Raw genomic sequence first — 288,358 nt, 5'->3', positions numbered from 1 at the left:
CAGAATGGCAGGTATATGAATGCTCTGCTTAGCTCCTGATAGTAAAGGAGCTGAAGTGTTCTGCACCAGCTGAGGTCTCTGAATTGACCTTGAGGGGAGACCTATGTAGAGTACATTATGGTAGTCTAGTCTCAATTTTAATATAAGTAATTTTAATATTAGTAATGTAGTGTAAGACACCACGTGAGGCAGTGTATGTGCAAAAGTGTGCAAAAGTGTGTAGCAGGGTATAATGTGCAGGATAGGAGATAACAGGGAGAAGGTGCATACTCCATTATGCATCCATACAAGATAAATTAAGGCTGTAATTGATCCACACCTGCCAAGAGCTCCTCCCATCATCAACTAGGAAGTGGGCTCTCCAAGATGGGTCATTTATTTTTAATAAACACATACACTGCGATTTTAGGATCATTTAGCCCTGACCTGGATGACCCAGGCTAGCCCAATATCATCAGATTTCAGAAACTAAGCCTTGGTTAGTAATTGGGTGGGAAACCACCAAGGAAGACCAGGGTCACTATGCAGATGCAGGCAGTGGCAAACCACCTCTGAATGTCTCTTGCCTCAAAAACCGCAGCGTTGCCAAAAACCTCCGCCACCAGGATCATTTGGGACAGACAATGTTATCAATGTTTGTCATGTGTGTTTGTGAGCCTGGATCACCCTGATATGGAGTGTGTCTCTGCTAACATGCCCCTTTTCTGTCATGTGTTCATTGTAATGTATTTCCTGAGCTGTGTTTTTGCAACTATTTATTTATTTATTTATTTTATGTCATTTATAGTCCGCCTTTCTCACTGAGACTCAAGGCGGATTACACAGTATGAGATTAGTATAATCAGTATCAAGTACATTTCAATACAGTATCAAGGACATTTCATAAACAATACCATAGGGTAGATAGATACAAGTTTACAAGACAAAGTATTAGCAAGAATCCAATCCAATACTTCTGCTTCTAAACGCCTCAACAGGATGGCATGGTCTACTGTGTTAAAGGCTGCAGATAGATCCAATAGAAGCAATAAGGAGGCATGGCCTTTGTCTATATTCAGACGGTGATCATCCACTAATGCTACTAGTGCTGTCTCTGTCCCATGCCCAGGTCTGAATCCAGACTGGAAAAGGTCTAGAGCACTAGAGTTTTCTAAGAAGATCTGGAGTTGGTCAGCTACTGCTCTCTCAATCACTTTGCCTAAAAAGGGCAGATTAGAGACTGGGCAATATGTCCCTTTTTGTCTATTGGGTAGTAATAAAACCTCATTATTGCACAAAACTATTGTTTGTCATTCCTGAATATTGATTCACAGTTCAGTCATGATGCTTGGGACCCTGGGATATATCAGAAAAAGACCTCAGTTGTAAAGGTTAACTCTTCTGGTGCTGATCTGCACTCTGGACATGTTCAAGGGATTCTTCTGGGTCCAAAGGATAGACACGTGTAGCCATTTGGGTAACAATGGTCCCTATTTCACTCTGTGGATTCAGTATAACGCACATATACTTTGGAAAGGCTGTTGAATGCAGTCTACAGCTCATGCACACAAAACTTATACATGAACACTTATATGCATGTATATAACACTCCTTCTGTTGCAAAATCACCCATCTTAGAAAAGTTTTTTTGGAACGTTTCAGTTTCTCATCAGTCTACCATCCAGAGTAATTTAGTGTAATCAGCAAATTGGGCTATCTCAATATTCCAGATAATTCTTTTGTACAACTTAAACTGTGCTGGCCACAACCAGATCCTTGGGGAATTCAACTTTCGTTCTGAAAATGTTTTGTTTATTCATGTATTCTGCTTCCTGTTTTTTAACTATATGAGAACTTTTTCTTTTCTCCATGAGGACAAAGTTTCTTAAGGAGCTTTAGCAAAGGCTTTGACAGATTTTTTTGACAATTCAGAGATATAATAGCCAGCAGATTGCCTATGTCTACATACTAATGAGGCATGACTTGCAGCATTAAGCGTGCTAAACCACCAAAAGAAGCCACAAACACAAACCCGCTCAATCACTTTTAAGATGGCATCCAGGTTGTTAGACTATGCAGTTCCAGTGCCAGTATGCACATAGGGCTCATATTCACTCCCTGCTTGCCAATGGGAAGCTTACAAGTAGGGCAACTGCCCTCTGCTACTGTTTCTGGTACTCTGAGGTTCTATTTAGCCATCATAGCACAAAGGAGAGGTTTGTGTGGGCTGAAATAGGGCCATGTGGGTGGAAACGGGTGGGACGGGTAAAACTGAGAGATGGTGTAGTGGGAATGGGGAGGCCTTATAGGATGGGAAGGACGTGGGGAGGAGCTGTGCCTGAGGGCCAAGCTACAAGTGACAAATGACACTTGAACGGCAAGTGGATTGAGTGGAGCACAAGTGAACAGGGAGAAATACACTTGCCATTCAAGTGTCATTCGTCATTTGTAGCTTTGCCCTCAGTGGTACAGCATTAACTTTGCATGCAGAAGCTCCTAATTTTAATCATTCCCAGGATGAGAAGGTAGGCAGAACCCTGGAGAGCCACTGCCAGTAAAAGTAGATAGACCAATAATCTGACTCAGAGTGGAACTACAAGTGACAAAAGGCACAGGTTGGGCACTTGTCAGCTTCCCTCAAGTTTTGATGGGAAATGTAGGCATCCTAGTCTTGTAGCTTGGATCTCCGACGGCTGTCCAATGGACTTTTCAACTGTCACTTGTCCAACATTCCGCCAAGTTGCCTACATTTCCCATCAAAACTTGAGGGAAGCTGACAAGTGTCCAACCTGTGCCTTTTGTCACTTGTAGTTCCGCTCTCAGTATGACGCAACTTCATGTGTTCTCATCAGTCTTTTGGAGACACCACTACCACAGGTGGAAGCCGTATCGAGTCTTTCGAATTCAGGCTAGTTTATCATTATGTTTCACAATTCTAGCCTCTGTAATGATTTCCAACAGAGTTCATATGAACTGTGGAGATGTACTTTCCTCCTGCAAAAAAGTCTCCTTCTTTCTCATTTTTCAAGGAGGTGGCTCTGAGCAGGGGTGAAAGTGTTCACCAGTTCAGAGTAACAGCAAGGCTTCCTCCCCTCATTGTCAACTGGCTTTGGGATGTAGCCATATAACCAAATAGGTGGGATATTTGCATTGTCATGAATTGGCAGGAACCTTCACTCCAGATTGGCTTAATGACATTGCCATGTAGCCAATTTGATTGGCTGTCTGATGATATTGTGGTATCATGACATTGTCACGCTATCTATATGAGTTTTAATTGGCTGGAATCCACAAAGAAGCCTCTCAGAGAAAACTGCCAAATTCTGCTCTTCTACTGAAGACAACTGTGGCTACCTGTCTGGGACTGTCTTAATGGAACTGCCAGGCAGGCAGTGCACAGCATTTGAATAATGGTAAAAAAAAATCAAGGTAACTCTGGAGGCCACCGTCTGCCTTCACTGCAAAAAAAGTCACACATGAATTTTCAAAGCAACCCTCTTTTTAATTAGTTTACCTAGAACAACAGTTAAGTTCATAAGTCTAATACAAAATGCATTTGCTTGGATATATGTTTTATTCCAACATGCATGAAAGATGCTACTGATATTTAAGTTTTGAGGAGGTGAAAGTATTTGAGAATGGAGTTAAACTTTACCCTTGCTTTTTATCTAGTCTGGCCCCTCTGTTAGAGAATATTAAACGTGATTTGCCTAGCCAAAGCCGTGTTTTAAATGCTGTGTCAAATACTACCTGGGAACAGCATTCAAAGACAGGCTGGTCCGTACACAAAATGCTCGCCACCTTCTACCACAAATTTCCTGGTGCTTAAGTAAAAGCAGAGATAAGCCTTCCACTGTATACAAAAGTTGGATGGTGGGTCCACTATAGATTGCTGGTGTCGAAGCCTTTCTCAGAGCTGAGTCGTTTTACTTTGGTCCCCAAGAAGTTTGAAAGCAGGGGCCAAAAAGGATAGAAGAAGAGGGGCATCCCTGTCAAGTGCCTCTTAAGAAAATAACCAGAAAAGACAGTAAGCTATTCATACGGATTAAAGCTAATGGGTGAAAGTAAATTGTTTTAATGAGGTTTCTGAATTTTAATCCAAAACCAAACTTGCTCCAAGCCCCCTGCAGATAGCAGCAGAGGATCTCCCAGCATCAGATGCCTGCTCAGCTTCTCGAAGAGCGGCAGCAAGAGATTGCCGTCATCTCTCACCTCTCCTAATATACGTAGCACTCTCCTTAAATTAATCAGCTGCCTCTCTGCCTCGTATGAAATTGCCTTGATCTTGATTTACAATGGTAGTAATGCTTTTGTTTAGTCTTGCGGTTAGCGGCTTAGTAAATATTTTTAAGGCCACATTTAACGAAGATACAGGATAACAGTTACTACATTTCACTGGAGACGTATAGATTTTTAACATTTGCTCTTCTAGCTGCTCAGGAAATTTGTTTTCTCTCGACTGATTCACACAAGACATTTTGAAGGCATTGCACTGGGTCCTGGGAAAGAAGTACGCTCTAACACTCTGCCTGGGGTGCAAGTCGTCTCCTGCAAGAGATTTGCAAGGTTGCGGGCTTTCTGCGCAGCTGTTGATTTCCTTCATGGAAGGGAGTGAGCAGCCTGTAGGCATCTCAGTGGAGCGTAGTATTCAGAGGCCGCTTAGCGCACTGCAGAGTGGCGCCTGCAGGAGACTGCGGATGAATGCGAAACCAGGGCCAGCATCAGCATACCCTGAGGTGGGGCAGCTGCCAGTGCCCAGGGCTCCTGGCAGGGCCCAATTGGGCTGATTCCCACCTGTGTACTTCTCTTGCCCTCCCCTGCTCATTCACTTTCAAGGTCTCCACCAATGCATCCAGCTTCCCAGCACTGATGAGCAGGTACCAGAGCTGATGAAGAAAAAGCATGGATGTGATGCAGGCAGCTGTGAGCACAGGTGGTGGGAGGGCGGATGCATAGTTGCAGGGGGGACACACATGCAGATGGGTGGGTGAAAAGGGAAGCATGAAGGGACTGGGGGGGGGCAGAAGTGGCCCCAAGCATTGTCTGCCAGGCAGCAACAACATTAGCATACAAGCTCTGCAAGCAGGAGACACACGGGGGGGGGGGGGAGTGAGGAAGGGACACAGGCGGCTGTTTCTACCCAGGAGCAGCTGGTGAAGGGTGAGCAGTAACGGGGCTGAGGAAGATACCCAGGGCCAGCCTATGGATTGGAGATGTGGCGCCCAGTCTGAGATCGGGGCAACAAGTCACACATGCATCAGAAGCTGTGCATGTGGTGATATGTTTGCCCCACTCTGTATGTTCTGCAGGTGCATTTGTCTGGGGGTCGAGGCTGGCAAAATTCCTTGCCAAATTTTCGCATGGATAAATATACATTTGTTGCCATCATGTATGAAGCTGCCCCAAGTATCACATTTTCTTTCTAAATGTTCTCACTAGAACAAAATCACTGGGTCAGATATAAAGGTTGCACTGCAAAAAAAAAAACACACTCGAATGGAGTGAACAAGTGTGTTCTGTACAACAAAAACGTGTTCAAAGAGAACAGCTTTGCCCTCAGGATTTCATTAGGAGGAAAGGGGGAAAGATGCAAAAGGAAAGGGTGTGGGGAAGTGGAGAAGAGGCAGAGATTACAGATCAAAACTTCAGAGAAAAAGGTATTTTTCAAAAGTTGTTAAACAGTTATACAGAAGGACAGGTGCAGATATTACGGGGCACTGAGTTCCAAAGTTACAGAGGCAACAAGTAGCAAAGAAGCAAGGATGAAGAAGCAGCTAATGAGCAGATAAGAAGGCAGGGCACAAAGAAATCCCTCCTACAAAACACTGGGTAGGATACCATGGATTGGATCCGGAATAAATTTTCCATTAGCAAAATGGAACTTTCCTCCTATTCCCCTCCTCCAGTTGCAGCTCATTGATCTCCAGAAAGTGATGCTCCTGGGGGACATTGAGGGATCACACAAAGAGGTTCTGTGCCAGGAATGGGGAATCCATGGAAACTGACAATTTATTTTGGATCCAATCCTCTGACTCCCTTCCAGTAAGCTGTATTCTATGACCCTTTTCCACTAAGTTTTCTTGCTGCAGAGAAAGAATTCCTTCAACAAAGATTTTTCTCTGTCAAAGGTAACTTTTCTTCATCAGAAAAAAATATTGTACACCGTAGCAGTGAGTTCTCACCATGGAACTCTTTTTAACAGTGCTGCAGGGCCCAATTCTTGTTGCGCAGTGTAGGGAAAGAGGGACTCATGTCTTCCCAAAACGGCATCTGGGGCCTTATTTTCCCAAACACCCCCTGACACCATTTCAGGTTGGAAAGATGGTATGGGGAAAGGCTGGATTAAGGCCCCCATGACACTGTTGAAAGGAGTTCCTTAGTGGGAACTCACTGGAACAAAATGGAAGAAGGTCCACGAGAATGGACTCAGGGACTCTTGTTTGGTTCCACCTTTAGTGGAAGAGAACCATAGGATACAACTTAGAGGAAGTAAGTTGTAGGCTCCAGCCCCTCTTATTTGGGCAGATATATTTAGGTAAAACATGCATACATGCCTACACACTCACTCATGTCTGCTTATGCTAAGGAAAACCATGGATGGAGTTGTGTAGTCCTTCCTTTTTTCTTTCCAAATTTTATACTGATCCAAAGCTTCTTGAAGGGTTCTTTAGAGCTACCCAGTCTCTTCATTCCCACAAATACTTGGCTTATGGAAGCACTACACTGTTTGCTCCAATTAAGGTGCTCTGGTCTGTATGCTACATGAAGCATTGATAGGCCAGTGTTCCAAACATTTCTGCAGTCCTTGGAGTTGAGTCATATTCTTGGGCATTACCACTTCCCACGTCAATGAGTTCCCAAGATAAATTGTGTGCTGTGTAAAAATATGTTCATGATTCAGGCTTTTAAAAAAGAAGTTCATACAGGGCCTCTTTATTCTTGTGTAAATGTGAATGTAGAATTCACTTCTGAAACTTGTATTATACCCTCTCTCTGGTACTGAGGACACTCCACTCCTCACTGTAGACTACTCATACTAAAGCACAACGTCAGCAGGGAGCTGTCAGATTTACTGGGCACAATGGTATGAACTGTTCATGATATCCTGTTTTTAAATGTCAACTTTTTTTTCTCAGTGGGTGGGCTGACTAAACAGAGACTTTTTAACATGGTACTTTGCTGTTTTCTAAACAGAGCAGCTATGCATGCTATCTAGTTTATATACAGCTTTTTAAAAAGCAGGGCACCCTTATAAATACACAAGGTTTAAAAGAAACTGGCCTGACAGAAAAGTGTTTTGTTTATAATATCTAAAGCTTTTATTCATTTGAGTATTTTTTACATATTTTACTCATTACTTTCCTGTCTGCCTGGTTCTTTGTGTTTTGAAATAATTATGCATAGATCTTACAATATAGTCGAGCCAATGTTTTTTACAGGGTGTTTTTTTTCCTTCTGACACACAACATGGAATGTAGCTAATCAAAACAGATGTGTTTACCTTGCACTGCTAGCAGTAATTTTTTAAAAGATACATATTAAAACATGTTTTGGTATTTCATCTACACAATATGGAAGGAAAGCTGTAAATGCCAAATCATTTCAAATTATGGAGATGATGAAACAAAACAACTATTATAAAACAAATACTTTAAAAAAAATTGAAGTGAATTCTGAAGCTTTTCATCTTCTTAGAGTATTTATAGCTGCTTGGTTTTCCATACATGCCTCAACTGTCCCCCCTGCAAGAGCCAGACCATTTACACAGAAGTGACGCTGGGCTAAGAAATCATATTGGAGCTGCACAGAAGGGAGGTGCAGCAGCACTCTGAGGATTAAGTGTCTAACTTGCGAAACAATTTTTTAAAAGTGATGACGTAGTGAAAGAAAAGCTCCACATTTAGATCCACCTGATATGTGATGTAACTTCTTGGATGGACAAGACACTATCCCGTGTGCCTAAGAGAGGAAGGAGGTCACTTCACGAAGACTGCTGTGTAACAGATGTGGTCCAATCGACTGCAGTAGGGAGACCACATCCATTTAAATCCACATATTCTGCAAGGAAACTACAGCTCAGCAATTCCCCACTTTAAAAAAAAAATCCAACTCAATTTCCTGTTCTGAGTATGACTTCTAACAGCTACATATGCTTTTAATTTCTTAATGGTCAGATATCTGCATTATCGTTATTCCAAGAGGGGCTTTCAAGAAAATCCTCTTTCCCTTCTGGCTACACCACAGCTGATCTTCATGTGATAGGGCTGTACACTTGGGGAAGTATTTATATTGGCCTTTAGATCCCTGCTATTTGTATTCATTTTGACATATTCAGGTATTTTAACATCCAAACATAAACATGGGCCTTGGGGATCTGTTCCTATGCATCGCAGTGCCCTCTGGTGCTCCTTCTTGTCTTCCTGACTTCATTGGTACCTATTTCTGCAGCTTATGCCACTGCTATACCTTCCTTCTGTCATGGAGGGTATACTGCACATGTGTGTACATAGGCAGCTGTCAAAGTGGCTCTTATGTTTGTAAATAAGCATGGTGACTGCAGACATTATGAGTTGTAGCAGATGGGGTAGTGATGAAGGAGAGAATCCCAGACTTTTCAACCTGTTTGCAAAGCTGATTTACAGTGAAATCCTAAGCAGAGTTACTCCAGTCTAAGCCCATTGAAATCAATCTAAGCCCATTGAAATTAGAGGCTTAGTTCAGATAGCAGAAGTGACCCAGTGTAGGTCCCTTCAAATAATTTTGGAAGCCCTAATGAATAGTTTGGTTATTATTTACAAAATGTATACGCTATCATCAGTATGACCAAAGTGGCTAATGGATTAAAAACAAAACTAATAAAAACACATTAAAATCATTTTAAAAATCCAACAAAACCACATCATTAAAACAATTAAAACCAAGTTAGAATAAGCATACAAAACATAAAAACAACTAAAATATAGGGCAAGGAAAGGATCACTGAAGGAATGCCAGACCACACAAAAGTAACAGAAGTTAGCAATAGAAGGGGGACAGGCGCATCTCCTTGGGAAGAGAGTTCCAGAGGTTTGGTGACATGACTGAGAAGGCTTAATAGTTTTTAAGATGTGATTTTTTTAAAAAAAATATGCTTTTAATTTGTTAGCCTCCTTTCTGACCATTGATGAGGGTAGAAATGCAAGGTATAAATTTTGTAAATAAATAAATTCTGACTAAGAGAATTAGCTATAATCTGGGCTTTTAAATCTTTCCTCTGCCTTGAATTCACTAGGTAGCCTTAGCTTAGCCATTTATTTATTTAGTATATTTATATTCTGCTTTTCTCCCAAAGTGACTAACAATACAGACAGAATACAACAGAACAAACAAGGAATTTAATTTAATTAATTTAATTTATTACATTTATATTCCGCCTTCCCCGCATACGCGGGAAGGGAGAGGAGGCTTCCAATCACCAGGAGAGTTTTCTCCTTCCACTAGCTGATCCTCTGCTCAGCTCTAGGCTCCAACACTCAGTCTCTTGCTCTTCGTCTGTCACTCAAAGCATCAAGCCTCTGGGCATGCCCAGACTTTAAATCACTATGTGCAAACAGGACAGCAAACTCTGCAAGGTGTTACTTTGCTGCTGCTAACTAACAGGATCTTTCACATTTCCTCCCATGCTCTACTCTGTCTCAGTGTGAGTTCATCGTTTGTAAATAAGACTGGTCAACCTTACAGGGCTGTTTTAAGGATTACAAGATAATTACTTAAAGTTATTTAAACACTGAAAGCACTATTAAAAAGAGCACTGTTATCATATCGAACATTTTCACTGTGAACATTACATATGTCAGACTTATATGAGTTAAATCTAATTTAGCAGACATGATTCGCAGTGAAATAGTAGTACCGGCAAGTTCTGGCATTCCTATTTTAAATGTACTACTTGGAAGTAATTTCCAGTTCAAACCAATCTTCCTCTTGCAGAACTGATTAACCTAACAGTGTCTGAAAGGGAATTTCTGTTGTGGCATTTTGTCTGATTATCTCTATAGCTGGACAATTTTAATGGCAATCCTAAAAGCAGCTTGGTACATGTTTCCCACTTTCTGACATCCATAGCACACATCTCCACTGTGAAGAAGTCAGAGGACTTAGCATTCCTTTGGATGTGTGGGAAACAGCATGCATGTTTATATGGCCGTGGTTTCACCTTACGCATGGACCACCAGGCTTTAATGACACATTTGGCCACAAAAGATTCAGGCCACTGACCACGATGTTTACCACACTAAGCCAACGGGTTGGCACACAGAAAGATTGTGTCCCAGTTTATGCCAATACATGGCATGAGACAACAGATTGCTTGTCCATTTTTGCCTCTTCAACACAAACATGAGGGATTCTTAAGGAACACACATTTTCCATGTTTACAGAATCTGTTTCAGGGAGATGTCACTCATGATACTTTGACGGGAAATATCATGTATATCCAGTACTGGGAAATGTGCTTAGGCAACACTTTTGTTTATTAAAAAATGGAAGAAATCCCACTGCCTTTAAGTGTCTTTTTAATGAGAACAACTTTATACATTCATATTTATGTATACATAAAATTTACGAAAAAGTGCAACAGGATACCCAGATTTTATTTAGCATAACCTTGCTGAACAAGATTTAACACAGATATATATTCATACAAGAAAATTAATCAGCAAACATTTTGTTGCGTTTTTTCCTAGTTTTTCTTCTGATTAGCAAAGGCTAGCAGCAGCCTTTGGGATGAGATTGTGGTTCCTGGCTGCTGCTGAAAATACCACTAAGTGAAGCAAGAGGGCAAGTGAGGAGGGGCAGCAGGGGAACCAGCAAAGCTAAGTTCTATTGTACCTTTTCAGAGGCCTTTGGTAGCACAATGGAATTGTGCCAGGGCAGACCATTCGACTCCTCTGCCTAACACAACATGGCACCATGTAAACTGTGAGAAAGCAGCTCAAGGGAGGGGAGGGAACCTTCACTATGTCACCTTCCTCAGTAAAAGTGAATGCTTCTCTTAGAAGGTCTGAAATGTGTGAGAGTGGCAGGCTGGAATAGAACTATTTCCCTCTTGCCTCATCTAAGCAACCTTTTTTGCATAGGATTGTACAGTTCAGTCTGTATAATATAATATAATATAATATAATATAATATAATATAATATAATATAATATAATATAATATAATATAATATAATATAATATAAAACATTCAATTTATATACTGCCCTTCAGGACAACTTAATGCCCACTCAGAGTGGTTTACAAAGTGTTATTATCCTCAAGACAGTCACCCTGTGAGGTGGGTGGGACTGAGAGAGCTCCTAGAAGCTGTGACTGACCCGAGGTCACCCAGCTGGCTTCAAGCGGAGGAGTGGGGAATCAAACTTGGTTCTCCGATTAGAGTCCTGCTGCTTTTACCCACTACACCAAACTGGCTCTCATGTATGATTGGTGACTTCATAGCACTACTTTCCTACAAATGCTAATACAAATGGAAAAGCTTTTTCTAAAAGAGTGTCAAAAAATTAAGAAATCACTGGCAAAGCATGAGACGACCTTCCCAAAGAAATTGGGTGGCATTTTCTCTAGTGCCAATGTGATCTCTGGCCTTCCCAGTCTTCTCCCCCAACCCCATGCGTTAACTGAAACTCTGAGCTCTTCTCAGATGCTCCATTTAAGGAGGAATCTAGGGTGGCACATTCCACATCTACTTTAGCATCATTGTGCCAATATCACATTGCTGGATAAAGTATTATGCCTACTACTAACAAGGATGTACTTTTCCATTTGCAAAAGGCATATGTTGTTTAGTCACATAATGGTGCATTGGACAGATGTAACCTCTCTGCTATGAATTCAGTATCAGTGTTCACCATAATAGATAAAGTCTACAAGAACATGTGGGAAATTAGCACAAAATTCAGTTCAGTTTAAATTAATAAGTGGGGTAACTATAAGCATATTGGATTTAAATATAGTGTTTTGCTATTTCAACTGGACTTATAGCACACACACACACCTTCAATGTGCCATTGTGCTCCTTCATGATAACAAATTTTGGCTATGGACCTGCGTTCAGCAAATAATGAATTCCACCTATGTGTTCGTCTGCTGGTGCCCGAGGGAGGGTGGCCCAGCTTGTTCACCTCTCAGGTTCTACTACTCCGGGAGAATGCCTCAGCTACAATAAGTCCACTGCCAAATGCAATGGGGATTGGTTCGGCTTCATCCTTGGCTCCACTCTCTGGGGCCACCACTCTTCTCCACACACCACTACTGTGCTCCCCTGGTGCAAAGCCATACACTCTCCCACTCTCCCACCACAGAGCTGGTTCAGGAGCCAAGTGCAGGAAGCCAGCACCAGTGCAGTCTTCATCTTTGCCAGCAGCTTGAAAGGAGATTGCATTTTCTGGCCTGCTGGCAGGAAAGCCCTCCCGCACAGACTGTAGGCCATTGGTTGCCCTGCCTAGAGGGGAACTGACAGGCCTCTGAAAATGGCGGCCACCCATGCCCTTCTTCCTCCCTCCTCCCCCCGCAGGTGGCAAAATGGGGCCTTAGTTAATTCTGAGGCCAGGGGTTTTTTTCAACTTTAGTTGGTAACCAGATCTTCTCCTTGCATAGATGTGGCAGTCATCAATACTGTAGTTGCAGACGGTGTAATACATTTATTTATTTGGGAGATTTTTATGCCATCTTTCTAAAGTTCTCTTGAGGCAGCTTACAATCAAAACAATAATTCATCAATATAAAACAACAAGCCATTAAAACAAGACACTAAAAATCCCAAGAACATAAAACCCACAAACTATCCACAAAACAGACCTCAGACCTGAAGCAGTCTATAAAACAGCTGAAAAGATAAAACCTCCATAATTAAAAAGCTTAGTTAAAAAGAAATGTTTTTGCCCAGCACCTAAAAGATCATACATCATAGATACATCATAGATGTCTTTGAAAACTGTTCAGAAAATTTAGATGGATTAGATCAAAATATGGTGGTTACATTACCAATAAAAATTCACAATAATGAGAAAATAAAGAGGTGGGTTAGAGCAGTGGTCCCTTTATTCCAGCATCCTATTTCACACAGTAACCAAACTGTTCCTTGGAGGACCAACAAATAGGCCACAGAGGCTGCAACCTTCTCCTGAAGTTGCCTTCTAGCCCTGGCGCTCACAGGTTTGTTGTGTCTGGGCATAGAGGCTTCGTTTAGTTACCATGGCTTGTAGCCACTGAAGAATCTGTCTTCCGTGAATATGTCTAATCCCCTATGTTTGTGGCCATCAGTACATTTGTAACGGGAATATGGATTAGATCACATATACACATATGCACATATATTCTCATGAACTGTGTATGAACTTTAATGTAGTTTGTTAACAGGTTATGTAACCACTCCGATGTTCCTTTTATCTTTGAACACCAATTAAAAGTAGTGAACAGTAGTGAACAAATGGTTTTTTTAATTGCTAGAATGGACCAATGATGATCTGCTCACTTAGCTTCCCTGTCACTTTCTAATGATTTATATGGTTTATCTTGCACCTGTGAAATGGCATCACTTTTTGGCTAGATAAAATGTCACATGATTGAAAATTTAAAGAATCAGCTAAATCTAAAACCAATCATATTTTTATATTATTGTTATGTCTGAAAGATTTTAGATGTTTCTATGTGTAGCCAAGGCTTTTTTTCTGGGAAAAGAGGTGGTGGAACTCTGTGGGTTGCCCTCGGAGAAAATGGTCACATGGCTGGTGGCCCCGCCCCCTGATCTCCAGATAGAGGGGAGTTTAGATTGCCCTACGCGCTGCTGGGCGGCGCGGAGGGCAATCACGACTCCCCTCTGTCTGGAGATCAGGGGGCGGGGCCACCAGCCATGTGACCATTTTCAAGAGGTTCCGGAACTCCGTTCCACCACGTTCCTGCTAAAAAAAAGCCCTGTGTGTAGCACATGCTAATTACTATAAAAGACGCTAACTCAGCAGATGAGGGATTTGATGAAGGAAATCTCATTAAGATCTATGTGAAATTTTTTTACCTGTGTGCTTATTGAAAATTAAATGCATTTCATATTAACTCTGATTTTACATCTATCTTAGATTTATTTGAGAGATTAATTCTTATTGCATTCACCTGTTAATGACTCATAGGTTTTATTTTAATAATCCTTTATGTTTTAGTAACTTGCTTTATTAGAAAGTTTAAAGTTTCTTTCAATAAAGAATAAACATTAAACCCTAGAAGAAGTTTCTGTGTGCCATGATGGGAAGAGTTAAAACAAGGAGAACCCATATAAATTATTTGCACCAGGTAACAGGTCCTTCAAAGAGAGATCTCTATTTTTAGGTCTCATTATTAAAGCTTTTGGGGCTGTTTGGAGTTGAGATATAAATCTCATAAATGAATGGTTTGGATGCTTTAATGAGGCATGGATAAAAGAATTTGTTGCACATCCATCCCATCCTTTTGATTGCATTGACTTACAATGCATAAACCACCTTGAATCTCAGTGGGAAAAACGGATTGTACATCTATCCAATAATCAATCCAATAGGGTATGGAATGCAGAAATCAGAAAATGTGGAGATCTGAAACAGAGCTAAAACAAAGCATTTAAAAAATTTAATGAACAATAACAATTCTGGCTTTAAGTATACCTGAAATAGCCAAATAGAAAAGGTAAAAATAGGCAATATGTGTGTTTCATGGATGGTGTTGGCCTTATGCATCTCCACCCGTGGAGCCCAAAGTAAAAACTGACTCTCTACGACTGATATACTCACCCTTCCTTCAGTACCTCTTATGGTATATTTGTTGACTGGACAAGCAGCTTGACATACCTCTTCTCTTCATTAGGGCACTGCCTCTTGGCCATCCTGCAATGTTCCCAGAGCACCCAAGTTCCTTCTTTTTTCATTCCACTCCTGCATATGGCTCCTACATTGTAGGAAGGAGTAAAGCGGCAGTGTAATGGATCAGCTCAGAAGGTGACTTTTATTAGGCATAAAGTCTAATTAGTTTATTAGGCATAAAGTCTACACTGCTTGTCCTGTTGCCAATATTTACACACATGTTTCTTGGTTTCTTGTCCCCTACTCTACAATCACACTCAAACAATATTTTTTGTCTTACCAGGAATCTTTGCTATTAGATTCAAATGTTATCATATTTTGTAATCCGCTTATTGATTGACTGGGAAAAAAAACATTTTTAGATCATACTTGTAATCTGCCTTGGATCTCAGTGAGAAAGGTGATGGTGATACATGAGTGTAACAATAACTATCCAACTATATTTGATGAAGGGAATTCTGACTCATACTCAGTTCATACTCAGGCAATCTTGTTAGTCTTGTTGCTACTAGACTCGAATCTTGCTGACTAACTGTCCAAGTGTATATTCGCAAGTCCAGAGAAATTATCAGGTCCAAAGAAAACCTAATTTCAAACAGCAGCAAAACGGTCGAGATCCATTCCAAGAACAGTAGAGGAACATCAAGGGATAACCAAGGGCAAAGCAGAGTAAAGTGAGCATAGGCACCCAGGCACAAGTATACCCTAAAAGGACGTGCTGTGTGACTGGCCAGCTGAAAGAGGCGGAACCTGCCATTTACAAGAAGTCATTAACATTGTATATTACACAACAGAATTTACAGCACTCAGTTCTGTTTGTTATAACTGGGTGCCAGCTGATTCTGACTGTTTGTGAATGCAAACTGATATTATCCAAGACAAAGATGTCTTTGTTTGGTGCGTATGGACATAGCAGACTTAATATGCTCATGTCTGATGAAATTAAAAATGTCTTTTTCTTTTTTTAACTTTCAAAATGTGATCTGTGTATTTAACGTGCTCTCCTGCCATTTTTCTTTTGTGGTAACATGTAGGCTATATTTGGTGTTGCTGCCTGCCTTCTCTGTCAGATTATTTAATGCAGGCTGCAAAACCAGTGTGTGTATTTTTCTTTTTAATGGGTCATTTCACTGCCACATACCTAAACAGCTGGAATGAACTGATACTTAGTGTTGGTAACATTCTAGGCAACATTAACATCTGTTTCTCTTTGGAAATTTAAAGGCCAGTTGAGATCTAGAAGGCAATTGCCTGGTATTATGCTACTAACCTCATATGCTGTATGTGGCATAATTTAATAGACCAATCTTTGTAATTTGTAGAATGTGTGCTTATCTTGCACCATGTTATTAAACTGCCACCGTAATTAGCTCTATACAAGCAAACTTTAGTTGAGAATACAAGCTATTTATTTGAAAACAACTCTGAAACAGCTTTCCTTGTGTCCAGGGATGTTTTTGTGCTTCAGAAATCAGTGGTAACTAAAATTCAATGCCAGAATCTTTCTGGGCCACAAGTAACTGACAGTCACTTAATATCAATACCAAAGTATGTCAAAGTGGATAGATTTCTGCAAAATCAGAGAGCTTCTGTCCACCCACAGCTGATTTCACACACACACACCAGAAGTACATTGGAATTGCATTACCTCTCCACAAAGAAAAAAATTAATCTGTGTTAGTGATGATTCTGTATTTGACAAGAACATGTTTGAAAATTTGACTTAACTGTTTCATCTTGAGCGGAGTGTCCCATATTTATTTATTTACTTACTTCACTTATACCCTGCCTTTCTCCCCCATAGGGACCCAAAGCAGCTTACATTGTTCTTCTCACTTCAGTTTTAAACTCACAACTACCCTGTGAGTTAGGTTAGACTGAGTGTGTGTGACAGGTCCAAGTCACCCAGTGAGCTTTCAGGGCAGAGTGGGGATTCAAACCTGGGTCTCCCATATGATAGCATAGATCTGTGCACAATTTACAATAAGCAGCATTTTACATGGAGTTGTAAAAGTGACAAAACTTTTTGCAATGCCGTTTACAATAATTTTGAGTGCCTGATAAAAAACCAAATATTTTTAAGTCTTTAAAGGTGCTGCTTGCAGTTTGCAATCCAGGTGCAGTTTGAGCCAAGGAAGAGTTCTACTTCATAGATCAGTGTACATATGTTAATTTTTTTCAAAGGGACCAAATAGTTTTTGTACACCTATACACTTGAAAAGATCATACATTCTTTTAAATTAGTTGTGGAATAGCTTTGGTATGAACTTGGTATATAAAGACCTCTCTGTTGGGCCACAATTGTGATGTGTAAAACTAGCCAGAATGGTGTAAAATTTCCTAAATATTGTGATAAATAAACAGAATTAGGACTGTTGGCAAATATACACCATCAGAATTGGCAGGTTGGTCTGCAATTGTTGTCACTGAAGGAAACATTTATTCAAATTAATATTTCTGGCATGAAGCAAAATGGTTCGATTTTGAGACTGCCTTTATTCCTTGATAGTAGATGGTTACATATGTTAGCATGCAAAATATAAAATTCTGGTGTTGGTGTTTTGGCTCTGACTTCTGAAAGCTCCATCCCCAATTCCAGAATAAATATAAGGTCCAGTGGGAACTTTCACTCTCGCAGCCGGGTAGAAACCCCCTTCCCTGTCATAACTCTGGAAATAATCAGATCCAAACCAACCCAAGTAATTTTATTCCTTTTGTTCCACTGCAAAAGCAAACGAGAAGAAAGGAAACTTTCCTCTGGCTAGAGTTCACAAGGCAGAAAATATTTTTAGAACATTTCATTGTATTTCTTGAATGTTTATAAGGAAGGTACTACTGAATATTTTCAGGGCAATCCTCTGTTTTAGATTGCACTGTTTAGTTCCCCAAGAAAATTCTAGATCCCAGCACCACTCACAGGTGAATTAATAACAATTGTAGAAACTCCAAGCCCTTAGAACATGTTCAGCCAGAACCCGCCTTTCACTGTTCATGCCTGGCTGTCTGATGAGTGATGCAAAATTATAGTATAGAGCTCCAAAGGGCAGCACAGAAGGCAAGAAGGATCCAAGCATTAAATCAAATATTTGGTTTTATATCTTGAATCTTGGTCTTTATTAGCCTACCTAACCCAATCCTAAGTAGGTGTAAGGATCTGCCAAGCAACTCTCAAAAGATTTCACTGCAGATAGTAAAAGAACTTTATTGAAAAGCTGATAGTATCATGAGCTTACTCCATCTTTGCCAGGAAAAATGTTCACATGCAAGCCTCAAACATATATAGGCTTCCAAAGCAAGGGCAAATTCTAAAATCCCTCCCCCAGTCTAATAGTCAGCTAAGCTCAGCGGGAAAGCATCTAAGCAGGAAAACCGCAGAAATGATGTATGGGATCTTCAAGGTCATGGTGTCTGTGCATGTGCTTCTTCCCAGACTAAGGAGAGAGGGCCCTGGTGCAGTTCAGAGGAGCATACAGATAACAGCCGGAACAAATACCTCCCTTGCATAGTTTCACATCGCGGGTCTGAAAGACAAGGCGAGTAACATTTGCAATCCAGTCGAAGAATAGCCTCAACATTTAACTATAACCAAAACATAAAACATTAGACTATAACCAGAAGCATTAGACTACAATCATAACAGCAGGGTGTTGCTGGGTATGACAGGTGATGCTAAGCAGCACCTGACAACAGGAATGCTCTATCACCCACCAATTTGTGTCTCATTGGCTTGCATCCTGCTTGTAGGCAGTCATTGGAGTTGAATGATCAGAACGCTGTTAAGAAGGGATGCTGCAAATTTTAAGTTGAATGTGTTCAACAGTTGAACTTGCGGTGTTTAAATGAGACAATCAGATGTGAGCCAGTTATCCAGTCTGATCGATTGTCAACAAATGATTTGAATGTCTGCTGAATAGGTTTGCATTGTTTTTTTTCCAAACTGTGTATCTACAAAGTGCTGCCAGTCCAAGTAGATTGGCAGCCATTAACTAAGGATTACTTAAACTAACACCAAACTGTAGGTTTTAAAAAAACAATAGCATGTAACTGTCAATGACTGCATCCATATAAAGAGCTATTGTTTTCCCTGCATATTTGGTTTGTTGTGCCACTGGAAGACTCTGGTGGTTTTTTATAATTGGCAATTACTATTGTGCAATATAACATTTGAGGGATATATTGTCATCATGATCACTAAAGTCCAAGCTTTCGTTTTTAAAGCTGCCTACACCTGCCCTCTCATTATAACTCCTCAATGGAGTGGTGGAACTGTCCTCAAGCTGCTGAATACAAGCATAATGTAGTTCAAAAGGTGAATTTAGCTTTTAATTTGAACATCCCAATACTACCTGACATAATTCTGCTAACTAACCTTGACCATTCCAAGGAAATAATCTTCGATATTCTATAATGATGGCAAGAATAAACTTTATGAGATACTGGAAGAAGGTTTCTCCACCTTAGTATGTATTTATGGCTGGAAAAGATTAAAGAAGTGTATATTATGATAAAATTAACTTTACACAGAGAAAAAACATATCACAATTTGGGTTATTGTGGTGAACATTTTTAATCTTGGCCGTTTTCACACGGCTTACTGGCTAAGGAACATTGCATTGAGCTCATGGAACAACGTCTTCCTGGCGCAATTTTGCACGAGAACGGTAGTTCTCACACAAAATCGTGCCAGGAAGACGCTGTCATTCCGGGAGCTTGGTGCAATGTTCTGTGGCTGGTAAGCCATGTGAAAACAGCCTTTATTGAAAAAAGTTAAGTAGAAGATTCCTGGTCTAAATAATTAGATGGCTTTGCAATTGTATCTGTATAAACAGGCTTGTCATGGTTGCTTGTACAGTTATTTTGTACTTAGATTTGTTTTTTCTCACCTTCTTTTTCTCCTCAAAGGGCTAGAACTTATTTTGTTAAAAAAAAAAAGAAAGCTGGAACTTCAGCAATTGTGTCAATTGTGACCCCCTCAACTATTAGATTGTAATAGCATGATAACAATTGTTGATTTAGAAAGAAATCTCCAGAAACCTTCCAACGGTGTGACAAAGAAGATGGCAGCCATGGCTGCAGAAAAAGCCAGTTGCATGGGCTGCACTCTTAGAAAGGTATACAGTGAAGCAGCCTGTCCAATAGCCATAAACTGTTTAATGAATAGTTGAATCAATCATGGAAAATCATCTCCTTTATCATGACTGACAAACAGGACTTGAGTTGAACCAGTAGGTGTTTGAGCATCCCTGTTGTTAGGCTGCATCTGAGCAGCTCAAATATGTTTGGTGGCAGAAAAAAGATGTCTGAACATTTGTGATTACATATGGCTTTGTCACACAGTCTCTCCACACAAGACATCTTACACAGGAGGCTCAAGTGTAGGGAGGTGCAATGTTAGCCAGGCAGCATAATTTAAAAAGACAGACTCAGTGGAGATTGCTCCTCAGAGGGTTTGTTAATTTCATCTTCGCCTCTCCAAAAGCTCTGTCAATTTCACCTCTCTACATGAGGGTAGTTTAAAAAGACAGAGCCAGCAGAGATTGCTCCTCAGAGGGTTTGTTAATTTCATCTTTGCCTCCCCTAAGTGAAGGTGAAATTGACAAACCCTCTGAGGAGCAATCTTCACCAGCTCTGTCTTTTTAAACTATGCTTCTCAGCTAACATTGTGTCTCTCTACACTTGAGTGTCCCCCTATAAGATGTCTTGTGTAGAGAGACTCACAGCTGTCTCTCCACCACCATCTGAAACTATCACCATAGTGTCTGTTTCCACTGCCTCCAATTGTAAGAAGGCACATGGTTAAAAGGAAAGAAGGTATTATGTTTTGTGATTTTTGCTCATAGTGATTTCAGCTAGTAAGGATTTCAGCTCATAATAACATCTTTATTGAAGACCAGAAGCAGACAGACAACACAGGCTAAACAGAATCAAATATATACACATAAACCACACCCCTGTGTCAACCAACAACCAATAGGCACATGCAGCTAGAATCCTTATTTTGCATTAACTATATACAAAGTAACTTATTTATGGTGCTGTGCTTGGATTTTATTGTACAGTGTGGATTGGATGCAGCCAGCAGGAAAACAGCTAATAGCAATGAGGACATCAGGAGCCTTAGCTCAGACAGAAGCTAAGCCTGTACATAACACCTCTCCCCCCTAAGCTTGAGACACTCTGCTCCAATAATAGTCTCCCAGGTAAGCCGGGGAATGGCAAGTCCCCTGGGACCTGTGCAACTCCCTTGAGATCACAGGTCCACTGGCAAGAGTCTTAGAGTTCAGGACAGGCTCTGTCTCTACAGCAGAGGAGCCCCCATTGCTTCTGGCAGCTTCTGCCCCACTCAATGGTGACGACTGTTCCTGGTTGGCCTCAGTAGAAGAGTCCCCATGGTTCTTGGGTGCTATGGCTGGGTCTGCTGTACAAGGGGAAAAGTCACTGTTCAGCCCCTGTTCTCGAGCCAGCCACCTTTGTCATAGCTGGTCGATGTGCCTCCTGAAGACCCTGCCAGCAGCATCAGCCACTTTGTATGACACTGGCCCAGTGGCCTCAGTCATGGACACCAGGAACCAGACTGGCCCGTCCCCATAGTTCTTGGTGTAGATGAGGTCGCCTGGCTGGAACTTTCTGGGAGACCCTGATACTTCCAGTTCCCTCCGGGCATCTGGAGCAAAGTTGAGGTGGAGCTGATCAAGCAGAGTGGTTAGCTAATGACCCATCAAAAGTTCCACAGGGCTGCGGCCTGTAGTGGCATGTGGAGTTATATGCTGGCAAAGCAAGAGTTCGGTTAGCCACAAGTTCATGTCCCCATGACCCAACTTGCGCAGTGAATCCTTCGCAGACCTCACTGTCCGTTCCGCTTGTCCATTAGTAGATGGGTGGAATGGCACTGACGTGACATGTCGAATAGTGTTATTGTTGAGGAACCCTAGGAGCTCTTGTGATGTAAACTGGGAGCTATTGTCGGAGACGATAGTGTCTGGTATCCCGTGGGTTGCAAATAGGTGCCGCAAAGAGCAGATGACGACTGTGGATGTCATGGCTGACACCAGAATGACTTCTAGCCATTTATAAAATGAGTCCACAATGATCAGAAAGATGTGCCCCTGAAAAGGCCCAGCAAAGTCTATATGGAGATGCGACCACGGGGTGTGCGTTGTCTTCTAGGGATGCACAGGGGCCTGTGGCATGTTGGAGTGAGACTCCTGGCAGGGTTGGCGTCTGGACCCATCTTTCAATTACTAAGGCCATCCCCAGCCACCACATATAGCTGCAGGCCAGGGCCTTTATCTTCACAATCCCTGGGTGCTCTACATGAAGTGCCCCAAGCACCTGCTGTCATAGCTTTGATGGGACAACAACTCTGCTCCCCCAAAGAAGGCAGCCCTTGTGAGCAAAAAGTTCATGCTGGCGGGAGCTGGAAGGCTGGAATTCAGATTCCATTCTGCCAGCAGGCCAACCCCTCCATAGCCAGTTGAGGACCCTGGAAATAGTGGGGTCCTTGGCAGAGTGCGCTGTGATGTACGATGCGAGGAGGGGAGGCCGAGGCAAGTCCTCTATTTGCATTATCTGATATGCAGGAAAGGGGCTGGCGGCAGGTCCTAGCAGCAGCAGACGGCTGAGGGCGTCAGCATGCCCTATGGCTTTGCCCGGCCTGTAGAAGAGCTGGTAGTCGTAAGCTGACTGAAAGACCGACCAGTGCAGCATCTGGGGAGACATGACTTGCAGGGTCTGCCGGTCCGAAACGGCCTAGAAGAGGCTTGTGGTCAGTTGCAATTTCAAAGTGGCACCCATAGACATAGTCAGGGAATTTTTTAACTTCAGTGACTAGGGCAAGGGCCTCTTTATCTATTTGAACGTAGTTCCGTTCTGCTTGCGACAATGTCCTTGAGAAGTACACAATAGGGGCCTCCCGCCCATCTGGCATCTGGTGGCTCAGGACTGCGCCAGTTCCATATGGTGAAGCATCGCTGGCAAGGATGAGCATCTTGCGTTCATCAAAGTGTGCCAAAACTGTGTTGGACGACAGGAGCTCTTTGACAGTGGTGAACGCAATGGCATGCTTCCAGTCCCAGATTCAGGGAACATTTTTTCTAGCAAACAATATAGGGGTTCTGCTAGCGATGCCTTGTGAGGCAGGAATGCATGGTAAAAGTTCAGGAGCCCCAAGAACGCTTGCAGCTCTTTCTTTGAGTGCAGTGGCAGTGCCTCAGTGATAGCTCGTACCTTGCTGTCCATCAAGTGGATGCCATTGGCAATGATCAGGAACCCCAGGAACTCCACTTGGGGAACACTGAACTGGCATTTCTCTTTCTTTACCTTCAACCTGGCATCCTGGAGACGGCAGAGAACTTCTTGAAGGCAGCTGTCAAGCTCCGTGGAAGATGCTCCAGCGATTAGGTCGTCATCAAAGTAGGGAATGACTCCTGGGATTCCCCTTAGCAGAGCCTCCATAAGTCCCTGGAAAATGCTGGGGACTATGCTGACCCTGAACTGAAGTTGCTTGACCTTGAATGTGCCACAGTGAGTCACTATGGTCTGCCCCTCTGTGGTGGCATTGTCCACAGGAAGCTGCTGGTAGGCTTGCGCCAGGTCAGTTTTGGAGAATGTCTTCCCTCCTGCAAGAGATGCCAGGTGGTGGCTGACTACCAGCACCAGATATGCATGCTGTTGGAGTGCCTTGTTTATTGTGCACTTGTAGTTTGTGCAAATATGAACTACCCCATTAGCCTTGATTGGCATGAAGATTGGCATCTCCCAATGGGCGTGCGATACAGGCTCAAGGACTCCCCGGGCAATCAGAAACTCTAACTCCTCGTCAATGCATGGTTTGAGTGCGAAGGGGACTCAACACGCCTTCAAACGGATTGGCAGCACTGCTGGATCAAGGTCGAAGGAGATGGGTGGCCCTGTGTAGCACTCTAACAAGCCATTGTACACGGTGGGAAACTGCACAAACAGCTTCGATGTCGGATTGGTTGATTTGTTGGACTCCAGTGACGTGGATGGTCAATGCCTCAAACCAATCAAGTCCCAATAAACTAGTAAGGTGCCTCTTGTCTACGACCAGGCAGAGGGGGACAAGAAAGTCTATATAGCTGACCGTTACTCAGTCAACTCCCTTCATTTGGGACACTTGGTCATGGAGTGGCATTCCTCAGGCTGGGGAGAACTCTTCTCTGCCGGCCACCATTGGTGCGGAGTCAGGTGCGGAGTCTGTGGTGGGGATTCTCCCTTCTTGGTTGCTCTACAGGCCTAAGTGATGTGCCCCCTCTTCCTGCAAGCCTGGCATACAGTGTTGCGGAATTGGCAGAACCTACGCTCATGGTTTCCCCTGCAACTAGCACAAGGGGACCCCCAATAGGTTTGCCATTCAGAATGCTTGTGCTGTGTCACTTGAGTTTGGTGAACCTCCTCCTCCTCCTCTGAGTTACTGTCAAGTCTCTCATGATGTGCTTGCCCTGCCCAGGAGAAAGGTGAGTCAGCTGCATAACTGGGCTCAGATTTGGCCATGGGCATCAACAGCTGCTATTCCAATGGGGATGGTGGGCTGGAGCTCTCTGGAGGCAACTGAGGTGCTAATGGAAGAGGTGCTGCAGGGCTTAGGATGGTGCCTCTACTTATAGTTGCCGGTACGTAGGCCTTGAAACTGGGAAATGGGAGGATGGTTTGTGGGGGCATGCCAGGAAGATTTACCCTGGGTGCATACACACAGAGTGCATGTGGTGGAGTACTTCCTTGTCATGCCAGGAATAATGTCATTCCCAGCACAACAAGGAAGTAATGGTTGCCCCCAGGGCTGTTTTGATAAAAACCTGCCCTAACACTAGATTGGGGACTGGTTTTTATTAAATCAGCCCCGGGCGCAACCCATCATTTCTGCCGGCCAGGTGAGAGGTGGCAGAGGGTGGAGGCTGGGAGTGGGGGATCCTCTGCCCCCACTGGGGGAATGGAATCCCAACTGCTACCTCAGGGCTGGGTGGGAGTGGAAGTAAGCTTCCTCTTCCCACCACCCCCGCACCACCTCTCACCTGGTTGGTGGGGGGGAAAGAATGGGAATGGGACAGTGTGGGTCAAAGCGCACTCCGACATGCTCTGGAGCTCTCCTGCATCATGCTGGGAATGATGTCATTCCTAGTGTGACATGGAAGCGACATGTTTGGGGCCATTTTTTGCTAAATCACCCCCGTCACTTCTGCATCATTCAAGGAATGACATCATTTTACGCACCCACAAAAGGTAACAAAACACTGGTACCCCCCTCACTCCTCCCCATTCCCTAAGTTTGGACCCTGGGGGACCTGACATCCCTAGGCAGAAAGGATGACAGTGGCCGTCGTCTCACGGGCTTTTATTTAGCGCTAAAATGGCGCTATTTCCTGGCAAACACCCACCTTATTCCAACACTGTAGCGATTTTCTCTCTTCTGCTTTGTGCTTGATAGTCGCACTATTTTGTGCCTCAGTGTGAATGCCTCACATTGATGTATTTCGCCTTGCAAGGTCCTATGCCCTCCCTTCAATCCCAGAATCCATTTCTTCCTGCGACTCCCCTTTTTTTTATTTTATTATGTCCTTATAACGCCATAACGACATAACACAATGCAAACTTTCTGCTGAAGTAAAAATGACTCAATCGCCATGGCAGAGTCTTCAGCGATGGGGATCACGTCAGACAGGGAGTTTTCTGCGGGCAAGGGGCTATTTATATAATTTCAAAGTTGGAAAAACAAAAGGGTCGTAATGTTTTGCTCTAACGGAATGTTTATATGCTGTTATTCCGTTATAGTGGAATTAAACGCCAGAATAATAAAAAAAGGGGGGGGGAGGAGGAGCTTCTGCGCGGTTAGAGAGAACAGAACAGAGTGCTTCGGTGTGGACAGCTGGAGGCGTGAAGAGCCGTTAGGTGACCCAAAGAAACGTTACTGTGCCGATAACAGGTAGGACGCTATATGCTGTAAATTTAACGGAAGAGATGCCCGTGTGACGACGGCCAGTGTTGCCAAACAATATCAGTGTTTTAACTGTGTTTTTAATGTATATTGTAAACCACCTTGAGTTCCTCAAAGGTGAAAGGGTAGGTAACATGTTTTAAATAAAATAAACATTTATTTATTTACTTCATTTATATCCCACCTTCCTCCCCAGTTCAGCTCACATAATTCTCCTCTCCTCCATTTTATCCTCCCAACATCTCTGTGAGGTAGATAAGGCTAAGAGTGTGACTGGCCCAAGGTCACCCAGCAAACGTTGATGGCAAAGTAGGGATTTGAACTTGGGTCTCCCAGATCCTAGTGCATGCACTATGAAACACTGGCTTGGCATTTTGAAATAAAACTTATTCCTTAATTGTCTCTGTGCGCCTTATGGCATTGTCATGGCAGCCAAATTGTCTTGATCCCCATTGGTTCATGTATTCTTGCATTACCTCATAGGAATTGTTGAGCCTTCCTCCTATGCATCTGCAAACAAATTTGTTTTTAAAACTTTTATAATGCTAAATGAAATGTGTCTCAGGACTTGTCATGGAAACTGTAGCTATTTTTCTAGGGAAGTCCTCCCATTTTCTAGGCAGCCTCTTGAGTTTTGATGAAAAGCTGCTCTGACAGGAGCATGACTGAGGAGCAAAAGCAGCTATTGCACAGGCACAAACCTCGCTGGCTCAATTCCATGCTCAGTTCCTTGTAGATGCAGAGTTTGACTACGTAAATTCAGCAAGCAATCAGTTTCACACCAAAGTATTCAGCATCTCTTACTCTAGTCCCTCTTAAGAGAATTTTTCAACACATGGTATGAATCAGCCCAGAATTCATTATCCTTTCCATTACACCAAAATCTTACTTAGAAACTTCTGAGAGCCCATGTGGTGTAGTTGTTAAAGGGTTCTGGGACGCCCAGGTTTGAATCCCTGCTCTTTCATGCAAGCTTACTGGGTGACCTTGGGCCAGCCATGTTCTCTCAGTCTAAGCTAATTCAGGATAAAATGGAGCGGGGTGGGGGCATGTTGCAAGCCACTTGGGCCCCAATGGGGAGAAAGGTGGGGGTATAAATGAAGTAAATCAATCAATCAATTTACTTTGTTTCCTTACCTCAAATTTTATGTCACACAATGCAGAATTATTTTAGTAGTTTCATACATGCAGAGTGAAGTAGGAATTAGGTGGTAGAATGGACCGTATCACATCAGACTGTAAGGGATGGTTATGTGGTAGATGTGTTCCCTAACCAGCAGTATGAACTCGAACAATCAGTCTACCACTTTAACCTTCATTAGGCTATAAGATTGTGATAGGATTGATTGATTGATTGATCATGTACTCTTTTCTGCATCCAATGGATATGATTCCTTGAAAGGCATGCAGTGGTGGCTAGGGGCCCAATACCAATAACTCAGTCAAGGCTGCATTTAACTCTGAAGCCCAAAGTAGGTGTTTCACACAGAGTCTGGGTGGAGGAACTCCTCTCAAGGGTTGACTAGAGCCTCATGGATTCTGACTACTGGAACCAGTTCCTCTAGTTGTCCCCCACCCCGAAACAATAGTATAAATAGAGTAGCCAGCCAGCCCATTTTGAACAGATAACTCCAACTTTTAAGGTTATCTTCCTTCTTCACACTTATAATGCTGAAAATTATCCATTTTCCTCTCTTCAGTGATTTATTTGTGGATGTCAACATGTGGTAATTCACCCAGTTGTTCTAAGAAGAAAGCAACAAAAGATTTTCTGGTGGAGAAGATTTGGTGGACAGTATGTTACTTCAGTTACATCCTGAAGAATGTTGCATGCCTTTTGATTGTAGGGGGAAGAAGTTCATTGTGCATATTTTGAATGTTACAACTAATCTTTAGACTACAGGGATTGTTACCCTGGAGAAAATGCCAGCTTTGGAGGGTAAACTCTATGGCAATCACACCTTTGTTGAGCTCTCCCTCCCCAACTCTCCCTCTCCAACTCTGCCTCCAGAAATTTTCCAGCTCAGAGTTGGCAACTCCATTATGTTAGAGACTGGATTTTCATAGGCATTTTATCAAGCTGAATTTACTGATTTTACTTTTCTCCTCAAATTGTAACCCTTCATCTCAAAGCAAAACAAAAATGTTTACATAAAAAGTAAGCCCATTGCAATGGGGAACAAATATATAACATGTTTGTTTTTTGGTGTAAGCCTGACAAAGTAAGCCTGAGTCTTTTTACATGCAGAAGACGTGGGAGGGAGTGCCAGCATCCTCCTCCTTGCAGTGCCTTGGGACCTGGATGCATGTCCATTTCTCTCTCTCCTTCCGCTGCATCTGGGGAGCTGAACATGGAGGAGAATCTGTTCGCCACATGCAATTTTTGAGATGTTGGATAGTTTGGTCATACATCTCTTAAAGTGATTTGGCCACTTGTCATCTGGAAGTATTTTAAAAGGCACCTCCAGGGAGGGGGGAAAAAACCCAAAGCAAATAGTACTGGTTCACCACAATGGAACAGATATGGAATGTGATCAGTTAGCTGCAAGCTACAGATAAACACACACATAGAGGAGCCAGCAAAGACAAACAGAAACCATGTGATCATCAGGTCAAACATGAAGAGTTTGGAGTAAATTTTTGGCATTATTTATATTCCTCTCTCTCCCTCCCCAACTCCTTTTTTTCCTTAAGGAGATAGTTGAGGAGGACTTTTCTCTTATATTGGTCTCCCTTTGAGTCAGTTTATTTTTACATGCCAGTCCTGGCGTTAGATAGGATACATTGCACATTTGATGAGGTGTATATCCACACTGGAATAGTTATAAATTTGACTATTTTGCCTTCTTGAGTGCATAAATGTGCTCCTTAGTTAAACATATGTAACCAGTAGAGATGGGCACGAACAGAAAAAAAAACCAAACATAATGTTCGTTGTTCATTGCCATCCACGAACAGGGGCTTATGAACAACCCCGAACATGGCCCTGTTCACGAACATGTTTGTGGTTGGCTGTTCGTAGAGGCCAGCAGGCTCTCCTCCAGCCATCATCCAAGTCAAGATCCCTACCACACCACTCCCAGAAACCTTACCTGAGCAGGCAGCAGGAAAGGTACCAGTAATAAATAATAGCTTGGCCAAGAGCTTGGCAGCAGCCCTAGAACTTGAAGGGGTAGATCCCTATACCACCACACACAAAGAAAATTCAAGCTCCAATGCACTCTCTCTATCAAAATGCCAACAGCTACTCTCACCCTCTCCACTGTCTGCAAACTAGGCCAGAGCTGGGAGCCCCCCTCCCCACTGGTCTTTGCTCCCTTGTAACAAATTTGGAGCTCCACACTCGAAAAGAAGACCTGCCTATCAAGCTAAATTGGGCTTAGATTGGGGTTTCCAGAGCAACAGCAGGAGTTCAGACAGAGTTCAGACAATCCCTGCCTAAATTGCCAAGGGAATTGATCGCAGGTGCCAGACTGTCTGGCTTGACAAACAGCAACGAACAGCAACGAAGGAGGCTTGCAACGACCACCTGTTCATTTAGAATGGGGCCTCACGAACAGCTTGTTCTCGAACAGCAGATTGGGCTGTTCGTGGCTTTTTTTTTGTTCGTATTGCTGTTCATGCCCATCTCTAGTAAACAGTACATAATATTCCTGTTTCTCTAGGTTAACACAATTTTTAAAAACTGGTTTTGTTATGTCATTAAAAGAAAGGGTACATTTCTACATTGTTACTGTTTCATGCTGAAGCTTTTAATGTATTTATTTTAGATACTGATATTCTGCTATTCTTTCCACTTGCTTATTTACTATTTAAGAGTGTTTGTACAATGCAATGTCTTTTAGAAAGTGCAATGTCTTTTAGATAAATAACATCCAAACTACCAAAAGAGAGCTAAAAGCCAAAAAGATTTAAAATATTACCAAATATCATTATATTTAATATATAAAACACAATTAGATTTCATTGAAACTGAACCCCACAAGGACAGTGCCTCTGAACACATGGAGTGCCAGGGAACCTGCCATGTAGCTCAGCAGCAAGCAATTCATTAAAACATGCAAGAGGTAAAAAGACAAAAATAAGCAGGAACTGTAAGAAAATACTAGCAATTACTGCCAGCAAAAGGGACTGAAGGGAGAAAGCCCAAACGTAATGGAGAATAAACATAGCATCTGACAGAGATATTGCCAATCCAATGATACATGTTGGCTTGTCACTAAAATATAGGCTTCGTTAAGACCAATCTCAGACAAAGAAAGTAACTAAGGGTCCTGATTAATTATTTGTGTATTGATTCCCCACTCCTCCACTTGAAGCCAGCTGGGTGACCTTGGGTCAGTCACAGCTTCTAGGAGCTCTCTTAGCCCCACCCACCTCACAGGGTGTTTATTGTTGTGGGGATAATAATGACATACTTTGTAAACCGCACTGAGTGGATGTTAAGTCGTCCTGAAGGGCAATATATGAATCAAATGTTGTTGTTGTTGTTATCCATTACCAGGTTCCAGGAATTTACAAAGTGTCAGATCGGAGCCAAACAAGTAAGGTATGGTTCAGATAACAATAAAGCAAACCTAAATTTCAAGGTAGTAGATCAAGCGAAGGTTGACAGTTGCTTCATGTCAGCCTCTAGGTGGAGCATTGATGAAGCCACACATCTAGGCACTCCTAAGGGACAATTGAATTGATTCAATGTGAAATGTAAATCTTGAATCCATATAGGCAGCCCATACCAAAGTTTAGTCATGATTTTAAAATTATAAACTTGCAGTTCCCACTATTGTTACCCAAATAGGCAGGCTTCTAATAAATTGGAGGAATTAGCTTTAAAGGAGACAAGAAAGAGAGCGTAACTGGAATTCTCCACTTATGTTTATGGGGATAGAGAAACTGGAAATGTTTTTTGTTAAAGAGAAATAAAAGGGCAAACGTACAGAAAATCACACACAGCACACATAATGCTAAGTAAGAAAATCAGGGAAGAAAGGGGGAGAAAGCAATTTTGGGAGGGTGATAGTTACTAGTTGCGAAGACAGGGGTTCATGGAGGTGGCAGAAGAACAACCAGGTCCACAAAAGTAAATCAATTGCTCTCTCTCAATTGGTTATCCTCTCCAATCCTTGCACATCTCTTTAGTTTCCTTCTTATGGAAAATGCCCCTAGTCTTGAAATTTGGAACTATTCAGAGGCCTCCAGGCTTTAGGATCACCAGAATGCTCCTTTGGTTAAGGACTTGGAAGCTGCAAGTGTCTTGGCTGGAAATCCTAGTTCCTGTATTGAGAAATTTGATGTTTTGCTTTTCTCTTACCTTGCACTTTATCCTCACCACAACAACCCAGTGAAGTGGATTAGTCTGGGAGAGAATGACTGGCCAAAGGCCATCCAGCAAGCTTCTATGACAGAGCAGGGGAGTTAAATCTGGGGGCCAAACTACAAGTGACGAATGACACAGGTTGGACACTTGTCATCTTCCCTCAAGTTTTGATGTGAAATGTAGACAGCTTGGCGGAATGTTGGACAAGTGACAGTTGAAAAGTCCATTGGACAGCAGTCGGAGAGCCAAGCTGCAAGACCAGGATGCCTACATTTCCCATCAAAACTTGAGGGAAGCTGGCAAGTGTCCAACCTGTGTCATTCATCACTTGTAGCTTGGCCCTGGGTCTCCTAGACCCTAGTCCAACATTCTAACTTCTATGCCACACACATATATATTAGATATATACATGTCTAAAAGAGATCCAGTATCGGAGTTATATCTAAATGTATTTGGAGTCATTCTTCATTGGCCCCAGCATCTTCTTTCCTCCAACGTTATCACAGGTTTGTTAAGTGGAACAGCTGGCTGATGCTATGGAACTGGGGGAAGAGGGAATTCCTATACAGAAATCAGGTGATGAAAATCTGACCTGACTGACCTTCTTGAAAGGCTCAGATTTCTCCACATCTGTGTCTGTAATGCAAAATTATAGTTGTTTAGTGTTGGTATAACTGTTTATGCACCAGAAGAAAAAGCAGGAAAAGAGACTAGAATAAACATAATGTCATTCATACAAATCTTGATTACAGTAGGATAATCAAACTGGCACCAATGGAGAACATTGAATACAAAATACGTTAACCTGCCAACTTCTGATGGGACACCCTTAGACTTCTGTGGTCTTCAATCTTATAACATGAAGCTTATGGTGGGTTTGAACACATCAAACATACTAGATTACTGCAGCAGCCATTATGAATTGTAACATTAAATAAAGGGGGATGTAGCTCCCCAATAGACAACATTTTGAATACAGAAAGTAACAGGTTCAGTCCCTGGGATTTCTTGTTAATAGGTCTTCAGTAGCAAGTGGTAGGAAAAATGGTTCTGCCAGTCAGAGTAGATAATACTGAGCTAGATAGAACAATCATCAGACTAAGTGGTAGAAGGCAGGTTCATACATTGATATATGCAAGTAAGCTTGGAAACAAATTGGAAAAAATGGTCTTGCACCATAGACACATGTTGGAGAAGAGAATGCTCCACCTGCCAGCTACCAGAGCCATAAGAATAATACATCAAAAGACTAATACTTTTATTTTACCTTTTTAGCATCAAATGTAGGGATATGGAGATCACATGGAATGGAGAGTGCACTCAAGTCATAGCTGACTTACGGCAACCCCTGGTGGAGTTTTCATGGCAAGAAACGAACAGAGATCACATACAGATATTTTAATTTTTTTTAAAGCACCGTTCTTTTTATGGAAGGTGATGTTTTGAGTCCCAAAAGGAACACATCCAGCAGGCAAAACAGGGTGATTAAATTCTATAATGTTAATTGAAAAGGCTGTGCCTTTATAATTTCTTTTTCCCTGGTCTCTTTTTTAGCTGTATTTCTTTGGCTTTTATTTTCTCCTCAATCTCTTGTCTTTTCTCCTCTTTCTTCTTTCTTGCTCTACCATTTAAGTCCATTAGTATGCCCCTTATAACCGCCTTATAAGCATCCCAAACTTTATTGGTTGGTACTTCTTTATTCACATTATATTGTATAAAAAACTTTGTCTCTCTTCTCAATATTTCCATATTCTCTCTTTCCTGTAACAAGTCCTCATTTATTCTCCATGCTTTCCTCTTTCTCCTTTTTCCTAGTTTCCACATAATTGGATTGTGATCTGAGCCTACCATCGGCATTATTTCTACCTCCTTAGTCCATAACGCTAAGTCTTTTGAGGCCCAGATCATATCGATTCTTGATAATGTAGAATGCCTTGCAGAATAAAAAGTAAACTGTCTACTTTTAGGATATTCTCTCCTCCATACATCTTCGAGAGTCTCTTGTTGAATCAACTCAAAAAAGAGCTTTGGCAATAGTCCTCTTTTCTTTTGTGCCGTTGTAGTCTTTTTATCTAGTTCCAAGTCTGTCACTCCATTGAAGTCTCCAGCAAGAATTATCTGGTCATATGAAAGGTCATCTAAATGCTTCCTCAAATCCTCAAAGAAGCTTTCTTTTGCACCGTTAGGTGCATAAAGTCCGACTACCAACACTCTCTTTAAATTCCAAATACATTCCACTGCTACAAATCTGGCTTCCACATCTCTCATAACAAATTTTGGCTGTAGCTCCTCTTTTATATACAACACCACTCCTCTTTTTTTCTTGTTGGAGGCCGCTACAAATTCTTTGCCCAATTTTCCAGATTTTAAATATTTTACATCCTGCTTTCTAATATGGGTCTCTTGCAAACAAACAATATCACATTTTTGTTTTAGTAGCCAGTGAAAAATATTTTTCCTCTTATTCGGTGAGTTTAGTCCATTTACATTCCAAGATATTACTTTACATTCCATGCTCATAATCTTGTTGGTAAGTCTTTTTCATTGTCCTTAATAAATCGCTCCATCTCTCGCTCAGATCTGATACGTTTTTTGACCCCTCCAAATTCAAAGGACACTCCTTCTGGTAACTCCCATCTGTACCTGATTTTCATGTCCTTCAAGATCTGAATTAGCACTTTATATTTTTTCCGGTCCAATAACACTGACCTAGATAGTTCCTTCATTATAATGATCGTCTTGCCATCAATCTCCAATGGATCTTGAAACTGTTTTGTCACAATCTTCTCTTTCATATTTCGTGTCGTAAACTGCACAATCACATCTCTTGGTAGTTTCCTCTGGGTTGCAATTCTCGAATTCACACGATATGCCACATCTAGGATAGCCACAACTTCCTCCTCCTCCTTCCCCAGGTATTCAGCTAACACCTCAGTCATCTGTTCTTGCGCTGACTTTCCTTCCACTTCTGGCAAGCCCCGAAAACGTAGCTGCTTCTCCATGTGTTTAGTTTCTGCAACTGACATTCTCCCCTTCACCAGTCTCATCTCTGTTTGTTGCGTGTCTGCTAAATTCTCCATCGCGTCTTCTACTGTTTTAACTCTCTGCTGCGTTCCTTGTAGTTCACTTTGTATTGTTTCCATACCTTTTTTCACTTCTGACAGCTCCGATTTTACTGTCTGTGTAACCTCTTTAACCTCTTTAATCAGTTCCAGTTTCGTGTCCTTAAGTTCTTTAATCACATCTAAAAGTTTTTTATCCAGGTTTTCTATTGCCGATTGCCACTCTTTTTTTGACATCGTGGGGCTTGCTTTAGCTCGCTCCCACGAGTCCGCTCTCTTCCTTAACTCCGTGGCGTAAAATTTAAAGTCTTTTTATTTTAAATGTCCCGGTCTTCTTGCAAAAATTAAATTTTAAAGAGTCCAAAATGTCGGGCGTCTTTTCTCTATGGTTTCTCTATGATTTTGTAATCCAAGATGGCCTACTTCCTTTTCCGCTGAAGCCGCGACCCTTCCCCTTTCAAAGATGGCGATTCCCTTCTTCCTGCCCTCCTGCAAGGGCCGCTTCTCTCCAGCCACTCTATTGTTATTACGCACTTCCTGTCTCCCGTCTTCCCACAGCAGATCTCGCGATGGTGTCTTTTTCTCACAGCTCCAAAGCCACAGGTATTCAAAACAATAATCCGTTTTCTTTAATAACTTCTTTAAACTTAGTCTCTTTTCAGATACAACTCCTGCCGAGTCTTCCCCTCCTTTTCACTAGTCTGTTGCAGTTTAAAAATCTACTTTTTTTCCTCTCTGTTTTTGTCAATCTGTCCCGTATCGGAAGATAATGATCTTTACCTTCTCTTCACTTTTCTCGGGTTGTAATCGCTGTTTCGATTTTAAGTTCTCCTCTCAGCTTCTTCCCCCAATCGAAGCTTGGGTATGTAGGTCTTATGCCAGCCGAATTGGCCCCAAAACTGCCGCAGAGATTGTAGCCGACCCGTCGCAAGGTGGGACCTCAAGGATCGAGAGGGGACCCGTTGTGTAGAGCCCCCCCTCGTCCGAGATCTAACTCACCCTAGGGTCTTGAGCGTTCTTTGCCTGCTCTCCGCCTGAGAGCAGTCGGCCGCGGGTTATTTTCACCCCGCCGGCCGGTTAAAACGGCAGTCCGGTCAGCTCCGCAAGTGGAGCTGCGTTAGACCTCCATGAATCCCAAACCGGAAGTCCATCAGGCTGTGCCTTTATAATTAATGTTCAGTTGCATATAGACACAAGTTGGTTATATTTGATCAGTCATTATTCCGTTCATAAAAACAGGAAGCCAGATGCAGGCCCCAGAGCAGCCACATAGTTAGGGTCTGATTAGATGATACGTTAAGCATGAGTTGAGTTGGGGAAGACTCCTACTCAAATCATGCTTAACACATGACCTGATACTCAGCTTTCAAATAGCATCAGCTCCTGAGCACCCATAGAGGCAGGGGCAGCACCTTCACTCCTCCCCTTCCATCCCATGTACTTTCACTATCAGAGAAGGGCTATGGGGGAGGACTATTTGTCTTGCTGCTGGTTCCCGGGCAAACACTTGGATTTAACATACTGTTCAACCAGACCCTTAATATAAGACATACCCAAGGGTTGTATAATGTAACAACAACAACATTTGATTTATATACCACCCTTCAGGACAACAATGCCCACTCAGAGCAGTTTAAAAGTATGTTATTATTATCCCCACAACAATAATCACCCTGTAAGGTGGGTGGGGCTGAGAGCACTCCTAGAAGCTGAGACTGACCCATGATCACCCAGCCGGCTTCAAGTGGAGGAATGGAGAATCAAACCCGGTTCTCCAGATTAGAGTCCTGTGCTCTTACACCAAACTGGCTCATGTGTGATGAAACCCTTGCCTGCACTGCAGACAGTGGGGGTAGAAGCAGAAGCAAAGCGTTCCCTTCTCCCCAAGTGCAAAAGCACAAAGATTGAATCAGACGAGACGTGAGATTCATAATGACTCATGAGGAAAGACCATAGGGTTGCCTTTCTCCCTCTGCCCCCTGCCATCACTCACCTGGCCAGTTGGGGGGAGCAGGAGGGGGAACAGGCCTCCAGGGCATGCTCCTGGGGTGGCGTGATCTTGCCACAGCAGGAGCGTTTCCGCAATTCGCATGGGGCCAATTTGGGCCCAAAATGGACTGTCCATTTGGGTCCCAAATCAGCCCCGTGCAAACTGCACACTAACAGGCACTGCATGATGACATCACTTCCCAAAAGTGACATCATCGTGCATGCCTGGGAACACCAAGAAACCAATATTAGTGCATCAAAATGATTCCATTGAACATGCGGAACTCTTCTACCTTTGTGTTGTTTCTTTAAAAAGCTTTAAGAAGCTTTCACTGCCCTGGAGTCATCTGGGCCTAGTATGGCATATAAACTTATGCATTTATGTTTGTATCATTACATATAGTAGCTTCAATAAATGTACGGTAACGGTATCATCATGCTAAAATCCTTGTTTTCCTGATTGTTTGTGCTGACAGCATCTTCTAGTAGGGGAGCCACAATTTTAAGAAGGGACATTTTCAGTAAAAAAGAAATGATCTCTCAAAGCTTCCCCTTCCCTGTTCCTGTTAGCTGCTCCTTTCAGCAGTGGCTCGGTCAGGGTTGTCAAATCATCCTGGGAACCAGAGAGGGTGGCAGGAGGGTGGCAGGATATAACATCTTGCAGTGAACCCTTGCTGGCAACATCATGATGTTGCTGATGCTGATGATAGGCTTGGGTCCCTTCCAGAAATAACATCATCGCATCACAGCCCGACAGAACTGCTCTGGTATTTGGACAAAAACTCTATGGAGGGGCCAGAATGGCCATTTCGCCTGATCCTTAAACTCAAAGGAGGCCTCAATTTCATACCTTGTTTTTATGTCCCTCACATATCATTTTTAATTTTTATTATGGGTAGGGACCTCAAAATTTGGAAGTGGTCAGGCCTCTTTGGACCTTTAATAAGGCCTGGCAACATGATCCAGGCAGGTATGTTGAAGTAGAGTTGCCAGTCTCCAGGTGGTGGCTGGAGATTTCCCGGAATTACAGCTGATCTCCAGGCCACAGGGATCAGCTCCCTGGCAAAAGTGGCTGCTTTGGGGGGCAGGGTGGATTCTATGGAATTATACCCCACTGAGGTCCCTCCCTTTTCCAAACCCTGCCCTTCCCAGGCTTCACCCCTCATATCTCCAGGTATTTTCCTACCTGGAGCTGTCAACCATATGATAAAGTCAAAGTTCCACATAGACAAACCAGAGTGATAGAGTACTTTGAAAGGGGACATGTTTTTGCCCTCATGAATGATTGCATAAATGGGAGGCCATGTTCCACAAGAAGTAATTTTTTTCTGGAAATGCACTTACCCTGTTAACATTTCTCCCTATCTTCTGGGTCCTTGTGATAACAGAGAATATCTATCAGAAGTTTGGAATCTATGGAGAAAGCACCCATTTGATATCAAGTGAAGGAATACACCTTTGCTGGTGAGGCTTATGGACTATAGTACTGTTGAACCAGTGGATAGTACTAACAGAGATTAGCATGAAGTGAAGAAAAGTCAGTGCAAAACACTGGAGGAGAAGAGAACAACAAAGAAATGGCAGAGAAGTACGTCAGCCATATTTATAGATATGAATGTGGCTAACTGGGTAGCTCTGATGTCTCAATTTGCACTTTCATAAATCCCAGCTGAAATAAACAGTTCTTTGTTATTTTTTCACAGTCAATTAATTGTCTCACAACACATTCATTAATTCCACATGTAATTAATTTACCATTTCAATTTGAGGAATCATTTTCAATCTAAATAAGAAAGACTCTTAAATTCTGAATGAAATACAGTTCTCACCATCTTTCCCCCCAACATGAAATAAAATTTTGAATAGTTTGCACTGTTGTTAAGACTGAGTAAGGCTAAATTGGTGTAGCATTTGGTGTAGACAGATTGCTGGCTGTTAACAGCTTTTCTGGCACTTGGCCTCTTGAATGGGTTGACAACTATAGTGCTGAAAACTGTGAGGGTAGCCAGAAAACTGTCTACACTAGATCTACCAACATTGCTAATACTAATTCAGCATAAACTGGTATTAACAGTAGTGGGAAGTTTGTGTTTTAAAAAATCTCCGTTATGAAGATTACCATTGAAACAGAATAGGCTGCAGGGGGAAGAGAAGGTCAAGGAATTCCATGTAACACCATTTGGGAGATTGGAATACACAAATTCCCAAACAGGGTTATATTTTTTTCAAGCTGTTTCTGTCATATATTCAATTGCATTAAAGAAATAGGAAGAGAAGGTGTATTTTAACTTACCATAATCCTAGTTAATAGAGGTTTTTTAAATATAAAACTTTGAGTTTCAAGATTGGGCCCAAAATGATAGAATACTGTAGCAATGTAAAGATATGCCCCTTGAACAGCTAGTTCTGTTCACACCTTATCCCAGGGGCATCCAAGAATAATAAGGATTTTATGTGATTCTTTTTCATTTAGAAAGTAAATACCTTTGTAAAAGAGTTATTTGCTTCTTCCTTCATAATGTTCCTTAGAATCTCAGGGAATCTCTTAGAGCATATTTGGAAGGAGTGATGTGTTGCCTGCTTGCCATGGGACAGGGTAGTATGACAGTTACTCTGACATAGATGCAGAGGAGTTAGCCGTGTTAGTCTGTGGTAGCAAAATCAAAAAGAGTCCAGTAGCACCTTTAAGACTAACCAATTTTATTGCACTGCGGGTGTGCTGACCCTTAAAGTTACTCTGACAAACATCTATATGCTGTACTGAACTGCCGTCATGCTGATTTTTGGCTCACAGTATCCCACAGAGCTGAGCTGTTCTGAGGTATCTGTATGTGCTGAAGGTTCTTCCAAGTGCAATTACTATTTCCATGTACTACTGATCCAAACTTATTATGTTTAAGGAGAATAGGTCATGGTATTTTATGTTTAATAATTATTTTAGAATTATCAGTGTTATAAGAGACATACTTTTACCCTTTTATAAAAGCTCATCATTGGCCAGTGAACTTATAATCAGGGTGACCTTGCTGAAAACTAGACGTTTTTGCTTTCTTCGAGATGGATAATGTGTTAGCAATATAATACAGGGAATCCTTGCCATGTAAACCAACATTTCAGAACACAAACCATTAGACCCACAGGGAAAGTTTGTTTTATCTGAGCTGGGAAGAAAAGGACCTGTGAAAACAACCAATTTGCTTCCAATCCAAATGATCAACTGGAGGGATTCTACAGCAAAAGAACAGAAACAGATGTTGGTGACATTCCTTCAGGACTGCAATCCCCTCATCTTGCAGTTTATTCCCTTTATGATAAAACCTCAGTTTTTCATCCAGATTAAATATAGGGTATGCTCTGAAGTAATTGGACACCAATTTGGCTTTGCCCTTTATCCTTCCTGTCGATGCTGAATGACTTACCATTCCTCTTAGTGTGGTCCACAAATTTACAATGTTTCCAGTAAATAATCCATTTGGAAATATTTCCTTTCTCTTGTATACAGAGCCTACCTCTATGGGAATTTTAGGATTCCATGTTTTGAGTTGGAATTTATCTTCTGAAATGAATGTGGCTTGTGGATCAAATAAATCACTATGGTGTATGCTAAGTATGTTAACTGGTTTTACAATAGAATAAATGAGGTTTTTGAGATGTAGATCTCAAGGACTCCCTCAGTTTGTTAATATACTGGCTTTTCGTTGCTGATTTGAAAATGCATAAATAGCAAATGAAAATTAATTTAACAGATAACTGACTTCCCAGTATCCTCACTTTAGCACATCAATACATTTGGCAGACTCTGCTTAGGAAAGACAATGGCTCAGACAAAGCCACCACTTGATTTTAGTAATAGCTAATTTACCCATCCAAAAGTAATATATAAATTCAGGTCTGTTTATTTTAAACATTTAAAATTTCTACCAAGATTTCAGGCTTGCTGCATTTCTGATGACTATTGCTTCAGTCAGAATTTCATTTTAATCACCGACTTTGTGTACCAGTATCTTTCATATGGTCAGCACATTCATAGAGGGTGCAAAATTAGCTAGGATTGTCAACTTCAAACCAGCCACAGATGATCTGGAAAGTAAAAAGCTTCTGTGCTTGAGAACATAATACAGCTTTTTAAAATGCTTCTACCATCACATTCCAATAAGAAGGTCTCCTGTGCAAACCTCATGACATCGTTGAGTAAGAATTGTATCATCTCTCTCTCTCTTCCAGTCAGACCTTTGATATCACTGTATTAATAAACATTTCAATAACATTTCAACATATATGCCTACTTCTTATCTCATTCTTACTGCTACATAAGTGAAGTGCCAACCAGGGCTAGTGATACAGACTCCTATTGACTTAGGAGACAGTGCAATCCAGTGCAGAGGTTTTCCAGTGAACGCTTATTTATATTAGTGGATAGACTGGAGTAACTCTTTGCACTGTTAGACTTTTGCAAAGCATCTTCAAAATGTATCATCCACCTAAGTGATATCACAAGGTTAGCTTTCTGCTCCCTGGCCAGGTCTTTCCTCCTCTTCCCCTTTTCCCAGCTACCCTCTGCAATTCCTGAAAATTCTCTGCTGGATTGTGGCACAAGGGACTGCAGCAATAAAATAATTGCTCAATAGTTATGGTGATATGAATTCTGCAGAGTACATAACCACATAACAACAACATTAGATTTATATATTGTCCTTTAGGACAACTTAACACCTACTCAGAGAGCGGTTTATGAAGTGTGTTATTATTATCCTCATGACAATCACCCTGTGAGTTGGGTAGAGCTGAGAGAGCTCTGGAAGAGCTGTGATTGACCCAAGGTCACCCAGCTAGCTTCAAGTGGAGGAGTGGGGAATCAAACCCGGCTCTCCAGATTAGAGTCTTGCTATTCTATGCAGCAATATCAACTCAACAATAATAACACACCATGAGGCTGCAGTCTTACCTACAAAGATAAGTGTGATAAAGATAATTAGTCTGGACATATTGGACATCAATTTAATACAAGACCTGAATGACTTACGTCCTCCAAAGTAAATGAGATATGCAAAAGAGATTTTCAAAACTATGAAGGGGAAAAAAGTTGGTCTTCTTAAAAATCTGACAGTAAGCTATGTAGAATCTGCAATTTTAAGATACGTTGTCTATTTTTATATCAAATATTTCAAATATCACTTCTCTTCTTGCCCAAGATTAATGTCTTCATCGTTATTTTGTAGCCTTTATGAAAATGGATATATAGCAGCAGTTATATGAATTGTCATATATCCCAACTTTTAAAATCAGTAATCAATTTCCATTGTTTCTTACTATGCTCTGTTTTATCAGGGTTACGTCATTCTAAACCATTCATTTAGAAGGGTGTAACTCTCCTTGGGATGGCACTATTATTCTCACACACACACACACACACACACACACACACACACACACACACACACACACACACACACCTAATTTTGAGTATCAGTTTTCATTTTCTTTCCTCTTTTGACGGGGCTTTGGTTACTACTAACTGTTCTAACTGGATACATCTAACAGAGGAATGCTGTGGTGTCGGGAACCTTCGGTGCTATGTCATATGCTGTAAAGAACAAGAGCTGATTGTAGCCAGTGGCTTTTCCCCAGACTCCAAAACTGTTCTATGATTCAGAGGTCCATGGTATATAAGTAATATTTATACAGTTTAATATAACCAAATAAAATGCCAGTTTTAAGATCTCTACCCAGCCCCGTTTTCCTAGGCTGTCCCTGCTTCACTTTAACATTAGAGTAGCTAGGCCAAAATCAGCTTCAAAGGCCATGACATTTCTGCTTGCCAGACTCTCCAACACCAAACACTGCTGCTGAATACCATATGCCGTTCTTGTGCTATGAACATACAAGCATTAAATACCTACTTTTTGGACCACCTTGGAGTGCCCCAAAGACTCCAGGGTAAGGTGGCTTTCCAAAAACCTAATGCCAAGTTGATTGCCTCCAACTCAGGCAGCCAGGTTTCTGAAAACTCCAAGATATGGAAAAAGAAACTGTTGATTGGCAGATGGAGGGACCCTGATGCAATAGAAATAGAACCTGAGGAGAAGGCAAGAAACGATGTTTGATAGATCGGCAGCCAAAGCATGGCTGCATGTTGTGTGTGATGGCTCAGGGATAGAGCAGAGTTGACAAGACAGAATAGTAATTCGAGTTCTCATTGTCAGACGGAAAATAGCCTTGCCCTTGCATCTCTTCCTACAGGGCATGACAACAAGGTGAAAACCCTGAAACTTCTGGTCAAACATGGGAAACATAGCAACCATATCCAGATGATTTCTATAGGGTATGAATTCTTTGTGATGCTTTCACAAGAACAGGTTGGGTCCAGGGATTGTTCAGATGTTCTGTGACTACACAGGTAAACTGAGTCAGTAACACATTAATCAGTTGTCAACGGGATCAGGTCAGGTGCTGAGGAACCCACTCTGTGGCCTGTAGTTCAAAGAAGAAGATCTTGGAACTGCTAATGAGCTGTCTTGCAGGATAGGGGTGTGCTAGTATGTGGATGCCCTGACCTCGATACCACAGGCAAGCCTGATCTCATTAGATCTTAGAAGCTAAGCAGCGTCTGCCTTGCTTAGTCATTGGATGGGAGACCTCTGGAGAAGACCAGAGTTGCATCACAGAGGCAGGCAATGGCTAACTGCCTGTATTAGTCTCTTGACTTGAAAACCCCAGCAGAAGTCACCATAAGTCAGCTATACTGACATGGCATTTTCCACCACCAGTCTGTGGATATGAATGGGTATGTATGCTGCATTCCTTTTGGATGGGACCTAAAAACATTCCTTAGCTCCTGCAACAGTGCTGTAAAAGAAAATCTAACATCTGAATTCCTCACTGCCTCTGACCTTCCACATGGCACTGGAAAACCTTTTTGGCTTCTGTCAGGTGAAACAAGACTCTTGCTTTGTGACGTTGCCCAAGAGCAAAGAGATAAGGACTAAAGGTGCCTTGGGTCCCCGTAAGAGAGCTGGTATGTTTTTATGTTGCCAAGGGACAGAGTTCTTTCACAGAGGGGATCCTTGGCAGCCTAGTAGGGGAGTGCTCTGCAGCTCTTTAAATCAGAATGAGAATGTAGAGCTGTCTAGTCTTGCAGAAGTTAGGTCAGCTTCCATAAATTTTGCAGCCTCTGGGGGTAATGAAACCCAGCCCAACTCTCCTTTTTAAGTCCATAAAACACACCACAGTGGACCACACAGTATTCTCACAGAGGGCTTTCCTATAAGATAAAAGCTGACTTACACCGATCTATTACCGCCCCGATGCCAGCAGAAACACCCTGCAATCCTGCATCAATCAGCAGCAGTTCACCGGGGTGGTCTCTGCCTTTCTACTCTATGAAAGCTGCCTTGAAATTTCATCATGAAAGAAAACTTCAGAGTCCAAGCTGGTTTCAATTGAAATGAAATTTCAGTTCGGATTTTTTTGTCTGTTGTTGTTCAATCAATTTTTTAAACAATTGGGAGGGGGCTTGGATCAGTAAGTTTATAGGATGAAGAAGAAAGCAAAAGAGAAGAGTTTCCTTCAATTCTCTTAAGGTTTGGGTGCCTCTCTGTGTGCCTATTCATGCCTCATTCAGCACCGTGGCAATTCGAGTGTTTGACCAGCGCTCCCTGTGGTAAACATGTAAAGTGTAAAAGGGAGATAAAAACCACCAAGCATGAAGCAGGCAGTGCCAGGAAGCAACAACTGTTGGTTTCACTTCCCTGCTGGGCATTCACCATGGGCTCCTGAATGTTTGGGATAATGTATCTCCCTTATAGGCATGTGTTTCACTTACTTAACTTTCCTTTTCTGCCTTCTCCCACTTTTTGTTTCTCCGCTCTAGCCACATTTGCTTTCCTAGTTCAGTGGCAATAGAAAGTGAGGCCTGTGCGCACTCCACTTTCATTGTCTCCCTTTACTCCAGTTCTACCTCTTGCCCTGCTTCTCACAATCCCAAAGTGGTCAACCAGTTCAATTCCATCCACTTTCCCCGAAGGATCTGTGTGTGTGTGTTTAGGGAAAGAGGACTCCCGGACAGCTTAGCCCACCCAAATGTTGGCCATTCTCACCACACATGATTGGTAATCAGATATAGGATAAAGAATGTTCTGTCCCTCTGAGCACAAGTGCTAAAGTTGAGCAATATTTACAGATGAAGGAGACAAAATGGATTGACAAGGTTTACACTATGGATTACTGCTAAAGACTAAAATGAACTCGGAGAACTGCTTGCTTGTCCACTTCTCTAATCAATGTCAACAGTCACCATTCTTATAAGTATTGTGAACTCAAATATTTCCTGTAGAACAGAGTACAGCAGTCATAAAAGCACCCTCTGCAGCAATAGCAAGTGTTCTCTCGATCTTCTTGTTTATGTCACAATCACATAATTCAGGGGGACAAAGGGTTTATCCACAATGTTCGATGTTGCATTATTGGTGCCCTTTAGCAATTGTTCACAATCACAACTATCTTCTATACAGACAAACAAGGCACAAATATTTCCTATAGTGTCATAAGTGTACAATATATAATAACTAGAAACAATGCTTGTTGTGTGAGCAAATACAACAAGCTCTAGAAAATGGATCCAGCGGGCCTCCTCCCAGTAGCAAGTGGCCTCTTCCTATTGTACATCCTGGCCAAACAAAATAGATGTGCAGCACCTTGCACATTTTCTGACCATGCATTCAGAGGGGGGAATGGTGAGGGTTATTGCTGGGGGGCAGTTACAGGGAGAGAAGTGCCAAGATGAGGAGTTTCAAAGATTAACACACAGAGAGATGCACGCCCTCGCATGCCCACACTCACTGAGGCTTCCTTCTGCTCACCTCCCCCTCCGTCTAGCTCCCCCCTCCTCCCCATTTCTCCTCCCTTCACCTTTGGGCGTAGTGGTAAGAGCCCTTCTTTATATGTAGTACCCAATGATTGGCAGGGCTGACAGTGATGGACAGGGCGCTGCCATGGCAATGCAACAATGACACCTGGCAGGCCGATAGAAAAGCGAAACAAAATGCTTCGGTGCTGTACTCAGTGTGGATTTAGGGGAAAGCCTATTCCCAGGAGCAGTTATTCTACTCTGCAACCTGTCATTCCAGTCCAAGAACTCTTCTGCTACTCCCAGGGGCTGTCATTCCATTGTGGGACCTGTCATTCCAGTCCAAGAACGCTTCTACTACTACCAGTCCCAGAGTAGTCTATCTGGGCCCAGAGACCTTTATGGAAAACCCATTCTGCATTTTCTTTGCAACTTTTTTTGTGCTGTAATGCTTTTCAATGGAGCTCATGTAAGTAAATTGGCATTCTGGGCTCCCATTTTCTCCAATGGGCCTTCAAGCCTCTTCCATTATTTTCAATGGGCAATCCTGTCATTCCTTTTTGTACATCCCTGGCTGGCTGCTGCTGCCCTGCCAACTCCTCCTGAGGGCCTCTCCATGCATCTCTTTTGGAAGCCATGCCAGGTCTCCCCCCGCCCAGCCTCGGCAAGCCTCTCCTCCTGGGAACCACTGGGATGCCTGCAGGGATGGAGGAGGGCCATGAGAGGCTGGGCTTCACCAGACTCTCCGCAGCTGAGTACAGCTGTCTGGAGGGAGGGAGGAGGAAGAAGCCCAGGCGCTATGATCTGGACACCTGCTGGGGTGGCCTCAGCCCCAGGACCTTTTCTCTCACCCTCCCGCTCTCCACCTGGCCCCTGCTGGCTCGAGGGCCTGAGGCATGGCTGTGGCTGCACATCACGCTCCTGGCCCGTTGCACTGGGCCTTCCTGAGAGCAGAACTACAAGTGACAAAAGGCACAGGTTGGACACTTGTCAGCTTCCCTCAAGTTTTGATGGGAAATGTAGGCATCCTGGTCTTGCAGCTTGGCTCTCTGACTGCTGTCCAATGGACTTTTCAACTGTCACTTGTCCAACATTCCGCCAAGCTGCCTACATTTCCCATCAAAACTTGAGGGAAGCTGACAAGTGTCCAATCTGTGCCTTTTGTCACTTGTAGTTCCGCTCTGAGAGCCACGCTTGGCCTTCCCAAGACTCCCATCCCACCATTACCTGTGAATCATCTGGGCAATGAGAAAGCAGGTTCACCCAGCTTTCTCCCTGCCCAGCTGAGCAGTGGGCAGGCTCTGCTGCCATCCCTCATTACCTGCGGATCAGCTGGGCAAGGAGAAAGCAGGTTTGCTCCACTTTCCCCCTGCCCAGCTGAGCGGTGGGTGGGCTCCTTGGTGGCAGCGGGCAGTGGCTGTGGATTCCTGGGTGGCGGGCAGAAATCAACAATTTATAGATACTGGGACATGGTGAGAAGATTATTTATCCTACTATATAAAAGGCTAAGCATGTTCCAGACAACTCATTTCCTACCCTGGTGCACCACCAGAGGGTGCTGCCATGGAGGGAAGACTAGGCGAGGCATCCCATCCCTCCAGAGATCGTGCCATGGTGGGAAGCCCAGGCAGGGATCAAGCACAGAGCAGGCGGCAATTCCTGCCCCCCGCCTTCATGCAGCTGGGATCAGGTGCAGAGCAGGTGGCAATGCCTGCCCCTTCTTCACCCAACTGCGATCAAGAACAGCGATAACAAGGGGAGAACACCCGGACAGGTAAGAACCACTGGAAACATAAACCGGGTGAACGAACAGTTATCAAACAGTCATGAATGCTTTTACAATTTTTAAAGTGTTTTGATTTTGTGCAAAGTGCAAAAATGATAAGTGCAAGTACATTAAATATAATAAATACAATAAATAAATTATAAAGGTCAAGTTCATATGGTAAGAACTCCAACTGGTGAAAACCCAGGCGCTTAAATAAATTCCATGATCTTTCTCTTTTCATCCACAGGTTAAAGACCATCTTAAGGAACAACGAGTGCTGAATAGTCCATTAGGCACACAGCCGACAGGTTTTAGCTCGCAAAATTTCCAATTTCCGTTTCGTGGATATCACTTCTTCATAGGCAAAGTTTTCACAATGACGGAGTCCTAGGACTCCATCATTAGCCAACTGTGTGATGTGAGAAACCATGCTCTGGGACAATTTGTGAAAACTTTGCCTATGTTTGATAACTGTTTGATAACTGTTTGATAACTGTTCGTTCGCCCGGTTTATGTTTCCAGGGGATCAAGAACAGAGCAGGTGGCAATGTCCACCCCTCGCCTTCACCTGGCCATGATCAGGTGCAAAGAAGGTGGTGATACCTGCTCCCCACTTCACTCAGCCTGGAGCAGGAGTGGAGCAGGTGGCAAAGCCCACCCATGCCTTCACCTAGCTGGGATCAGGAGTGGAGCAGGTGACAATGCCCGCCCCCTGCCTTCACCCAGCTGGGATCAGGTGCAGAGCAGGTGGCATTGCCCGCCCCTCACCTTCACCTGGCTGGGATCAAGCACAGAGTAGGGAGCAATGCCTGCTACCCCTTCACTCAGTCGGGATCAGACGGGGATCAGGTAGCAATGCCCACCCCCCTTCACCTAAATGGCATCAAGTGCAAAGCAGGGGGGGCAATCCCCACCCCCATTCACCCAGCTGGGATCAGGAGCGGAGCAGGGGGCAATGCCTGCCGCCCTTCATGTGGCTGAGATCAGGCACAGAGCAGGAGACAATGCCTGCCTTTCCCCCCCACCTTCATGCAACTGGGATCAGGTGTGGACCAAGTGGCAATCCCACCACCACCCCCGCCTTCACCCGGCCGGGATCAGGCACAGAGCAAGAGGCAATGCCTGTTTGTCCACTCTCCCTTTTCTAGAGCTCGTTGTATTTTTCCCCACAATGGGCTTTGTTACTAGTTTATTATTAATTATATTAATTGCAATAATATGAATTTATTATTAATTATTAATTACAATAATCATACCCCACCTTTCCCTCATGGCTGAAGGCAGTTTACAATTCTAAATTAAAACCACCTATAATAAAATAAACACCATTAACACCCCTCCCAAGCAAATGCTTGCAGCTCAGTCCTCACTCAAAACCTCTTCATGGAACCCATTCCATAATGTAGGAACAATTTATAAAAGAAATGGAAAATCCATGATTTCCTTATCACCATCCAAAATTTCCATATCCCCAGTGGAATTGTAATAGCTGCACCTGGAGGGACACTAGGTGTGCTCCTGCCCTGTGCAAAGAAGTAGAGGCTCTGACTTTTCATAAGTCTTTGTCTGTTGGATAGCATATATGCGTAGCTTCTCTAGCTCACTCATTCCATTGCTGAATTGTTCATATATTGTGGGGTGGGATTTTCTAATGCTTATTGTAAATTGACCTTCATATAATTTAAAATGATTGTTACTTGCTCTGTATTTTTTTAAAAAACGTGCAGCCTTATCTGTGATGTCAATGAAGCTACGGAAAGCCATAAATTTATCGGCCAAGCATATAGGTCATGTCAAAAAAGTGACAACACAGTTGGGATGTGCCTCCCAATGAGATAGAATTAAGAAGAACAGACAGGTCTCTCAGGCCATCACTCAGCAGAGCTGCAGGGAGCACCCTCAGACCAGTGCCTTTCTCTTTTTGACCACCCTCATCATCAGCTCTGGTTATTTTCTCTCAATCTCTTTACAGATCACGTGTGCTGTCCCTTTAAATCTAGTCCCCTAGTCCCCTAGGACTGGAGCCAGCCTCTGCTTGCTCCACTTCATCCCAGGAACAGCACCAACTAGGTGCAGTCTTCAGGTGTGCCTTCTCCTGGACCATTCCATCCAGCGATTCTTCTCTCGCTGGGCATCTCCTCTGCTCCTGCTGCCATGACTGCCACCTCCAGGTAAGTCTTCCCCAAACTGCCCCCAGCCTCTGCTTCTCGTCACCGTCCTCCTTTCTTCCTGCAGGGCCTGTGCCTTTATTGTGTCCCAGCTTGGGGAGGCTGCTTCACTCAATATGTTCCTACCCATACACCTCCCAGCCATTATTATATCTATCCAGGCTAACCACAGTGTAGGGCTGACACACGGCTGCTGGTGCCCCTCTCTCTCACGTGCAAAAGGATAGCTTAGCTAAGGAAGTAAGTGCGACACACACATATAAGGGAGATGCATTACCCCAAACAACACAGTCGGACACAAACAGATCAGATGATGTTCATAGATCTCTGTTCATCTGTAACAGTTAAAATGCATTGCTTTTTGTGGTTTAGGCTTGGATCCAGCGATGGGCGTGAAGAAACATAAATGGACGTGGCACAGTTCCACTTGTGGTAGATTTTGGGCCACACCTGTTTTTTCCCCTATATATTACAGTGCCCAGAAATTGGATGCTCATCATGACCTTGCACAAGTTTGACTTCGCACAAGCAGCTACTGCTGTCTTTTTCTTGCATTTCTGCATGTGCAAGAGCGGTAGCACAAGTGGAAATTTTGCGTTGGATCCAGCCCATTAACAGGAGATTTATTTTTTAAGGACGCGCCTTTTTCCTTTAAAATGCGAATGACACGGAGAGCCTGGCTTTGAATAGGAATTGACAAATTAAACCACCTGCCTCTCCTTGCGTCCCCAGTCAGGATCAGGGCTGCCTGTGCACAGCTTGCCTTGTACAGACTGGCAGAGCTCCATGAGTTCTACCATTCCTGCTGGTGACCTAAGAGCTTCCACTTTCTTTATTGTGAAACCAACGTTGGCTGGGATATGCAATCAAATCATCTCCCACATTAACAAAAAACACATGTGGCCACAACAGAGGCTCAAATGAGCTTGTAACATGTCTTGTGTGAAATTGCCAAAGCATCTAGCTGTCTGCATTGCATTGCGTGCAGTAGCTGGACTGTAGTCCTGAAATTGTCCTTGGCCTCCTCTCTGTTCAGAACTAGCTTAACGTAACACATGATCCCCTGAGTAGTCAAGGTAGCAGAGGCAGGAATCTTGCTATACGAAAAAGCAGGGGAGATAAATCATTTCAGTATGCGGCTCTGCAAAATATACATCATGTCGTATTCAAACATCCTCTTGTAACGAAGTAAAAAAAAAAAACCCAGCTATTTTTTACTGTTTGTTTAGCCTATTTAGTAAAACATACTCTTGTCAGTTAAGGCAAGACTTTGAGCTTCAAATTGCTTTAGCCTGTTACAGCCATTTCATGAATAACATGTGCTTATTAGTGGGGAGAATAGGCTTCTAGTGTGTTAAGATTTTGTTTGTCATTCATTCATTGGAACCCTGCTGTTAATAGTACACAACATTTTGTGGTTATGCCACAATTTAACCCAGGTTTACTCATACAAACTAGAAGCTTGGTGGTCTGTTTAAAAAAAAAACAGCCATTAAAGCAAAAGGTATTGGATGACCCCGCTTTGTGGGTTACTGTTTACAACAGATTGTAGTAATGAGAAAAAAAGTTAAAAATGCACACTATAGAGTTTGTGGATAGCAGCTTCTGAAAACACTGCCAATGGTTTTTATCAGTAGAAAAGAACTTTGAAAATTAGTATAACTAATTCTAATGGAAAATATAGTGGTCTAACAGAGCAAAGATACTTCTAATACACTGCAAAGCTCCTTACAATCACCAGTATGCATATAGACCTTCTACAAGTACATGGTCCACCATTGATTTCAGTAGAGGGGGCAGATCAACTCCCATGTTTATACAATGCCTTCAAACAATGTATAGGCCTCACTCACCCTATTTATATGATGTATGATTACTACTGGCTGAGCAAAATGAGATATTTGGTTTAATTCAATCAGTTAACTTTATGTAAGTTTGTTGGTTTTTCAGTTGGTTTGTAATGTGTTAGCTCCATTGAACATTGATATATTGGAATGCAATTTGGTGCACATGTTCAGTGTAGAATTCTATGTTCTGAATTGAGTAACAGCTTGACCTATGTAATATTCAGAAAGGGGAAGCAAAATTTAAAATAAAACATGCCGGTTTCTCCCTTGAATTGGAATGAAAGTCTGTTGTTGGAATTTGCAAACTGGACAATGTAAGTTTTACAATTGTATGAATAACGTTAACAAATATTGCTTAAAGCCACATGAATAAAGATGCCTTAAAGCAAAACAGCAATAAAGGGGCACCATGGAGTAAACTAACCGAAAATGCAAGAACCAACCACGGACACAATAGTCTACGTTCTTAAAGTGCACCGTGCATTAAATATATTCCAATTAATTTAATCTTAAATAAACTACAATAACAGTACTAACACTTAAAGTGCAAGGTGCCTCCAACAGTTAGAAGAATGATAATAATTACATGCACAATCAAAAATCAACAACAATCAAGATTGCAGTTATACCATGTACACATCTGAGAATCTCAATAACAAGGATATTAAAGTCCACAAGCGTGTTTCTTCTTGATATTCTCAACTGAGACTTGGAGTCAAGGTAACTATTGCAATAGTGATGTCTTCTTGCTTGTTCTTTTCCAGGCATAATTCCAACAACCGCAAGTGGCTGGCGCCAATGCCCTCTCCAGGGTGGGAGAATCCATTAGGACCACCAAGTCTCAGTGAAGGGAGGAATCCACTGCTATCCTGGCAACCCTACTGATCGAAGCTGATTCGAAACAGGAGAAGTGCTAGCTTCCTGTTGAGTGGTTCTGGGTAGCTGTGGATACCCAGCTGGGTAGCTTGATATTCTCAGCTGTGAATATCAAGAAGAAACAATCAGCCTGGCTGGGGAATTAGCAGACTGGCAGCTAACAAGAATACTGAACATTAACTACAGCTAACAAGAATACTGAACATTAATACTGAACTCACAACACTAGAATGCCATAGACATGAGTCAATTATTCCAAGAACACAGAATTTAACTTACTCTACTCAAGAAGGGTAGCAAAGAAGAAGAGCAAGAGAATGAAACGGGCTATAGCTAGCTAGCTATGCATGTCTACAAAAAGTCCAGTTCTCAAGGCAGGAGCCTAAGCATTTGAGCAGTCAATAAACCCAAAATTACTCCAAAGGGGAAGAACAGAAGAGACCAAATCGCCTTCTGGCTCAGAGAAACATGTAATGAGTCTCAGTTTAGAAAAGCTTCCATAGCAATACCCACAGATGAAACCAGCACAAGCTCACTTTGGGGGCAGGTTCTGGTCCTAATTATAGAACAAAAGTAGGGTTGCCAGGTTGCCTTGGCAACTGTTGGGTGATCAGGAGGGTGGAAGGGCACGGGGTCCTTCATGCCCCACCATGATGATGTCACTTCCAGGGCAGAACATTTAAAGACACGTAGTCATCAATCAACATATGGTGAACATAAGAAGAACCTTGCTAAATTAGACCTCTGTTTCATCCAGCCCTACAGCTTCTTTCATGCAGGGGCCAACCAGTGCCCTGGAAGGACTACAAGAGGGCATAAAGGCTGAGACCTTCCCTTGATGATGCCTCCTAGCACTAGTATTCAAAGGTTTGCTGCCTCTGAGTATGAAGGATCCCTTTACTCACTGTAGCTATTAGCCATCGATGGACCTATCATCCATGAAAGCCCTCTTTTAAAGGCATCTATGTTCATGGCCAAAATGAACGTTCGGTACTGCCTGGGGTCCAAAATGAAAGGGAAACTGCAATGGAAAATCAGTTTTGTTATTGAAGAAATACCTGTTGCTTCAAGTATATTTCACGTTATGCATTTACGGTTAAGTAAACTCTAGAACTGATTCATAGCAGTGAAACTTTTAAATTTCAATCAAAAAAAGATGAATGCTAGCTCATTTGGTGTCACAGAATCACAGAATCACAGAGTTGGAAGGGGCCATACAGACCTTCTAGTCCAACACCCTGCTCAATGCAGGATGAGCATAAAGCATCTCTGACAAATATTCATCCAGCCTCTTCTTGAAAACTGCCAGTGAAGGGGAGCTCACCACCTCCCTAAGCAGCTGATTCCACCTTTGAACTACTCTGACCATGAAAACGTTTTTCCTAATATCCAGCTGGTACCTTTCTGCATGTAATTTAAGCCTGTTGCTTTGAGTCCTATCCTCTGTGGCCAACTGGAACAGATCCTTGCCCTCCTCCAAATGACAGCCTTTCAGATATTTAAAGAGAGCAATCATGTCCCCCCTCAATCTCCTCTTTTCCAAATTAAACATTCCCAAGGCCCTCAGCCTTTCCTCGTAGGACTCAGTCTCCGACCCCTGATCATTCTCATTGCTCTCTTCTGCACCCTCTTGATTTTGTCCACATCCTTTTTGAAGTGAGGCCTCCAGAACTGCACACAGTACTCCAGGCGTGGCCTGACCAAAGCAGTATACAGAGGGACTATGACCTCTTGTGATTTCGATGCAATGCCCCTTTTGATACAACCCAAGACTGAGTTTGTCTTTTTTGCCACCACATCACACTGACTGCTCACATTTAGTTTACAGTCCACTCCTACTCCAAGATCTCTTGTGCATACACTACTACCGAGAAGAGTATTTCCCATCCTATATTTGTGCTTCACATTTTTGTGGCCCAGATGTAATATTGTGCACTTATCTATATTGAATTGCATCCTGTTCAGAACTGCCCACTTCTCCAGAGTATTCAGGTCTTGTTGAATTTTAACTCCTTCTTCTCGGATGTTTGCCACTCCTCCTAATTTGGTATCATCAGCAAATTTAATGAGCAGCCCTTCCACACCTTCATCCAGATCATTGATAAAAATATCAAAAAGTACCGGGCCCAAAACCAAGCCCTGTGGCACCCCACTGGACACCTCCCTCCAATCTGATGAAACGCCATTGACCACCACTCTTTGGGTGCGGTCCTCTAACCATTTTATACTTTTTGGATGCTTTGAGATCTTATGGACTGGAAGTGAATTATGAAATCCATCTTTCTGCTAAGAACACCTTGGTTGGGTTGCCCCAAGATGCGTGCTAGTTTTAGCAACAGGTAGCTCTACATAAGGGCCTTCAGTGCTGATTACTTGGCTACACATGGCCTGCTGGGAGCATAAAGCTGGGGGCATCACCTGTTGCCAAGCTTGCATGATCCTTCCTTAGCACTTTCATCTGAAATATTTTTCCTGGCATTTCACGGGCCTTCCAGTGTTTGTATCTAGGTGAATAAGGTATCATGTGGACAGTATGTCATGGGCCCATGTCCCAATCCATCAGATAGAACGGAAATTTCTGAGCATTATTGAGCTTATTTTCTGTAAGTTGTATTTATTTGAAAATGTTATCACGTTGATGCTGAAATTAGTCCCCTTTTGCAGGCTTGTTATTTTTCCTCTTGTTTGCTGTTGAACCTACCCTCACGTTAATAGGGAAACTTATGAATATGGCTATATCGTAAGCCCCCCTCCGCATGTTTTTTAAACAGAAACACTGCCCGGAAAAGCAGGAAATAGTTGCCAACCCCCAGCCGGGAGTTGGAAAATTACTAACCTGTGAGTCATGAGGAGACACTAGGTTTCAACCTTGCACTCCCAGAGATGTGCTAAGATCCTAAGACAATAGGAGGTCATCTGCCTAGAGGTCATCCGCCACCAGCAAACCTGAGGTTTTTTTAGGTTTGGAGAAAAATATTTTTTCCCACAGCTCCAATCTCTTGATTTAACTAACTACAGATTTGGCCACATGGACAATTAGCTATATTAGCTATTATAAGGATTCAGCCTATTTCCCCAGACAAGGCTGTGGTAGTAGCAGACAACAAGATGCTAAAACTACTCATGTGTGTGCGTGTGTGTGTGTGTGTGTTGTGTGTGTAAAGTGACATCAAGTCACAACTCATTTATGGTGACTCTGTAGGGATTTCAAGGCAAAAGACGAGAAACAGTGCAATCCTAAGAACATTTTCCTAGAAGTAAACCCTATTAAATAGACTGGAATAGGATTCTGAGTAGACCTGCTTAGGATTGCTCTCAAATTAATTTACAGTGTTATCCTATAGGTTACACAGAAGTAGGCCCCATTTTATTCAATGGAGCTTATTCCTTGGTAACAGTTTTTTTTAAAAAAAATATTTTTATTAATTTTCCATTTTTTAAATATAACAATAAAAACATAACAAATAGCAAGTAACAATAAAGAATCTACAACTACAACTTGTAACCTTGGTAACAGTTTTTTAGGAGTACAGCCTTACCATGCGATGCTATGCAGCAGCACCAGTACAACTCTGGAGTTCGACTGCAGTAACTGCTGAAATTGCACTTAGAACTATACATCTATTGGGACACATACACAGATGGCTCAAGCAAAGAAAATCATACTCATAAGCCTTTTATGCACACAAAACTAAGGGTGGCCTTTTTTTTGCATATTGTATTAATTTTGAAGAAGTTCCTGGAAAAGAAGTGGAATGTGCAGAATTTAATTTCCATGGCTGGAAATTTTTTGGATCACTTAGTTCTCGTAAAGCTGTGAATATCCTGTTTAGAACATTCAGAGGAAACTGACCTAAGCTCAAATTTTCTTGCATTATATTTAGTCTTTTGGATACTTTGATGAACAGGAATGACCTGCCTCTGCAGACATACAAGCTGCTGATTCTGATGTTGTATCAATTTCTGTTCTGGTAATTTCAGAATATTTTCCCTAGTCATCATGATGACATGACATAACACATGCACAAGCAATTCTATTAATTCTTGGTCGCCTCCCTCTTTACAGCATACACACAGAGAAGAGCTAAACAATCACAACGGCTTATCAGTACTAGAAAGCCTGGCATCTGTTGGATGAAGTAACTAATCCATTCAACACCTTTCAATACATTCTGAACCAGTTGCCAACAATGCTCAGGTGGTTCTGGCCCTACCTAACAGGCTGGTATCAGATTATGGGGAGGGTGAAGTACAGCTTGGCCTGCTGACATTTTTGCTGTGTGATCCAACAAGGTTCTGTCATGTCTCACATGCTGTTTAACATCTACAAAAAACATCTGGGAAAGGTTTTCATAAATTTGGAGGAAACGAATTGTCGAGATTCTACTGGTGTTTCTCCTTATCAGCAAAATCTGGCAGGGCAGCAGATGCTCTGGGCAGGTGCTTGGAATTGGTGATGGTCTGATGAAGGCCGATAAACCTAAGTGAATGCCAGACAAGACTGAAGCACTGATGGTTGATAACAAGGAGATGTTCTGTTCTCGATAAGGCTGCACTCCACCTAAAAGAGCAGTTTGCAGACTGGGAGTTCAATTACATCCATTTCTGCAGATGGGCATGCAGGTTTCTTCTGGGACATACTGTAATTTAAACTAACAGCAGGTGTGCCAGCAATGTCCCTTCCTGAAAAACAAGATCTAGCCACCGTTATCCATATCCAGCTTAGCTTACTGTAATACCCTCTGCAAGGGGCTGCCTTTGAAGATGGTCTGGAAACATCCATTTGTTCTGAATGCACCAATGAGATTGCTGGTTGGTAAATAATAGCAATAATAATAAACACATTCAATCAGTGTTTGAGAGAACACTGGTTCTTACTTTTATAGCCCTAAAGGACTACCTTCTCCTATATGAACCTACTTGATGGTTAAGAGCTTCCCAGGCCCTGCTCTGTGTCTCACCTTCAGAGATGAGACGGGTGGTCACCTGAGGCCCCCCCACACACACACACCATGGTAGCTCCTCAGCTGTACAGTTCTCTTCTTGTACCTCTTTTGAGTTTTAATCACAAGATTTTTCTTTTTAAGAAATCTCTATTCATGGTAGCAAAGCCTTTGTCCATGCTTTATTCGGTTGGATTTTTTTGTAATGCTCCACTGCTTGCCTTTAAGGATAGTGCATTTATTTGTTTTGATGCTATTATTTTTACCTTCGGTGATTTTTTAAAAATATTCTGTAAGCTGCTTCTAGAACCTTTCAGAAAGATGTGTGGGCTATGAATATTTTAAATTAGTAAATTCACTATATAAAAAGATTTGACGTTCTTTACTAGGAGAGGGCATAAACAAAACTTCAAGCTGCAAAAATCATGGGGGGAAATACCTGTTTTCAAGCCTTTTTTGTGACTCTCCAAAACAGAGACCCTGGCCTGGGCTTCTGGTCATCACAGAAACCCTTTATTATGAAATACATGGGATTTTTTTTCAACGTTCTGATGTTTACCAGCAAGGCAGCACGAGCACATATTTCATTTGAATCTGTATACTGAATTTCTCCCTTCAGTTAGATTGTTGCACAAGAGAGGAGCAAAGATCACTCCCAGCCATTTTTTTTTCTTGTGAGAAAAACCTAATGGCTGGGGATGGGGCAGCTTGCTCAGGGGCCTGTAGAATTCAAACACTTTGCCCACTTTGCTTGAAATTTGGGGGTTCTTTCAAGGACAGGCAAGAGACTGCCCACTGCAATTTTGGTGAAATATGATTGAAAAATAGCAACTCCAGATGCCCCCAGTCCCCCATAGGAAATAATGAAAATGCAAAGATGGCGGGGAGGGGTATGTGGTTGCAATGGAAATCTTCTCCACTTTCTGAAAGCAAACAAATAACAAACCACAATAAGGAAGGCAGGCAAGTGCAGAGTTTTCAGTGGAAAGGCTAAAAAAATTATTCTCCATCATCACTGTAAGAGTAGAGAAATAAAATGAATGTAATCAGGGATTTGTTGTTTTAAATGCTGAAAACGTGCTGCTGCTTGATGGCCATTTTAGGAATTAGTAGCAGGAACTTAGCATGGCTGCACAAAGACCTACTTTGGGGGTCTGTAAAATTTCCCCCTTTGTTCAATCTGCTTGAAATGTAGCAGTTCTTTAGATTAGAGGAAGGACAGTGTTCTATGTGATTTGGGTCTCTTTAACTGCAAAACCAGTTGCCCCAGAGCCTCCAATTGGTTCCCGCTTCCCATCCCAGTTGAAATGAACAACCACAAAAATCATGAGAACAGGATTGGAGTGGGTGATATCATTTTAAGGGATGGAAATACAATTTTAAACAGAATACTAATGAAAATCATCCCCTGTGCATGATATTGACAGTGTGAGGTAGTTCAAATGGGACAATCTTACAACACGTTTGATTTGATAATGGAAATATAGTGTGGCCAGGGGGGAAATCTGGCACTCATCTTCTGACTGTGCTCATGCACACAAAAAGTGTGCATGTGCTCCTGGCGTGGTGCGATGATGTCACTTCCAGGAGTGTCATCATCACGCATGTCCTGAGAGCACTCTTGCACTTCACACTGGGCTGATTCTTAAAGAAGCCCAAATTGGTTTGACATGAAGCCAAATCAGCCCCGTTCCCCCTTCTTTCCCCCCTACTAGCCAGGTGAGTGGGGGGGGGCAAAGGCTGGGAGCAAGGGATCCCTTGCCCCCACCAGGGGACCGGCAACTGTACAGTGATAAGAAATTTCCTGTTTGGATACTCACCCAATAAAGGTGACCTTCCATGTTTATCACTCTGTGGCATCAAAATAATATACATCCTGATCTCATACTTCATTCTTGTGACACCAGAAGATCTCAGGTATCATAATATCAGAATGCCTCCTTGAATGTTGGAGAAAAGTTTCTTGTCTAATTGGATTGAGGGCCTTATAAACATACCAGCTTTTGAAAATATATAGACAGCAGTTGTTTATGGACTTGTTTTTACATATTTGGAGACCTTTTAGAGAAGCTTATGTATAGATTTGCCAGCCTTAGTTTCTTTCTTTGTTCCTTTTTTTGTTTTGCAAAAATATTTTTTTTTTAAGTTGAGGGAATAAACTATGCAGAGATAAGAGCCACTTTTTACAGGCCCTTTTGTGAGTAAATGGCTGAATAGTACATTGTAGTGGCCATATCAAGCTTGTCATGAGGGTACAATCAGTAATAATAGATCACATTGTCGGTACATCCATCTGAACAGAACTGGATATCACACTGTGAATTGTGAAGCAATGAGGGCTAGATGCATGCACAGATAATGTAGTGAATAGCAGGCATAATAATAGGCCACATGAACAAATTACAGCACAGATATTTAAAAGAACACATGTCAATAGAAACAATCAAGAATTCTAGTATGCAGCCAGATTTTCTCCTAGTGGTGCTGCTACATTTCTGACTAGTGAATATAACTGTAGCCAATTATATGGATGTTTTTTCAGAAGCAAATTTCACTGATTCCAGTAGGACTGAAGCCAAAACCACTCTTAACACTACTCAGGTCTCCAGATGTGTAAGTGAACAACAAAAAAACAAACAAAAAAACTGCCAACCACCGTGAGGAGAATTGATACAAATTGAGGCTACAGAGATAGGGGGGCTATTTCACTTACAGAAATACCTGTAAGTGAAACAGCCCCCCTATTTAGGTTCAAGCCACAGTATGGGGCAAAAATAAATACCTAGATCGTGCCCCTTTTTTTCTTTCCAGGGCCTAAAGGAGAGCAGGAGGGGCTTTCATAATCAGGAGAATGATGGAAGGGGAAACTAAAGCCCTCTACCCCAGCACTATCTCCCCAGTCTGCATATTCCCCCATTGCAGCTGCTTAAGAGTTACACATCAGGTAACTGAACATGTATCCACAGTGTCTTAGGTGGCTTGGCCCTTATTACCAGGAAGCACATATAGGACTACAGCTTAAAACGAGGTGGTTTCGATTAATTGAAGTCACATTAATTTCAATAAGACACTGGAGATCATCGATTATGAGCAGTTTTCAAAGTAGGGTTGCTTTGCAGATGAGAAAATGGTTGTGTGGGAAAGGGAGGTTTATCCTTTTCTCTTCTGCCATTTTCGTAATATAATTTCCCCTGACTCTGAAAAACACTTGTACTATGTAAGGTTACTATTTAGTAAATAATACTCTACCTGAGTATTACACGTATCATGTAGCTGAACCTTTAGTCATAAGGTATTGCTCTAAGAAACTTCTGGCTTGCCATTTCCATTTTCCTGTGCCAAAAATCTGAACATGCATTAGCAACTGCTTAACCAGTCTAATTTATAAATCTTAAAAACACATTAACCAGTTAAACTTTTTTACAGTAACAAATACTGTGATTCTTTCCTATGCAAAAACCACTTGAAAGTACTCTGGTGCAGGAAAAAAATGGTTTAAATTAGAATAATGTCTACCAGCAGTCTCACGACAGCCCAAAACCAGAAATAACACCCTTGTTTCCACTTCTCTTTATTCCATAGGTGGCCACTAATGCAGGAGCTTGTTTTGCATGTGGCGTTCAGATTTCTGCTGTAGGTTGAGCTACAGGCTGTTAGTCTGCCTTAGGTGTATGCTTCAACTGAAGCCTCCAGAGCTATCCCACAAGAGTATTTATATAGCATACATGGGGGTGTCTTGGCCAGACCTATGTCTTCAAAATACAATCAATTCAATAAACAGGATTTTAAAAAAATTGAACTACAAAACATGGATCCTTTCTTAAGTAGTCATCCAAATCCTATCTTTCTGTCTTTTCCTCTAGGCTGTTCTGCTGATCTAGTGTTGAAGTCACCATTCTTCAAAAGCAGAATCCACTGTGAAACTGCTGAATTAGAATTTATCAGGGAGCTGATCCAATTGCTGGTTCATACATCAGTGCAGGGTGAGGGGGGGCTAAAGCAGCATTCCCATGCTTGCCATGTACCAATCAGAACTGGGCACCATGCACATGTGTGCTGAATGCATTTGGGGAACTCATAAGTGACAGCATGGGGACCCCAGGCCCTGTGAACTTCTGTAATGTGTGGTTCGCTGTTATTCTGAGTTCCTTTCACAGTACGGTTTCAGCCTGTGCCCAAGGGTGAAACTTACTAGACCTCTTGTTTTGAATATGCGGGTAGTGGTTGAGCAGGGTGAAGAAGCAGACATGGGTACAGTTCATCTCTTTTTACCCCAAACACTTTATTTTGTTCTTTTGTGCCCCACCCCACTGATTTATGTGTGACTGGGGCAGGGCTGCATTTTCAAAATGGGTCTGCCATGATCATACCATCATATCTTGTTTGGACCTGGCAAATAAATTGCTCAGATTGAGGATTCAGCAGTCATATGTGACCAAATGGAACCCTATTAGACCCTTGCTGGTCTTAAAGATACTACTCAGTTTGAATATTTCTATTCTACTGCAGACAAACACAGCCACAACTCTGGCCCTTGTGTCATCTGATCCTTGCTGATCCTTGCTGGGATGGTAGCTGCAATACCAGCCTCCAACTCTCTGAAGAGCAGCAGAGGTTCTTGGTTCTTGAGCCAACTGACATGATGGTACCGAGAGCAAGGTGCTTGTGTCTCACTGCTAGAGTCCCTTGTTTGAGGCTCCTAGTGCCTTGCGGAATAGCCATGGTTCAAGTCACATTCATGAACTCATTAAGGGGAACATCCAGGAACTCACGACTGCTTGTCTGAAAGGCTGAAAGGGTTGCAAAGGTGCAAGACACATGTTCCAGGGATGTGTGTAAGCAACAACAGCTGTCACCTGGGGAGGGAGTTCAACTCAGTGGAAGACCTTGGCATGCAAGGGCTCCATGTTCAGCCCTTGGCCTCTCCAATAGGTGATGTGAAAGTCCTCAGCCTGAGACTTTGGAGAGCCACTTCCAGGGTGAGGAGACAATACTGACCTTGATGGACCGCTAGTCTGATTCAGTGTAAGGCAGTTTCATGTGTGACCTTCCTAATAACATGTAGTTGGAAACGTGTCATGTGATGTCATATTAACATTTCCCCACCTCCTACAAATAACTGCCAATGCAATAGGACATATTGCAGTAAGATAAGCTCGCTGATTCACCGGCAGGCTGGATTGTTGCTGTGGCAAAGGATGCAGTGGAGGCGGGTCAACCAGGATGGGCAGTACGCCCAGCCCACCTCTGATCCAGCCTTGTGGGCGACGCCATTGCGCTCAGGAGCTTAGGCAGGAGCAGCGCAGCAGGAGTTCGGGCCTGGGGGATGTAGTGGGGGCCCCCTTTGGGTCCCAGCAGAGATCCCCAGGGCCAGCTGAGCCGGTCGCCTGCAGGGGCCAGGAAGGAATTTTTCCCCACAAGGGGCCAGATTGGCTGGGGCTTCTTGGGGTTTTCACCTTCCTCTGGTCATCAAAGTCAGGACCCCTAGGGGAGGAAGGTGGCTCCAACTTTCTTGGTGGCAGCAGTTGGAGCTTTGGCGGGAGTTGGGACTGTGGCTCTCCTCCAGTGGTGGTTTTGTGGCATTGGGCCAGATCCCATTAGGGTGAGTGGGCCGTGGGTCTGCTCACAAAGAAAGATTGGGAAGAGAAGACCGCCTGGCATGTGCTGGCGGCGGATGACACTTGCTACGGTGGGCCAGCATGGGGCTGGCGGAGGATGCATCGGTCGGTAGGGGGCCCACTGATGCCAACAGGGATCCAAGCACAAATGCCTGGCCAGATGCCTGGCCTCCATCAAGCTGTAATCAATAAAGTTGTGGCCATTTTCTAACCCAATAAAGGTGTCATGTGAGTCATTGAGCCAGAATGCAGACTGACATAGCACATAGGCGACAAGAGAAGCTCGCTGACTCACTGGCAGGCTCGATTGTCACCGTGGTGAAGGATGCAGTGGAGGCGGGTCAACCAGGATGGGCGGTACACCCAGCCCACCTCCGATCCAGCCGCGTGGGCGACGCCATTCCGCTCAGAAGCTTCGGCAGGAGCAGCATGTTTCCCTCCCGCCCACCGCTATATTATGGACAGGAAGAGGACTGTCACAACTTTATGGGTTTGGCAGTTTTGTGGCATTGGGCCGGATCCCATTAGGGTGAGTGGGCTGTGGGTCTGCTCACCCCGATGGATTGGGAAGAGAAGACCGCCTGGCATGTGCTCGCGGCGGATGACACTTGCCACGGTGGGCCAGCATGGGGCTGGCGGAGGATGCATCGGTTGGCAGGGGGCCCACCATTGTCAACGGGGATCTGAGCCCAGATGCCTGGCCAATGCTCCATCAAACTGTAATCAATAAAGCTGTGGCCATTTTCTAACCCAATAAAGGTGTCATGTGAGTCACTGAGCCAGAACGCAGACTGACATAGCACATAGGTGACAAGATTGGTGCCTGGTTCCACCCCCAGCCCCCGCCACTAGCATGTGGATTAGGCTCAAGGTAACACGTATTAAGCATTTAATACACTTTAAACTATTATCTTCCTTCTTTATCAAGCCCTGACTGCTCCCTTAACTTTTGTCCCGCATGTTTAAATGGAAGGCCTCTAACAGAGACATTGTTCCTTCAGCGAATATGCTAAAAGGGCTGGCCGGCCTGCCAGACGTTGGCATTCCCTGGATCTGTGCCCACTCAGCATGTTTTCGCTCAGTTAATGAAGCTGTGTTTACAGTATTGCAGACTGCAGCCTACAGCACTGCATTTATTTACACCTTTCAGACAACTCACAGAACAGGTTTCCAGTTGCAGTAGCTTTCCATTTGTCTCTTTGAGTGCAATGGAAAATGAACTCTCCTGTTTCTCTGCATGTTTACAGCATCATAAATAACACACTGATGTGAAGTGTTTTAAGTGCAGCGACATACTTAAGATACTGTGACCATACAGAAATGTGCTACTTTAAACAAAGTTGTGAAAATAAATAACACACCGTATCCAGTTATTTTTTCTTATTCCAAGGGTAATATTCCCCACACATTTTTATTTAACTTTGTATTTAGCATAACTTTTTATATCCCTTTATATGATACCTCAAAGTGAAATGAAGTTCAAAGTCAAACGAAGACTGCTTAATGAAAACAAGCATGAATGCAAACTGTGTGATATCATTCACCTGCATGTCAGTAGGTTTTTGGTTTTATGCTCTGCTGCTGTGAATTCATGTGACAAAGCAAGTCTTTAATAACTTGGAAAATGATTTTTTCATTTAATATACAGAAGTCTTTTTTTTCTTAGTTAGTAATGTCTGATCCTCCTGGTATGGACAGTTGTGTTTAGTTCCAAATCTAAAATATACCACACAGGCAAGGTAACACATTTTATTGGGAGAATTTCTCTTGGTACATGAAGTATACATGCTTCTAAAGTACAAAGAATTACTGGGCTAGCAGGTTCTAATCCTGTTCAAAAATGAAACTTTACAGTCCTTCACAAGAAAATTATTTTAATCCTCTGCTACTTTAACAACAAGGATCAATCTAGCTCAAAATGCACAGATACAGAATCAAAGAATGGGTCACCTCTAGAATGTTTGGCTCCACATTCAGGTTGTGTGACATTCAGGTTTTGGAGAAGCATTAGGAATTTTCAGAATCGTAATATTCAACCTGATTATCTCTGTTCCAAATTTCAGTTAGCAATTGTAAAAAAAGGTCATCCCATAAAATGTATTGCTTATATTACAGGTTGATGATCCATCCTCAGATATGAGTACACATTACTTCAGGAGTCTCCAACCTTTTTGAACCTGTGAACAGCTTTGAATTTCTCACAAAGGGTGGTGGATGCCACCACAAAATAGCCACCAGGGGAGGCAGAGCCATATACAACACACAGAGCAATCCCAGAGTGGAAACAAATGAGATGAATTTCATGTGAAGAGCACTTGATTGGTCTTGCAATCTTCCCTGGGAATGGTAGTCTTATTGCGCCCCACCCCCCAGCAACTGGAGAAAAACCGAGTGAAGTGGATTTTCTTGCAAAGAACAGCCTCCTGACGAGAGATTCTCTTTCAAAGATTCTCTTTCAAAAATCCAATCAACTGGTTTCCCTTCAGGAGCTCAGAGATGGGGCGGAGGAATGTAACAGGACCCTGCCAGGAGAAGAACAATGGGAGAGACTGGGTTTCTCTCTCACTTGCAAAACACCTAAGACCTTTTTCCTGCCTCTTGTAATGTCGTTTCCACCCCCACTCCCACCCCCAGCTTGAGCTCCAGGAGGATTTTTGAACAAGAGAGAGTGTATGCAAGAGAGAAAGTCCCTCTTCCCATCGAGTGGTTGGTTTTTTTAACTACAACTCCCAGGGATCCTTGCAGGACCTGACACTCGCCTGTGTGTCTCGTGTGTTTTGACCCACAGAGCCAGTTTGGTGTAGTGGTTAAGAGCAGCAGGATTGTAATCTACACAACCGGGTTTGATTCCCCACTCCTCTGCTTGAAACTAGCTGGGTGACCTTGGATCAGTCACAACTGTACCACTGAGCCAGGGCCCACAGCCACAGCAATAGGAGGCATTACATCTTCCACACTAAAGTGCCTACTTCCAGTTTTTCCAGAGCGGCTTAGGATAGAAGACTGAAGATCTGCAGCTAACATGATTCATTGTCATCTGTAACTGGAAACAGCTAACCAGCTAAGAGTGGTTAAAATAAAGTAAAGCCTGTTAGACCATAGATTTACTTCTATTTGGCACAGTGATCAGTAATTTAAATGCTTTGACACGTCACGGATGAGAAACAAGTCAAACTTAAGCTAAGTTTGTTTCACTCATATGTGTAACAGTGTCACAGCTGGAAAATTTATGAAAAATGGATTGACACAAGAGAGGAAGAACCATGAATTGGTTATATGTCTGTGATGTGTCAAACCATTTGAGTTATATTTTATTGTTTTATATGATTTTAAACTAATTTATTTTACTTATAATGTATATATCTTCTTGAAATTGTGGTTTTATGACATTGTGACCCTCCCTGAGACCGCTTGCGGGGAGGGCAGGATATAAATCCAACAAATAAAATAAAATAAAATAAATAAATATTAATATATTGTTAGGTACTGTGGGTTGAAGCCAAAGAGCTGTGAACTGCTGGTCTACAAATGCTTTCACAAAAGCTTGTGCAAGACTATGTGCAGTGCTGTGACAGGAAGGATCTATAGCAGTTCTCATGTTTCCATTTGAACATTTTTCAGCAAGCAAAAAAACAGCTGCCTAGGGCAGCTATTTATAATGGCAGCAAATTGGCACAGTACCCAGGCCTCCCCTAATTGAAAGATTCCCTAAATTTCAAGAAGATTAAACAAGGGGGGGGGTCAATTTTACAGACCCTCAAATTAGACGCCTTTCAGAGCAGGCACTGTTATTTCTACTGAATCCTCGGGAGAATAGCAATCAAGTGGCGACCTAGCAGAAGAGCACTGGCTGGCCCTTGGCATTTTAAAAAAACCTGTCTACATTCATTTCATTTTCTTACTCTTACACTGACTGACTGACAATATATTTTTTTAACCTTTCCACTGAAAAACTCTGCATTTGCATCCTTCGTTGTTCTGGTATATCGTTTGTTTCCTTTCACAAAGTGAAGAAGGCTTCCTTTTCAGACATCTCTCCGTCCTGTCCTATCCCATAGCTCTGCCATTATTCCCTACAGAGAACATTTTCCAGGGGACTGGAGTGGCTGTTTTTCAACGAGATGACACCAAAATTGCAGAGGCCTAGTGCTGCCTGTCCACTAAAGAACTCCCAAGTTTCAAGTGAATTGGACCAAGGTTTCCAATCCTATGGGGTCCCTTAACAAGGTGTGTCCAGCCATAATACTTGCAAAGACAAAAAAAGTTCCATCCTCATAAAGAAAGGAAGGAAGGAGAATGAGTGAGCTAGAACCAGAGCTCTGCCAGGCCTTGCCCTTGCCTTGCATCAGCCAGGAACTGCCTTTCCCAGGCCACTACCTGAAGAATTCAGAGAATCAAAGAAAAACAAAACACTTGCTTCGTTGCTGACAGTAAGCACCCAAACATGCAAAACAACACAGATTTTTTTTTCAGGGAGGGCTTTTTGTGGTTCCCAAGCACCCCAGATTTGTGTTACCATTCAGAAAAATCACTGTAATAACCCCAAACAGCAATTTTCATGTATATTTTTGGCTTGGGAATTTCATAATGCACATCCACATTAAGCATCATTTTCTCATGCAGTGCTCTTAGATATTAAAAATTCCTTCCTCACACCTTCCATGTGCAGAATGGCATCTTTTGAGACCAATCCAACATATAGTAACTCTTAATCATGCTTACTTCCAAATTATCTTCCAAATCATCTTTCTCAAATGAGCTTCATTGCATTAGTCATGTGCCTTGTAGAGGTGGGCATGGACTGAAAAATAGACCAAAATTTGACATGGACGGGCCCGGTTTGGCATTCGTGAACTGGTGGGTCATTGTGGGATGGGTGTTTTTCACAGACGTGATGACTTTTGGGCCGGTCTGTTGATCTGTTGGTCCGTGAAACCAGACATCTGGTGCCGAGCAATCAATTCCCTAGGCAATGAAGGGGACGGCCACAGACTTTCTCTGGCTGTCAAACAGAGAGCTCCCTTTCTTCCCTATGAGAGCAGAAGGAGTAAATTCCCCCACACACACCTCTTAGGCAAATGGTTTCAGTTTCTAGCAGGCAGTAAGACCAGGAGAAAATGCAGGGTGGATTTTTCAGTCACAGAGGAGGGTATTTGAAGCTTTTGCTTGGGATTCTGGCTGCTTCTGTTCCACAGCCAGGTTCAGGGGCTAAGCCTGTGAGGACTCACAGAATACTTTTATATATTATATTTCTTAACATTAAAGGTAAAGGTAAAGGTAGCCCCCTGTGCAAGCACCGAGTCATTATTGACCCACAGGGGGATGTCACATCATGACATTTTCTTGGCAGACTTTTTACGGGGTGGTTTGCCATTGCCTTCCCCAGTCATCTACACTTTACCCCCAGGAAACTGGGTACTCATTTTACCGACCTCGGAAGGATGGAAGGCTGAATCAATCTTGAGCCAGTTACTTGAACCCAGCATCCACTGGGATCGAACTCAGGTCGTGAGCAGAGCTTGGGCTGCAGTACTGCAGCTTACCACTCTGTACTATGGTATCATTATTTAGAGCACTTGTTCTGGCTGGGAAGGTCCCTGGGTGGGTCAGAGGTCTGGATCGCCCCCTGCCCTTGCCAAGTGCAAATGCACCGCCTACACACACACACACAAGGGGAATTTTAACTTCCTTCCCCATGAGTCTTCCCGTCCCCTAGTCCACCAGGGCCTGCTGCCCTCTGGCTGCACCCCAGCAGAGGGACTCATTGTCCATAGCTGGGTTCATTCCAGGAGGTTCTGAACCTCCCCTTCCTGGCCACTAGACAATGAGGATCCGTGGTTCTGAGGCATGTTTTTGTGCCGTAGTGGTGCAACAAAGTAGTGAGTGCATGGTTTTTTGGATGCAGTTTTTGGCAATAGACATGATATGGGATTGTTTGGTGGATTTTGGGTGGTCCCATGTAAAAATCAAGAGGATCAATGAGGATCCGTGCTTTTAAAGCATGTTTTTACACTGTGGCAGTGCCATGGATTGGGGTGTGTGTGATTGTTTCAGTGCTGTCTGTAGACTAGGACATGATCTATAATATGATGGCCTTTTTGTTTTGTTTCAATATAAAAATCATATGAATTCATTAGGATCCATTTAAAATCATTTGGATCCAACTTTTACCCACTCCATTTGATCTGTTCCCAGAGACTGTCATTCCACTCTGGTGGCTGTCATTCCAGCCGCAGAATAATAATAATAATGACAACAACAACAACGACATTCAATTTATATACCGCCCTTCAGGACAACTTAATGCCCACTCAGAGCAGTTTACAAAGTATGTCATTATTATCCCCACAACAAAACACCCTGTGAGGTGGGTGTTTTGTTGACTTGCATTGGCTCCATTGAGATATATTGCAGCTCCTACTTTATCACATTCACATTCATATACATCCATTATTCTACTATCTGGGTTCAATTTCATGGTGGTCAGAAAGAAGGAGAGAGTCAAAAGTAGGGTTGCCATCCCCCCGCCCGGGGCGGGGGATCCCCTGATTCCACCCTCCCCCCCTGCACCCACTTACCTGGCCGGCGGGGGGCACACTCCCTGGGGTGCCCCCTCCCCAGGTGGTGCGCTGCTCCTGTGCCACGAGAGCGGGTGGTGGTGGCAGCAGAGAGAGAGCAGGCGGCGGTGACAAGAGCAGGCCACTCTCACTGCTGCTGCTGTGGCTGCCGTGGCCCACTCTCTCACCGTGGCCGCCACTGCCTCTGTGCAGCCCATGCTGGCAGGGACAAGGGGCGCAGTGGCGGCGAAAGAGAGAACTGCCCACTCTCTCTGCCCCTCCCCGGCGCATGTGACATTGTCACACAGGGCGCCTTTGACCCTGAATGATGACGTTACTCCCACAAGTGATGTCATCATGCACGCCAGGAGCATGCATGCGCTTTGCGCATGCACGGTCACAACAACAGGAGCGGTGACAGGATAGGAGCCAGCATCCCAGTCTCCCACTTGGAGACTTGAGGGACCTGGCAACCCTAGTTGAAAGAGTGAGAATCAGCAGATTTCCAGACAGCAGAATCACAGAGATCTTACCATAGAGGAGGATTGGAAACAGCTCTAGCAGTGCAAAGCATTCACACCAATCACATTACTGGCTCACTGATTATATAATATAAACCAACATGAGTTTTTTGTTATTCTTCTGAATTTATAATTTGCTGCAATGATGTAACAATTGACCCCAAAAAGGAAAAAAAACCTGGTTCACACTCATGTGCTCAAGCAGAAGCTTGAGTACATGATAAACTCAATGCTACAGATGAGAATGGAAAGGGGGAAGTTAAGTAATTCAGCTCCTGGGAGTGACGGTCAATTCAAATATTGTCATGGGATTGTACCGGAATGTATATAGGAAAGCCCATTTGATTATGAGGCAAGCTGAAGCCACCGCCTCGGAGACTGACACCACTCTCACTTTTTGAAGGCTACCAGGGAAAATCGTTCTCTTCACAGGCACCCAATTTTCTTCATGCACGATTCCTGAAATGAGAGAGAAGAACTGCCTCCTTCTTTTTGCTTACCCTCCCCTCCCCCCTCTGCCAGTCTTCTGTGCTACGCAATAGAAAGCGTAGGTCACATCCTTTTCTTTCATACACTGGTCCCAGGAAAAGAAGCATCAACACAATTTTGTCTTTTCTCAGGTGTCCCATGTTAAGTGAAGGATTCTTTGCATGAGACATGTATTTCCAAATGTAATGGAGGCTGAAAGTGTACTTGCCCATGTAGGGAACTGGCTTGACCTTTTACTCCAAGTGACAAAAAAGCTTGGGCCAGTCCTGCATGTAGGGAAACACTTGTTTGAAACTCCATGTCAGGCTCTGTCTGCACGTTCAGTACTAGCACATCTGGGAGTACACTGAACAAGCAACCTCCTATTGCTGTGGCTGTGGGCCCTGGCTCAGTGGTACAGCATCTGCTTTGCATTATAGACAGCCCCAGGCTCAGTCTTCTGCACTTCCAGTTAAAAGGATTAGGCCGAGGGTGGTGTAAAGGGCCTTTGCCTGAGAGTCTGGAGAGCCACTGTCACACTGAACTTGATAGACCCATGGCCTGCATCAGTCTTAAGACAGCTGCAAGTGTCCATGTACATTCTGAAGATGGTTGTTGTAGGTTTTCCGGGCTGTATTGCCGTGGTCTTGGCATTGTAGTTCCTGACGTTTCGCCAGCAGCTGTGGCTGGCATCTTCAGAGGTGTAGCACCAAAAGATAAGACATTCTGAAGGTTCATGCTTGGACTGAACATCTGAATTGGCTGCAGTTGCCTGAAACTGAGAGTAATGGGAAACAAACAGTAAGAAATCAAAGTAGACGAATCCCCAGGCAGGGAAAACTGTGCATATAAATATATAGATACGTAGGAAGTGGCCCTCATGTTTGCCTGTGTATTATGTGGTGTGCTATAGCTGAGTTAAAGAAGTAAATTCCCTGAGAGGGCTAAATAACCTTTTAGGACTGTAACTTTGTGACTGACGATATCTAAATTTTTACTGTAGATTTGCAGTAATCTGGTCTATAAAAATATGAGACCTGTTGGCTTTATATACAAAGAGCTCCCTCATTGACCTCTCCATGTGGCACAGAATAAAGAAATGTTTTCTTCCCAGGTATTTTCATCTTTTCTCAATAAGCAACTGAAAAAGGCAATTAGTGGGGATAAGTATGGGATGATTTTCTATAAAAGTATTTTATGTAATTTCAAGATGTATGCATACACACCTGTATCTGTTCTTAAACAAAGGATCCATCATACTCTATCTTTTAAGATCTCTAAGATCTGAAAAAGGTGTTTTAGTCTCTCGTTCCAATGTAACCTTGAAAGTTTTGCTTCACTGAGGACTCCACAGGTGTGCAAGGCAAAAGTTACAAGCATCTGTTGCTTGCTTGAAAAAGGGTTTTCTTGAAATGGGCCCTGCTGTCTCCTTGGAGACAAGGTGTGTGTTCTGTGGTTCTATCACAACAACATTACTCAGAATTCAAATGCAGCCAGTATCAGCCCAAGAGCTTTTGAATATCAGAGAAGCAGATAAATAGCACTTTCAGTCTTTCATGAAACATCTTTCTCTTTCAAGAGGGGACCTTGACTTACCGCTTGAAAGAAACGCTGTAAGCTGTTCACTGGCCTTAAATCTGAGGTTCCAAAAGGCTTCCAATAACAGCTTAATCAAAAATACCCAGAAGGAGCCATCCATCTTAATGGGACTTTGGTGTCAGTGTGATTTAACAGTATCCATGGCTTTGCTGACCTCTAGCGTTCAGTAGAAAGAATTCTCATTTGAGATCTAAATAAAGGAGATCCGGGACACGTTCCCCAAACAACTGTGCTTTAAGGAGCCAATGTGGTTCTTTCAGTGGTTGGTAAGCTGGACTGTGGTGCTGAGAGATCTGGGTTTGGGGCCTGAGCACACCAGGTGGCTTGAGTTAAACCAGTTCGTTGCTACAGGGATGTCTGATACAAGTCGCTTCAACTGCATTCCCTGTGCACATAAAGTGAATGCCAGGTAGTCAATCTTGAGTACGAGGCGGACAATTCTACACGCTAGGGTAATTGGCCTTTAGCCTGGAATGTACACTTGATGTTCACATGTGGCCAGGAAAACATTTGTGGTTTGTTTGTGTAGTAGTATTCCATGAGACAGCAAAATGTCTCTGTGTGGTGGGTGTGAAAAAGAGACAGTAATTAATACGTCTAGAAAAAAAATAAGCTTCTATTTGTGGAATGAGTAATTTAAGGTTTTCTCTCACACACATTGTTTTCCTCCAAGGGACTCAGGGCAGCAGATATGGTTCTCCCCTTTATTCTCACAACAACCTCGTGCAGTAGGCTAGCTTACGTTGAAATACCCCATCTATACATTTCAATAAACAGGATTTTAAATTTATGCCACAACAGCTACCACTGGAAATAAAAATAATACAATAAGAATATATAAGAAATACCAGAACATTTCTAGTTAAAAAACATCTGTAAAGTTGGTTTTCTTCTCCCAAATATGGTGCTACTAGCAATGAAGCCTGTTGTATGAAAAAATACAATGGGCTCTAGAAAACTGTTGTTGGTCATTTTTTTATTTTTCATGAAACATAACAATCAGTAGAGCTTACTCTGAGGAAACTGCCTTCAGGATTGCCACCAGGCTTCTTTAGGGAGGGGTGAATAAGCTCAATATGATTCAGCAGGGACCCCCTCCCTGGCAAGCATGGGCAGGCATCCAGCACCGCCGGGGTTTCCACCTTCTCCTCAGTGACCCTCAGGTGAGGCACAGGGAGGAGTGCTTAGGCCATTGATCGGGCCCCCTCCCAGCAATGTGCCTGCATGAAGATTCATTTGTATTCTACTCTTCTTCCCCTCAGCACCCTCCTGCTCTGGCATGGAGACTGCTGCGAAGTGCCTGCTTGCCGCTGGGAGGGGGCCCATCGAATTGATAACTACAGCCGTTTTCACATGCGCCCCAGGAGATCGCGCAAACTCACAGCATGAAGTGTCTTCGTAGCATGATCCCTTTTAATGGCCCGATGACGTCAGAAAAAGGGCTATTAAACAGGATCATGCCAGGAAATCGCACTAGGAAGACGCTTTTATGCTGTGAGTTTCGCGCAGTCTTCTGGGCGCTTGGCTGTGTGAAAATGGCCTACATTGGCTTGGACCCTATACTTTACTCCACTTGCACAGCTCCTGATAGTATCTTGCCTGAGCAGAAAGTGGATAGCACCAGAAGGCCACACACTCAAACAGTGGGAGCCACACCAGAAGAGGAAGGGAAAGTAGGATGCAAACCAAAGACTGTGAACATAGAAAGCCGCTTGAATAGGATGAAAGTTAACTTAAGGAAGCTATTATTTGTTTCTGAACTTAAAAAAAACTGTTATTATGCAGTTTTCAAGCATCTAACACTATCAGTTCATAGATGATAACATATACATAGATGTTATTTACTAATTCCTAGACCAAGTGTGGCAGCCACCCTCCCCCCGCACAGCAGAATTAAGCATCCAGGAGGGGGAAGAGTCATACAAGCAGGAGGTAGGTCTCCCAAGGATCCTGTCCACAGCCTCTGACTGAATAAACTTAAAGGAATCCCACAAAACTGGACAAGGAGGAATCCTGGGATCATCAAATTTTATCACTGCTAATGTAGAGTCCAAGTTGGAAAGGATGCAAAAGATTTTATCTGCTAATTGTTAAGCAAAATAATGACAGTGGGCTGCAGAGCAGTCTACCTCCTCCTACAGGCCAGAACTAGGATTGCCAGCTCCAGGCTGGGAAATTCCTGGAGATTTGGGGGGGGGGTAAGCCTGGGGAGGGCAGGATTTGGGGAGGGACCTCAGAGGATCCAAAGCCACCATTTTTTCCATGGGAACTAATCTCTGGGCATTGCAGATCAGTTGTAATTCCAGGAGATCTCTAGCCACCTCCTGGAGGTTGGCAACCTGAACCAATAGGCCCTGCACCGCTTGGAAGAGTTCTACAGGTCTACACTGTGCAGATGCAGTGATAGCAGAGAAATATTGTTTCTTTACTGCCATCACCATCACAAAGCAGGTTTTAAAATGAACTCTTGCCATACTTGGTTGGATTTGTTACAGGTTGCTGTAGTCATCTCCCTGTTCTCTTCGTTGTCTGCTGGCCCTCGCTAAACAAAGGGAATGCCAGTGCTCTTTGGCCTGAAAGAGGGTTTATGGGTTCCACTTCAACTGGATTCCCCTATCAGACTTGCAGACAGTAAATAAGGCTGCCAATCACAATTTATTTCGAATGGATAAATATTAATAGGCTTGGGAAATTACAGTATTATCAGAAAGTTAAATATGGCTGTGCTTGGGAGAAGCGGCTGCTGTGGGTGGAGCCAGTGGGGCTGCAAGACGGCACCCCATATTGAGCCATAAAGGCATTTTTAAAGGGTCTGGTGAGCCACAGAAGTCTTCTTGCATGCCTTCTGTCTTTCAGCACTTTCTATCATTTTTTAAAAAAAGCTGTTAATTGCCAGGGCATCCCAATGGACTATTCCTTCCATCATGCACAAGGCAAAGCTTTTATTTTCTCACACACACTCACCCATTTTGTGTTTCAAACATGGCTGTTTTCAGAGGTTGAACTCACAGTTCTGTCAGGAGGAATGGTGACAACCACTCATTTTTCATTTCAAGCTTGTGAATTAACCACAAACTCCCTTTCTCTTAAATAAGTTTAATCTTTCATTTCCCCATAACACTCATTAGAAATCTCCTCTCTGTTCACTAGACCAAAATTGTTTGTCTTTTATCTGGAGAAATGGGCATAAACATATGATGTGGTAAGTGTAAAGTATACCACTTCCTTTCACACATGCTTATTACAAACAACCTCTGATTCCATAGTACCTTTCTTTTTACTACCTTCAACATGTATTTCTATACAAAAACAAAAGTAATCATTATGTGGCAAAAAATCACTTGCCCACATCTTTAAAAAGCAACATTAACTTCAGCTTTGCAGTAAATTTGGTGTTACCTTGGCTATATTTCTATTACACAAAATCCCAAAACCATGTTATTAAAATGCAGGCTTGAAAATAGCTCCTGGCAGTAAAGGAGGATAGAGAGTGGGAACAGGTTCCAAAGGGAGGGTGTAGCAGGTCAACCAACCGTGGCTAGACTAACCCAAGTTCAGTCCAAACCAATTAAGCATGTTATCTATTTTTATCCCGCCCTCCCTCCAAGTAGCCCAGAATGGCTTTCTTGGTTCTCTCTCTTCCATGTTATCCTCATAACAAGTCTGTGAAAGAGATTACGGTAAGAGACAGTGACCAGCCCAAGATCACCCACGATTTGAAATCATTCTTCATCCAACACCAACTATTACAGCACACCGTTTTATTCCAGTGGTTGGACACATGCTTAAAATTCTCCCACCGAAACCAATGAGATTCAAAAGTGCTTAACTGGAACACAGCCAATATAGATAATAATGATTTGGCATTCAGGACACTTCTATACATGAGGCTCAAATTAGTGGTGCAATGTTCAATTTACAGTGAGAAAGCTGACTTTCAGAAAGTCTGTTTTATACATTAACAGACAAATCAGACATTGATGGAAATGGATGAGACTTTCATATTAAAATGGAAAAGAGTCCAGTAGCACCTTTAAGACTTAAAGGTGCTACTGGACTCTTTTCTATTTTGCTACTACAGACGAACACGGCTAACTCCTTTGGATATTATTATTTCAGATTGTTCATAACTAACTACCTAGTCATAGGTTACTAAGGAACTAAAACTTCAAAAACTGAACAATGCATTTTATTAGGTAAATTAGCTATATTCAGTTAGGTTCACTTGTGATTGCGTTCTGAAATACATTTTCATTCCAGAAAAGGAATAAAGGTCAACCATAGAGGCTCTAAGAATGCTCAGAAATCTTCATTGTGTACAGGGAAACCTGGTGCTAGTGTAATCAAAGCTGAAATTCAAAGAAGGGTTTGGCTTAATAGATGGGAGATTTCTGAACCAGAAGACTTTATTTTTTAAAAACCTGTTTCCGTAACATTCCCTATTGTTAAATTCATCTATTAACAAATATGCAGGAAATCCCTAATCCATTTGGTGGTGGGGGGGGGGGGACATCCTCTCATACAGTTCTGAAGAGGGATCTGAGGGCCACCACATACATCTTATCCAAGACACTCTCTCTTCACTTGGAAGAAAGCCATCAGAGGGGAGGATGGCAGCTGACTTTTGGCAACTCCTGCTGAGGTTTTCAAGGCAGGAGACTAACGGAGGTGGTTTGCCTCTTGGGAGTTCTCCCATCCAATTACTAAGCAAAGCTGACCCTGCTTGACTTCTGAGATCTGACAAGATCAAGTTTGCCTGGATTATCCAGGCCAGGGTGGTACCAAAATACAGCAAATAAAAATGAATATGCTGCTTGTCTGCAGAAAGAGGAAATAATGCTGGCCTATCTTACAAGGCTGTAGTAGAGGGTGCTGAAATATCTGGTAGCATAAAACACAGTAAAGAGGTCCCCCTGAGCATGAGATGCCTGCCTTTTCTAATGTAACTTTTGGGTAGGGAGATTTTCAAAGCACAACACAGATATCCATACTTTTTCTCCACTACTTCCCTATTACCAAAACTGTCTGTACCCCTTCACAGTCGCATGCTTCTTTGGTTATGGAAGAAAAAATAGAATTAGGATTGATTTCAAATATCTCATCAAATTTCTCACCCTGCTGTCTCAATTAGAAAGCCCTGTTTGAGGTGAGTTTCTTCCTCGTGTGAATCAAATCGGTCACTCTATATTTCGTAGCCATTTTTTGTTTCATCACATTGAATCTTTTTGTGTTATTATTATATAATATAACAACGGCACACATACATATAATAGAAATGGCATAAATATGGTCAACAAACTAGGAAAACTAGCAGTGAAAATGCACAGAGTGGAAGGCTACAGAATGACAACAAACAACAAAGTGAAAAATAGCCTAACTGTACATTACTAAACAGAAGGGCGTATGCACCTGCTGCTTCTTTTTATACTGAAATTTTAGAAGACAGAAAAGGCTTTTTGAGACAAGTTTCCTAGCATGTATCAAGAACTGTATTGGTAATATTTTGTTTTTGAATGGCAATAACATCTTTAGTTTACAGCAGTATTTTTCTGTATAGATTATTATTATGTATTTGTGCTCATCTTAACTGGCAGGGTTTTGTTATCTTTGTTTTGCCTTTTGAAAGAAGACAGTTTCAAGTGGGTAGCCATGTTGGTCTACAGTCTAAGAGCAAGATCCAGGTCCAATAGCACCTTAAAGACCAGCTAGATTTCCAAAGTATGAGTTTTTGAGAGTAAAAGCTCCATTCAACAGTTATGAGGAGTGCAAAAAGGAAGGAGCCTTTATAATCCAGGCAGAGGATGGGAGGGGCATTGTAAATTAGAGCGTCAGGAAGCTAGCTATAAGGGGAGGTGAAATTGACAGAGCCTTTGTAGAAGCAAAGATGAAATTAACAGACCCTCTGAAGAGCAATCTCCACAGGCTCTGCCTTTTTAAACTACACTTCCTGGCTAACATTGCATCTCCCTACCCTTGAGCATCCTCGTGTAAGATGTCTTGTGTAGAGAGATCTTTGTTAGGAATCTGGTGCTCATAGAAATGGGGGGAAATCATCCAATACAGACAATTCCGAGAATAGCAATGACTTCAGTCAAACCAGTTTCCTCCTGAGGTAGCAAGATTTGCATTTGTAAATGAAGACATTGTTCCTTGCCTGTCAGACCCATCATACAAAAGAAACCCCTTTCCTATCCCCTGTTACAAGCTGTCCATTGTAACGAGAAATACGCTCTGCTGGAGATGTAGAATCTTCAAGTTAATACCTTTAAAGATGGGATCATGGCCAGGATGCTTACTAGAGATATCTACCAGTCTTGATGCTTCCTTGATTAGAAGAATAAAGAAGCCAAAGCAACTGAGTTCTGTGATTTGTGGCATGGGCCAGGTAGCATGATTTGCATTTTTCATCGACTCTTTTTTAAAATGAGACTCATAATATATCTTCGTGATGGAAAAATTGCCTGTGACCATAAAGAAGACAGCCGAGCCGACAAAGACTGAAAAGGAGAGGAAAGTTTGAAACAGTTTTATTGTGGATCCTCTGCCATAAAATCAGGACCTGGTCTGCTTAGTATTAGATTGATTAGAACAGAATATTATAGTATAGAAAGTCAAGGACGATGATGATTACCTCTGGATCTAATTGAAGTATTATATTTACTTAGAATATAAGTAAGTATAGAAGCATCATCGCCGAATAGTGCAGTCCTATGCCGGTCTACTCAAGATTCTGCTCAGGTCTTTTCAGTGGGGCTTACTCCCAGGAAACTGTCTTTAGGATCACAATGTAAGAGTATTTATACGTGGCACTAAAAATACTGTCTACAATACATGTATCTTTAACATGAATGTCAATCCTACATTAGCTCAAATGTACATTTGTCTTAAAATGGCTCAGTTCACATTTGTCCTTGATTAGCAATATGCGCATATGCACTTAAATAGCAATATGTGAAAAATCTGTTCAGGAACTGTTCAAAATTGTTCTGCCTACAATATTCTAATTTTTATTGCAGAGTCTTGTAAGCTTCCAGTTGAAAATGGGTTGGTGGTGACTTGTTAGCAGTACTACTTCAAGAAGTTCAGTAGCTTGCTTAAATCTGTTACTAGCTTTCTTTGAACTCCAAGACTGTATTAGCCATTTCAGTATGCATTTTCTTTACAATATAAACCTATAGGCATCCACAGTCCACACTGCTCCATCGCTAGTAACAATGACTACTGAAGATAAGGTAAATGCCATGAAATCTGCTCACATGGCTTCCATCAAGGAGAAAGGAGTTCCCTAAGAAAAAGGTATCTGCCACCATTCTATAATCCAAAATGTTTGCCCTGACCTGAATAGCCCAGGTGAGCCTGATCTCTTCAGATCTCAGAAGCTAAGCAGGGTCGGCCTTGGTTAGTAATTGGATGGGACACCTCCAGCGAAGACCAAGATTGCAGAGGCAGGCAATGGCAAACCACCTCTGTTAGTCTCTTGCCATGAAAACCCCATCAGGAGTCAGCATAAGTCAACTCTGACTTGAGGGCACTAAAGATAAGTGTCCTCCTGACTGATTGATCAATGCCCATCCCAAACCCCTGGACCTAGAAACATGAAATGTGATGAGAACATTCCTTTCATGATGTAAATACCCACTAAGAAGGGATTTTAAGAAATTTGCCCCCTAAGGGGGTAAAAGGGGTAAAATGTGTTCAATCAAAGGGATACAACTTCCATGTGTGGCTGGCAGGCTGCTGCCTGCTTGCACCCCCGTCCACTGCCAGCTTGGCTTGATTGGGCCAGCCTTTCAGGGTCATTTGCATGTGCAGGTTGATTGGGGCTCACATCATTCCACACCTCATTCCCCTCCCCCAGAGACAGCTGGAACACAGAGGTCATTTGCATATATGACCTGATTGGTCCTCCTCACCCCCCACATTCTAAACAGTATGTAGTGACTATTGGGAGTCATTTAATGTGTCCTGAGGTAAAATGTACCTCCCAGTTAGGGTTGCCAATCTCCCTGTCAGGCCTGGCTTTCCTGTGTGGCTGGCAGGCTCCTGCCTGCTTGCACCCCCCTCTCTCTGATTGGTCAGCTGTGGAACTCTGTGTTCTGAGGTAAAAATCAGGTAAAGGAAATTGCAGACAGTTGAAGAAAGACAGTACAAGATTCCTGAATAGGGATAACATGCTTCGCTTTATTCAAACACCTTTGTGAAGCTTGGGTACTATGCTATTAAACTACTGAATCAACTAAAAAAAAACCCAACCACAAACCAAAAAATATTGCATACCCATAAGTATTATAACTGGATTTAAAGTAGTTAAATACTGTAGTGAGGCACGAGTATCAAGCTAGTTATGTATCATTTGGTAAAAACTGCAACGTAAATGTTTCTTTTGGGATTAGTTTGTTGAGAAATGGTGAGTAATATGATTGGTGAGTTGTAACATTTTTAATGTACTTTTGCAAGGTGCTTTAAGTTTGCAACTATGTTGTTCTATCATTGTTTGTTTATTATTAGGCACAAACTGATATGTGAACGTTTCTTTTGGAATGACTTTGCTGATTTATGATTTCTGAGGAAGGCTATTGGAAATGGGTCTTACTGGAACTCTCATTAAGTCAAGCACTGACAGCAAGTTAAATTGGATGGGTCATCATCTCCACTTATAATGTGAGACTTTGTGTTGCCTGTATTATTTTCTGGCTGAGTCATTCATTGATAGTAACCTGAGCTGGACAGTTATGATTCTTTGAGGTCTTTTTAAAAAATATTTGATACTTGTACATATTTATTCTGTCTGGTTTATTGTAGCGATTGGAACATATCACTTGTTTGCTCTGTGTAGGTGATGTTATTATAATCACAGTATTTCTATATTTTTATTTTTGTACGAACAGTAACATTTATAAAAATAAGAGAAGCTTGTTTTGTTTTCATATTGCTCCTTGGGAGACAAGTCCTGTGTGAAATTTTACCATGTAAGAAAGTTGTGCAACTCTCATGAAACCAATGCTATTATATTCTGGTGTTAGTTTAGATCCGTGCCCCCACCCCTGTCATTTCCCCAAAATATCAGGACTCCATGACGTATCCAGATGTTTTTAATATCTTGGCAGAACATGGTGAAAAAATGAATTCTTCCCATATGTGTCCTTTTAGTTAGACTATTTCCAAAAGCCCTCTTTAGATTCTTATCGGTGTATGTTTCCTTCAGCTTTATATAAAATCTTGGTGTATTAAGTTCCAGAGAGGAGCTGCCACTTCTATCCACATCTGAGCAGTCATTCAGAAAAAGTTTATGCCAGCTGTGATCATCAATATCTGTTTCCTAAGACACAGACTCAGTTTAGGAAGTTCTCCCTTGTGGGGAAAAAACGCTGTCAATTGCTTAAGTACACAACTACCATGATTAATTTTGTTGAACAAAACAGGAAAGAGCCTGCAACAACAGTGTTTCTTCTAAACTATTATCTTCTAAAATTCTAAACTACATCATTTTTAAAAAAATATTTTTGTAATAACATATTTCATTTGATGTACCCTCAATGATCCCTCCTTCATGTCCAACGTTTTAATTGTATTAAATGTTTAATTTTTTTATGTCATAGTATGTTTTTACAGCTCTGGCTTTAACTGTTTTAATGATGCATTTTGTTTGATTTTAGTGGTTTCATAAAGTGATTTTAGTATGTACATTTTAATTTGTTAGTCACCTTGGTGGCCCTTCTGAGGACATAAAGATGGCTAAACATGCAAACAATTGGTGAAGTGCATTGAAAGTAAATTATCCAACGTGTGTGCAAGCAATCAGGGCAGGAAGCACCCATGCTAAACATCTAGTAATTAACACATATTATGCATCACCATTTATACTATTTGAACAAAACCATTTTCTAGCAATAAACAGATTAGTTCCTATCTGCCTCACTGAGTTTCTTTTTCCTGAGTATCCATTAGTATTGATACTGTACTGCAAGAATCAGTTAGGCTAAATCAAATCAATAAAAAAGTTAAAACCTACTAACCAACATCAAGGAAATGCCTTTATGTCTTTACTGCAGAACATGTATGTCAAAAGGTTTCTCTCTCTCTCTCTCTCTCTCTCTCTCTCTCTCTCTCTCTCTCTCTCTCTCTCTCGGATTGCTTTATTGCTTTAAGTTCAAGGACTGACTTGATCCTGAAATTTTGTATACTGCATATCAAATTGTTTTAATGATCTACAGTCTGTCTGTAGATCTGGATTTTGATCTGAATCTGGATTTTGAAGAGCAGGATATTACCACTTTGGCAATGTAACACTCAAAATCTTAATTACAAGGTAACTGATATCCATTGGGCGGCAGTTGATAATAGACATAATTCTGTTAGGAACATATGAAGCTGCCTTATTACTGAGTCAGAACATTGATCTCTCAAGATCAGTTTCATCTACTCTGACTGAGAGCAGCTCTCCAGAATCACGGAGAGAGAAATTACACACCAATAACTACCTAATTGTTTGTTTTTAAGCTGGAAGTGATTGACCCAGGAACACTCTGCACGCAGAACACATACACTGCCACTGAGCACCCAAAAGTTGCAATGAAGCAAAATCAAACAGAAAAGGGTGGGGGAAGAGCCCCCTCAGTCATCATACAGACATCTTCCCAGCCATTGCCTAGGAAATTAATTCTTTCTCCTTGCTCGCATAGAGAAGAATGGGAGCTCTCTGGTTGGCAGCCAGAACTGTCTATCAAGTTTTTAAGGGCTACGATTGGTGTGTTCCCAAGGCTGCAGAACGTCCCTCCCCTCCATTGCCTAGGGAATTAATTCTTGCTTCTTATTTGCATAGAGAAAAAATGGGAGCTCTCTGGTTGGCAGCCAGAGTTGCCTATCACGGTTTTGAGAACTAGGATTGGTGAGTTCCAAGGGCTACAGAAGGTCTGTGAACGTCCATTCCATTGCCTAGGGAACTGATAGATCGGCACCAGGCTGTCTGGAATCACAGACCATAGACCGATGGACCAGCCCAAATGACAGACCAAAGTTTGTGAAAAACATGAGTCCCACAAACCGTGTGTTCGTGAACCACAAACCAGGCTGGACCATGTCAAATTTAGGTGCGTTTTGCGGACCATGCCCACCTCTAGCTGCCAGGCAGTTGTATGAGTTAGAAACAAAGACAAGGGGCTTCCAGACTGACCCCTTGACACCTGCCCTGGCATGAAGCTGCTATTTGCTGGCAGTCTGAAAACTGGGAACAACTGCTGAGGCCTACAAGGGGAGGGGGTACAGAAAAGCCCAGCAAAATGAGAAAAAAGGAATGAGCTGCCAGCATGAAAATAAGAAGCAAGTTATGTAAAAACATTTCATCTATACACTTCATTAAGAAGATGATGGAGGATATTTGGGGAACCATTTGTAAGATGTAGCTGACAGAATGGAATAAGAAAGGGGAAGAGGAGGGAGAAGATTAGGATTAGCTTAGAAATTCTTCAGGGTTATTTGCTTCAGTGCTGTTTCCAATATTATATTGTTCTGCTTTTGCTTTGTGAACAAATTCATAGTAGATGCCAGCGAATAGCTAAATGCACATGAGATATGCAATTTATATTTTGACCTTTGTTGTAGTTTGGAAATCTCATACTCTAATTTAACAGTGCATATCATAAACTATCTGAATGGAATAGTTTCCAGTATTCGTGGTCAGAAAACTTATTAACTTATCATTATTCGGGTGCTTCATGGTCTCATTTCATTTTTTGAATAGTGGGAGACAGAAGGGGCAGCAAAAGGAGAGTGACTCAAAAGAGATGAGTCTGACAGGGATGTTAAGGAACCAGAAGAGGTAGCCATTCTTCTCACCATGATGAGGCTTCTCATGTTTCACCACTTCCATCTTCTATCAATTATGATATTGCCTCACTGATTTTGGAAGGGCTTTTTGATTATCTCGGTGTAGGAGACAACGATTGCTTAGGGATCTGAGAACTTTCAAATTGCTTTAGGCTATTTAAAAGTTCTGCTGCTCTAGGGGACCAGTGTTCAAGAGTTCACCCAGAGAAGTGCAAAACAGGGGGGATCCAGGGCTTTTTTTCTGGGAAAAGAGGTGGTGGAACTCAGTGGGTTGCCCTCGGAGAAAAAGGTCACATGGCTGGTGGCCCTGCCCCCTGATCTCCAGACAGAGAGGAGTTTAGATTGCCCTCCGCACCATGGAGGGCAATCTAAACTCCCCTCTGTCTGGAGATCAGGGGGCGGGGCCACCAGCCATGTGACCATTTTCAAGAGGTTCCGGAACTCTGTTCCACTGCGTTCCAGCTGAAAAAAAGCCCTGCGGGGATCTATGTTTAAACAAAACTCCTGTGTGTGAGAGAGGGGAGTTGCACCTACTTCCCTTGCTGCACTTTGCTGTTGGATGCATATTTTCCCCAGAAGGGTGGAAAATGGTGAAAGAAACAGAGAACATACAAGCAAGATGCAGGACTAGTCACAATGGAATTTTTCTCACTCATTCAGTCCTGTAAATAAAGAAACAACTAGCCACACCATGTGAAGATTCTGGGAAATTACACCTCCCTATGCTCATTCCGCAGGTAGAGATTGAATTTCCACTACAAGAGAGAGAGAAAGAGCCTGTCTATCAGGCTGCAGTTGGGCTGGAAGGATCCTTTGGGGGAGAGGTACAGGGTCCCCCCCTGCATTTTATTCGAAATGAGATTAACCAGAAAATAGGTTTCCCATTGAAACCAAATGAATTGATTATTGTATTGATTTTGTAAAAAACATAATTCTGATACTGAAGAATCCAATTCAGGGGCTTAATCAATAAATGACCAGAATCTGACTCATATTTTTATTTTTTTATTTTTTTAAGACTCTTAGCCCCTAACCAACCAGCAACACTCTCCAGGAAAACGTTACGTTGCAATGTAGTCCCCCTAGCAACCACTCATTTCTCATATTATTTATACAGAACCATTCAATATACATTTTGTCTCTTACCTAGCATAGCAAGGCAAACAAAAGGCTACCTTTTATAGGGATAATTTAAAGTTAACAATTTGTAACTACTTCTTATACAAAGATAAAAATGTAATACAGCACGCATTGAAATGCAAAGTGATCTTTGAACTGAACAATGAGAAAGCAGAATGCACCAGGGGGCGGTGTTTACACAAAATTGACACATTTAATTCTGCACATGTATTTTTGTTCTTCAAAACAAAAGTGGTGAACTGGTTTCAGAAGGCTTTACATATATACCCTTCCTAGTTCTTAGCCTTTGTGAGTCATACATGGTCCAGATTTGAATTTTTTAAAAATAATTTAGATTTTTATGCAAACCTAGGAATTAGAGTTGCCAGCTTTTAAACAGGCCCCTCTAGCTGTCTGCAACAGTTATCAGGTGATGTTATTTCCATGCTCCATGCAATGAAAAGTTTCAACTGTCCATTTCTGCAATTTAAACCTCTATTAAAGGGAAAGAACTGTTGTTCTTGGATAGCTGGCAAACTTACTAGGAACTCTCACTGAGTTGGAATCTTCGTTGCTGGTTGTTGCTGAATCTGTTATGCAGATTACACTATCATTAATTGCATATAATGATTAAGCATGTGCCATTATTGAGAAATAACATCATTAATTAAAAATGACATTTATTTTAGTACGTGTTTTCCCCCAAGCTTTCAACAAGGAGCTCCGGGTCCTCAGTTTTATCTTCACAACTACCCTGTGAGGTAAGTTAGGCTGAAAGTGTGACAGTGGCCCAAGGTCACCTAGCAAGCTTCCGTGGTGGAGGTGGGGGTTTGAACCTGGGTCTCTGAGGTCCTAGTCCCAAACTTTAATGACAGCACCACACTGGTATGTGACTAATGTAACTAATAATTTACTTTATAAAGAAATGATTCATTGTTTCTATCATTGGAAGATATGGGATATACTAAAACTGGTAAAATTAACTGGCAAGAATGAGACTTTGGAAAATAAGTAGGTTGCCAAAGTTTTGTTATTAGGAAGAGGAATTGTAGAACTGAAAGTCTGAATGGTTAATTTCATTATACTGTTTAATGCTTAATATCTAAGGTATGTATAATGTTTATGTGTAGATCTTATCATTTTTATGTTATTTGATAAGAAAATGAAAAATAAAACAAAAATACAGGAGGGTAATCTTATTTTAGCTGCCTACAACTCCAACACATAATTTAACATATGTATTTGAGAAACTGTTATGACAACCATTTGCATGAGATATTTATATCATTTCTCTGTATGTCAAAAACATTTTTCAGTTCTTCAAAGACACCTCAAGATCAAAGAAAAGTATTCCTGATTCCATTTTGTCTCTGTCCAGACCTGCAAAGTTTTATGCCTTTAAAATATACTGATTCCTAATCCAACACTATAAAAAGGGTCTAACACTGTAATCCTAACCATAGTAACTCCAGTCTAAGCCTACTGATTTCACTGGGCTCAGACTGGAGTAACTCTGCTAAGGATCACACTGCAAAATACCTAAAAGAGTCACTTTCCTGAACTGTTTCATATTTGAATGTGTTCAAGCACAACAGAAAATGTAGAAAACAGTTGCCAGATTTTTGGTTGCAGTTTTCCTCCATAAGCATGAGAAACTGCTGGGTAGACATGGGCACGAACCAAAAAAATTTAATGAACCAGCGGTTCATGGTTCGATGCCGACGACAATCCCGAGATCGCGAAACGCAACGAACATTTTCTGTTGCCAAACCGGTTTGCGGTTCACAGTTTGTTGGGCGCGGAACAGCCCCTGTGGCACTTAGAGAGCCCATATTCCCAGGGAGTGTTTTGCAAGCTCTCCTACAGCCATCACCCAAGTTTGGACAAGATTGCAAAAGGGATCTTGGAGTTATACCCTCTCCAATCCAAGGCCCCCAGGAAACTCCCACAAAAATCCAAGCTCAATTATACTCTCAGTCTCTCTCCCCAAAGGCTAGCAAGTGGCAAGCAAGAGCTCTGTCCCACTCCACTGCTCGCTGAAAGTGAAACCCAGCCTGGAAGCCCATAGCTATTTATAAGCACAGGTCCCATTGAGCAATGCAGGAGGTCTGTGTTTGGCCGTCAGAGCTGCCTATCAGGGTTTGCAGGGATGAGATTGGAGTGCCCATGGCTACAGAACACCCCCTTCCCCCTCCCTCCCCTGAGTGTCTTCTCCCAACTTGTAACCACTTTGCAGCTCCGTGGTTGGAAGGAAGACCTGCTGATCATGGTAAACTGGGCTTCCATTCGGGTTTCCAGGGCGACAGAAGGAGCGAAGACAGAGTTCAGGCATTCCCCCGGCTCCATTGCCAGGAGAATTGATTGCTGGTGCCTGACTGTCTGGCTTCTTGAACCGCAGCCGGACGCACCGAACCAGGCATCTCCCGCACGATCGTGCGATCGCCAATTTTGTGGGTTTTTGAAGTTCGTAATGCGGTTCGTGCCCATCTCTACTGCTTGGTTCAAATCTGAAAAAGAACACTTTGTCATTATTGGGGCTATGGCATTGCGTAGCTGGGTCACGTTCCTTAGACACACACAGCTGATGAGGCTTCACATTTTAGACTAATTAACCTACAGGCAACATGCACCAGGAACTTCAACCCACCATCATCACCAACTGCAGTCTTCATGACAAATACTGCTACTTGGTGTGTGAAGTGAAGGGCAGTGCAATGTCTCTTTGTATCAAGTACACCAGTACTGTAGAGAACAGTAAAGCTAGTAAGGTGGACAGCCTGTATCCTTTGCCTTGTTGGCTCTGCTGATATCTGCTGTTCTTAAGACTTCCTTTCGGCTACCCCTTTGTCTTTGCTCTTTCCCAGGAGAAACTGTGCATGTCCCTTTCAGAGACACTTCTTTTACTACTGCATTGAACTAGGAGCATAAGCAACTGGTGCGTCTTTCGGCACAGAGCATTTCTGCCTCAGCCTTTCATTTCCGTTGTATGTGTTTTTGCTCCATTAATTACTATCCAAATTACTCTGTTCCTATAATTATTAAAGTAGGAAAATGGATGGTATAATACTGCTTCTGTGCCAGATGAAAAATGATCAAGGAGACCGTATTAGAGGCCTGTGTAACTTTTCTTGGCAAGACAATTTAATGCTACTGTAATGGTACTGGTGGTATTAGTATAAAAGAATGATAAGAATAGCTTTAGAAGATAGGGATAGTTAGGGACAGTGATGCATCTGAAATTTTAGTGATGTTGAAGGATGGATTTTGCCATTGAGAACATCATGTAAATTTGCCAGTTTCAAGATCAGGTTACCCTCAGCAATAAATATCTATGTAAGCATGATGATTTTGATGTCTGTATAAAAATGAGCTAGCTTTAGAACCTCCTGGCTGAGGAAAGAAATGTTTGCCCTTCTCTTTGCCACGCTATTTTGATGGATCATTTGATAGCTTTCTTAAAACAGTCCATCAAAATAGCTTGACATGCTCAAGATGGGGATGGGGTGTTAATGATCTATATGTATTTCATTTCATGAGCTTTTCCAGGGCTATCATTATCATCATATATGAACACTGAGTTATGAATAGGCATATTCTCAGTGAAAGACGCAGACCTGGGAAACTGAGTAAAATCATGTTTGTCGTAATTATGGAATTAGAACCTGAAGAGGGAGAAGCAAAAGCAGGGATCATGCAAGCCCTCTGCCCCATTCCTTTCTCCTTTCCCTTTAGTAATGGGAAACGCTACCTCTGCATCGGCTCTACAGTGCTCTCCCACAGTTTACGCAGGATTGGACTGTGGCTGAGGAATGCAGGCAAGCAAGATGAATTGTGACAAGACTGAAAATAATGATGGCACTCCCTTTGACTTGCCCATTGTCTTTGTTCTATTTGTAACCTCTGGGAAAGACTCCTGTAACATATTCTGAAGAAGGAAAATCTGCAACAGATGTTGACCAACTTTTGTATGGAAGAGGACCTCTTGAAGCAGACTGTGTAGGTACCTGTTTTTCTGTTGTCATCTAGGACCAGCTAAATTGAAATTATATCTTGGATCTCTAAAGCACCTTAGAAACCACAACATCCTCCAAGTTCATCACATTAGTCAAGTTAGTCAGGTGTTACCCTAACAATGATCTCCATACATTATAACAGTCACAAGTGGAATTTTTAGCGGAGAGCCAGTTTGGTGTAATGGTTAAGAGTGGTAGGACTCTAATCTGGAAAACTGGGTTTGATTCTCCACTCCTCTTCTTGAAGCCAGCTGGGTGCCTTTGGGTCAGAGCTCTCTCAGATTTCCCTCAGCCCCACCCACCTCACAGGGTGATTTTTGTGAGGATAATAATAACTCACTTTGTAAACCCCTCTGAGTGGGCATGAAGTTGTCCTGAAGGGCAGTATATAAACCAAATGCTATTATTATTATTAATGGCTACCAGATTCTCTCCTTACCAAGATCAATGAATCCATGCTTGGGCATTTTCTGCATCCAAAGTCAGACTATTAAAATATAGTGGGACTAGAAAGACTACATCTCCCACTATATCAGGAGACGTCCTGTGGCTTACCCCCATTCCGTGCTGATGCATCCAAGACCAGCAGGAGAAACATGGGGAGAATAGGAGGTAAACTGGCATTGTGTTGTCATTATGTTGGGGGCAAGTCTCTTGAATCCACCCCAAACTGTAAAGTTTAACCATAGAGTTTTGGGTGAATCCTAGAGCACCACCAATGGCATTGCTTCCTATTTTTTTTGCCACGAGTGACATCACATGCCAGCACAATACCCATATACCTGTCTATACCTCCCATTTCATCCCAGAGGGTTGCTGGGTGTGGCAACCCTACGTGGGACATCAGGAATAGCAAATACTTATAAAGACTTCTCATTTTTCTTTTTCTGAGTAAAGATTTGTCTCTGTTCTTAGTATTCAATATGGCAACCCTTGCATCTATTTAGAAGAAGGACTTTTAAAGCCCTGGCAAGGGATAAATATCCCATTTTGTCTTGCCTGGAAGGCAGCAACCATTTCCTTTAGCTCGGCAATATATAGGACAGCATAGTAAACCTGATGCTGACAATACATCTCCAGGAAATATTTATTTAATTATTATTAGGCTGGAAACATTTGCTGCAAAATAGTTGTTTTTTTATTATCTCATGCTGAGTTTGCTTCAGTATTAAAATACAGGCTGTTTGAGAACTCTCAGACTATAAGTGGAGAGACAAACTTGGAAAAGACTATGAAGCACATGAAGGTTCTGTCTTTTGGGAGACAAGTAACCCACCATGTGGTATAGCCCTGGTGAAGAAGCACTTTAATGTCGCTTGTAGTTTAAGCAGCAGATCCTTCCCAGCACAGATCATCTAACATCCTCGTGCAGCTGTACGAGTACCAAATTATGGTACTTACTTATTTCATTTATACCCTGTCTTTCTCTCCAATGGACCCCCAAAGCAGCTCACATCATTCACTATTTTATCTCCACAACAACCCGTTGAGGTAGGGTAGACTGTGTTGCCGTCTCAAGGACCAGCAAGCTTCTGAGGCAGAGCGGGGGACCTGAACCTGGGCCTCCCACAGAGCCTGGTCTGACACTCTAACCACTACACTACAAGGGCGCTGACAGTCTAGAATTTAAACACAAGCCAACAATTGCATGGAATTAGTAATGAAGAGTTCCACTGCCCTTCCTCAAATTTACTTTGAAGCCACAACATACAGTATCAGTGGTGCCATTAGGGCTGGACTTTGGGCAAAAGGCTGGGGCCCAGTCACCCTGGCTTAACAGGGAGGATCCCAAGTGTATGCTGTAACTAGAGCTGCACAAGTTCCACCCAGTTCACTTCTATCTATAGTCCTCCACCTCCTTCCTCTAGTGGATTAAGGTAGTTCCCATAATGCCATTAATATGGGGGGGAGGGCTCCTAAAATCATAACGTCCAGAATAAAAAAAATTACCTTACTGCATCATACACATTAGCAATGCTATCACAGTGGCCAGAAGGTTCTACATGGAAGGTTTTGCAGTCTTTCAGATGGAATTTGTAAATATTGTGACACTGTACAATATTCAACATTTTATAGGCACAGAAGGCTTTTCAGAACAATCTCATAGATAGACCTACAGCTCTAGCCCTATCCCCTGGGAATTTTGTAACGTAGCATTACTATCAATCTGCTCCATTGTTTTAAAGGTCATAGTTCTTTCTGACCTCTTTTGCCTTTAGCTATAAGTCACTGTGTACTGCATTTCTAATATTCTCTCACCATCCAGTTCAGCAGCAACAAATATTAGTTTTCATTCACAGCAGACCCAGTGTGATTTACCTCATGAGACACATAATTAAATCAACTCCAACAACAGGAATTCTCAATCTGCTTGGGTCTAGGGAATTGAATGTGTACACCTATGGACAATAAACTCTGTTTCAAAATGTCGGAGATTCTTGGCATGGGAAAACTCCCAATATTGTCCCCACAGTAGCATTTTTTTAAATATAATAATTTTTAAAACTGGATCTGAGCCCTCTTGGGGGCCTCAGAATGAGCAATGCAGTCTAGCAAACAGAATGCAGCAGGCAAGGGTAGACCCCCTAGTAGCAGCCTGTATGCCAGGCCCAAAGTCCTGAGTCCCAGCTCAGTATCTGTACTGAGCTCCATACCTGGTTCCTCTGCAGACCTCAGTATTGTACCTCAGGTCCTAAGTCGTCTTCCTGCCCTCATATTCTGGTGCCTCCTCTCAGACTTGGCAACCACGGCCTCAAAGCTTGATCTATGACAGCCCTTTGCATGGTGTGTGTAACAAAACAGCACAAAATAAGGCAACCCCCATTCTTTGCAATGATTTTCACATTGTCCAACGTTTTAAAGGAACTTGATATCCAAAATCATATCTGCAGTGCTTTTTAATTACTCGGATAAAATTAATATTCCTTATTGGCTGGTTTACTTTGCCGATTATTTATCCATTATCTGCTGGCTTTCTATTTTGTATTACACATTGAGAACTAAGTGGGGTTGCAAGGGGAAACGTGGGCAGGGGGGAACACATAATTATAACTGCTTTATATATACAGAGAGCAGTAAGAAATTGAAGGTTTCAATAGCTGTGGCCAGAGCCAGATAAGCCTCAGTCTCCAGGTGACTGCAGGTGAATGATTCAGTTTAAGATTCACTCATTTGACTGAAACAATTGCTACATAGCAAAGCAACCGCACCCTGTTCTCTGTCTTAAATTGCTGGGCACAGCTACTTCCCTCAGGTAACACCTGCTCCCTTTGTTGCTGGTTAAGCCCAAGTCAAAGCCAGGTCCCCTTTATTTAACCTAGCTCTGCAAAAATAAATGTTTTGATCCTTTAAAAGCCCCATGTTGCTCTAAGCAACAACAATTACTGATAAGGCACTGCAGTGATGGTGTTTATGATCAGAGACATTGCTCGTGGTAAACAGCCAGACATCAAAAGGGTAGCAATTGTAAGTTACAAAACACAAGAAAATCAGACTGAGGATCAATTTAGTCCAGCATCCTCTTTCCAAAGGTTGTCAACTAGGTGCTTCTGGAAGACCCACTGTTTATTTCCCAGCAATTGGTATGCAGTGGTGCACTGCCTCTAAACATAGAGGCTCCGTTTAGCCATCGTTTTTTCCTTTTCTTTTTCTCGCAGTGCCAAGAGGTGCTGAAAGCTCTCCAACTCCCTCAACATGCTCTTCCAGCAACGAAAGGCTTGGTTGTTGCTGCTCAGCAGCACCAATGACGTTCTCTCCTCAATCCACCTGATCACTCAAGCCAATGAGAAGCTAGCTTGGCAACAGCCTTTTACCCATAAGTGCCTCAAGGTGTTTTCCTGAGACACCCTGAGGCACCTGTAAGTGCCTCAGGGTGTTTCCCCACCCATCTACACCAAATTTACCACCTTAGTTAGGACTTTATCAGCATGGCTAACAACTGTTCACAAATCAGTCCTTCAGGACATTGGCTGTTTCCACGTGGCTTACCTTGTTCCGGAAAACAGCGAAATCTCGCATGAAATCGTGCTAGGTATAGGCACTGGTAGCAGGGCAAATTCAGCTAAAAATGTTTGGAGTGTGCATTAGACTGTTATTTGGATGAACGTGCATTGGAATTAAACAGCAGTCTTGCAAGAATATATCTAGTAGTCAGGGCTTTTTTCTGGGAAAAGAGATGGTGGAACTCAGGAATGTACAATGATGTCACTTTGGGTCAACTGGAACAGGGGGGGGAGTTTTTTAAAGTTTAAATCACCCTCAGCATGGTGTGGAGGGTAATCTAAACTCCCCTCTGTCTGAAGATCAGGGGGCAGGGCCACTGGCCATGTGACCATTATCAAGAGGTTCTGGAACTCCGTTCCTCCGCATTCTAGCTGAAAAAAAGCCCTGCTAGTAGTTAAGTTCTGGGTCCCCATATTTCTGCTACTGCTTCAAGTTATAAAATTCCCTGTGATAGAAATGTGTCTAATTCAATAAAGATCTGGGTTTCAGCACTTAGCATCTCAAGTGCCTTGCCAAGCAGTGAGTAATAATTTATAAGCAGCGCAAATAGAGCAAAAAGCTAAAATTAGTCTCAGAATTAGAAAACTGCTGTTTACATAACATCATAAATTAAAACAGATGAGATGACAAAGATGTTGATGGCATGCGGTCCAAGAATTAACAACTGCAGATGCTTCCTCCGCAAACCATTCAGGCACTGCTTTGGCAGCTGCATATTTATCACTAGAGCGCTGTCGATTTCATCACAGAGAGGTTCCGCAGAAGAACTTACTCCATGCCAAGCTTCTGATGTTTGGTTTGCCACTTTCTGAACAACTATGCAGTAGCTGTGGCAGCAGAGTTCGGTTCCTTGCCTTGCAAGCATTTTTTCATGTGCACAGACATCAGTTGTCCCCCAGGGTAAGGTAATTAAATAATGTGAGAAGGGAACAATGCACAAAAAGAAAGACAATAAGAGATTATACTAATAAGATCATAATAATGAGCTAATGATTCAGAACAGGGTCTGGGAGACCCACTCTGCTATGGTGCTGGGCCAGTCACATACTCTCATTCTAACCTGCCTGATAGGATTGTTGGGAAGATAAATTGGAGGGTATAAATGAAGTAAATTTAAAATACCAGACTGAAGCAAAAACAAAGTGTAAGACTTTCCTGTTTTAAAAAAAGAGTGTTTATTAGTAATCACTGGCTGACTGATTGATATGCTCATTGTTTATTTGTATTTATACATAAAACTTTGCTGAATATACTATTCTGTTTGAATACATCCCATGCTACGAATGAATGACAAAAGACTGACTACTTGTTTGCAACCAGGAAAAGGACTATGAGCCAAAACAGCAAGTGTCAAAGCATCACTAATTTGCACTTCACAAAATTATTTTAAAAAATCAGAATAGAAATCTTGAATTTTCACAGAAATTGTGTGTTGTGGTGTATACGGGAACGTGGACATCACAAGACCTTTATATTTCAGTCGGTCCAAATGCAAATCCTTCTGAATACATACTGTCCATTTGCTTACTCTCTGTTTGTGCTACTGCACTGATAGAACAAACCATTTGCTTGTGCTATTGAAAGTGTAGCTAGGAAGCTATTTCTCCTGGTCAAAACCATGCCACTTTTACTACCACCACCACATCAGTGTTGACATGAATACATTTCTGATTTCCTCTTCTTTTTTGGATTATGATTCATATCAAGAAAAGTTGCTGCACAAAAAAATTGTCCTTTCTCAATCTCAAGTCTTTCGGATATATTAATAAGAGTACAATATATTAGTAATTGTAATAATATTATCTGTTGCTTTTCAGAGGAACAGAGAATGCTTTGATAAAACTAGTTATCTCTTTACAATTGGAGTCAAATCTTTCATTGCACCACGAAACAAATTGTCTCACTGGCATGGAAAACCTTTTAAAAGGCTGTGAATGGATTTATTGTTGGAATGAGATAGACCAGCCAGAAAAGCAAGGAAGGCAGAATCTTTAGTTCCTATCAAAAGTCAGTAGAACTGTATTGGAATGACGTTTCACTATGTTTGACATGTTCTTCTGATATTTGGATTCTTTGCTAATGAAACAGATATTGTTTTCATTTTCTGTAGCAAGGTGGACACAAAATATTACTTCCTTTCTTTTAATGAGGAGCTTTATCATCTTTACTGGAAAGCTTGAAGACTCATTAAAAAAGAGTAGATAGTATTTTATCTTTGACAGATAACCTTTTCAAATATTTCCTTTTCCTTGGCTATCTTAGTGATACAAACCACATACTGTTGCACAGTAAATAATTCCAGAAACTAGCCATGCTAGTCTGTTGCAGAAAAACTGTGTCATCCTAAAAGCTAACCTTTTAATTCTAGAATTAGGGTGGAAAACTACTCCTAAATTTAAAACAGTAAACATGATTTAAAATTCTGCCTGTTCTCACGGAGCAGGCATTAAAAGGTTATTTAGCTAGTGGAGTCTGGCAATCTGGAATGGCCTGTATTAATAGAGGGGGAAATGCATCTTTAAGATGGCCAAGTGAGATAGTCTCTTTGGTCCTTGGCCTCTTTTATTTCATGCATCAGAAAATGTCACTTCAGCTGTAAATCAACAGAATTTTTCTCATACTGTTTTCTCACCAGCAAAGTACAAAGTCACTTGGAAAAGAGATCTGTGGCTAGTTATGTCAATGGATTACTGGCCTAAATGACATTGATTTTCTTTAGAAAGGCCACAGGGACCATGTTAGTATTGCAGGAAATGCTATTTTTCAAATGAAATCATATTAAACTTTGAAACGTGATAAAAGTTCACAGGAAATGGTAGCCTAGATGCATGTATAGGTACTAGCAACAAAGCCTGTTGTGTGAAAAAATACAACAGGCGCTAGAAAACTATTGTTGGTCATTTTTTTTCCCATGAAACATAACAAACAGTCATCAATGGTGAAAGATTTCTCTGTATACAATGTTTTTTGTAAAGATTTTGTTGGAATTGGGAAGTAACTTGCCATGTTCTGGTCCATGGACAATAGAGCTTACTCCAAGGAAATGGCCTTCAGGATTGCAGCCAGGCTTCTTTAGGGAGGGGAGAATAAGCTCCACAAGATCCAGTGGGGACCCTTTCCCAGGCAAGCATGGACCTTCCCAGTTCAGCACCACCGGAGCTTCCACCTTCTCCTCAGTGACCCTCAAGTGAGCCACAGGGAAGAGTGCTCAGGCAGTCAATTTGGTGGGCCCCCTCCCAGCAATGTGCCTGTGCAAAGATTAATTTGTATTCTGCTCTTCTTCCTCTCAGCACCATCCTGCTCTGGCCTGGGAGCTGCTGCAAAACATCCACTTGCCGCTGTGAGGGGGCCCAGCAAATCAATGGCCTGGCGGCAAGTGGGTGCTTTGCAGTAGCCTGAAGGCCAGAGCGGGTGGGCACTGAGGGGAGGCACAGGGAGGAGTGCTTAAGCCATTGATTTGATGGTTCCCTCTCCCAGCGGCAAATGGGCACTTTGCAGCAGCCTTGAGGCCAGAGTTGTCAGCAATGCACCTGCGTGAGAATAAAAAGTGAGTTGTCGCCAATACAGTTTGTCTTTTATATAGTAGGATGATTGAAAAAGAAGACACATTTAAGGAGACTAACAGTGCAATCCTAAGCAGAGTTACTCCAGTCTAAGTCCATTGAAATCACCTGTTTTTGTTTTCATGTTTTGTTTAACACCTACCTACTACATATAATCCTGCCCTTCCTCCAGGGAACTGAGAATAGTATATATGGGTCTTCCTTCCTTATTTTATTCCCGTGACAAACCTGAAAGGTAGATTAGAGTGCCTGGCCTGAAGTCACCCAGATTGCTTCACGGCAGTATATGTATTCAAACTCTGGTCTCCTAGATCCTAGTCCAACCCTGTAGCTTCTATACCACAATAAGTATTATCTTTCAGGCCTTTCAATTCCATCAGAGATTTATCTGTTTAAGGTATTCCCTACAGAATACAATAAATTACATTTACAATCAGAGGATTTATGACTGGCTATAAGGCAGTTCTGCATTTTCCAACAGCAACTTATAGCATTAGGAGGGACACATTGCCAAAATTCCTCCATGGCTGCCGCTGACTTCCAGGACACGTTGCTGCTTGCACACTTTAGCACTAGGAAAATCTCTTTAGGATATTATTGGTAGTTGTTTCAAGGTACTTCCATATCATCTCCACCGGACACATTTCTGTCTGCTACTGGAAGCTCCTTAGGTGAAAGTTTCCTCTCTTAAGACACAACTGAACATTCATTTGCATTTCTTCGTGTGTTTTTTCAAAGATTTCTAACCATAACATTGATTGCATTTACTTCCTGGTGATGTGATTAAAATCTTGGCTGCAGTTCAGCATTTGCTGCTAACACTTGAACTGAAATTAAAGTTCTACTTGTGCAAAGAATGGCTTCTTCAGTCATGACACATGTCCTACAGTCGTCACAAGATATTGTGTGAACATGTGTGATGATATATCCTCTTTTATACAGTTTTTCAAAAAACTTTTTAGAGGTAAGGTACTTTTGACAAGTTGGTAGAAGGGCAAGTTTCAATAGGAGTACCAAGATATCCAGGGCTGAATGCATAGCAAGTGGAGGAGCTAATATTATGCACTATCTTCTCTAATAAGCTTTCATTGATCTGATCAAAGCAATTTTCTGGACTGTGGGAAGAACAATGGTCCTATTGAACTGCCAAGGGGAAGACCCTGGCTTGCCAAGAATCCCAAGTTTTCAGTTGCCCATCTAGCCTCCTTTAGAGAATTGATGAGATCTTGATAAACAAATTAGATGTGGTACAAAACCCTAAATATTGCTCTTTTTTATTCTCTTGGGTTAAATATTTTCCTAGTTGATGGTCAAGAATAGACTAAACTGTATTGCAGGAATTTAGCACAATTTTACAACATCTTATTTTTATGGCTTAGAAACTCTACCCAGGGCTTGAGAAATGAGATCTCAATATATCATCTTCTTCCAGAATTAGAAATGCATTCAATCTTTTGCTTCCTGCTAGCCAGAACTTCTGCTTAGAAGGACACATTAGAGGACATGGCAAGAAAAGAAAAGAAAAGAAAAGAAAAGAAAAGAAAAGAAAAGAAAAGAAAAAAGAAAAGAAAAGAAAAGAAAAGAAAAGAAAAGATGCTCCAAAAGCAGAGGATTCAGCAAGCTATGGCCGCCCTGACTGCCAAAAGCTAGCCAGCCATAGGATCTGTTGTTTAATCTGTGTGTGTCACTGCATGGACAGGGGAAGAAGATTGTTAGCAGAGATCAGTAAATACACTTTGTGAGTTATTTCACTGAAAACAAAAGGGTGAATGGGTCAACCACTAGTGAGGCATTTGCTGCAGGGCTGCTGTATTAAGTCAATCGCCTTAATTGATTAAAACCTGTTGATTGATTTAAGATGCCTCTGATTGACAGGAAATAGACTTTAATTGCTAGTTATTTTTAACGCAAGTACAAAAACCCTGGACAACTTAGAAGAGGCATCATTGGGGGAAGCACTTTAGTTCGGTGGGAGAGATCTGCTTGGTATATAGAAGATCCGAGGTTCAATACCTGGCTACTCCAGTTACAAGGATCAGATATTAGGTGATGAAAAAGACCTCTATGTGAGACTCTAGAGAGCCACTGCCAATGACCGTAGACAATACTGACTTTGATCAACCAATAGTCAAGCAGCTTTGTGTGTTTGTACGTATGTGCACGTCTATGGGCATTTCCACTATATTTTACACCAGAGGGAATGCCTCTTCTCAAGATGAAGTGGGCTAATGTAATAGTTGGTTTAGCCAGTAGAGGCCGAATTGATGGATACAGGCTAGCAGCACAGGAAGAGTGTTTCCTGGGGAGCTGTGTGATAAGAGCTCCCCAGCAGTGATATATATAACGGTTGCTGCAGGGCCCAGAGGCCAAAGTGGGGAGGCAAGGGGCTGGGGGCAGGGAGGCAGCTAATGCAAGTGCCAGACTGGGAGGCAGCAGGTTACTTACAGCACATTTGGAGGAGATTTTTACTCTACTGGGCTTCAATGTGCCCCGTGGCTCATCCATTGTGCTGAAAAATGATGTCGTTTCTGGTGCGATGGGGAGAATGGGAATGTACACTTGTGGTTCTCCTCCCCCATGCCTTTCCTCCCTGCCAGCCGGATGGACAGGGCTCCAGGAGGGGGGGGGGGTTAGCAAGTGGGGACAAGAAAGGTTCCCCAGCCCAAGGCAGGGGGATGGCAAGCTGAAAGTTTCTGGTTGTTGTTACACCTATGTATTTAAGTATATAGATCTTTGTTGCATTTCTTTGTATGTTGGATGGTTTTTAAATTAATCTTGTTAAATTTAAATTAGTCTTTCAAATTCTGCTCCATTTAACAGTATAGAACCTATAAGCAAAGAAGCTTTATTGACATAAAAGAAATATACATATAAAATAAAGACAGTTTGCTGTTTCTTCAGAAATATAGTTTTATTCACATACAAATATATGAAGGTTCCACCAATTAATTAACCCAGCTACAGGTATGAGTGACCTTTGTATGTCAACATTACACTTTGGAAGCTGATTTTTCTTACATAAATATGGCTACTGGAATCTGTCTGAAAGGAAAATGTCTAGCTGAGCTCCTGAAGTACAATCTTTGTAAAGGAATATTTTATACTAAAGACTACACTTCATTCATTTGTACAACTAACTATATATGTGTATATTTGTGTTAAATTTCATTCAAATTACTTAAAATGGAGAAACTTAGTGTCTGGGGAAAACACCCCGAGCGCCCCGGACTTGCCACAGATCCCCTGCCTGAGGACTGATGGCACTCTGGCTGCAGGCACAGAGAGCCCAGGGGAGGTGACTCAGCCCCAGCCAGGAGGGAGTGAAGGGGAAACGGAGCCAGCCTGGGTGGCAGGCCAAGCGTTCACTGCCAAACCAAGCCCCGAAGGGCAAGAAGTGCACATGCATGCCTGGGGCACCAATACCCGGCCAGATGGGTTAGAAGCCCCCAGCAGGCCTGATGTCCACCCCAGGGGACTGGACAGAACACAGGAGACCATTCTGGCACTGTTGTGCGAACAGAGGAAGAGGCAGCCAAGCCACGTCACCTAGAAAGGACCCACTAGCCCCATCCTGCAAGAAAGGATAGGAGACCAGGGAGGACCTGGAACAAGAGGAGGGACACCTGAGAACATCCCCAGCTGGACGGCATCTAGCCACACCCTGCAAGAAAGGATAGGAGAGCAGGGAGGGACTGGAATGAGAGGAGGAACACCTGAGAGCTTTCCCAGCTGGATGGCATCATAAGCAATCCGCCCTGAGCTGGGAGGCTGCCCAGGGATAGGAGGGAGCCTGGGAGGAAGGAAGGGGGAAGGTGGAAGACCTCAATGAAATGCTGCTCCTGGAAGACAGGGGTCCTTGAAGAGTGACATGAGGAGAGAGTTGCAGTGGGATGAGGGTATCAGTGGAAATTGCCAATTTAGTCTGGATCCAACCCACCTTCTGGAATTGAGAAGGCTGAGCTGTTCATCAAGATTTCATTAGGAAACGTTTTGTTCAAATCAATGAGTTTTTTAATCTCACAGCTTGAAACTGATGACAAAAGTAACCATGTTATGTTATGGAACTGAATGGCATTGTGTACTGTAGGAATAGCTACACAGGAAAAACCGTCCTTCAAATGAATTAGCCAAAGAGGTACGTTCAAAATCCTTAGGGAGGTGTGCTTCCAGTCAAAGCCATGTTTTCAGTCTGGCTGTTTGAATTTAATCAGAATGAGAATGTTAGGTTGTATCTGGAGTGTGATTCTCCCAAATCAGTTTCTCTTTGGATATGAGGATGCTAAATCTAAACCACCTTACTCTGTTGCCAGGATGATGCTGAGTTATTCACTATTCTTCTCCTGTTACTAGATATAGGGGTTTTCTGCACGGTCAATTTAGGGTGATTCTGATTCCATTCTGTTTCTCTCGATATCCAGATTTCCACATGAGGAAAGGAGGCGTGAGATGCAGAATCAACCTTTCCCTGGCTTTTTCCTGACTTTTTTTCCATGCGCACATTAGGTGCCTTTTTTTTTGAAGCTGCTATTGAGTTGCCACTGATGCATCCTATGTGTGTGCAGAATTCTTAGTCCCTAACTATGTCTCTCCTCTATCCCCCTTTTCCTTTCCCTGGGCACTGATTGGTTGTCTACCCTTTGGAAAACCTTCCCTCCCTTCCAAGCCCTCCACACACTCCATCTTTATTTTTTTTTAAGTGATGGAAGGATCATAACCCTGGCCATTTCCACACTGTCTATAAATAGCGCAAGATTCACGGAAGGCTGCCGGCTTTCTCACACGATTTTTGACGCCATCTGTTTACAAAACGCCACAATCAGTGATTTATGGCGTTTTGTGGTTGGATGGTGTTAAAAATCGCGCGAGGAAGCCAGCAGCCTTCCGTGAGTCTCACGCTATTTATAGACAGTGTGGAAACGGCCCCTGTGTCCTCACCTCTCAAACAGCTGTTGAAACCGCTTCCTTCTTCCCCAGCTCTTTACATACTACCCCTTTATTTTATTTTTTTAAGTGAGGGAAGGATCGTATGCTACATCCTCATCTCTCAAACAGCTGTGGAATCTTCTCCCTCCTTCTTCAGCTCTTGACACACTCCCTCTTTTATTTTTTATTTTTTAAGTGAGGGAAGTATCGTAAGGTTGCAGCATCAAGAGAAAAGAGTCTTACAGCTGTGGCATTGTTTTTCAAATGGCTGTGGAAACTGCTCCTTCCCTTCCCAGCTCTCCAAACACATCTTTATTTGTTCCCCTTTTTGGCATTAGGAGAAGCCTGAAACAAGCCCCAAGCAACTGAGCATTAATTCCCTCCCTTTTTTTAATTAGGGGAGAGTTGCAACACTGTGAGACATTTGTGCCTTCTACCCCTTTAAGCATAATGTCTGTCCCATTCTGTGATGGCAATCCACATTCCCCACTGATCACTTCTTGGGTTTACTTTTTTATTTCCTTTATTTACAACTGGGGCTCATGTTCACAGTGATTTGGGAAATGGGGACTCATCTCAAGAAACTACCTTCCCCATCCCAGAACATTGTCATGTGATGTGAGGAGGCCAGTGAGAACACCATTTTGTTTGGGCAGCATTATTTGAACATTTTGCTTTGGCAGAGGCATTGTTTTGCACCAAGCAGACAATTCAAACCACACCAGAGTAATCTGCTAGAAGCTAGTGGAACAAGCATGAAAGTACTTTGTAGATTCCCCCCAGAACTCTGCCACCAATTGCCTCTCCAGAATTTTTTTTAAAATTGGTTGGCACAGGACTGCCCAGTGATTCATTAGAACCCAGGGCACTTCAATGGCTCCCTTCATACTCAGAGATGCCAAACTCACAGGGAGACTTCAGCAAGCTCTCCTCCACCCACCCTCACCCAACAAGCCAGCAAGAACAAATGCTCTAAATAAGAATATAAGCAAAGAAAATTAAAGGGGAAAAAAGTAGGCCTCAGTCAAGCTAGGCCCCAGAGTCAGGCAATGCCCTGAGACTGGAGTTGGGTGGGGTGGAGGAAAGAAGGCACCCTCGCCCAAAGACCTTCCCAGCAAGACCAAAAGCTGAAAATATGAAAGAGGATTTTCAGTCTCTTTTAAAGCAGCAGCAAATCCAGCCACAAGCTCCCAATTCCACTCTCTCACTCCAAATCTCAGCAACAGGTCCTCCCTCTCCCTCTATCTACTGGAACTGAAAAGCACAAGGCAGAGAGCTGTGCCTTGTATAAGAAATGCTCACATAAAGCAGAACAGGAGGTCTCTGGTTGGCAGACAGAGCTGCCTAACAGGGTTTGGAGGGATGAGATTGGTGTTCCCATGGCTACAGAAGGCCCATCTCCTCAGCTGCTCCTTGCTGTATAGGGCAGAATGGAAGCTCTCCAGTTGGCAGGGAGAGCTGCCTATCAAGGTTATATGGGCTAAGATTGGGGTTTCCAATGGCAACAAAAGGTCTGCAGACATTCCGGGCCTATGTTGCCTAGGGAATCAATGGATCGGCACCTGCTTGTCTGGCATCACAAATAATTCATGAATCGAGCAAATCGGCCCCAAAAGTTGTGAATTTTGTGAAAACCACAGCCCCATGAAATGCATTTCATAAAACACGAATCAGCCTGATTCATCACAAAATTTTATTCGTATTTTGATTTGTGCCTGTGTCTAATCCTTAGATTTCATTGTCTTGATAAATGAATGCTACTTCAAAAGCACAACAGGCCCAAGCAACCAGTTGTGAGGAAAGTACTGAAAAATGCCTTAGCAATTCACTAGATGATATGATTCATCTACAGAAGGATAGTGAGAGAGAAAAACTCGCAATTTCTATGGAATCTACCAAAACTTATGAATCTCTTCTAATGAAAAAGCCTTGTGGTAAAAAGCACAGCAACTTAACATGAGAGATTTTGTCAGGTTCTTAAATGTCAGGTGGTCCAAGGCAGAACAGAGATTCCAAAGATAGGACAGAGGTCTGGTAGCTAATGTCCAAGCCAGTCCAGAAGTCAGGATCTGCAGAGACATTCTCAGATGGAGCAGAGACATAGGATCAGGCAAAGGGCCAGAATCCATGGCTCAGACCAAGGTGCAGGCTTGAATATAGTCAGGAGTCAGGTACCACAGCCCATTAGAAACAGCCAAGTTCTTACAATGTTTACTTTGTGAGCCACTACAAGCAGGTGTCCGAAGAGGCATCATATATATTTTCTAAATCAATACATTCATTTTGTTCATGCAGGGGAAACATATTTAGTATGTCTTTCTTTCTGGAAAGTTCTGTTCACATGCCTTGTATTTGTCCTGACTGATGAAACTTACTAGATAATATGCAGAGGCTATTCCTTTCCTGCCCCCTCAAAGTTACCAGAGAGCCATATGAAAGATTAATTTCAATTCCTGCTAAAGTGAGGAACTTACAGTGATTTGTTGTTGAATGTTTTATTATTTCATAATTTGCTTCACTTAATTTGTAATCCACCTTTTGGTTCTATGAGACGGTGGTATATACGACAGTAAATAAAATAAATAAATGAATAAAAAAAATGAATGAATATAAAGATGTTGTGAAGGATTTTCAATAATTTCAAATGGTGATATATATTATTTTTATTGTGATTTATTCAAATCTTCCAAAGAATAAGGTACCATTCATTAGTAAATAGCAAATGTGAAGTGAAATACAGGATATATGGTTCTGTGCCAGAAGATGTTGGAGTTTGTATGTTTTCTCGTTTGGGTGTGTTGTTAAACCTGTACAATATCCCATTTACAAATGGATCTTTAAAAAATTCAACTTTTAAACGAACCCCCCCCCCCACTCAAATATTGTTTCTGTCACATGGTGCCAAGAAAATCTGAGGAATTTAGGAAATTATCCTCTTCGATCCGTGTCATTCGCAAGAGAGAATCTTCAGAATGTGGATTCAGAGGTTCCCAGTATTTCAATCTATGCTATAGGGCAAATTCAAGCCAAACTATTTGACCTCTTTCAACTCTAAAAATATAGCCTGGAGCTCAGCTAGGCTAGCCAAAAAAGTGGTTTACACTACAGAGTCCAAGAGATGCATTTTTCTTAACCAATTAAGAAAAAATTATTGCATGACAACTTAGTAGAAAATAAATCATAAGGCTGCAAGATTGGTAACTCTTTCTTATATTGTACTTACTGCTTACCCTGAACTCACTGCTTCTGACTATGAGATATACTTCTTAGTAAAAAATGTGTAGGGTAAGTGAGTAAATGAATTTCAGCAGATAGCTGAAAGTCAAACTAACACATGCATATTTAAAACAGATTTTCTTTACCCGGCCTCCGACAGATTTTCTGTAACCTGCAAAAAGTTAATTTCTAAGGATTTTTTCCCTCAGCAACAGCCATCATTACTTGAAACGTCCTTTTTCTCTGGTACATTCTTTTTCTTCTTTTTCTGCAGCAGCAGCAGAATGGGCAGACACTAGAGTTGCCAATCTCCATCTGGTGGCTGGAGATCTCCTGAAGATCAGTTTCTCTGGAGAAAATGACTCCTTTGGAAGAATGACTGTACGGAATTATATTCTGCTGAGGTCCCTCCCTTCCCTGAATCCCACCCTTTCTAGGCTCCCCCCCCCCCGCCCGCCAAAGCTCCAGGAATTTCCCAACCCAGAGCTGGTAACCATTTCTCTGTTAGAATCTAATTTCATTTAGTTCCAAGCAAATGGTTCAAAATCAAGCTGTTTTTACAACCACATAACTATCTTCCACCAGATCATAGTTTGAAAGCCACCAATCTACATTTTTTTATTGGGGAGTGTGCTATGCAGGGCTCATTTCGAGGGGTTCCGGTAGTTCTCCAAAGAGGTCACATGTCAGGTAGCCCCACCCACCTGATTTTTGGCCATTTGGGACCTGTTTTGGTCTGGATTGGGCCCATAATGGCTAAGATTGGGCCTAAAACAGCCAGGATTGGTCCCAAAATGGCCAGAATCGGGCCTCTTATGGGTGGTGGATCACTCTCCCGCTCAGCAGCAGCCCAATTCTGACCATTTCGGGCCACTTTCCAGCCATTTTCAGCCCCTTTTTGCCATTTTGAGTCCAATTTTGGCCCTGAATGGCCAGGATTGGGTCCAAAACAGCCAGGATAGGTGAGGTCAGGGGTGTGTGGCATATGCAAATCAGTTATGCCAATGACAGACTTCCAGTGTTGTCAAGGGGTGTGGCATAATGAGTTATGCTAATGAGTTCCTGCAGCTCTTTTTCTACGAAATGATCCCTGGTGCTATGTATACCTGCTCAATGGAGCTTGGATTCTTTTTGGGAAAAACAGCAAATTGTGTTGCATAATTTGATACTTGAAAATGGGAGATTAACCATATCTGCCATTTTGAACTGAAATTCCCCCGCCCTTTAATCCATTTATCCTGTTCCTCAGAGAGGAATCTGTGAAAATCTGAAAAGTCAGAAAGTGCAGCAATTATGAGGTTTGTCTTTAAAAATCATTAATGTTGTTTATTTTATAATGGTATCTCTGTTGCAATAAGTGGCAGCAAGCAGAACCAAAGGTAGCAGTTTCAGAGTACAGAAGAATTGTAATTGTTGTTGGGAAGCAATTTTTTTCCAGAGGTTTTATCAGTTTAAAAAAAGTTTAATAAAAAAGTAACAAAGTCTCACTTCCCTCCTCCACAGTCAGGCAAGATAACACAAAAAATGAAACTGTGCAAGTAGGCCAAATAGCACACCATACTGAGCCCTAAGTCAGCCTTTAGGGCTGCCTGCCAGCCTCTAGCTGGAGCCTGGAGATCTCTCTGAACTTTCTTAAGAGCAAGATTTGGGTCCAGTAGCACCTTAACAACCAACTAGATTTCTAGGCTATGAGCTTTTGTTGGTCTTTAAAGTGCTACTGGATCCGTATCTCGCTCTTCTACTACAGACCAACATGGCTAGCCACCTGAAAATGGACTTTCTTAATATATGTATATAAACAATCGTTTAAGTTGCCCCAAAGTTGCATCTAAATTATGAAATTATTTGGTTTCTTAAATAAAATAAATTAAAAGATTGCCATTTCAGTTAACCAGCCATGAAAGGTCAAATGCTAAAAAGATTAGCAAACCCCCCTTATAAGCTCTCCCAATTAAAAAGCTCTTTCCTGATTACTGTTAACGCAAAACTTCTTCCGTGAAGACTTAGAGTGATGTTATCATATTATAGAACAATGACCAGCTAGCTCTACCTTTTTCTGGGTTCTTTGACCTTTGGAGACCTGAGGGAACAAACCTACTGCGAGTTCATTAAGTCATGATTAAAGAGTAGGAGCTCAGTTGGCTGCACAATTCTTGGACTGTAGGCAGTTACTTGAACGAACATTCTTGGTAAATAGGCCTTCTTACCAAGTTCCTGTCAGCACTGAAATTACTGGTTAGTTGGTTTCTGGTGGGGGTTTTTTGTGTGTTTTGTGTTTTTTGCTTTTTTCAGATTCATGGGAGAAAGATGTCCTTGCTCTAACCCAATATATCCATCCTCTTTCTTTGTAAAACATTTTTTTCAAAACCCTCTTTTAAATGAATTCTTATTGAAACTGATAACATAATTAAAAATATATATTTGTAGTCATTAATTGGATGCAACTGGTTTTCAAGGTACTGCCAGTCCGTGTTATGTTTAAACAGTCTTCTTTATCAGTCTCCTAGTAATATTTATTTCCTCAGGCCAATGCTCTATGGCAGATAAACACACAAAATAATGGAAAGATATTAATCAGAAATAAAAGCAGTTTATAGATATTTAGTTTCAATTAAAAAAACTACCGAAGCCTGCTCAAATGTATTAAAGCATATTAGAATTAGCATTTAAAGCTTCTAATAGTAAACTGGACTCAGTCTGTAACCATTAATAATCTTCATTTGTCACTTTTAATCTTATTTTAATTGCAGAAAAAGTAAACTATGCCATTGCTCTTAAGGCTATGGAAAAATTACCATGCAACAGGCAGATAATTCTGAAGAGCAGAGGCCGGGGGTGGGGGTGGGGAAGATTCTTTCAGGCATTCACTTGTACCTAATCTCCAAGTACATGGAAGAAGTAATGTGGTAACTCTTCAGAACTTTCATCCCTCATATACAATCCATAACTCATTTTATTAACCTGTCTGTCCAGCATACTCCCAGTGGAGTCTTCATAGAGTGGAAAGATGGTATAGAAATATAAAAAATAATGATTATGGGTTGGATCTTACAAAGTACAAGGGGAAAGTGCTGCATTATGCTTCCCTCTACAAACCTTTGTGACTTCCAAAAAGCTGGTGCTTATGGTTGGGGGGTCCCTGTGAACATAATACCACTGGGGAATGGCACTGAGCATGGAGAATCAAGCAACATTTCCACCCAGTTCCGTCTCTTGTCATTGAAGCCTCTCCACTGGAAGCAGAGCTTCCCAACATCAGAGTCAGAGGTTATAAGGGGCTACAGGATAGAGTGAAATGCACCTTTATGCTCACAGTACATAGGATCTAATACAATAAAATACATGAATATATTTTCTGATACCTGAATGTGTGGCATTGGGGGTTGCCGGGCGGTTGGGGTGTGTTGACTGGGGATGTATTTGACATTGTTGACATTGCTGATATCACTATGTCTGTACAAACCAGAAGTGACAATGAGTAGTTCTAGGAATTGCTGGAATCCTATGATAAAACGCTATGGTTTTATTGTAGAGTTTCTAGCAATTCTTAGAGCTGCCCATTGTCACTTTCAGGCTGTACCCAAAAATGACATACTGGCACAGAGGCTGGCAATGGTTTTTAAAAGTTTTCTCCCATCTCCACTTGGAGCGATGATGGACTACAGATCAAATCCCCAAGAGATTGCCTACCATAAGTGGGCACACGGTAAACATGCATGATATGCATTTCCAACATACTAACATTTCTAGCATTTAAATAATTTCCTAAATTTTTTGTTCCAAACAGAGACCCTCTTTTTATGTTACGCTGCTGTTGTGAGAATTTTAATACTGCTGCTCCTTCCCACATTGCTGGGATAACATGAGAATTCCTGCTTGGAATTCTCGTGGGAAGAGCCCATGCAATATTATCACCCCACCCTGCTCAAATATTGGGTCAACAGTGGTGCAGAAAGGAGCTAAAGCATGGCCCTTTTCATATGGTCCAAGGAGTCTAATGGTATGCTGATGGAGGAAGGCTTCCTATGTTAGAACTCTGAGTTACCACAATAGACTCTTCTGATCCAACCACTTGACTAGTTCATCTTCAATGACTCTTGTATAAAGCTATTTACATACCTTGAAATATCCATAAATTATGCAGATAATTATTCCAGTTGGTGTCTGAAAACAAACCTAGCTTAAACAATGATAAAGTGTTTACCTGTATAACTTGGGTTCCAGTCAGATCAGGTCATGTGTGCTTGCAAACACTAAAGCCCTATCCACAAATTACCAGATATTGTGCTGTTTTTGCACTATAGCAGTCATTCACCCCTTGAATTGTCTTGTCTACGCATTGTTTGCTTTCACAAGTTTTTTCCCATCAAATGCAGAGCAACATGCCCCACATTTAAAGAGAGTTTACACATGTTGTTCTCATTATGAACACAACTTGTGGGTTTCCCAAGGCTTCCTCTTTGAGCTGTATTCATTTAAAAACTTCATTTAATCCAGCTCAGAGGAGGAACTGTGGACATTCTGCCCATGGCCAATATGAGGAGGAAGCAGAGCTCAAAATGGCAAAGCTAAGCTCCATCTCTCCTTCCCCTTTAGCTTTTAAAGGGCTTTTTTTCCTTTTCCCAGCTGAGCTGCAGTGTAGCAGGGAAGGTGGGGTTGCTAAGCCACAGGGGGCATGGTGCAACTGTCATCACGTTACCACTTCTGGAAGTAAAGGGGAAGGAGGGGGCAGTGACAATAGTGAACGGTGTGGACACCATTTCCATCTACTTACATGTCACTTGCCGCTTCTCTCACAGGAGGTGCCCTTTCTTGCCCCTGTGTAGAAGCAAATATTCTGAATTATTTCAAAACTGCAGTCATAGCACAATATTAATCAATATGTGGATACAGCAAAAACCTTCGATTGCCTAGAAGACATTCCATTCTTGCAATCTGAATTAATGCAATTTCATGCTGATCTTGTTTATCATCATCATTAATAATAATAATAAAACTGCACATATACTGCTCTTCTAGACGATATTCCTCAACCAGAGTGGTGAACAAGTTAGTGCTATTATTATCCCCACAATACAGCTGGGGAGCTGGGGTTGAGAGCAGTGGCTTACCCAAGGCCACTCATGGCAGTACTGGGATTCGAACCAGTAGAGTGCTGGTTTGCAGCCAAACTACTTAACCACTGTGCTGCAACAGCGGTCAGTAGAGATGACAAAACCAAGTCAAACTTTCTGTACTTAGTATAGGCAATGTTTAAAAGGCCAACAAGCTGGCTTTTACAAAAAAAGGTGTATTCCAGTGCTGCCAGCTTTTCTGTCACTACTTCATTCCACACTATAATGCAACAGGGTTCAACATGAAGGCTGATAATTGTTTTCCATTTCTCAGCCATTTCTAATCTGCAGCAGAGATAAGGGTGAATATAAGAATTTTACAGAATATTTTTTTATTTTGTCCCTGAAAAATCGCTAATACTGATCGAAAGACATAAATCCATGATGACAGTTATCTTGGAAGAGGATCATTACCCGCAATATTTACAGTTTCAATGTTATTTTAAAATAGTTATTTATTGCCAATGTCTGGAGAAGTATGCTGTTAAAACAGAACAGGCAGCTATTAATCTGAGGGTTACTCAGTTCATTTTTTAATTACTACTGCATCATTTTAAAAGAATCAAGCCTTGGTGATTCAAATGCTTAATTTGATTAGAAGATCTCACAAGCGCATAAATTACAGCAAAAGCAGAGGCATATCTGACTCATCATTTGAGTCCATTGCTTTACTACAAATGTGAACTCTTTAAGTTCAGGATGCACTCAGGTCACAATACAGATAGCCTTTTGATGAGGATGCTGAAAAATGTCATTCCTCTACAAGTCTAAACATGCTAAGCTATATAACTGAGAAGCAAGAAGAAGATCCAAGAACATCTACTTAATATATCCCCAGCCTCCATTTATATCCAATAAAATTGGCAAAATAGTATTTCAGCAAGTCTCAGCTTATATAGAAATGGTGGAGCAGGAGTTTATATATATATAATCATGGATAAATTTCTTCAGTAAAATGAGTGTAAATTGCAATCTGACTTAAGAATAAGCTAACATCTCTGTCCGAAGCACATTTTACATGAAAGAAAATCTCTCTAGTTTCAAAGTCAAGGTTGCTTTAGATCAAAGTCTAAAATAGACTGAATAAGAGAGACTTTACAGTGTTTTAAAAGAGGTAGTGGAAATGGGATAGTTGCTGACTTAAACCTCATCTTAGCCACAAAACTCATTATGGGGCCCTTAGGCATGTCACTGACTTAGCTTCAGATTCCCATCTGTAATATGACAATATAGGAGATGTAAGCATTACAGTGACAGTTTGTGAAAATAATCTTTTCTACCTTCCATTTCCCAATGCACCCCCCCCCATGCCCCTGAGAAATCTGCTGTTGAGAACTGAAGATTTTTATGGACATATTTCCTCTGTATGTTAAGTTTGTTCTACTTGTGCAAAAGCAGAGGGACAGTGATTTTTGCCTCTTAGTTTTTGTTATTGGCCCTGCATCTCATCTCACATTTCCCCCCAAAGATTCCTGGCCTGAGGAGCAGCTTTGGGTCAAGTCCAGGGGGTTGCTTTGCAAAAGGGAAGATGGGCAAATATTGGCCCTCCTGGCTTACCATATGAGGAAGTGATGGAAGAGTTGTTACACTTTCCACTTCCACTCCAATGTGATTCTTGCTAGCAGCCAGTTCAGATCTTTAGTTTTCCCCTACTATGCCATCATGTTTGAAATTAAGTTATTGTTACTTATACACCTTCTGTGTGGCCTCTTATTTTTGGTACATTATAGAAAATATCCCTACTATGAATTCACTTTGTTCACAGAAGGGTTGGAGCAAACTCTTTGTGTGTAAAGAACTTTCAACACTCAAAAGTGTTATATATTAAAGTACTAAAAAGTGTTTATACATGAAAGTTATGTATTAAATTAAAGTATTTATTGCTGTTATTACTATTTTAGTATCAGTAGCATTGTAGCTGAAATTCATTCTTCAGACCAATAAAGTAAAAAAAACCATAAAAATTGCAGTTTTCTGCTCTTCTTTTTATGAATTGAAATGTTTCATACTTCTATCAGCCACTACATTTATCTTACAAACAACATTGTATTCCATTCTGATAAGATTATTTCCTTCACATAAATAAGTATTCAACCCACCAGTAGAGTTATGAAAGAAATTGACACCAACAAAGGCTGCATCCACACGCTGGAAAATATTGCATGCTACAGGGCAAGCATTCACAACTGGTCAATCCAGGAGGTGAACGATTGCTAGAATGCAATGATAGAGCAACGCTCTATGATGTGTGGATGCAGCCAAAGTTAGGATCCAACTATTTTGGCAGCTTTTAACTCAGCAACTTCCTAAAAAGAAGAGAAATGCAAAGACCGTACAAGTCCAATGGACCAGTGCCAGACAAGTTTTCATTATGGTAGGCTGTACTGTAGACAGTCCTATGTCTGCTGTCTTTCCACACAGCTCAGCCCTTGCTGTAGATAATGGAAACTATTGTGCTTTGTGGTTTATATTAGCTTTTGTTTTTCATTATTCCTCACCTTTCAAAGACTTGAACTAAAGATAAAGAGTTTTGTCAGATAAATCATGGGGTACTATTTTCCACAAAGAACCTTTCATTCAGAAGGCTTCATTTTTCTTATGAATGATTGATAGGATCTTAGGCTGACCAGGACTACATACTTGGGAGGATTACTTTGATATCTGGTTCTCATTCAGATTTTCTTGAATCAATATTTGAGGGGCACAATTCTATCATTCTATCATCTCTTCCGGCCCTATTTCTTCCCCATTACCATTCATTGCAAAACGGATTGCACAGTTCAATAAGGCTTGTACTCACTAGGTTGCATCCTTAAGAGCATACAATGAGGTCAGTTTTCAGTCTGCCACATTCTTGCTTCCTAGAATTGACTGGATTGATTAGTACTCCCATCCCAGCTTTCATTATATGAAAATCTGGGTGTTCAAGGTGTGCTGCAATTCTGTTTCATTTTGCTTTCTTCCAAAATGGGTGTTTGCAGGCCTGCAGAAATTGTCACAATTGAAAGGACACAGTAAAATTAAATATGACATATTTTAGGATGTAATTTTTAATAATTTCATTCCAGTGGAATATAGTAAATTAAACGCTGTGAACATCATCCCTTACCCCCTTGCCACTTAAGACTATTTGTCTGTGGAATCTACTTGCTTTGCACTCATCCCTCCCAGTATCAGGAAACAGCCCAGCCTGGAGGTCCTGTGATCTCAGTGCAGGCAGGCAGGAGCAAAAAACATGCAGCACTGACAGTGAGGAACGCAGAACCTCACTGAACAATGAATAAAATTTGTGGTCAACCTCTCAATGTTCCAAATACGAATGACAAGTATCATCTTGAGCTTCCAGAGGCCTTCTTTAAGCCTATGTGAAATGTGCCCTTTCTTGTCTTAAAGAGGCAGTGCTCTAGATGCTGAAATGATTAGACCTGCTGGGCACAGCTCCACCTCGCTTCCTGAAAACACTCGGTGGGCACCAGAAAAGGTGTCCACGGGCACCCTAGCACCCACTGTTACACTTTATGGACCCCTGGTTTAAACTGTCCAGAAAAGAGAGACAAACTTTCCTGCTCCTACTTACCACCACAGACAGATAGGTATATCAGAAAGTAGAAGGGAATTATTTTTCGTGGCTCAGATTAAAATCGACACTCTAGAAGAACTTAGAGAGTGACTTTATCACTGGATTCATCTTCCACTGTTTCATATTCACTCAGATTGTGAATTCCAATAGGGATACAGCTGCTTTCAATAGCTAGTTTTGTTTTACGATGAAGCATGAACCTGATGACAATATGAAATGAATTTTTATCCAGAGTCTTGTTATCTGGGAATCCTCTGCACATGGTAGACACATTTTGCTGAGTGTGTATTTGTTTTTTGATCGGGAATACAACTTTTGGTTCTCTTTGGTTCTCTCTGTTTGTTTTATAAACAAATGTAAACCAGAGAAGGGTGGAAATCTCTGGTAGACAGAGCTTAGAGTTCTATCAGAAACACGCTGCCCTCTTAAGTACCAAAACTCATCCAAAATCCAGAGGGCACTAAGGCATGGTCCTGTTATGCAGAAGGACCTATTACCTTTCTTTCCTAAAAGAACCTTCTATATGTATTAACAATTAACTTTGGAAATGTTGGTCCTACTCCTATTGAACGTGGCCAATTTGCCTTTCTCTTTCTCCTCCTTTCTTCAGTCTCATGTCTACACCATGCATGTCAGGTCACTGCCTGCTTTGATGACTTATTTTGACCAAATAACAAGGAAACAACTTTATTCAGAAGTTTATTCACTATAAAATAGTGCATTAAAACACAGTAGCTTGTTGGACTTGCTTAGGTTGGGGCCAATTTAAACCTGTGCATATAAACACAATTAAAATTAGAAAGGTCACATACAAATTTATTAGTTAGAACTAATAAATTTTGCAGTAGCAGAGTTATTGATTATTCCTACTATAAGAGTTTGGTTAAAGTCTGCAGAATCCCATCAATCAAGGAGGTTTCAGGACTAGAGATGGGCACAAACAGAAAAAAACCCCGAACATGATGTTCGTTGTTCATTGCCATCCACGAACAGGGACTCACGAACAACCACGAACATGGCCCTGTTCACGAACATGTCCATGGTTGGCTGTTCGTGGGGGCCAGCAGGCTCTCCTCCAGCCATCATCCAAGTTTGGTCAAGATCCCTACTGCACCACTCCCAGAAACCTGACCTGAGCAGGTACCAGGAAAGGTACCAATAATAAATAATAGCTTGGCCCCAGAGCCTGGCAGCAGCCCTGGAACCTGAAGGGGTAGATCCATATCCCACCACACACAAAGAAAATTCAGGCTCCAATGCACTCCCTCTATCAAAATGCCAACAGCAACTCTCTCCCTCTCCACTGCCTGCAAACTAAGCCGGAGCTGGGAGCCCCCCTCCCCCCCTGGTCTTAGCTCCCTTGTAACAAATTTGGAGCTCCACACTTGAAAGGAAGACCTGCCTATCAAGCTAAATTGGGCTTAGATTGGGGTTTCCAGGGCAATAGCAGGAGTTCAGACAATCCCTGCCTAAGTTGCCAAGGGAATTGATTGCAGGTGCCAGACTGTCTGGCTTGACAAACAGCAACGAATGAGGCTTGCAACAACCACCTGTTCATTTAGAATGGGGCCTCAACGAACAGCTTGTTCGCAAACAGCAGATTGGGCTGTTTGTGGCTTTTTTTTTGTTCATATTGCTGTTCGTGCCCATCTCTATTCAGAACATGACCACAGCTGTTTAGAGCTTTTTAATTTTAACCATCATTCCTAGCATTGCTCTCTTCTTCTCCTTAAGGCATGTATACTTAAGTGCTCTCAGGTGTCTTCAGACCTCACTCCCAGTCTCTCAAACCTATTGTCAACCTATCCTTCCTTTTAGTTTCACTTTCTTACCCTATTGCCTGCTTTGCACCTTTCCTTTAAGCTCTCGAGACCACTTAGATTTCCTAAATCTGATTCTTTGAGGTCTATAGCCTGCTCCATGTGAAGTTTTAATCCCAGCAAGGCTAATAGTCTTCCTTCCCCACACAGAAGCCAGACTGCAACTGTCAAGTTTCTTAGAACAGAACAGTCCATGCTCAGTGTTAGTGGTTCTTTGAGGTCCCTGAATACAAATGTGACAGATAATATTTGATTATGTGATTGCCACTTGTAACGCTTTGCATTCAGTCATTTTACTACACAACTAATATCCTTGTAGGAAATGTAAAGCTGACTTGAAAAATATTTGGAGAACTGCTCTAACAGGCTTATTTTCTTCTGCAGTCTTTATGGAAATAAGCAGATCAATTCTTAGGCATCCATAACATTGCTGGCAACTGAGATTATAATTGTATTTGATGGGAAACAACAGATTTCACATTAATATGGTAGGTTGTTGGAAGTTTAACAGCTATATGAACCTCAGGTTCAGAGGTTCAGAATCAACTTCAGATACAACGATAAAAAGATTATTGTCTATAAAAGTAAATGTTTCTATTATGAACACTATTGATAATTGTATATTCAGCTGCTGTTGTTTTCTAAACTATTTCAAAAGTGTGATTAGCAGAGATGAATAGAGGTTTCTTTGATCTCTCTGCAGCAGAACATGACAATAGAATGTGAAATTAAAGAAGTCTGCTGTAGCAAAAGCTAAAAGGTATATAATTACATGGGCCATGCATTCCCCTCATAGTTAAGGTTTTGCAAGGGGTGTGTGTATTATGTGCCATCAAGTTGCTTCCGTCTTATGGTAGCCCTACGAATTAACAATCTCCCAAACATCCTATCATTAACAGCCTTGCTCGGGTCTTGCAAACTGAAGCCTATGGCTTCCTTTATTGAGTTAAGCCATCTCATTTGGGGTCTTCCTCTTTTCCTACTGCCTTCTACCTTTCCTAGCATTATTGACTTTTCCAATGTGTCTTGTTTTCTCAAGATGTGACCAAAGTACAATAGCCATTTTGTCATTTTAACTTCTAAGGAGAATTAGGACCTGACTTGATCTCTAATCACTAATTTGTCTTTTGAGCTGTACATGATATTTGTAAAACTCTTCTCCAGTCCCACATTTGGAACGAATCAACTTTTCTTCTGGTCAGCTTTCTTCACTGTGAGACATTCACATCCATGTATAGTAATAGGGAATACCATAGTGTGACTTTTTTTGAGGGGAGATGGGGCATATTCTTTCACGTTGCCATATTCTTGCTTTTCTGTTGTGGCTCTTTGATTATAGAATAACCTTCCTTAATTTATTTCCCTTTCCAGAATTCGGTAAATATATTCCTTTTTGCCTGGGGGGGGGCGGGTAAGGGGCTGTCATGTCTGTTTTCTGGCCTGCATGAATTTATCATTCTGGTTTTAAATGGGGGGGGGGTCTTTTATGCTGCTGCTGTCACATGATTACATTTGAGTTTTAATATAATTTTAATTTAAGGAGTTTGTCTCCAAGATTTCTCCAGAAGTGATTGATTGAATAATCAGGGTATAAATATTAAAAACAAACTGAGAGCCAGTTCTGTGTAGTGGTTAAAAATGGCAGATCTCTAATCTGGAAAGCCGGGTTTTATTCCCCACACCTTCGCTTGAAGCCAGCTGGGTGACCTTGGTTCAGACACAGTTCTCTCAGAGCTCTCTCAGCCCCACCCACCTCACAGGGTGACTGTTGTGAGGATAATAATGACACACTTTGTAAACCACTATGAATGTGGCATTAGGTTGTCCTGAAGGGCTGTATATAAATTGAATGTTGTTATTATTATTAAATTTTATTATTAAATTTAACATTATTATTAAATATAACATTAATCGCAGATTGTTGCAACATCAATATGTTGTCTGATTGCCATTTTGCATGAATAGTTTGGTGCTTATTCCACAAAGAAATGCACCAAACCCCCATTATTTTCACTAGCTCCCCCCCCCCATTTCCTCTTTGTTTTCCATTCCTGCCATTCTGGGCAACTGACTCTCACTGGATCTTCCTAATCGTTGAGGAAAACCAAATTATGTGGTGAGGAAATGGAAGCAGTGGTGTGGAAAATCAATACCCTGCACAGTAGTTTAATGAGCAACCTGTTGAAAAGGAGATCTATTCATACAGCAACACTTAATACATATAAGAACAGCATTCAAAGAGCAGGATTTCTCATTCTCCTGTTTGCTGATTTGTAAAGTGATAAATTTCTGAAGGTGTGCTACAAGGACTGCTTTATAATTATTTTTCTTCTGTAACTTGGAAACTGAAGCTTGGGAAAGCACTTATTGTACTAAAGGTCAAGGTAAGTATTTGTCATTGATATATTAAATGTAGGAAAATTGATCAAACTTGAAGAACCCAAGATATAAATCACTTCCACATTTCTTCTTTAAATTGTTACACTGCAAACTCTTATGAGTTTGATTTTGCCACATCCAGCTTAGGTATGTGACTTCTGTTCTTTACATTAATTGTTGATAATTCTGTTGATAATCCAGATCTTATTTTTTCTAAAAATAATAAACCTGGAAAATCAAAGTTGAACCAAAAGTATATATCCTCCTTCAATAAAATATCTATTCTGGTAAATCTGAAGGGAGTGAACCCTCTCACCTGTAATACTTGCTCAAAACAAGATGATTTTACAGGTTTCTAGGCTCTCAGCAGTTTATGACAGACCTCTAACCTTTTCTCTCACAGTGCTTGCCAGTAATAAAACTGTAAGGTACACAAAAAAGGACAACAATGAATTAGGATTAATTGAAGAAAGCATAAAATAATTGTTCCTTTGCTACTAGTAATCTCCTCCCTGCGCAGAAACTGTGTCATTCCCACTACACACGATTCTCAGAAAATATTCATTCATGAATTGTTTGCTAGACTTTCAACACAAAGAGATTGTTAAAAACAAAGTATTTCAAGGATGATTGTGTTAAAAAAAGAAAATGTTTGAACTGCTATGTTCATGTATTGATCCCAACATTCATTCAGTCAGTCACTCAGTCATGTTATTTTATAGTCCATCTTTCTCACTGAGACTCAAGGCGGATTACATAGTGGCCATTTTCACATGTCTACCCTTGCACAAAATTGCACAAAATTCACAGAACAACAGAGTCTTTATGGCACAATTTCCCATCATGATTCCATTTTGTGGCACAATGACATCAGAAATCATGCCAAGAAATGGAATCATGATGGAAATCACACCATGAAGATACCATTGTTCCATGAGTTTTGTGCAATTTTGTGCAAGGGTAGACGAGTGAAAATGGCCAAAATGAGATTAGCACAGTCAGTATCAAGGACATTTCAATAAACAATGCCATTGGGAAAATAAATGCAAGTTTACAAAGACTTAACATTAGCAAAAATCCAATACAGAATTGAAGAAATGTTGAAACAGAGCATAAGCAATTCTAGGACTGACATTAGACAATATAGAATTAGCCAGTAGGGTCATACTTAAAGTAACAGGTAGAACATAGGAACACATACTTAAAGCGACAGTGCATAGGGCATCATGTGGTCAGGGCTGGATCAACGGGGGAGCAGGGGGGTAGTCCGCCCATGGCACCACCAAAGAAGGGGTGCTGGGTGCAGCTGCCAGCCACCGGGAGTGTGCCAGCGGCAGCTCAGGCAGCTGAGTGGAGGGGGGGAGGCCACCCATGCCATTCACCTGCCCTGCAGGACAGAGAGCTTGTGGCAAGCCGGCCGCCCCCTCAGCAGGGCAGGCAAATGGCATGGGTGGCCTCCCAGCCACCCGTGTTGCCACTGCCAGCTCCGCAGCACACCGTGCGCAGGGCAGCCGGCTTGCTGCACTGGTGGCATGCTCTGCCCCTGCATGACATCACAGAAATGATGAGCTTGGTACATTAGCAGGTATATACCAAAACACAATCGATCTCTGCACAATCTTTCAGAACTGCAAATCCTTAGTCCTTGAGAGGCAAACAGTTCCTAGGATGATCAAGAGAAGAATCAATGCCTTCAGTAGACATCTGTAGGTCCTAACCTAATTGCTCTAGACTGGCCTGCTCTTCTACAGACATCAGCTTGGTGTGCTGTGGTGCTCTCTGTCTCACCTGAACATCATTTCCCTGCTTCTGTTCCTCAGTGCTGGTGGGAACCATGGGCCTTTGGGTTTCCTCTCTGCATGCAAGCCCCTACCCACTATGTCCAGCCCATGTGGACTGAAAGGTGGAGCGCTCAGTAGTAACTGCTGACTCCTGTATGCACATGCAAAATATGAACAAATGCAACAATGACTTAATTTTAGTGCTCAAAAATATGTTGTGGGCAGTTTGTTGACATATAAGCAATCTATTGACAGTATGGACTCTTGATCCTAAACACACATTTCTTCAGATTCCAATGGGGCGTAAAAAGTCTGCATAATACAAATTAGATTTCTTTTCATATGTGGGGGAAATGACAGGTGAAAGATGCTTTGGATATAAATATGTAAAAAAAATCAAACCTCTGTATCTTTTTATGATGAGTTTTTTATTATGTCAGTCTCATAATTAAAAAAAAAATCAATAAAGTAAAAGTCCTACAACAGGTCTTTCCTCTCCCCTACCACTTGTCACACTCATTCCTTCCCCCACTTTCCCTCATACTTGTAGTCACTTCACTTGCTTTGCTGCTCTGCACCCACCACCTCCCCTCCTTCCAGTGTCAAGTTGCTAAGGCAACCCAAAATGCCACCATGCCTGCACATGTGCAGTTGTCATTGTTACTGGCGTGGAGTTTTTTAATTTTAATTTTTTGTTTTAATTTTATTTTTTACGTTTCATATTTCTCTGCATGCTTGTGGTTCCTCTTGGGTTTGCAGAAACACATGCCTTAGCTCTGTATGGCCCTCCCCCAATGAGAATTTTTTGATCTAAACATTGGAATGGCCTATGGCTATTAGATAATTAGTAGATAATGATATAATAATATGTTTCTCAAAGGGCTGAACCATATTTTTAACATGAGCATCTGAAAAGCTGTAAAACTCAATGACAAATGCCAGGGATGCTTTCCTTGCCTTTTCTTTACCAAAAGCACTGTCTTTTTTACTGCAGCAGTAACAGTGAAATTGGGGAGAGCCAAACAATCTGTGCTCCTAAAATTAGAGCAGGGTAAGTGGCAACAGTCTTCTGGAGCAAATCACAGGCAACTCTGACCTGGAGCCAACTAAATCCTCTCTATATTTAACTTACAGTAGGTATGAGCTGGATTCTCAAGTATCTGTGACTGAGCAAGTGGCACATACAGTAAGGGCAGCGTCTGGTTTCATAGGTCTTTACCAAACGTATCACTGAAATAATGTAATACATCGCTTGCCAAGAATTTGCAGTATGCCGTTAAAGGCCAACATGCTCATGTGCAAAGTCTGATAAAAATAAAAGAAAGAGGTTACTGGTAATAGCCGCCAGAACAACGCTTGAAAAGGGCTAGCCTGGGTTTTGTCTTCCTAACCCCTTTAATTGTCCCTCTCCTGTATCGTAACAGCAAGAAATGGCAACTGGATTAATGATGATAGCATCCCATAAGACTACAAACAGCTGCAGGGAAGAATCTGGCAGTGCAGTCCTAAACAGAATGACACCCTTCTAAATCCGTTGAAGTCAATGGGCTTAGAAGGACAAAACTCTGTTTAGGATTGCACTGTAAATGGACTCAAGCTTTATTCACACAATCGGAGTGGGACCACAAGTGACGGCTGACACAGGTTGGACACTAGTCAGCTTCCCTCAAGTTTTGATGGGAAATGTAGGCATCCTGGTCTCGCAGCTTCGCTCTCTGACTGCTGTCCAATGGACTTTTCAACTGTCACTTGTCCAACATTCCGCCAAGCTGCCTACATTTCCCATCAAAACTTGAGGGAAGCAGACAAGTGTCCAACCTGTGTCAGCCGTCACTTGTGGTCCCGCTCTCAGTTTATTGTGCAATGCCTCCATATTTCTTTTTTATATGTTACACTAAGTCTTCCAAAGAGGTCTTGCATCAGTTGAAAGCTATTGCAGTTTCTGGAAATTCATGCTTTGCTGTGTGGAATATAGCTGCAGAAGTTCATAGACATGAGGGCTATTTCCACACAAGTTATTTGCCCCAGGATCACCACTGTTGGGAACCAGGTTTTATTCCTGCTTTCCCACAGCACCTCTCAAGATTTCTCTGATCTTTCTCTAACCTGTTTTGCTCTGATGTTTTGGGGGAAAATGCAGCAAGGCCTGGATGGCTGTCATGTGGGTGGGAAGGTTCCGATCTTCCCAATCCCACCTGCACAGCCTCCATTTTTTCCACAGCAGACATATCTTCCCCCGCTACCAGAGACCCAGTTACATGACAGCAACTGCTGGGCCAGACCAGACCCAGCTGAGCAGTGGCTGCTGCTGGGTCAAATTCTCCTTCATCTGAGACATGATGGGTGGAGGGAGCGTGGAGAAGAATAGGGCCATTTCCAGTGTTGTTTTGACCTCCAAAGACTCCTCCCGCCCACTTTATAGAAACCAAGGCTCAGAATGCTCTGTAATATTTTTGTAATTGCCTAGCAGCCTCCAAAACAGCCACTGAGAGTTCAATATTTCTATTATTTGGGGGAAGCTTTAATCCTCCAATTTAATTTAATTGATTTTTAGATTTCAGATTTTTCTGCAAGCCTAGGGCTTGCTTCAGCTTTCTAGCACAATCCTCTCTCCATGGCTCACTTTTATAGATTTACTAGCTTGGTACCTGTGCTTTGCTATAGTCTTTAACTACTTTAAATCCAGTTATAATACTTATGGGTATGTAACATTTTTGGTTTGATTTTTTTAGTTGGTTTTGTAGTATAATACCATAGTACCTGAGCTTCACAAAGGTATGTGAATAAAGTGAAGTGTGTTATCCCCATTCAAGAGTCTTGTTCTGACTTTCTTCAACTGTCTGCAGTTTCCATTACCTGATTTTTACCTCAGAACACAGAGTTCCACAAGCTGACCAATCAGAGGGGCAGGGGGTGGTACAAGCAGGCAGGCGCCTGCCAGCCACATAGGAAAGCCAGGCCCCACAGGGAGATTGGCAACCCTAGCAAACTTTGAGGGGAAGACTGGGAGGTGCATTTTACCTCAGGAGGACACACTCAATGACTCCCAATTGCAGATGCATACTGTTTAGAATGTGGGGGGTGAGGACCAATCAGGTTGCATATGCAAATAACCATTATGTTCCAACTGTTGGGGGGGGGATGAGGTGTGGAATATTGTGAGCCCCAATCAGCCCACATATGCAAATGACGTTAAAAGGCTGGCCCAGTCAGGGAAGAGTGGCCAAGCAGGCAGTGGGCAAGGGCACAAGCAGGCAGTAGCCTGCTAGCCACACAGGGAAGTTGTATCCCTTTGGGAAAACACATTTTACCCACTTTTAACCACTTAAGGGGCAAATTTCTTAAAATCTCTTCTTAGTGGATGCTTAAATCATGAAGGGAATGTTCTCCCCAAATTTCATGTTTCTAGGTCCAGGGGTTTGGTCTGAGCATTGAGTCAATCAGAACACTTGTCTTTTTATATATAGATTACTCCATATTCTATGACCAAGTTTAGAATTAGATATAAAATAGAAGACAAAATATTTCTTCATCATTTTACCTTCCTATCGTATTAATAGCCAATTAAATTTGGCAGCTGTTAAAAATAATCAGTCAACGGGAAAAATCATTCAACTTAGTATGAACTATATGCCTCCTACAACAGCTGTCTGCTCTGCTCCATTTTAATAAATTGTAAGGCAATTATGTAAGTGAAACTCGTATGAAACTGACTTAAAGACAAGGGATCAGAGATTCAATGCTCTGCAGATCAAAGATATGAAAATACTTGGATGTTGCAGAACTGGTGGTGTTCCCCTGTGCTGGAATGTGGAATTTCATGTGGCCAAAACATTTCTGAAGGGAGTCTTCTCCCTCCTACACACTGCAAGGCGCTGCTTTGTGAGGAATCCCTGGATTGTTTGGTTAAAAGCTTACAATCAAACAAAACGTGTGTTTTCAAATACCTAAATACAGGGTTGTACATCTGGGAACAAAGAATGCAGGCAATGCCTAGAGGAAGAGAGACTCCCTTCTTGGAAAGCAGCCCATGGATTTGAGGTCTTTTGTAGATAACTGCGACATCACAAGATCTCAGTGTAAAGCTACAACAGTGATGACTGTTCCAATATATTTTTTGTGTGTGTGTCTGTCCATCTGTCCTCCAGTTGGATTATCCCAGCTGAGCTTTTTTTAAAAAAAACTGTACATTTGAAAATGTCAAGTGTGAATGAAACAAGCAGGGTTTGAAAATATGTCTCAGACAGGAACACTTGCCAGGGAAGTGAGATTGGCTTGAAGCTACCTGCTGAGTGTACACACTCCAACAATTCAGTTCACAAAGACTGCTGGTAGCTGCGTTGGTCCAAAACAAAATCCAGAACCAAAAGCCATGTAATATCATTCATTGGGACCAAGCAAAATGGCACAAAACATTATGCAACCTTTTAAGAACTTGAACATTTGAGCAATTTTTTTAAAGTCCTAATAATAGGTATTACATGGAATTTGTTTTTGGATCACTTATATTAGTCAAACAATATCTGATATGAAGTCTAGAAGGATACATTAAACAAAATTAAAGAACACTTTAAATTCAACACTTTTATTAAATTGCAACCTAAATATTACACAGCCACATCCTATGCAGAGTAAAGTGTATCTAAGCCCACTTATTTACATAGGTTTTGGCATGCCTAACCATTCATTAGAATGGATATTGCAGGGGTTATACCCAGTATCTAATGCACTACATTAGATAGAAGCCAGCTCTGTGGACCCCTGACAATAAATCTGGATCCCTCCCCTCAGGTCTGTTGCAGTATAACTGTTAATAGATTATCTAAATCATGAGTACTTTCACTCACTGACCACCAACTCAAACACAAGGTTACTGCACCCTCCAACTGTCAATATTGCTCAGAGACCACAATGGTGTGAGTTTTGTCTTGCCCCCTTGTCTTGAACTGGGGTTCCAAGGTCCCTGTCTGTCCTCCAGTCTGCTGACCCCTTTAAGCCTCTGGTCTGATTTGGGAATCTCCTGTCCAGAATAGTAGCAACCACCTTTGAGAGATATTTGCCTGTACTCTTTCTTGATGTTCAGCCAAACTCTAGAGAAAAAGACCATTTTATATATTGAGTTAGGCCCTGCTCCCTCACCCATTCCCTCCCTCCCTTCACACTAGTCAGCCTTGTGGCTTCTGACTGTACATGACTGCTGAGTGCTGACACAAACAGTGCAATCCTACGGAGAGTTACTCCAGTCTAAGCCCATTGATTGCACTGTAAGTTCTGGAGTGTCTGTTGCTGTCACCTTAGAGCAGAACCACAAGTGACAAAAGGCACAGATTGGACACTTGTCAGCTTCCCTCAAGTTTTGATGGGAAATGTAGGCAGCTTGGCGGAATGTTGGACAAGTGACAGTTGAAAAGTTCATTGGACAGCAGTTACTGCCTCCTCTTTTCCTTGCAGTGTGTAGCTTTGCATGGGTGCGAGGGGGACAGTTTCCTCCTGGCCAGGTAATTAGCAACCTGCTGGTCTCTGGTGGAGTTGATTTTTTCAGAGGCGTGGCCACAGTGTGTCTACTTTACCCTGAAAAATCTAAGCTGATCAAGTTTGATTTAAAATAGAAAGGAGGAGTAGGGATGGTAAATGACAGAAATAAAATAGCTGCTATGCCTAAGAAACTAAGGTATGCTAAGGTGGACATACGAACAAATAAAAAAGGTAGTTTCCAACTTCACATGAAGGTGCAGTTTTGGTCAGTGCTAAAGGCAGGGGAGGAGAGGGGAAGGGAGGAGGGCATATCTGTGGTTTAGAGTATGTGACCGCTCAGCATTAACCAAGCGGAATAAAGCTGGGACTTTCCCTTCAATGTCCTTTGTCTCAGAGTGGAAGTACACATTGCAACCTGGGGATGCTCAAGTGCAGGATTTTATGTGTGGTCCTCAATTCATATGCAGGCTGTCTTTTGCTCAGCACACATGAATGCCACTTTCATGGGAGCTCTCTTTGTGCAACTGCATTTGCAAGTGAGTACAAACGCCGCCACCAAGTCTCAGTTCTGTTTTCACAGAGAGAACTCTCAGGGATGGACACTGTAGAGCAAGTACTTTAGGCTCCTCTGAGAGTGGAACTACAAGTGACAAAAGGCACAGGTTGGACACTTGTCAGCTTCCCTCTAGTTTTGATGGGAAATGTAGGCAGCTTGGCGGAATGTTGGACAAGTGACAGTTGAAAAGTCCATTGGACAGCAGTCAGAGAGCCAAGCTGCAAGACTAGGATGCCTACATTTCCCATCAAAACTTGAGGGAAGCTGCCAATTTGGGTTTTTTAAGGTGTGAGAAACTTGTCGAGATCTGCATTTCAATGAATGGATGTGGGAGGTGGGGGAAACTGGGATACTTTTAGCCATTGAGGAGGAACTGATATCGAATACATGAATGTATTCACATGAAGCTAACTGAAGTGTGACTGTGTGAGTGCATGGGAAGTCTTCCAAAAATTTAACTTTGTCCTTATTTACTATCAAATACTTAAATCAATCACTTATATTTCTTGTTTGTATCTGAATAAATTGCACCATTCAGTATAGTGCGCTTTAACTAGCTGTGTCCAAAAGACTTGCAACAGCTCGAGGAAATGACTGGAAAGAATGTTCTTTATGCTTAAAGATCTAAAGATAATTTAACTTATACACTAACAATTATCCAGCAAACAGCTACTCTGAGAAATACAGCTAGCATGTCAGTGCAACAGTTTGGAATTAATTGGAAGCATGCCAGCAAAAGAAACTCTTTAAATACCAAGAGTATTGCATAATATAAATATACTGATTGCATAACTTGAAGCCTATATGTGCATTGTAACTAGGGTTGCCAACTCTGTCTTGAGAAATTCCTGGAGATTTGGGGCTGATGCCTGGAAGGGTAGGGTTTGGGGAGAGGAAGGAGCTCAGCAGGGATGGGATGCCATAAAGCCCACCCTCTGAAGCTACCATTTCCTCCAGGGGAGTTGATCTCTGTAGCTTGGAAATCAGTTGTAACTCTGGAATTCCAGGACCCACCTGGGGGGGGGGGAGAGAGACTCTGCCTCAAGCAGAAAACTACTATGTGAACATATAATACAGTATTTGATGAAGTATTGCCCACGTGTAGTCCTTTGATTGTAGAGTTACCAATGTATTCTCTTCATGTGCAGCCTGGAAAACCAGCATTATCAGCATTCAGGCCATAAATGATTGTTGCTGGGGAAACCCCCGTTAATCAGGATATGTTAAGAGAATGTAAAAAACTGCTTTGTACTGAAAGGCACAGCAAGTCAATCCTGCTCAATAGAGAGGATCCAAGGAGCTGTTTGAGGTAAAGGCTTGGATGTGAAGGTTTTTATTTCACTTGTTTAAATAAACAGCAGACTTCCATATCATATCACAAACTTCTTTTGCAACTCCCTGTAGCTTCAAAAGAGTTTCTGCTATCTGACCTTACAGGGAAAGGGGCTTCAGTTTGAGAAATACAAGTTCAAAGCTCCTTTGGATACGAGGAACTGTGCTTGCTTGGATTCAGACCAGTAAAAACGCTGGGTCTCGTATCCAGCTCTCTGGCTCTACTGTGGTGCTCATTTAACTAGAGAGGATTTTTATAACCTGGTACCTTCTAGGGGGATATATATATATCTGTGGAAATTTTCAGAAACATTGTGAGATAACATGTGCCCAAAATGTGTGGCTCTAGCTGGAAGATTTCAATACCTATGGGTGGACTGAAAAGTACAATACACTGTAAAATAGTGGACTTATTTCTACTGCCACCTTTGTCAACTGCCTGTCTGAAAGCTTGTCTAATTGCCTTGGAGCTTGACCCTTTGAGCTTATCATGTACAGTTTAGTTCTTAAATTTTAAAAACTGTGCTAATTTCAAAATGTGCCAAGAGTTATGCATTTACTATCAACATATTCAAACACAGTTCAATAGCTACAAATCCTGTGAAACATACTTACACAACAGACACCTGTCTGCTGTTTAGTTCTGTAAGCTTTTTTTTATGCTGTTGTTAAATTCTATGAAAAAGCTCCAGCTTTTGAAAGAACTTCCCATAATTTGTCAGAGTTAAATGAAGAATCGGATATCTGCTTGTGCAGTAAATAACTCAATGCATTCACAGTCCTTTCCATCTGTCGACTTGATGTCTGTTCTTGATGTGACTGTGAATAAAGGATCATAGTGTGACGGGATGGTGCATTGCCATAAATCAGGTTCTGTGAAAGACCTTTCTGTTCACATGGGCTGCAGTTGGTAATTACCATGGTAATCGGCTCTGAAATATCAACCCTCAAATACATCAAAGAGACACCACAGTAGGCTACTCTACTTTACTCACCACCTAAAGGTTAATATGTGTACAGCAATGTTTTCACAGCCAAAGAGATATTTACCAATGCGATAGAAATCAGCTTCAGACTAAGTGTAGAAAATAGCCAATAACTTCTATTTTTTTAATGCTCAGCAGGTAATGCAAAGAACACTTTCCCCATTTCTTATAGCAAAGTTAGATGGCCTGAAGAAGCTGTAAAATTATTTGTTACTAATTTTTTTCAGGCAAATTATGTAATCATTTATTATTAATTTAATTATACCCATCTTTGAATAACTATCACGGAGGCTTATAAAAGCTTAAAGAGCTTGTCTATAATTTAATTTTTAAAAAGCAATTATGATCAAAATAAAGTAAGATAGCAACTTAGTACAGACATGTTAATTTTCCTATGATCATCAAGCCACTGACAATATATTCATCACCAACTTTCATAATTTCACAACTACACAAACCAGCCACTGGGCTTTTTACCTGGAACCCAGCATGTGCCCATACAGCCTGTTCAGCACCAGTCCCATCAGTTGCCAATTTGTTTCTATGTTCAATTCAGGGTGCTTTTTAAGTTTTTAAAAATCCTCACAGTCTGGAACATGCATACTTCAAGTGCTGTCACTCTCATTACAGGCCCATATACCAATTAAGATGTGGTCAGTCATAAGAACAGTAGCAGCAGCAAGAGCTTGGGTTTCCCTGTGGCACTTCTGGCTCTTTGGTATCATCTCCCAGAGATGGTAGAGAAGCCCCATTATTTTTTATCCTTTTGAAAGGTATGTTAGAGGTCTGTGGTTTATTATATTCTGCTGTTAATTCTGACAAACACTTCTGCGGTTGATCTTTTGTTTTTTATTATAGTACACATTGTATAGGTTATTTAAGCACTTATTATTTTCATGTGCCTGTAAACTGCTTTGAATTTAGGAAAGATGGGATATAAATATTAAAAGCTATAAATATGAAAAATCAAGTACATGTTTGTGGTATAAAAATGTTCTTACAGTGGACAGTAATGTCTCGTTTTCCAAAATGGTCAAACTAAGAGTGCACTATGCAGAACTAGGCACTTTTTGGATTAAGAATTTCATCCCATGTCACAGCAAGTTTTGCAATCTGCATCTCTCTAGGAGGATTTTGCCCCTTAGTATTTATTTATTTAAAAATTTGTAAGCTGCCTGTCTACCCACAAAAGGGTGAAAAGGCAGCATATAATTAAAAAAACCAATATAACCTGTAAAATTCATATATAAATACAATAAAAACATATAGACATATAAAGTGACAAACACACACAACCAGGGAAGAATTCCAATAAGAGTTTTCATGGGGTGGGTTATGCCAAATGAAACAAAAAAATCTTAATTGCTGGTGGAAGACAATGGTCGAATCCACATTCACCCATTACCCGCATGTTTATCGGATATCTTCCGTTTGCCTCCAATCCGCGATTTTTTCCTCTTCGTTCACATTCCTGCTTCCAAGCCGTCTTTCTCACGCGTCCCTCTGGTCACACGGCCGCTCGAAAACCGCTTTTTTGGGCGGGACCTTTTTTTCCCGCCCATTTTTTAAAAAAATTTTTGAGCGCACTTTTCCGTTATTTCGATCTTGCCTTATAAAGAAACATCATTGAAGATAATGATGCCTCTCTTTCCCCCACTGACAGCACTGATGGCTCTCTCCCGTTTCTTTTTTGGAAATTTGGAAGCATGTGGGAAGCTTTCGTGGGCATTTCCTACGCAGGACAGTTCAGTGCCTGAATTTTACTGAAGTTTCACTTCCTTGGAGTGTCATTATTTCAATATTTCATAATTTCGATATTACAGTAATATAAAATTTAAAAAAAAAAAACAGTTAAAAAGGAAGTTTCGTGAGTCCGTTCTGAGGATGGATTCACCCCAAAATGGTTTTTCAAACTACCAGATTTGATTCAGAAACAGCATAATCAATAAATCCAATGCTATGAAGTCAAAAACAGTCTTCTGCAGACTACGGAGCACTTGCAAGTTGAATCAGCCAATAGGAACTCTCGGAACGGCCGGAGAGACAGGAAGGGGGGTGGTTTTAAAAAAAAACCATGTAAATTGTGCATTGGCCCATTCACGGCCACCGTGAAACTCCCGTTGAAAACCTGTGACCACACATTTGGGAGAAATGCGAATGAAATGCGTCTGTTTAATGAGGTAATGTGACCGGCACTCGGGATTGCGTGGGGAATGCGGGGAACATGCGACTTAGAATGAGTAATGTGGATTTGACCAATGACAGAGGGAGTATTCATCTGTTTCAAAATAAAATGACCATTTGCTCTTTCTTCCTGCTGGCCATTCTACCAAGGATGCTAGATGGCAGCAGAAGCGTAACTCATAGTTGGATGGAGTCCTTAAGCTTTTTAGCAAAGAGAGGATAGGCTAACACTATGGCCAGAAAACTACAGAGAGGAACAGGGTTATGGAGGGTGGTGTAGCTAATGAAAACATTATCAGTGAACTCTGCAGAGGACTTGGGGTGTGGGGAGGTAGGAAGAATCAAAGCTGGTGCAGTGCCTTACTGTTGAGGAGAAAAGCTGCGAGGCCCTGTTGTGAGTCTCTTGGCCACACAGAATCCCTACTATGTGGCTTTTGGGCTGCAGAGGTTCTATGCACATCATAATTGGATGTTTATGGACCACTGCAATTTCATTATCATGCTCTGGGCCTTCTGTCTTTCTCCCCAGCTGGTAGATTGCACTACAGTGGAGAAAACCTTGATTTCATGCAAGCAAACTAAATTTACAAACCAGAAGCTGAGCATGATTTAGCGTCTGCAAAGGAAAATATCTATTTTCTACTAGGTCAATGCAAGAGACCAACCCCCCCATCCACTCCCCCTCCCCTCTCACCCGCTGAGGAATTCTCACCTCTTCCTAGTATGATGACCATCTAATCTAGCTCCTTTCCCTGTAAACATACCTACCTTCAGGTGGATAGCCATATACGTCTGCCGTAGAAGAGCAAGATTTGGATCCAGGTGCTACTTGAACTGAAATCTTGCTCTTATTATGGATAGTTTACACCTGCAGGAGTATGAGGTGATAAGACTGGAGTGCACCACCACATTGCAGGTGGGATTCCAGATCTGAATGTTCCATCACATTCAGCGCTCCTTGCAAATAGGTTCTACCTCCTCTTTTTGCTTGATATGCTGTTTTTTTGTTTGCTAGGAGTTTTTAATAGACAGGGTCATGGCAAAGTGGGATCCTCCAGCTGCATGTGATACTATCTATTAGACCATCTTAGTGTTCAATGACCTCATTTGCTGCCACATTTTCTTGCATGTGTAATTCAGGCTTTATTCCTCCTCTATAGAATCTCAAGAATGGGACAAAGTTCAGCTTTGCTCAAAAGCCAAGACTGGGGAGAGGAGTACATTAAAAATTAAACAAACAGAGTTAAATTTACTCAGATGTGCTCTTTTAAAAATCTTTGTACAGTATTGTCTCATTACAGAAGTTTGGGGTTTTGATGGCAGAAATCTGTATCTCCTCCTCTCCCACCCCCCAGGCATGACCATTTCTGAAATGTACTATTTAAATGGAACCCTTAGATTAAACACCTCCTATCAAGATTTTTGAGAGGAAAAGTTTTATGACGCTGTGTATATTAACATGAAAATGACATTGATATAAAATAGGATACAAATACATTTTATACTGCCTAACCATTTGCCTAGTTAGTTCTTTGCTAACTCAAGAAAAATGCAGATAAGCGACAGAAAAAGAAGTAACATGACCCTATGCAAATGTACTCTGAAATACCGGTATCTACCTCGAGGGTTTCTTTTTTTTCTTAAAAAGTTGCTGCGGATTTTAGAAGTAATCCACACCAACTGCTTTCTGCTTCTCTCCTGAACTGCAATACCCTGTGTACGCCATTCCGAATAACCATGTAATCTTCTGGGAGGAAAATTTAGAAACAGAGATGTGCAGGGTGGCAAAAAGCTTTACCTTCTTTTCCTAGTCTAGTGCACAGAATGACTGGATGCATGGACAACTGTTTTAAATCTGTGGCTGTACGGATCCAAAGTTCTGTGCATGCCTTAGTACACAGATGCTTCCCTCTTCCAATGAACGGAGAAAACACATAAAACAGCTGAGTAGATGAATCTAATAGTTAAGGTTACTTCAGAGGGTATAACTCTGTGCTCCTGCTCCTTCAGAGGGTTCCTTGTTGCGTATCCTTGTAATTTTCAGTCTTGTCTGGGTTGGACTTCAGTCTATTAGCCCTCATCCCACCCACTGCCAACTCCAGACACCTGTTCATCCACTACTTCATCCAGACAGGACACAGCTTAGTGGCTGAGCACAGGGTTTGCCTACAGAAGGTCCCAAGTTCAATTCCTGGCATCTGCTCTCAGACAGAAGGTTCCTCTGTCTGAGATTCTGGAGAACCACTATCAAGTCAGGCAATATCAAGCTAATGGTCCAGACTCGGTATGAGGCGGCTTCTTATGTTCACACTTAAGTTGGTCAAAAAGGTAAAATAGAGTTGTGTGTCATCTGCATACTGCATTCCAAATCTCCGGATGTGCCATGTACGTTTCAGATATTGCAGGAGGCATAACAGAACCCCATGGGACTACACAAGTGCACAAGTGGCACTAGGTCGAGAAATGGACTCCATCCCTTCTGGTACCAGTAAGCCAGGTAAGAGCAGAGCTACCTCATAACAGTCCATCTCCGCCAACCAGTCCAAAAGGTTCACAGTATCAAAAGCCATTAAGAGATCCAGGAGAATCAGCAGGGTCATACTCCTTGTCTCTTTCATCACTCAGGGTGACCAAGTCAGTTTCAGTACCGAAACTGGGCTGGAATCCTAACTGAATGGGTCTAGATAATCTATTTCCTCCAAGAAAGTCTGAAGTTGCCCAGCCACCCCCTCCCCACTCATGCATTTTGCCCAGATAAGGGGATTCAGTGTTTGCAACTAGCCAATAGTTATGAATATCTTCTTGGTCAAACAGAGCTTATTCAACAGGGCCTCAAACGACTTTCTTTACAGCAATCTTTATTCCTTTCACCAGCATCTAACTGAAATAAGGTTTTAGAGCATCATAAAAGCTCCAAAAATACAAACAATATAAAGACTCAAAACTGTTTTAACTTTATAACTGGATTTTATAACTGGCAAGGGCTTAATCCATGATTTATCATATAGCATCACTAATATTTTGGAAACAACTTAGTAGACAAGAAGCAGCCTCTGTAGCACAATATTAGGAAGTGGAAAAAAGCGACAGGAAAGAGAAAAATGGTGCTTAGAATAGGAAAATATTGCAACATGGGAAACACAGAGGAGTAGTAAACTGTGTTGGTTGTGGCTTTCATACAAAGTACTTTGGAAGTAGCTAGCCCTAAAAGTTCAGTTCTATGCAGAATTATTCCAGTGTAAGCCTACCAATTTTAGTGGATTTAAACCGGTTACGCTGCATAGAGGAGCACTCAGTAAATCACCAACATCTAAGACAAGGCCCAAACTGGCACACATTCTGATTGTTATGCCCACTGAATGTGCATAGGAGCAGAACATGTATCAATACAGCACTGAACAGAATAATAGATGTGTAATACAGACATACATTCAACCACTATTCCAGTACATATAGGAAATTGACCATAGTCCTTAATCTTTCTCTATATAGAAACTGACTATACAAATTACTCCTGCAAAGCCTGCTGTGCCACCTTAACTCCCTTCTCTACTATAGGGTATCATCAGGACTGCTCACTCTTTGCCTTTTTGATGCTTCATGGGAACCCAGATGCACAAAAGTGTTAGGCCGATCTGTTTTATTGGATCACATTTATTGGTAAGACCCGACCAAACATCCTCTTTCCTCTCTTACCTCCGGGCGCGACACAACAGCGCTGGGAAAGTGCTGCAGCGCTTGTGTTTCATGCCCTAAAATAACAAAACGAGCCTTCTGAGAGTGACAGGAAAAGGTTATGCCCCGGCGGCAGAGATTGCTGCAAACGAAGTTCCAGGCCCGGCGGGGACGGATCCTTCGCCAGCTCCAAGCCACCAGCAGTCGCCGGGCGACGAGAGCCGGAGGCAGCGGGCGGCGGCCGAGGAGGGGAGTCCCCCTCCCGCCTCCCTCGGGGGCTGGCTCAGCCTGCTCGCCGCTCTCGGTTCCTGGGTGGGCCGCGCAGGGGGGCGAGGGAGTTCCTGGGCGGCGCGAGAAGCGCCAGCGCCCACCCCCTCGCCTTCCCTTTAGTACCTGCAGCGGGCAGTGGCCGAGCCAGAGCGCCTCGTTCCGGAGCAGCGCCACCGTACCTTGCCACCGGCGCCACACGCCAGGCCCTCGCCGGGTCCCAAAGCCCGTCGGAAGCCGGGCGACTCAACGCGCCGCGCGCGCCGGGCAAGAGGCAGCGGAATGGCCGGTGCGACGAGGCAGCTCCGCCGCTGCCTGCCGCTGCGCGGCGGGATGCTGCTGCTGCTGCCACCGCCGCTCCTCCTCCTCCTCTGCAGCCCGCCGGCGGCGGGAGAGCCTCCCCGGCTCCCGGACGCAGCCGAGCCGTCCTTCCTGGTCCTTCCCGCCGAGCCGGGCCCCGACGGCGCCTCGGAGATCCTGCTGGCCAAGCGCGGGCTGCGCGTGCCCTTCGGCCGCTCCGTGTGGCTGGACCCGGCGCGGGACCTGGCGATCCGCGTGCAGCCGGGCGACCGGTGCGTGGTGAGCGTGCTGGAGAGCGGCCCGCCGCCGGCCCCGCACCGCCCCGGCGCGCTGACCCCCAAGCGCTTCCCCTGCGCCTTCGGGCCCGGCGAGGTGAGCTACACGCACTTCGGCTCCCGCAGCCCCGGCCGCGACCGCCTGAGTCTCCAGCTGCGCTACGACTCGCCCGGCCGCACCCTCGTCGCGCCCTTCACGCTGGAGGCCGAGGTGCTCGCGCAGCAGCTGCGCCTGCTCAGCCGCAACCTGCCGCTGGCCGTCGACAAGCTGCGCGGCCTCAGCGCGCCGCTGGACGCCAAGGTGCTGGCCTTCGCCGAGGCCACGGAGCCGGGCCGCTGCCGCCTGACCGCCCTGCCCCACCCGCCGGGCAGCGGCAGCCACCTGCCGGCCTACGGGCGCCTCGTGGACGCCGACGGGCGCCCCCTCGGGCCGGCCTACAGCGACGAGTGCGGCCGCTTCCTCGCCCGGGGCATCCGCTACGAGCACACGGCCGCCACGCCCTCGCCCAACCGCGACTACATCCCCATGCGGGTGGAGTTCTTGGCAGAAGCCGCTTCCCGCCAGAGCCCCGGCCAGCAGGAGTATTTCCAGGTGGTGGTCCGCATCCGGGAGGGGGCAGAGAACACGCCCCCCAAGCCGAGCTTCGTGGCCTTGCTCATGATGGAGGTGGACCAGTTTGTGCTGACCGCCATCACCCCGGACATGTTGGCTGCTGAGGACTTGGAGACCCACTCAGACCTGCTGCTCTTCAACCTCACCTCGCCGTGGCCCAGTGCTGGGGGGCAGGACAGGGGGCCCAGAGATGACCCCCGGGTACGAGGCTATTTAATCAGCACTGATGACCCCAGCCGGCCACTCACCTCTTTCACCCAGCAGGAGGTGAGGGAGCTGAAGATTGCCTATCAACCCCCCACAGTGGATTCAGATCATGAGCGGCTCTTCCAGCTTGAGATGGAGGTGTTGGACCCTGAGGGGGCCTCATCAGAGCCCTTTGCCTTCATGGTGGTGGTGAAACCTATGAACACTTTGGCCCCCGTAGCTGTCTTTAATCGTGTTGCTGGGACTCAAATGATGCTTTTTGAAGGACAGTCCAGGCCACTTTCTGGCAATCTTGAAATCAGTGATGAAGACAATTTGGATGATGTGAAAGTATGGGTTACAAGGGGATTAAAACATGGAGAACTCAGGGTTTTGGGTGCCCCTCTAGGTCGCCAGTATTTTACCGCTGCGGAGTTAGAGGCTGGGCGGGTGATTTACCAGCATGATGGAAGCGAGCACAGCTACAGTGACAACATTGTCTTCCGCATGGGGGATGGGCAACACCAGGTGGAATTTCTTTACCCCATCACCATTGCCCCTGATGATGACCAGCCACCCATCCTCAATGCCAACACTGGTTTGGTGCTAAGTGAGCACCAAATGGCCCAGATTTCTCCTTTTGTCCTCAGTGCCACAGACGTAGACTCTGATGACTCTACCATTCGGTTTGTACTTAAGGAGACTGAAGGGTTTCTGGGTGCATCCCTCCCTCCCCGTCTTGGTGAGCTTCTGCTGCGTCAGGCAGAGGTTCCATTATCTTATGAAAAAGAGGAGTATGTGGAGGGAGATCATGCTATTGCATCCTCTTGGCGCTTTGTGGAGAGTGAAGGAGTGTATGAGAAGGTGGTAACTGAGTGGCTGCAACAGGATATCCTAGATGGAAGACTGTTCTACAGGCACACAGGGCCCCATAGCTCCACCCTAGTGATGGGTCAGATTGTATTCTACCTCCAGGATGATAATGACCCGCCCAATCAATCTGGAGAACAGGAGTTCATCATCAAAGTCCAACCAGTAGACAACTTATCTCCAGAGTTGTACCCTGGTACCACCTTGCAGATGACGGTCCTAGAATATCAGCTGACTCACTTCAGAAAGCGTTACCTCCGCTATACTGATTTGGACACAGATGACAGAGAGCTGAAATATACTGTGCTCACACAACCAACTGATATTGATGAAAACCACCCTGTGTTGGCTGGGGAGATTGTGTTGACTGACAGTCCTCTAGTATCCATTACACAGTTTACTCAAGCACAAGTAAATCACCACAAGGTGGCATATAGTCCTCCAGACCAAGAGCTTGGAATTGCCCCAAGAGTAGTGCAGTTCACTTACAGTGTGGAAGACACAGCAGGGAATTCTGTACCAGGCACCTTCACTTTTTTCCTGCAGCCTGTGGATAATCAGCCCCCACAAATTACTAATGCTGGCTTCGCTGTGCCTGAGGGGGGCAGCTTCCTTCTCACTAGTAGTCAGCTAGATGCTACTGATAAGGATACAGACACTGACCGGATTGTCTTCACCTTGACTGAGGTACCACAGCATGGACACCTGCGCTACCTGGAGGAGGGACAGATGGTACAGGGTGAATCTTTTCTGTTAGATGACATTGCTAATGGCCGCATATCCTACCAGCACAATGGTGATGAGTACATAAGTGATTCCTTCCAGTTGGAAGTGAGTGATGGAGTCCATCAAGTGCCGATCACTGTCAGGATTGTTGTTCAGCTGGTGGATGATGAGCGCCCCAGCATCACTCTCCCTGGTAGTCATGGACTTTTGGGAGCCTTTATTGATGTCTTGGAAAATAGTGCCACTGAAATCACCACTTCTCTTATTCAGGGTACCGATGAGGACACTGATGAACTGGCATTAACTTTTATTGTGGAGGATCCTCCTAAACTGGGTGACATTCTAGTGGATGGGGTGCCCTCTGAGAGGTTCACTCAGCAGGACCTCATTAGTGGCACAGTGGTATATGCTCACACCAGTGGAGAGATTGGATTAAAAAAAATATCAGATTCTTTCAATCTTACCATCTCCGATCTCTCTAGTGAGTGGGTGGTGGGAGGCAGCACTGTGGAAGGGGTGCGTGTGATGGTGACTATTTTACCAGTGGACAACATTGCTCCTGAGGTTAAGATGGGGGAGGAACCATTCACTGTTTATGAGGGTGGGAAAAATGTGCTAAGCTTACAGCTGCTAGATGTGGAAGATGTGGATACTCCTAGAGATGACATCCTGTGTACTATCCTCATGCAGTCCACTTCTGGATACCTGGAGAATATTTCTCCAGCTCCTGGCTCTGAAAAATCAAGGGCTGGAACTCCCATCAGTGCCTTTTCTATTAAAGATGTTCGTCTTGGACATATCAATTATGTGCAGAGCATCCACAAGGGGGTAGAACCTTTGGAAGACCGATTCACTTTCCACTGTTCTGATGGTGTCAATTTCTCCCCACTTCTTTTTTTTCCTGTTGTCATTGTCCCTACTAATGATGAAAAGCCAGAACTGTTTGTGCGGGAGTTTGTGGTACTAGAAGGGATGAGCTTGGTGATTGACACTCCTATTCTCAATGCTGCTGATGCTGATATTCCCCCAGATGAGTTACGTTTCTTCATAACTGTGCCTCCTAAACATGGACAAATTGTTCACCAGCTGGCCACTGGCACTGTGTCCATCCACAATTTCACCTTGGATGAAATCCGGGAAGCGTCCAGCATCGTGTATGAGCATGATGACTCAGAGACTAAAGAAGATACTTTCAAAATTCAGTTGAACGATGGCCTGCATACTGTGGAACAAGAAGTGTTAATTATGGTGATTTTGGTGGATGATGAGACACCCCGGTTGTCTGTCAATGATGGCCTTGAAGTGGAGATTGGTGAATTCAAGGTTATTACTAATCGGGACCTCAGTGCCACTGATATAGATTCAGAGGACAAAACGCTTACTTTCATTATCCGTTTGTTACCTAGGCATGGCCTTCTGCAGCGTGTAGGCAAAGAAGGAGAGGTCTTAAGCAACATTACACTGGGCATGAATTTCACACAAGATGACATAGACCAGGGTTTTATACGCTATATTCATACTGGCCAACAAGGAGTACGTGACTTGGTTAAATTTGATGTCACTGATGGTGTAAACCCTTTGATAGACAGATATTTCTATATTACCATCAGCGGCATTGACATGATATTCCCTGAGGTGATCAATAAGGGGGTAACTCTGAAGGAAGGTGGGAAAGTGACTCTCACTACTGATCTGCTCAGCACGAGTGACATTAACAGCCCTGATGAGCACCTGCAATTTAGTATAACACGTGCCCCAATTAGAGGTCATTTGGAAAACTCTGACAGCCCCGGAGTTCCTGTCACTACCTTCACTCAACTTCAGCTGGCAGGCAACAAGATATATTACATCCACACAGCAGAGGATGAGGTGAAGATGGACAGCTTTGAGTTTGAGGTAACAGATGGTTATAACCCAGTTTTCCGGACTTTCAGAGTTTCCATTACTGATGTGGACAATAAAAAACCAGTTCTAACAATCCATGATCTGACAGTTCAAGAAGGGGAAACCAAACTGATCACTCCTTTTGAACTGACAGTAGATGATCGTGACACTCCTGATCATTTACTCCGTTTCATAATTACTCAAGTCCCTGTTCATGGCCAGATCGTATATAACAATAGCTATTCTGTGACCAGCTTCACTAAGCAAGACTTAAATGAGAACATGATCAGCTATAGACACGATGGTACAGAAACTAGCCAGGATAGTTTCTCTTTCACTGTTACTGATGGAACCCACACAGATTTCTATGTTTTCCCTGGCACCATCCTCGAGACACGTCACCCTCAAATGATGAAAATCCAGATCAGTTCTCTGGACAATGGTGTGCCACAGATAGTAGTGAATAAGGGTGCCTCAACCCTGAGAACTCTTCCAACCGGGCATCTGGGATTCTTAATTACCAGCAAGTTTTTGAAGGCAGAAGATAGAGATAGCCCACACAAATTACTGAAATACAGGATAACAGATGGGCCAAAATATGGACTCCTAATTAATACTGGATTAGGAAATGGAAGTATTAAAGCCTTCACACAAGGTGAGTAATTCCACCTATTTTGTGTTTTTATGATTCAGAAGGAAAATGAGTAAAAGTAATATCCAGTCTTGTGCAATATTTTAATTCCATAGAAATAACTGGCTGGGAGAGGGGAAGATGCAGTGTATCTCCTAAGTTTTCTCTGGCTCTTATAAGAACTCATAATATTTCAATACTTATGGGGCTTGTCTCCCAGGGCTGTTGTGTGGTTTCTTTTCTCTTTTAGTACTCGGATGAGAGAATGTTAACTACTTATTTATCTAATTATTATTCCTCCCATTTTCCAAGAAGCTCAAGGTAGCATATGTGATTCCTCCTCCATTTTTAAAAAATCTTCACAACAACTTGGTGATTGGTTAGCCTAAGAAAGAATGACCAACCCAAACGTATCTAGTCTGCTTCATTTGAACCTGGGATTTTAACCGGGCTCTCCCTAGTCCTGTTTTGACAGTTTAACCATTACATTCCACTGGCTCACAAGCCAGTTCTTTCTGCTCTTAGGGCCGTATGAGTCTGGCATCCAAAGAACCACAAAACTAGTTATGTACACAGGAACTTTGTTTCTTGAATAGCAAACTGCCCTTGCCCTTGCAGCATAGTAAACTGCTTTTGAGACTGAGGGGGGCATCTTTCAAGAGCTGTTTCTAATATGGCATGGATATCTGGTGTTTCAAAGTGGGGGAAACCCCACTGGGCCTGGCTAAAGTAGTTCTTTGGATCCTAGCCAGCCTTTATTCTGAAGCTGTAGTTTAAAATGAATGTGGGTCACTTGCATCCATGTGCCAGTTTTAGAGTGATTGTAAATGAAATCACACTTTGAGAAAAACAGAACAGATTATAAATATATAAACTTTAGATTTGAGCTCAAAATTCTTCTTTAATTTAGCCCATACAGCAAAAAAAAGATTCTGATACATAAGGGATGGAGTGAGATTTTGTTTTCACTAAATTTAATAGAGGCAGGATTTCACACATACAAGTTAATAATGGGTTATGGAAAGAACATTTGTGATTTTGGGAGAATATTTTCAAAAACTGTTTTTCAATTTCAAATGGTCTCAGATATCAGTGATTTCATGAAACTTTTTTCTTCCTTATTAGCTGACATTGATGACATGAAAATCTGCTATGTCTTGAAGGAAGGTGAAAATGCTACTAGTGATATCTTCTATTTCTCAATTGAAGACAGTGGTAAGAGAATACATTTCAATGAGTGGAATACATTTTAAAATCAATCTGGGGATAGTGTAATTAAAGAATTGATAATTTTACTGAGCATTAGTTAAAATGTTGTGTGTAGTTCTGCTAGAAACACTGCTCAATCTTATGTATGTTTATTCTCAAGTAAGTTCCTTACAGACTGTAGGATTATTCCAAGGTTCATAAGATTGCAGACTTAACAGGTTTTGCTTTGTAGATGGAAGATTTAATGAATCTTGAAGTTTGATAAACTATGCTGAAGTTTAATTAACTGAAGTTTGATTAACTATGATTTATGAAGTAGGGCAAGATCAATCTGTACTCTACTACATACATGAATCCTTCCTTACTCCATCCCTCTCTACCTGCATCTAGTGTTGCCTTTGAGTGTAACTTGGGTTCTCAATGTTAATTTAGGAATATATCTAGATTCCCTTTAATCCAGATTGGTCACAGTCCAATTGGGGAGGGAATAGGGAGGAGGCACACAATCCAGTGGGATACTCATGGACTTAAGCTCCAGGCAACTGCTTGTTCGTACTGGGCTTTTGCCATTTCTCAGACTTTTACTTTATTATTTTTAAAAGTTCATCTCTGATCCTTAATTCTAAATACCGTTGTTCCAATCCAGAGCTCATTAATCTTGTTTATGTTGAAGAGGTGATTGGGAAAAGGGGAGATCACAGAGGATGTATGAGTGGTAGGTATGCATGGTGTTGCAGAATCATGTGTTCAGGACTGAACCATTGGTGCAATCCAGGTCCTTTCAAATCAAGGGAGAGTTGCAGGACATGTGGAAGTAAATATCTAAAATGCATAAATTCTGCAGAACTGACTTGTGCAAAATATTTCCATCAGTTCACTCTGACAGCCATGTAAAGTTGTAAGCCACTATGTTATCTTCTACTGTGTACTGGCACTAAAACTTGACATGTGTGTGTGAATGTGCATGCGCATGCATGTGTGTGCATGCGGGCACACACACACACTCTGAAGATGCCAGATTTTGAACTGAGTTCTGTAGCTGTCACTCTAACAGCAATTTGATCAGCAGTTACTAAATCATGGTGTTTTCGTGGCTCCAAGCCACGAAAAATTTCACTTGTTGATTTCTGCATATCAGACCTGTGTTACAGTGACATGAGCAAGCAAATGTGTGGTGCCTGAAAATCATACACTTTGATATGAACTTTCCAGGCATGCAGTAAGTTCAGGAGTAACAGGTATTCTGTACTTGCTCAGCAGCACTTTTGTGCTTTCACAGATCCTAGAGATCTGAGCTCTGGCCCTAAGAAAGGTCTTTTTCATAACTGCTGTTAAAAGAACTACTCTGCTTCTATCTTTCCTATGCTTGATTTTTGGTCCTAGTTAAAGAAATTTCATTTCATTTACACAATAGAACCATGGAAGATATTTTCCTTTGATTTGCTTTCATTTGTAACTAGAACTGTAAGCATTGTGAATTCTTCAAAAGCTATAAGACTGTTTGAAGTTATGTGTTCTTTAGACAAAGCTCTAAAAACTTGACTTGCCTAAACAAAGTTTGCTTTTTGAATTACACCTATTCTGCATGCTTGTGGTCATCCCTTAGAAACAAACATTATGATTCCTATATTTTATGGTAATCCTTTTGATGTTTCTCAGACTGCCTTTTTTTAACCAGCCTTGCTTTTCAGCCTTTAACAGCAGTCTGACATGCAGACATTTAGCAGGTCAGTCTTTTCTAGCATGCTGATAAGTGAGTAGTAAAAACTTCACCTGCTAAATTTCTATCTGTAAGGTGGCTCTTAAAGGCACAGAACCAGTCCCTGAAAAAAATGTCATAGTGCTGGATATTTCTAGGGCTACAGATGTGTTTGTATATTCAACATTTACCAGTTTGCTTTTGTACATTGTATATGCTCCTTGGAATGTGCGAGAAGCAGTTGAATAGGTAGAGAGGGGGAGGATGAGAAATCTTTACCACTACCTTGTTTCATTCTGGGGCATTCACAACTTGCCCAGGCAAGCAAGTAGGAAATTGCATTCTGATATTATTTGCATGACTTTATTTATAGCTATGATGGTCTTCTGTGTAAGTGGCATAGGTCAATTCCAATTCATTATTAGATAAACCACTTTTTGAGGGGGCTTGATCACATCCCATGTGCATTTTATTCATTCTTCAGTTACAAGGTGGAATATATGCATTCGGCACATAACTTGTCAAGTTGCATCATTCCCTATTTATCTTGCACAAATCCTGGTGGTGCTACACCCTGGTGAATTACAGGTTGAGCATAAGCTGCACTGATGGCACAGGGAAAGAGATGCACTGGTGCAGTAGACCCTGTATTGCATTGGGTGTTCTGTTTTCAAAGGCATTTCATGATCTTGCAGATTGATGTTGAAATTCCAGAGTATTCTATACTCTGGTTTCTCTTCAGATCACTAAAATTTCATACCCGTAACACAGGATACTTCCATGGAGTCTGCAGTTTCTCCACAAAAATTTTAAAATATCACCTTTACATATAGTGCCAGAATTACACCCTTCTAAGGGCATTGACTTCAGAGGACTGAAAAGTGTGCACCTTTGCTTAGAATGGCACTTGTTCATCATTTAATCAATCATGTGTGGCAATCATTTCAGCGCCTTGGCAGCCCAGGTCTAAATATGTCCAGGTGTGTCTAACTGCAGTATTGACACCAGGACTGAAAAATCAGATCCTTTGCAGATGCTCTTGCATTACAACCTCAACCTAAGCATTTATTGACAGGTATATCAAGTTGTCAATGCCATAAACCTTTCTGCATTTCATGCCTGTAGGATGATTCTCTGCAGTTCTAGACAGTGGTTGTTATGACTGCTAAATAATACACTGCTCTCATGAACATGGTCTTTTGAAGAATAAATCAACGTAACTCTGTTAAATGCCTGTCTTCTAACACTAGAGAGAGAAAAATGAAAGAGAAGGAAGGCATTCAAAAACAATGGGAAAATATGGAACATGTTAGAACTTGTACTTTATTAGCAACTTTTAGCCCACTGACGGAACAGTATTAGAGCATGAAGCCAGTTTGCAGCATTACTCTGTGTTTTTTCCCTCTCCCAATATTATATAGTTTTATAAAACTTCCTACAGGCTGCAACCTGTAGTTTACTATACTAAACATCAAACAGATGTTTGATCCTTATTTTCAGAATTGCTGACCAATTTAATGTAATTTATCAAAACAATAGAACACAACATTTGCAAATCATGACCTTTTCTACAGTAATTTAGATAAGGAATGTGGCTTATAAGCAGCCAAACAAAGCTTATACTTTTTAGTGAGCTTTGGCAAAAAAAATACAGCAAGGTTTTTCACAGTGTCTTTACTGTGGCTTGGATTTCATACAGCAGAGTCAGAGCTGCGCTGCATAAAGAGAAACTCCTGTCACTTCTTTCCCACTAAAGTTGTTTTTGCCCCTCCCCCCAAAGTGTGCCTCCATGGGTCACTGGAGCCCAAGAACATTACAGAGGGCTGCAGTGAGAGAAAGAAAACTGGCAAAAACAGCCCGCCCCCTCCCACAGGTGGAAGTGCTAAGTCTCTTCCTGCTCCTAATGAACTGAATCAAGCACAAGAAGTTGTACTTATTTGTCACAATTCCTGCAGTGAGTTCAAAGCCCATGAATGTAATTGATGAGCTGATACTGAAGCTAGCAATAGATAATAATCTGTTCAACGTTGCTTTAGAAGCTAGTAAATGAGTGTGACATGAAGGGAAATTTACTGATGATTTTGTATTAAAATTATAATTTTAAATTAAATACTTTTAGTTTGCTGGTAGAGTAGTATTAAGAAAAATTAGACGAATGAATGGGGAACAGGTCCGTTAATCTCTGTTATCCTTGACAACTGAATGGGGATTTGATTATGAGGCAGTGTGCTTATTAATAACAGTTGCTAGGGGCAGCAGTGACTGGGAGAGGGAGCTTTGGTCTCTGTTGTGGGCCTTCCAGGTCATCATCTCATTGACTGTCGTGGAGACATGTGCAAGCGGGCTACGTGGAGCATTGGTTTGATTCCACAGGGATCTTCTTTTCATGTTCTTATTTATTTTAGGCACTTGTGCATCAGTTCTCCAGAAAACAAAGCTGTTCTAAACAATTTATGAATGAGAAAAACGCATTTATGAATTATAAAACCAGACCTTTTTTAAAAATCCTTTTAGATCTAGAGTCTCCATCCATTCCCTGGCTCTTGACTACTGTCTGTCTATCGGTAACATACTGATAATATTAGGCATATAAAAAACTCCAGGCATCCCACATCCCAGGGATCTTTCACTGCTTACTGTCACTGGAAGTTAAATTGCTTGTGATGCACACAGCCTTGTGTTGCACTTATGATGATAAAATACATACTGTCTGCTACAAGAGAGATAGAAGTTCAGGTCCTGCCAAAGAAGTGTGGCCTCTCTATTCCCCCACCCCTGCCCAAAATGGCCTCCAATGGGACTCTCCAGAACCAATGTGAAAGCAGAGTTGCTGTTGTGCGTGGAGGGGACTGGTAAAAATTGCCCCCCTTTCAGGCAAAGGAAAAAATCAGCAGGATCCAACCTGATGTGGTGCAGTAGTTGAGTATTGGACTTGGTGTGGGGAGGTCTGGATTCAGATTTTCATCCTGCCATGGAACTCAGTGCACCAGTTGCTATCTCTGAACCTACCCAATCTTGCAGGATGCGAAGATACAATGAAGGGAGAACCGTGTTTGTTCCCCTGAGTAGCTTGGAGGAAGAGCGGGATAGAAATGTGACAGGTGGCCTACAGCTGACTGAGAAAGCTGGTGTTCAGTAAGCCCAGTTGTCTTGTGAGAGCTACTTAAAATATTGCAGTATATATTTACAGATCAGAGCAGCTGGTTACGGTGTTTTTGAGTGCTGACTTGCATCCCTGTCAGTTAACAGGGTCTTGTAGAAACAGATAACAGAAGGAAAGCCAAATTAAACATCTTCAGTGTGAGAAGGAAGGCAGCTGATGATGATCTCCTTTTGTAATATACATAGGTACTTAAAAAAAAGATTTTCTCCAGTTAAAAAGTTTTGAAATATTTAGCTATTTTTGCTTACTTTAAAATATGATGTAAAGTGCCTTGTAGCGAGTGGTTTTAAACAATGGAAATAGTTTCCCAATTTAGGATGTAATCAGAGGACTTCTACCTTATAAGGGAAGAAATTCTTCAGGGTTGTGCAATAGTATTCTAAACAATGATTTACATTTAATCCCCTTCCATTTTATACCTTCGGTCATGTTTAAAAAATATGAACAGATTACATTTGGTAGGGCATACTAGCATTACACCTATGACTAACTAGTCACGGTAGTTTCCATACTATATATTGTTAAGAAATTACTGCTTGTTTCATATAGAAACTGCTGCTACCATTACACAGAGGCTGTTTTCCTCATTGTGAGCAGTTCCTGAAACATTAGGGTGGTATGGCCAGTGTAGAAACATGATTGTCTGTGCCACTCCTAGATGTGCTAAAAGCTTGGATGAGGATTCTCCTGAATTATCTGTGGGGGGAAATGAGTACCTGGTGACAGCATATTTAAGTGAGAACCGCACCATTCCAGTCTGCTCCCCAGAAGTAAAATGGGGTGAAAGCCACACCCTCAGGGGTGAATGAGGGGATTGCCTCTACCTTGTACCATCACAGATCTTTAATAGACCAGCAGTTGTGATGTTGACTAGTACCATCACTCCGTTCTCTGCTTTCTGATTGCCAAATTGTTTGGATGTCTGTTAAACAGGGTGGACAACCGGCCTGGAGAAAAATTTCCTGCCCATTTAGTAGAGGTCTCTATTGAAGGTACAAGGCATTTCCCCCCTCCAGGTAGTTGGCAACCCAGTTGTTAAAGAAGAGGGCTATTGCCACTTGAACATTATATGTAGGATTTCGTTTTCTCTCCCTGTTCCCATTGCATGCACAATATCTGTACTATCACCTATGCCCCAGACCTACCAAGAGAAGCATAGCATAAAAAAGAATTGAGGATAGATTCATGTTCCATTGCTGTCAGTCACCAAAGCTACGCAAAGCTACGTAGGATTGCTGGAGGAGAGGAAGGATTCCTTCACTCTGCCCTCCACTGCCTTTGTTGGCTGCTCAGCCGTCTCCCCCTACCTCCACCTTGCCCTGCGCTGTGGCTGCTGTTACTGCTAGGGACTAGGGTTGCCAGCCTCCAGGTGGTGGCTGGAGATCTCCTGGAATTACAACTGGTCTCCAGGCCACAGAGATCAGTTCACCTGGAGAAAATGGCTACTTTGAGGGGTGGACTCTATGGATTTATGCCATGCCAAGGTCTTTTCCCTCCCCAAACCCCACTTTCTTCAGGTTTCTCCAGGTTTCACCCCCTCCCCCAGATCTCCAGGAATTTCCCAACTTGGAGCTGGCAACCCTACTAGGGACAATGATAAAACTTTGCTTGGGTCTCTAACTAGACAATAATGCAAGGGGATCTGTGAGATCTCCTTCGTTTAAAAAAAAAATCTTTAAAGCAGCCACGTGGGACTGCTAATTTGATTGCAGAAGTGATTCTAGAGGAGCTTTAAACCTTTCCTCCTGTACTCTTTTCCCAAACTACATTTGTCTTGCCAGGTCCTGGTGCTAGTTCTATGAAGGAAAGTTAGACAGGTCGCACACAGTCACACACCAGCACAGGACCCTGCAATTTAAGTAACGACAAAAGTAAACCGTGATGATACAGCTCCTAATCTCATTTGGCTCTTTGTTGTGCTTGAAATGGAACTTTTTTTTTAAAGACCTGGCCTCTGGCTTGCTTACCTTCAATTAAACAGCAGATTCCACTCAGAACATGGGGGAGAGGGGAGGGAACTGATCATTGCTCTCCCCCAGTGATCCCATGTGGCAGCATCTTTGAAAACTACAATTCCCAGGTAAAATTGCATCACTCAGCACTTGAATGAACACTTGCCTGGCATCTTGTTTAGCCTGACCCTCCATTCAGAAACCAAAAAGCATGGGGATTGTAAGTGTAAACCTCTCATCTTAATGGCCACGCCATAGTTTGGATCAAACTCATCAGAATCGGTTTGCTCTAAGGGTTTGATTCTTTTTAAGCAGTCAACCTTTTTCAAGTTCAGTCTTATTCTTTGTTTGAGCTGTTTAATACACAATCTATGGGCATTTCTAGAACCAGATAAAAACATTTCCTTTTGCAGGCTTTTCCATAAATCTCCACACACACACCCAAACCTGTACTTAACTTTGATTATTATACTAGCCCTGGTTTTAGTTCACACTATATATCTGTTTGTATACTTGTTGTGCATATAGTTGATTTTTGCATTGGTTTTATGCTATAAATTGGATTTTAAACTTTCATGATGCAAATATATTTAAATATTTTATGACTTGCTATCTAGCTTTTAATTTGTTGCTATCATTTATTTTTATTTACTGGGGTGGATGAGCCAACACCACGCTACTGGGTGCATAAGGATTCTGTCCATGGAGTGCAGCATTCACAGCTTGCCCCCCCCCCAAATGGTCTCCAAAATTGTGTACCTGGGGGAGAGGGACTCCCCATAAATAGGATTTGGGGTCCATTTTGAGTTGCTGTGGGAGGGGAGAGCCCCAAAAGTTGTTATCTGCAGGCAGGTCCTTGCACCCACAGAAACATGATGTTGAATCCATTGCAATGTCTTACAGTACCATTCTTTGCAAAGTTAAACTCTTCTGAACTTAAAGAGACATTACTTTACTCAGGATGGTGCTGTCAGTGTTCTGGGTTGTTGTTTGATAGCTATTTAAATTGTTAACCATTAATTAATTAATTAATTAATTAATTAGGAATTGATTGAAATTGGGGATTCCAAATATGCTTAAAAATGACCATAAATAAGGGAAGTGTGGGGGGGGGGGGCGAGGAGGGCAGGTAGTGCACAAGTTGGAGGAGAATGCTCTGTGTTATCCACAGTTTCTGTATTGCCTCAAGTCTGCAGAAAAAGGCTTGAGGATGAAAATCTAGGAGAAAGTGTGGGCATTTAAGCTATAAGCAAGCACAGTTTGGAAGAATGCCATAACTTCTACGCTGTGTCTGCAGTAAAAGAACCTTAATTTAGAATTTCCATGGCTTTTGTATCCATGTCTAAATTCATAGGTGTCCTAATGTTCCTTCTCTTCAACCAAAAGGAGACATTAAGGCACTTCCAACTTCACCGAGGCATCCAAAAGCCATAGAGATCATAAATGAAGTCTCCTTAATTCCCATGCTATAATAATGGGCTAATACATATGTTACCAAGTGCATGTGGCAGACTTGTGGACGTGGTTGGGAATTCCATGCTGGGAACTTAAGCCTTCCCCCTACACCTTTTTCTTGACTGACTTGCCTGGTCTCCCCCTGTGGCAGGAAACTTCCCACCAGCAACTCTCTCTTCCCATGGTTGCTCTAAACAGAAAAATCACTGTCATGCTGACAGCATGATACCACTTCTGGGGAAAAACTGGAAGAGACATCAGTCCTATGTAGGAACCGCCTGAAAATCTATGGTTTAACCGAAAAATTTTCAGCAGTTCCTAGAGAACAGTGATGTCACTTCCAGATTTTCCCCAACAGTGACATCACACCATTGCCAATGCTGACACACACACCCCCCCATGTCCCTTCCCTAAACTCCTGTCAGTTTTTGGCTGTTGCTTGCAAATCTATTTCCAGACCTTGTATGGAACATACTGTCATTTCTATAAATAACATTTGAAATACTTTAAAAAGTACATTAAGATTCTGAATTAAAATTCAATTTAAATTTAACTTGTATACTATAAAAAGCTTTGTTATCTGGCACTTGCAGGGAATGGCAGTAGCTAGTTAATCAAATATACTGGATGCTCAAGCGTACTCTGCCCCCCGCACAGAGAAATCTGCAGTGGCCAAACCATACCCCGTTGGGAATGCCATGGCAGCAGTCCCCAGATTCTTTTTTTAGAATAAATGTTAACAAAAGTTTATTTTTGTTTATTTTCTCATGGTTTAAAGCTTTGTCCAGTTATAGCTATTTCTTTTTATCGAACTATTAATAGAAATCGCCGTCTCAGTATAATGTGAATACATTAGAACCACTGTACCAGTTTGGTGTAGTGGTTAAAAGTGCAGGACTCTAATCTGGAGAACCGGGTTTGATTCCCCACTCCTCCACTTGAAGCCAGCTGGGTGACCTTGGGTCAATCACAGCTTCTAGGAGCTGTCACAGCCCCACCCACCTCACAGGGTGATTGTTGTTAAGGGGGTAATAATAGCATACTTTGTAAACCGCTCTGAGTGGGTGTTAAGTCATCCTGAAGGAAGGGTGGTATATAAATCGAATGTTGTTGTTGTTACTGTTAATTGGTTGGATGCAGCCTGCTTTTCCACCTCTTCTTGCCCAGTTCCCCGCCTTACTATCACCTCAGTTCCGCATGGTTTTTGGCTATGAAGGTTCTGTGATCCCCATCCCCCTTCTTTCTTATCCAACCCAACGAAGTATGTAATGTAATGTGAACATTTTCACTGTAACAAATTTCCTCCAAAAATGCTCCTTTAACTCACTCTCATTTCTTTTAATTTGACAAATAACTGAAGGTACAGAGTGCAATCTTGCATTTACCTACGCAGCAGTATATTGAAATCAGTGGGATTTAACTCTGATTCAGTGTCAGCAGGAATCACAACCTTTTTGCTGCAGGTTGTTCTCCTAATTGCTATCCTTGGCCAGAAAAAAAACCTCTTAATAGGTGCAATGTACACATCTTAAAAAGAGTCCTGTACGTTGTTTGGAACAAACTGGGACATACAGGGCTTAATAATTTTTCTTCTTTGGCCTATTCAGTAATATGTGGAAAACTAATTGGCACAACTCAGTTAAGTCTCAGCTGTATTCTTCTTGGCACATAAATATTATGTAGAGATAGCTTTGGCAGAGTTGAGCTGTAGGAAGAAATGAGTTATCACCTGCCTTTCCTTCTGCTTTCTGATCACAAGTACTTGACACCTTCTGTCTTAGCTAGTTGCAGCTCATACTACAGTGACCATGACAAGCAAATAAAAGATAAATTCATAACAATTTTGTTATTGTTAAGTTGAATATGTGACTGAAATGTTACTGCTGGCTTTCTCTAATTAACACATTGCAGCTTGCTCAGAAGCCATTAGTGTTTCAAGCAATATGTCAAATCAATTTATGTTATTTCAGTAAAAGTATTGTAAAGGTTATTAGGGCTTCAGAGTTGGTAAGGAGGCCACTGCTCTGATGGCCACCCAAGAATATATGGGAAATGTGTGTTGCTCAAATAGGGCTTCATGCCAAAGGGAGTTTGGAACTGTTAAAAGCAAATGTTATGATTCCGTGGATTCACATGTTTTACTCCAGACGTGGGCATTCTCGTGATTGAAGTTGTCTCACCAAAGGCATACACTTCAGTATAACAAATTCTGAACCTGATTTCTAGCATGCAGATTAAAAAATCCACACAGGGGGTCCAGATACTGACAGGAAGGAAGGTCCACAGATTTGCAGACAAATCTGAAAATTGTGGGAGGTTTTGTTTTTTAAAAATTTCAGACTGGAGAAGCAACGTTTGAACTACTAGCACAAATCACAATTTTAAAAATGCCAGCTGAGCTTTCAAAAGATTGTAGATGTCATTATGGGGTTGCTGAGCAACCCCATACAAACAGGCACTTAAAAAAATAATGAATGGGTACAGGGAGATGGAGAAGATGGCAGCACATGGGCTGGGGAAAGGGACTGAGGTGGGGGGAAGAGGGAGCAGGTGGCTGTGGGAGATAGAAGGCAGAACCCTTTAAACTTGGATCTAAATTTTCCTAAGAAATGTGCAAGCTATTAAAATACCTTTGGTATCCCAAAATATAGGAGTATTTTTATCTAGTATCAGCTGTTCTTGAGGGTCTCTGTAACCACATCTCCGTATGCCATAAGCACATCCCTTGTGGCACAGGGGTGACAGAGACTGTATCCCATGGGCTGCTGTGTGCTTTCTGCAGCAAGCTTCACACCCAGCCACTTCTGCCTAGATGACTGGGAGGAGGGCTTGGCTTAGAGAGGAAAGTGTGCAGCGTGTGCTTTCTGCTCCAACCCCCTCCCCCTCTGCTGGCCAGGTAATTGTGGGGAGGCTTGGAGTGGAAAGCAGACTGGGCACACACTGCTTCAAACCCAAGCCCCCAGATCGCATTGGCTGTGTGTTTGTGAGTGTGTTTGCATGCACACATGCACAAAGATTGGGAGCAAACTTTCTGCCCCAACCTACCACATATCATGGGAAGGGCTCCAGGGATTGGACAAGGGGATGTTCCTTCCTCTACAAGTGACTTTTGTGTTCCTGTTTGTACAAATCTGATTAACATATCATGCTTCTTTGTTGAATTTGCTTAATCGTTTTCACTCTTTCTACAGAATTGCAAGGGCATTTGCTGCTTTTCAGAGTGATTGCACGACATCTTTGAAATTCATTTTCAAGGCTTTTTGCCCTGGATACCACTTTAAAACCTGAATTGTATTAAACTAGTTCTACTCTTGGGGGATACTATGGTTGAAGGGCTTGGGCATTATAAACTCTTGGGCTACAGTCTTTCAAGTATTCTGAACTGGACATGGCTCTTGGGAGGTGTTGTCCCTTGCGACATACACATCCATTGATGCCTTTAATGGTAGTGGAAGATTTCTAGGGCTCTAAGCTGGCTGTTTTGTTTAGCTCAGTATCCTTGGTGCATTATCGTGATTGAAACATTTAGCTACCCTCAATATGGCTCTACCACTACCGTGTGAAGGAGGCATTGAATTAAGAAGCAGTGAGGAGAAATACCTGAGTTTTGTGAAGGCTGTGTTGGTGGAAATAACTTGAAGTCATAAAGCTAACATTTTACAAGACAGACCATAAAATAAATCTTAGATACTCATTTAAGACATTAAATATATTTAGTATGTATGCTAAACAAAACAAAGAAAGCCTTGTATATGTGCTTCAACAAAACAAAGAAAGCCTTGTAAATCATAAGTTCTCCCGTCTTAACATGGCAATAGGATAATTCTTAAATATGGTTGTTGTGAGATAATTGCATCCCTTGTATTTCTAGGAAGTGGGCTTGTCTGCCTTGAAGTATATGATTACATGAGGAAAGTGTTATAGGTAACGAATCACTACTTAATCCTGTATGAATATTTTTAGGTACTGTTCAGCTGCTAATAGGGTAATCAGAGCATATTTTATGAAGCATGATGTCTGCAGTGTTTGCTATGAGTAATATATATGTTTATTATTATATGTTCTGACATTTTTTAAAATACTAAAATGGTTTCAGTATGTTAAAATCTCTTTAAAATACTATATTTAACATTTGGTGTAAGAATCCATGATAGCCAACATTTTGATAAATTATATTGAAAAACAAGATGACATGCTAAATTTCCCATGCTTGGGCAGGTAACAGAGTTGTGTGAGGGACAACTGGGGCTGGCAGGTCTAGTGAGTACTCACTGTACAGGTTCAGTAGGTAAATGTGCATCACCCTCTGAATTGCCCCATCCTGTCTTCTGTTAGCAGTGAGCTAGCTGGTAGCAGAATGCTTCTCCTTGGTCCACCAGTAACCTATTAAAGGGAAGGCTCAATGAATTCTTTGTCTGATTGCTGTCCTATCTGACAGTTCAACCTTTGAATGTACCTTGAATATTGCCATGTTTGTTGGATACTATGTAACATTGCTGTGGAGATGGTCAATAAACTGCTCTGGTGGCACTAGTTGATGATCTTTGCCTGAACATAGAGAAATGCCAGGCTTCTTTGTTGTTCCTCCAGGACCTATCTGCTGTCTTTGATACAGTAGACCATGCCACCGTGTTGAGGTGTCTGTAGACATAAGTGGGAGTCAAGGGATGTGCCTTAGACTGGTTTAAATCATTTCTCTTGGAACGCACTCAAAGGGTGGCTGTTGGGGACCAACTATCTGCAGAATGGGAATTATCATGAGGCGCAATCTTATCCCCCATGTTGTTCAACCTCTATGTAAAGCCTTTAGGAGAACTCATTTGGAATTGGATACCATCAATATGCAGATGACACCTAGCTCTGTATCTCACTATCAAAATCACCACAGGATGCAGTAGAAATCTTAGGTCACTGACAGCTGTGCTCAAATAGCTGAAAGCAAACAAATTGAAACTGAACCCAGACAAGATAGAAGTGATGCTGGTTAGGAAGGCAGAGATCTTGAAGGACATATAGTGCACTATGGGAAGCACTATAGTGCTTTCGATGGAGTGTGTATAACCCTTGCAGACTCAGTCAAGAGTCTGCCTTGACATGGCTGATCTGGCCTCCTGGATCCATGCCATAGTAACATCGAGACTTGACTACTTCAATGCACTGTACATTGGTTTCCCCTCTAGTTAAAACTTGGAGACTCCGGTTGGTCCAGAATGCTGCAGCTCGGCTATTGTCTGGAGCTAGGAGAACCATGAATATTACTCTCATTCTGCAGTCACTCGTTCTACAGTTACAGTCATTCCATTGGCAGTTACTGAGCCCAATTCAAAGTAATGTCTATCAGCTATAAAGCTCCCCATGGCCTTGGTCCATTGTATATAGAGGACCGCTTCTCTCCCTATATTCTACCATCTGAACTCTTCTGAACAGGGCCTTCTGCAGGTACCACTCTTCACATGGGCAAAATAAACAGCTGCCCATACACAGGCATTCTCTGAGGTGGCCCGCACTTTATGGAATGGCCTACCTGAGGAGATTAGGAAAGCTCCCACTCTCCTGGCCTTCCATAAACAATGCAAAATCAAATTGTTCAAAAGGGCTTTTTGCTCAGATGGGAGGGCTGTACTGTAAGAACATGGCCTCAAGAGATCCATCAGTAGAGGGATAAGGAGGGACCAAAGACTTCACTACTATTTCTGTAAACAATGAAGGGACCATAGTATTCACTACTATTGCTGTAAATGGTGAGGGACTGTAGACTTCACTACTATTGCTATAAGTATGATCTTACTGGGTAATTTCTATATTGTTTAATATATCAGTCATAGAATTTGTCTATGCTTGGTTGCAACACTGTTAAATATTTAAACCTTTCTTTGCATTCTTTTTTTCTCTTTAAATTTTGCAAACTGCAGGTATATACACATTGCATGTATATTGAAATGTCATGATATTGATTGTAGTGATTCACACCATGTAATTTGTCTCAGTGAGAAAGGCGGACTATAAATGACAAATAAAAATAAATAACTGAGTCAGAAAGGCATTTTATTACACTCTTAGTTTGGCCAGGCATGGCATGGATTTTTGCCTTCCACATAGCAGAGGGGAGTGGGCAGGTGGGGTAATTCAGATAATGGTTGTTGGTTTCATTATCACTGCTGGCATTCTGGCTTTGGACAGAAACTGTGGATTAAGGGCAAGGGAGAAACATGTGCTCCTGGCAAAAACATATTTGGGAGGTGCTTCCAAGGGTCTTAGATCTCCTGGAGCAGCGGGAGACATTACTTCCAGAGGAAAAAGGTATTGCATGACTCTTCATCCTTCTTCCAGTCATGTGGATAGGTAATGAAGTGCAGCAGATACACTGATTTGGGAGTGGTGCTTTCCCACTTCCCCTTTTCTGCTGCACCTATAGCCCTCGAAATATAGTTCCTGGGGTTTAGAGGATGCCCAGGAACAGCACTGGCAATTGTTTGGGGAGTCTATAGTGGAAAAAAGGAATTAGCATCGTCTACTAGTAGAAACAACCATTGTGAACAGTGTATATTTTTGACAGCCCAGTGTAATCTGGCTCTTTTTATGCACCAAGTGGTATAACTCTGTTGACTTAGTTTTAGTGTAGGGCAAATTCTTTCACTTTAGGTTTGTTCAGGTAGTAGAACCATAGGTAATTCACAACTACTTGCACAGCTTGGTCCATGCTTCCAATGTAGGCTAAACTTTGATTTTGTATTATGTCGTAATAATTATGCTTTTGTGCCCTGTTCCAATTGTTTTTTATAAGTATGGCCATTATAGAAAGCTGCTAAGGAACTGTTTTGCTAAGCAGTTAAAGAGAACCGATAATTATGATGGAAAGTTTCTCTTTTTCTTTATACAAATATAAATTTCATAAGTATTCATTAGCGCCCAGAGCCATTAAGGATTACTTAACTAAATAGATGGAATGATGGCCCTGTAGTTTAGCAATGAGTCATTAACCTTTACCAGTAATATAAGAGAGAATGGCTAAAGCCTTTTCCTATAGAAAATCTTAGCAAATAGTCTGCTCTTGATGCTGAGCCAACAACAAATCTTAGTTGTACTTGCAGATGCTGTTTCTGCTGTAGTTAAGTCAAAATGTAATGCATTATTCATCAGCTAATCAGTTAGAAATTTTATGGAAATGTGTTATTCCTATTAATCTTTTATGAAAGTCCATCTGTTTTAGCAGTAAGTTACATTTCTGTTTCTAAAAATAAGTATAATGTGTAAACATGTGTAACCTTGAAAGTTTTTCTTTAACATCATTCTGCCTTACAGCTGAGCAGTAACAGCAAGTGGGAAGGAAGAGAACTTACGAACAGAAATCTAAAAGCTACCTGTAAATAAGCAGTATGAAAATGGTTAGGGCAGTAGAATTTGAACTGAGAGCCAGTATGACATAGTAGTTAAGGTGTTTCCTGCTGAGACCTAGGCTCAGGTGTGCTCTTAACCATGAAGCTTGCTGGGGGACCTTGGGCCAGCTGCTCGCAGCCTAACTTACCTCTCAGAGTTGTGGTGAGGATAGAATGGAAGACAGGAATGCTCCATACGCCACCTTGAGTTCCTTTGATGAAAGGCATAATAAAAATGTAATAGACAATTTCTTTTTTTTTAAAAAAAGGATAATCCAAAAACGTAATGTTTATTTTTATTAAGCCCAACCCTTTATAAAGGCCAAACAAAAGAATATTACATATTGTGCAAGCTTTTGAGTTCTCCAGAACTCTTAAGCAGGCTGGACAAAAAAAGGGGCAGAAAAGGGCGGGGGGAGTAACTCTTGGGCTGTGATCTTAAGACTTACCAGCATCCTTTACGAACTGCTTTGCTGGCTTCACTTGGCGCAAAGTGTGACTGTCTGGTATCAGGTTGTGTTGTTGGTATGCTGAAAACAATAAGCAAAAATTAGAAGCCATCGAGTTGAAAATGTAACAACCAATAGTTCATCAAATAGAGAGCCAGTTTGATGTAGTGGTTAAGAGTGGTGGGACTCTAATCTGGAGATTGTTGTGAGGATAATAATGACATACTTTGTAAATCGCTGTAAGTGGGTGTTAAGTCATCCTGAAGGGCGGTATATAAATCTATTATCATCATCATCATCATCATCATCATCATCATCATCTCAGATGCCAAATAGAACATAAAAGTCCCTTGAAGGACTTAGAGCAAAGGAAAAACAGAGTAGCTAGAAACTATGTAGTTGTGTCAGTAGTAGCTTTGCTATTCTGTCACAGTGACATAAGATTCTTTTTTGTTTTTAAGATAATGTAAGTTTTGACTGTTTGGGGAAAGTTCTGTATAAATAGTAAGAAGTATTAGTGATCAAGAATGTTATAAACTTACTAATTTTCCTTTGAACCACACAATAGTAAACCAATGATCTAATTAATTAACTGAAGTGTTGTTCATAGCAGCCCATGTGCAAATGAGAACCAGAGAAGTTGTAGGAGCACAAGAAAGAAACAAAACTGGAAGTGTTATTCTGCCAACAGCTTTTGCCAGAATAACAATTAGTATTGGACTGTGTGGCAGTGTCACCAACGGCTGCCAATTAAGCTATAAAAGTCAAAAGGAAATAAAAAAACTCCTGTCTCTCCTTGTCAGTTCTTTCACTGTTACTTCACTGTAGGGAATAGTATCTAGTAAATGATTCCTTGGCATCTGGAGAAATATATATTTCTGTCACAGAGTTTGGAATGTATTCAGAATACTGGCAGGATCTTTAGAGTTTTATGAATAGCTGTCTATTCTTATAGTGGATTTATTTTTACATCCTGTATTCATTTCACTTGATACACTGTGCTGGCACCTGTAAAGGGCATTTATCATATTTTTCTAAGATTTAAAGCACACTCTTATAGTGCTGTGTGTGTGTTAATAGGGTCAGTGTTTTCATATAATAGATAAGTAGCATTGCAACATCATGGACTTGTGCATATATAACCCTGCAAACCATAACCAACTGATCCTTTTAGTATTTGAAAACCTATATCAACATAGAGAATAACCGTCAAAAACCTTTGGTCTATCGGTGGACATTCATTAATGCAATTGACTTACGCACCTTTGCCTTTGTATATTGTTGATAATTTGTTTCGTGTTGAAATATTGCGTTTGAAATGTTTATTATTATTAAAAAAAACTCTCAGAAATAAAAAGTTAAAAAAAGTATAGTGACAAGTGTTTGAAAGCCATGACCATTTGTGAATACTTAAGTTGGATCTGATCTCTTTGATAGCTAGGACATTAACAACAACAACAACAACAGCGCTTATATACTGCTCTTCTAGACAGATTAGTTCCTCACCCAGAGCAGTGAACAAGTTAGTATTATTATTATCTCAACAATGCAGCTGGGGAGCTGGGGCTGAGAGGAGTGGCTGACCCAAGACCACCTACTGAGCTTATGGCAGTAGTGGGATTCGAACCAGTAGAGTGCTGATTCACAGCTGAACCACTTAACCACTGTGCTACAGCTGCATACTTATGAGTATGGGTTTAACTGGTAGCAATGACAAGGTATAAACTAGGAGTCCGCACTGTGATGCTGCAAAACCTTTCCTGACACCTACCAAGTAGTTTTAGAAAGTGGGTGGGGCCAGGTGGGGATTTTGCCCACTTGGGCTATTGGAAATCTGATTAATGGTGCAGAGTTTTTAAAAGTTGTTTCAGCAGCAGCTGCTACCAAAGCACAAGGAACTTCACTGTGTTACTGTGTATATGCAAGAAAATATTTTAAAAATATGTTCATTTTAAAAGGGACCCATTTTGAAAGGGACATGGACGGAGGGAGTGAGATTCTGTTGATTCTCCTGGACCTCTCATTGGCTTTTGATACCATCAATCATATCCTACTGGACCAGGTATCCTTTCTGGGCTGGGACTGAGAGGCATTGTTTTGCATTGGTCTTTCCTGGAGGGTAGGTTTCAGAAGGTGTTGCTGGGGGACTGCTGCTCCGCCCCTTGGCCTTTGCTTTATGATCCTGCAAGACTCCATCTTGTCCCCAATGTTCTTCAACATCTACTTGAAACTACTACGTTCCTCCCTTTTTCTCCAGCTTTTTGCTTCCCCATGCTGCATCCTGTTCAATTACTGAGAATTAGGGTTGCTAGGTGCCCTTGAAGTGACAGGTCGCGCCCAGTTCCATTACCCTTCTTGTAGATGTAACTGAAGTAAGGAACAAAGTCCTCAGCCACTTCAGAGGAATTTCCTTGATAGGGTCTCAAAGGGGTGTCTGGTAACAGCAGACAGAACTGTATGCAGTTTCCAAGTCAGAAGTCGGTGAACCTGTGGCGGATCCTTCCGAGTATCATACTTGAGGGAACTATGTATGTGAGGCATCTGGACAGACTCAGACCCTGGTAGCATGGCAGCACTGTTGTTAAGACTGTGACCTAACATCTTAAGGTTGAGGCTCTGAGACCACTTGCATGACCGATCTGTAGGAAGGATAGAATGGATCTGGCTTTGAGTTTCACAACATTAACCCCTTTTTCATTTGCATCTCCTGTGAAGGCTTTCTATGATGCATTATATATCCTGTTAATAGACTGTCTCCTAGAGGCCAGTACCATGTTGGTTACTTCTTAAGAATAGCCTAGCTGAGAGAGAGAGTCCCACTCAGTCTCCATGCAGTTAAATGTAGCCATTCCAGGTGTGGATATGATCCAGCAACTAGGCATTGCTGGAGCATATCCGGAGATATTGGAAGAGTCAGTGGTGGAAGTGTTGACAGTGGAAGTGTTGACACCTGGAGAGCCATGGGTGCTAGGGCCAGTAGGGTGCTACCGCTATGACTTCTGCTTTTTGTTGTTGTTGCTGCTGTTCTCTGATCTTCCTGATTAGCTTTGGGAGAATTGGAGCAGTTGGAAGGCAAACAACAATATGTGGCCGCTGTGACGTCGATGTATCAATTACTTTGGCCTTGGGATGGAAGCACCTGGTGAAATAGCTGTCTACTTAATTGGTCAACATGTTCTGATTAGAATGTGTTTGTCTAGCATTCGTGGTCTGAAGTGTAGTAGGGCTAGATAAATTGCCTGAAGCTCCAGTTGGTTGACAGAGGGTCTTGTCTCAATGCTGGACTATCAGCCTTGCACTGATGGATCTTCTAGTGCTGCTCCCCATCCAGACAGACTGGCATCGAGGGAAACCTGTTCCATTACTGGAATGCAGTATTGCTTTCCTTGCAGAAGGTTGGTCATCATTGTCCACTATACAAGGCTTTTAAAAATTTATTTATTTATTTATTTATATTGTGAAGGGGAACTGAATGGAAAGATCTTTTTTGTTCATAATTTGTAGTTGGAAGGGTCTCAGAAGTCTGTAAGAGTCTTGTATGTAGTCAACCTTTGGATGGCATTGACACTCAGAATCAGTAGACCCATCAGTTTCATGAATGTCGTCAGTGAATACCTAGCCTTGATGATCACTTGTGACATCTCCTTTCTCTTCTTTGCCACTGCTTCAGTTAGGAAGAAACAATTGCGTGTTGTGTCTAATAGGGCTTCCAGATGTTCTCGTCACTGTTTGGATTATAAAGAACTTCTCTGTAAGTTGATCAGGAAATCTGAGGGATAGCATCGCAGTGCCTAACCCAATTGCATTACTCACAAGTAGACCTTCATCATCAATGCTGGACCCTGGGGCTGTTGCTTTTTGGTGCTCTTGCTGGGTCCTGCACTCATTGATTTGCTTTGGATGTGGGAAGCCACCTCCTAGTCTGTTGGCAAGGTTGCCAGCTTCAGCAAAGCCAGAAATGGCTGCCGTGGCTTTCTGAGGTAAGATAAGCTAGTTATTTTTTTTAATAGTTTGCCTACTGACATTTAGGAATTCTTGGGGTACTACTGCGTGTCCAGATCCCATCACATTACTCACGTCTAGCCCTCCTTTGTTTGCCATAGGCTCTGGAGGCATGGATGATTATTGAATCTCAGACCGGCTTGGCTGCCCCGCACTGGGTCTTACACCGCTTGACTGGCTTAGGGGAGAAATCCACTCCACAGCCACCTCCCGGCTGGTTGGAAATGTTGCCCTCCTGGCTGGTTGGCAATGCTGCCCTGTTTCCTTTACTCAGGGAGGAATAGTGCCTCTTGCGCTTCCAGTCTCTTCGCGATATGAGTAGCCGCAGATGCGGCTTTCTCGCAGTATGCCCCAATGTCTGCAGGTTTGTTGCTGGGAAAAGATGGTGAGGCAGACTTCCAATTCTCCTTCAGAGAGGAATCCATTGCTTCCTTCATGTTTTTCCATCCTGTTGTGATAGAAAAGCAGGTTCTGCTGGTCCACGATTCTGTCTTGCCATGAAATGGCCACCGCGGCCAAAGGAAGGGAGGAGAAAGGTTCCCCTGCAAGCCTTCTAGCAGGTGCGCAGGGGAAAAGAGAATAGAGAGCAGGTAGAGTAGAAAGGAGTAAACAAGCCAAGAATCAGGTTCTGGAAAGTAGAAGTGAAGGAAAGGAAGAAAAATAGTTGAAAGGCAAGGCAGCGCTTGGACAAAACTGCTCTCACTATCAAGGCAGGAATGAAACTGAAAGAAAGGGTGACTCCCACTAAGAAGACAAGTAGAAAACTTGTTCCTGCCTCCCTGAATGGAGTGTGGGAATCACCCATCAAGATGTCCTGGGTAACTTTAACGTCTTTTGGAAGCATGATAACTTGAAGTCAGCTCTTTAACATCACACCATAATTTATAGTCAATTGATTTGCTATTGTCAAAATAAGCAATTACTCTTCTTCATTGTTTCATAGTATAGCCTGAAGTGTGAAGAGAATATATTCTGGCAAGAATTAAAAATGAATATATTAAAATATCAACATTCCCCAGTGACTATAAATGTAAAACATTTTAAATCATGTTCAAATCATGAAGGATTTGAGCTAGAGAGACCACAAATGTCTCTGAGAATCTTTAATTATATAAACAGCTATGTATAATGGTACATCTGTTGTAATCTTACTTAAAGAAGAGTATCAGGTCTCTGAAATGGATATGACAAGGTTTCTCACCAGCTAATTTTTCACTAGTTTAAATCCAGTACCCTCTTTGAAAATTTAAATATGGCTCTTTTACAATGCAGCAGTACTTTAATATTAGAAATATAATGGAACAGTCAGAATTCTGTCATCAGATTTCTTTTTTCTGTACCTTTGAATCTCCACACACTCAGAGGGCTTAATCTAAATGGACTTTTATAGCTAATTACGTCCATTAATATTGGTCTCTTAAGCAAAGCCAACTATTCTGTCTTTCAAAGAGTGGTTACATGATTAGCTTGGAATTCCTGGTATAATCAGATTTCAATTACTGGGGAGAGCCAAGATGGAGTCTTCCATCCTATGTGGGAAATAGATTTTATTTCATCTAGACTTTGTACTGGTTTGGATGAATTAAGAAAATTGCTGAGTAGCAGATTGAAGCTTTAAGTAAGTAACTGCCAGCTTGCCATTTCTCATGATTTAATTTTATGACAGTGATTGGAGTTTCCCACACGACAAGCTGAACTTTTCAGAAAGTGGGTGGAACTGTTGTAAAGCAGGGCTTATTATTGGCTTCCCACATTCAAATGAAACAGTTTTCCACTGGAGGACTGATAAGCAATGAGGCTTTCCTTAGTCAGTGTGCAGTTCCATTCCCCCTTCTTCCCAGGAGGTGTGAGGTATTCCATTTGGCTTTACCTCCTGAGGCATCCATTTTGGGTTTGGATCCGCTTCCTGTGGAAGTCATTTTGGGGTGGCATTTGAGTCCCCAGTTTCCCCTCAGTTGTGGGCAAACTCTTGGGGGGTTTGCTCCATTGCCTGCTGATCGCTGGTGATTGGTGGGAGATGGCAAGCCCCCTGGAGATCACTTGCCACTGGCAGGCACCCTAGGAACATGCATGGCACATGCACTCCCAGTGGATGCAACAACATCACTTCCAGAAGTGATGTCATCGTGCAAGTGCCGGGGGCGCGTGCATACAAAGTGCAGCACGCAACAGACACTAGGTAAGTGCAAGATCCCCCCTCCCTCCTGGAGGGTTTAGGAACCTGGCAACCCTCAGTGGCATTCACCACCCCCTCACAAAATTCTAAAGGTGCCCACAGCCTCAAAATGCTTGGGGTCCCCTGCTCTAATTTTTGGTTTCCCACATTGAGCAAGGGGTGGAGTTTACACTAGATTACACTCACCGCCGGCACCAGGATTTCTGGTGCCTGTGGCCATCTCCCCCTCCCCGTGTGCATGTGGCACGGACTGCATGATGACATCATCACGCGATGACATCATCACGCAGCGCAAGCCGGAGGCATTGGCCGGTGGATGGCTGGGGTGGCGGGCGGAGACTGCTCCGCGCTCCACATGCCGCCCTGGCAGCGGCACATGGCTGTTGCACCTGGCTGGGGGTGTGTGGTGGTGGCGGCGGTGGCACAGGGCTGGCTGGCTGCAGCAGCTGCTGCCCAGCCACACCAGCTCCGCAGTGTCCACCTCCGCCCCCAACACCCCCTCTGGTGCCCCTCCGGTGCCCTCGCGCCCTGAGGCCACCGCCTACCTGGCCTCAATGGGCACGCCAGCCCTGATTACACTATAAAGCCAATTCTAACTCTAAGATTCTGTATAACCACTTTGTAAGTCAGTCGTTAGTCTCGTTTGAGACTAAGTTCAATTACCTATGCTACCATGGAAGCTTGCTGAGTGACCTTGGGCCACATACTTATTTTCTGCCTAATTTACCTCAGATGGTTATTATGATGATAAAATAGAGGATAGGACAATGGTTTAAGCTACTTTGGGTCTCCATTGGGAGGAAAGTCAGGTTATAAATGAAGTAAATGAATAAACAAATAGACATTTGCAATCACTGTCAACCAAAACAGCCACATAATTACAATATGCCCTGTGCATCAATCACCAAACACAAAATAATAGTTATATATTCTCTTTCTCCTCCTCTTATCTCCAACCTTTTCTGTTTTCCTCCAGTGGCCTTTAGTCTCCCATGATGGTTTTAAAGTCTGTCTTGTCACTGCATCACTTCTGGTGCACTTCTGGGTGCAACATTGGAGGCCTAGGAAAAAATATGGAGTCCAAAATTCCAGCTACAAATGGCATGTGGAAATGTCACATGCTGTTCACTGTGTGCAGAAGTGAGATGGGTGGTGACTAGAGAAAGAGCATTTTTTAGTCATGGCAGATCACCTTTGGAATGCCCTTCCCTTTGAATCTTGCCTGTTGCTTACCTTACTGTCTTTTAGGTGTCAGGCCAAACCATTTCTTTTTAGCCAGGCTTTTAACTAAAGAATTGTATTTTTTTCACCTGTTTCATGGTATGGTTCTAGCATGTGGGCTGTTCACTGATATTTTTCTAGACTGTTTTATGACATCTTGTTTTTAATAACCCTTTTTAAAAAAACATTTCACAATACTGTCTTTTATTTGTGAGTTTCCTTAAGCAGTCTCTAGTAGAGATGGACACGAACAGCAATACAAACAAAAAAAGCCACGAACAGCCCAATCTGCTGTTCGAGAACAAGCTGTTCGTGAGGCCACATTCTAAACGAATAGGTGGTCGTTGCAAGCCTCGTTCGTTGCTGTTCGTCAAGCCAGACAGTCTGGCACCTGCAATTAATTCCCTTGGCAACTTAGGCAGGGATTGTCTGAACTCTGTCTGAACTCCTGCTGTTGCCCTGGAAACCCCTATCTAAGCCCAATTTATCTTGATAGGCAGGTCTTCCTTCCAAGTGTGGCACTCCAAATTTGTTACAAGAGAGCAAAAACCATGGGGGAGGGGGGCTCCCAGCTCTGAGTAGTCTTTGCAGACAGTGGAGAGGGAGAGACAGTTGCTGTTGGCATTTGGATAGAGAGATAGGGAGAGTGCATTGGAGCTTGAATTTTCTTTGTGTGTGGTGGGATATAGATCTACTCTGGGGCCAAGCTATTATTTACTATTGGTACCTTTCCTGCTGCCTGCTCAGGTAGGGTTTCTGGGAATGGTGCGGTAGGGATCTACCCACTCTCAGGTTCCAGGTCTGCTGCCAGGCTCTAGGGCCAAGCTATTATTTATTATTGGTACCTTTCCTGGTGCCTGCTCAGGTCAGGTTTCTGGAAGTGGTGCAGTAGGGATCTTGACCAAACTTGGATGATGGCTGGAGGAGAGCCTGCTGGCTCCTATGAACAGCCAACCACGAACATGTTCGTGAATAGGGTCATGTTCGTGGTTGTTTGTGAGTCCCTGTTCGTGGATGGCAATGAACAACAAACATCATGTTTGTTTTTTTCTGTTTGTGCCCATCTCTCGTCTCTAGTGGGTTAGCATATACATTTTCTGAGTTAATAATGAAGCACCTCCAAACAGAGTTCTAGATCATGCACATGAAGTGAACCAGGAAATGGATAGATATGACTGACAAAAGTATTGTGTGAGATTTGAAACCCTTTCACTGGTCTTGTGAAACAGAGATTGAAACATAAAACACCTAGTTTTTTTAAATGAAACTAAATCCTTGGGGCCAGATGAATTGCATCCAAGGGTACTGAAAGAACTCACAGATGTAATTTCTGAGTCTCTCTCCATTATTATTGAGAATTCTTGGAGAACAGGTGAGATGCCAGAAGATTGGAGGCAGGCAAATGTTGACCTCATCTTCAAGAAGGGGGAAAAGGAGGATCCAGGTAACTACTGACCTGTCAACTTGACGTCTATACCTGGAAAAGTTTTAGAACAAATCATCAAACAGTCAGCCCTTGAACATTTAGAAAGGATGGCTGTGATTACTAATAGCCAACATGGGTTTCTCAAGAACAAGTCATGTCAGACTAATCTTACCTCTTTTTTTTGAAAAAGTTACTGTCTTGATGGATCAGGGGAATGCTGTAGACATAGGTTATCTCAATTTCAACAAGGCTATTGATAAGGTTCCATATAATATCCTTGTTGACAAGTTGGTAAAATGTGTTTTGGATGCTATTACGGTTAGGTAGATCTGTAATTGGTTGACAGATCGCACCCAAAGGGTGCTTGTTAATGGTTCCTCATTGTCTTGGAGACGAGTGACAAGCGGAGTGCCTCAGGGATTGGTCCTGGGACCGGTTCTGTTTGACATTTTTATAAATGATTTGCATGATGGAATAGAGGGAATGCTTATTAAATTTGCAGATGATACGAAATTGGAAGGGGTAGCAAATAGGTAGAAGGCAGAGTCAGGAGGATACAAGATGATCTTGACAGGCTGGAAACTGGGCTATAACAAATAAAATGAATTTCAGCAGAGATAAAAGTAAAGCAAAAATCAAATGCATAATTATAGGATGTGGGAGAGTTGTCTTGACAGTAATATGTAAGAAAAGGATCTAAGAGTCTTAGTAGATCATACACTGAACATGAGTCAGCAGTGTGATGTGGTAGCTAAAAAGGCAAATGCAGTTTTGGGCTGTATCAACAGAAGTATTGTGTCCAGATCACGTGAAGTGATGGTATCCCTCTATTCTGCTCTGGTTAGACCTCACCTACAGTATTGTGTTCAGTTTGGGGCACCACAGGATATAGATAAGCTGGAATATGTCCAAAGGAGGGCAACGAAGATGGTGAGGGATCTGGAGACCAAGTCTCCAGATCCAAGTATGAGGAAATGTTGAAGGAGCTTGGTATGTTTAGCTTGGAGAGGAGATGACTGAGAGGTGATATGCTAACCATCTTCAAGTACCTGAAGGGCTGTCATATAGATGGTGGTGCGGAGTTGTTTTCTATTGCCCTAGAAGGTCAGGCCAGAACTATCAGGTTGAAATTAAATCAAGAGTTTTCAGCTAAACATTGGGAAGAATTTCCTGGCAGTTCCAGCGGTCCCTCAGTGGAACAGGCTTCCTCAGGAGGCGGTGGGCTCTCCTTCTCTGAAGGTTTTTAAGCAGAGGCTAGATGGCCATCTGACAGCAATGCTGATTATGTGAACCTAGGCAGATCATTCATGAGAGGGAGGACAGGAATAATAATAATAACATTCAATTTATATACAGCCCTTCAGGATGACTTAACACCCACTCAGAGTGGTTTACAAAGTATGCTATTATTATCCCCACAACAAAACACCCTGTGAGGTGGGTGGGGCTGAGAGAGCTAGAAGCAATGACTGACCCAAGGTCACCCAGCTGGCTTCAAGTGGAGGAGTGAGGAATCAAATCCGGTTCTCCAGATTAGAGTCCTGCGCTCTTAACCATTACACCAAACTGGCTCTACATGTTACATCAAGGGTTACATCAATAGTGAATTTTCTGCAGTGTAGGGGGCTGAACTAGATGATCTTAGAGGTGCCTTCCAACCCTATGATTCTATGAAAATAATAGTGTATTTCACACTGTCTTGTATAGAAATAAAAACATTAGTTAACATAACTGATTGTAACATCTTTGAAATGGAATTCAGAAAAGAGGGGTAGAATCAATTTCTTTCCTTTATAACCCGGTTTTCCTACCCTAATGTTCCAGTACTTCAGCGAATAATTTCAGCAAAGAAACAAAACAAAACTGGATAGGTAGTGTAAAAGACATCCCTGAAAAATGAGTGCACTTGTATTTGCTTTCCGTGAAGCTCAGGATGTCTTTCTCGCATTTTTTTTTCTTTTTGAAAGAGGAAAAAATGCAGACAACTTGTCATGAGAAGCTTGCAGCATCTGTCATCCTTATGAAGCGCATATTGTGTTGACAGCGGTCTTGTGGCTCCACAGTGTAAGAGTTGCAGATCTTATTAACCATAATAGCGAACTAAAGAACTTCATTTAATAATGCCTGTACAGCTGTCATCTGTGCTAATTTGAGTGTTTTTCTACTGGCAATTTCACCAAGATAACAGCATATGATTTACTAAATACAGGGTGTTTTTGTTCTTTTGTTAAAAATGCAAATATTGTGTTGAATTACAGGCAGTGCTTGTTCTTTGGCATTTTCTCCTGTTTAATAGAATTCATAATGATATGATTACTTCTGATTTAAGTCGTGTGAGCATTTGTACAGATCACATATCTATGTTTTTCCTAAGATTTTATATCTTTATAAGGTTTTATATCTTTATAAGGTTATAAAATATAAGGTTATAAGCCTGGCCTAAGCAGGAGACTGAGAGGGAATGGGCAGGCAGAGATTTCTTTCTAGGAGTTACCAAAAACTCTGTGGTTTTACTATACAGTTTCAGCCAGTTTCTAGAGAGGTGTGACGTCACTTCTGGGTTTTTATGGAAGTGACATAATGCTGATGGCTCCTTTTAATCTTACTTTTCTCCTGTTGCTGCTCTGAGAAGTGATGGGAAATGTGATCTGGGAGGAGGTAATTGCCCACTGGGTAGCTGGTAACCCGTTATCATTATGAATTTATTTTAAAGACTTTTAAAAGATCTTGCCTTCGTCCCCCGTCCCTACTATCTCTGTGTCTGTTACATCCCCCTCTTCCTCTGAGGAGCTCAAGGTACCATATGTGTTCCTTCCTCCATTTTATCCTTGCATGAACTATGTGAGGTAGGTTAGGCTGAGAGAAAGTGTGACTGGCCAATGAACACTCAGTGAGCTTCATGGAAGAGTGCAGATTCCTGCTTGGATCTCCCTGGTGCTAGTTTGACACTCTAGCCACTATATCTATCTATCTATCTATCTATCTATCTATCTATCTATCTATCTATCTATCTGTCTGTCTGTCTGTCTGTCTGTCTGTCTGTCTGTCTGTCTGTCTGTCTGTCTGTCTGTCTGTCTGTCTGTCTGTCTGTCTGTCTGTCTGTCTATCTATATATCTATATCTATCTATATCTATATCTATATCTATATCTATATATCTATCTATATCTATATCTATCTATCTATATCTATATCTATATCTATATATATATATAGAGAGAGAGAGAGAGCTAATGAAGATTTGGCATACAGATCTTTACCCTGTCTGTGGCTTGGATCTCATTGTAAATTTCTGCTAATGAAAGGGTGATAAGGTTGACAGTCCCCTGATGGGGGTATGAGATTCCTCCAATCCTCCACCTCTCATCCCCCCCCCACTGCTGTTCACCTGGCTAGCAGGGGAGAAAGGCATGGGAATGAGACTGGGAACCACGAAGTGTGCTCTTGCATGCTCTGGCATTTCCTCTGTCATGTTGGGGTATGATGTGGAAGTGCCAGGTTGAGCCAGGTGCCAATTCAGTAAAAATACAGCCCAAAACATTAAATTTGGGGCCAATTTTTACTGAATTGGCCCCAGTGTGACTTGTCATTTCCATGTTGTGCCAGAAATGATGTTATTCCTATCATGATGCAGGAGCATGCTGGATAATTATGTGTGAGAATTCTGTGGCATGCCTTTCCTCTGTCCCCCGGTTCTCTAGTTAGGATCCCTAGGGCAGGGTTGCCAGGTTTTCTGACCCTCCTGGCAGGGTGGGGGACCTTGCACTTACCAGGGGTGTTTTTGTCACATGCCCCTGTGAAGCACAGGAGCATGCTCGCTGCCAGGTGCTATAATGTTACTTAAGGAAGTGATGTCATTGCACCCAGTGGGAGTGTGCCTACTGTACACAGGCTTGGGAGGTTTTTTGTCTCCCATTCCCTGGCCTTTCCCCCCTGCCAGCCAGATGAGTGGCAGCGGGGGACAGAGGCTGGGAGTGGGGGATCCCCCACCCACACCAGGGGACCTGGCAACCTTAAAGGGATATGTGATTTCCTCACTTCCCACCGCCTGCTGCAACTTGAAGTAATCCCTGAAGATGCTCTTGGGGGTCAGAGGACACCTGGGAGCAGCATGAGGGACAAATTATTTGGGGGTCTGAAGCAGGTGAGGGAAATTGGTGATAGTCAATTTACCATTGGATCCAACCCTATGTTATGTTTAAATAAGTGAAACCTGGCAGCAAGCCAGTTTGCCTGAAGCTGTAGTTCTTTGTGCTGCATTTCAGTCCCAAGGCTTTTGTGAGGGATAGTGGGCAACAAGGCAAGAGATAAGAGATCTTTCCCATTCATAGGCTCTAACCCGTTATTTTTGTTAATGAATATACATTTCACATTTAAATTGTTCTTTCCCTCTTCAAGATTGCATGTGTGGTATAATGATATTGTATTTTATTTCAATGAATTTCAGGAGGGAACAAGTTGAAGAGCCAACCATTCCGTTTGAACTGGGCTTGGATTTCTCTGGAAAAGGAATATTACATAATAGATGAAGACTCCAAGGTTCTGGAGATATCTCTCAAACGCAGAGGATATCTGGGAGAGACATCATTCATTAGTGAGTAACTTTGTTATGGAATCTTCTTATCCCATCAGTGTCAATATTAGTAATTAAGAAATGTCTTTCTGCAGTATATTATTAAACTATTTTTGAGGTTTGCTGTGTTGGTTAATGTATGTTCTTTATTTCCATGGATCTTTCCAGTTTACTGATTTTTGTACTATGGTTTTAACATGAGTCAGAAATCATGAATAGATGAGCTTATGGGTATTTTCAGGATTGCATACTTCTGGTATTCAGCTTGAATTATTTGAGAAATTATATACTTTTCATTCTGATTTTTAGGAAATCTATCTGTTTTTATCCATGGATTTCATTGGCTATAGTTGTGTTAGTAGAGAAATAGCACTGCTACAGAAACTTAGGGAACAATTCTAAGCTGGTCTAAGAAGTAATCACCATGTCATTCATTAGGCCTCACTCCTGCAAAAGTGCCTTTTGGATTGCAGCCATAGTTACTTAGAAACATGCAGGCATTCAGCCTTGTCTTGAGTTATGTGACCTCTTTAAAAACTGATGCGATGAACAGCCAAAATACACAGTGACTGGGGGAGAGAGCTAATTGTTAATGTTTAACATTTATAAAAATCAATGAGCTTTCTCAGCTTCAGCAAAATGTCTTGACTTGTTTAACTGTGGCTCACTGAATTCCTCTTACAAACAGAGAAAAGTAAATAAGAAACACTAAATGTCTTTATCTGATGCTTTTGAAAAGTATTTAGATAAATGTAAAGTGGAACATTCCAGCCTGCTATTGGATATCGCATGGGGAAAGGGTGATTTCAAAACACGTTTGCTGTTAAGGCGCAAGGTGCAGAAATGTGAGGCTTAGGTGCAAGTGCTTTTGCATAGGAACATCTGTAGACATACCTTTTTCAAATGCTTTGCTGAATTGAGTTCAGTTACGATGAAGACTATATCTATCTTGATCTGTCTAGTACTGCTCATACAGCTATTGCCTAAAGCAGAAATTAAAATGGGAAGAATCTTACTTAATGTCATTTCTTCAGTGTTTAATTATTGCCCCTATATATTTTGCCACAGAAAGAGTAATGGAATCATTTGTACCCAGTAGTAACAATGTCACCTGCATTCTCATATTAGATAGTTCTGTATTTTTAAGTAGAGGGGTAATTAAGCTAGCGCTGAACTCATTAAATATGGCACACTCTATAATCATATGTTCAATGTTTTCAGTTTTATTATATGGGCATCTACATGTTCTGGATGAAGACTACGGCCGTTTTCACACTGCTTACCGGCCATGGAACATTGCGGCGAGCTTCCAGAACGACAGTGTCTTCCTGGCGCAATTTCACGCGAGATTTAAATTGCGCCAGGAAGATGCTGTCATTCCGGGAGCTGCATGTTCCATGGCCGGTAAGCAGTGCGAAAACAGCCTATGTGGTGCAGTCTGTCAAAGAGTATATCCTTGATTCATGACTGAGCTGTAGCTGTGATTCCTAGAGGAATACAAAGAGGAAAACATGAAGTTCCCAACCCTGCATTTCCCTTACTATGCTATTGCAGGTGTGGAAAGCCGCAGAGGAGAACTGAAGGGCATTCCTGTTGCCTCAACAAATGTAGAATGTGGTAGAACAGCCCCACTGTCCCATGAGGCATCTAGGCGCTAGCAACCATACGGGTCTCCACCCAGCTCTGCGCCATTCTCCCAACTTTCCCAACCCTTGGAGGAGTTTCTTTCTTTCTTTCTTTCTTTCTTTCTTTCTTTCTTTCTTTCTTTCTTTCTTTCTTTCTTTCTTTCTTTCTTTCTTTCTTTCTTTCTTTCTTTCTTTCTTTCTTTCCACCACTGCCACCAACTGGCCTTTGTAGGAATCACCCACTGAGAAGACGAGGGCTCTCAGCTTTCCTTTCCTGCATTGCTGTCCTAAGGCCATGCCTCATGCCTCTGTCCACAGGGACCAGTGGGGGATTATCAACTTGCCAGTTGACTGCCTACTTTCTTCTGGAGCCCATTTTAAATCATGTGTTACAATGATAGAGGACAAGGCGGTACAGAGAACAACCATCGGCATTCAAAATTATAAAGCATTTATTAGAAAGAAAATGTTCACATGCATGCTCTCAGCTCAGCAACAGATTGCACAAGGGATCCAGAAAGAAAGGGGCAGACATGCAGTTCCCCTGTCCCTCACTCTGTACTCTTATTCTAAGGCAGGCTTTTTAACTTAGACATTACAGTGTTCTAAAAACTTCCCATTACTCTGCAGTTGTTGTTCTGGCCCGCAACCCCACACTTGGCAATGACAGCCTTCAGCAGGAGCTCAGGTGTGAGATCTCCTTCTCCCTAGATGGAATCACCCAAAGAGAACTTCCCTCTCCATGCCAAAGCTTTTTATTATCTCTGTTTGCCCACCTCCCTTTGGGGTGGGGTGGGGTCAAAGAAGCCTTTCCTGAAATCTCCAAGAAGAGCATCTTAAGCCTCTCAGATCTCTCTTCACTGCTAGGTATTTCTTCCAGCTGAAGGTGTGAACTGACCATTTCACTGTCTCTAGCCAGGGAGGCCGTAAGCATTTCAGAAGTGTTGGACTAGGTGATGCTGGAGACAATTGACCTGTCTTCTTCCCCTCCCCCATCCTGCTCTCTGCTAAGAGAGGGAGAAACTTTTAAAAATTAAAAGTGAAGGTTTTGTACAGACTTCCATAGTAAAAGACATATCTTCACATGGGGGTTTGACACCTGGTTTGCTAACAAGACACCTAGGCCAGGCATAAATCCCACTTATGAGATTTAAATTTTGAATGAACCTGTTTTATCTTAAATATAACCCTGATATCCCTTACCCATTGCCCTCACTGCAGCTGTGATTCCAATACCCAGGTGCAGAACAATCTAGTTCCCAGTGGCTTGAACAATCTAGTTAAGTCTTATACGTTCCTGTTCGTGTAATGGAAACTGTGGATGTAACAACCCATTTAAACTAGGAAGTGAAAAAATCTAAGGATGGCTTTTATAAGAAAGATGCAGATAATGGGAAGGATACGGCCAAGAGACTGGGTAGCCTTGATTACAATGATTACTTTACCTACAAATTACTGCCAATTTACAGATTACTATTTCTGTTTTTGAAAAGTATATATACTTGTGGACCTGATCATTTTTTTAAAGAGTTGGGTGCAGGAAAGGTGGGGTCCCTGCAATGGCCACACAGCAGCTGTGGGAATAATAATAATAACATTTGATATATATACCGCCCTTCAGGACAACTTAATGCCCACTCAGAGCAGTTTACAAAGTATGTCATTATCCCCACAACAAAACACCCTGTGAAGTGGGTGGGGCTGAGAGAGCTCCTAGAAGCTGTGACTGACCCAGGGTCACCCAGCTGGCTTCATGGAGGACTGGAGAATCAAACCTGGTTCTCCAGATTAGAGTCCTGCGCTCTTAACCACTATACCAAACTGGCTCTCTCTTAAATGGCTATTAAGAAGTAAAGAAAGAACCCATTTGGGCTCCTCCTCCCCCCCCCAGCTGTTTTCTGCACTGAAACAGCTTAGAGGGGTAGTTCCTTTTTTTTCTGCTCCATGTATATAGAATACTGCACATGGAGCAGAAAAAATGAAATAACTCCCCCCCCCAGACCAGGATAATAGCTGGCAGGGGGTGGAATAAGGCAGGAATTCCGCCCCCCCAGCTGTGCTGTATTTTTAATAGCCATTTCCCACAGCTGCTGTTTGACTGTGGAGAACCCCAATTGATTTGTGATTGCTCTCTCTCTCTCTCTTTTAAAAAGGATTTCCTTCCCGCTGTCAGAGATGAACTAGGCATTCACTTTTTAAGAGTTGGGTGCAGATATTTGAACCAGCTTTTAAAAAGTGAATGTCTGGTTTAGCCCTGAGAATGAGAGTCAGTTTTAAAAGAGAGCAATGAGAACATTTTTGAAATCATTTTATGTAACTTACAAGTGGACTTTTAGTAAATAAACTCTGAAGTCCTGATGTCAATTCGGAAATTATTATACATCATCAAAAACTTGCATTTATTTGGGCAGGGAATTTCAATATATCTCCATTATGTCCCAGTACACATGATATTAGATCACTCTTGAGTCAAGTCTAACTTTAAGCTATACAGTTAATCTTTTCTCAGAATTTTTAAAAAAACATCTAAATCAACCCCAAGTGGCTTTAAAGTTGAGTGGGGGGCTAGTGGGGAGGAAGGTTGCTTTCCCTACTAGCCATTTGTCCCCCCCCCAATACCCACAAAATTGCTTTCCTGTGGAGTGGGTGGGGGAAGATTTTCCTTTACATAGTAAAACACGCAGCCAGAAAAAGTAAGCTGCACAATCTGATGCGGGTATCTTTGCACAATCCAGAAAAATTGCTAGGAGGTGTGGCGTATCTAACTAAAGCCTCTTTAGCAATGCAGAGCAAGTTAGAAAAAAGTCAGAAACTATTTTCCTTGCCAGTCTTCACCCATCCCCACCCATCCCCCAGGCATTTTGACATCTTTAAAAAAACTGTTGACTGGCCAAGAGTTTCAGAATAATCCTGTTTTAGCAGAGTTGTACTGAACCAGGACTGAACAGAGTGTTACATTAAGCATTCCCAAATGAGTCTGAAGTGTAAGAATCCAGGGAACTAATGTCAGGAAAGGATTTCACACTTCACAGCTTTCTGGGGCTTCTTGCAAGATATCAGATTCTCTCAGACCCATGTGAGGGATTCAGTACAACAAAGGTTTATTATTCTTTTAAAGAGGTAAAGTTTCCTAACTGATGATGTCAAACCATAATTTAAACAAAATAGTTCAGTTGTTTGAGCTGATGCTTAGTTAGACATTAATGAAGGCTTTCTAGATGTTATGTTAAACTTAGATTGTACTCCCTTCTTTGTTTAGAACTAATACAACCATCAAATAAATTGTTTAAAGCCAGAATAAGAAAAACTCTTTAAGATACAACTTCTTTATGCATTAAATTTTGGGGGGTATAGTTGAGTATGTCATCCTCTCACTTTGTTTTTAAGAAATTTATTTCAATCTTTTTAAAGACCTGAACAAATCAAAGTTGCCTTGACAATTAAAATGTTGCTGTTTTACCCAGTAGATGACTCATCAGAGATGTTACAATAACAGAATCAAGAAACCTTGAAATCTTTTTGGAAAGGTTTCTTTTGATGATCAGATTAGTACCATTACCGTACTGCTGTAGTCAACCTTTAGTTGTGAAGCAGGATCAAAAGTTTAAATTCAAGGAGGTCCTTGGAGGTAAATGGATAAGTGGGTGTAATATGATTTCACACAAGAATAATTTTATTGCATGCTGATGTTCTCTTTAGTGTGGACTATCCAGATTTTGTGACTTCTTTATGGAAACACATGAGACCATTGTTTTTGTGGAGTAGGACGAATAGCTTCAACTACTACAATTACCAGGCAGATTCACAGTAGAATCCTAATCAGAGTTACACCAAGTCAGTTGGCTTCAATAGACTTAGAAGGTGCCCTGTTTAGGATTTCCTAAACATATACCCCGTGGTTGTATGTTCTGCTATTTTGATGGAAAACAGAGCTATTGTGTGACCACAGGTAGTTTGTAGTGTCCATTTGGGCTTGGATACTACAAATGAGTTCCATGCACACTAGATACTCTCTGTTACAGAGCGTGCTTTTTCTAAACCCTCTGTTTGTGCAGGATCAATGCTTTACTGTGGGTCTGTGATGTACCATTGATTATATGCAAATGTAATAATGACTATTGAAGTGTTGGTAAGTATGGGAAGAAGGATAGCTTGAGCAGTGCAGGGGGCCAGTGAGCCAATGAGATTGTGGAAGGAACAGTGTTTCGCATGTGGATACGGTTAGTTGCGGGTTAGAGTAAGTCAATCTGGGTGAATGTGAAGGGGGGAGATATCCAAGAACAAGTCAGTGTCAAAATGTATCAAGACTTTGTCAGAGTCTCTGGGTGTTTGAATGTTTCTATTTCTACTTCCTTCCTTCCTTCCTTCCTTCCTTCCTTCCTTCCTTCCTTCCTTCCTTCCTTCCTTCCTTCCTTCCTTCCTTCCTTCCTTACTTACTTACTTACTTACTTACTTACTTACTTACTTACTTACTTAGGATTTTTATTCCACCCTCCCCAATGTCAGCCTGGTATATTTATTAGGGGTGTGCAGTTCAGAACTGATGTACCAAATATATACCCAGATAATGACTAAATTGGCGTTATCCAGGTATACCAAATCAAATTAGAGAATCTTGAATAAGATCAGGATTCCGAATACATTAATACAGGATAAAACCAAATAGCAGATGCAGCTACAGCCTTTTTAAAGCTGGCTGGCTGCTCCTGCAAGCTTTTTCTCTTCTGTTTGCAAACTTTTCTCCAGAGAAAGGGGGAGTGGGGAGGGAGGGAGGGAGGGAGGGAGGTTCCCCCCATTGTAGTTTTCCCAGACTTGTCAGGTAATGGTTTGATGTTGGTAGTTGGTTATGTTGGGCTTGCAACAGTGTTCTTGCTTCAGTTTGGTTCTGCTGATACTCTCTTATTCTCTTTTTTAATATTGGTTCTGTTTGGATTCTGTGGTCGGGGTTGGTTCTGTTGTATTTACGTTGACCCTGAATTCTGTGTACCTGGGTTTTTTGAGTGCCACTTGTTCTGTTGAGCTTGCAACAGTGTCCTTCCTTGCTTAGGTTTGGTTCTACAGAGATTCTCTTGGTTGACATTTGTTCTTGTGGGATTCTCTGGTTTAATGTTGGTCTCCTTGTTCCAGTTTGGTTCTGGTGGGACTTGTTGGTTCATCTTGCATTAAAAGTTGCATTGGGATTGGTTTTTTGTCAGAGATTGCCTTGGCTTAAAGTTTCTTTATCTGGAAAGTCTTGGAAAAGTTTCCCCCACAGGAAACAATGGAGAGTGGCTTGGAGTGCCTTGTTCAGGGGCCCAAAGAACTGAACCCCAGTGTCCAAGCTTCTTGAAACTTGGACGGTCTTTAGTAGATAGGAAAGACTAGGTTTTCTGCAACTTTGGTGGAGTTTGCTTGAAAAATTCCTCCCTAGCCCCCTGGATAGTTTTCCCCATAGGGAATAATGGCCAAATATATTTGGTATTCCTGGTTAAAATTGGATTTAAATAGAGAATATGACCCAGATATCAGGAATACTGAATATTTATGTTATGCCCGATATGTGTATATGAATAAAACATTTTTTGCTGCACATCCCTAATATTTATTAACTAAATGCTGCATTTTATCTGTACCTTAAGTTTATTCCCTAACTTTTCTTGTTATGTGTGCGTCAAATAAAGTATGTTTAAATCACAATGATTATTGAGTAAAATATATGGAAGATGGCAGCAGTTTTAACAGTTAAAGACTTAAAGAGATTATGGTATAGCCTAAGGAGAGTAACCTTGGAATATAAAGGAGCCCTCAGGAGAGTTAAACACCCTGAAGTGGTCCAGGAAAGGGAAAGAGAGACCAGGACATTTGCTAAGAGGGTGATAGTGTCCAGTACTCCATTAAGGATAGGCTGCACAGTGGCAGGTGGGGGTCAACTGTGGGGGTCAGCTGAAATAAGGAAGCGGTTGGCTGTAGGGAGTGCCGAAGGAAGGAAATGCTCCTCCTGAGTGTGAGAGGAGGAAGGCTTCACCACACAAGTCCTTGTGTAAATGGAAGTTTTAGAGGAAGAGGCGGCGGCAGCATGCTCCATGGTAGACTCTGCTAAATGCACCTGGAACATGTTTGTAGGATCCCAGCTTTGGATACTTGGGAGCAGACTGCAAGTTTATGTTCTCTTTTCTTCTCGCCTTGTCTCTGAGCTTGTGTCATCTCTATTTTCCACACTTTTCCTTTCTGCCTCTGTGGCAGCTCCCTGACAGTTGCCCGGCACCCAGGGCAAGTATATTGTCTGATCAGAGGAAAGTCTGGCCTTGTAGCTAGTGTATAATTATGTTACATGATTTCGGGAGGAATTGATACTGTTTCATTTTCTGAGTGCAAGAGCTCTACTGAGAGCATACTCTACATACAGTAACACAGGCTGCTTGTATTGGCCTGGAATACTCTTTCCTGCTAATGTTTGGGGGGCAGCCAACCAGAAAAAAAATTACTGGATGCTATTGCTGAATACAGTTACAAATAGGAAAACCTGGTCTGATATATGGCTCACTAATGTCATATCACAAAGTATTACTTTCTGATTCCCAACCAAACCAAACTGCTTTCATTACTTTCCCTAAAAAGCCTTACAACCGCTGTACTTTGAGCTTCTGTATGAAATGAGCATGTGTTACATCTGTCACAAACCTCACCAGCTGATTGAAGTACAGATAAGTCCTGTTTATACAATGCTAGCTTAAACAAACTGGAGGCCTATTTACAGCTTCAAAAGAAAACTTTAGCCGGTAGGGTAACAGAATTGCAAGTAGTATAGTCAATCTCTGTGCATGCTAGAAAGTTATACAATAGAAAAACAATCTATGCTCTGAGGACTTTAGAAGAAGTTAGATGGATTCATGGAGGATGTCATTCTATGACTACTAGCCAAGATGACTAAATAGAACCCCACACCCAGACCTCTGAATACCTGTGCTAGAGGGCAACGTCAGGGAAGAAGCCTTGGCCTCTATGCCCTGTTTCTTGTCTCTCTGGGGCAATTTGTGGACTACTGTGTAAGGTGGATGCTGAACTAAATGGACCGCTGGCCTGATTCAGCAGGGCATCTTTTATCTCTAAAGCAGTAGCTACTGAATTGGGTATTGGAGTCTAATTGTTACAAGGCAATAGTTCCTAAATATTTTGTCAACAGAACATCAAATATATTTTTGTATTTTCATCTTTTTATTCTATTACCAGTATGAACATAATCTCAATTTAACATACTTTACTAAATCACAATTAAGGCAACTATACATTTTCCATCTTGGGAGAGAAATCCAGGGAAATTACAGCCTGCATGGGAAAAAATGTAGGAAAAGAGAAAATTGAATCTGGAGAATGTGAGAGGAGTATAGTTGTATATTTCTTCTAGCATGAACAGAATCATTAATGGGGAAATTCCAGTCTTTGTATCAGGAACTAGCTTGTCTACAGGTCTAGTAATGGCGGGGAGGGGGGAATAGAGACTAATCTTAACTTTTGGACTATGAGATGGTGTTTGCAACTGCTTTTGTTTCATTTTGAAGTTACACTAATAAAATACAATACAGTTTGGTGAATATATGAATACATTGCCCTGAGGGTAATCCTGTGTTTCTATATTACGCTTCATTTAAAAAAAAAACAAGATAATTATTATAATATGTAAATAATTGTAGAATTATGTTGGTTATTATTACATATTAACCAAGTTATACAATAGAAAAACAATCTGTGCTCTGAGTAGAATTCGCTGCCTGTGGATATAGTAATGGCCACAAGTACAGAGGACTTTAAAAGAAGTTGGATGGATTCATGGAGGATGCCCTATAATAATTCATGGAGGATGTTCTATAATAATATAGAATTATATTGGTTATATTTCTGATTTTTTTCTTTAAAAAGACATACTTTTAATTTACGTGGTGGATTTCTAAAGGTGATTTCCTTATTTAAAACACTTATAAGAATTGGCAAACTCACAAGCAATACTTTTCCTTTGATATGTATTCCCTAACACACACTACTGTTCATAAAAAAATAAAAAATATAGGATAATTCCTTGTGATATAAAGCAATTGTGCACCCATACAAAAATTATCAGGGGTGGCAATGGGAAATAGCTTCCAGGTCATGCCAGAAATGACATAATCACTGGGGGAAATGGACACATTTGCCTGCTTCACACATGTGCCTGCCAGGCTGCCTCCCCTCTTTCCTGACACCTTCTTCCCTGTCAGCTAGCTGAGGGCAGTGGCAGGGAGGGAGAAGTGGCTAGGGGCAGGATATCCCCTGGCATAGTGGGCTACCTGGCAATCCTGGTCCAGCTATAGCTAAAGCTAGCCAGCCCCCATGGTGGTTTTGAGGGCTAAAATGGTGTGGGTGAACCCCCCCCCCAGCTTCAAAGCCATCATAGGAGCTGCCTTGGGGTCAAATTCTCACGATGGTATGAGGATTTACGGAGTGGGAAGCTTTTTCCCTCTCCCCATCTCAAAGCTATTAGAGGAGGGGGAAATTAAGCTAACAGAGCATGTGCTTCGGGGTATGCCTGAAGCACATGCCAGCTATGCTCTCTCAGTAGTCCTGTAAACTGCCAAGGTACATCCCCACTTATGGTGATCGTTTGAGGGAAGAATAAAATTGATAACAATTTTCCTGTATCTTCCACATCTATTCAGTGGCAACAGAAACGTTTTTACAACTACCTGAGTAGTAGATTAATGGTCTACGTGGTTTATATGTGTGATGTTTCTAGTTTTTGAAACATGATAGTTTCCAAATATAAGTTTTTTTCTTGAAAAAAATAATATTGTTACTTTCCTCCCAAATATTTATTCAGGCATTGGGACTAAAGATGGAACAGCAGAAAAGGATAAAGATTTCAAAGGGAAAGCCCAGAAACAAGTTCAGTTCAACCCAGGACAGACCATAGCTACCTGGAGAGTAAGGATAATAGTAGATAATGAATATGAAGAATCCGAAATGTTCCAGATTATTTTGTCAGATCCTGTAATGGCTGCCCTGGAGTTTCCAGAAAGAGCAGCCGTGGAAATTGTGGATCCAGGTGATGGTATGTGATGTTAGCTGCTTATGTTTTCTTAATATTGTTTTCTCTGTTAAGGTCTTCATAATTCTGTTTCCATTGATAGGAATGGAACTCTGAATAACAGTAAAAACTCCATCAACTTAAGTTAGTTTCTTTAATTTTATTTTCAGGTTTAATTTTTTTTAATGTACCTTTTGGGTTTTTTTTACAGAATCTACTGTGTACATTCCTGGGTCTGAGTATAGAATAGAGGAAGATGTTGGCGAGCTGCTTATTCCTGTCAGGAGATCTGGAGATGTTAGCCATGAATTAATGGTCATTTGTTCTACGCATCAAGGTATGTAAGAAGGATTTCACAAGCTGAAATTCTTCATGCCATTTAGTAGAGTTTACTTGACACACCTGCAGATGTACCCTGATTTCTTTGCCTCTCCTGGCTTCTTTCTCTCCCTTTCCCACCTCCACATTGCCACTTTCCCCTTTCCTGTCCTTCCATTGCTGCTTTTTCTCTTTTCTCCAACCACAGAATGCTATTGTCAATCCTGTGTGGTTTCCTCTTGGTTAGAATTCTATATTTGGTTTGTTTTTCAGGTCCCCTAGTATTTTTTTAAATATTCGCTTAAATTTGCAGAAACATCTCTCATGTCTGTACTTGGCCTCATTGTACAGATTACTTGATCTGCACTCTGGGTGCCATGTTCAGAATGAGATATAAAATGTAACATGTATACAAGCATACACACATGTACACACACAAGCAAATTAGAATTAAAGTGTATTGTTGCTTCTCTTGGCTGGAAAATGTAGTCCTGTTAACCTTAAGCATTTGCTCTCCTTTATGTCATGTATAAATGCCAACCATCTTTTTCTTGCGATCAGACAATCAAATTATTACAACAAATGATTTATTTCCATTACAACAGATTATTATTTCCATAGTGCTAGGCAGACAAATATGCTAGGTTTCAGGTTCATTCATTTCTCTGTCTCCATGAGAATTGCTTGGAAATTTCTATAACATTGTGGTGCTGTTCATACTTTCTTATATGTAAGCCCCACTGAACTTGATAGGACTGATTTCCAGATAGGCTGTCTAGTTGTAAAATGATTTCCAAAATAATTCTGTGCCTTGTACAAATGATGTAAAGTTAAATAAAGAAACTTATACCAAATATTCTAGCTTTATACAATGTGTGTATTCCTGAGTTTATATATCTATCTAATCTTTTCTGTTCGGCTTATTCATACCTTAATGGGAAGGCAGGTGGAAAATATGGGTAAGATGATCTTTTTTTTAAAAAAATCTTTGTTTCCTTACGATGAAACACTTTCTTCTGTATGGTGCACATGCTGAAAGATTTATGCCACTGTGGGTTAGACAGCTAGTCAAGTTGTGCTGCTGAAGCATGACAGCTGTTGGTCAGTTTAACACAGCTGTGGGATGTTACAGGAAGATGAAAGTATTAAAGATGGTTGTGAACTGCTCTTTACAGAGATTAGATTGCTTTGGCTTCTCAGACTTTATTCTTATTTGGTGGCCTTCATAGAGACAGAGCTAGTGGTTTAAGCTTGCTGATTTATTTCAGGTTTTAATGTTTCTTTTTATATTGCAATCTCTCTTTGTCTTGTAAAACATTTTGTAACATTCAGAGAAAATCATGTGAAGAAACTGGAACACTCTGTCATTTCAACAGCTCTGTGCCTATTTCTAGGAGTAGGAGCATAAAACTTTTACCTGCCAGTTTGGTGTAGTGTTTAAGAGCGCCGGACTATAATCTGGAGAACCGGTTTTGATTCCCCACTCTTCTTCTTGAAGCCAGCTGGGTGACCTTGTGCCAGTCACAGCTTCTAGGAGCTTTCTCAGCCCCACCCACCTCATAGGGTGATTGTTGTGAGGATAATAATAACATACTTTGTAAACCACTCTGAGTGGGCATTAAGTTGTCCTGAAAGGCGGTATATAAATAGAATGTTGTTATATTACTATATTTGTTTCTGGGACCAATTCAGAATGCTGACACTGATTGTTAAAATACTAAATGTTTTGGGAGTAGGATTTTTTTTAAAGAATTGTCTCCTACAGCAAATTAAGACCCTCATACCAATGGATTGCCTCTCCTGGTGCAACCCCTGCGTGTCCTGTGGCCTGCAACTCAGGGCCTGTTGGTTCCTCACCCTAGACAATCTTCGACCAGAGGGAGGGCTTTTAGAGTTGTGGCTCCCTCCCTCTGGAATGCGTTAACAGAACAGACTTGCTCCCTCTGAGATTTGGTGAAATTCTGGAGAGCTTGCAAAGCAGAGGTGTTTCATTTGCCATTTGGATGGTGATATTGATATTGTCATTGGCTTGACTGCACAGGGCTGATCTATTATGGATAATGGGCATGACTAAGATATAGTGATGGCGCTGTTCTTTGTGATTTATGGGTTTTAATGTTTATACTGGTATTATATTGTATTATTGGTTTTAATGTTTATATTTATGGTATTTTAATATATTGTTTCATATACTATTTATTTTTAAGTAATGGTTTTTTATATTTTATGTTGTAAACTTCTTTGAATGCTAAATATGGTGGAGAGGTATAGAAGTCAAACAAACAAACAAACAAATGCCGGTATCACAAGTTTTTTAAAAGGCAGGAGTTGTTAGGATACCATTTGAGATATACAGCCAAGCTATGATTTGCTGTAAATGAAAAAGAGAGGGAGAGAAGGAAGTGTGCAAGCCCAATGCTTGTTCACATAGTGCTAAACCATGGTTTACGGTGCACTCCTAGGCAGAGTTACACCCTTCTTAGTCCATCGAAGTCAATGGGCTTAGAAGAGAGTAACTTTGCTTAGGATGGCACTGGTTGTGATTTGTCTGAACCAAGCCAGCATAACCTAGCACTAATGATCAAAAAGAGATTAAGATGAAAAGGGGAACTCTAAAATCAGACAACATTTGATTATAAAATGCAATTACTTATTTAAATAGATTTATAAAAATCAGGGAAGAGCAATTTATAAATGAAATTTAGCTTCTGATATATTAACATTTGCCCTGATCATGGAAATACAGAAATTCTGATGAGTATCTAATTTTTTTTCTGCTTAGAAGATATCTACCAAATGATCAGTCTTCTTTGATCGCAACATTCTGCATGCTCTCTGAGCATGGAAATTGGAAGCTAATCTTGTCTTTGACAGGTTTTTCTTGTAGTTCACAGAATCTTTTTAAAAAGTCCTCTGTGTCTGTGCTCCCTTGGCTGTCACAGTCAAAATACATCAGTGCATGGCAGGAACCTTTTAAAAGTCAAGGATTCCAACATCATTTGTTCTTTAATCAGTGAGTTAATACAGCACTTTAATACGATTTGTTTCCTCTCCTCATCTTTTGTTGTGTACCGAGGCACAGAAAACCTTCAGGCTTGGGACAAAGCTGTCAGCCTTTCTGGGCTTTAACAAAAGTGAGTGTTTTATTCCTGCAGATATGCTCAATGATCCTATTTGTTACATTGTTGTGTACCACCAGTAAAATATCTAACATCATACATATTAAAAAATACATGATCTTGAAAGTCTTATGATGGATATTTGTATTGTAATTATTTTGTCCATGTTGGGCATACACTGCAGTCCTAAGAACACTTAACTGAGAGGAAGCCCTATTGAATAAACCTGAGTAGGGTTTTGCTTAAGATTACTCTTATAATAATACTGACACTACAAAGTGTTGAATATCAAATTATTTGTCTAGATTTGGCTGTATTCAAGTATATTTAAATTCCTTTGAATATGAAATACAAAAAAAGTTAAAACTGGATCTCAAACACAGTGATCTTTTTTTCTGGAGAAAGAGGTGGGGGAACTCTCACATGGGACAACTCCTGGGAGGAGGTGGTGTGCCTCTCACTACATGTGTGCGCAAACAGCGTGCGTGCGATCCTGTGACTGCACAATGACGTCACTTCCGAGAAGTAACGTCATCACGCAGGCTGTGGCTGCCCCGAGAGCGCTCTCGTGCTTCATGCGGGGGGCCATTCAGCCTGGATAAAGCCAAATTCAGCCCGGATAAGGCGTGAATTGGCCCAGAATGGGCCGCTCCGCTACAGGGGAGCACTCTGCACCTGGCAGCGGCTGGATCCTAGCCGTTTTGGGCTCAAATTGGGCCAAAATGTCCCATATCAGCCTGGAACAGGCTGCTGCTGCATGGGAGAGCACTTCCCTGCCCGGCAGCAGCCTGAACCTGGCCGTTTAGGGCCCAAAATGGCCCAAACAGGCCATTTAAAAAATACTTATGTGACACCAGTCACGTGGGTATTTTAAAGAGGTGCCAGAACGCCATTTGGGGACATTCCAGCCCCCCAAAAGGCCTGACTGCGAGCCATTTAGTGGATCTTCCAGTGCCTATTACTTTTTTTTTGTTATGAAACATTTGTACCTATCTGTGAAACGTTCAAGGTGCTTAATAATATAATGAATCAGTCAATTTCCTAAAAATTCAGAAAATTTCTTTAACCATGAATAAATTAAAAAAATAAATAAAAACCAAATCTATAAACCCTGACGCAAACCAAATCCTCGACGAGATAACAGTTTTACTTCAAAAATACATACAAAATCAGCACTATTAAACAAATGAAAAATCAATTCATTCAGTGTCAACAAAAGGCCCTTTGTAAAAGAAAAGTCTTACAAGCCCTCCTGAAAGAGTGATGGAACTTGCCACATAGCCCCAGACAGGCTATTCCAGAGGGCTGGGCAACAGCCTGTGCCCATCAATAGGCCAAAAGCATTAACTGCCAGAAAAATCCACAAGACACAGGTGAAATTAAGACTGTAAGAAGAGGCTTCTGGATCAGACCAGTGCTCCATCTAATCAAGTATCCTGTTTCACACAGTGGCCAACCAGTTGCCTTGGAGGGCAAACAGGGCATAAAAGCCAAGGCCCTCCCCTTGCGGCTGCCTCACAACACTGGTATTTAGAGGTCTGCTGCCTCTGGATATGGAGGCTCCCTTCAGTAGCCGTTGATGGACCTCTCCTCCATGAATCTGTCTAACTCCCTTTTAAAGATAATAGACTAATGGTCTTTCTTTTGCTGGCGGAACAGGGTGTTAGCAGTCAAGCCACATCCTCACACTATTAAAACAGCTTATGAATATGGACATATTGTAAGCCTTTTCCCCATATGCTTCGAGCACATGGCTCGTTGTCTGGCTAGGCAGAACAGTTCCCAACTCCAGCTGGAGATGGAAATTTACTGAAACGTGAGTAATGAGGCAGGACTGGCTAGCAGTCCCACACCCCAGAGATGTGCATAAATGTAATGATAAAAGGTCTTCTTGGAGTTCCTGAATTAATTATCCACACCTGCCGATCTTCCCCCTATCTCTTTCGTAATCGGAGTTCATCAGGGACCTGATAAACTCTTCTCTTCCGCTAATCACAGGTCATCAATCACTTCTCTTACCATTAGTTATACTCAGGAAGGTATAATCAAACCTTTCCTATTTTTTGTCTCACCTCCAGAGACAGCCATTAAGCTATTGTTTTTGGGCAGAAGACACAATCCTGCCCCAGGGCATGTTCCCCAGTATAATTGGACTGGCCTGCTAAGTGTGTGTGTGTGTGTCCTGGGATCCTATGTACTCCCACAGATACATGTCTGAGTCTCCTTCCTCTTGCCACGTAGCGCTGGTCGCTCAGCCTTTACTGTTTTTTTTTTTATAATATTTTTATTTTTTATTAACTACATTAACTAACAATACAAAGGGAAGAAAGGGAACAAGGGGAGGAAGGAAAAAAAAACACAACAACTACAACATGTAACAACTATGCTACACAAAATGTTTTCCCTTCATACTGCCATTATTCAAAAGTTAAAGCTTTATGTTATATTGATGGAGTGGTTGACCTTACTAAATGCAAATTACAATTTAAATTCAAATTAAATTTTCCTTCCCCTCCTGGGTCCCGGACGCAATTCTCTCTGAGCAACTGCAGCCGCAGTGCTCGTTTCCTCCCCCCCCCTCAGACTTCTCCTTTTCATCTTGCTTGGTGCACTGAAATTCCGGATTTTTATCCTCAAAATCCCTTAGTTGATCTTCTGATAATATCTTGAAAGCTTGATCTTTGTGACTGAACCAGATTCCTTCCGGAAATAACCATTTGTACTTTATTCCACGTTCTCTCAGAAGAGCTGCGAACTTTTTATACTTAAAACGTCTTTTCCGAACTAGAAATGGGACGTCTTTCAGTATCTTAACTTTATTACCCAAAAAGTCCAAATCTGCATTGTATGAATTATATAGGATAGTGTCCCGGATCCTCTTAGATGACAAATCAATGATGATCTCGCGAGGCAGCTGACGCTTCATTGCATATTTTGAAGTAGCCCGACGGACTTCCAAAATGGCGCTTTTTACTTCTTCTTTAGTTGCCCTCGCGGGTGTCGCCAGTAGTTCCGAGACCAGACCCCGTAAATCCTCATTTTCCTCCTCTTTCACATTCTGGAGGCGCAAAATTGTCTGTGTTCGTTCCACTTGTAGCCCGATCAGCTGGTTCTCCACCAGCTTAAGCTCTTTACTCGTAGCCTTCACGAGTGACGCACTTTCCCGAGCAGACTTCTTTGCCCCCCCGCTGCTTCCTTAATGGTTTTCACTTCGCTCTCAATTAAGCCCACCCTTTGATCTGTTTCGTTCAGCTTGTCAACAAAGGTTTTTATGGCTTCACCAACCGCCCTCCGCACTACTTCCTCCAACGACTCTCCCTTCAGGGCAGCCGAAACTGACTTGCCCAGAGCGGGACTTTGTTTTTTCGTTGCCATTTTAGGGGGGGGGGGAAACCGCCAACCAGATTCTGAAACTCAGCGAAGGGGAAGAACGAGCCTTCTTAGCTTCAGATCCCACCACTCCTTCGCGTGCGCTTGTAGTAACAGAAGGGATTCGCTTACTTGCAGGCTTTCGCCTAATTCTGCTCTTTGCCGTTTTCCATGGCCCGGCAGCACTCGAGGCGCCGCGCACGTCTGCCGGCCTCCGTAGGGACAAACGGGCAATTAACCCCCCGCATTGATTCCGGGGGGCTCTTCCCGCAGCGTCCTGGACCCAGCCTCCCTCACTGGGAGTTTTGGGGGCTAATCTTCGCAGATCAGCCGCCCGGACAGGGTGCTCGGGCGCTTCCTCTCGGACCTGCGAAGAGGAGCGTCCGACATGGCTGAGAAAACGAAACTGAATCCGCTCAGCCTTTACTGTTTATGGACATCCTCTATCTTCTGGACTGGTAAATATCACTCAGCTTGTTATGTGTGATTTCCTGAGTGTTTGCTTTTAAGGCTGTTTTAATAAAACTATTCCTGTTGAACGCCTGACTGGTTTTTCAGAGAGTTCTCTAAGGGAACAATCCTGGTATTCATAAGTGGAGATCCTGCTACTTACCCCCTCTTGCTGCTTCTCCTTGTACACTAATTCTCCCAGCTCACAAGGAGACACACACACACACACCCATTTCGGGTGACAAGGAAATGAAGGGGACTTGTCAGTGAGCACCTGTGCTATCAGTTCCTATTATCTGACCTTACTTACATAGCACAAGTAATTTTATTTTAAAGAAGGCTGAATTCATTTGAAAAGCAGTTTTGGTTATGCTAAAATTTAGCTTTACTTCATTGTGAAAACTCCCTGGTTGTAGTTCACTGCTTCTGAGAGTGAAAGGGGAAGATAAAGTATATCTCATCCAAATGGTACAATGAAATTGTAATTTTTCTTCATATGCTGTGGCAGATGTTTTGATTTATAAAAGTACAATAAATTTAATTCTGTGATGCAGTCTTTGAATTTGATGTCTGACAGTCATAGGAAAAAATTAAACATGTTTATTTGTAGCCATAGACAACTTTATTTGTACTTCTGCAGTGTCACTGATTTTCACTGTAGGTTTTTTTTGGTAAAGTAGTGATGGATGTGAAAAGCAGCATTTCAAAAACTAATATATCTTTCTGCAAGTTAAACATGTATAATCTACTATTATGTCTATTAATCTTAAAAAGTTTGATTTACAGCAAGCAGTGACAAGAAGATTATTCAGCCTGGAAAAAGTATGAACATTTTGTGCAATCCTTACAACAGATCTCATGCTGAGATTGATTTGCCTACACTTTGAGTTTATTTGGGAAAGGGGCATCATTCAGTGTATAAAGCCATGATTATACACACTGGATTTAATTATGTTCCATAATGTAAAATGTCTTATGCTTTTAAATTGTTTTTATTTATGTGTATTTTAGTTTTGATTTTAATTGTTTTAATAATGTGTGTTTTGCTGGTTTTAATGGTTTTTAAGATGTGATCTTATTATGTATGTTTAATTTATAAGCTGCCTTCATGGCCCTGAAGGGGACAGAGAGAGATAAATTCTGAAAACAAATACATGAATATCTGGCATGGAATTTGGAAAGATTTTTGAGTTGTGTGTATGGCAAGCTTTGAAAAGAACAGTTTGCAGATCATCTAGTGAAAGTTTAGAAACCTACGGAAGACTTGAATAGGAGAATTATCTTGCCCATTGGGAAAGTTGCTCACATCTAGATAAATGATATTGGCTTATTAAAAATACCATGTGATGTGGCCAGACACTTCCATCTAAGGACATATTTTATTCCATTTCTAGTTGCTTGCTGGTTCATGGGAAGTGGTAGAACTCCTATAAGTCACAGGATAGACTTCAGAGTATTATTTGACTAATCCTAGAGGTTAGGAAAGAAAAAGTATAGTTTCTTTCCATAGTATTCTCTAGAATCAGCAAAACAACTTGCTTGGCAGATGAAACATAATGAAATATAGGAAACTAACACACTCCTGAAGGTAGAGATGGTAGCGTGGAAAGAATTGGAAGCAGCAGGAATTCATGTTAAGTTTTCTGGGCTCATAGTAAGTGTGTCCTTTAAAAAATGCAGATGGGATGGCAGCAACCAATGAAGTTATTTGATATTAAGGTGCCAGAACTCAAATCTGCCATGTAATTCTATTTTTCCTCACTGATTTCTCCTCCTCTACCCCCTTTAGGATCTGCAACTGGCACAGTTCCTTCCACTGTCTTGTCTTATTCTGACTATATCTCTCGCCCGGAAGACCATGTGAGCCTCATTCGCTTTGATAAGGATGAGACAGAGAAAACTTGCCGTGTCATCATTATTGATGATTCACTTTATGAAGAAGATGAAACTTTTAATGTCACATTAAGTATGCCGATGGGTGGGCAAATCGGAGCAGAATTCCCCAGCACCAAAGTAATCATTCTGGCAGATGCAGATGATGGTGAGTAAATAAAATCATTAAGATTATTTGTTTGTTTGTTTGTTTATTATCCACGTTTCTCACTGAGATCCAAGGCAGATTGCAATAGTGCAAGTCAAAATAGAATATAATCAACAGTCAGGACATTCACTGAGCAGAGTACGATAACAAACAGCAGTTAAGACGTTCAGGGGAACAGATACAATAGGGAAGGAAATGGTAGCAGAAAATTTTAAAACATGCATAAAGCTGAGCACAGAGATGAAATCTGTCTGAAACAAATCATAACTAATTTCCATGGCATGTTTAGCAGCATAGAAACTCGCTAGCAGGCGATCAGCAGACAGTACCCAAATAGTGTAGTGTTTAGTGCTCTCTCTGAGCTGTTTTTTATGACACAGTCCTGTAATCTGGGCAGAAAGCTGTCCTGAATAGTTTAGTTTTGCATAGTTTGTGGAAAGGCAGGAGAGAGGGTGCTTTGTTGACCACCTCAGGCAGACCATTCCATAAAGTGGGGGCTACCACAGAGAAAGCATATGTGCGGGCAGCTGTTGATTTTGCCCAACTGCAGGGTGGTATCTGCAAAAGGCCCTAACCAGATGAGCAAAGCTGTCATGGTGGAACATAGGAGGAAAAGGTGGTTGTACAGATATGAGGGGCAGAGGCCATGAAGGGCTTTGAATGTGATCATCATGACCTTGAATGGAGCCCAGTAACTGATGAAAAGCCAAAGGAGTGACCGCAGAATGGGAAGGATAACAGATGTTTGTTAGTTTGTTGCATGAAAGATTTTTGCATGATTAAAAATAGTGTGTACACTTTTCTTTAGCCACCCATATTGGATGGGCTCTTTGTCATGTCTAGTGGTTAAAATTAGCTGCAGCATATTTCTTCTTTTAAAAAGGGTATGTATCTGAGAAACTTAGCAGGATCCATTAATTTTGGGCACTACTTAATTATAAGATCTAATAATATGACTGGTCCATGGCTTTGTTTAATAGCTCCTGTTCCATTGTTTCAGGACCCTCTGATGTTATAAATATGTCACAATTTCAAATTCAAAAGTAAATTTTTTTTAGAGTTGGGCTCTCAACTTCCTTTAGCAGTAGCAGTAGCAGTAGTAATTTGAGGCTAACTTATAGTAATATTGGTGTATATATAGTAATAGTATATTAGTACTTGTATAGTAATAGTATAGTAATAGTAATATTTTAAGGCAAACTTTCTGTGCACATAAATAAAAAGGTGCATGTTTTTGTTAAATGGCGATTTTGCTTTACATCTGAAAATAACATTTTGGTCAAATGTTGTTTGAATGCTCTTCAGAAGTTGAAGAATTCAGGACAGACAAGAGCAAAGGAATAGGCTGAAAGATAATATTTTGTTTTCCAGGGCAGAGAAAGGAAGAGAACTGGCCACTGAAATCCCAAAAGAGTAGAGTTAATCAAGCCATAATGGCCTTTTAACTAGACAGAACTTGTCTAAAAGCCATTATACTTTTCACTTGCATGACATCCTTCCTTCTTTATCCTATTTTGCTAACAGGAAAGGAGAATAAAGAGGGAATTAAGCCATTGTGAAAAGAAGAGAGTTATTTCCTTTCCCGTATTTTAAAGACCAGTGTTTTTGGTGGTTTTTTAAAGTTCCTGAAAGAAGTCCACTTGGCAACAATGGAGGAAGTTGCTTCCGATGCTGTGTACTAGCCTCAAAACTAATGGCATTAATGGCACATTAACCACTGTTCCGTAGTATGTTTCTTATCTCAACTCGCTTTGGCGTCAAGATAGTCTGCTTGTCTGACTTGAGCAGGGAGCTGTCTCTCTTAGATTTCAGCATGGGAACAGTGCAGTTGACCAATTGCGGTGGTGCAGTGTTTTGCTGGACTGGGGGAGGCCTTGCAAAAAAAGAAGCCTCTCATAACAATATGGCATTCACTTTTAGGGAAAGAATGTTCAAATGTGTTCTAAACTACTGTATTCTTAAGAAGCTGTTTGAATAAGATTTGTGTTGGGTGGAAATCTCTTGAGTGCGAGAAACTGCACATTATTCCAGTGAGTCTCCATGACACTGCAAAAAGAATTAAAAAGCTTCATGCATTTCATTAAATCCTCCTTTTAAGCAGAAGTTCAGGGGCTGTTTGGAATTTAGGTATGAGAAGCTGAACAATCCCTTTAACTAGGGTTGCTGGGTCCCTATAGATCCAGAGGAGATAGCTGTGTTAGTTTTTAGTCTCAAAATAATAAAGTCCAATAGCACCTTTAAGACTAACCAACTTTATTGTAGCATAAACTTTTGAGAACCACAGTTCTCTTCATCAGATACATGGCATCCCATGCATCTGATGAAGAAAACTGTGGTTCTCAAAAGCTTATGCTACAATAAAGTTGGTTAGTCTTAAAGGTGCTACTGGACTCTTTACTATTTTAGGTCCTTATACCTTCCTGGTCGTGTGCTCTCCCTTCATGCACACCTGTGTGATGACATCACTTCTGGAAGTGACATCATTGCACCAGCCACAGAGGCGCTCCTGTGCTCTGTGTGGGGCAGATTTGGTCCACTTGGGGCCAAAATTGGTCCCAAATGAAGTGTGGGAGCACTCCCGCAGCCAGCACAATGACACCCCTTCTGGAAGTGACATTGTCGCGCCCCCCCGGAAACAGACATGCTGTATGTGTTCCCAGGTGCCGGCCGGCGGTAGGTGACTTCCGGGGGTTTTCTGCAAACCATGCGCCAGTCGCTGGCAGATCGGCAGGCAAGGGGGCAAACCCCCTGGGAATCCTACCTTTAACTGGAAGTAGTCATTTTCATAGTAGTAGGCAAGTAATGGGCAAGCAGGAACAGGGCAGAGTCCCAAAGAATCCCCTTGGGTACTAGATCTAATACAACTATGCAGGTGTTTGGATTTTATAGATTAAGAGGTGGCACAGCTAAGAAGTTATTTTAAAACTCTTATGAAGAATTTAGGAAATGTTTGCTTCTATTTTACGTACTCTGTGTTTTTTTAAAAAGGTGCTTTAAAATAAGTGGTTTTATAGAAGCAAATGTCTCATTATACTAAGTGCTTCTCTTTAGGCTTGTCTCCTGCTACTAGTCAAGCAAACTGGAAAACACACACATTTCAAAGCAAGATCTGCAAACTTGGGATTTCATATGGTTTTAGCCAGGGACGGCTCTGAAAAAGCATGAGTGCAAGACTGTTGTATACCTCCCATCCATCACACAAAAAGTTTTACCTATGACTGGGCACCGCTACATGAATGCCTGATTGTGTAGAGTAAGAGTCCTTTGAGGGGGTGGAGAAATAAGCCAGACACTGGATCTCTATGCAGTTGCTTATTCTCTTGAAGGAATTCCCATTGAAAACTATTTGTGTAATGGGGAAGGGTTTGCACTGCCCTTACCTTATTCTATCTCAGCACTGTCCTGGGTTTAATGAAAGGTAGGTGCTTGCTTAACAATTTTTACATTGATTATGATGGCGATACTACACTTGTTAATACTCAAAGCAAAATTAAAAAGAAAACATTTTAAAATAATTTTTGCATATGTGTGTCTCTGAGGGGAGATCTCTACTTCTCAGTTCAGGTTTGAGATAGAAAAGATTGGTTGGCTTGCATCAGTAGGGAAGGGAAAGAGGAAATTGGGGGTGGGGGGGATGAATGCCCCCCATAAGTCCTTGCAAATCCCCCATTTGTTTTATTATAAAAGCAAGATGGGAAAACTGTTCTACATGCTCCAAACAAACAGACATTGCCATGAGAGAAATTGGTTATAAAAGCAGTTATATAGAGGGAGAACGAATTAATAGTGGCAAGTGAGATTTTAATGGCGTGATAATGGAGTGATAAATGAAAAGACAGAATGGTCTATATAGGGCACCCATTTTCCCTCCAGATATTTTAGTATTGGATAATAAAGAAGGAAATTACAGATTAGGATCAATTTAAAACAAGATTAGCAAGATTGTACGTGCTGTTCAGAACACCACAATTCATGCTCTAAAACAGGTTGTTTTTCTCTGCTCAGATACTATTTTACATATAAATGCTTCAAATATAGGAAGTAGGATTTTTGTGAACCATGCACTAATAACTGTAGAATAATAATTATTTTATAAGGTCATTGATTGAAATAATATTTTATTACAAATGAAAGAAAACATAAATAAAAAAACATAAATAGTATGATTTTGATTAGAAAGTTAACAGCTGGAAAACCTGGCAACAAGTGAAACACAAGCCAAGTAAGTGGGCAGACATTTTACATCTTTCTTTCTTTGATATAAAGATCTAGATAGTTTACCTACTGATAAGGTTATGATTATCTGTTAACTTCGCTAACATATCCTTTGTAAATCATAACCTTTGATTTCCTGTTTTAAAAAATTGCAATGCAATTCTGTCAGATGCTTTTTCAGCATCACAAAGATATCTTATCTGTGTCTTATATAGACGTGGGCACAAACAGCTTTACGAACGAAAAAAAACCACGAACAGGCCGCTCAGCTGCTCGCGAATGGGTCTGTTCATGATGCACCATTCCAGCTGAACAGGTGGTCGGCGTAAGCCTCGTTCGTTGCGCTCGGCCGCCATTCAGGAAGCTAGACACTCAGGCGCCTTCAATCAATTGCCTCAGCAACAGAGGGGGGGAGTGCCTGAACTCTGTTTGCACTCCCTCTGTCACCCCGGACACCCCAATCAAAGCCCAACTTAGCTTGATGGGCAGGTCTTCCATCCAAGCGTGGAGCTGCAAATTGGTTACAATTGGTAATGTGGGAGCAGACACCAGGGGGGAGGGAGGGAGGAGAGGGGTGTTCTATTGCCATGGGAACTCCAATCTCATCCCTGCAAACCCTGTTAGGCAGTTCTGACTGCCAACCACAGGCCTCCTGCATTTCTCAATAAGTCCTCAGCTTATAAAAGGGCACTGTGCTCCCAGTTCTGGTTTCACTTTCAGCAAGCAGTGGAATGGGACAGAGTTCTTAATAGCCTTTTGGGAGAGAGGGAGGGAGAGTGCATTGGAGCTGGGCTTTTTTCTGTGTGTGGTGGGTGGGATAGGGAGCTATCCTCTCTGGTTCCAGAGCTGCTGCCAGGCCCTGGAACCAAGCTCAGTGGGCACCTCGGCTGAGGGCTCACCCTGATTATTAGTGTCTGATCTGGTCAGGTCTCTGGGAGTGTTGGGCTAGGGCTCTACCCCCTCCCTCCGGGAATGTATAACTCCGAGATCCGTATTGCAATCTTGACCAAACTTGGGTGGTGGCTGGAGAAGAGCCTGCTGCACATTCCCTGTGAATATGGGCTCTCTAAGTGCTAAGGGGGCTGCTCTGACGCCGACGAACACCTAACACGTTCGGTAACAGGACATGTTCGGGTCCGGTCATCTGTTCATGTTCGTCATTGCAAACGAACACCGAACAGCCTGTTCAGGGTTTTTTTCCCCATTCGTGCCCATGTCTAGTCGTATATATCAGTGGCATAAATAATTCTCTGATCACATAAATACAGTTGTTCATCTGTTAGTAAAAAAAAGTGTCAACGCTTTTGTCGTTGGTTTCAAAAGCAGAGTTGGCCTATAAGATGGCAGTGTGACCAACTTTGATACCAATTTTCCACCTCTCTTGCCTCATTCTTCCCCTCTACCAATTACAGTTAGTCATGGTAGGGAAAGAAGAAAGCACCTTGTTTTTGCCTGTCTTATTTCCCCGTAAGGACCAATTGATGAATGTTGAGATAGTTAATAATAATATTTGATTTATATACCACCCTTCAGGACAATTTAATGCCCACTCAGAGCAGTTTACAAAGTATGTTATTATTATTATCCTCATAACAATCACCTGTGAGGTGGGTGGGGCTGAGAAAGCTCTGGGAGAGCTGTGACTGACCCTAGGTCATCCAGCTGGCTTCAAACAGAGGAGCTGGGAATCAAACCTGGTTCTCCAGATTAGAGTCCTGCTGTTCTTAACCACTACACCAAACTGGATTTATATTTATATCCTACTTTTCTCCCCATTAGGGACCCAAAGCAACTTACAACATCATTTCCCCCTCTTCCATTTTATTGTTGGCATAGGAAAAACATATGGGTTGAGAAAGAGTTAAAACACTCTTGCAGTTTACCATGACCCCAGTCTGAATCAAGCCCCTTCTTTATGGCTGCTCCATAGGGTCAAAAATATGGTGGAAGATCCACTAGTTCGACCTTTAATTAACTTGAGATAACTGGGAAAATACCAAAGTTTAAAGGTCTACTGGGAGATTTAAAAATGTATAAAGTACTTCTGTCAAAGATACATGGTATTGCAGGTGGCAAGTACAAGAGAAAATGAGGAAGAGAACTTCTGACTCATTTATTAGAGAAGGATTGGAAAATCATGATTCACAGAAACCCTAAATGAGGCAATTCACAGATGTTTCTGTAAAATAGTATAAGGTAGACTGGGAGTACACTCTTGTAAGACTTAAAAATAATACAGCTGCAAGCGACAAATATTGGAGTTGCCAGATTGAAATAGCCAGCATCTATATGACAGAACTATGAAAATTATGGAAGTCTTTTGGAAAGAAGTAGGAATAATAATAATGGAAATAACTGATAAAAAAATAACATTAATGCCTCAAGTAGTTCTCTTAAATGATGGCAGGAGAGATACCTAAAAAAGAAAACAACAAACTGGCAAGGAGCCTGATAACCACTGGTAAAATGTTTAAAGCAGATCTGTACAGTAGGAACCATGTACAGAAGAATTACTTAGCAAAGTCTGGCAAGTAATACTAATGTGTAAAATTATGGCAGTTGCGTTTTGGAGGAGAGTATGTAAATGGAAAAAATGGCAATTTATCTTTTTTTGTGCTTGTACAAATTCATTAGAGGAGTGCATGTGTGCACAGATTATATCAATGCTATAATGTTAAGAGTAGAAATGTGTTCCTCATGTTACTATGTGTTGGTGTAGTGGTTAAGAGTGCAGGACTCTAATCTGGAGAACCAGGTTTGATTCTTCACTCCTCCACTTGAAGCCAGCTGGGTGACCTTGGGTCAGTCACAACTTCTAGCTCTCTCACCTCCACCCACCTCACAGGGTGTTTTGTTGCGGGGATAATAATGGCATACTTTGTAAACCGCTCTGAGTGGGTGTTAAGTCATCCTGAAGGGTGGTATATAAATTGAATGTTGTTGTTGTTGTTGTTGTTGTAAAACAATTTTTACAAAACACAGCAAATCAGTATTTTTAAACTGCACTACATTAGAGAAATCTGTATTGTGGCTGCCTTCAACCTGGTGTTTATAAATCTTTCATTGGAGGGGAAATAAATTCAAATGTTATAATTAACAAATGTTCAGGTGTTAATAAAAGGATATATTGTGCAATTATTCCCATTCAAACACCCACCTATGGCTAAAAAAAAAATTGTTCTGAGAGAGGAGTCCTATCGTAATTCTGTGAGATCATTATCAGATACCTATCAGTTGTTCTCTCAACAATAAAGTAATTATACTTAGTATTTCCTTTCTGTAAATCTGGTATTAGAGCTTGAAAGAGATCGCATTAAATGGTAAAAACTTTAATAAAAATTAAGTGTATTGTGGTGCAGATTAAGCTGCCTGTGAATCTTGCAGTGTCTGAAATATCACATTGCTTAGCATATTTGGATATGCCTACTTTAGAAACCATATGCAGGAATTCAGGTCCAACATCTCTATCTGTTATTAACATTAGAGTGCCAATCTGGACTTGCCATTACTATTTGTCCTTCTGTCTAATCTTTATTTGGTGACAGAAATGAACTGGATACATTTGGCCACCCAAACATATGGGCTTTGAAGTATCTTTTCAAATGATCATTTTTGCCATGAGGGTAACATTCTTATTTTTCTCCACTGTACAGTGACCGTGTAAATTACTCCCAGGGTCTGAGAACTGGTTCCACAGCAGGCATCTCTGGGCTTTTACACATGTGATATTTTCATCCATTTGGCCCTATACTGTGTCGGATGTTTTTCTCATTTATGTACAGCATTTGATGCCGTCAGTGGTGATCTCGACCCTATATTGGGATTTCTCTGAATTTTCTGAATGCTGGTTTCTCCTGACTTTTCCCTCAATGTGAAAACATTTCCTGTTTGAGTCCTGTGCAAATGTTAACATTCGCTAGACCCACCTTTGCTCCTGTCCCCCGCCCTTTGCTACTCCTCTCCATTCTCCCCCCGCCCCATGGCTTCTTGAGAGTGCTCAGTCTGTCCACCCAGAGTAAAAAAGGCAAAATGGATTATCAAAGCTCAGCCCCTGTTCCACAAGGAGATCTCACAAGACTTCACAACAGATTCTCGCTTTAGGTGCCCAGGAAGATACTACCTTAATCTCTCAGAGCAAGATGGTTTTCGCCAGAACTGGTCTATGCTACAGTTGTGGGAGGAGAGAGAGGAGGAACAGTTCTCAGGCAGGATGTTGGCTATTGGTTGCTTTAGCAGTTTAACAATTATGCAAAACAAATGATGTGCAATGACGTAAGCATTTTCAGAGGATCTTTCATCCAGTCAGAGTATTTTCAGAGGATCTTTCTTCCAATCAAAGCTCTTTTTCCAGGATGGGGGTCTGCAGACAATTAATGTCAGAGAGAAATCCAACACAGAGACAGAGGTGCATAATGCATCAAACAAAAATGGGCCAAATAAATGAGCTTTCACTTCTGAAAAGATCAGGAGCAAGGTGAGAGTATGAAAAAAACAGCCAGAATGTAGGCCCACATCACAGGAGAGAAAGTGAGGGTTAAAGAAAAGGGAAAAGGCTATGTTATTGCTCTCAATAATTCACTTCTGTCATTTTCTCTAAGTGGGTTGACTCGAGAAAGTGGGTCAGAGGTAAATTCTGGTATGTTGGGAGTAATCTGGCACTTATTATTGAAAGACAAGCAGTGTGTGGAGGGGATCACTCCTTATGTGAGATGTTTCTCTTTGGGTATGTCTGTAATTTGAGCAGTAAGGGAAAACTAACTATGTGTGTTTATAAGATAAGCCTGCTGTGCAGTTTCCCAGCATTTTAAAAATTTATTAATTCTTTATTTTAAGGGCTGAATGTGCCCTGAAGAATCAACATTAAGTTTGCTTTGGTATCAAGCATTTTGTGAAATCAGGGGGAAACCAAGCCCTGACTGAGAAAAACCCTAATTTTCATGTATGTTCATATTCACTCTTTCTATTTCCAACCTAGCAGCTACAGTTTAAGGCAATAGAAGAAGGATGGAAATTCTGAATGGGAATTCAGCAAGCAGAGCTGAGAATGGTATAATTCAGTTCTCATTCTGTGGGTCAATGCTTAAAACTACTGAGAAACTCCAGATCTCTTGTGCTTATTCTCTCCCAGTTTGCCTGTAGGAGACAGCTCTTTCATCCGGTTGGCTACTGAGCTTCTCCTTCTGTGCCATTGCAGTAACCCATACAAAATTGGTCCCACCTACTCTTAGTGATATTTAATACTTAAGCCATTCCTTTTGAGTCCCTCTCCATACTTTAAGATGGAATCTGATAACCAAATTCAGAAATTAGTCTCTGATACAAACTGGTCCTGGATTTGTTGAGCAATTAAGCATCTTGAAGCCAGTGAAGAGAAGTGTGGGTTTAGGAGACTGAAAGGAAGGGGTAAACATTCCTGCTAAAAAAATTCCTCTGCATCTCCCCCCACCCTACCCAACCCACAGATCTTGAAGCCCAGCTGCCAAAAGCATAACTATGACTGTGCAAAGATCTTCATGCACTCCTTCATGCAAAAATGGCAGATGCTCGGATGAGGGTAAAGATAGAGTAAATTTCAAACCAAAGCCCGAGTTCCAAAAACTTTGAGAAACTCAGTCCAATTAGTCCTTTGTATCCTGGTGATTTAAAAATGTTTTTGTGATGTTGCAGGGGTAGGAACCTAAATGTGTATTTATGTTTCATATATGAGAAAACTTAAACTCCACAAATTTCAAAAGGTAATCAGCACACTTGACTAACATCACAGGTAGTGTTTAAGTCCAGCCTATAGTGTTGTTCACCTTTTTTTTTATAAAGAGAAAAGCAGTATAGCCAGGTGGTCAAGACAAAAAGCCAGTCCTTTGATCTTCTCTTTTGACATGCAGCTGAACAATAAGGGTTCTGTAACAGGCCTTGGTCATACACTAGTAAGCGCTAGGTTCTGTATCATTTTCCTATTATACAGAAGCATGCTGTCTCATCATGTGTAACTGAACAAAGGATCCAGTTGTAAAGTAATGAGCTTTGAAGACAAAGATGCAAACAACTTGTGATTTTATAAGGAAATGGAAATCTTGCCTTGGTTCTTTACAGGAATGTTTAAGTGGCATGGCAGGTAGAACAAGTTTCAAGACCAGTTTGTGTTTGTAAATAAGCGACAAAATGAAGGGGTTATCCAGCTTGGACAAACACTTTAAATGTACTTTAAGACAATCACAAGTAGGTTTTAAATTTAATGTTTGCCTAAAACATGTTGTAGCTATAAAGAATTAGATATTTTTTATTTTTTTATTTATTTATTTTCTATTTTTATTCCGCCCTCCCCACATTTCCAGCAGGCTCAGGGTGGATTACAAGGTACATAAAGGTTAAAATAAATAAAACAATTATTGTAATTTAACGATTCTAAAAACAGCTCATTTACACAATTAAAATGCAATTATAAATTATAAATATCAGCATAGCGGCACAAAATTCAACTGATCAAAAATTTAAAAAGGTGATGAATGGGGTTTTAAGGGATCAAAGGATTCCAGACACTTGGAGTGAAGCGAACATATCATTGATCCCAAAAGAGGGCCAAGACCTGACTAACGTGAAAAATTATAGACCTATATCGCTACTCAATAATGACTATAAAATTTTTGCGAAGATATTGGCGGAGAGATTGAAGGGGTGGCTCTCGGAAGTTATAGAGGAGGAACAAGCAGGCTTTTTGCCAGACAGACAAATAAGAGACAATTTAAGGACAGTGATCAATGCTATTGAATACTATGACAAGCGTTGTGACAAAGAGGTTGGTTTCTTCTTTGTAGACGCTGAAAAAGCGTTTGACAATTTAAACTGGGACTTTATGTTTGCCACTATGGAAAAGCTACAATTGGGAGAAAGATTCATCAGAGCAATTAAGGAAATTTACAGAGACCAGACTGCAGCAATTGTGGTGAATGATGAATTGACCAAGAAATTGACGATAAGTAAAGGAACAAGACAAGGTTGCCCGTTATCTCCATTGTTGTTCATTTTAGTATTGGAGATTCTGATGATACAAATACGTCAAGATGAGGAAATTTGTGGAATAAAAATAAAGGACTATTCATATAAGGTCAGAGCATTTGCGGATGACATAATGTTAATTGTAGAGGACCCATTGGAGAACATGCCAAGAGTGATAGATAAGATCAAGGAGTTTGGAGACTTGGCAGGTTTTTATATTAACAAAAAGAAGTCAAAGATATTATGTAAAAATATGACCAAGCAGAAACAACAATTATTAACGGAAACAACGGACTGTGAAGTAGCAAGTAAAGTGAAATATTTGGGAGTCGAATTAACTGCAAAGAACATAGATCTATTCAAAAACAATTATGAAAAACTATGGACTCAGATAGAGAGAGACTTGATTAAATGGAATAGACTGAATTTGTCATGGTTGGGCAGGATTGCAGCAGTTAAGATGAATGTGTTACCAAGAGTAATGCTTTTGCTACAGACAATACCAATCATCAGAGACTCTAAACAATTTGAAAAATGGCAGAGGAAAATATCAGATTTTGTTTGGGCAGGCAAGAAGCCTCGAGTGAAAGTGAAAGTTTTACAAGATGTAAAGGAAAGAGGCGGAATGCAACTGCCCAATCTGAGACTTTATCATGATGCAATCTGCCTAGTTTGGTTGAAAGAATGGATGACATTAAAGAACAAGAAACTACTAGCCCTAGAGGGATATAAAAAAATATTTGGATGGCACGCATATTTATGGCATGACAAAGTAAAGGTCAACTCGATGTTCCTGCATCACTTTGTACGGAGAAGTCTATACATAATCTGGAAGAAGTACAGAATTTATCTACAAGAAGGAACTCGCTTGTGGGTGGTTCCGTATGAGGTGATAGACCCGAGAGCTGTTGATAATGAACAACAATGTTTAACGTACAAAGAAATAACCAAAACTGAAGCATCCAAACTCAGAATAAAGACACAAGAGGAACTATCACCTAACTACGACTGGTTCCAGTATAGACAGATCAGAGACTTATATAATTCGGACAATGTAAAGGGAGGTATACGAATAGAGAACTCGGAACTAGAGCAGACCCTTCTTAAAGAAGATAAGAAAAGAATATCCAAGGTATACCAAGTGCTGCTGAAGTGGTATACCGAGGATGAGATAGTTAAAACACAAATGGTGAAATGGGCTATAAACTTTAATAAAGAAATAACAATGGAGGCATGGGAATACTTGTGGAAAACCACAATGAAGACAACGACATGTACTAATATCAAAGAGAACATCTACAAAATGATCTATCGTTGGTACATGACACCAAAGAAGATTGCGCTAGGGAATTCGAATACTTCTAATAAATGCTGGAAATGTAAGAAGCATGAGGGCTCCCTCTATCATATGTGGTGGTCGTGTGAGGTAGCTAGGCAGTACTGGGGGGAAATAATAAGAGAAATGAGTGAAATTTTACAATTTCAAATTAATAAGAACCCAGAACTCCTGCTACTGAACTTGGGAATGGAGGGAATTCCAGCCCAATACAGGACGTTGATATTTTATATGACAGCAGCAGCTAGACTTTTGTATGCGCAAAAATGGAAAGTACAAGAAGTGCCAACTATTGAAGATTGGATTTACAAATTGCTGTATATGGCTGAAATGGATAAGATGACAAGAAAACTGAGAGATCTGGACTCAGGGCAGTTCAACACAGACTGGGAGAAGCTGAAACAACACCTGGAGAAGAAATGGGAGGTGGGAGGAAAACTGTGGCAGTTTGAGAACTACTGAAGCACTGAAGTAGAGGGGGGAGACTTTACCGGGGGGAGAAGAGATAAATGTGAATTAATAAGCAGTCAGATTAATAGATTGATATATATATAGATATATATAGGTTAACAAACAGAACATAGATAGAAAATAATTAACTATAAGGATTAAATATAAGGATTGATTAACTAACAATATTTTCTTTTTTTTTGGTAAGTTTTGTACCAAACTGAATGTCTGAAGATATAGATGAGTCAAATTGATTGACTACGTGATGAGAGATATATAGAATTATTACAAAAAGATAGAATGAGTAATATATAGAGAATAAGTCAAATTGTTTGATATAAATGAATGTATGATCTATATGGTTTATGATATATAGAAATATTTGAAATTGAAAAATGGGATAAATTGTTTATTTAAGATGGAAACAAAGATTTACAGTTTGGGCATACAATGTTAAAAATAGTTAAGGATGTACTGCTTAGAATAATGGAGAATATATATTTGTTTTAGATAGAGGAAGCTAATAAAAGTAAGGGAAAGGGGACAAAGGGTTGGAAAGCTGTTGGAAGTCAACAAAAAGGGGGGGAAAGGGAGGGGGTTAGAGATGAAAAAATTGGGGAAAATTGAATGTAAATGTAAAAATAATGGATTCTAACCCAATAAAAAAATTTTTCAAAAAAAAAAAATTTAAAACGCTTAAGGCAGTTTGAAGGGCCCTGTGGCTTGCAAGCGTCAGGTCCCTTTAAACTATCAGCTGGCAGGCGTCAAGAGGGATCCCCCCCCCCGCTGCCTGCCAGCTGATAGTTTAAAGGGATCTGCTGCTTGCAAGCAGTTTTAAACTGCCCCCTTACGACCCAAATGAACCAGTAGACCAGTTTGTGGAAGATCTTGGAAATGAGCTTCCACGAATCACTGGTTCGCAAACCGGCCTGGTTCATGTGTTTTTTTGGGTCGTAAATCGATTTGTGCCCATATCTAGTTGGGAGAGGGGGCAGAATTCCCTTTTCTTTCAGTTGAACAGTCGGATTTGTTTATGATTATGCAAAAAACTGAAAATGTTGCTTTGCAGAAAAGAAAATCAAGCCAAGTATTCTTAACATAATTCCACAGTTCAAATTATTTTGCTGTTTTGCTTTTGCTTGGCAAAGATGCAAAAAAGAAGAATAAGGAAAAGATATTTCCTTCTCCATAAGGATTGTCGCTTTAACTAAACTGGTTATGTATAGCCATTCAGATAAGAAGATATTTTAGATGGGCCTCTATTTTCCTCCGGTTATTAGTGGGTTCCACCTCAAAGATTGTTTAGGTCCACCTAGCAAGAATGGATTATATTTCAAGGACATGTGGTCAAATCCTTGTAATAACTGAGGTGTGACAATTAGAGTCATGTTCTTCTGGTCATGTCTTTTGTAGTCTCCTAATTAATTTTTAATGTCTGGTGCATGGTAAGAGCACATGTATTTAATTAACATACAGATGATATTATAACATTTCTTTGGTACTACTCACATTATTTTCTGTGCATCAGATAACACACTGTGATTTGCAGAGTTTGTGCTCAAACTGTCAAGTGCTGCCATTGTCCAGCCTCCTTTTTTAATGGCATTTTGCTTGGGATTTATGTCAGTCCCATTGAAAGTAATGGATAATGCACAGGGGCTAAGTTGTGATGGACTTCATCCATTTATTGCTACTGAAGACACGTAGTAAAAGAAACTGTTATTTTCTTCACTAGGGCCGATTCCAGACGACTAACCTTAAATCGCTCCATGCCGCCCTCTTATTTATTTATTTATTTATTTATTCAATTTATATACCGCCCATCCCAGGGGCTCTGGGCGGTGAACAGTTAAAATTGATAAAAACAAAACTAAAATCAATATACAAATAATAAAACAAATTAACAAGGTGCAGTGGTGGGGAGAACCTTCCCCACCCCAAAGGTGGGAGGCCGACATGGCACCGCCCCCTTCAATCACCAAACGCCTGGCGGAACAGCTCTGTCTTACAGGCCCGGCGGAACAATAATATGTCCCGCTGGGCCCGGGTTTCCATTGACAGAGCGTTCCACCAGGCTGGGGCCAGGACTGAAAAAGCCCTGGCCCTGGTTGAAGCGAGGCGGGCTTCCTTAGGGCCGGGGACCACAAGTAAATATTTATTCGCTGATCGGAGCGATCTCCGGGGAACGTACAGGGAGAGGCGGTCCCGAAGATATGCCGGTCCCAACCCACTCAGGGCTTTAAAGGTAAGAACCAACACTTTGAACCTGATTCGGAATTCAACTGGAAGCCAGTGCAGCTGGCGCAGGACAGGTGTGATGTGTGACTGGTAAGGTATACCAGTCAGGACCCGTGCCGCCGCATTCTGGACCAGTTGTAGTTTCCGGATCAGGCCCAGGGGTAGCCCAGCGTAGAGTGAGTTACAGTAATCTAGCCTGGAGGTGACCGTTGCATGGATCACTGTAGCCAGGTCCTGGGGCGTCAGGTAGGGGGCAAGTTGCCTGATCTGACGAAGATGGAAAAATGCAGACTTGGCAACCGCCGTGACCTGGGCCTCCATCGATAGGGAGGCATCCAGGAGCACACCCAGACTCTTTACCACTGGCAAAGTTGCCAGTGGTGTCCCATCGAGGGCAGGGAGCTGGATCCCAACATCTGGCAGCCCCCGTCCCAGCTGCAGGACCTCCGTCTTCACTGGGTTCAATTTCAGCCTGCTCTGTTTCAACCATGCCGTCACAGCCTCCAAAGCTCTGGCCAGATTGTCTGGGGCCGTGTCTGGCCGGCCGTCCATCAACAGAAAAAGTTGGGTGTCATCCGCGTATTGATGACAACCCAGCCCAAACCTCCGCACCAACTGGGCGAGGGGGCGCATATAGATGTTAAATAACATTGGGGAGAGTATCGCCCCTTGGGGAACCCTGCACACCAAAGGGTGACGGGCCGATAGATCTCCCCCGAGCGCCACCCTCTGTCCCCGACCCTGGAGAAAGGAGACCAGCCACTGTAAGACTGTCCCCCTAATCCCCACGTCGGCAAGGCGGCTGGCCAACAAATCATAGTCAACCGTGTCAAACGCTGCTGTGAGATCAAGTAACACAAGCAGCGCTGACCCGCCTCGGTCCAGATGCCTGCGAAGGTCGTCTGTGAGGGCAACCAAGGCTGTCTCCGTCCCATGGCCAGGATGGAAGCCAGACTGGAATGGGTCCAGGACTAGAGCATCATTCAGGAATTCCTGCAGTTGTACCGCCACCGCCCGCTCAATCACCTTGCCCAGGAACGGGAGGTTCGACACTGGGCGGTAACTGGACGGGTCAGTGGGGTCCAAAGATGGTTTTTTCAGGAGGGGCCGCACTACCGCCTCCTTTAACACTCCTGGAAAAACCCCAGAGCTCAGGGAGATGTTAACAACGGCCTCCAGATGGTCCCGTAGCCTCTCCGAGCTGGCCTTCACCAGCCAGGATGGGCAGGGGTCCAGAGGACAGGTGGTTGGCCTCATCCCCTGCAGGATCCTGTCCACATCGTCCTGAGAGAGCAGGCTGAAATGGTCTAATACGGACCCAGAAGACGGCCAAGGGGTCTCCAGTTCCCTTACTGTATCAACAGTGGGTGGCAGGCCACGGCGAAGGGACAAGATTTTACCCGCAAAATAGCTCGCAAAAGCCTCGCAGCCAATAGTTGAATTAAGAATTTGGTGGTCTCCCTGAGAGAGGGAGACCAAGGACCGAACTGTTTGAAATAATTGAGCCGGGCGTGAGCTAGCGGATGCAATGGAAGCAGCAAAGAAATCCCTCTTTGCTGCTTTCACTGCCACCTCATAGGCTTTCATAAACGTCCTATAAGATGTTCTTGCCTCTTCGTCACGCCCCCGCCTCCACACTCGCTCTAGTCGTCTCAGAGACCGCTTCATCTGGCGAAGCTCCTCGGTAAACCAAGGAGCTACCCGTTTGCGGGCTCGGAGAGGACGGCAGGGGGCAATAGCGTCGATGGCTTCGGAAAGACGGCCATGCCAATCATCCACCAGCTCATCTAACGTACTGCCAGGGGGCATCGGATCCCGCAGAGCCGCCTGGAAACCAATTGGATCCATAAGCCTCCGCGGGCGAGCGTAAATCCGCTCACCGCCCACCCGGGAAAGGAGCGGCATGCTCAGACGAGCCTTCAGAACAAAGTGATCTGACCATGGCACTGCATCATAGGCATCCAAGACCACCATCATCCCTGCCCCAAAAATCAAATCCAGCGTGTGACCTGCTTGATGTGTGGGAGCCGAAACAAACTGGGAGAGTCCTAGGGCCGCCATGGAGGACACCAGGTCAATGGCCTGCATGGAGGCATCGTCGTCAGCATGGACGTTGAAATCCCCGAGAACCAAAAGTTTCGGGAATTCCAAGGCCCAGCTGGCCACTGCCTCCAAGAGACCAGACAGGGAAGATGCAGGTGCAGTAGGCGGTCGGTACACCACGCATATTGCCAACCTCTCCTCGGCGTCCAACACTAGGCCCACACAATCAATGCCAGTAATTTTTGGGGTGGGGAGTGGTCTGAAGGAGAAAGACTCCCGAATGAGCAAAGCCACGCCTCCCCCCCCGACCACTTGTCTGGGACTGGTGGAGGACCGTATAACCTGGGGGGGCTAGTTCTTTCAAAGCGACCGTCTCGCCCTCCCTCACCCATGTCTCGGTCACGCAAGCCAGGTCCACATTCAATGCTGCAAGATAATCTTGCAGCGTTTTGGTCTTATTATTTATGGACCTGGCATTGCACAGCGCCAGTGTCGGAGAGTGGTTTAATATCCTAGCCCCACAACAGGTATATCTTGGGATGGGACGCAGATTGGAAGGGCACCGAGCCCTACCATGTCTCAATGCCCTTCCCTTCCATAATCTGCTCCCACCACCATACCTCCCGCGTCCCCGGATCACTGGGATCCCCGACCCCAAGCCGGCCTCCTCACCAATGAACATAGTGCTAACCCACCACCCTCACAAAATCAACAGCCCACCAACTATCACAGACTAAGCTATCAAACATACACAAAACCCCAATACCCTACCAAATTAACAACATAGACTACAGTAACTAACACACATAGTATAAAAACAATAAACAGTAACAAGGCGAGCAGTCCCCTAGCAGCAGTCTTATAGGCTGGAGCAACAAGGGGCGGGGCCGGGCAGATGGAAAGCCCAGCCCTTGATGGAAGCAGCTCCCTTGGCAGCAGCAGCAGCAGCAGTGCAGGCTACAACAACCTTTGTAGGCTGGAGCAACAAGGGGCGGGGCCAGGCAGATGGAAAGCCCAGCCCTTGATGGAGGCAGCTCCCTTGGCAGCAGCAGCAGCAGCAGTGCAGGCTACAACAGCCTTTGTAGGCTGGAGCAACAAGGGGACGCGCAAAAGTCGCGCGAGGAAACGCGATATTTCGCATTTTCCCCGTCGCGATCCGGAAGAGGGCGGCATGGAGCGATTTAAGGTTAGTCGTCTGGAATCGGCCCAAGTCTCATTCATAGAAGCAAGTTCACTAGACAAAAGAAATGTTCATAATTAATTAGTATTTAGTTCTTTTTTTTAAAAGTTCTGTCTTAGAAATTCATGGAACCATTTTAATGGTACATTTATTTTCCGTGATACAGAACTAGAACTGCAGAAGGCTGTAAACCATCTCTATCCATCTTTCCAGAGCCTGGTGAGGAAACAAATGAGATTTGTAGTATATCTTTCAGAGCTGGAATCAAAACATATGAGTCCGTGTGATAGGGTTGCCAGGTCCACTTACCCTTCCAGTGAGAGGGGGGACCAGCACTCACCTTTTTGCTGCTCTTCCTGCAGGCACAAGGCGTGCACATGCTCCTGGGCCTGTGCAATTACATCACTTCCAGGAAATGACATCATTTTGCAGGCCCAGGAGTGCGTGCATGCTACTCAGCGGGCCAATTTGGGACCCAAATGGGCCTGATTTGGCTCCTGGGATGACGTCAATCCTGGGAGTGATGTTGTTGTGCCGCCCCAAGAGCACGCCCAGGAGACTTGTTCCCCCACCTTCCTCCACCCTCAATCCGCCAGGTGAGCGGTGGCTGGGGGTCAAGGGTGGAAGCGGGAAATCCCATTCCCCCAACAGAAGTCCTGTGATCTCTACCCTGTGATGACTACTATTCCGAGGCCTTGCACCTCTCAGTATACCACTCTGTGTCTCACATCCTTTACCTTTCTTCTAAGCCGTTTGGAAGCCTCCAGTTAAGCAGATTGCACATGACTGGGCAAATCTCTAAATGGACACAACACAACCAAAAAGTTGCATTTAACCTCTTGCCCATGTGGCTGAATTATTTAGACACACCTCTGACCATATTGAATCTGTTATAGACATGGCTCCTACAACAACTGGGAGAACATTTAAATAGCATATCTGTCTGGACTCATGCAGGAAACTTGGCAGTCTGTAGAGACAGTACAAGTAGTTACCAGTTTTAGAAGGTAATATCTTTTTAATTATGGATGCTAGATAGAAAAATCTAGCTAGGAGAGAAGTCCTGTGAATATTTTTCCTGTCCCATTCAATATGCATCTTCATTTTCCTGCTTGGGTTATTAGTTTTTTTGCAGGTACTTTTGTGTACCACAACAACTACCCTCTACTTGTGTCACAATATGGACTGGTGTATATCTGTAAGGAGAAGCTAGTGGTCTTTGGACAAGGTATGACTATGACCACCTGTGTTTCTTTCATGACACCCTGGAGTTTGAGCAGTATGAAGCTAGATATGATCAATTTCTTTGCATTTATGGAAGATGTTATTTGCTTCATTCACATGTAGCTCTAAATATGGGTTGATATATGAGTAATACTCAGGTTCATATGCTACCTTTCCCTCTTCTGTGTAGATACTCGGTGGGATTAGACTTGCCACCACCACCTCCACCCCCCAACTGCCATTCCTCGGCCCACTCACCTGGCTGTTGGGGGTGAAGGCATGGGGTGAGAAGTGTATGCACTCCCATGCTCCCCCTTCGCACTGGAAAATGATGTCATTTTCCAGCATGATGGGGGATCTGCAGGTGATACTGAAGCTCAGTTAGTTAAAAATTACCTGTTTGAAGTAGGGTTCCCATCCCCCTGCTCGGGGCGGGGGATCTCCCAATCCCACCCTCCCTCCCCTGAGCCTGCTTACCTGGCCAGTGGGGGGGGGGTGCGTTCCCTGGGGAGCCCCCTCCCCGGGTGGTGCCATACACCCCTGGGCACGGGGCTCACTCCCACACCGCAAGAGCAGGCGGCGGCAGAGAGAGAGCAGGTGGCGGTTGCAAGAGCACACCACTCTTACTGCCGCGGCTGCGGCCATAGCCTGCTCTCTCACCGCGGCCACTGCCATCCCTCTGTAGCCGGCACCAGCAAGGACAAGGGGTGCAGTGATGGTGAGAGAGTGAGCTGTGGTGGCCACGGCCTGCTTTCTCGCTGCCGCCACACCCCTTGTCCCTGCTGGCACGGGCAGCACAGCGGCAGCTGCAGCCACGGCGAGAGAGAGAGAGCAGGCCGTGGCCACCACAGCTCGCTTTCTCGATGCCACCGCCGCTGCCCCTGTGCTGCCCGCACCAGCAGGGACAAGGGGCACGGCGGCGAGAGAGACAGAGAGAGCTGCCCACTCTCTCTGCCCTCCCCGGCATCCCTGCATGACTATGTCACCCCTGAAGTGACATCACGCACACCGGGAGCGCGCGCGTGCTTTGCACGCACGCAAGCACAACAAGGAAAGCCCCGATGAGGTAGGAGCCAGCATCCCAGTCTCCCACTGGGAGACTTGAGAGACCTGGCAACCCTAGTTTGGAGGTGATCTTTAAGGAATAGGGTTTCAGCATGACCAGCAGTTTCCCCATCGTGCTGGAATATGACATTTTTCAGTTCAGCTGAGGAGCTCAGGAGGTAAGTACCCTGTTGCCCTCCACCTCACAGCCCCCTGCACCCCACTTTAGCCCTCTAGGGCCACTGGCAACCCTAGATTGGATCAAGTACAAAATTTCCACTTGTGCTGTATGGCTCCTGAGCAAGTGGGAGTGCAAAAAAAAAGATTGTGGGTAGCTGCTTGTGCTAAGTCAAACTTATTGTATCCCCACCTGTGTTTGACGTTATGTAAGATATATAAAGTGGTAGGTGTTGTGCAAGTTCCTTACAAACTGTGCTAAATTCTTGCATGTTTCTGTTTGCATGTCAGTGGATCCAGGCCTCTGTGCAATCCTAAGCAGATATACACCCTGCCAAGTCAAGGGATTTAAAAGGGAGGAACTCTGTTTAGGATTGCACTGTGTGATTCCCTTTTGCGACAAACCATATCAGCATATACTATGCTTTATATTTGCTCTTGGTTCCCAGTTCTGATTTGGAGAAAAGCTCAAACAATAGTTCATCATTTTTTATGTAAAAGTAGGGATCTGTAGTGAGTGGACGGAGGCAGGAAGTGGTAACATGTGATTGCAAGGTTTATTAATGTAATGGTGAATTCCTCTTCACCAGTTACTTTATTCAGACAATCTTCTCCCTAAGGTGCCATCTTTTAGGACTGTCATTGTGACTAGCTACAATGAAATCATAGGCTTTTTCCATTGTGGACCCAGTCCTTTGGAATGACTGGCCACAATGGGCGAGGAGAGTGCATTCACCTGCTACTTTTAGGAAGACATGATGTAAGGCAGTCTCATTCCAGAGAGTGAGGTAGATCCAACCATCCTCCAAAGAGTCCTTCAGTAGCCTAATTAGCATTCCTCAAACAGAAGTGGCTCTTCTTCCAATGTAAGAGCCACTTAAGTTGGAGAAAGACTCCTTAGACTGGAGGAAATCTTCAAACTTTCCTCACTGGAGTGGTAGGTTAGGGGTAGGAGGGAGAATTATTCTAGCAAATTTATGTTTTGTTCTGAATGCCTGAAAATGGCTAATTTGTGTATTTTAATCTGTGTTTAGTTTTGTTGATTGGAATATTATATATGTCCTCACGGCATGGCTGCAACATTGTTTGCTGCCTTGAGTCCAAAGAGATGACAGAATAGGTTAAAATACATACATACATACATACATACATACATACATACATACATACATACATACATACATACATACATACATAAATCTCCCACATTAGGCTTAATTCAGTATTGATACTGTCTCATTTATGTTAAAATTAGATCCTTGATAATATGGAAGAGAACGCAGTTATACTGGGTTTGTAAAGGTTTAAACTTCATAGTCTGTCTGCAGACCCTTCTTCCCAGTTAACAGTAGTACAAATTTTGGGAGTGGTTACCACTGGGAGCCTGGTCTAAGTGTGAGATCAGGATCTGGCTCTATGCCCACATATATTTATATAAATATATTTATTCTGAAATGTATTTATGGCATGGATCTTAATTGCCGAGGATGCACAAATAAAAATATGTGCAGCATAAATACCTCTCAGCATATGTGCATAGCAACAGAAACATGGGCATATTTATAACCCTACAGCTGTTCACTACAATTTACAATATGGTTACAAACTGCTTATCATCAGTGTTTGAAAGCAGTAATTAATGCACATGGCCTGTATCCAGACACACAGTTTTAAAAAATTAAATGTCCTCTTCTTAGGGAAATCAAAAAGAGTCCAGTAGCACCTTTAAGACTAACCAATTTTATTGTAGCATAAGCTTTCGAGAATCAAGTTCTCTTCGTCAGATGCATGGTACAGAGTCTCTGTACCATGCATCTAACGAAGAGAACTTGATTCTCGAAAGCTTATGCTACAATAAAATTGGTTAGTCTTAAAGGTGCTACTGGACTCTTTTTGATTTTGCTACCACAGACTAACACGGCTAACTCTTCTTCTTAGGGGGCAGCAGTTTCCAATTTTTGTGCCCTCCCACTGCAGTACACTTAACCCTTCTATAATTTTGTTTCTTGGGATCAGGAGATCCTCAGAAACAGCATAGCAGGCAGTCTGCAGTGAAAGGGGTTGTTGGCAGAAGCCTCCATCTCCTCTTAAGAAAACTTAATAAGTATGCTTGTTTGGAATGTGGATGAATACAGGTCTGTATCACAAAAAAAACCCACCTAATTCTTCATTGTACAGTTGTTTAAAAAAGAGAATGCTAACTCTCTCTGACTTGGATCACTTGAAAGTAGGCAAAAAAATCCAGTGAAATAAATTGGAATTTCTCACTTAAGTTTATACTAGCATTCAGAAAATGATAATGTCACGTAGATGAATAACCTTTATTTTGGCTTTACATTGCACCAGCCATCACAGATACACTAGTGAAGTGTGACTTCTGCAGTTAGACATTAGGTAATTGGTTTGATCCTTCAAGATATTATGAATTTTGATGAATGTAAAGAGCATTTTCTTTTTCCTAACTAGTGAGAAAATTGGATTGCCAGAAGATTCTCACATTTTGACTTCTAATGATTGCTATGCTTGGAAGGAAAAGTGGTATAGTAAGAGAAAGAGAGAGCAGGGGAAACTGTTCCTAGAGATTTATCCTGGTGGTGTTTGCTAGTAGAGCCTAGTACTCCCTTTTACCTTACCCTCCATTGCTACTTTTCATTACTCCACTAAGCAGATGGTTCTGCAAGATCTTTGATCATTTTGACAATGCTCCAAGACAGTTGTTAATATGCCACAGAGGACCTCTTCCTTCCCTTTATGTTAATCATCCCTGACTACCATAACAACAGTACAATGGTGCAGAAATAGCCCTGCTGATCTGTCGGCTCCACTCTATTTCATCCCTTTGAGACATCGAGGCACCAGCGGTTGTTCTGAGTCTTTGCCAAAGGACATCTCTCGGAGGGGTTCTCTCACACTTCAGTACACTGCCATCAGCTGTTTGATTTTGGAATTACCTTTCAATGGATCCAGGACTCACAGCTTTTCTTCTGTGTTGCCAATTAAAGGTTCCACCTACTACCTGTGTCTCCCACTATCCAATGACTAGTTACCATGGGGATGCTTTACTGCACTTGAGTACTCCTGGGGGATTAGCAGACTAGCAACCATCTACCTCCCTTCCCTGGCACCCATTTTGAATAGCATGTTCAAACAGTGGCATTTGAAGAGACTAGCATTTTAAGAAAGAAAAAAAAATTAAAAGGGAAAAGCCCACACACATACTCTGCACAACAACAGATTGAGCAAGGAATACAAAGAAACAGTTTAATCACATGATCCTCTGTCCATCAACTATAAATGCCCTAGCTGGTCTTATTCTAAGGCAGACTCTTTAAGCTTAGAAGTTATGATAATCTGAAAGCTTCACATTACCTTGTGGTCTTTGTCCAGACAACCATCCCTTTATCTGTTCCACATGGCAATAGCAGCCATTAAGATGGAGCACCTTCCTACAGAAGGAATTGGCCAAAGATAGGCCCTTCTTCCTCCATTCCAAGTCTACCCACACCTCCGGGGTTAAATCTTTTTTTCCTGGAATTGCCAGGAAGATCTTATCTAGCCTCCTGAATCCCAGGTCTCTGTTATCTTCTGGGTGTGAGAATCCAGCCAAGATGAGAGCTGGCCATTTCATAGTCTTTGACTTAGGAGGACCATTTGCATTTACAAAAATTTGATGGCTGTGTACTGGTCAGATCCACTGACAGGATGGACGATACTTGGGAGCAGTTGACTTCCCTCTTCCTGCCTGTCTTCTGCTAACTAAGAAAAACATTAAAACAATTGTGGGAATTTTGCAAAGCCCAAACTTAAAAATACAACGCATTTCTCCACATACAATAATAGAAGTTTTTGCAAGAAATGTAGTAGTAGTAAATCTGCTCATTTCAGATGAATGGATCATCAGGTCATCAAAGGAAGATAGATTTTATTTAACTAGCAAAAAGGAGGCCTGTATAAAAATACAGGGTTGTAAGAAAATATTCTTCAGTCTGTAAAGGCACTTTAAAACTGCAATGAAATTGAGGGATTTGTGCAGAAGCATGCTACAGAAGTGAGAAGCAAGCAAGAAGAAATACATCCAAATAACTCTAGAACATTCCATTCCTGTAGTATAGACATATTTTAGCCTAGCTGAACTGGCAGTCTTTTACTCTAGTCTTTGAGAGTGAGTACACCCCACAAATGATGGTGCCTCTTATGTGGACACAAGAAAAATTCACTAAGAAATTCCATTTTCCTAAAATTTATACTATTAGGCTCAATGGCGATTTGTTCCCTTTCTGCAGAAAAGATTGAATATGATGCTTTGGTAACACTGGTTTTTTTCCACTATAGAGAGAGGGAGAAACAGGGCCCTTGTTCCCAGAGACTGTCTGAATCTTGATAAAGTTGGAGAAGAAGTCGGAGCCTCATCGTCCCAAACAAAAGCAATTAAAAACAGCAGTTCTCCATTACAGGAGGACTGCTCTCCTGAATCAATTATTCACAGAATGCTCCAGTGTTTCGAGGAATGTCCTATAAAGCGGAGAAAATAAGTCAAAAACAAGGTGTTTAGGGGTAGGGAAATAGATGGGAATTCAAAGAATTCACAGATGATATGTGCATCAACTGTGAACGGATGCAGAATTATAAACTTTTGAGTGAGTTTGAGGGGTGTTTTTGTTGTTAGGATTTTTTTTTTCTCTTCCAAGAGTGCCCATTTCTTGTGTACTGTTTACAATTACTCTGTGTAAGGACTGGGCTATTATAGTATGCTCAGTAGACACAGAAGCTAAAGATGGTTGAGAAGTTTTAGCTAGTCCAAAATGCTGCAGAACGGCATCCTATCTCACCAGTGATTTACTCTGATTGCTCTTCCGCTTTGAAGTCTAATTCAAAATGCTGTTTGTAATGTGGTTTAAAAAAAAAAAAAGGACGAAGCTCCTTCTTACATTACTTTAAACTTATACCTCAGGTGAACTCTGGTCATAACCCACACTCTTTTCCCCTGTATACAGCTTCAGGTGTTCTCTACCCAGACTTTTACCTCAAGAACCCCTCCCCACCCTTTTTTGGGTTTGTGTGACCTTTATATTGCTGGCATCCTGACTCGCTCAAAAGGTTTTCACTGCCATCAAAGGCTTTTGCCTTATATCTCCTTGTTAAACCAACTAGTTGGTGATCTCACTAGTTAAACCAACTAGTGAGTGATATAGATGGTAGTGTGACAGAACATTCAGCATGTGGGGTTGGCTGTGAGGTAAAAAAGGAATCCTTAATCAAAAAACTTGATAACATAAACATGATGTTGCAGTGTTTTACTAAGCATATTGGTTCAGAATAGTTCTTAACATTGGTAGTTTCAAAAATACATATTCATGAAGGTATTATCACAGACTCAGTCATGCTGATTAATTTTCCACACAGATCTTCACTAACAGAGTAAACTCTTATCCACACAGACATATATTCACTCAGGCCTTTCCACACAGTTTGTCTGACTTAGGTGGAATAATCTCTCTCTCAGATATACACAAACTGACCCAGGTGCACACACAGTTTGCCTGACTGAGGCTCTCAGGTTTCCACACATTTTTGCCTGATATAGTCAGAATAACCTCTGAGAAATACAAAAGCTGACTGAAAACCTTTCCCTCAGCACTGATTAAAAACTGCCTCCTAGAGTACGGATACTGTCCAATCAGAGCAGACTGCACTAACCCATTCAGTTCCCCCTCCTTTCCTCAGAGGTCTACCTTTAAACTCACAGTAACAAATATTTTAAAACCCCACATTAACAAGCAGAAATAAAATCTAGACTATTTAGATGCAAAACATTACAATAACTTTGAAAGCTCTACAGGGCACTTGCTCCCATTGGCATCTGCCTGAGAATTTTCACCAGAGAACGTGCTCTGGGAACTCCAGCTTTCTGGGGGTCTTTTCCACATTGGCATCTTGACAGTGGAACTTCTTTTTCAGTTTTAGTTACCAAGTTAATATCTTTTTATTCACATATACCACATGTTAAGTATAGCAATAGTTTTTTTTAATTATATGTACCATATATTGCTATTATAATTACCTATTTTAGTTGCTGACACATTGCTGAATATTATTTTAATTGCTGGTTTTATATGAAAGCTGCTTTGAAAATCTTGGGTTGAGCAGTAGGGTATACTTTTTCATGAATTAAGTAATTAAATGGAGTATACTATCTTTGTAGATATAACTTTCATGAGCTACATCGAGGTTACTAATAGCACAACATGGTGGAAATCTGTGTAAAAAATGTAAATCTTTGTTAAAAAAAAAAAACACCACTAAAGCTCATTGTGTTGTACACAGTGTAAAGAATTGATAATGAAGATATTCCACTTCCTCAGACCATGATAATTAATGTACCAAAGCTCCTAAATTAGCGCTCCTTTCAGTCAGTCTTGTGATGCTTGATCTCTTACACTAAACAAAGGCGTGACTACTTAAGCCCATTCTATGACCTTTTCCATGACATAGTTTGTAAGACTTTAGGATGTTTCCCATTAAAGGAACAGGATAAGGTCAGTTTTTCACTTTGGGGGATCAAGGATGATTAAACTTTTTAAATACTGTGTGTATAGTAAATAAAAGGCCATATTTTGGCAACATTTTTGTTAATTTTGAAAAACAATTTAAAAAAAGATTTAGTTCATTCTATTTTTTTATTGTCATTATCCTATTTTTTTTAAAAAAAAAAACTTTAAAAGGATTTATCCTAAAATCATTGCAGTATTCATTTCTATGGCTGATACAGATTTTGGGTTTTTGTTTGAAATTGTTTTCTTAAATCACTACAGTGCCTGTAAATAATTTAAATTAATTCTTTCCATAAACAAATTAAAAACCGGCAGAGCTAGACATTGAATTGTGATGGTGGGGCCAGGCACAACTGGAATCTAGATATAAAAAAGACAAAACAGTGGGTTTTTACGAAAAGGATGAAAATATTGATGCGATACTATGTGGTACTCAGTTTCCTCTAATGATTTAGTTAGTTTATTGTTAATTATTGTTGTATGGCACTTAGGATATAGTTGTATGGAAAGGTAGATACAAATGTTCAGAATACAGTAAATAAGTATGAGGACAGTATATCCTGTAATGTCCAAAGTGCAGAGTGATTTTTTCCATTTCATAATGATGTGTGGCTGTGTAAAAAATTCTTTGGTAGTTAAATGATAAATCTGAGATACCAATGAAGTCAAATCTTAACTATTCTCCAGTTGCTGTATTGTTTCATAAAGAATATGGATAATCTGTTAACAGTCCTTATTACAAAGTTTATTTGCTCTCCTGGAATCCACCCCTCATATAAGAAGTGCCTGACAACTGTCTTTCAAAAAACTGAGCCTTGTATTTTCTCTCCTCCTTTGATGTACTACGTCCAGAACCTTCTTTTTACTTTGGTGACATGGAATATCATGTGGCTGAGAGTGCTGGTTATGTGGAAGTTCGTGTTTGGAGAGCTGGTACAGACTTAACCAAAGCTGCCACTGTCACAGTGCGTTCCAGGAAAACAGAGCCAATGTCTGCAGAAGGTAAACTATGATGCACTTTGATGCACTTTATCTATGTATCAGTCTTCACATTTGTACCTCTTGCAGAGGCCATTTTAAGGTTCTTACAAAGAATAGACACACATTTAGATACATTGTTCAAAAGTTCAGATTACAATTTTTGCAGAAAAATAACAGAAGGACCAAAACTGAGACCATAGTGAGGAACTAGGAAGACTGGGAAAACACAGAGATGGAGAAAAGTAAGGAAGGTGGGCTGAATAGGGTTGCCAGCTCCAGATTTGGAAATTCCTGGAGATTGGGAGGGGGCTGGGGGGGGCAGAGATGAAAAGAAATTATATCTTATATCCTGATCTTACAAACATTTTCCACATATAATTCAATAGCCTCTCTTTTTTGTATAGCTGGAGTTGACTATGTTGGTATCAGCCGAAACCTTGATTTTGCTCCTGGTGTAAATATGCAGACTTTCCGTGTCACCATCTTGGATGATTTAGGACAGCCTGTCCTTGAGGGTCTCGAAAAGTTTGAACTTGTTCTCCGAATGCCCATGAATGCTGTGCTTGGGGAACCAAGCAAAACTACCATCTTCATCAATGATACCATCTCTGACTGTAAGTGTTAACAGGAAGATTCTAATTTCTAGTGACTGTATAGAGTCCCATGTTTTTGAAGTGCGTGGACTTCTCTCTGGCTGTTCTTGACTCTGGCTGTTCTTAGGATCTCTGTGGAGTTTTTTTCTAGTATTATTTTTCATTTTGAGGTATGCAGAATCAGTTGGGCCAATTTATAGGGTACAGTCAATAATTCCATATGAATCCGCAGTGCCATCTTGAACCATATCATGGAGAATCGAACCATATCATGGAGAATCAAATTAAGGCTAAAGTTCCTAATGAATTGACTTCACATAGTTTCTAGGACAGTATGTTCTCATTGTTTTCCAAGTTGGCCCATACAACCTTGGTGTCTTCCTTCAAGGTTATACTTTTCTAGTTATTTTAGGTGTAGCAAGGCAGTGGAGTATATCCTACCATCTGCAAACTTCATGAAGCAGGACTTTCCCACTTCCTTCTCCTTCTGCAGCCCACTCTAAAGCTCACAAGATTTTGTTCCTAGGGGTCAGCAACCCCCAGGAACAGCATGGTGGAAAAGTAGGGATGTTCAGTGGAAATGGGAATTAATGGAAATTGGCACCTCTTCTGCATATGAAAATGCCATTCTATTGGAGGAACTGCATGGTTGGATACACTCCATTATGATTCGATAGTGGGGTTGTCTTCAGTGGAAAGGATTTGACTTCAAAAATAATGTGCAGATCTAAACCTTTTCCCTTGTCTATAATCTTTTGATGAGAAAGAAGTTTATCTTCCATATTTTTACTCCTGAATTTAACTAGCACTTTTTTCCATACACACACTACCTTGGGTTATTCTATAATTGTAGATGTGAATTCAAAATACTGAATTTTTTCCATTCTAAATATAACATAAAAGTAATGTCTTATCATAATATTACACTGGGTACAGCTGAATAAAATATAATAAAGTGTAAATGATCTATTCAGGGTTTTTTTTTTGTAGTACCAAAAGTCCAATTTAAGGAACCTTTCTATGCAGTGAATGAGAAGGATGGGCAGCTAGTGGCTATAATTTATCGTAGTGGTGACGTTAACCATAAATCTACAGTCCGCTGCTACACTCGTCAAGGTTCCGCCCAGGTCATGATGGACTATGAGGAGAGACCAAACACAGATGACTCAGTAGTGGTGTTCCTCCCAGGTAAGATATCAGCTTTTTAAAAAAGGAGTTTCTCAAGCAAGAATACTGGTGTATTCTCAAAACTTCTTATGAAAGGATTTCTTTTGATTTATAATGGAGTCCCTGAGAATCTTTGGGTGGCAACATAATATACATTTTAAAAAACAGCAATAGCAACAATAACAAAGGGATCTTAAGATGCCAGAACTTAATTTCTAAGGTTTTATTTTTAGTTAATTTATTCCTTCTCATTTATCATTATCATTAATTTTATCTTCAAAGCATATAAAGAGGCAGGCCAGATTATTTTAATGAGTTACTTGTGAATACCATAATGGTAAGGGAGTGCTCTCCAAAAAGAAGTGGGCACACAGCCAGACACTATATTTAAAGAAATTTTTCAAACAGCTTCTATCAAACTCTTACTTTGATTCACCAGATTTTATTGATTTTAACATATGAGGCTGCCTTATACTATCAGCAGACCATTTGTCCTTCTAGCTTAATGTTGTCTCGTCTGCCATGGGCTATGCATGGTCTTAGGCAGGTCTGTTTTTCTAATGAAGATCAATAATGCAGCAGCAAAATGTCATTTCATGCTAGTTTTTGTTTTGTCTGTTTGTTTATTTTTTTAGATTTGTATTCCATCCTCCCCTCACCAGCAGGCTCAGGGCAGATCACATTTATATATATTAAAATTACAGCCCCAGTTTAAAACATAATAGTCACTGTGAATGTTTAATATAACTAGAATAGACACATGTAGGAAAGAACTTCAAAATTTGTAGGAATGATTGACCACTGCACAATGACATGTGGATTCCTAATAGTTAAAGAAAATACCTAACACATATGGTTGTCTCTCAGTGGTAGTATGTGTGTTTGAAACAGATTTTAGAAGTGTGTTTTGGTGTGCCATCTTAAAAAAAATTAATTCTAATGCACCAATCCTGACATGTTTTATAAATAGGATATTAACTGGGAAATCCCCCTTTCCCTGCAAGATCCTATTGTGCAGAGTTTCTGATTCATATTCTGGGGTCAATGTTCAGAACTAGGGGTGTGCACCGCCAAAAAATTTGGGTTTACCAGAATCCTGAAGCGGCAGGCTGCTTCGGGATTCTGGTATTCAGTTTGCTTCAGTATGCTCCGTAAAGATTCGTCACATACTGAAGTGAGGGGGAGCAAAAACCCCACACAACCCCCCTGGGGCAAATCCCCACCCCACCTCCCCACCCCACCCCACTGGCAGACAGGGAGAGGGGAACCTGATCAGCTGGGTGGCGCAGAAGCGCGGAGCTGGCTCCCGCAGGGCCCGCACCACCTCAGCTGCCGCCACAGCAACTGGCTGATTGGTGTGGAAGCATGGAGCCGGCTCCTGCGGGGCCCATGCCGCCTCCTCCACCACTGTGCAGCCCTGCAGGGTGGTGTGGAAGGCCAGAGCCAGCTCCTGCGGGGCCCGCACTGCCTCCTCCACCGCTGCACGGCCCCGTAGGGAAGCAAGGAAGGCTGGAGCCAGCTTCTTCAGCCCTTCCTGCCCCTCAAATGGCCACCGCAGTGGCCATTTTAGGGGCAAGAAGAGTCTTCTCTGCTTTCTCCACTTCTGTGCAGCTCCGCTGCCTCCACCACTGCGCCACCTCCTCTGGGCCCACAGCAGCCCTGCAGAGCAGCAGGGGAGGCTGGAGCTGGCTCCTCCACCCCTTCCTGCCCCTCAAATGCCAGGGCAGCCATTTGAGGGGAAGGAAGGGCCTTCTCCATCTCCTCCACCGCCGCACAGCCCCGCCCCACAGTGCAGCGGGGATGGCTGGAGCCACCGCTGCTGCCGGCATGCCGCATCCTCTGGGCCTGCACTGGCACTCAGGGTGGCTGAGAAGGCTGGATCCAGCGGCGCGCGGCCCCTCAGGACAGTGGAGAAGGCCGGAGCCACCGCTGCCGTGCCATGACCTCCACCACCACAGCAGCAGAACCAAGGTAAGGGGGGCTGGGGCTTGGGGTTGCAGAGTGTGACTGCTGCTTGCAAGTGGCAGGCCCCTTTAAACTATCAGTTGTCAGGCGAGGGATCCCCCGCCACATGCCAGCTGATAGTATATAAGACCTGCCGTATGCAAGCCAGCAGGAAAGGCACCCTTTAAACTATCAGCTGTCCAGCGGGGGGATCCACCCCCACCACCTGCCAGCTGATAGTTTAAAGCTACCTGCCACTTGCAAGAGACAGGGAAAAGGGCCCTTTAAACTTGGCCCGAAGCTTCTCGAAGCAACCCGAATGCTTCGGGGAAGCTTTGATTCAGGATTTCCAAATCGGCGCCATCATTATGGCCCCGATTCGGGAATCCCTAATCTTTACAAATTGGGTCCGATTCGGGTATTTTATCCAAATCAGAAACCCGAAGCGCACACCCCTATTCAGAACTACAGGATTTAAGTTCAGTGGCACTTTAGAGACCAACAAGATTTTCAGAGCGTAACACCTGAAGGTGTCTGAAGAAGGGAGCTCTGACTCTCAAATGCTTGCATTTCTGAAAATCTGTTAGTCTCTAAAGTGCCACTGGACTCAAATCCTACTGTTCTACTGCAGACCAGCATGGGTACCCACCTAAACTGTCCAGAACTAGATATGTTGATATTTGGGTTCTAACTCATCTGTTATCCCTCACACCACACCTCAGCCACATGTACCTCTATAGGCTCCCTCATCAAAAAATGTCTTGTTATAGGCTTGAAGGGATAACTTTGATTCCTACATTTATCATCTTGAAAACCCTAAACTATTCAACCCTCTATAGAATTAACATTCTCACTACTCTGATGGAGGGCATTTTGTCCCTTTCCCCCTCCTCGCTTTACCCGCCTGTTGTGCATGGCTATTAGTCCATGCATGTTCTCAGCTTTCTAGGGATCAGAAGGGAAGGCTTGCGGGGAGGGGCAACAATCCTCATCCATCAGCACCTTCTATTTACTGATTGTCAGATCCAACCATTCTCTAGTTACACAGTAATAAATTAAAAATGCAGAATCACTAACCACCCTGACCGCTGTAGGAGAGTGTGACAGAAAGAAATAGAGATAATACAAATATGACAACCAGTACATGAAGCCAAAGCATTAAAAAAATTAGCATGTATGTATGCAATCTGGTTTAGGTGAAGTGGTCTCTTTTTGGAAGATAAACATTATTTTCCCCCAAAATAAGTTCAGTAACAGTTAGCACCTTATTTAATTTTTCATGTTTATGCTTTGGGATCAGCATTCATACACATTGTACCAAATCACTGTATATGTGCAGTTCCCTAAAATGAGATTATTCCATTCACAGTCTAGCAATTCCAGGTCTGCATTCATTATCAACAGTTTCATTGTATGTTGAATTTGTAGTTTGGATGTTGGAATGAAATTTTAGGTGTTCCCAAAGATTTTTTCAACTGGGTGTGGTTGTGGGGTTTTTTTGCCTACTCTAGGAGAGATTGAAAAACCTTGCATGGTGATCCTAGAAGATGATGCCATCTATGAAGAGGAGGAGGAGTTTAGACTAGTGCTTGGAACACCAAAAAGCACATCTACGTTTGGCGCCTCCATTGGGGAGCAAAAGGAAACACTGGTGAAGATTAAAGATGAAGAAGACAGTGAGTTTACAAGCCACCTAGGATTCTTTCCAGTGTGGAAATAGCATTATTTTATTTGCTCCAGTGTCCTACACCCAAGTATGTTTTTATTAACATTTTATTATTTACATATTTAAAAAAGAAGAAAACAATACAGTTATGTTTCTTTAAAAGAAAGAAAAATCTGTTTCCAATGGAACTGCTTCCTTCTTCTCCAGTGTCTTACCTTTTAAAACTCTCCCCCTTCCTAAAATCAAAAGTGGTTCTTAAACAAAATACATGTTTATTTGTTGTATTTCTTCTTCTTTGCTTAATTTGCTAAGAAAGAGATAAGTTTTAGTGGAACAGAAATTCAAACAAGAAGGGAGCTGAGGGGGGAAATGCTCTTACCTCTTAACAACTCAGTTGTGGTGATGTGGTGCGGGGGGAGGGTGGATAAAATAAAACAGAAATTAAAAGGGGAAAATATATGATAGAACCCAGATTTATCAGCACTCAGGAAGGAGTCAGCACTCTGCTATCCAGTCCACACCAAGGAATACCAATTGCTAAATTAAATTTGAAAACTAGATAGTGAACAAACTTATTTAACTCCAGGTAGAGCAAAGAATGGCTGGGGGCGGGAGTGGACACGTGCCCTCCCATTCTGGGTTGCCAACAGGTAGATAGCCACCCTGCCCCATGGGCCCCGATATTTGGAGAACGGGGATGCACTGTGTGCGCTGCATTATGATGTTTTAACACAATGTAACTGCTACCATTGTTTTTATTTTTGTGTACATTACCATGTTATACTCTGCTCTGAGCCTGCTCTTCAGGGAGAGCGGACTAAAAGTCCAATAAAATAAAATAAAATAGTTGTTCATACCTGACCATTCAGCTTCAGGAACAGAGTTAACATAGCCAAGGAGAAGGAACATTACCGAGCTACCTAATGTTGCAAAAAATGTTTCTTCATACACAGAATTCCTGGTTCATGGCTTTGTTTGTCTTAGTCATTGTTTACCAACTAGAGTTATGTGGAACCCTGGGGTTCCTCAGAATATTGTCAGGGATCCTGTGACAAATTGTAGAATAAATAATTTTTTTAAAAAATAACATGAAACATTCCAAATATTCCAAATTAACATTGTGTAAGCTGACTGATAGATACAGATAGATATAGCAGCTCTTTAAAAATAATTTTTTAAAAATAATTTAGCTGTAATTGAATTGCACTCCCTGCTATCAACTTTTTCTGGCTTATAAATGTTTTTATGGTTAGGAGGTCCCTCAGGATTTGAAAAATTAATGTAGAGGTTTCTCCGTGGAAAAAACGGTTGGGAGTCATTACTCATAGTAGTAAAGTGAGAAGCCAGATGCATTCTGTATTAACTGTCAGACTATGTCATTCCAGAGTTGATAGTCTGTTCCACTCCCTTTCTGCAAGAAGACAAGGTCTTTTTGATTTCAAAAAGGTTTATTGTGAAAAACAGCATTCATCTCCAGACGTACATATTCCAGGATAGAGATCCTGGCTAACCAAAGTATTGTCAAGAATGACTCATGAAAAGAAAGTGGTTACATTTCATACTCCCAAGCCCAGCCTCCCCCCTAAGTTCGCAAAGCAAAGCTTCTCAGAGGAACGTAGAGCTGGCCAAGGTCGAGTAGACAGATAAGAGGGTTTCCTTTCCCATGGACTCGGCTCCTTGCAGGTGTTGGGGCCTAGAGGGAAAGAAAGACTAAATACTACACTGTTAAACATGGTGTTACTCAGGTTAAACAGGCTCTGACATTAACAAGACTGAGTGGCTGTCCTGCAATTAGCAAGACTGAGTGGCTGTCCTACTTTCGCTATTGGGTCAATATACGGGGACGTTGGTCTGTTTTTTCTTGTCATACCCGTATCAGCCCTTTGCTGGTTGCTGCGATATGTAACAGCATGTCCTGTGTCTCTTAGGAGGATCAAAACTTGAATAGAACCATGTTGATCTTTTCCCCAGAATATTTAATTTTGCAAGATAATTCTGAATACTTGTTATTCTTGAAGTTGTGAAGATTAACAGATATTCCTGGCGGTGTTTTCCTTGTCTTTTATTATGGAAACAGTCAGTTGCATTAGTAAGCAGGTCTGTCCTCAGCATAACAATCTTACAGACACATTTTTTGAAGTTTGTGTCACCCAATCATTGCAATTATTGAGGTAGACACACCGCTGATTAGCCAAAATTTAGCTTCAGTTTGTTTTGGGGTTTTTTTATTGTTAATTGTCATGTTTTGTGTATACGTTTTGCATTGCACTGTAATTGGTTGAATCTAGTGTCTTTAATGATGGATTGCGAGCTTCTGGTTGCATCATGCCTCATGTACAATAGACAGGAAGGCAGTATTGATTTCTAAATTATAAAACATAATAATGTATATTCCCTGTCTGAAATTCCCTGAGCAGACAAAGGCAAGGAGAAAGTGACATGTAAGTTCTCTTGCAGAGCCAGTGATTAAGTTCTCCAAAATCAAATACAGCATTCAAGAACCCCAAGAGGCTGGAGAGACTGCAGTAGTAAAGATCCCTGTCTTACGTATGGGGGACAGTTCCAAACTTTCTGTTGTGAGAGTTCATACTAAAGATGGTTCAGCTGTCTCTGGAGAAGACTATAATCCAATGTCTGAAGGTAAGATAATCCTTTGAATTTTAGAAAAACAGTGGAAAGTACTAGTGTCTGGAATAATAAAATTGATGGTGGAAAGTGCCATCAAGTCATAGCTGACTTATGGTGACTAGACATGGGCACAAATAGAAATACGAAGCAAATTTCATCATGAAACAGGCCGTTTCGTGTGTCACAAAACAACGTTTTGTGGGGCCACAGTTATGAAATTATCATGAAATTCATGACTTTTTGGCCTGTTTCGTTATCTTCCTGAATGATTTGTAATTGCAGGCATGCTGGTGCCGATCCATTGATTCCCTAGGCAACAATGGGCCCAGACCTTTCATTGCCATTGGAAACCCTAACAACAACAACAACAACAACAAAACAACAAAAATGTTCTATTTATAGCCCACTTACCCTTGATTGACAGCTCTCCTAGCCATCTGGAGAGCTTCCATTCTGACCTATACAGCCAGGAGCCGGGAGTCAGTCCCTTAGGCAACCAAGGAGGGTGGGCCTTCTGTATGCTCCATGGGCACACCAATCTCACCTCTCCAAACCCTGTTAGGCAGGTCTGTCAGCCAACCACAGACCTTCTGTTCTGATCTATGTCAGCATTTTGCTGGGATTGGTGTGTGGGAGAGTGTGTTGGGAGAGTGTGTGGAAGGATTTGGGATTGTGCTTTTGGCTGCTGCTGCTTTAAAGAGACTGAAAGAAGCCTCTTATTTCCAGCTCTTGGCCTTGTGGGAAGGACTTTGGGTGAGGGTGCCTTTTTTCCTCCACCCCACCCCTCACTCTGTCTTCCTAGCCCAGCTCCACCATGGCTGGTCCATCCTCCTCTGATCCAGCAACTCCTGGTCCCTGTTTCAGTCATGCACTCTGGCAGCACTTCCCTTCCCACCCTTCCTGATCAACGTATTGCAAACTGGGAGGGTGGGTGGAGGAGAGCCGGCTGAAGTCTCCCTGCGAGTTTGGCATCTCCAGGTATGAAGGGAAATGCCCCGGGTTCTGACGAATCACAAAACTAACGAAACGTTTCAGCAAACGTGTCAATTTCGTGAAGTTTCATGATTCGTGGATCACAATGAAACATGAAAATCTCGTTTCTGGCTTTTTCTGTTTTGTGCCCATGTCTAATGGTGCCTCCTCCTGGAGTTTTCAGCACAGAAGTGGTTTGCCATTGTCTGTCTCTGCAACCCTGGTCCTTTTTGGAGATCTCCCATTCAATTACTAAGCAGGGCCAGTCTTGCTTAGGTTTCAAGATCTGAAAAGATCAGGCTTGCCTGGGCTATCCAGGTCAGGGCATAATAACATTTGAGAAGTTGATGTGTGCTACTATTACCAGGTATGGATGTGAAATCTAGGATGCTGACATAACAACAGTACAGTGCCATGACCTGAACTTATAAATTGCATATTCATCCATTAAAAAAGGGTAGATTGTCTCAACTATTTAAAGGCAACAGCATGCAAGATAAAAGTGCTACAATTTATTTTACTGTAATTAAATGTAAGAAGCTGAGCCTGTTGCCCAGCTGTTGATGGAGAAGGAGTTTCACTTTTTAAAAACAAAACCTGCTCTATTTCAGATATTGAATTCAAAGAAGGAGAAAAAGAGCACTTTGTTGAAGTTGAAGTTTTGTATGATGGAGTGAGAGAAATGCGAGAAGCATTTACAGTACACCTGAAACCTGATGAGAATATGGTAGCTGAAACACAGGTAAGAATTGGTACTTCTGTAAACTGTGAACACAGGCAGAACCCAAAACCCAAAATCTGTATAATGCCATTTATTTTTGGCTCTACCTAAATAGGTCCAATATGAGTATTGGTCTTGTCACCATATGTTTATCCACAAGCCTAAGTCAAATCTGTAGATGTCCAAACTGTACACGTGATGAAAGACCTGCAACATGCAAGATTCTTGATTACAGTCCTACATGCATGTATTTATACTGTATGTGCTTGGGCTCTCACCAGACCTCCAGGTGAATTCGCAGAAGTCAAGCAATGAGCTTAGACATTCCATCCATGCATGATACATTCATATCCCTAAATATGTTGTACAGGGCAGTTTCCACAAAGATGTTTTGCTCAGCCTTGGCTTCCTTGCGGCAGTTCTGTTTTCAGAAGCATCCACATGTTGTGTTCTGCTCATCCTGTTTTTGTGTTTTCCCTTGCTTTGCTGCAATTGTTCTTAAATCTGATTTGGTACAATCTTTTGGAAAAGACAGCAAAGTACCTTTGGGCTCCATGTGGATGGGAAGGTGCAAATTGTTGCAGATCCTGGCCACGTTGGCATCATTTTCCTTACCTCAGCCCCACAGTTGCCGTTCCCCCCCTACACACACACAGAGGACTTTGGGGGGCTTTTTAATAGGTGTTTAACTGATCACTATAGTGCAGCATTAGAACCAGGGGTGGCCAAACTTGCTTAATGTAAAGAGCCACATAGAATAAATGTCAGCTGTTTAAGAGGTGTAAGACATGATGCATTGAAGTGACTTCTGAGGAGGAGATGGGTTTGGAGAAGTGTCCTGAAAGTGACATCACAGGAAGGGGGGGTTGGTGCAGTATGTGGGAAATGACATCATTGGAAGGGGTGGGACTTGGGGAGAACCATCACCTGACCTTTGACCTGGAAGTGATATCACAAAAGTGATGTCACACCTTTGCTAGACAAAACCCCCAAAGTCTCCTGGCTCCACCTCCAAAGTCCTCAGGTATTTTCTGAGTCAGACCTGGCAACTACAATGTTTTTACTGAAAATATGAAAGACATGGAAGGAAAGAAGGAAAGGGAGAAAGGGAAAGACATGGAAAGAAAGAAGGAAAGATGGAATGGGAGACAGGGAAAGTCATGGAAAGAAAGAAAGAAAGAAAGAAAGAAAGAAAGAAAGAAAGAAAGAAAGAAAGAAAGAAAGAAAGAAAGAAAGAAAGAAAGAAAGAAAGAAAGAAAGAAAGAAAGAAAGAAAGAAAGAAAGAAAGAAAGAAAGAAAGAAAGAAAGAAAGAAAGGGAAATAAACTAAAATAAACTTTATGGCCATGGCAATGCTCAGAGATTCCGGGAGCCGCATGATATGTATAGAAGAGCCACATACAGCTCCTGAGTTCTAACTTAGAACAATCTATAGCAACAATGTTCGAATTCCCAGCTTTCATTTTAAAAAGGTAAGTCTTTAGAACATTTCTTGCAGGGTTATAAGAGAAAATGTGTAGGCTGCATATTTCTCCTTACAACTTCTTTAAAAATGAGCTAGAGATTTACCATTTGTTTTAAATGAGAACTGTGGAATTAATGCATTTCTGTAATACAGTATAACAGTGTTATTGTATTATACTGATCAAACAATTCCTGTGTTCGTTTCTTAAAAGCCCTTTGGTTTATGTACAGAATGATAGCTGAGGGGAATGAGGGAAAATAAAGTACTGGGGAAATGACTAGGGTCCAACAGCTCCTCCTAGATATGTGCACTTCGAGTTTCCGATTCGGAGCATACCAAAGCAATTTAAACACCTGAATCCTGAAGCTAGTTGCTGCTTCGGGATTCGGGTTATTCTGATTTGGGACCCCCAAATCTATTTCGGGTTCACACCCCTACTCCCTTCTGCTAAGTAAGAAGTTTTAGATAAAGGCTTGCTGCATTAGTGAAAATCTTCACTAGAGGTATGTGAAAGCCTGGAAAATTTGGAAAAAGTGCCCTTCCCCACTCACTCTTCTAATGAAAAACTGGAAATATGGGAGAATACTAAAAAGAAAACCTCTGAAATATTTTCTCTTTTGGAATGAATGAAATTTTTTTAGGACAAAGTTTTACTCCCTCATAATGTGTGATATGAAGCTTTTTATGTAATGCAATATGCATGTTGTAGATGTATGCTGAGACTCAAAGTGGATTCCACAATCAATATCAAACACATTTCAATATACATGTAATGGGTATATACATGTAATGGATTAGAATACCAAAGGAAGTACATTCATATGGAAATAGGAATAAGGGTGAGATGTATTTTTTTCTCTCCTCAAGTCTACAATTTTGTATTCTGATAATACAGATGGGGACCTACGGAACTCTCATTCTGCCCAGATTCATTTCAGCAATGGTGGCAGTGGTAGCAGCTCCCCCAGCCCAACTGCCCGCTGCTTCACCACCTCAGTAGTGGCTCCAGCTCTCTCCATCCCTCCCTCAGCAGCACCCTCAACTGATTCTTTGCCACCTCAAAACTGGTGGCTCTGTTTCTCCTGCCCACCTGCCTGCAGCTTTGCTGCCTCAGCAGCAGCTTTGTCATGGCATCTCCAGCTTGCCCCCCAGTCCAGCTCCCCCCTCACCTGCCCTCATCTTTGCTGCCTCAGCAGCAGCTGTGGCTTCCCCCTGAGGCCAGGAGTGACATTGGAGGCCAGGAGTGACATTGGAAGCCACAACATTCGAACACAGGAGCTGTTGCTGCACATGCACAGACAACAGCTCCTGTGTTCGGGTTTTAACCCCCTCTTCATTTTTTTCTTTTTGGATTTTTCTGCAAGCCTGGAGGGAATCCCTCTGAGTTTGCAGAAAAATCTCCCTGGCCTCATTGTGGTCCCAATCCACAGTCTTAAGTATCTGCAGATCAGAGCCACTTGGCCATTAGCATGAAAGATTTGTGCATAAAGTAATTTAAGAATATACTTTGTTGTGAATGAAGCACTTTCTACAGGATATCTTCATACAGAAGAATGCTTTTGGATTTTCTTTCAGTTTCAGGTCAAAAAATTTTCTGTCTTTCAATACAGATGAACAAAGCCATTGTGTACATTGAAGAAATGGACAGTGTGGCAGATGTGACTTTCCCAGCTGTGCCTCAGGTTGTATCTCTCCTGCTGTATGATGACACCTCTAAAAGCAAGCAAAGCCCGCAGCCTCCAACGGGCTACCCTGTTGTGTGTGTAACGGTAAGATCTGTTCCTTCCTACTCTTCTTCAGATTATAACTTCCAGCGGTCTGTTCCCTGCTGAGAAATGAATGTTTTGGTATCTGTAAACAAGCTAGTGAGAAATTTAAGGCAGAATGTATAAAATTCATTACCTAGAATTCGGCATCCAGTTTGTGATTACTAACATTTTCAAACTATTATATATATGCTCTTTGTACTGTGAAATATGTTACTGTTCGAATTTCACAGATAAGTATAAAAACAATGTTTTTTCTTTGGTACTCCAGCTGTCTGCCCTATAGACTTTTTAGCTGGCTATTGCATAGTAGTAATTTGCATATAAGACAACTGTTTTTTTTCCCTCCCAGATGCCTAGGAGACATTCAGGCCATAATAAACTGAAGCGGCTTTCTACGATATCAGGGTTTAAAAAAAAAATTAGATATCTAACATTAATACTTCATTTACTTAATTTCTTAGCAAAACACAATGAAAAAGCAAGATCCAAGAAAATTTTATTGTACAGTAATGAAACATAAGGGGTAGAACCCTTACTCTTGCCATTTGTTCTCAGTTGTTGACTTAATGGGAGCAGACTGGGCCATAATAAAATTGTGTCTGTCTATCAAACATCAGGCATGTAACCCCAAATACTCAGACTATGACAAGACTGGATCTATCTGTGCTGCTGAAAACATCAATGACACGCTGACTTTGTATCGCTGGCTTGTCAGTGCTCCAAGTGGCAGTGATGGTGTTACCAGCCCCATGCGTGAGGTGGACTCCAATACTTTCTTCACCAACACCAAATCAATGGCCTTGGACTCCATATACTTCCAGGCGGGTTCAAGGGTTCAGTGTGCAGCACGTGCTGTTAACGCCAATGGAGACGTGGGCTTGGAATTGCTGAGTGTGATTTATACAGTGAACAAGGAAGAAGGTGAGCAAAATGTTTCATATGCATTTAATGAAATCAAGTTGCTGTTGTCAAGTTGAAACAACTGTTTGCATCTATCACCTTTGCCTTGACAGAGAAAAGGCTGCATCACATTGTTGCCATATCAGGCTTATTACCAATCACGGTTGGTAATTTTAAAAATTACGTTTTTATTCTAGCAAAGTGGACTGGAGCATTTTATGTCTGCTTCTGATCTTCTGGCTCACAGCACAGTTGGGCAAAATTTAGTAATATGACTAAATTAATTTCTATAGAGTCATTAGAACTTCTGATCTTCTGTATACTAGACCTGTGAACCTAATGAGAAGTGTTACAGGCAGGGCTCATTTGGAGGGGGAACGCACCAGAACGCCGTTCCGGTAGTTCCCCAAACAGTCAGGTGGCCCAACCCACCTGACTTTAAAGAATTTTGGGCCGTTTAGGCCTTGATCGGGGCCGAAACGGCCCCGGTTAGGGCTGAAACGGCCCGGATCAGGTCAGTGCCGGGTGGGGGAATGCTCCCCTGCCTGGCACCAACCCGATCCCAGCTGTTTAGGCCCCAATCTGGACCAAAACGGTCCCAAAATGGCCATTTTGGGCCATTTTGGACCCATTTCAGCCTCGATCTGGGTGAAACCATCCTGATTGGGTTGGTGCTTGCCCAGCACCGACCCGGTTCTGGCCATTTCAGCCCCAATCTGGCCCCAAAATGGTCATTTTTGGCCATTTTGGCCCCCTTTTCCACTGGGATCGGGGCCAGAACGGCTGGGATTGGGTCGTTGCCGGGCGGCTGAACCCTCCCCTGCACAGCACTGACTTGGTCCAGGCTGTTTCAGCCCTGATCCCGGCCCAAACAGGCCCCAAATGCCATTTGGGGCCTGTTTCAGCCAGGATCAGGGCCAAAACCACCAGGATTGGGTCGGTGCCTGTTGAGGAACCGCTCCCCTGCCCAGAACCGAGCCAGTCTGGGCCATTTTGGGCCTGATCCAGGCCAAAGTATCCAAAATGGCAATTTTGAGCCATTTTGGGCCCCTTTCAGCCTGGATTGGCGCCAAAATAGCCCTGATCAGGCCACTGCCAGGTGGAGGAACACTCCCCCCTCTGGCAGCAGCTGAATCCCGGACATTTTGGCCTGGTCAAGGGGCGTGGGATATGCTAATGAGTTATGCTAATGAATTATACTAATGAGTTCCTGCAGCTCTTTTTCTATGAAATGACCCCTGGTTACAGGTTATGACAAAGTGATGCCTCCGGACTTGTATAATTTTTTTTAAGTAACTAGCACTCATAGTTAAGATGAAATGTGTAAAAATAAAGGCAGGCAAGTCTTCTTCTTTTCCCCAAATGAGAAGAAGACTTGAGCTGCATATACACATCATTGGGCACTGCTGTGTTAAAACAATAATTTGAAATTGGATTGTCTTATCCATGCTGAAAAATCCAGTTGCCAGTGATTACTGTTGTGCAATACTGCAATATCCAGTGATGTTTGAATGCAGTCCTGGAGCAACATTTTAACACCTGAAGGCTCGTCCACACAGTCAACAAAGCCTTTTATACCCTTTACTGCATACATTTCCTTCCTACAATTCTGCTACCTCAAAAAAATTCAGGAAGGATTGTAGAGATCAGGGCCATCATGTCTTAGGATATTGAATCATGGTTGGGGTGGGATGGCATATAGGAAGTAAGGGCAACCCTCTTTCTGTTCAACATGTTTCCAGTTTGATATTGTGGAAATACACAGTGCATTCCTTTGCCAGGAATCCAAGCAAAGGACAGTCTCAATTCATATAACAGTCTCTGTGAGTCAGATTGACTCTAGCAAACTCCAAATGATTTACCTAGCCTTGGAGATTTGGCTTTTGTAGTGTGTACTATATGTGCACTCTTGCCAAGGAGGAGGTAAACATTTCCTTTTTTCCTGTCTTTGAAAAGTGGAGTGGGTGGGAAACAATACAAACATGGAAACATGCTTTAAAGATTCTTAAAAATAATAATAATAATAATGAAATGGGAAGATGAGATAATACAAAACAAAACAGGCAACTGTTCACCAATTGGTAGAAGATAGTAATAGAAGAGGACAGATGAATCTCCCAGGGGAAAGAATTCCATCATACCTAGTAGAGTTGGCCACACTATCAGGTGAGGATCATATGATGTAAAGCATAGAGGACAAACTATGGTGTTGGGTAATTCTTTAGTTCCTCCAAAGAAAGGCATTGTTAGGATTGCTTGCCTTTGTTTTAATTGCTGCCATTCAGGTATAGGGTTGCCAGGTTACCCTCCTGGTGGGAGGGGGGAACCCAGCGCTTATCTTTTCATCATTCACATCATGCTCTTTGCACATGCGCACTTCACAGTGGGTTGATTTGGGCCCCAAATGGGTCCAATTCAACCTGTTTGGGGCCCAAATCAGCCTGCTGAAAATCATGGGAGCGGTTTTGGGGCGGTGCAATGTCATCATTTTTGGGAAGTGATGTCATTGCGCCTCCCAGGAGCACACCTGGAAGGCCCATTCCCACACCTTTCCTCCCCACCAGCCAGGTAAGTGGAGGTGGGGCAGAGGGTGGAAGTGGGTGATCTCCCACTCCCACTGGGGGAACAGGATCCCTATTCAGGTATTTTTTTTCCAATAGGTCTTTGCCAGCCACGCATACCAGGAACTGTAGGAGCAGAGCCTTTCTCAGCCAAAATACGCTACACAGGCCCAGATGATCCTGACTACCCCAATCTGATCAAATTAACAGTTACAATGCCTCATATGGACGGTGAGTGCTGGACAGGTGTCTTTGATTAGATTTTGCACAGTTGCATTGATGCAGGAACAGGGAAAACAGAAGCGATTCCAGTTAAATTTTCAGCACACACCTGCTCTTCCCTTGTTCATGCTCCTTTCCATTGCAAAACCTCAGGCCAGAACATGCTTGGATCTTTTGTGATGTTACTTGCATACATTCTGATTTTATTGTCATTGATGGGGCAATTTTATTTTTAAACCCTGGTTTCAAGAACCTTATTGCTGTACAGCAGTATAGAATAACTTAAATATATTACTTTAAACAAACTTTTATGGCACTGTAAAGACTTAACACATTTATTGTAGCTTAAGCTTTTTTGAGCCAGAGTCCACTTTGTCAGATGCCTGATGAAATGTGCTAGGATCACAAAAGCTTATTACTTAAAAAAATTAATTTGTCTTTAAGGTGCCAGAAGACTGTGTTGTTTTGGCTGCAGCAAACGAACACAGCTGTCCCCTCTGGGACTACATTGCTTAGTTAATCAGTGGAGTATAATAAGTAAAGGTTGGAACCTGCGTTTGAGCTCTGCTGATGGGAGGGATGTGACTTTCTCCAATTCTCCTTTCCTGTGGCAGATCTCCAGCTTGCCCCCTCATGCTATATGTGGGTGTCCCCTGTCAGGAAGTGCTTTGGGCTGCAGCAGAATGGCAGCAGAGTCCCATTTTGAGTGGGATAAACAGTACTCGGGAGAATCACCCAGTTCAAATGGCACCTCAGCCATGAACTCATTAGGTAGCCTTGGGCAAGCCACTTTTCTCTCGCCAGCATCCTCCCCCCTCCCCCACCATGAGCTATTGTAAAGAATACTGAGGTAAGGTACATGATGTAATATGAAAGCACAGTATTGGTGCCAACTAGTTATGGCTGTCATTGCATTAAACCAAACTGATTGTGTACTTCCAGGAATGCTGCCAGTTATCTCAACTAGACCTTTAACCAACTTTGAGCTGACGCTCAGTCCTGATGGCACTAGGGTAGGCAACCACAAATGCTCCAACCTCTTGGATTATAATGAGATCCAGACAAAATATGGCTTCATCACAGATAACACCAAGAATCCAGAAGTGATTGGAGAAACTTCACCATACCAGTATAGCAGCACAGTACGGTCTGCCAAGACTTTGCGTTTCTACCGTAATCTCAACCTGGAGGCCTGCCTATGGGAATTTAACAGCTACTATGACATGTCTGAGCTGCTGACTGACTGCAGTGGCTCTATTGGCACAGACGGTCAGGTATGGTCCATGAATGAAAAACAAGCATACTAAAAAAACAGCAAGGCTGCAGTTACATGCCCAGGAGTTCATGGAAGCCAGTAGCTAATGGCTTGGTGCTGGCTGGTTCCATGATGGTTCTTAATAAATGATCGGAATGTGGGGTTAGACTCTTGCCTGTTTTGACTTCTAGTGCACATACCCAACATTTTATGCATTCCCTGTACACCAGAATTTTCTCCTTTCATAATCGAGTGGCTGCACCATTAATAGGCATATTGGATATGTCTGACTTCAGTTGTGTGCAAAATGAGAAACCAAAATGAGATAATTAGGTTCTGTTGGTGGAAGTTGTTTGATAGACATGCACAAAATAAATCTTTAAAATGTTTGGTGGAAATTTATGGAGAGGATGATGAACATGATGCTTTCATGCTAAGAAGCCAAGCTGATTATATAAGCTGTTTGTGGTATTCATCGGTACAGAATCTAACAAAAATCACTTTATGTCATCCACCACCACCCAACTCTTGCCTTAAAATGGAAATAAATGGTATTATTTCTGAGATTTTTCCAAAGCCCACCATGATCCCAATGCAAGCATACTCAAATAAAACCCTGTAATCCCTCAACTCTTCTTGAGTGTATCCCCCATTCCGTTTTCTCAAATCATACTCAGTGCTGGCATTTTCACAAGGAAGAGGGCTGGTAATGTGGCATCCATTCTATCCAAGAACATTGCTGCAGCAGCAGCAGCTCAGATAACAGGACCGCTGAGAAGTGGAGTTTCAAAGAAGTGCTCATGACTTGGGAGCTCTGGGAAGCTACATTTTTAACCGTACTAAAGATATAGTTGTCTCGGATGACATCCAGAATGCTGCTGTGGCAGTGTTCTGAGGGATAACAAAGGCCCTGATGCCAGTCCTCCTAATCTCTGCCATAGATATTTTCAACAAAAAGATAAAAAGAGCAATATAAAAATCTGTAAATATACCCCGAGAGAACTGCTGTGCCAGTCACAACCTTTTTTTTTTTTTTTTTTTTTAAATTTTTTATTGGGTTAGAACATTAATATTTTAACATTACATTACATTCAATTTTCCCCTAATTTTTCGTTTCTAACCCCCTCCCTTTCCCCCCCTTTTGTTGACTTCCAACAGCTTTCCCACCCTCTGTCCCTTTTCCCTTACTTCTATTAACTTCCTCTGTCTAAAACAAATATATATTCTCCATTATATTAAGCAGTACATCTTTAACTCTTTTACTTATTATACATCCAAACTATACTTCTTTAGATAAACAATTTGTCCCATTTTCCAGTTTTAAATATTTCTATATATCATAAACCATAAAAATTTCCCACATTTAAATCAAACAATTTGATTTGTTCTCTATATATTAATCATTTCTTCTTTTTATAGTATTTCTATATAACTCATCACATAGTCAGTCGTTTTAACTCTTCTATACCTTCAGTTTGGTGCATATAAGTCTTATCAAGTAAAAAAAATATTGTTAATTACTCAATCCTCATGTTTAAACCGTTAATTATTCTCTATCAATATTCTATCAATTAACCTTTACATATCTATATATATCTCAATCAATTAATTAATCTAACTGCTTATAAATTCACATTTCTCTTCCTCCCCCGGTAAAGTCACCCCTCTCTTTTATACTTTTATTGTACTTCAGTAGTTCTCAAACTGCCACAGTTTTCCTCCCACCTCCCACTTCTTCTCCAGATATTGTTTCAGCTTCTCCCAGTCTGTGTTAAACTGCCCTGAGTCCAGATCTCTCAGTTTTCTTGTCATCTTATCCATTTCAGCCATATACAGCAATTTGTAGATCCAATCTTCAATAGTTGGCACTTCTTGTACTTTCCATTTCTGCGCATACAAAAGTCTAGCTGCTGCAGTCATATAAAATATCAACGTCCTATGATGGGCTGGAATTCCCTCCATTCCCAAGTTTAGCAGCAGGAGTTCTGGGTTCTTATTTATTTGAAACTGTAAAATTTCACTCATTTCTCTTATTATTTCCCCCCAGAACTGCCTAGCTACCTCACACGACCACCACATATGATAGAGGGAGCCCTCATGCTTCCTACATTTCCAGCATTTATTAGAGGTGTTCAAGTTCCCTAGCGCAATCTTCTTTGGTGTCATGTACCAACGATAAATCATTTTGAAAATGTTCTCTTTGATATTAATACATGTCGTTGTCTTCATTGTAGTTTTCCACAGGTATTCCCATGCCTCCATTGTTATTTCTTTATTAAAGTTTATAGCCCATTTCACCATTTGTGTTTTAACTATCTCATCCTCGGTATACCATTTCAACAGTACTTGGTATACCTTGGATATTCTTTTCTTGTCTTCTTTAAGAAGGGTCTGCTCTAGTTCCGAGTTCTCTGTTCGTATGCCCCCTTTTGCAGAGTCCGAATTGTATAAGTCTCTAATCTGTCTGTACTGGAACCAATCATAGTTAGGTGATAGTTCCTCTTGCGTCTTTATTCTAAGTTTAGATACTTCAGTTTTAGTTATTTCTTTGTACGTTAAACATTGTTGTTCATTATCAACAGCTCTCGGATCTATCACCTCGTATGGAACCACCCACAAGGGGGTTCCTTCTTGTAGGTAAATTCTGTACTTCTTCCAGATTGTATATAGACTTCTCCTTACAAAATGATGCAGGAACATCGAGTTGACCTTTACTTTGTCATGCCATAGGTATGCATGCCATCCAAAAAATTTTTTATATCCCTCTAGGGCTAATAGTTTCTTATTCTTTAATGTCATCCACTCTTTTAACCAAACTAGGCAGATTGCATCATGATAAAGTCTCAGGTTGGGCAGTTGCATTCCGCCTCTTTCCTTTGCATCTTGTAGAACTTTTACTTTCACTCGAGGCTTCTTGCCTGCCCAAACAAAATCTGATATTTTCCTCTGCCATTTTTCAAATTGTTTAGAGTCTCTGATGATTGGTATTGTCTGTAGCAAAAACATTACTCTTGGTAACACATTCATCTTAACTGCTGCAATCCTGCCCAACCATGACAAATTCAGTCTATTCCATTTGATCAAGTCTCTCTCTATCTGAGTCCATAATTTTTCATAATTGTTCTTGAACAAATCTATATTTTTTGCAGTCAGCTCAACTCCCAAATATTTCACCTTACTAGTTACTTCACAGTCCGTTGTTTCCATTAACAATTGTTGTTTCTGCTTAGTCATGTTTTTGCATAATATCTTTGACTTCTTTTTGTTAATGAAGAAACCTGCCAAGTCACCAAACTCCTTGATCTTATCTATCACTTTTGGCATGTTCTCCAATGGATCTTCTACAATTAGCATTATGTCATCTGCAAATGCTCTAACCTTGTATGAATAGTCCTTTATTTTTATTCCTCGTATTTCCTCATCTTGTCGTATTTGTATCATCAGAATCTCCAATACTAAAATGAACAACAATGGAGATAACGGGCAACCTTGTCTTGTTCCTTTACTAATCGTCAATTTCTTGGTCAGTTCATCATTCACTACAATTGCTGCAGTCTGGTCTCTGTAAATTTCTTTAATTGCTCTGATGAATCTTTCTCCCAGTTGTAGCTTTTCCATAGTGGCAAACAAAAAATCCCAGTTTAAATTGTCAAACGCTTTTTCAGCGTCTACAAAGAAGAAACCAACCTCTTTATCACAACGCTTGTCATAGTATTCAATAGCATTGATCACTGTCCTTAAATTGTCTCTTATTTGTCTGTCCGGCAAAAAGCCTGCTTGTTCTTCCTCTATGACTTCCGAGAGCCACCCCTTCAATCTCTCCGCCAATATCTTCGCAAAAATTTTATAATCACAACCTTTTGCACTGCAAGGTCACATGGGGGAAAACTTAAGCAACTTATATTGTCGAAGGCTTAAGCAACTTAGTTCATTATACAACAGTTTGTGGCTGATAAAGAAATGTACTGAATTTGCACCAATGTAGACAACTTTTTGTAGAGATAGAAAATAAGTGATTGACAAATCTGATCTGTCTTTAATCAGCGTACAACAGGTTTAGTTCCCAACTTAAATCTTGGCAGCGCTTCATTTGTCAGTAAAAACTGACAAGAAAATGACATTACATCTTGTTTTAAAATCAACAGTTCTTTCAAAATTGTTGGCAAAGCAATATTTAAAAAAATAGCAAAGTCACTTGTGCAGTCATGTTCCACATCACAGAAGTATTTCCTCCCATTTAAGATTCCTGGTTCTTACAGTTCTTAATGCTTCTATAGCTCAGCTGTTTAGTGATTTCCAAATAAGCATTTTAGGTGCAGCCACGGATCACACACACCCTTTTTCTCTTTCTGCCTCTCCTCAGTGTTCCCAGGCACTTGCAGTTTAACATGCAGCTGATGGGGATTTGTATTGTGAAAATGCCTAGCAACCATAGGTAGTTTTTGCTCAGCATGGGTTTGTTCCAGATACAGTTAAATCAATCAAAAGATAACTAGGAGCAAAATGCAATGCCTATTGGATGCTTGTTGTTCAACACACGATAACACCTTTCAAACTGGAAAGCTCAGAAGGATGTATGCTGACTGGTGTGGATGTACACTTTTTCTTTGCTCCTCTGAAGAGTAGCCCTCTGCACCATACCACAGACTCTTTTTAAAACTCCTGAGTTTAAAAGAAAAAATTCAAACACATACAGATATTGCTGCTTTAAGAATGACAAGCAAAAAGATCATTCATGTGCTACCTGTGCACAAATAAAAAAGCTTTGGGGATTGTGGCTTAGTACAGAACCACTTTTCTTCTAATAAATATATTTCTACAACATGTGTTTTATTCCTTAGTATGGTGCCACTGTGCAGAGCAAAAACTACATAAAGGAAGTGGGATCCAAGACTGGGTAGAATTTTCTACAAAAAATCTGTAACTCTTTAAAAATCAAGGGGGGAAAGGATAAAAAAAACCCAATTTAAAACCAAACAGTCAATGTTGCTTTGCCAAAGGTACTGACATCATGTTTTTAAAAATGCAGAATGACAACAGACTACCTTGTAAGATGTTTAGCCACCATTTCGTTCCATAAGTAACCCCATAGAGCAAACTCAGGGCAGCTCCACATTTTGCCTGACAAATGTGCTTATTGTGTGATTGATGTTTTTAACACTTGACACAGGGCTATAGAACTTCCAGTTCCAATTTAACTTCCAGTTCTAATTTATACTATTTTAATCAATTGCAAACCCAAGAACTGCTTTCAGTATAGGGTGATGACTATTGTTTGGATTCCTAAACCGCTTGAAGTAGGAGTGTTGTGGACCATGAATGTTTCCTAACCTCCTGCGCAATTTGTAATTAGTTCTGAAAACAAATGAAAGGGAAAGGGGGGAACTTAAGTTTAACTCCCAGGAACCATCTACATTGTTATGTTTGGAAAGCAGCTCTTGTTGAACAAGAGTTTAGTCATTACCTTTTCACTTCCCGAAAGTTGGACTGAAATGCACCGGAGGTCACAAATGAATGTGAGATTGTTAGTATCTACTTAATCCTATAATAGAGACTTTGCTGTAACCCCAGATTACTGCACACTTTGGGATGACTGTCAAGTCAATTCTAGGATGTTTTGTCCTTTGCCAGAGTTGTGTCTTCGAAGCCAGAGGAGTGCCTGCCTGGATTTGGACTGTGTTTCACTCTCTCACATTTCAACACAAGCTGTAACTCTTTTTATAACGCATCAAAGTAGATTTCTAATAACAGCTGGTAAAAAATGTTTAGGAGCCAGCATGTAGGGGCAGAAAAAACAGCCTAGAATTTTTGTCAAATTGAAAATAATGAGGGAGTGACAAAGAGATTTAATACCATTCCCAAAATGGCTGTGAAATTAACTCTTCCAAATCCAGTTTGAATATAGCATCACCAAATGCCATTGTGTTGTGTTGCAGGTGTTAAATCTGGTGCAGTCATATGTGACTCTGCGAGTGCCCCTCTATGTCTCCTATGTCTTCCATTCTCCAGCTGCTGTAGGTGGCTGGCAGCATTTTGACCTGCAGTCTGAACTGCGACTCACCTTTGTGTATGACACGGCCATCCTGTGGAAGGACGGCATTGGGAGCCCCCCTGAAGCAGAGCTCCAAGGTGAGGTTGTGTCATTGGTCCCATTTTATTTGCTCCTTAACTTGCTAACTGAAGCAAACGTGTGAGACACACCCTTACCTTCAAAACGAAGCAGGCAGAGGTGCAGAAAAGTGCATGTTCTTTTTAAAAGCAGCATAGATGCTACTTTTACAGCATTCTTTCTAATACGATGCAAAACCGAATTATTCAAAAAGGCTTTTGTATTGTAGGGAGGGGCTCTCGGGTGCTTTGTTAATGAGTTAAGGACCATAGACTTCACCACTATGTTGCCTTACATACTACCTGTTGTCTTAAATATGTGATCCTATGAGCTATTCATGCTTCATGTGGTCTGATGTCAGCCCTAGAATTGCTTATGTTCTGTTTCAGCATTTCTTCAACTCTGTATTGGATCCTTACTGATGCTATATCTTTGTAAAATTGTATTTACCCTATGGCATTGTTTATGGAAATGTCCTTGAAATTGACTGTACTAATCTCACACTGTGTAATCTGCCTTGAGTCTCGGTGAGAAAGGCGGACTATAAATGACATAAATACGTAAAATTTTAAAAAGTCTTTAACCTGTTTCCTAGGAATAGGTTTCCTTTCTCCTATCCACCGCCCAGTATAATCAATTGTGGAGTCTTTTTAAGATGAAAGCAAAGGGATCTCTGATATTTCGATAGGGGAAACTCATCTGATAATAATCTCAGTTGTACATGCTTCATAGTCATAGCTCCTGGGGTGGATCAAACAGTTTTGGTCTCACAGAGTGAATAGCTGAAGCTCCCCTTGGATAAATAAACTAAATTAATATTGCATCCATGCTGAAGTAGCACAGACCTGTGAGTCATACCCATCACCTCCTCATACATCACAGCCCTCCACCAACTGTGGCATCCCTCCCAAGCAGTCATTTGGGTGGTGAACCAGCCCCCCTTCTTTACTTTTGTGCAAATACTTCTGAATTGTGTCAGCACAATAGGGGAAAATCTGATCCAGAGAAAATTAGTCCCTCAGCTTCTATTACGAATGTAGTCTGACTGACAGATCAGATGTAGCAGATCACATCACATATGCTTCAGACAGCAAAAACTTCCAAATGATTCTTGAATAATAATTATTGTTATTTGCCCTAGGCTCCCTCTACCCCACCAGCATGCAAATCAATGACGAAGGGCGTCTGGTAGTGTATTTCAGGACTGAGATTCGGTTCAGGGGGCAATTTGTAATGTCCCACCCAGGTAAAGACCAACTTTTTATTTCATATCACCAGAAATCAACAATCTTTAGTAGCACTGTTTGTTCTTGAAAGCATATCCTTCTAATGTTATCAAAGAGACTTTCTGTGCAGATAAAAGATAAAATTCTTTACAGAAGGAGTTTTGCTGCATGGTGGATAACCTCTATAGAACAGCTGTTGCTGTGTAGCGAAGAAGAGAGACTGAGATGCAAATCAGGAATTCCCCAGTTTGGTTCATGTCTCTGCTATAAACCCATGAGATGGTCTGAGGCAAGATGTTCTCACCTCTCCCTACCATACAGTATTGGATGATGGCAAGCACCTCCCTTACAGGGCTGTAAAAGATGACAATGTTTCTACAGCTCTTCCAAGTGTTCAAAATGCTTCACATACATTGCATTACTATTTATTATCCATCCCTTGATCAGTTGTGCTTGTTGCTTTGACAGGGACGTCTCTATCTTCAATGGTGATGTCTGCTGATCACCCCAGCCTCACATTCACACTGAGCCTTTCTCAAAGCGAGCAAACTTTCCACCAGCCTATGCAGCAATGGAAATTCATTTCAGATTACGCTGTAAGTGTAAATTTGCCATACTGTAGTGCTTTTCAATATACAAAGTTGTCTACAATGGATATTTATTGTGATTAGTTAAACAGGGAGATTATGGGTTGCCCTAGACCAACACAGCTGCCTGAAGGCTTTGTTAAAGCCACCCGTGGCTGATCAGGTGTTTCAAGATCGGTCCTCCGTATTGAAACTCATCACAACGTTCAGTGATCCGGAAGAAAATTCTGCCCAGTTTGCATCTCACCTTTTGATGATGGGTAGATACATTACAAGGTGACTTTGCAAGGGTTATCAGCCAGCTGAAGTTTTATGCTTGACTTACCTGATTTGTAGTAGATTATATTTAAATAAATATTTTGGTAACTCAGCCTTTAGTAAAGGGAGCATTTGGAGGATATTGAAGGAAGTATACAGTTCCTCCTAAGCACGAGGTAACAGAAGTTAAAAAAAAAACTGCAGTGCATCATTAACAGTAAATGTTTTCCTTGTCTGAGGAATTTAAAATACTTCATGTAACCCACTCCAAAAAAAATTAACATTTTAAAAGCTCATTAGTATTGTTGAAGATTTAGATTTAAAAGGTGTCTCAACACTGATTTCAAGTGGCAGCATCTGTTGTCTGTGATCCTTACAGCAAGAAGGAAAACCGCAATGGTTCTTCTTCTTAAGATGCTGGTTTACAGTTGAAAGGAATAGCCACGTTCAAGTTAATTCCTGAATAGCTTACTTCTGGATTGTAGGAGTTAGAGAATTTGAGCTTTATTTCTATGCTGCTTTTCAGACAATTGTCTACCAAAGTTGCTCACATCAGTCAAGAGTCTTCAGTCTTACAGACTAACAAGACAAGACCTGCAAAGGGATAGAGGGAAGAGGTAGAGAAATGAAATCTGTAGGACGGCATATATCTAGTTGGGGCCCAGCTGACCTTCCCTTGTTGGTTGTTTTTCCTGGGGGGTGGGGGGGTGGGAATCTGGATCTGTAGCCAGAAGCAGAAGCCAAAGCTTCTTGACTTTGCTTATGGTCCCAATTCAGTTGGTCAAGTACAGACTGCAAATGACAAATATCCTGATATGCATTTAGACCCTAAGTCTACATTACTAATTTAAAAAATGAGGATCTAAATACAAACAAATCAAAACTCAAGCCTGAAGCACTATCATGCTAAACATCGGAAACCATCCTCCTTGATGCTTTTAACAGAAGCACTTGTTGTGCAGAATGTTGACTTCCTGATTGTATTGTCCCATCTTCTAGGTACGTGACTATTCTGGTACTTACACTGTAAAACTCATCCCTTGTACTGCCGCGCCCAGCCAAGAATATACACAGCCTGTCATCTGTAGCCCACGGGAGCCAATCACCTTTGATCTAGATATCAGGTTCCAGCAGGTAAAACATTTCATGTGCTTGCCTAACAAAGTATTTTGACTCCATTTATCTGGCACATCACATACACTCCCTTTGGTAATTAAATTGAGCTTAATTGCTTGCTTGTGTAGATCATCTGCACCAGGGTCTGAGTTCATTTTATGTGTAGCCCTTTCCAACTGATTTAGAAAAACTGATGAAGAATATTTTAAAATCCTGTCACCTGAGGTTTTTTTAACCAGAAAATCAGTCTAGAAGTTTAAATTATCTTCGAGGCTGTGTCAAAAGAGCAGTTTGCCTCAGATACTGTAGCATTAAACTCTTGTGGCTCCTGCTAAAAACTGCACTTCTCTCCTCATAATGTTTGGGCGCACTCAACTGTGTTGGGACATCATAATGTCATTTTATTTATTTCATTTATTTCCAGCCTTTCTCTCCAGTGGGTATTCAAAGTGGTTTTCCTCCTCTTTTCCATTTTATCCTCACTACAACCCTGTGAGGTAGGTTAGGCTGGGAGTGTGTCACTAGCCCATGGTCACCCAGCAAATTTCCATGGCAGAGAAGGGATTAGAACCTGGGTCTTCCAGCTCCTAGTCAGACACCCTAACCACTACACCACACTGGCTGTCTCATGTTACGCCTCTTCTTCTGCCCCATATCTACAGGTGAAGGTAGGGGAAGGACACAAGTAAGTGTGCCTGAACAGTATAAGAAAGGGAAAAGAACTCAGTATAAGGCTGCTGATTTACACAGCAGATCCATGCCTTGTGTAATGTCCTGTTAGTGAAATTGCATCTCAAGGAAGTAATACAGTGTAGCACTGTGGGATTGCATTCAATTCTTGAGGTGTGTCACCTGTGCTGATCCCCTACCATTCTAACCATGCTGCAGTGAGCATGAGAATTGGCATAGCACCTTTGCCACTGACAGCTGTAGGGCATAAACCCTGTGCCAGGCAGTGCCAGAAGCTGGGTTACATAAACTTAGATATAACAGAATAATACAAATCCTAATGACAGTGAAAATCATGCACCTCTCCCAGACTGCTAATTATGTGAACTAGTCCTGGAAATGAACAAATCTCTTCCTGATTAAGTATGTCACTTCTTGAAAATGGATTAAATCTGTTTTCACAGATCCTTCTCTTTTCCCAACATGCCATTATACTGGGAGGTGATGGGGAAACTGAAGGTTCCCTGCATAGTGTGTAAAAATTTTTCATGGGACTGCTACCTAAAATGCAGCTTCTAAAAGAATTTGTGCCTACAAAATGGCTTGGAGCTAGTGATCCATTAGAGAAAGTATCATCAGTATTGCCTAAGTTCTCCCTTCCTCTCTGCAGTCTCTTAATGCTAGGAAAGTTGATTCCCACGGTCAAGGGAACTACATGGACTGAAAAGCACACAGGTTGGGTGTCTGCACTGAAGAGTTGCTAAGTCAGCAACAAAACATTTATGACTGTAGCTGACTTTTTTAAAAAGGAATGTGATTTCTCCCATCCCACAACTTACAGGTCAGTGATCCAGTAGCAGCTGAATTCAGTCTTGATACTCAAATGTTCTTATTGTCTAAGAAGGAACTCTGGCTCTCAGATGGCTCCATGGGATTTGGTGAAGGAACTGATGTTGCCTTCACAGAAGGTAAAAATAACTTTATTTTCTTCATATTACAGAAATTGGCATGAAGCAACTTTTAACTAAAGCTCAGTGGTGACTAAGTAATAATTATCTAATTAAAGAAGATTAAAAACTATGTCTGGATTGAATTTCCATGCCTTCAGTGAACACTTGACATTTTTATATTATTTTTTTCAACCTGCTTCCATTCCTGAACACCCTAAGATTGTAAAAAGCCTCTCCTACTCAAGCTGTCATTAGCAAAACAAAAACCAGTTTTTAGTTAGTACAGTCTCACTGTGGTTAATATTTATCAAGCGAAAGTCTCTTAGCATATGTAATTGGATATGCACTGCCTCCTCCTGAGGAAGAAAAGAATTGCACACAATTTTTAACTGCAGTTATGTTCCTCGTATCAGCACCCCTTGAGAGAGCAAGAATATCGAACTAGTAGTAGCAAGGTGATACACCAAAGCAAGTGTAACTTTCATCTAATAAAATCCGTATTTGGAAGGGTGTTCTGTCACTCTTTCAAATTATCCATGCTAAAAAAACAAAATCAAAACTTTATGCCAAGATTCTACTACCTGTACGTAGTTTTTTTAAAAATTATTTAAAATATTTTAAGCACTTTTAAATTGTAATTGCTTCGTTTTGCATAGTTTATTCTGAATGGTACGGAAGTCATTGAAGCCCTACAGTCTATTCCATTTTAGCTTCTGATATTTCTGTGTCCATTACTTCCAAGCTGATTCCACCGCCTTGCAAACTTGTTTTCAACATGATCTTGAGAATTCTGAACTCTGCACCACATCATGTAGCTCTCAAATACGAGGAAGGGCAGGGGGATGAACTCCAGTATTCTCAGTACTGAGACAGGGGGAGTCATTATCTTGTTATCTGAAACATAGTAATCTTTGTTTTTCTTACCTTTAGGATCTGAAATCTATGGTCGGGTCATGGTTGATCCTGTTCAGAATTTAGGGGATTCTTTCATATGTAACATTGAGAAAGTGTTTCTGTGCACTGGGGCTGATGGGTACGTTCCCAAGTATAATCCAGATTACAAAGAATATGGCTGCCTAGCAGACTCCCCTTCCTTGTTGTACAGATTCAAGATTCTGGTATGTATACTAATACACAACAACAGGCTATTTATACAGCAAGCCAATTATGAAATAATGAAACTAACAATGTATCAATGTTTCATTACTGCTGTATAGGATAAAGCTCAACCTGATAGCCAAGCAAAGGTTTTTGGCGATATGGCCTTCAATGCAAAATTAGCAGTTGACCACATAGATGGTTATCCTTTGGTGAAGCAGCCTGGGTCTGATGGATTTAGCCTGCTGTCAACTCCACTATTCCAGGTAGATATTTATAACAACAGTCAAGAATGGAGATGTTCTCAAATATGTTTTGTGAGTAACAAGGCACTTAAAACCTCTTCCAGCTCTCTTCAGAAACTTATCTTTTGATAAGCATATAGCATAATATTAAGGAAACCAATGAATTCTCAAAACATAAATTTAAGGTGGAAGCCATTTTATGAGATTAGTGTTGCAGTATTTGATAATAATCCTGGGATTTGTTCTTGCTTTCTAGCTTTAGTTTTTCTGATTATGATATATTGGGCCCCATACAGCAAAAACTAATTGCAGTGAAGTCCTATTGACTTTACTGGCATTAATGTATATAGTTAAATGTTTACGTCCTACTGATTTTGTGGGTATGGATTATAAACTTTATCTTCAAACATATCCTGGAATACATATTGTGACATTCTTTTCCTTCTTGCTTTATAAGTACTAAATATTTGGCTGTATACAAATATTGTATCCTTGCTGATCTGATGATTCGCCATGCTAACATGGAAACCTTTTTCCAAACTGGTCTATGGTCTAGTTGCCTTTTTTAAAATACACAAAGGAAAATGGCACAGTCATGTTTGCTATCTTGAAGCCCAGGGAGTGATTAGGAGTAACCAAAGACTTGGCTTAATGTTTTCACATCTGTTTTAAATCTAACAGGTAGCAGCAGGTCGAGAATGGTACATCCATACTATCTACATGGTTCGGTCACGTGAGAATGCTCACAAAGGCCTAGGCAAGAGAAGTGTTGAGTACCATCATGCTGTGTCTTCAGCCAATGGAATACCTGGTGCTACACATCTAAGGCGTATGCGGAGAGCCACCTCTGATACCCCTGCTCTTGCAAAAGATATTGGGGCAGATAAAAATAGGGGCACCAACATTCAGCATATAGCTCTTGATCGGTCCAACAAAATTATCATCAAACAGAAAGGTCTGCCCCCAGCAGGTAAAGCTTATGAGAAACCAGTCTTGGAGATTACAGGCAATGATGTAGAAGACATGCTTGTACCCATTGTTGGAGGTGCAGCTGGGCTGCTGCTTCTGATTTGCACTGTTTTGATTATTGTCTTCCTTCTAAAACGAAAGGGACGTTCTACTGCTGGGAAAGCCGATTCATCCATCAACTATTCCAGCAGCAATGAAACTGTAACCACACAGCACAGCAATGGCTCTGAAGTTTAATTGCATTGCAAAGGCAAGATTATCCTTTGAAGGTACAGCATTTTGTCACAGAAACAAGAATTCTGGTGCTGCTTTTGCAGACGGAACTGGCTAGGTTTTGATGCTGGGTTGTGTGTGATTCCAGCTTTTGAAATATGTAGCAAATATGAAGTGTATATTAAGTGTGAATGGCTTATTTATAACTTTTTCCAGGAACACGACCCAAATGCCTGAAGTGTTCTCTAAACCTAGCATTCCCCCCTTCCCCCCCGGTGCTCAAGAAATCATCTGCAAGCAGCTATAAATGTGCCTTATCTAGACTCATGAAAGCCTGGTGCTCTTCAAAGGGATATTGATTTCTGAATCGTTTACCATGTATAGTGTCTAGAATTCTACTCTTTTGTATATGGAAAGACGGAGAAGTCAAATTTTAACCACATAGGGTAGAACTAAAGTTTCTGTGTACTGTTTATACTGATGAAAACACTGCACTGGAAAAATGCTAAGCTTATTTAAAGAGCGTTTCTTTGGTGGCTTTTAACCATAGGTATAATATATACACCTTGGTGCAATATGAGTACTTAATATTGTACCATGCCCTTCATGACCAACCCAGATTGTTAGATTGCCCTTCCTTTTGTTTGCTTGCCAATAGTGAAGTATCCAGTTACTGTTACTTCAAAAGGAGTTAAAGGAGCTTGTGAATAACTTAATATGCAACTTGTTTGCATATTCATTGAATATTCAGTACAGCTGGAGAACAGCTCTCATTCAACTAGGCAATTAGCAAATTTTAAGCCATGAAATGAATGCACAACAAAAAAATGGAACACAGAAGTATTACCAGACCGGCCATTGAATGCTTGGCAACCATTCTTATAAAAAGTCTCCTTCAGATATTACTTTAGTAGCCTAAGGAAACTGAATTGTACAGGTACTTGTCTACTTCTGTGAAGCAGTAGTCATGCAGTTTGGGCCTTTCCTAACCACTGCAAAAAATCCCTTCATACATGAATATCTACACACAAGCATCCGTACTTCTGAAAGTTGACACCAGTCAAGGTGTCTCATACTCGGGTTGATGCAAGATGAAATCTGAGCCATAGCCACATGGCAAGTCAATACAGTGTGCTGATGCTTTGTTTTGCTGGCGATACTGACAGATTTATTCAAAGATTAGTATCCTAATTAGCAACAAATGGAATGAACATTCACAGAAAGATTTATTCTAATTGCCTTATTTTAGATGCAGCCTTTGACGTTTTTAACCTGTGTCCTTTCTGAGTCTGTTCAAATGTATATATACATATATTATTTGTAATAGATTTAGTTAAGCAATCAGCTGCAGATAATAGAAAGGGCAAGCCTTTGCTCAAATCTGTCTTTTACTAGTCAAGCCTGGAATGTTAAAAGCCATAATTGTTTTACTGTGGTATTTGTGGTGTAGCAGCCTCCAAAGAAACTCTTCCGTAGTTTACAATAGTTTTCTGTTATTTCACCAGCTAGATACTAACATCATGGCTTTCCCTGAGTTTGATGGTTATGAGTAGATTGTCCCTGTAATGTCTCTGCTAGCAGAACTCCAGACTCTTGCAAAATAAGTTTTGTGGAAAAGTGCATTTTGATCCCTTAGCCAACCTTCCACTGTGATCAAACTAATTAAAAAAATATATGCATACTTGCTACCAGCCTTTCGGTTCCCCTTGTAGTTGCACAGCAAACAGTTTGTCTAAATCTAGGTTAAATCTGGGCCAGCACTTAAGGGCTCATTCAAACACTACTCCCTCCTAACAAAGGCACACAAGTATTAATCCCCTTCTGTCTTCAAACACTGAAGAACTCTCTTTGGGCAGCAATAAACACAGACAAAGTTGGTCAGGAAGGACTACCTTGCATTTCCTGCTAGGAATAGCTGCAGCTCTGCCTGTTCCCTTCCTAGCATTGTTTACAAAATGATACAGCACAAACAATGCAATGCTTTTAACTTACTGGAGCTACTACCTAATCAAGTAATATTTTGCAGTTTTAATCAAAGCTAATAGCTGTCACTGCCCTCATCAAGGATTGAGCACTCTTTACCTCAGCATGCAATCATGCAGTCTGGCAAACTCCAGCAATTCAGTCTAAAATAGTCACTGCTAGAAGGAAGTGTCCATGTCAGGGCTCCAAAGGAAGGGAAGGGGATTTAAATGTGTTCCTTTATTAGAAGGATTATTTAGAAGGGCTCACTAATATAAACCAATGAAAAGCTGTATTTCTACAGTTTATGAAATCAGAGGTAAGCATTAAAATATACATACTAGTCATTGTTGTATATTTTTTCTGTATACTTGTTACTTTCTTAAAATACTAACATAAAGCTTCAGCCATGCACAAGCACTGAACTGTACCAAGCACATATTGTATGATACGTGTGACCTTACACTTTGTGATATTGCCAAAATTTAGTTTTTAAACAATGATTTTATAAAAGTATTTTCTTCACACCGTATTTGTCTTTTTATATATTCTGAATACCTGGCATGATGAAATCCAAGGTGCATGACTGTAGAGCTTGTCATTCCACCACCTCTTTTCTTTAATGATCCTCTGATTAGAGATGGGCACAAAACAGAAAAAAAATGAACCTTGAGTTTCATGGTTTGTCGCATTCCACAAACTTTCATGAAATTGTCCCGTTTCGCGAAACGATTCATTAGGTTCATGATTCCTCAGATCCCGGGGCCCTACAACAGCCCCCTTCATACCCGGAGATGCCAAACTTGCAGGGAGACTTCAGCAGGCTCTCCTCCAGCCACGCTCCAAGTAGCTCTCTTCAGGCTCTTTGCAGACTTTCCCCTCCTGTCCTCCCGGCCTCCTGCTTTCTGCCTCTTCTGGAAGTCAAGCGGAGCGGATCTGCTTGGGTTTTCCTCTCTTCAGGTTCTCTTTGCTGACTTTTCCTTCCCGTCCTCCAGCTGCTCTGACATGCCCCCCTCCCGCCTCCAAGTTCTCAAAGGAAAAGCCAAGCAGACTGGATCCACTCAGGATCTGCTCTGGGGAGCTTGGGGGCGGGGGGGTGGGCAGGCATGTCAGAGCAGCAGGAGGACAGGAGGTAGAGAGTCAGGGAAGGGTTTCTGAAACTGGCAAGCAGCGACAGAAGGAGCTGCTGAGGCTGCCGCCGCCACTTCATCCCGTTCTTAAAAAGGGTGAAGAGAAACAGAGAGGGGAAGGAGTCTCTGACTACAGCTCCCAGGTAAACTTGCACAGACCTGCATTGCTCAGCTCTCAGGCTGGCAAGGAGAGCTGCCTATCAAGGTTATGTGGGCTAAGATTGGGGTTTCCATGGCAACAAAAGGTCTGCAGGGCCTATGCTGCCTAGGGAATCAATGGATTGGCACCAGACTGTCTGGCATCATGAAGCATTCATGGATCAAATGAATCAGCCCAAAAAGTCATGGATTTTGTGAAAAACATCCCCACGTAACATGTTTTCACGATACACGAACTGGCCTGATTCGTCACGAAATTTGATTCATATTTCATGTCCATGTCTACCTCTGATTATAGTTTATGGAGATAGGTACCTGACTGCACAGCATACTTTATTATGCATGGTAAGGGAATCAAGCAAGATTAAGATAATCCTGTTCCCTGCTGAGTGGACCTATGTGATGTTACTATTGAAGCAGAAAGGCACAACATATGAGCCGAATAAACCCATTTACTAGTAAATGAAGTCTTTTTTTATTTCAAGAGTTAATGGTAAAAAAAAGCTCAGCACAGCTGTTGTATTTAAAAAAGTGAAACTACATAAGTACTATTTTCCTAGCTCAGTAAGTACACACATGAACCCAATGTCTTTTAATGACATATTAGTTGAGAATTATACAGTACATCTTATGAAGACCCGTAAAATTAAAGAACTACTTTAAAATTTAGTGATTACAAGAATTCAGCATTCACAGCTTTAATTTCTTTTTTCGTCCTCTTCCGTCAGGAGTACCATCCAGTTTACGTTTCTGAGCCTGAATGGGAAAAAAGTGAAAGCTTAATGGAAAGGATCCAAACAGCCACTGAAACAGTTACATAGTTCCAAGATGGGTTCAGGCGTCTGCCTTGAGCAGCAATGCCACTGCTCCTCACATAGAGAATTACTACTGCAATGATGAGGAGTTTCTAAGATGATTTGTGAAATGGCATGCAGAAGGGAGGGAGTTCAAGCCAAATTCCACAAGACTACCATACCTCCCCCCCCCCCCAACACTAGTCTAGTCAAGTCTTGGGCCATGGTCACTGACATTAAACAATCAGTATTGCTAACACAGTTTAAAATGGAGTTCAAGATGTAATTAAAGCAAATCAGAATGTGTCTAGAGGGACAGAAGGAAGCTGTTTGTTCACATCTGCTGGTGGCAGCTGTTGGAAACTGATGATGACACGGGTAGAGATAATGTATGAAGTGGCCTTTAGATTCACTGACTATAGATCAGATGCAGATGATATGCATCCTAAAGTTATTTGCATTAATTAGCTGTTCAACAAAAGCACTTCAGCAGTTCACATTTGACACTCACCAATGATGGCTTTGGTCCACGCTTCTTCTTTTCTGCTTTCTCCTTTTCTTCCAGTTCCATGTTCTCTCTTTCAATCAAAGTGATTAAAGTATTGCATCTTCTCTGCAGCTCCTGAGTTGTGGACAAAGTAGTAGACTTAATTTTAAAGGTGCCACAACGTTGAAGATATCATACTATTTTAATTGTAATATAGTTCTAGTTCTCCCTATTCTGCAAAAGTAGTTTCTTGTTCCCATCAACGAGGCCTCAAGACAAGTATAGTATATATTTAAAAAAACAGCTTATGTTCCCTGGGAACAAGCTGTACAAAATTCCATATATAAGCATGCTGGCAGCATGTTCAGGACCAATAGGAAAATCTGTACAAAAAAATACAAGGCATAGAGTCCACTAGAACCAAGATGTGAGTTGTCAACAATAAGGTGGGGAAAATGTACATCTGTACAGACTGCTTTTGATAAACAACTGATAGGGTGCTGCCATTCAGTCACACTAATATAAAGCTTCGTTAACTGTATATGTAAAGGTAAAGTAAAGGTAGTTCCTGTGCAAGCACCGAGTCATTACTGACTCGGGGGGGACATCGCATCACAACGTTTTCTTGGCAGACTTTTACGGGGTGGTTTGCCGGTGCCTTCCCCAGTCATCTACACTTTACCCCCAGAAACCTGGGTACTCATTTTACCGACCTCGGAAGGATGGAAGGCTGAGTCAACCTTGAGCCAGCTACCTGAACCTGGCTTCTGCCAGGTCGTGAGCAGAGCTTGGGCTGTAGTACTGCCACTTACCACTCTGCGCCATGGGGCTCTTAAGTGTATATGTATGGGGACAGAAAGACCCAGTAAATTCTATACATGCCTTACAAGGCTGCTGATGCATGAAACACAAGTACCTGGACTACTGGAAACAGCACCTGCAAAAGTCCCTCAGTAATTGTGCCTGAGCAGTTAATTGGTTCTCGCCCCATAGCTGCTATTTTGGGTGAAGTTCTCAAGATAAAGACCAGTCCATAACACTAGGTAATCACTTCATTGTTTGCTACTGAAAGCTATACAGTTTCACACTGGCTACTGCATGGGCAGCTCTGAAAAAAACTAGGGCTGTTCTAATATTTGAATATGCAGTCTGTATGTACTATTAACAGGTTGCACATAGCACAGAGTTCATAAAGGAGCCCCCCAAGAATGTGTTTCTTCACAAAGTGAGATACTCTTGTCAAAAACAGATTTTGGAATGTTAATAACAACAACATTCGATTTATATACCGCCCTTCAGGACAACTTAATGCCCATTCAGAGCAGTTTAAAAGTATGTTGTTATTATCCTCACAACAAAACACCCTTTGAGGTGGGTGGGGCTGAGAGAGCTCCAGAGAACTGTGACTAGCCCAAGGTCACCCAGCTGGCTTCAAGTGAAGGAGTTGGGAATCAAACCTGGTTCTCCAGATTAGAGTCCCGCGCTCTTAACCACGACACCAAGCTGGCTCTTATTGCTGATGCTCTGTTTAAGACAGCCAAAGAAATTTCTTTTGGCAAAACTTCAAAAACATAAATTAGGTTCACAACATCACCTACAGATTTTAATGCTCTAAGAAATAAATATGTAAACTAATATATACCATTGCAGTCCTGGACTTGAGGAACCAGTCAAATCTGAATTGGGGAGAGTTACGAATACATTGTCTCAACTCATCATAAACATTTTCTTTATCAAATCCCAGTTTGTGAAGCATACAAATCAAAAAGCGATCCTCCTCTTCTGTATAATTCTTTCCTTTGTTAGTGCCATATGATATTCTCAGCTGGTGGAAAGGAGCTTTGTATCTGCCAATCTAAGGAAAACAATTATGTAGCCCACAGAATTATTTAGGCATCAGTTAACAGCAGCGTAAGACATGGTATAGCAAAATATCAATTTATTCTGCATTGTAACATGCCTCTTCTAGCAACTTGAAGGGCTGTTGTAGGAAACTGAAAAATCCAAATGTTTGTAAGAAAGTGATTCCCACCCCCAGTGGAGAATAGACTACCAATGCACAGCTTCACAAAAATTAGTAGGGCCATGATTTAGACACTCAGAAAAAGGTTAATTTAGGGACATGGACAGATGTGACATAAAGGGACATGTAAGAATGTTTGAATGATGGACAGACGAAGGCAATACTTCTTTATACGAAGAGTAATTAAGATGTGGGATTCAATGCCAGAGGATGTAGCAATGGCCACAGGCATAAACAGCTTTAGAAGGGGATTAGACAGTTTCATGGAGGAGAAGTCTGACCATGGTGCCTAAAGGGAACCTTCACATTTATTTATTTTATTATTTATTATATTCGATTTATACCCCACCCTCCCCACAGATGGGCTCAGGGCAGCTAACAACATTAAAAAATACATTAAAATCACAAAACATAAAATCAATAATAATTTTTAAAAAAATCATTAAAATAGTCCAGGAGCAGGGTATTTAAACAAATATTGGGAGTCCGTATGTTAGGCATAGCAGATGGCCGAGGGCAGCCTCAGAAGAAGTGGTGGTCTTAGATGGAAGGAGGACACCCGCTGGCACTCAGACAAAAGCCTGGCGGAACATCTCCATTTTACAGGCCCTGCAAAACTGTAACAGGTCCCGCAGGGCCCGGATCTCCAGCGGGAGAGCGTTCCACCAGGCCGGGGTCAGGGCACAAAAAGCCCGGGCCCTGGTTGAGGCCAGACAGATGTCCTTCGGGCCAGGGACCACCAGGAGTTGCTTGTCTACAGAGTGCAACACCCTGCAGGAGACGTAATGGAAGAGGTGGTCCCACAGGTATGCAGGTCCCAGTCCGTGAAGGGCTTTAAACACCAAGGTTAACACCTTGAACTGGATCCAGAACTCCACTGGGGGACAGTGTAGCTGGCACAGCACAGGATGAATGTGCGCTCGGATTGGCGTTCCGATAAGGACGCATGCCGCTGCATTCTGGACCAGCTGTAACTTCTGGGTCAGGCCCAAGGGCAGACCAGCATAGAGTGAGTTGCAGTAGTCTAGCCTCGAGGTGACCGTTGCATGGATTACTGTGGCCAGGTCCTGGGGCGAAAGATAGGGCGCCAGTTGCCTGGCCTGTCGAAGATGAAAAAAGGCAGACTTGGCAACGGTCGTGACCTGGGCCTCCACTGAAAGGAAGTAAAGCCCTGAATACCAGTGCCAGGAGGCAACTTCAGAGGGAAGCCCTCATCTTCTCAGCCCTGTTGTTGGTGCTCCACATGAACTGGCTGACCACTGTGGGAGACAGTGAATTAAGTAGAGGGACCAATGGTCTGATCCAGCAGGGCTCTTCTTCTGTTCTTATGATTATGTCCAACAACAGAATGATAATGCAAGGGTAAATAAAGTGAAAAATACCTTTGTGTCAAGTGCTTTTTTAATGCTAATCCTCCTCTGAATTCGAGCTTCACCTCTTTCAATCTGAGCCATGATCTTCTCAATATCTTGGAGTTCGTTACATCTCTCCCAGAACACAGCTGAAGAGAGTCATTTGTTAGTCCTGCCATGACCCATTTGCAAATTTTAATCAAGCTTAGTTTCATGGCAACTTTATTTTTTTGCACATATGATTTCTTGTTTTTGCTATGTTAATATTTTCAGAATTGTCTTCTGTTGTTTGTTAGAGTACTATCAGTTAATACAGCATTGCAGTAGTTCCACCTGTCAGGGGAAATCTAGAGAAGTGCTACTATTGGGAACCTGTTCACTTGCTGACCTCTTGTGGCCAGCCAAAACTACTGCATAAATGGTCTGAGAGCAGTATAAATCTAATGGAGGCTATTAAACTGGGATGAAAAACCTTCCCTTTAAATACATTGCATCCCTGCAGTAGCACTGGGGTACAGCTCTATATACGACTGAAAATCAAGAACAAAGGGTTCTCTCCCAATTTTACCAGGGATGCCTGAAATCCTTATAACTCAGCCATGAGTGGAGAAAAGAACCATGGAATAAATACCCGGAAATATCAAAAGGAAGCTCCACAGTTACTTGGCTCTTCAAGTATAATTGTAATCAATTTTTAAAACATGATGAAATCCCAGAACTACTTTATAGTGGAGAGATTTAAACCTTCCATGAAACAGCCTCCTAAAGCTCAAGTCTGCTATGTGCACTGAGAACTGTCTAGTAAGATCTTCTCAACAGGAAGGCATTTTTACCAGAATACTCAATGACTTCTTCTGGAGTCTTTCCTTCCACTTCCCGAGCTATGTTTTCAATATCATCACGGCCCCATTTTTCATTAGCCTTGATGAACTGATTGAAGTCTCTTTTATTCCAGTTGGTAAACCCCTTGAAAATAAATAAGAATATTTAAATGTTGTCATATTCATTGCTTTTATAAAAAGGCCCAAAATTTAACTTTGTCATCATCATCATGGGAGCCTTTCTGAAACACTTTAATAGTTGAGAATAAAAAAAAAAGGTCTTCCCATTTATACAGGCATCAGCTCTCAATTAAAGTTTTACCTATTGATCAAGCTGGCAAATTTCAAAGTTCAGTATTTTAAGCACCTGTGGCTATACTAACAAAGGAAACATTCTCCCAACCAGAAAACCAAGCATTCAGGAAAGCTGAATGTTGGACACAGGGAAAAAAACTTTTCAAATCAGTTATACCTCCCTTTTACTCTACTATATTGTAGCTTTTTCCCTTGTGAACAATGTATATGCATTTCTTTATTACTTTTCACCTATTCTCCACCCAAATGTACTAAAGCATAAATTTCTGAATTCTAGTTAGGATTCCCAAGGTATTACTGTTTTCACCATTCTTATACCATTCAAGATATTTCTTGAAAGCTACTGATGAGTTGACCAGGATTCAATTCATGATAATATCAGTACAAGTTCACAACTAGACGTCCAGGAACTGTGCAACAGCTAGTATTTATTAATCATAATGACTTGCATCTGTTAAGATTCTCAAGTGAAGCAGGTCTTTTCCGTTTCCAGCCCAATTAAATTTTGTTCCCGGGGAGGGGGGGGGCAGCACTTTTGGGAATACTATAGGGGGCAAAGTGGGGGAATTTGTAATTGAATGGGGGTGGGTGGGAATCAGTGAAAACTAACATCCCCTCTTCTGAAGATCGAACTGCCTTTAGGTATTGGGAACTGTGTTGTCTTATACAAGCCATAACTATTACACAACAACTATTATACACTGTCTTTTCTTCCATTAAGTAAGGGAGCATTCCCAGATGTCTCCAGTACTCCCTGCTTTATTACATACATTAATCCAGGCTTGCTAGGATGAACAATCCTGTTTTCTCCTCCTTCTACTACTACTACCACAATATGGAGTCAGAAGCAAACATACAGAACAGATACATTTTTACAAACAAATGTAATCACTAATGTTCATTAGTTAGATCTATATAATGATTAAAAAACAAGGAAGAACTTAAGTTTTATATTTCAAACCAAGCTCAAGATATTTTTCTAAGCAAATCACTTAATTTACTAAGAGACAATATGGAAGTATGAGCTGGTGCCAATAAAGCAAACCAAACCTAGATTTGAAATTCCATTTTTTCAACCCTGTATATAAAAAAGAACGAAGTACAGATTCAAGCAGGGCTCGTCATAGATTGCTGACCATACCTGGGTTAATAGCTTCTCTTTCTCATCTAACTCCTCTTCATTAAGGGGCTCAGCTTCATCAATTTTCAGCTGTTCTTCCTTTTGTGCCTGGGCTGCGTTTGGCAAGTCAGGATTACGAGGTATCTAAAGAAATGTATATCACATGACTGATATCTGACAAACAATATAAACCAGAAAACCCTATATAAAACCATCTGTAACTCAGTACTAATATATCAAATCCCAATACTGCACCAAAATTACCTCAGTTTAATCTCAATGTTATGAAGAGAACATAAGATTGTGCTTCCATGCTTATTACCTTGTATCCAATAGTTTTCCTGTAATAAAGAATTTCTTTTTCCAATAGTTCAAACAAGCGTGGTGGAAAGAACTGGAAATCCTGAACATTGGGCTGTTTTGGAGGTCGTGGTGCCTTAGAAAAAGAGAGAGGTAGAGATCCAATACCTGCATTTCTATTAAAGAACTGAAGTTAGACAACAATTAGGAAATACTTTTAAATTTCCTCAGAAAACTATGGAAGATAAAACTACTTCTGACTTGTGCTATCAAAGTCAGAGAAGGAACATGATCTGAAAGCTATTCAACAGAAAAAAGATTTGTCAGATTGCAAAAATAGACGCAGTCCAGCCTGCTAGTAAAGATTTTGTTCCCAAACCATGCTGTCTGTGCCCCCTGCCTGCAGAGGTAAACCAAGTGGTCACCAAACACAGGAACATTTAACAAGTGGCAACCTGCCCTTGGAACCCGCCCACCCCACCCTTCGGCACCTACATCTCTGTCCTTGAGGCAGCAAACCAAAACATTTCTCTTCACCCATACTTTTAATGGTTATTTTTATGGCCTGTTTCTAGCCAGAAGGCTGTTTTAGGGATACTATTTTAAGCTAAGTATGATTTTATGCTATCTTTACACACTTAGTGTGCTTTAATATTGATAATTTTTATTTATTTTTATTATTTTAATCAGCATGTTGTTTTTCTTTGTGAGCCGCCTTGAGCAAGTCTCTAGAACAAGGGCATATACATTTTCTAAATAAAAAATATTACCAACCATAGAATACTATAAAATACATTCCTAGATCAGTTTAATTGCCTCTCCACTTTTACTTACGCAAATGAACATTTTGCTAAAATAAAAGCTCACTTTCAGACATAAAAATGGTTTTAAAAGCTCACCTTTGGTGCTTTTGGTTCACTGACACGAAGAGCTTCCCTGAAATAAGCATCAACCGCATAATTTGCTTTTCTCTCACGTTTTGGTGGCTCAATCCATTCTGTGAATGCCATCTGCAGCAGGCAAATTTATTGGAAAACATAACAATCATCACAAAACTACTTTCTCTGATGATTCTACAGGCAATATGAAAAATAAGTCAATGAAAATGCAATGTACCTTTTGTTTCTCTCTATAATCTTCCCCTTCAAAGTTATATACGCTGGACTCTGTATCCACTGTAAAGTTTCTGAGTGAGCTTTCACCCATTTTGGAGAGTTTTTCATTCATCTCTGCAGTCTACAAATACAGACAAATCATTTTCAATACAATCTGCTCAGTAATTGTGTGATAAGAACTTAGTAAGTATGTACTAAATTCACTAAATTTAAAATGGATACAAAATAGAGTTCACTAGCTTATATGTTAATCACCTTGAGCTCATGGAGATAAGATGGAGTATAAATATTTAAATAAATATGCAGTTAATGCACAGCCTTCTTGATAGCAACATTTTAAACTCAAAAAACAACTATTAATACTGTTTCTTCCTAACACATGGCATCTCACCTTCTTTGCACCTCTTTCCAAAATACCATCAATATCTTCATCCGTAATTTCACTCTCCTTTGAAGCAAAGACATGGGTAGCTCCATGTCTAATCATCTGTAACATTTCATCTTTCCCTAATTTGTTCAGATTTTGATCCACTAATCTTCCTGAATATAAACAAAGGTGTTGTCAATAAGCCAAATTCATAGCAGAAAAGCTCTATTAACACAATTCTTCATTATTAAATACAAGACAAAGATTTTGCTGTTGATGTACTGAAGCTTGGGCAGCTGTACACTCAACGCTATTATTTAAAGTGTTTATTATCCTAAGGCTATAATGGTATTTGATTTTTTAAAAGGCGGAATGAGAAAGCATGTACTCCATATTAAAATTCTCCCCCCGTTCCCTACCTCCTTGGCTTGGTACAATTTATAATACTATTGCAACATATAGGTTCAGTATTTTTATTTTTCACTTAGTTCTTTCTAAGAATGACCAAATTATAATAATGCTTCAAATAACTCAAAACCTCATGTGAGACTGTGAACATGTTAAAGAACAGAAAATTATATTTTATTTACCTTGTTGAATAACTATGGAATCCAAACGGAGCTTCATTTCTGCTCGTTCTACTATTCTTTCTTCTACTGTATTGTCTGTAATGAATCTGAATACTCTAACAGTCTTTGTTTGACCAATCCTATGTGCCCGATCCTACACATAAAAACATTCAATACTCAAGTTATAATAAATATTAGTAATGGCATCTAACGAAAACTGCGTATGTTTTAAGCAGACAGAAAAATTGTCCAGATAAAACATTCGCATACCCAATGTTTTTTTTTTTCTATTCAAGCTAGTTTATCTTGGTGCTGTAATTTAATTCAGGTTTTTGCCAGATAGCAAAAGGATATAATCCAGGATTTTAAAAAAGAGTACGAAGGTGCGCACTAAAGACTCCAGAAAGAAACTTTAATCTGACTGTTGCTTTGTTTCTTGGGCCATGATTCTAAGCCATTGTTATTTGAATCTTACCATAGCCTGAAGGTCTACTTGTGGATTCCAGTCTGAATCATACAGAATTACGACATCAGCTGTAGCCAGATTGATTCCTAGACCGCCAGCACGCGTGCTCAGCATGAACACAAATTTTGAGCTGCCAGGCTCATTGTATGCATTAATAGATGCCTGTGTAAAAACCAAGTCAGATATCAGTAGTTTGAAAGTGATTAATAATAAAACGATACATTGTGTTCTTCTGATCACTTACTTGTCTTTCATCATGAGGTGTCTGCCCATCAAGCCGACAATATTCATAGTTTCGCCACATGCAGTAATCTTCTAAGATATCTAAGACTCTGGTCATCTGACTGAAGATGAGTACGCGTGATTCTGTTCAAGGTTTACAAGAAGAAGAAAAATAGTTGTTTACCAGATTGCAAACCAATTGTTTTCCAGATTTCTAAGAATCATAAGAAATTACTTCTAAGTTGAATAATTGATGGCACCTGCAGAGGTGCACAACAGTATAAGTCATCAATTCATACTTTAAACATATTTGGCTAGATCCAGCTACTGACCTGCCTAGACAGATTTAGTAACATCCATCCATTGAGATTTCTTCAAATTAATGAAGGTTTAGGGAGAAGAGAGTTCTTGAATCCAGCCCATTTAAACATCCCACCAAAACTAGTTTTCAGGAAGATTTACAGAATTCATGGATATAATACAGTAGTAAAATAAATTTGAACTTTCAGAACAGAAAATTTGTACAATAAATATGAAGACTAAATGGTATTTCATCAAAAAGGAATTAGTTTATTGTTGAAACAGCAAAAGCTAATATACAACCCAACCTCCCAACAATGTAAAACCAATCAAACTCAGGGCAGAGTTTGCCTAACACAACGAAATAAGGGACCAGGAAAATTTGTCTAGAGTGAAGCCATACAGAAGAGCTTATCTCCAGTAACCATCCATCTAATTTCTGCAGATTGGAAGCACCAGAAAAGAGTCTTCAGTGGCAACCACTGCTAGTATTCAGGAACATATGAGGAAAAATACAGTCCTTAGCAGCACCATCACCCACTCAAGTATTCTTTTAAGGTTTAAAACAAAAATACAAGCAACTGAAAATATTTATTTCCTCCCTACCAACCTAGTTTTGTGCTTTCACTCCTGCCTGGTTACTATTTCAGCCTTAAATGAGAAATATAAAATTATACAAATTCTGTTCAGCTCTACCCAGCATTAAAGATCTGAAGATTTGGTTTCACTGTCACAAAAGCATATATTCCCTGTACTACTGATCTTACGCTGAAGACTGAAGAACACATCAAGATCCAATTCAATGCAAGTAGTGTTTGAGATCAGATTCCAGGATTTTGAATGTTTTATATGCTCTCTCATATCCAGTAAAGAATACAGTTAGAAGCAGTTTAACATTTGTGCTCCAGTGTTAGACAAGCTTAAAAACTCTGAAATGCATCTTATAGCAGTACCCAAGCCCGGTCTAGCAAGTTCTTTGATGAAGAGGAGATTCATCTTCTTTGGGAAAAGCCTCGGAGCTTGAAAGGCTTCTAAGCAGTACCATGCAGTGTTAAACCACCACTACTGCTGGGGAGCTAAACTGCCTCTAAGTATTACAAGTGTAGTAGTACTCCACAGCTCAGACAGAGCCACATTCACAATTACCATCAACCAAAAGAGCAACATTTACTTACATCCCCAGCACAGAATCTGCATATCAGGGAGCCTTACAGATTATCTGTTCTTCTGGTGATGGCTGGTTCAAGGTAGGAATTAGCTATTAAGTATAAGCCCCACTGGGTAAGGACCTTGTCTATTTTTCCTAAATTATGGTGAGATGCCATATGGAAGAACAGTGCTCAGAAGAGCAACAGATAGCATGTCAGACAGCCATATATGGCTCGGATCACTGAGTTTCACTGTCCTAGAGATATATCCACAGGCCCCCTTATAAAAGTATAGTCTAGTCTTTGGGGAGAACTTGAATAGTTCCTACCAGTCCCAGCCAAAGTCTTGTGGCTTGGATCCAGACTAAATATTTCTTGGGTTCAAGAACTTCCATGTTCTTGTCTCCCCTTCCTGTGGCAGCCCCAAATGCTCCCCCATCCTATTTTCATGATAGGAAGATTTGAGGAACAATTTGGGAGGAAGGATATCAGTTCCCACAGGAGGAGGAAAGGAGTAATACAGCTCTCCAAGAGCAGAAATCCTTGCACTCACTGAAACATCATTGTTTCTGTACTACGAGTCCACAGAAATGTGTACAAATTCAGACAGTCATGCAGTCTTGGCCAGACACTCTGGCCACAGAGGAAAGCTGCAGTGGAAAAATCTGAGCTTAAATAGGGTATTTGTGTGAATCAAAATAAGCATTATTAGTGGTCTCAGTTCCTTAGATCACACAGATGAATTAATACAACCCCTCTAAAGAAATGCTTGATATCAATAAACAAAGTTCCCCAAAAAATGTTTTCTAGAGCTAAAACTCCATTTGAATTAAGCCCCAAATCTAACCTTGCTTGGAAAAAATAATTTACTAATGCTTTGAGGGTCCACCTGCTTTCATTTACAGCATCTGTGAAAGCTTTTCCAAGTGCCCTATTAAAACTTGTTTGGTGATCTATAAGACAATATGACAGGGCTACTATGCAGATTTACATCCTCCAGAAGTTAGCTGGAACTGGATCAAGTTTAGATCTGGGTAAAGAATGGGTATCTGTAACAGCATACCCTTGCGGATGACAATTATCTAAGGTTTTGCATCCGAAGTACCAAGAGATCAGAGAATCATAAACATTTCAGCATATACCACCCTGTAAGACGGCAAAATTAACAACTGCCCATTAGAGGTGAGCACAAAGTGGGGAAAAAACGAACCGTGCAGTTCGTGGTTCATCCCATTTCACAAACCATGAACTTTCACGAACTTGCCCCAGTTTGCGAACCAGTTCATGGTTCGTGGAGTTTAAATGCCTCTTTCCATGCTGCTGTGAAGTGGCACAGAAAGGGGCATTTCACCCCTGCCAGTTTGGATCACCTGCTTGGCGGGGATCTCCCCACCAAGCAGCTGATCCGGGGGTTTAAATGCCCCTTTCCATGCTGCTTTGCAGCTGCAGCAGCACGGAAAGTGGCATTTCACCCCTGCAGGCTTGGATCAGCTGTTGGTTGGGGAGATCCCTGCCAAGCAGCTGATCTGGGGGAATTTAAATGCCCCTTTCCCTGCTGCTGCTGTTGCAAAGCAGTATGGAAAGGGGCATTGGGGTTTAACATGAACCAAACAAACCAGCAGACCAGTTCATGGACGTTCGTGGAAAACAGGCTTCCATGAACTGCTGTGGTTCACGAAGCACAAACTGGCTCAGTTTGTGATGAACTTTAGTTCATCTTGCAGTTCATGCCCATCTCTACTGCCCACACACAAGATTCTCTGTGGTGGCCCTCATCCTATGGAAAGGCCTGCCTGAGGAGGTTAGGAAGGCTCCAATCGTCCTGGCTTTCTGCATACTATGAACTGTTCAAGAGGGCGATTTTATAAAGGAATAGGGCTGCATTATAACCATTTACCATAGAATACCATTTCTTGCTTTGTTTAACATGTCATGTTTAATACTTATGCCTTGTTTTATATTTTTGCAATCCTGGTCCTATTTCATTGGTTACTAGATCTCATCCTATTGATTGTACTGACTTACATTATGTAATCCAACTTGAGTCTCAGTGAGAAAGGTAGACTCTAAACAATAAATAAAATAAATATTTGCATATTTAGATCTACAAAGATAGAGGCCAACTGTCCATCATTAAAACTCCTTGGTATAATGACCCTTCAGCAAGCCTTGGTAGGCACATGTGCCCACCCCCACCGGGGGTTATACTGGCAAGCTAATGAGCCATTTATTTCACGAACATCACTGAGCCTAGCTCTGGTCTAAGAGGATCTTTCTCTCTCCCTCCCTCCCTCCCTCCCTCCCCCACTTCTAATGTATCAGGAAAAGAAAGGCTTTCAGGCCTTTATTTTGGAGAGCTAGAAATTCCAGCCCTTTTTTAGTCCAGCCTTCTGAAATAGGAAAAGATTAAGTCCCATGATCCTGACCCACTTTCCATTAACTGGACCAAAGAGCCAGTCTAATTTCTCTATCCCCATCACTGAAATCCTAGATTGGGATATTATCCTCCTATTGGCTACTCAGAACCAAAAAGTTATTGAAACTGTAGCTAAATTTTTGTATCTTGCATCTACGAGGCAAGTTGTGTATTTGTAGACTGAGTCCTGGTTGCGTCAAGTGAGTGATAGGGATATGGACCCTCCCTCCAAATCTTGGAATCTGCATATGGGATTTCGGGATCCCCCCCAAAAATCCAGGATTCACAAAATCACAAAATGGGTTAATTTGGCCATTATTCCCTATGGGGAAAACTATCTGGGGGAGGGGCTTCTTCAAGAAAATTTCAACAAATTTGCAGGGAACCTACTCCTGACTATCCTCTAAAGATCCCTCCCCACCAAATTTCAGGTAAAGTGGACACCAGGATCCAGTTCTATGGGCCTCTTAAGAAGGTGACCCAGCTACTCCATTGTTTCCTATGGGGAAAGCTATCTGGAGGCTACCCGGGGGGATAGGGGTGTCATTTTTTTCAAGCAAACTTCACCAAATCTGTAGGGGGCTTACACCTGACTGTCCTCTAAAGACCCCCAAGTTTCAGGAAAACTAGTCTACACTTGCATAAACCAGGCAGCCAAAGATAGTCCTGTATGGATTGGCCACTCACTCCCTCTCTCTCCAAAACAAGGAGGAAAATGCTATTTTGTTGCTGTTTCTTTGCAAGGAAACAGCAAGGGAAACAGCCAAGCCATGTTTCCCGAATTAACCTGGATTTATTCAGGGGTCTAAATCCAGGTACCCAGATTGGATCCAGGATCCTCTAATGTGATCTGGGAAAAGCCAGATTTTTCCTAATCAGCAAAAATCCAGCCTTTTCCCAAATCCTGGACCCTGACTACACACCCCTAATCCTAGACGTATTAAGGGCATCTTCCATTTTTATCAATTGAATTCAGCGAATACCTTGAATTGCTTCTCCGAAACCCTCTGGGCATGAAGAATGTTCAAAGTGGCACATTTAGAGCCATGATTCCTCAGTTGTGTACTAGAGCTCACACTGCCATTATAAAGGCTGTGACTCAAAATAAATGACTGTGTTTGTATAATCCAGAACAAAACATTTCAAATAATACTGACAGAACTGTTAAAGGTAATGAAAAAAGTAAATATTGTACTACTACTCCTAACCTGATTTTTGTCAAAGAAACATGGATTCTTTTCCAATGTAATTATATTACCTTGTTCTTTTAGTTTTGGTAACAGTTTGTCCAAAACTACCATTTTCCCACTGTTAGTAACCAAATGCATATCTGTTGTGTAAGGTGGGCCAGGCTCTGCTCCATCAAAAAGGTAGGGATGATTGCAACATTTGCGTAATTGCATTAGAATGTTTAGCAGTCTCATTTTGTCCAGTTTTCCAGCAGAGTTCAATATATCTATATCCTTCATTAATATCCTTGTGTACCTATATTAAAACACAAAAAGTCAACTGAGGTCCATGCTACAATTTAAGCACCTTTTATATGCAATCAGTAAAAAAAGAATTAATTTATTTCACTTAATTTTTACCCCACTTTTCTCTCCAATGGAGACCCAAAGCAGCTTATATCATTCTCCTCCATTTTTTCCTCACAACAAATGTATGAAGTAGTTTAGAGTGAGAGTATGTGACTGGCCCAAGATCACCCAGCATGTTTCCACAACAAAGCAAGGAACTGAACCCGGGTCTCCCAGATCCTAGTACAATATCAAAGCCACTACACCATACTGGTTTGAATGATTCTGTGGATCTATATTCTAATTTTAATTACTCACCATTCTCTCTGCATTTTGCTGAGCCCAACATATATTTTAACTTCCTTTTTTGGAGGTAAACTCTTCTCTACATCAGCCTTAATACGCCGTAAGAGAAATGGCCGAAGCACCTATCAATGACAAACAATATGAGAGGTCAACTTGTAACACTAAACAATGACAGTCTCATTTTCTTATTCATGGCTTGTACACAAAGACTCCTTTTTGTTCTGAACTTTGTGGCATTACTCTCTTTCAAGAATACAGACTTGCCATGAGGAAGCTATGCACAAGTGTCCAAAGACATCAACAATTCCATCTCACACACTACTTGCACAAGTAGTTCTGAATGCAACTTCACGTTCTGTATGAAAATTTTCCCCAACAACTGTGGAATCCGAGCTCAAATGGCACATGGCCTGTTATCTCAGCCATGAAAATGTCATCCTGACATATAATGATTCAATTATCAGTCTCAAAGCACACTGCTTATAAAAGAGCGTGATGCAGATTAGTGGAAGTGATACAATACAGCAAGAATAACATGAATTTAAATGTAAAAACTCACCATATGGAGTCTTTCCACTAGCTTTTGGTCCCCAAGACAATTGTTTGTATCGAACCATGAATCAAAGTCCTATATGAAGTATCAGAATGTTATTAATGTGTTCAAATTTCAGAGTAAATTTACCATTTCCATATCAATTATTTATTAAATACATATTACTGAAAACATATAAAAGGGCCACTGAGACTCCGGCATGGGGCAGAACTGAGAATGATTCTTCTTTGCGCCTTAAAGCTACAATAGTTCCACCTACATTACTACACATTTTCAGGTAACTACCAACTAGTTATCATCTGCTCTGTCCATTTGCCCATCTCGTGAATTAATCTGCTGATGACAAGTAATGTCTGCAAAGTGTGATACTTTTGTTTTCTCTCTCGCTCCCCCCCGTCCCACCCTTTGGACAATGTAACTCTACATCAGCCTTAATACACCGTAAGAAAAATGGCGCACCTGAGAAACTTCTGCTTGGTTTGAGATCCACAGACTCAAGTTTTTTCTGTGTTTTGGAGAAGAGAATTGATCTGGTTGGGTTGGGGGTAGGGTAAAGGTGGAGAAAGGGGTGAGCTTTTTCTTTCATTTTAAACTTTATTTAATTGCTTTTGCTGTTATGGGGAGTGTTCTTTTGCTTGTTTTCTGGTGGTTGTGTAATATTTATTGCTCTTTTCAAGGAAACATTGTTTTTTGCTTTTTGGTGTGGTTTAATACTAAAATACATAACCTTTTAGAAACCTGCTGTTGTTGTGGGATGCAGATTGCCTTTCACTTGTATTTATTATTTTGATTTATAAACCGCCCATCCTCAGGGGCTCTGGGCAGTGAACAACAGTTAAAATCAATAAAAACAAGAAAACAGTAATTCTAAAATCAACATACAATAAGCAATAATAATATAAGTTAACCAAGTACATTAAAGAGTTGTTATATAGTTTAAGAGGTGCAGCTGTTCTGCATTACAGTTGTTATGGTTATTGCCTCTAGTGGACTTTTGGGGTGTTCCTGCGGGGCTGCCAGTGCTTGTGCCAGATTGTTGCTTCTGCAGCTGCATGGCTTATGTGTTGGTACTTGATTCTGTTCTGTTACCATATTGGACCTCTGTTCTACCTGACTTCTGTGAGTGACACTGGTTCTGTTGGGCTTGCAACAGTGTTCCTTGCTTCACTTTGGTTCTGCAGAATTTTTTGGTTTGACATTGGTTCTACTGAGATTCTGTGGTTTGACTTTGAGCTTTGTTGGTTCAGCTTGCATTGGGATTGACTTCTGGCCAGGGGCTACCTATGTGTGTTTGGTTGTGGTTTCTTTGCCCTCAAAAGCTTTGTGATCTCCTCCTTTCCCCAGGAAACAATGGAAAGTGGCTGGGGCACCTTGTTCAGGGGTCCATAGAAACTGGAGGGGAGAGGTTTGCAGTGTATAGGAAGTAATAGCTTCCCTGCTATTTTGCACAAAAAATGCCCCCCCCCCCAGCTACACCCCTGGATAGGTTCTCCCATAAGGAATAATGGAGCCGAATATATTCATATTTCTAAATAAAAAGCAGATCTGAATACTATACTGGAATTTTTGGACCCAGATATTAGGAATACCAAATGTATATGGTATTTTGGATACCCAGATCCATTTGGGGGGGGGCACATCCCTAGTGTTATATATGTTAACTGCCCAGGGTGGTCTTCTTAAACAGAAAGGTGGGATATTAATAAGTGAACAAGTTTTTACTGGATGAAAGTCCCAGAAAAATTGAAGAGGCACTGAAGAAACAGAGATTTTGATTTGAAGCTATATTTAAAGCAAGGTTTGCTTAGGTTTTAGAAGTACCTGAGCAGGTGCTGAGTTTCCTCTTAACTCAAAATGTTCTTGGACTGTATTTGTAAAATACTAATTGATTGGCATTTTAAAGTTAAACACAGTGATTCTGAAGATTCCACAATACTTTACTGGACTCCTGTGACTTGCTAGATACATTTACACATCTTTATACTGTCTTTTAAAGATCTTAGTTTATACTTTATCATGTACATGCATTTAAAAATTCACATAAAAATGATGGTATGTAAATCTTCAATCTAATAGAATTTGTGAAGTTGTGCTTTGGTGCATTTGTGGTTCTATGAAATTTAAATAACCTACTCTGTTTGATAGTTAAGACGTCTTACCTCAGCTGAATTAAAGACATCTGGCAACAGGAAGTTAAGAAGTGCCCAGAGTTCATGCAAGTTGTTCTGCAGTGGTGTTCCAGTTAACAGCAACCTATTAGTAGTCTTGAATTCCCTTACAATTTCTGACAACTGAAAGAACAACAAGTATTTAGTGCTTAAAGAAACATGTTTGCATAAATTAAAAGTTCATGCTCATTACATGTTTGAAATTACCTTTGATTTTTCATTTTTGATCCGGTGAGCCTCATCAATAACTAGGTATCTCCAGTTAAATTTTTTGAACACAGATTTCTCTTTAATGAGCATTTCATAAGATGTTACACAGACATCCCATTCACCTGGCAGCAAAACATCTCGCACAAAGGCAGCCTGTTAAGGAAGAAAAAGTCTATTAAATAACCACTACTATTTTTATATATGTTATTTTGTATATACATACTGAGTCATGACACACTCAAGGCTGATTATAAATGCTGATGTAAAACCATACCACACAATATTTAAACATTAGTGAATACAAACAAAACAAATAACAGACCTAGATTCATCTCCACTCAATTGTATAAACATCATTCAATACAATTGCCCTCAAAAGCATCTTTAAACAAGACTTTTCAATGCCTCCAGAACTATGCCAAAGCGTAAATCCTCCTGATCTCCTCCAGGAGACAGCCCCAAAGAACAGGCAGCACAGACAAGATGGCATATGGCCAAGCAGTGGCAGATCTAATGGAATTTAGGGATGGGGTACTCTATAGAAAGCCTGGGAAGATCTTGATTGGCATGCAGGCTCATACTGGGAGACAGTTGTCTCCCAATCAGTATGGCTGTTTAGGATAAAAACCAGCTCTTTGAATCTGATCCAGAAACAAATAAGCAGTCAATGCAGATGCTGTAAAATTGGAGTGACAAGAGATGCAGATAGACAAGCAGTTGCATTCTCTACCAACTGAAGCTTCTGGATCAACTTCAAGAGTTAATGCTATGTAGTACACATACTGCTGAAATTAGGGAGCCGCTGATCTGTACAGATAGCTCAGCAGAATCCACATAAGAATCTAAAATTGGCAAGGTACTTTCTTCCAAAATAGAGCTGCTGATCAGAATCACCTTCCTCTTGCCTACATTCAGCTTTAGCCTGTCAACCCTCAGCTATGTCCCCACAGCATTTTGGCACTGGCCCAGAAGACAGACTGCAGTTTTGGCAAGAGATACAACAAAGCATGACAGGTCCTACAGCATCAATTCTGAGTTGGTGATCACTCAGATTAAAAGATGCCCCATGAAGCCCAGTCCTAAGCCTGTGCCCACAAGCAACCCCCCAACATGGATATTTCAAGTCTGCTAATGCCAACACCAAGCCTCATATCACCTCCACCATTCAGGCAAGGCACTAGTTAGGCTGACAATAAATTAGCAGGAGCACAAGGTGCAAACCATACAAACTGCCAAGTGCTGCCACCGGTAACATACAAAAGAAAAAAAAAATCCAGAGAATCACAATAGCCCATAACATCCCCCAGTATAGGACTGGTAAAGACTACAAACCCAGGTGCAGACATTTTTGAAAGAATTATATAGTCTTACTCAGCCAGGTTTCAGTCAAACAAATTGAATCTACCTTCCTCTCTAAAGGAGATTTTATTTCCACCTGATCTGGCCTAAGACAGAAGCAAGCTCAAAGTGGGGATTAAAACCCTTTGATCAAAGACAGTGAATAGACAATTTGCAATTTCTGATATGTCTCCTAATACCTGCACACCATCACTGCATCATTTTAATCATATCAGGCCTCAGCTCCCATCTAATTTCCAATACCCCTCTCATCCTCTGCCTAGATTATAAGGAATCCTTCCTTTTTTCACTACTCATATCTGACATAAGGAGCTCTGACTCTCCAAAGCTCATGATCTTGGAAATGTAGTTGGTCCTTAAGGTGCTACTGGATCCTGAAGCTTGCTCTTCTGCTACAGACCAACATGGCTACCCATCAGAAACAAATGACCCATGGGAAGAGATAGCAACCAGGCCCCAATACTACCATGCAAAAGAAACTTCTTCTGCCATGTCCCTAGTTCTCAAGCCAAAACTATCCCTAGGAAGCCAAAAACAAGGCAAACCAAATTCCATAAACTCACTTCACAACCTGTCATGACAAGAGCTCCATGTCAGAAAGACATGCTGGTGGGCAGCACCTCAGTAAAGAGTGTAGGGAATAACATGACAAGACAAATTATGCATATTTAATCAATGATCAATCATTTAGTAAACAGCCTTAGCCAAAACAAAACAACAACCAAAAAGTGCTGAGGAATTCCATACTCACTCGCTGGTCTTTATCACCTATCAAACATACTGCCCGAAGAGTCGGCACCCATCTCTTGAATTCATTCATCCAATTATGCAAAGTTGATTTAGGAACCAATACCATGTGAGGACCAGGAATGTTTCTGTAGTGTTTCATGTACCCAAGAAGAGAAATTGTTTGCAGTGTCTTTCCCAGACCCTTTTAACAAAATATATACAAAGTAAATTTTCAAAAGCATACAGACAATTAGAAAGCATCAAAATAATGTATTTACACATACCCTAATCTTAAATACATTTAATTAACAGAGATTGTGGGATGTGAAATCAGTTGGCATATTTCTCATGAGTTGATTACAGCAACATCTAATTTGAACATTAACTAGCAAACCTTTACACTGGGACCACATGTGGCACACTCTATACACTTACCACATGTGATCCAGCAAAAACGGAGGAGAAAGCCAAAATAAACTTGGGCAAAATGTATTCAAAAACAAGGTCAAATGACACCATATATGTCATAGATATGTGCATGAGATGCCGGTATCCCATCAAATGGAAATGACTGAAATGAACCAGTCAAGTTATCTTCAGAGGAAGCAAAGCCTGTTATTTCATCCAAGTCACTGTCTTCCAAGAGGAAAACAGAGTGATCTATAATTCAGTATCCAACAGTTTTTCTTTCTACCATCTCAGTAGGCATTTCTGAATGTGAAATGCTCTTAACCAGAAAATATGCTTCTTGAAAGCATTCTCTGTTCCATAAAACAAAGAGGATATTCTGCAGTTTAGATTATGTTGAGGCAGACTGGCAAATTAAAATCATTCTTACTGAAAAACATACCACTGTTACTTGTATTGCCTACTGTTATTACATAACTATGCCACTATCTCACCAAATGGAATGTTAAATTTTAGCCACATCATTCCCAATTACTCAAGTTGTAGCAATTATTTAACTGTATGTAGCAATTATTTTATTTTATTTTAAAATGTTAATTTTATATTTCACGTACCATTTCATCTGCTAAGATGCCATTGATGCCATTTTCATACAAAGAAATAAGCCAGTTTAACCCTCGGACCTGATAATCACGCAGTTTCCCCCATTTTACATCTGCAATGAAAGCAGCAGCATACATTATACAACATATTGGAAGACATCATACACACAAATATTAGTTATCCAACACTGAGAATTAGTGTGGGAAAATATCAGCAATATCTGAAAATAAATTATTACCATGACTTTGTACACTAACCACAATGAAGACCACAGGAGCACTGGGGAGAGTTGCACAGGGTCAACAGAATGGCCAATTAGTCAAGTGGGATAAGGGAAAGAGAAAATGATTGGAAAGTGTACAGGAAAATGGAAAGATGAAGAAAGAAGGTGGGAGATAGGTAGACATTATCAAAGTTTTAATGTTATCACTGGAGTCCTGAATTGAGAGAAAAGAGGGAAAAAACACTGGGACTTGCCTCAATAAAGCATCAACAATGGAGAAGAGAGAGAGAGACACTAAGTATTTGTAGAATGGGCGTGTATCAGAGAAGAGCAGCAGTGCAGTTTAGCCACATGGACAGCAGATAAAAGGAGATGAATTAATAGCTTATTAATAACATTATCCAACAATTCAGCTGCATGAGCAGAGGAACACAGACAAAACAACAGAAGTTAGCATGAGAGAAGCAAGTGTTGAAATTTAAAGGTGCTCAGGACGATGTCAGCCCTAATGATCTGAGGTGAGAGTGTTTCCATGTTAAGGGCATCATCTGAGGCTCTGCTCCATGCATTCCCACCATTACTTCACCACAAGACAGGGCCTTCAGCTCTGGAACCATCAATGAGAAGAATGTCCTTTCAAAGAAGACACCTAGAGCCTCCTTGTTGATTTAATTCAGTAAACAGGTAAAGATTTCTTTAACGCAGGCTTTCAGGTTTGAGTAAAGTTTTTTTCCTGAGCTACTGTAATGTTCTTTATAGCAGATATTTTTGGGTTACACTATTACTAGATTTTTGATTTTATGTTATTGTAAATTTACTTCAGGACCTGCTCAGTATTACATTTATAAATATACGTTTTGTTACAAAGATAAAATACATACAAGATGGAGATTCTTCAAATCGGGTGCAAACATTAGTTGTTTTTGAACTTTCTGTCAACAGCTCCTCATCTTCCTCTTGTTCAGTTCTCCGATGTCGATAGCTAAAAACAGTATTAGAGTAGAATAAGAATAAGCTACAGCACTTTCCAATACTCTACACATGTAAATTAAGACCCATTATGAACTAGATAGCAAATTTCTTAATTTTAAAAAGCAAATTCTAAACTACAAAAGCTTTTTAGCCAAATGTAAACTCATCTACTGCTCACAACAAGTATTAATATATGGCCATTTTCAATACATGCATTATTATATATGATACAGAAGCAATGAGGAAACATTTCCAAAAAATGTGATGTTAGGGAACTTTGATTTTGTGAAAGTGTAGAGGGCCTTTCAGCAGCCCATTTTAAGAAAGCTGAAGTACACAATCACAATAAAGCCATATTAATCAGGAACAAGTTTATATAGGTTTTGTTTGAAATATCTTCACCCAAGGCGCTAATAATAAACAGATTCATAAATATTGTAAATATGAATAAAGTATCACAATACTGAAACAGTTTTACCAAGTTATCATCAAGTTTACCCTGCACAAGTACACATTTTATATCATTGCTCTTCTGTATCAGAATAGTATTGACTTTGATTCTATTTATATAATGATTTACTCATTCATGCAATGAACAAACTAAAGTACTCCTACAAATAACTATTTCAGGTTGACACTTATCTGCAAAAAGGGGCATGACACCTCTTCATTGAGAACCAGCATCACAGGTAATACTCACTCTCCAACAGACAGCAGATTTTGTTTTTCATCCTTTTTTATTCGTGGCCGTCCTGGTTTCATTTTCAAGGGTGAAGTTGGAGTCTTTTGTGCAGCAGGCTGAATAAAATGAGCAAACAATTCTGTTTGCTTCAACAGATACTCAAATCTGTTTGCTCGATCTGTTTGCTGTAATAAAAATGTGACAGAAGTGGGCACATCACAATTCAGATGCTTGAATTATTCATTCAGTGTTTCACAGTCAAATGAAACTGGTCAGACTGAAAAAAGCACATTTCTAGTTTAGACCAAGATAATCTAAATGTGAAAATACAGCCAACAGTTGTTTCAAATACAGTATTTTGATATCAGCTGCAGTGCCATAACTTAGGAAACAAGATTTCTCCAGGCACATCATGTATCTATTGTTTTCAACAGAATCAAGTTGACCTTCTTCTTCTCTCTACTTCATTTTTACAGGTAAGAGAGAAATGTTCCATGGGAAAAACTGAAAGAAACAGAAAGCCATCACAGACTCAATGGGAAAATGAATACCTGCTAGGTTCCAACATGCATTATTGACTGAAAATACTAAGATTTGCACAGCACCAGACCAAAAAGCAAAAAAGCTCAATACTCCACAAATACTGAAACAAAAGACGAAGCTTTTTTTCTAAGCTGTATTTTTAAACATGGTTTCAGAACCAGAACGTATGAATCAGATTTCAATAACATGGTGACAAAAATGACATCACCTGATGTCATTTTTTAGAACAAACATTAATGTTACCAGTTCCCTAAAGTAACAAACTAGACTATATAGTTGTAGTTATGTAGTTCAAAATTTACAGGTCTATATTAGAAGCATATATAGCTAAATGTTTTAATGTTTTAAAGTGAAATATATTTATTCTTTTTATGCCAAACATTTGAAGATAGCTTCTGTAAAAATGGCTTTCTAGAATAAGAGAATCCTCTTCCCCAACACAAAATACAAGGAGGCAAGATAACTTGGTAAGGGACAGGGACTGTAGACTAGGCTACTGGCTAGTTCAACATTGCTAAAGGTGTCATATTGTTAATTACTTATGCTGTGATTCGGAAAGGTTTATTATCAATGTGTTTATTATCAATGTGTTTGGCTTTATGCTAGTTTTCAAATTTGTACCTATCTTACTCTATTATATCTATTTTCAATTAATGTCCTAATGGTATCTCTTCTCAGCCTTTTGGCTAAGATCAAGTGTTTGACTGTCCTAACTGCTGATCATATTGTATTTTTGCTCTTCGTCACTTGACGTCACTTCTGGGGGAAACGGGATGTCATGCCACTCATGAAATTGCTGGTAACTATGGAAAAGCTTCCCCAGGAAGAGACATCATGACACATACAAAGACTATTTTTTAACAAAACAATCCTCTCACTGCCCAAAAGATCAGTGGTGGGAAGTGTGAGTTGCTGGTGGGAAGTCTCCCATCACAGCGGGAGACCTGGCACCTCTACCTGCTGTGTTACTGGATTAGGAAACCTGGCAGGGTGCTCAGATATCTGACCCTCCGGTAGGAAAGCATTTGTACTGCAAGATGGGTAGCTGTGTTAGTCTGTCTGTAGTAGTAAAGAGCAAGAGTCCAGTAGCACCTATAAGACTAACAAAATTTGTGGTAGGGTACGAGCTTTCGTAAGTAGAGATGGGCATGAACCAGAAAAAAACGAACCATGTGGTTCGTCAAATTTCACAAACTACAAACTTTCATGAACCTGCCCCCGGTTTGTGAACACGTTTGTTTGGTTCGTGAAAACGTCACATCCAAGTCAGAAAATCATTACTTCCCGGTAAGCAGAAGGTCTAAGGGAAGTCTATCTCCTGTTGCATAGGAAACTGATTGATCGGCACCAGGCTGTCTGCAGTGACGAACCAAAAAATGAACCAAACGAACCAGCCTAAAGTTCAGGGCGGTTTGTCAGAAAAGGGATCTAATGACCCACTGGTTCATAAACCACGAACCAACCTGGTTCGTCATGAATTTTAATTTGTATTTTGGTTCATGCCCATCTCTGTTCATAAGTCTTCAGCTCACTTCTTTGGATATCCGAAGAAGTGAGCTGTGACTCATGAAAGCTCATACCCTACCACAAATTCTGTTAGTCTTATAGGTGCTACTGGACTCTTGCTCTTTTCTACTATATATACTGCTGCTATCCTTCTCCCCTCTCTGTTGAAACAAAGATAAGGAGAAAGAGTCTCTTGCTTCAATTTAGTTTGGGTGGAATGGACATGATTCTCTGGTGTGATGTTGGTGCCCCTTGCTTCACTTCGGTCCTGCGGGATTTCTTTCCCTTGCTTTGGTTTGGTTCTGTTGGACTTTCCCAAGAATGAGCTTGCATTTCAGAGATAGTGTTGGCTGTGGCAGCCTTGCATCATTGTGTTTGTGCCCCCTGGGAAACAACTTGGAAAATTTCCCATCATTGGAAACAATGGAGAATGGCTGGGCAGATTGGTCAGGGGGTGCTTAGGTGTTGGTGAGGGGGGGTTAGTTTTGTCCCAGGGATAAGCTTATATTGGAAGCATGCCATGGCAGCCTCGCATCAATGTGTTTCTACAGTGGGAGTCAGCTTTGACTTTCTTCCTACAACAGGAACAAATGGAATGGCTGGGGCCCCTTACTCAGGGGCCCACAGAATTGGACCCTGGGATCCAATCTTCCTGAAACTTGAGGGGAGGTCTTTGGAGGACAATCAGGTCCCCTGCAGATTTGATGGTTTGCTTGAAAAATGTCCTTCCCCCTTTTGGATAGCCCCTGAATTGATTTCCTCATAAGGAGTAATGGCTGAGTTTTACCAAATTTCTCTGATATAACCAAGATTCAAGAATCAATTTGGAATTCAGGGAATTCCAATTTTTTTTATTTGGTATTCTGAATCCAGATTTACCACAAAAAAAAATTGGGGTGCACATCCATAGTGGTGTCTCCTAAGCCTTTCAATACTTTTGTAGCCTTGTGTCCTTAACTGGAAAATATTGTGTATGCCAAGTGGGACTATTACAGCTGCTAGCGGCTGCCAAAATGCCAGGTCTCAAATTTCACAACTCTCTATTTCTTCCTACAACTGGCCGCTTAGATGGCTGCTAGGCAGTACTTAGTGGATCCAGGCTGCTCCACCACTTCATTGAAAGAACAAGCTCCTGCTGCATTCCCTTTTCTATCTGCCCCCCACCCCTTTCCCTTCAGGCCCCATCATGCCTGTGAAGCAGGGGAAAACTAGGGAGGATGATGAGAAGGAAACTAGGAGGGTAGAAGTCAGAAATAAAAAAAACCAGCAACTGCGCTTATATACCACTTCTCTAGACAAATTAGTGCCCCAATCAGAGCAGTGAACAAAATCAGTATTATTATTATCCCCACAATACAGCTGAGAAGCTGCGGCTAAGAAGAGTGGCTTACCCAAGACTTCCTGCTGAGCCTGTGGCAGTAGTGGGATTCATAGTATCAGAGTGCTGATTCACAGCCCAACCATTTAATCACTATGCTATAGCAGGAAAGGATGGTGACTGTTCCTTACAATCTTATTTGGGAACCATTTCAGAAAACAAAATAGCAAGTCCAACTGTCCATTTGATAATCTGAACCACTGTTCACTGGTGAAAAAATACAAACCATTTTTTCTTCATATGTAGGATCTGGTTCCTGGTTTTCTTTTTGTTTTCCCGATAATTCATCGATCATTTCCTAAACAGGAAAAAAAACAATTCAAATATATATCATATCTTTAGAAAGTATTTTTGTGACATTTTTACTGAGGTAAACTTGCAACAAGTTGGTTGTTCTAGCCAGATATTGCAGTATGAAACCATTTTGTCTTAGGGACAAGGTAGAGACTCATCATTTCAGATTGAGGGTCAAACCAAGCGATTTGAAATACTGTCTTAGCCTTTCTGCTAAGAGGAAGATGGGCGCGTGCAAGCATGTTTCTACAATCTACACATAAAAAGACACTGAACACCAGGGCGCAGGTGGCTACAGCATAGATCTCTGTGGGTTCCTCATATTATCCAATAGACGAGTTTCCGTAGCCTCCAAACTGCTGTAAGCGAAGGCCCTTGCAGCGAACGGCCAGGACGGCGGTCCAGAGCAAAGGCAGACCCACCACGCCGCAATACGCCGCGGGCTGGAGCAACCCTGAAGGCTGCGCGCCTGGAGGAGCATCAACGCGACACTGCCCGTAAGCGCAACGTGCGTTTCCCAGGCAGCCCGACCGTCCTACGCAGCTTCCGAAGACTTTGCTGGGGCGAAAGCCCGCGGGAGGATGCCGCTGCTGGAGCAGTCGGCGTCGTCGTCCTCCGGGCAAGGAGAAGCCTCTGCTCCCTCCCTCCCCTCCCGCCAGCCCAGAAGCGGCAGGGAGACCCTCCACGCGCCAAGCTCCCTTCGGAGGCGGTGGCGCGCGCGCCCCTTGCGCGTCTCCCGGGGCGCCCGAGGCGCTTCTGAGGCAGGGCAGCCGCTCGGAGAGCGCCCCGGCCCTGGCGCTATTGTCTCAGCCCCACGCGGCTCGGCGTCTGGGGCCCAACGCGCGCCCGGCCAAGGGACTCGGCGGCCCGCGAGCCGCCCTCGGGAGCGAGAGGAGCCCCCCGGGGACTCCCGCCCGGCCCTCTTCCAGCCACCCCCGAGGCGGCAAGCGAGAGCGGCACTGAGCAGCCCCGGGCAAGAGTCGGCGCCGCTGAGCTCTCCCACCGCGGGTACCTCGCCGGCGTCTCCTCCGCCTCCAAGCGCCCCCTCGGCGGCAACCGGGGCAATCTCCGCGGTCTCCGCGCCGGCGACTGGACCCGCGGCAAGGAGGGCGCTCCCATTCTCCGTCTCCTGCCCGGCCGTAGACATCCTGGGGCCGTCCAGACGGCAACCGCGGCGTAAACAGAGGGGACGAACGGGACTCCTCGCCGGTCTCTTTCCTCCTCTCCTTCTCTTCTTTCAGGGCCCCTCGCCGCTGCCGCCCCGGCTTTCTCAGCGCGATCCCACCAACCAGGAACCGAGCCGGCTCTCGGACTCTCGCGAGAGTTTCCCTCGCGCTCGGCGCGTGGGGCGGGGGAGAAGAGACGGAGGGCGTTGCGGAGGAGGGGGCGGGCCGGTGCCGCTGCGCTCGCGGGCAGAAAGGCTCTGATTGGGCGAGGCGAGAAGGAAGGCGGTTACCGATCACAGACCATCGCCAGGTGCCTGGGCGGAGTTAGGAGGGAGATGAAAAGGCTGATGGCGTTAGCGGGAGTCTCGCTCGCAGGTTCTGGCGGCGTTCCTTTCGCGCTTTAGTAATAACCGGTAGCGCGCCGACGGTTCCAAGTCCGGGGCGTTGGAAAAGGCGCTCGCACCTGCCCTCCTCAGCGGACAGCTGAGGGAGAATGGGACGTTTTGACAAAAAAAAATTGAGAGAAAATAAACAGGAATCTAATTGTGGCACCTTAAAGGCTTCCCTGTTATTACAGCGCTATCTTTCGTGGACTACGCCGCACTTTTTACGATACAACGGGTGGAAAGAAAATGCTGGAAGAAAATGTTATTGGAAGTGCCACAAGGTTCCTGTTTACTTTCTGCTTCTGCAGCCGAAACCTCATGATTCCTCTGGAGGCCTGAAGAGAGCATCTTAAAGCCCAACGCGATTCTCAGGGTATGATCTTCCGGGAGTCAAAGCTCTCTTCTTCAGATACTCTGAAAATCTTGTTGGCCTTTAAGGTGCCACTCGACTCAAATCCCGCCGTTCTACTGAAGAGAGCACTAAAACTTTTGTGAGCTAGACGTGATCATTAACGGATTTGATTCCAGTCCTGATTTTTTTTTTATGACGCACGTAATCTGTTCGTTGTGAAAGATCTCTTTTAAAAACAGGTCAAAACCACATGCACTATGATTAGATGCTGGAATGGCCTTTTGCAGCAAAAACGAGTATTATGACTACTTGAAGATTAAAATTTATTTTTACATGAAGTATTGTGGGAAAGTGGCTCCCCATCAGAGCTGCAGCTTGGGGGGTGGGGGTGTGACAATAGGGAGGGGTGGAATGGCAAGTTTAGAGTCCTACTTCAGCACATACCACTTTTTACAATTTAGCAGATGAAGTGGAAAATTATCTGATAGACATATCAATGAGGCTAAGCTGGCCTGTGTTTACTTCCACTAAACACAGCCCTCCAATAATTGCCACACTGAACTCTAATTTGTTTTTGATGTCCTCTCTTTAAAAACTTATTTTAAATATTTCTATGTCACCTTTCCATCCAAGTAAATACATCATTTAAAATACATGTATATAAAATATTTAACAATTCAATAAGACAAAGAAACACTCAACACACATGACAACAACCAAAGGAGACAGACGAATCTCCCTGGGGAGGGAGTTCCAAAGTTTTGGACCGTAATGCAGAAAGACCTTTCTCAACTTGCTACACCGCTAGCCTTAAATGGAGTGGAGCAGCAGTACCCCAAAACCACACTCTTAAACCTTTCTTCGAGGAAGGACCAAAATCACGAGAACAGTGGTTTTGTTAAGTATTTTGTTAAATACTGAGAGCTACTATGGTAGAATAGTTAAGAGTGTCGGACTAGACTCGAGTTCAAATCCCTAGTCTGCTCACTAGATGACCCTGGGATAGTCACTGTCAGACAAACCTACCTCCAGGGTTGTTGTGAAGATAAAATGGAGACTGGAAGAATGCTTAAAGCCACTTTGGGTTCTCAGTGGGGAGAAAAGGGTATAAATGAAGTGAATAAATAAGTAGTAAATCATATTATTTTGTGTTTAATTAATTAGTATAGTAATGCCAAAATTTGCATACACTAAAATATTTCTAGTCTCATTTAAAAAGGTATATTCATGTGTTGCAGCAGGCATCATCTTAGAAATGGTATTCTCTCATTTGCACAAAGGATAGGATGTTTCTAAGACAAAGCTTCCCATCTGCATTTTTAATAAGTATTTGTATTAAAAATTGTTTTAATCTGCACAATTAACCAGGGACACTTTATGGTCTATCAAAATATTTTAACTGACCAATTTATAACCTAAATATTGTATCCTGAATCAAAATTAAAAATATATTTGTTTAAATTGAAGATCTCAATTGATTTCCAATATACTTCTTACGGTCTAGTTCCTGAACCTTTAAATATACTGCATGAGAACAGACTTCCTGTATGGTGCAAATTAATGTGAAATATCAAGACCACAAACTGCCAGCTTAAAAAATGTCTCTCTTATTTAGGAGGTTGCCTGCCTTGAGCACATGTATCATATTTTGTAAGCAATAACATTTATAATGCTGTATAGTTGTTGCAGGAGTTAATGTCAGTAAAATGATGCCAACATGTCAGTCAAATATCCCATTAAGAACCTTAGAATCCAAGATATTAACAAGATTTTCTGTACTGGAAAATGAAAACACGTGATCTTTTCACCTGCCTTATTAGAAATTTTTTCAGGACAGAGATAGATTCTTATTCTGTCTTAAATGCATAGGTTTGGATCTAGTATTTTTGTGGACACTAGAATATCCATCCTACAGGGTGTGACTTTCTTGCCCCCCCTCCATGGCAGCCCAAAATTCCCGCCACTCCTTTCTCAGGACGTCCCCTTCTCCCCAGAAACAGGATTTCAAGGGTGCATTTTGAGCTACTGTGAGAGGAGGGAGGCAGGAAAATCACACACTGCGAAAGAAATCCTTGCATCTACAGAAACGTTAGTCCAAGCTATAGAATCCCCTTGTAATGTATATGGGCAGGGCTTCCTTTCTGCCAGAATGCAGTGGAACACAGTTCCAGCACCTCTTGGAGCCGGGAGCTGGGTGGGCGGCCAAGCAGCCTCTCTGCTGCAGCTACAGGAGCTGGAGGTGGTGGCAGCAGCGGGCAGGCAGCTGAGTGCGGGTGGGCAGTTGGCTACATGGTGCACCCTGTCCTCAGCTGGCTTGCATGCTTTAAAGTTGCCAGCTCCAGGTAGGGAAATTCCTGAAGATTTGGGGACTGGCACCTGGAGAGGGTGTCTGCTTCCAGCTCCTGAAACTCAAGCTGTATTCCACCCCTCCCCCGCATCAAGTCTGCCCCACATTATTACTCTGGTATAAATGTTAAGGAAGTTAGGTTCTTGTTTCTTAACACTTTCAGCACTGTATCCAATTTCTGGTTGTTTTCAAATTTTTGCAACCCATTCCATATTGTATTGTTTATTGAATGCCCCATTCTGTTGATTGTATTGACTTACACTGTGAAATGTGCCTTCAGTCTCAGTGAGAATGGCTAAGTGCAAACAAAATAAAATAGAAACCCTGCAAGGTTTTTAAGGCAAGAGATGAGCAGAGGTGGTTTGCCATTGCCTGCCTGTGCGAAACAACCCTGGAGGGATCACCTACTTAAGTTTCCAAGATCTAAGATCAGGCTAGCCTGAGTTTTCCTGGTCTGAGTTCAGGTGGTATTCTGCCCCTATATGTGGGGTATCCAGTTAATTCTTATGCTAAATAATTGTATTTATTGAGTGATGGCACTCAATACCAATGCCTCAGACAATTGAATTCAAAAGTCTTTTAATCAAATGGATTCTGGTTTTGGAAAAAGCGTGCTCAAAACTTGCAAGTTGCTGCTCACAAAGTAGATTTCTGGCTCACAACACTACACCACTTAGAGGGAACATTGCTCCCAGGTAAGGGGCAGGGAGGCGAGTTGGCCTGAATTGCGAGAACACTCGGGGGGGGGGCACCCTGCATGATGACATCACTTCTCAGAAGTGACATCATCGCATGGTCCTGCTGGGAGTTGCCCCAGGTGCTGGCAACCCACGCTATGCCCCTGAGTTCCACCACATCATTTCCCAGAAAAAAGCCGTCTAGTAATGTCAGCATTTCATAAGTTCTCATTAACATGATGCCTTTTTAAAAGAATATATTCTTATACTTGTACACGCACAGTTTACAATCAGTCACTCAGTGACAATCCTTGTTATGGTGTTCGTTTTTGTTAAATTGGTGACTCAAACAATTACACAACCTGTCAATCATGTATGCTATGTATGCTAACATTTTTATCTGCAGGGGGTAACAATGTGATCAATATAATCAGAGTGGGAATTACCTTGCAGATTCCAAGGGCCCAATCTTATCCCCATGCTGTTCAACCTCTATGTAAAGTCTTTAGGAGAAATCAATCATACCTATGAACTGGATGTCATCGGTATGTGGATAACATCCTGCTCTATATCTCATTATCCACATCACTAGCTGATGCAGTAGACATCTTTGGTCGCTGCTGACAGCTGCGCTCAAATGGCTGAAAGCAAATTGAAATTTAACCATGATAAGTCAGAAGCGATGCTGGTTGGGAAAGTGGAGATCTTGAAAGTCACTGTGCTCCCCACTTTTGATGGGGTTCAATTGGCCCATGTAGACTTGGTTAAGAGCCTAGAGATTATACTGCACCCAGCACTACTGCTAGAAAAGCAAGTTAATGCAGTTGCAAAAAATGCCTTCTACAAACTCCTGGGTAGTTTCTGCATTGTTTAATGTTAGGTTTAGAATTGCTTATGTTCTGTTTCAGTTTCGTATCAGATTTCTGCTTGTTTTCAAATCTGCAAATTTGTATTTACATAACCTATTGCACTATTTATTGAATATCCCTACTGTTGTTGATCATATTGACTTATACTGTGTAATCCCGCCTTGAATCTCAGTGAGAAAGGCAGACTATAAATGATAAAAATAATAATGCAGAGTTCACAAACATACCCAGGAGACTTATGCTAGTTCTATAACACACATAAAAGATCTTTGACCAAGGTTCATGTCATTGTACTGTGTTTAGGAAAGGAAGAAGAGGAGGATTTTAATAAAATAACCATAAAATGGAGCAATAAGGAATGGCTGTTAAGCTGTGTCTTAAATGTCATGATTCATTTTCTTGAACCTTCAAAACTGGTTGCACATCAAAACATTGTGTAAATTAATTCAGGAAGAGAAAATGGAGTAGGTTCATGAGGTGATTCCCCCAACAAACATTTATGCAAATCTTGGCATATTTCTATCCTATAGAAATGTATACTCAGTCACAAATATCAGCATTTTACATCTTAGACACAGAACTTTGCATTTTGTTTCAAAACATTTCTTTAAAATGAACCCATTGGTTGAAGACCAGAGCGTGCTTACTCAGTTTCTAGTAAATTTCTAGTGATCAATTTGCATGTTTGAGAAATCCTTCCCTACATAAACACAAGAGGGAGCTCATTATATACAATGGCTTTGTGAATGTGTCTTAAGAACTGTGTTGTTTTTGGAACATTAGCTAACTGAACTGAGAAATAAACAGTAGGTTGTTAGATTTAGCCAAAAGAAGTAACATAGTTCTCAGATTTTATTAGCAATGTAGCAAATTAAAAATGTGCATCATATAGTCCCATTTATGTTGGGTGCTTGTTTATATAATCTGTTTCCCACCTTTTCAGAACAGCATATTCAGATAGCAATGAGTCTAGTCATGCAATATAATCCATTTCATATTTTTCCAAATGGACTTACATAGTTTTAAAGCTGGCAAAGATCTAAACAACTGGTTGACCCAGTTCATATATATAATGACTCTTTTTAGTAGTGAAATTGATGGTCTCCTGCGTAGCAGAAACTGGGCCACCGAAGCCATGGTACAGAACTGAGTAGTCAGGCCAACTTCCAGCTATACAGAGGAACATATTTATTTGTCAATTAAAAAAAGACAATTCACTCTGGTAAGGACTGAGTATCTCGTTGCCCAACAGGAGCCACAAAATGCTGAGGTCATTTAAGCATCATTGGTGGGGGAGGAAAAGAAAAATGGGAAGCAGTGAGTGACCCGCCTGACTGAACATCTTACAGTTTTTAGTATACTCAAGAATGGTTAGGAGCAGGGGTACAAGTTGCCTACACCAGCTCAAGAAATTCTTGAAGAACTGGGGGCAGAGCCCTGGAGGGTGGGATTTGAGGAGGGGAGGGAACTTAGCAGAGAAATAATGCAATAGAATCCACCCTCCAAAGCTCCCTTTCCCTCTGTCACCTGGAGATCAGTTGGAACTCTGGGAGATCTCCAGGCCCCATCTGGAGGTTGGCAAACCTAAGTAGGGGTGCATGTTGTGAGATGCACGTCTTCAAACTCTAAATCCTTTCCTCCAAGTGAAGTAGGATATGAGAGTGATTGGCCCAAGGTCACCCAGTAAGCTTCCATGGCAGTGAGGATTTGAATCTGGATCTCCCAGATTCCAGCCCAACACTCTAACCACTATACAATGCATGGTGTAGAACAGTTAGAACATGCCCAGTACCTATTAACTACCAGCCCACATTTAAGCAGCAAAGATATTGCATTAGCGCCTATCAAGAATGCGTCTTGAGAGACAGTTTGGTGTAGTGGTTAAGAGCACGGGACTCTAATCTGGAGAACTGGGGTTGATTCCTCACTCCTCCACTTGAAGCCAGCTGGGTGACCTTGGGTCAGTCACAGCTTCTAGCTCTCTCAGCCCCACCCACTTCACAGGGTGTTTTGTTATGGGGATAATAATAGCATATTTTGTAAACCACTCTGAGTGGGTGTTAAGTCATCCTGAAGGGTAGTACATAAATCAAATGTTGTTATCTTTACTTGAATACTATACTGGTATATTGGACCCAAATATCAGAAAATCTGAATATATATATGGTATTCGGATACCCAGATCAGAATACCAAAATATTCGAGTTCACCATAAGTATCAGGAAAAAAACCATGCCAATTACTATAGAAATAATTCAGTAACAGTATAAATGGCACCAGGAGATAATATGAGATTTTTGTTCTTGGAGGTTTTCAAGGAAATGGCAAAAAGAGTTACAAGAACGCCCAGCCTGAAAAAAGGCCGTACCATATTCCATAAGCATGGTTTCACTTCACATCTTCAAAAAGATGGTGGTATTTGCCAGGTTCCTTAAACTAAACTTAAACCAGACATGAGTCTTAATAAAAGCATGACTGTCACAGGATAGCAGCAGGAGCTGGTGTGGCATGTAGACTATATTTTCAGAGAACAGAAAACACACTCATCTGTTTCTGCTGCACTGCACATGTTCTAAACAGTTATTTTTCATACTCACTTTCATTACTGGCAGTTTTTCAGGATTTTTGTAGGACCTCAGGAATAATGGACCTCAGTAGGACCTGAGGATAATGGATTTTAGCAGCTTCCCCCTCCCTTCACCAAGCCTGTGCTGCTTCAGAACTGCTTTTAAGACGTTAAAAATATTTTAGTTCAGTCAACTGTGAGCACTTACCTGCTGTGCCAAATAAAATCTCATGCAACCCTTTTAAAAATTAAGAAGAGCACAAGTCTACTTTTTCCTCCACAGTACTTCTTAATAATTTTAAAAATACCATTTTTTTTACTTTGATGAATGTGTGCCATTGCAGCACACATCTCCTAAAAAAATTAAGTAGGATGGGAGCAAAACTAAGTATTCTATCAGTAAATCCATACT

General features: G+C 41.7%; 2 protein-coding genes across 2 annotated transcripts; one reads left to right on the top strand and one right to left on the bottom strand.

Annotated features, from left to right (window-relative positions):
* The first annotated feature begins 133,227 nt into the window (after positions 1 to 133,227).
* FREM3 (FRAS1 related extracellular matrix 3) lies at positions 133,228 to 251,558 on the top strand. The gene is made up of 24 exons (XM_054989922.1): positions 133,228 to 138,697; positions 139,799 to 139,888; positions 169,248 to 169,394; positions 179,829 to 180,059; positions 180,247 to 180,372; positions 189,081 to 189,332; positions 217,636 to 217,785; positions 218,169 to 218,378; positions 219,348 to 219,545; positions 222,980 to 223,144; positions 225,592 to 225,774; positions 227,346 to 227,476; positions 230,530 to 230,688; positions 231,306 to 231,609; positions 234,249 to 234,380; positions 235,314 to 235,645; positions 241,563 to 241,755; positions 242,877 to 242,981; positions 243,430 to 243,557; positions 244,806 to 244,940; positions 246,433 to 246,559; positions 247,472 to 247,659; positions 247,759 to 247,905; positions 248,566 to 251,558. The coding sequence occupies exons 1-24, from the start codon at positions 133,471 to 133,473 to the stop codon at positions 249,088 to 249,090; spliced, it is 9,585 nt and encodes a 3,194-aa protein (XP_054845897.1). The 5' UTR covers positions 133,228 to 133,470; the 3' UTR covers positions 249,091 to 251,558.
* Positions 251,559 to 252,810: 1,252 nt separating this feature from the next.
* On the bottom strand, positions 252,811 to 280,858 carry SMARCA5 (SWI/SNF related, matrix associated, actin dependent regulator of chromatin, subfamily a, member 5). Its single transcript, XM_054989859.1, has 24 exons — positions 280,596 to 280,858; positions 279,516 to 279,587; positions 275,881 to 276,047; positions 275,090 to 275,190; positions 273,997 to 274,097; positions 272,997 to 273,176; positions 270,884 to 271,039; positions 270,668 to 270,799; positions 268,515 to 268,583; positions 267,968 to 268,077; positions 267,391 to 267,617; positions 262,291 to 262,412; positions 262,056 to 262,208; positions 261,602 to 261,734; positions 261,036 to 261,184; positions 260,646 to 260,765; positions 260,429 to 260,539; positions 259,552 to 259,665; positions 259,251 to 259,373; positions 257,807 to 257,939; positions 257,004 to 257,122; positions 255,241 to 255,453; positions 253,623 to 253,733; positions 252,811 to 253,073 (listed from the first exon to the last, which is right to left on the bottom strand). The coding sequence occupies exons 1-24, from the start codon at positions 280,728 to 280,730 to the stop codon at positions 253,008 to 253,010; spliced, it is 3,117 nt and encodes a 1,038-aa protein (XP_054845834.1). The 5' UTR covers positions 280,731 to 280,858; the 3' UTR covers positions 252,811 to 253,007.
* Positions 280,859 to 288,358: the final 7,500 nt, after the last annotated feature.

The sequence above is a fragment of the Eublepharis macularius genome, chromosome 10 (genome assembly GCF_028583425.1).
Source record: "Eublepharis macularius isolate TG4126 chromosome 10, MPM_Emac_v1.0, whole genome shotgun sequence".
Taxonomy (NCBI): domain Eukaryota; kingdom Metazoa; phylum Chordata; class Lepidosauria; order Squamata; family Eublepharidae; genus Eublepharis; species Eublepharis macularius.
The sequence above is the reverse complement of the archived record's forward strand: the minus strand, read 5'-3'. Positions and strand labels throughout refer to the sequence as shown.

Excerpts from the sequence above, each read along its gene's own strand:
- FREM3 (XM_054989922.1), top strand. The coding sequence starts at position 133,471 with ATGGCCGGTGCGACGAGGCAGCTCCGCCGCTGCCTGCCGCTGCGCGGC. Across the intron at positions 138,698-139,798 it reads TATTAAAGCCTTCACACAAG|CTGACATTGATGACATGAAA; the intron begins GTGAGTAATTCC and ends CTTCCTTATTAG. Across the intron at positions 247,906-248,565 it reads TGTCAACTCCACTATTCCAG|GTAGCAGCAGGTCGAGAATG; the intron begins GTAGATATTTAT and ends TAAATCTAACAG.
- SMARCA5 (XM_054989859.1), bottom strand. The coding sequence starts at position 280,730 with ATGTCTACGGCCGGGCAGGAGACGGAGAATGGGAGCGCCCTCCTTGCC. Across the intron at positions 270,800-270,883 it reads TCAAAAATGAAAAATCAAAG|TTGTCAGAAATTGTAAGGGA; the intron begins GTAATTTCAAAC and ends TTGTTCTTTCAG. Across the intron at positions 255,454-257,003 it reads AAAAAGCACTTGACACAAAG|ATTGGCAGATACAAAGCTCC; the intron begins GTATTTTTCACT and ends TGTTTTCCTTAG.